The following is a 288,358-nucleotide window of genomic DNA, read 5'->3' on the forward strand; positions in this document are numbered from 1 at the left end:
AATGGGAAAACGTTTGAGGGGTGTGAATACTTTGCAAGGCACTGTACTTTTCTGTTTACTAAAGGCATCTTGACTTTTGCATTCCTAATATTGTTGGTGTTTGTACATTTTATTTCATGTTTATATTTAAAACGATTTTCTTCCTGTACTAGTTTCTTTCTCTAGCAGGAACGTTTCTGTTTGTTCATTCCCTTCACACCTGGTCCAGTTACAGTAATTCACTATATTAAACTGTCAGTTTATTTTTCTTTTTGTCAGTTAACTTCAATGTTTTTACACGCAAACCTTTCCAGGTTGCAATTTTAGAGCTGCAACCTGGTTTAATTCATGTTGATTTTCCACATTAAATCTTTGCTAACCTTTGACCTTTTGAATGAGCTCATGAGTCTGCATTTGACTTCAATTCTATTCAATGCAGCATCAATTTAACATCCCTGTCTTAATGTAAAACCGCATAAGGTCTACTCATCTGAAATATACTGATGAAGTCAAAAAGTACTAAAAGGGACATAAGAAGTAGAAATATTTCTTAAAAGGAAATTTGGTGAAGTACTTCAGAAGCAAGTAAATCTCTTTTCCCCATCAGTAGAGTTAATAACACACAAGGAAATCCATTTGGACAGACTCTCATTATCTACTGAGCTCATCACATTTCACACATCTCCGCCTGATGATAGATACCATTATCCTGGTTACAGACTCCATATTATCACCTTTTTTATATAAAATATTGCAATTTCCATCCTGCGGCCAGTCAGCACTTTCCTCTAACTCAGGACACATCTCTGATCACCTTAACTTTTTAACAGAGGATAGAAGAAGCAGAGCAGTGAGGCTTTTTCTGTCAGGTGGAGGCAGAAGAAGAAATATGAGTGTGGATATCCGGTCAGCAAATTGCGGCCATCAGTTCTGCGTATGCTTTCATGAACTTAATCCCCTCTGACACTCACATCAGCATGGTAATATGGAGTCGCTCATGTGCACGAGCACACACATCCATACTGACACAAGAAAAACGTTGCAAATCTGGCATTTGCACAATATTTGCAACCAAACTGGCACATGTCAAAGGGCTTTGATGGTAGGATTTTAGATGGGTGGAAAAAAAAGCCCTAATGCGGATATGTTGTAGTTACTGAATGTTTCTGAGTGCTTTGGGGTCTTGGCTGCCAAAAAATATTGAGGCATGTCTGCATGCGACAAGCATTAGAAGATATGGAGTTTAAATTATTTAAAGTAGAAAACAAATAAAGGGGACAAAGACATTTTAAATATTTTTTTGGAGTGTGTGTGCAAACACTCCAGTTTGCTTCCTTTGGCCAACATAAATATGCTCCAAAATTTCATGTCCTTCAAAGATGTTAATATTAAAATGCTGCAATTTATGTAAGAGTCAAGCCACACTTTATTTTGGTCTATTCCAGCATAAATGTCAAGTTGAAAGGAGTTATCTGAATAAAAGAAAATAAAAAAAATTAAAAAAAGAGAGACACAGACATATGCAGGGCTTTAACCCTGACGCCTGTAGGGTAATGGTTGGATTAATTACTGCTGAGTGTGACCCAAGAAGAAGTAGAACAGATTATCCCAGATGCTGCAGAAAGGGCTTTAGAGCCTGTCCCTCCATGGCTGCCACCTCAGCTGCTGGGATGTCACCCTGATCTCACTGATGTAGGTTGTGATGCAAAAACTGCAAAAAAAAAAAAAAAAAGTTAATGTGGCAAATGTCTCTGTGTGTGTTTTTGTTAGTGTCAGATGACAAGCAGCCGGCTTAAAGCCAACTCTTCTCTCAGCAGGCAGGCATCAGAGCAGGAGAATAATGTGTAATTACAATAGACAATCTAAAACAAAGCCCTTCACTTACAATGAGTTCCTCTTGGAGAAGGAAGGTTACCTCAAGGGGGAATTCTAATGAAGCAGATGGCTGAGTGCTCACAAGGGCAGACACTGACTGTCCTCCTTTTTTACAGTCTGCCAACATTTCCAGCATTCTGAGGAGCTTCACCTGTCTCTCGACTGCTCTTTGTGTGCATCTGAGGGGATGTGTGTGCAAATTGTTTTTTTTGTTTTTTTTTTTGCTTACACACACACACACAAAAAAAGAAAATACAAGCTGTGTGAGAGAGAAAAAAGCAAATGTAACCTGTCGAATTTGCCAAATTGTTAGCAACACGGAGACAAAAGAGGCATCACATTGCTCCTATGAGGTGTTCTTTTAGCGTAGAGTGTTACTTGTGTTTTACTGTGACACACAGCATGACTTGCAAAAGGGAATGTGTCGCATTTGTGAAAGAAACACAAACTATCCCAGGCAGGTGTTCTTTATATTTTATTCTATACCATTTTATTTCATCCAATATGTGTGCTTATGGACAGTTCATCCCATTTCCCCTCCACACACACGACTAACCACTGATGCCGAGCATCCGTGGACGCTGCGTGGGTCGGTGCAAAGTCCCGTCATGTCACACTGTATTCGCACAATCCCCTTATTGCTTTTTCCCCGTAGTTTCCATGGTAAAAATAGATATCCATTGATCAATAGCAAAGTGATCAAAATGCTATCCTCCTCAAAAGGGTGCGAGTCCTCATTAGAAGTGTTGAGCCAGTCACTGCTTTCGAGAAAAAAACAACAAAAGAAACCCTGACTGTCTGGGGAGAAAGTTGTTTTCCTTCTGGCTCCTGTAATGTCACAAAATAAAGAGATCCAACAATGAAATGTCTAAAAATGATGAACTCTGTACATACATACAGTTTGGTGTTCATTGCTTATCATTACGGGGTGTGGTGCAGATATCTGTCATCAGGACAGCCTAACATAAACACAGAAACATAAATAGGTCCTTTGCAAATATACTAATCGGTATATGTGAGTACCTTTTTGCCATTATGCTCTCAACATCAGATTAAGTGGAATTATAGTATGTACTTCAGTGAATGAAAGACAGCTCACAGAGGCAGGGCTTTTATTTTTTTATGTAAACCCTCATCCCTTCAAATAGAGTAGAAATATGCCCTTTTCTGTTTCCCTCCACTCTAATCTAGTAAGGGCCGGCCCCAACCTTTGGCTTCAACACAGAGTTGTCTCATCAGCTGCAACCAAAACGGGAATGTACATGTGTTTGTCAAATTTGTGTACCTATTTTGTGGTTTTTCGTCTGATTAACAAAGTTGAGAAGTTCCAAAGCAGCCAGCATAAACACAGTCATATTTGGGTTACAGAACGGTGCCCAACAGCCCACATTGTACTCAAACTTATATTACTGAGTGAACAGCTATGATACAAAATTAGTAGTTTTGCCCACAACAACTGGGATTTCTCAGATTGAGCTCGATTTCTCAGGATGAATTTCATCTGGGCCAATCAGAGAACAGAAAGAGGAGTTGTGAGTGGTTACATACATTTTCTGCGCTCTCTTAGAACTGTGGTCTGCCTACAGTTGTAGCTTGGCAATGGCAGCGGAGGAAGTGAACAAAGCCATTCAGTCCACACATTGCCACAATTACAGAAATTGAGCAATTCAAGTTTGAGCAAGAGATTTAATAGCAAGAGGAGCAAGGAGTTTAATAAATGTTATTGCTGGCAAAGATGTCATTCGGTTGTGCACTTCTCTCTTTGCTGTGGGGGATGTTTGCTTACAGTGCACACAATTTCTGGTAAGCTTCAGCTTTCTTCACAGTGGAGCTGGTGCGTCACAGCCAAACATTAGTGATTGGGTAAAATCAGATCCAATCATTTAAAACTTCAATAGAGCCCATCCCTCCAGCAAGCAGTTGTTTCTTAATAGCCCAGCATCCAGACTGAAGCAAAGTGTAGAACAAGGTGCTTGTTTTTGCCAGGCTAATTGAGAACCAGTGACACATTTGATTGTTGCAGAGGGATACTTTCACCACAATCTGCAATCAATACCAATAGATTTTATTGGGCCTAACAATTAAGCAATAAAAATAAAGCCCTCCATGTGTAATTTGGAGACCTAGAGAGACCTAGAAATGCTATAGGGTCATGACCTTAAACTTGCTAAAAACAATTACCTCTATCTTAGGCCAAACCCTGTCCCTAGAGAATGGGTATTCCTGACCTAAATATGATGTTCTTTAAAAGACATAACCTATGTTTACTAATGCATGGCATTAAAATATAAAAGGCTCATCAGGCACTTCTTCCTCTGTCTTTTTATAGTCTAAAAACCTGAGTTTGAAGCATTTGGGCACAATGCCAGTAGTCATAATCTTTCAGCTACCCTTCTCTGCCGTCTCCTCTCCTGATCTCAAACAGTAGTCTTCCTTCCATGTTCTTATGGGTGTCACAGGCAGACGTAATGAAAATAGTTCTCCGCATGAGAAAGTGAGTCATCGTTGTTTTTCTTTATTCGCCGCTCTCAAAAGACACAAAGTTTCAAAGCTTATCTAATTCCCAACTGATTCCCCCGGAAAAGCGCAGTCTCCATGCTACATTATGCTACAGATGTGACTGTGGCAAATAGTGTGAGAGGATGGAAATAGAAAAATCTGCTTGAAGAGTAAACATTGCTGTCAGGTGAAAATCTTGTTACTCCAATTTCTGCTATTTTCACGTCTTTACTCGGAGAGAAGGATTACATGGTCTACTGTGAGTTGAAAGCATTTTATGACCCTGAGGATTATAAACTTCCTTTTCATTTCCAGTAAAGAAATTTGAGGCTTCATGGTCATCAATCAAATATTATTTTTCCAATTTCTCCAAAATGCTAAGACAGGCACATTTGCAAAGAAGCCGGTCCAGATGAACTCCAGAGGACATCATGCGGCTTCTATCAGCTCTGTGACAGTGACAGATTCAAGTGATACCCTGCTCATCCACCCTTTAACTAAACCGCTTACAGCACCTTTCAAAAGTATTCATACTGTTTTAAATTCTTTACATATTGTCTTGTTACAACCACAAACATATTCTACTGGGATTTTGTTATACAGAAACACAAAGCAGCTCATAAACGTAATATGGATGGTAAAAAATGAATTATTTTCAAAACATTTTTCCCAAACAAAAATGCGTCAAGTGTGATGTGTGTGTATATATTCAGGCCCCTTGAGTCGCAACAAGACTGGGGGTATTTCTGTCAAATTTACACATCCAGAAACTTAAACTACTACTATTTGACTTTGGGAAATAGCTCAAGCTCAGTGAGATTAGTTGGAGAATATAAAATATACAATAATAAACACTTTTTTTTTGTTTATTTTAATGAGGCCCTTCATTATATACTACATTATGTGGCTGACTTTTTTTTAAATGTTATTTCTTTACAGAGGTACCTGACTTTTTCATCGTGTCATCACATTAGTTAGTTGATGGTTTGCATTACACCCACTGCTGTTTTGGTTATGATGATTGAAACTTTAATACATTAATGATGATGTATAGTGATCATTATGTCTCATCCCAGCCTATACTTTTAATTCAATAACTGGAACGTGAGTTTGCAAACATGTTTGTTTGACTGAGACTGAGGTTGGGTCAGTTCCTCTTACACACTTGCATCCTGCGGTCTTCATTGTCTCTCTCATTAACATATTTTTGTGTCAACTCAACCTTCCTACTGACTGCAACTTATCCATACAGATACAGGAAGGAATCTATTTACAAATAAGGTGACTTCAGAAGATGACTGGTTGCACTTGATTCCATCTAGTGGTAAGAGGGGGAAGTGAATACAAATGTACACCACACTAGTCAGATTTTGATTTGAAAATAATTTAGAAAAAGTTTCATTTCACCTTATAATTATGTGGGACTCTGTGTTTGTAAAATCTAAATAAAACTCAATGACGTTCTGGCTAATTAGTCAGTCCCTGTTCGATAAACATTTTAGCTGTGACTTCTATCCACCTTTTAAAGAATCCAGCTTCAACACAGGAGCGAGGCAGGTAGGGGGGAAATAATAGTCACAGACAAACATCCCAAACACTGACTGATTGCTACGTGATGATGAACAAAGCCCAACCTCATATCCTTCCAATCAGCAGCAAACTGAACCCACCCCCTCAGATGCACTCAGGGACAATCACAAGGAAAAAGGCAACATTCCAAAAGAAGCCCATCAGCACAAGCACCCCATGGAGTACCTGGCTGTTGCCTGTTCCTCCTGTAGCTGAACGTCCAACTACATCATTTCTTGAACATGTCAGAGTGAAGACATTCTTTCAAGCTCCTTGCAATATGTTAGTAAGGTCATAGTTGGTGGATGGATAAAGGAAGTGTATGTGAATGGAGGCTTTGAAAGTTGTCATATGATCTGTGATTTTCAGATCACTTAATTTCCAATTGCAGAGCTCAATGCATCTCGTAATTCTCACCAAATTTGCCTTGAATTTCTTATTACATATACAAGATGTTACATCCACGAGAGGTAAGTGAAACAGTTTTCAGGGGTTCTATCTTTGGGAATACAATCATGTAAAATTGTTAAAGGGTGAAATGTTGCATGTTAGATTTTGTGTAGAATGTCAGCTGCTGATAGTCTACACTTCACTTTTTGACTTATTTAAAAGGTCAAGACACAGCGACTCATCTTATTGCACATGTGATATGAGATGTTACTCGGTTGTGTTTCATAGCATTATTGAGGAAATGTTAAAATGACAGTGTAGAATGTGGTTACTAATGACAGCTTTATTTAAATGTGTCTTTTTACTGATCCTACCCTCACCTAACAACATTAAAAACAGTTGTAGTGCCTGTGAAAAAAAAAAAAAAATTCTGATTTGGATTACCGAGTTTACAACACCCAATGATGTACTTATATATGCACTCAAAACTGATTGCAACTAGACAGTGGAGAATCAGTTGGCCATAGATGTGCTAATTACAGATATAATTAGGCATATTTCAAGAACATTAAAAGTTCAGTGTTTTGTCTTTCAATATTATTTTCTCATTTGGGGTATAATAGGGAGCAGTGAGTGTGAGATCTGCTGCTCATGTGCATATTTGCAAACAAACGTCATTTCAAGCACTGGTGCACCTTGTTAAAGGGACTTCACACAGTTGTAATGAGGGACCAGCATCACCACCTCTATGTGGAAGTCTCTGATAGCTTGTGGGGGGTCAAGGGATTACAAATATGTCTTGTTAAATTAGGCTCCTGCGGCTGAGTGCTGTGACTGAGTCTGGGACTCAGCTGTCTGAGTGGAACCTGGGTCTGTCTTGGTGATGAGCTACAGACGAACATGAAGATCATAACTCTGCTCCGCTCCTTTGGGAGATTAGTGATGCCTAGAGATGTACGCACTTTCCTGACCATGTGGAAAGTGCGTACATCTCTAGGCATGTACGCACTTGAAAGAATGTGTGTCGGTGTCTAAACAACCAAGGATTTTATGGAAAACATATACCAAATATGTCTGAATGTCATTAATAATGCATAATGGAAATATTTGTTATATTGTGAAAAGACCATAACTGACATATATGCTAACCACCAATTATTTAATCAGTTTTGCGTGGCTGTAGATGTAGCTGATATCAAGAAGTCTGAGGAAAAAAGGAACAAAATTCATCAATGTTCATGAAGCAATTAACGGTACAGAGATACAAATGAGTTAACTTAAATCAGAAAATATCCAATTTAAATACATCTTTTACAGTCTTAACCCGTAAAAATTGGTAAATGGAAAGATATAATCCTAGCTTAAACAGATCAGATTGCTCAAGAGAGAGAAATCCAATATTCAGAATTTAGATTTTATTTTGCAACTTGAGTTTCCGGTACGTTTACTTTGCCTTACAAAAATTATTATGGCTTTTTGACAGATTTATGAAATCATCAAGTGTCCAGGTTGGAATGTTATTCAGAAGTGATTCAAATCTTACATAGCTATCCCATTTATCCAGGGCTTCATTTCAACATCTATATATATATTTATGTGTAAAGTTTTTAATTTTTAAAGTGGCACAAATGTACAGTGTCACTTAAAGGACTACAGGAGTAACAAGTGGGCTGTTGCAGGCAGCTTTCAAAGTAACATGTCCAGATTATCTCATGAACTACTCAACTAGCACTTATGTCTTTAAAGGACGTTATGGATACAGAAATGGCTGCTGACGATATTGTCTGTTAAAAATATAGAATCAATAATTTTAACAGTTACAGAGCAGTTTCTTAACCCTCTTAGGGACAATTTGACTTCAGTGCACCAACCATGCCTACAGTACTCATTGGAAGCATCATGCATACATTCAGCATCTCAAACTCATAATTAGTCTTTACTAAGGAGAAAAACTCATTCTGACCATTAAGCAGCTACACCAGAGGAAGTGGTGCAAAGACAAATGAATATTTTTGGTCCAGCATTTCTATATTTCTGATTTAACAAACTGCATTGGTTAATGAAGATGTTGTTTTCAAACTCGGTGCGGTTCCATATAGTGAGAGAAAAAAAATCAAGTTTCATTGTAATCTTTATCACTTTCCCCGATGGGCTTTATTACTATCAAATGTAAAAGTATTTCTTTACGGTCCAACTGCTACGCAATGCATCACACAAACTGGTTATTGGAAGTCCTAAGTTTTGTTTAAAAAAGGCAAACTTACTTTTGATCAGTCTGGAAAAACTCTTCCCTTGCATTCAACTTAATCACACTTGTTGCTGCACTCACACATTATAACAGCTGAGCATGGCTTGGAAGAGAAACAATACAAACTTAATACACTTAAGTGTCACAAGCTTGGAAGACAAGGTGAGCTTGTTAGAATATGGTTGAGGAGGACTCTGCAGAAAGGTCGTCCATCGCATACTCTTATGTTGAAACGCTGAGAGAGGGTAGCTCAGCAAACCCCTCTTCCTCTGTTTCAAATACCAGCGTGAATACAACAAAGTGGTATAAAAGAGGGATCGTGGGCCCTGGAGAGGTGAATAGTTATTCCACAGAAAAAGTCTTTTTGGTATCCTAAAATGTCGTCTCCATCGTTCAAGGTTTTGAAAAGTTTATACAGAGGATAAATAAGAACAATCTAATAAATACATTTAAGGATCAGCAATATGTGATCCTAAACAGAAAGGTACAAGAGTTGATGAGTCTCAAATCATATCTTTTGAGCTAAAAATTTTCATAGTAATCTTAAAACACACAAAAGCTTTTATACATGCAGGTTTTAGTGCATAGGTTCCTGCAATAAAAAAAACAATTTTATGTATTCTATTGATTCACTTTCCAAATAGTATGAATGGTGATGAATTTGGCATAGTCTTATAAATAAAGAAAATGACTGTCCTTGAGATCACTTTCACACCCTCCCCGTCCCTTAATTAGCCTATGAGTTTAATATATTTCTGCCTATATACAGCATATATGAACAACAAGAACAATGAATTAAACAAAAGAGGAGTACCCTACACCTCTGAGTTTCCTGGTAAAATATCTTGAATTCACAGTAGATGTAAAAATCCTGGTAAAATGAGAGATGGAACACAATGAAGTCTGACAACATAAAATAATCTCATGAGTACAGATAGTTGTGTTTCATTTCAGGGGAGCACAGGAGGGTGTGATCGATCCTCACAAATTGGAAGGAAGTTTAGAACGAGCAGTTTGAATTTCTAGATCTGACAGGTAGGCACCAGAGCCCCTCTGTGGAGGAGGTACCGGAGATGATCTAGGGGACTGAGTCAGGTGAGGGTTCCCCGGCGACTCCTGCTTTGGAGGAGTCATGTGCCCCGATATTGAGCTACAGGGTTTGGGCACAAGAGTCGGTGAGGAAAATGGTGAGGGATAATATTCCACAGAGGAGCAAGTAGTTTGGTGGCTCAGGGCCTGGGCCACCTCCTGGGGTAAAGATGGGTGTGAGCTGGATAAACTTTTTAGGTCCTCAGAAAATAGAGCTAAAGGAGAATCTCTCCCTGATGCTTGTGGCAGGCTGGGAAGCTGTGAAAGGAGAGGAGACTGGGGCATGAGCAAAGAACTGTGGGATCCTGCAATACTTGAAGGTTCGCTGTATTGAAAAGTCCTGCCTGCCACTGGACTTTGTACTGTAGGACTCCGTGCTACTGGGGTAAGGCAAGGAGAGGCGTTTGCTGAGCCATACTGAGCCAACGAAGCCAATGCAGACTTCTCCATTGACATCTGGTGAGGCAAGCTGCCAGACTGAAGGCCTGCCAAGCTAAAGTGGCTGATGGATGGTGGGGAACCAGTAGCAGGCGACTGAGTTTGTTGCCCCCTAACACAAGATGGTGAGCCTTGTGATGGTGATTGGAAGAGGTTTATGCCACTGGTAGTCCTACCTCCTCCAGCAAACTGCTGAAGTGACTTGGGATGTGGTTGGTTCGGGAGAATCTGACTAGACATTAGGTTGGATGCACTGGTAGATAAAGGACTCTGACAAAAAGAGGACCCAACAAGTCCTGTTGTAATTCCACTTGAAGGTAAACCAGGTAAAGTTGAAGATGATGCCACCTGGGTTCCTACTGCACATCCTGTCATTCTACCAGTATATCCTCCTGTTGCAGTTTCTCCAGGCTCATTTGAGGCTCCTCCTGTATGGCTACTTGCTGATCCAGTGGAAGACTTCCCAAACAATGCTGTTGAGTTCCCCACTGACATTTCAACAGAAACCCCTCCAAATGTTCCCCCACAGGCTCCATCAAAAACAGATGCCAATGAACCGTCGCTGGTCTTCCCAAATGATCCCCCAGGGTTTGTCAGTAGCAGTGATTCTCGTGAAGTCCCACTCATTGATCCCCTGGAGACTCTTTCAATTGACCCTCGAGAAGTTTCTCCAAGTAATCGCTTGGTTTTGTCCTGCATTAGACCACAAGTGACACCCACCCCTGATGCTCCTGATGTTGCACCTATGAACCGACCACAAGCAGCCCCCACTGAGCTTTCTGATCCTGCACCCAGTATTTCCCCCAAATTTCCATGTAATGATCCATCAGTCGCTCCTTTCAAGTCAAAGTGCTCGCTAGAAGTAATGTCTGCTACGCCAGTTGTGAAGTCCTCTCCAGCCCAAGAAGAGTCTCCACCAGAGGCTCCTTCAACAGAACCTCCAGCTGCGCCTCCTGAAGACCAATCTGTAGCACCCCCACATGCTCCAATTGCTCCTCCACTTAGTTCTGATCCTGTGCTTCCACCTACAGGTGCTTGGTGAAAGAGATTCGAAAGGGGTGGGGTGCTGGATCGAAAGGGTTGTTGATACTGTGGTTGTGGGTGAAGTTGTGCCGTACTAGAAGAGGGAGAACCTGAGGATGAGTGTGGACCAAAAGGGAAGACGTTAGTCCCCCCTTCACTGGACACAGACTCAGTCCCATTGTTTCCATGCTGGCCTCCCAAGCCTGATCCTTGTCTTGTTGAGGCAAGTGTCCCAGAACCAGATGTCATGTGGTGAGCACGAAAGGCGGCAAGCAATGGCATGTCCACCCCAGAGCGCAGCTTAGAGGGTGTGCTAGACAGAGAGTCTCCAGAGGAGCCAGGTGCTGTGGATGAAGGAACGAATGGTTGGAACTTTCGGAGTCTGGTAGATGGGTCTTTGAGGGAACTGAGAACAGAGACTGGGGGTCTGAAGAGTGTTGGTGGGAGATGGGGATGATGCGTCAGTGCAATGGCTACTGAGGTGGTGGCAGCAGCAGCCTGGAGGGGTGCCTGGATTAGAGGCGCCCAGATGACAGGGGTTGGTGATGGAGGTGTCTGTGGAGGAGCGTTTTGCATGAGGTGGGCGCAGTGGGCCATGTCCCTGTCGTGTTGCACAATCTGCTGAATAATCTCATTCTCTTGGTAGTTGAGTACCCCAGAGCTGAGATCATGTTGCACCTTGTGTTGAAGAATAGAGTTTTTCTTCCCTTTAAAAGACAAAAACAAACACAGGCGGTTAGACTTGAGAAAAGAAAAAGAAGGGACTGTGAGAAAATGTAAGTAACTGTTTAAAATATGTTGACATTACATCACTTTTTGAAAAACTAGGTTTTTAATTAGTTCTTTTCAAATATATTGTTAGGTATAGGGTTATTTTTACAGGGTAGATTTAAGATCTTGAGCTTTAAAGAGCAAGTGCTTTCAGTGGTAAACTTGGTAACCTGTTATGCATGAAAACATATTGATATTAAAATGTCACACCCCTGTTGCAAAAATGCCCTCAAGCAGTCTGAGCTCATGAATGATCTATTTTAATCTCATTCTTCCTAACTGTGAGCTCCTTTAGTCCCTACAAGGAACAAGTGTGTATCTTTATGACTGGCTAGGTCACCCTTACTCACTGTGAAATGGTGACACAATTACAGAGTTAGCTGTCTTCAGTTAGAATCAACATAAATCATATCAGTTAAAAAAAAAACAAAAAAACAAGGCAAACAGAAAGAAAAAAAGCCTTTATGTCTATATTAGTTTATCTAGTTTCACCTAACTTCTGTTTTTTGCGATGTGACTACACCCACCTTTTGTCTCGCATGCCACAAATCAGATTATGCAGAGACCATACACGAAGACAGGTGATTTTAGACTCCCTGAGTAACTTTATAAATGAGCATCAAAGACAGAAGTAATACAAATACATGCAGGCGACCATTCCATAAACTCTTACTACCAGCTAAGTGAGTCATTTCAAAGCAACCATTTTCTACAAAGTGAACCCCTTAAGCAAATTTCCTATCTCCCATTCAAAACATATGAGAATAAAACAAAGCATGCCGTGATTGGTTGAATGATAATACCAGCATGACTTTTATTGTGGGTTTTTCATATCTGGGACTGAGAATGAGAACAATGATGGACAGACAGAGAATATCAATTGCATGTGTAAGAGAAATCATCCAGAGATGTTAAAACCTCAAAGCTGTGTCTTCATGTTTGCATACCAATGACTTTGAGGTAAGTATCAGTAAGAACATGCTGTTTCTCCTGTTTCTGACTGTAGCGTTCCAGAACATTGAAGGTTACAGCAAATGTCACCGAATATCATTAATTTTTTAAGTTTGCTTTGATCTGCATGCTGTCTTAAGTGATATCGGTGTTGCTATGTTGGATTTCCTCACCAATTCGGTCCAGCCGGTCCAGGGCAACCGTCTCAAAGGCTCTTCTCATCATAGGATACTCTTCAAGAACCTCATTGAAGTTGTCCACAGAGAGAGAATACAAACGACAGTATGTGTCGGCTCGTACACTGGCTGTCCTCCTGCCTCGTGTCAGCAAACAAATCTCTGCAACAAGAAATGGCAGATAAGACACTATTACACCCTAGAGATACTTTTTAAAATGAATTCATATAATGGGTTATGCAGGGTGTACAGCTACAAATTTTAGTATTTGTGGAGGACTATTGAGCCACTCTTTTCTTCACTCACATATCCTAATGTCTCGCAATTTCGGTATTAATTATCTAGCATATGTCAGTAATGCAAACAACATTACTTACTGATCCACCTTTAAAAGAAAATTAAAGGCAACACATTTCTATAGTATATCCTCATATTCTGGTTTGTTTAGCTGATTTAGTGTTATTCCTTGAGTAACAAACTGCTGAGAAACAGAGTATATTTTAGGTTTATTATACAAATACAAGCACAAGTATTCAAAGAAAAATCAAGAAAGGTGATAGAAAAACTATTCATATTCTTGAAACAGCACTGACTTTACTTCATCCTTCATATGGCTTCTACAAGCATTTATATCCCTCTGTTTGTTTCACACGTTTTTGTTATAACAAAGTTTTGGTATTACATCCTCAAGCTTCAATTTATTATGTTTGGATTTTATGAAATGGCATGGTTTCAAGTTTGGCACATCTATCTACTCAGAGTCCTTAACTGTTATATCCCTAAATAGAATCCTGTGTAACAACTTATTTTCACCCAATTATTAAACAGCATCTAAATGCCTAAATATTGATATCAAACATTAGTGAACAAACAGGAGAGAAGAACAAGGAACAAGTTTAAATCAGGGTTAGATTACAAACAATAATCCCAAGATTTTACCATCTGTCAGACCCCTGTTTAATCCATCATCTGAAAATGGAAAAAAAAAAAAAAAACAGGGCACAGCTGCCAGTCTAACACAATATGGTCATTCACTTTTCATATTTTTACTTGTGGTTGATAATCATGTATCAATTTCACTCAACTTTAAAAATATGCACTACTTTCACATACAAGACAGTCACATACAACGCTAATAAAATAGATTAAATATCAAAAATATAACTTAAGAAAATATGAAGAAGTTCAGGGAGTATGAACACTTGTGAACCACATGTATTGCCATTATGATGCCGCTGAAAGAATAATTGTGAAAACAGAAAGCATACACATATTCATTGCACCAGGCAGGCCAGTATATTTCACAAATTATAAGCCTATTTTCATGCTTAAACAGCAAAGGCACTGAGAAATTTGTTTCAGACGTGCTAGTCTGATCCCTCTGCTCTTGTTTGGTGGTCATTCCTGTAAACACTTTAACAAGCTATTAAAAACATTTATTTAATGTTGACCATATTTACTGAATTCTCTCTTGAGAAAAGTAAAGGGCATCAAGTCTTAGGAGAAAAAATATGACAAATGTACTTTATCTTCTAGCATTAACATTTTAACTCTGTAATCCAATCAAGGTAGCACTAAGTGCTATTTTCAAAGCTTTGGATCTGACTTAGGAAAGACAGTGCTCTATTTAAGATGCTACACAGCTGTAGAAATGTAGCACACAGACTGTGTAAGTAGAAGGAAGTGTGTCTGTACTGCATGCAAATGGTGTGTGTGTTTTTCAAGCGGGGTGTCTTTGCATAGGGTATCAACATGCGTGTGTGCAAGGTTGCATACCCAAATATATATGAATGGAGCAAACAGGGAAATGCATAGCAATAATTTATTAGGAATTCACTGCTGCATGCAGTGAGCATTTTGTGGATTTATCGTATCTCTTTGTGTACATCTATTGATTGTTGTAAATAGTTTCAAGATTTTTTCTGTCAGAATTTGTTTGTAAAGCTTTGAGCAACACCTCGTCAGGATAGAACCAGCTGTTATCTGTTAAATAAAATATTAATAAAAAGCAAACCATTTCCCTGAATTCTGACTGCCTCAGGATCTGATGTCTTTATGACTGAATAGATGACAACTGCAACTTGGTGAAAATTGCTCTCGTCTGTTAGACTTAAGGGGCTTGTGTACTCTTGCCAAAATTAAGTGGAATGTAGTTTGTTAATTTCTGTGCAGCAGTAAAACAAACACTGTACAAAAAAGAGCATTTGTACTGCTTTGTGAATTCCCTCCAAGAGCAAAGTGTTTATAACTGTGTTCACTGGTTTCAAAGCTGTAATTGGAACTGATAATAAAAAAATGCATGATTTTGAGTGGCCAGAGAGTGGGCTATGAATGAATCAAAGGAACACTATCTTACGTGAACTCCTGTACTGTGTCTGTGTGTAAGAGAGAACCTGGTGGAATGAACAAATTTCCACCAGTTAACAACACAGAATTGAAAATGTGAAAATTGCGAAACAACCTCAACCCTTTATCTGCCTTTCTGTGTGCTCTGGGAACCTAAGTGTTTCCTGATGTTGCAGCCTTGGCCATAGCTGTGTTGGGGGTCCATTTCCCACCGCACAGCTCCAGTAATCCCCTCTGGAGAGGAGCATCGCAGCTCTGTATTAAATCCTCTTGTCCTGTGGCTTTCTGGATGAAGCCAACACTGCCTGGATGAGGTACTGAGCTGCAGTGAGCCCTCTGGCCTTATCTGAACTCTGTCTTTGCAGAAAGCAACTGAAACATAGTGCTATGAGGTGCCATGTGAACTTCAATTGGAACTAAAATAAAAATATATGGAGCTATTCACTATTTCTGTCTAGTAAACAAAAAAACATAAGTAGGCGTGTTTGAAAGTTATAAAACAAAATGCAGGATTTTAAGCCTTAAACATTACTTACTAAGAAAAGAAAAACAGGAGACCTCAAAGCCTAATTAGATATGCTTTTTCACAACTACATTAATTTGAATGATGTGCTCAGAAACCGAACGTTACATGACTTGCCAGAGAAAGATGACAAAACGACTGATTATTGAAATACTTCCATAAAGTCAGACATGTTAACACCCAGACAATATTGCATTGAATTAAAGTGTAAATATTTTGATGAGTCAATATAAATGTCAATTTGTATCCTATAATTAAATAATAGCTCTAAACTAAAACAAACCAAATACAACCCTTCTGAAGTTTCTCATTTTACAACCACAAAGTTATATGAATTTAATGTGGTTTTGCCTGCAAAATGAGCGGGAATAAATGATACATATATTATAAATAAAGAAAATATGATATGTATAAATTTTCAGTGCTCTTTCACTATGATATCCCTAAATAAGACCCACTGCCTTAGAAGTCCCTAATTAGTTAATTGAGTCCACCTGTGTACTAAAATGTTATATAAATTCAGCTGTCTTCTGAAAGCTTTAAAGGTTTGTTAGAGGACGTTTTTGAACAAACAGCATCACAAAGACAGGTCAAGGATAACAAGCTGAGGTTACAAAATAATATCCAAAACTTTGTTCAATTTATCATCTGAAAACTGAAAAAATATGCCACAACTCCAAACCTACAAATACATATAACCTTCCACCTTAAGTGGGAGGCCTGGCAAGGATAGGGTTAATGACACAAGCAGCCAAGAAATGATAAAGCAACAGAGATCGACAGCTGTGTTGAATTTACAACGCAGTCACAAAATCTGGACATTATGGCAAAAAGGAAGTCATTCTTAAAAATACTTCCATAGGAAGTCCTGTGCAAAATTTGACAGAACCAATGAAGAAGAAGATGCTCTGATAAGAAGAAAAACTTTCTGCTCTACATACAAACTAAAGCAACATTGTGCATCACCTTGAATACACAAAAACATGGTGGTAGGGGATAATGGACAAAAACATGATGGAGGCTGGAAGTGGCATACAAATAAAGCAAAGGTTCACATTTCAGTAAAAAAGAAACAATCACTCCTGCTATACAATTAGAGCTGAAACTTTTATTTATTTATTGTTCTGCTCAAGCTACATTTAAAGTTACGTTTAAAAATATTTACCGACGCTCCACTTCCACTGCTTACTCACATCTCATGTGACTCATGGTAATACTCCCCAAATCACTGCATGAAATTATGGAACAGGCTTAGTTGCTCAGCCTGAGTTCTGCGAGGGGTGCGTGTGTGTGTGTGTGGGGGGGGTGTGTGCGTGTGTGTGGGTGTGTGTGTGTGTGTATGTGTGTGTTCTCCTCAAACTGACAGCTGCTTCAACACTCACCCATTTTTCCATGGTCTTGACGAGCTGCTTAATAATCAGCCCTAAATTGTAGGTTTTGCTAGTTAGCTGTGGTATCATGGCTGTAAATATAATGGGCATATAATTGGACATGTGATCTTTTCACCGACTAAAAGCGACATTTTGACTCTAAGCAGTTATATTTGTTCCTGAAGCTAAATTTAAACAGGGCAATCTTGTAGACAAAATGTTTTTACCCTGGATCATAATGTGTTTCCCTTTCACACACTTCCCTTTCACAAATTTAATCCATTCATTAAATTTGAATGACACCAATTAAAATGAGATGTTACTCTGGAAAAGGAGGGCTGAGACATCAGGCACCGTGACCTTGGTGAGAACACACATGACTGGTTCGCTGCATGATGGTGCATCCCACGTGTCCTGAGCTCTTACTGGAAAGATGCTTCCCTTGAGTCGCTGCACCAGCTCTTAAAAAGGAGAATGGATTGCACGTCTTTGTGTGTGTATATGTGTGTGTGTCAGAAAGAGAGGGGGGTAGAAAGAGGTGAAAGAAAATAGAACATTTTCAGTTGAAGCTATACCTTTGCATTTCAAATCAGTGCTGAGAACACACTTTTGTATTTTATGTAAATTTCATTTGCAGGTTTTTGAAATAAATGGCGATATCAGCTGAAGAATTCATCCAAATGTAGAGCTCCTCAAAAATACACATGATATAAAGTGTAGTGCTCAATGTGAGGTTCCTTTCACTGTTTTGTAGGAGCACTTGAACGCCTTGAGCTCCACAGGTTACACCTGTTATCCCAGCAGTTTGATTTTGTTTTGAAGACCTTCGTATGATATAAAGAGTATTTGGCTTTTCCACACTATAAGTGCTCCTTTAATGTGCACTGTGATTGAGGTCAGTGATTCTGAAGTACAGTTTGTTATAGACAACACCATCACCTTCCATGCTTCTTAAGTTCAGAACTACGTTTGTTTTTTTATATTGTACAGCGACACTGTAAGTATTTGTGAACAAAGATAAACCCCGGGGAGTGTTGCGAGCCTCAGAGGAATAAAAAGAGGCTTTCCTTTAGAGACAGAGGAGCTGAAAATGACATTTTGTTTGATTTCCTCAAATTCAACTGAGTCAAACCATATTGATATTCAAACTAAAACCTAGCTTGGAGCAGTATGCAAGTTTAGTGAGTATAATGTTACAATTTGTTAGACATTGTTTAGCTCAGGAAGCCCATGGATTGCATTAAATCTTCACTACAGTTTTGTGTAATCTCACAGGGCCACAGGTGCCAGTAGAGAGGAGAAATTTACTTTAACATAAAGAGCCCTCTGGGAGAAGCACATTCAAGAAGGCTGGCAATTTAACAAGTAGAACAAATTAAAAGGAAAATCATGGAGCTTTTGTCACAGCTTTCTTGGGCTGTTTTAAATTTTAAATACTAAGAAAAGGGGCTATCCAGTAAAGTGTCCCGTAATTATCTTTTTCTGTTAAAAAGTCTAATATAAAAAAGATATAAATGTCTTGAAACTATAAGTAGTCAGCCAGTTCTTTCCTTTTCAAAGGTAATACATGAAATTATAGTAGAAACTCTTACTGAGCTAAAGGAAACCCTTTTGCCACAAAATTATAAAACTACAGTTTAAACCACAGTTACTGGCTCCACCAGTGAATCGGCAGCGAAACCATTAATGCTACCATGGGTGTTGTTTGTGAGCATAAAGTTTAATTGTTGAAGGAAAAACAGGTTAGTTTACTGTAGTTTTGATTTTTTTTTATACATAAAACATCTGCTGATGTTTGTAGATCATAACAAATTTAGAATCCTCTTTTCTTAAACTGTGTTAAACCTCATCTGACATCTTATTGTATAGTAATTTGTTTCCCTTTAAGCCACCGCATGAGCATCATGAGGTTGAAGTGATTTTATAGGATCTAACAGCGCTCTTGGAATAATGTTTTGTCAGCTATTGCTGTGGTGCACTTCAGACTTTTAGGTTTTTCCATTCACTGCTATGTTTTATGCAATCACTTCAAGGCTCACTGACATAATATTCTGGTGACATAGCTGTTGGAAGAAACATGCTGAGCAGAGTTACAATGGCCGGCAGAACCAAGCAGGAATTGAAAAGTCTACCTGAATGCTGCCAGAATTTTAATATTTTGAGTTTTAATTTTAGTAGGCAGCAGTGAATCAGTAGGGTGATGAATTCCAGGCTGCCTGGGCTTGTATGGTGCTTTTAATCCCTGGGTGGTGGGTGTTTTGTTAGGTCCAAAACCTGCTCTTTTTTTACTGACGTTTTCCTGCTCACTGGACTAATCATTACATAAGTCCCCTCCTTTTGAACATAAGTTTGTGCTCAGTAATGATTCCTAACTTTGATGTTCTGCATATGAATTCATATTTCTTTAACAACTTTTATATGTTTTCTCACCTGGCTTGTGCTTGTTTTTTTATGTCTTTCATTAATTTTTTCATTAAGCATATTTCTTTTCAGCCTAAAGTCCAAGCACAATTAAAAATATTAATATATTATATGAAGAATTTATGTCTTTTATTGTTCCAAACAGTTATACAGACAGGAGAGCGCAGCTCTATACTATCCTGTTGTACTGACTCTGCTTTAGGAATTTTACATGATGGGATAAAGCTGAGAAAAGCATAATATATACAAACCTACCAGACAAAACCAATGCAAGGAAGAGGGATGATGACATTAATAAAACTTTGCACTTCCTAATTATTCATACCAGCTGAGGAGTTGACTAATCTCAATGAGAGGAGAAAGATAGGTGGCTATATTCAGTAAGAATGGGGCAAAAAAAACAATTATAAGTTAACAATTGCTTGTGTATCAGGGGTTTATGCTCTGAAAAGTAAATTTTACAACACTTCACAAAAAGTTTAGATCTCGCCTTACTATATGTTATGTATCAGAAAATGATAGACCTTCATAACTGTTTTCAGAAAAAAACAGAACATGCCTGTCGTGATCATGTGGCAACCGGAAACAGCTGTGTGCGAGTCTGACAGGATGCAAATGCCAAAATTTGAATTTGCTCTCTAGCTGGATGTGGTTTTATGCGAGGAATGTTATACATGTCTTCTTCCATGCTCGAAAGTGTGCGTGAAGGTGAATTAATGAATATGTGCAGAGCTACTTTGACTGTGATGAAGCGTTTGTGTCCTGCAGCCTGCTTTGGCTAAGCTCACCTGGACTCTGAGTCCTGCTGTCAGCTCCCATCTCCCTCCCTGTCGGTGCCCCCAGCCCCACAGCGCGGACACTCTCTAACCTTTGAAACATCCGCAGCGGGCTGCCTGATTCCCTATGACATGTCATGTTCGCTCCCTCGCAGCATTAGCATAGCTGCACAAACACCTTCCATTTGGCTGGCATGCGCAGACAGAGGGGAGGTTTTCTGAAGCACTTTGAGATCATGGCTGATGCTAATCTTTTTTTTTTCACACTACAATACCAGACAGCGAAAGAGGTTCTTATGTTTTTTCTATACAATTACATTCTGAAGAGTTTAAATTGTGTCTCAGAAGAACTCTAACTGTGTCTGTTTAATGAAGGCCAAGTAAAAGAAAAGGCGAATTGGAGGTAAAATTGGCTAATATAAAGGTTTGATAGAGGACATTCTAAATCAGCTGATTGGATGGGAGTACAGGACTGTCCCACAGCACTCTGTCTTGTTTATATACATTATTTTATCAAAACACAGGATTTGGGGCAGAGAGTGGCTTTGCAGTAGAGCGGGCGCTCCACATATCGAGGCTATAGTCTGTGTCACAGTCATCCAGGCTTTGATTCCTGACCTCATGACCCTGACTGCCTGTCTTGTCCCTCCCTGCTCATTAAAATCAATAAAAGCCAATAGCCAATTGCCCTCTGGAGTCATTCATTGTGCTAAGAACTTGAGAGGTAACTGGGTTTCCAGAAGAATAGTTTCTGAAAAGCAACATCAGATGTCCTGTAGCCTCTCTTAGCACAAGGAAGGTCAGAAATGAAGGGAATATATAAAAGAATATGGGAATAAATATATTATATTAGTCTCACGATCAACAACCTTTGGAGACTTTTTAGTTTAAATACACTGACATATTGCATGCACTCCCTTGGAATTAAAATAAGACATCATAGAGGTTTAAATAACATTGGACAAATATCTCTCACTGGCATGCAGGACAGTTCAGTGTTACTTCAACCAAGAGAGAGTAAAAGTGCGTACCGGCTGGACATCAATTACTGCATGCAACAAAGGATGAACTTTGACAATAAAATCCTCCATCTTGGCACAGAGAGAGTTGAAGAGATGCTGCTCTGATAAGTGTTTCAATACTGAACCATGAGGAGATAAAGAGGCAAGTGGAGAGAGCGGGGGTGGAGGGCGCATGTTTTCTTTCACAGCCCAGAGCAGCATCCAGAGAGCAGCCTTGGCAGCAATCCATGTGTCCCTTGGCGTGAGCACTGCAGTCACATTACATTTCCCCCTCTCCACTGGATCGCCGTGTGCCCAGCCGACGCTCCCATCCAGGACATGTCGAGTTCACTTTAGACATTAGGCTCGCTGGCTCAAGCTAATCCAACAGCTAACAAAGTGTAACAGACTGAGGAGTCCATAATTGTGTAAATAATTCAGGTCATCTTTGAATGAATGAACTGAATGGCGTGTGAGCATGTCAAGATGCTGATGAGAAGATGTACATGCATATTTGGTGTACTGTAAACTAGGGTCGACAAAAGACAAAAGAAAAACCTCTGAGAAGACTGGAGGGCTTTCTGTTTCACATCCAAATGCTCACACAATTACAAAGCGGTGCAATCAATGCAAAGCAGAGCCTCATATCTGTGTCAAGAAAATATGTTGAAATAAAAAAAAATTAAGAAATGTTTTTACTTCCTGCTTGCTAACACTGGCAGTCAGAGTGAGAGCAACATGAGCCACACACACTGTGTTGATCCTGCACCAATTAATTTCATGAATGACTAACTTGTGTTTGGTAACACACTCCCAGTGGCGCCAGGCTTCCCTCACTACCCCCCCACCGTTACACCCCCAGAGAAATGGCACTGCAAGGGAAGAAAAGCACAGGATCACAATTCAAAGTGTTGTGTTTGCATTGCAAAACTGTGTAATGATTGAAGTGAGTGAGAGCATTTTTCCCTGTGGTGGGTAGCAAACACTCATTTTTACGTGAAAACAAAAATTGCAGATGCAGATGCGTTTGATGTTAGAATGCATTGTGCTGTGTATACTGTACTTTGGCATATTACTCATATCCCTTGAACCTTTTCATATTTCCTCATATCAGGTATTCTGGCCAGAGATGATGGGGGAATGGATCGAGCATATTTTAGGACAATCCATTGAGAAAAACTGTAAGAATCCGCAAATACTTCAGACTCAACCTTAGGTTCATCTCAGGCAGGATGATAGTCAGGGGAGCTGCAGTGGCGTAGTCAAAGTTCAGACCTAAATTTAATTCTAAATTTGTATAAAGACTTGAAAATCCAATCAAATCTAACTGAAATCGAGCTATTCAGTAAGGAAGAAAGGTGGAAATTTTCCATATACAAGGTTGTGACATATACATGCAAATATGCATATATATTTATTTGTGAAGATAAATAAATGAACGCCATGTATTACTCTCCTTCCAATTCATATATATGTGCCAAAAACATATAAGGCCAAAGATTGTGTTGGCCTTATATGTTTGTGCTTGTCAAGTGACAGAATGTGCAAAGGCTTTATGGGTATGAATACTTTTGCATCATATTAATGGTGTCACACACATTGTACAAAGAGACAAGCCTGTAAAATGGATTATATTTTCTCTCAATGCAGAGATTTTGTCTCTCACGAGGGTTTTAATTTTTTTTCAAAAGACAGTTTTGGGCATCAGATAAAATGTCCCTTCAGAAAGAGAGAGCTGTGACCATGTTGTCTTAAGCATTGATTGGTTTTGGCATATGCAGAGAAAGATTGCCTGCCATCTTTTCATTATTTCTGTGGAACCCCTGCGGAGAGAGGGCATGGAGATGGACTCAAGCACGCAGAGCATAATTAAACTTCCACTGCCGGGTCATGTGCTGTTAAATGCTTTTGCCACAACTTCTAATTACTTAACAGGGTGGTCTAAATGATGTGCTGTCACTGGGCAAATTAATTGGTATTTGGTAAGGGCAGTATGGCCGCATTGTCTCCTACATGTGTCACCATCTCAATGGGACTATGAGAGGGCTTTGCATTATTTGACCCTGATTAAGAACATGGTGCAAGTTAAGTGCATAACAACTTTGGGTTATTTCACTCGCATTGAGTATTTATAAGTATGTATTTTCACAGCTTCCTGAGCTTTTTGACATTTGGATGCATATGTCAGGCTGCAGTACAGCTGGAGCAGTTTTGGGTAATTTAAATGTGTCCAACATTTATGAGATAAGTATTAAGGGAAGACTCCTACATAAACCATGAAGCTGAACTTTTAGTGAGGTGCCCAGCAGCACACAACACCATTCCAAGCTAAGATAGACCTTTTTACCAAAGCACCTGCTTCATAAATTTCAATTCAAATGCAGGGCAACTACTTATTGTGTCACAGGACAGTTCTAAATAATAAAATTTTACATATTTAAAAAAGAACTAAGAAAAATATATTTTTTTAAGCAAATGTAAGCAAATGTAATCTATGGCAATCATTTATTCTGTCTGATTAAAATGGTGTAGAGATGCATTTCTTTTCAGCATGCACGTCTCAGAAAAAATGAAGCCAGCATCCACACGTATGTGGATGTAGGAGTAATGCTCTTCTCTGGTGTACAACTGAAAATAAACCTCTATTTCCTGTCTTCTTTCAGACTAGCTGAGACTTGTTGGAGAGAGTCAAGTGTGAATGCTGGTTGTGTAATATACGTATATATATATATAAATATATAAAAAGCTCCTCAGGATGCCCTAAAGCTTCAAACAAAGAAAGAACATGGCTGGAAGTGACCTTTGTGTTTGGGTGCAGGGAGGGAGAACCTCAGCTTACCCCCGAAGTAGGAGCCGTCTGAAAGCTTGGTCTCTTTGTTGCCTTTGGTGAGGACGCTCACCACCCCGTGTTGAATGAAGTACATTTTTTTCCCAATAGTTCCCTCTCTGATGATGTAATCGCCAGGCTGGAAAACCTCAAACCTCAACTTGGTGAGCATGGACGTGACAAAGTTGGGGTCGGCGTTAGCAAACAGAGGCATCGAAGCTACCAGCTTTCGACAGTTGAAGTTGATGATTTCCTGTTGGGAGGGATAGAGGTAAATTGAAAGCAAATGCAAAAACAGCAGAACAGTGAAGATGTTTAAAAATTGCTTTGTCACATGGAAAACTTCTGGGAGGATGAACATTCGAGCACAATAAATGACAGCTGTGTGTATGCTGTACCTTTTATGCTCCTTTTACATTTTCCCCATTGTCTCATGTAACAAGCTCAGTCTTCAGTGTATGGGGATTTCACAAGGCAGACTAACACAATGTAATTATGAAGTGGAAGAAAAAGGATACCTGTTTCCAAACTGGAGATGGAAATAAAAAATGTCTGTGAACAATGTTCAATCATTGCCGAAGATCCTCAGTTGGGTTTATTTTTGTGCTTTGACCTTGTTATTCTCTTTGCTATGCTTTCATCTGTTTATGATTTGTGTGGTATTGTTTGGGATAGAGTTAAGTCTTAAATCTTGCAGCCTCAAACATTTGTCCTAGGCCTGTCCATTCCTCTCTCCATACTATACCGTCTTGAAAAAAGCTTCTTCATTTATAATTTCTCATTCTTTTTCATATGAGAAATTAAATGGTGCTTCTTGAAATATTTTGCAAACTACCCTGCTTTAAAGTTATCCACAACTTTATGCCTGGGGTCTCTGGTGATCTGATTGTTCTCCCTAAAGCTGTTTGATTAGTGATGTTCTCTGAATAACATCACTAATTGTGGAATATGTCTAGTAATCTTTGAAGGTGTCAGAGTAAAGGAAACTGAACATAAATGCATGCCACACTTCTCAGATTTTCAGTTGTACAAAAAATTTCTTCTATATTTTTCTTCCACTTCATGTATCGTTTGGTCCTGGCTCTGTCACATTCAGAATAAAAATATTAGTGGCTTAATGTAGCAAAATGTGAAAAGGTACGGAAGGCATGAAGACTTTTGCCAGGCACTTTAACTGAATTATTGTGTATCTGCTTATGGGAGAAGCAAATGCTAAAACATCTGAGTTTAGTCAAACTTGAGACGACTTTTTGACTGTGTCAAAGTTTCACAGGCAACAAACCAAAACAGAAACATCCGCCTCACCTCTCGGAGCGGCTCGTTGAGCTCCCCCAGGATGCTCTCCTCGTCGAACATCTTGCCCTGGTAGCGGTGCTCATAGTAGTCATGGATTCTCTGCCTCATATCTGCAGGAAGCTTGTGGAAGGACATGTACTGCTCGACCTGTTTGTACTGCAGGGACACAGAGACACATGGCAACAAGATGACCCAAGCAGGCCATCACAAAGTTCATCACAAAGTTTCCCCTGAGGTTAGAAAATACATGAAGAAGAGTACATGAGCACTTTTCTAGAATATGATGAGGTCTCCTGGAGCTTTTCTTTCTTTTTTTTAATTTCTAAACAGGCCAAGTCTGATTCTTAAAAGAAAAAGATCAACTGAGAAGCATGAAAGAGGGTTATAATGTGCAATGACGTCAAAGCTACTTCAAAACACGAACAAGCATCATCTATAAATGTACCCTGATTCTTATCAAGGATTTTTCTCACAGTGAAGTCTATGTTTTCTAGTTCCTGTGTTATAAAATGAAAACAACAAAGTGAAATGTGTCAGAGTTTTTTTCTTTTTATTATTGACTTTTAAGCTGTGATACAGATCAAAGCAAACAGAGCATCTAGGGAATAATAAAAGGTAAAGTTCTTGACCTGCAGAGAAAGAAAACAAGGGTAGAAAAAAAAACATTAACCATTCATGGTGTCATGTTGAAGGTGCTCTTTGATCATTTACAAACCTTAACACTGAATGCTGCATTTGACCTCAGAAGTCTACTTCTGTGTTGTCTGACACTGTTTTCCCAGTCACCACTGATGTTGGAGGAAATCATCAAAAGGACAGGCTTGTGCAGATATAGCACAGTAAAATAGGACAGCTGCCTCATGCAAGTCAGCTTGTTTTTGTGAAAACAGAAATATTTTCTCTCTGGAAACCATTAGAAATACAAGACCGTATCAAGAATATAGGGAGTCAAAGGGCCAACATGGGTAATGTCTTCTACCATCACACTGACCTTCTGACAAGCGGATGGTTTTAGCAGGGATTTCATTTTTTTTTCTACAGGAGCCTTTTTCCCCATTGTGCAACACTTACATTCCCTTTGTTTCCCTCCCTGCCAAATTTAGATGGGATTTAATGAGTCTGTGTTTAACCAGAGCCTTTGAGTCCCTGACAGACAGAGAAAACAATCTGGAGTCACTCTGTGCATACTGATGATGCAGCTCCTTATACTGCCATCACTCAAACTGCTGCAAGCCCCCAAATGTACTGATGAAGCAAGAAATACAGCAGATGAGGCAGAATGATTACAACCTTTATCTAACAATGACAAATATTACAAGTTACATTTCTAAAAGAAGCCAATCGATTATTTTTTATGATGACCTTGGGGGCAAGAAAAAGACAAAGTGTCCCAAGTCTGTCTTTTTAGTACACGTTGATTTAGCTCTGTCATGTGCTGACAGTTCGGGACTTTTCCTTTCTGTCCCTTAAGCGACAACAATTTATCATTTACTCATTGGATGATTAAACGTAGCCCTTCCAAATAAATTATATTTTCCTTTTCTTCTTCCTGACATTACTAACTCTAGATAACAAATACAGACATGACTCAGTGCAGCCCCTCTCTTGCTGATCAGTGTGGAGAACGGAGCCTCTCTGCATGTGATCATAGCAGTCAGATGCACTAAGCTTGTGCACACGTCTTTTCCTCAACATAAACGAGTATTTATGCGGGATGAATGCGCAATGAGAACGTGCGCAGCTCATGCATCCTTAGATGATGGAACAAGTTGAAGGGGAATCGGTACATAAATCTACAAAAACAGAACGCTTGCACACTTAAGTTATTTTAGTCAAGAAACCTACACATATATGCATTTGACTCCAAGGCCATGATAACAGGTGTAATCCACAATTTGTAAGTTATCTAGTCCCAATTTAACTTGCATTCATCATGGCATAATGCTGTGTTTCAACAGTCAGGATTATGTATTCATTCATAGTTTCTTCCTCTCTTTCTCATATTGACAAAACACAAATACATCAGTTTATCCTGAGTTCTGGGGCAAAAATTCTCTTGATTCTCCTAACAAGAAAGGATGATAGTCAAAAAATCCAAATCATTGCCATACTATTGTTATTAATAGTTAATTGTTAATAATTATTAATAGTTATTGTCATTTTGATTGCTGTAGTATATTCGATACAAAGCTAAGTTTCTCCAAATCATTTCAAATATAACGTTTGAGCCACAGAGGAAATCTGACAGTGATTCAAAGAGTCTGACCAGATGGGGGTAGCGCTGTGATGGGCTGATAAGAGCCCCTGTGACAGGAAATTATCTTATTTCTATGAAGTCAGCATCATGCTTCTACCATGAAGATCCCTGCTGAAATATTTCACCCTTTTAAGATCTGTTTATGATAAATGTTTTGTGTGCACTTTAAACGCAGTAATCAGGAGAGCTGCCTTGCAGCAAGAAGATCTCGAGTTCAAATCCCAGCCTAAGATCTTTTGTTCATTCAGTTTTTATGTTCTCAAGATCCATGCATGAGTTCCCTCCAGATAATCTGCTGTTTTTTAACCAGTCTCAATAAATTAGCCATAATTAGGAGTGTGTGCATGTATAGGTGTTTTTTCAGTATGTCTCAGTGTTGCCTTAATGGTGACTAATTTGTTAAATAAAAGTTAAATACAATAATAGAAAATATATCACAATAACTTTCATGTAATGGATGTTTGCGTCTGATCCTGCTCTTTCTTCCCATTTTTCTCCTTCCTCTATAAATGACTGACTATTTAACCTTCCTGCGGTCTTAAGAGATGGGGGTTTTTTAGATCCCATGAGTTTTTTTACTCTGTGTGCATCTAGGCAGCATCGCAGTGACCCTGCTTGCGCTTTTACCCATCGTTTTTCAACTTTCTGACCGTGACATCTGCTGCACACCTCCTGAGTGTTGCAGTAGGACCACGGGAGATTAAACCCGCGTCAGGTCCAGATTATTTATGTTTTTGCATCTGCCTTTTTAACAACCTTTTCCCTTGCACTCTCTGCCATGCTGCTTCCTACTTGCTCTGTTTTGATGCCAGCTGATTACCTCATCAACAAACATTACCATGGCTAGCCGATAGACTACACATCTCTATAGTAGGCAAGTATAGTATATCACACATTCCTGTTTTTTTTAAATTTTGTGTAGAGCTGTGCAAAATAGTTCTTTTTCTCCAGGCACCAATGAGCTGTGTTCAGTGTCACTTAGTAACTTCCTTTAAAAGCATTTCTTTTCTGGGTACAAAGTGAGAAACCAAAAATATATCCAAGGACCTTTAGGCCAAACCAAATGATCTCTGTGCAGAAGTTTGTACTTGGTGAAGGCCGGAGCGCAGGAATCAAGATGTTTTCTGTCTATGACTGAAACAACAATCCAATATCGGATGACAGTAAGGAATTAATTTCTTCCTTAATTGGCCTCTCTTGTGCTAGATGTTGACCAGTCCAGACATATTTACTTTCATCCTTATTTCCCCTTTCTCCTTTCAAAATTAGGAACAGAAAACCTTGTCCTTTACACTCTTGGTAGGTATATATCAAGATTAGAATAAAAACAGTCCTTGGAGGGGCAATAATTATTCCTATTGAATAAACCTGAGACAATGGCACAGTTTCTTGGTATATTGTAAGGTTGATCAGTTGGTTTGTAACCGTAGAATAATTCAACATAGCTTAATTACAATATAGTATGATATGTTTTTTGAATTGCTGATGGCATACTTAATGATTTTATCTGTTTCACTGCAAAAGACTATGATTTGGACATTGAATAGTTTGCATCCACTATTTCAAACGGTTAAGTATTTTATAACACCAAGCATCTCAATATTATTTGCAGTCTATGTAGAAATTGAAACCTTAACCATGCATAATATACTGTGAATAGTGTCTTCAACATTAAGTATGTTAATCTAAGAAAGTTAAACTTATCAGACTATTGACTTTTAGTAATGAACAAATAGTGATGATAGCATCTTTTGCCCGGAGCTCAAGAGAACTACTTCTCCATTTTCAACCATATCATAAAGCCTTTTATTTCCTTTGTATGATGTTTCTCCAAATGGCTGGTCTTATGTCAGTTAGCCATTTATACAGTTCTTCTCTGCACCCCCAGCTCTTTTATTTTCCTTTCCCAATTCGCTTCCCTCTGAAGTAAATTTTCAAGCAGATGCAAATTCTTACCAAGCAAAACATGAATAATTCATTTCCCCAAAGACATGTCAGCCATTTAATTAGACTTTCTAAACATTTATTTTTTTCCTCTGTCTTCTTTTCCATCCACCTAAACTTTGAATCCCTGGACAAAGGATCTAGGTCCAACAAAACCCTCCCTTAAATCTCATCATAATCATCACCAAATCAGATGATGATTATCATAAGACCCAAGATAATTCAGCAGGAGACGACAACAATAAAATGTGTGACTGAGAAGAAAAAGACTGGACTTGGCCTTGTATTTAATGGACTGGTGAGTAATAACTCATAGTTTTGCTTTGCCAGTTTTGCTGTACTTTCAGGAGGCTAAGAATAACAATAAAGTGATTGATTGTTTCAGAAAATCCAATGGAAATAAACAGTCAACCTGTGATGTGCAAGTGTTCATTCGTCACGGTATTATTTCTCAAATGCAGAGCTGCAACATGTTTACGTGCCCCAGATGTCAACTTTAGCACTCTGTGTCTGTCTAGTAAGTTTACAACTTTTCAACAAGTTATTTTATTGCAAATGATAATAAAATGTTGCACCTTTTAAAAGTATACATAATACTTGATCCTCTTTTGTCATTACAACCACAAACCTTGATTGTATTTCATTAAAACTTTTTGTTACACTCAAATACAACAGTGCATAGTTGTGAATTAGAAGAAAATAATACAAATTAAAATTAGTTATACTAATAAAAATCTATAAAAAGCAATGCGCATATAAACTCAGATGTCCTGCTTTCATGTGTTCAGTAAATACAGTCCACCTGTTTGTGATTTAATTTGATTAAGCAAGTCAGAATTTTGATTGGGCCACCATATTTATGCACATTTTAACTTTTATCTGCATAAAATGTAATGCTAATTAGATATAAACATGTCACATTTGTGCATTGAGAGAGAATATGGGCTAAAAAGATCAACATTCGTATGTCAGAGTGTGCATAATTACTAGGTAGCTTCTATCATTCAGGCAAAATTGGGCAAAAACAAAAACTTATCTGACTTTGACAAGTCAAAAATTATATAAAAATAAAAGTATTTTACTGGCAATAGCACTCTAGCAGCCATCTTCCAGAGCTGCAATTGCATGAAGTATCCAGAAGTACAAAGCACACCAGTGCTCACAAGATAAGAAAGGCTGGATCCCTTTCTTACCTTGTGAGAAAAGTAAGAAAGGGTTCTCTCCACTTGTTGAAGAGGAGAGATAAGATCAAATGTCAATACAAGGCCAATAAAAATCTAACGACAGATTATTTGAAAGGTTTTTATAGACTGATTTGTGAAGGACTATATAGATGGGCTTGTGGCAGGATCACTAATGAGTGTAGTAGTGGTCCACTGACTCAGACTCTAGCAGGGAGGACTGGGCTATTAGTATGGGCTAAAGAAAGTATTAATAGTGATTCAGTTGGACTTAATGTCAACTGTCTGTTTTTAGAAAACATTTGCTTTTGTACTATAAGAAAAGGAAATAGTCTTTCATAAAGATTACTTCTTTTTATGCCTTGTAATGTCCGTTTCATGCATCAGAATGCGGCACTGCATGGCTAGCCAGTAAAGGTCTTGCGTACAAACAAATGACATTTCATTCATCATTTTCCTCATTTGACCTAAACCCTATCAAAAAATTGTGGGTACCCGGAGAAAAAAATAAAGAGGAAACTTATATTGAAAGGAAACAATCCATGTCTTTGAGCGGGGTCTAGGAGTCTGCTGTTGTTCCGATGCCAAAAGTTGATCGTTAACAGATCAGGAAACAGACTCCATACATTTAATCATTCAATGCTCTCCATCCAAACATGGAAAAGTTATGCCACAACTGGAAACCTACCAAGACTTGGTCATCCACCTAAGCTGGCAGGCCGGGTAAGAAGAGTATTTTTCAGAGAAGCAGCCAGGAGGCCCCAAAAAGAAATTCTGTAGACACTGGCAACTATCATCAATGAATGCACTGGACCAATCTGAGTTATAAGTAATGTTTACATCTTACCAGAGGCCATGTACATAAAATGGTAATCTAATGGGAGACGGTTTGGTCAGATGAGGCTAAACAAAACATACTAAATTGTGCATCATTCCCATAATTAAACATTAAGGAGCCACCGTCATACAATGACAAAGCTTTTTTTTTTCCAGCAGTGATGGTTAAGATTGTGACCGTCAATAAAAAGATAAAAGCAACAAAAATAGTTTACAAATTACTGACTCAGAAGGTTTGAATACATATTTAAGTCTCTATCAATCAGACCCTAAAATACTAAAAAAGGCACCTACTGTAAAGCTAAACCACAGCTCAGCTAATCAACAATATCCTTGCACTGAGGAATCTTGACTTAACCTCTACTGGGAACAGCCAAATCACTTCTGATCATAAAGCATGTGTTTTTCAGGTCTCAAACTGCCCCAGATCACTTTCTAGCTCTAAAAAGAAATGTTTTATTACTTTTGTAACTGGGTAACATGTCTTTCCTTTAGTACAACCACTGGAAGAAGCACTACCATAAAGTAAGAAAATAGATTCATATTAACAACTGTTTATTGCTTTCTCAGAGAGGCTTTACTGAGGGAATTGAATTAAGGGTATAAAAAATCCCTACGGCCTTTAAACCCCCAAATAATCCGCTTTGGGCTTCTTATTAACTTTCCCCCAAAGATTAATGTTTAATTACAAAGTGTTAATTAGAGATGTAGAGGGTGGGCTTGCAGCATCCCATTGCCACTTACTTTGAAAACCATTTGGGATTGGCTTGCCACAACATGCCATCTCCTGGGCATCCTTGATTTAATCACCAATTGCCAACACCAAATATAACATCATTTACTTATATCCTGATATGGCTTTACTGTACATGGCAACAAGGAACACAAGTCACTTATAACTCATCTCATCTACATCTCTATGTATGATATTCATTACCACAGTGAAGAGCGAGAGAGAAAAATAAGCTATGTAGAGCTAGAGAGCTAGAGAGGCAGGCATACCCTTTGCTGTATATACAGTCACGTGTGCAGTCATCTTGAGCTCGCAATCTGGAGAGATGTAATTTTCTTTGTGTGATAATGGTTCTCAACGAGCCTGAGACAAGAGGGAGGGATTCCTGGGTGAATTTACCAGATGCTTAACCAATTACAACTAAGACTGCTCTTATTGTCTGACGTAATACAATTGTTTAGAGAGTAAAATACTTGTATGAATTCAACAAAGACGCCATAATCTTACTTGTGAGGCATTCCAGCAATTTGAAGCTATTTTTCTTTAATGCGAACCCTTTAAAATTCAGAGCAAAGCAAGAACTATAACTTAGTTAGATACAAAAAAGAACAACACTGAATGGGAATGTTTTAACCATTGCCTGACAAAGAAATCATAAAAAATGCTTTATTCATAATCTGTTGGATGATTTTGACAGAGGGTCTAAACACAGAGATGTAATGTTTCTATCCATCTTCTTTACACCCTTGTCCCTTAGTGGGGTCGGGAGGTGCTGGTGCCCATCTCCAGCTAATGTTCCGGGCAAGAGGCGGGGTTCACCCTGGACAGGTTGCCAGTCTGTCACAGGGCAACACAGAGACACACAGGATGAACAACCAGGCACACACACACACACATACCTAGGGGCAATTTAGACAGACCAATTAACCTAACAGTCATGTTTTTGGACTGTGGAAGGAAACCAGAGTACCCGGAGAAAACCCACGCATGCACAGGGAGAACATCCAAACTCCATGCAGAAAGACCGGGGCCGGGAATCGAACCCAGAACCTTCTTGCTGCTAGGCAACAGCTCTACCAACTGCGCCACTGTGCAGCCCGTGTAATATTTCAGTGATAAAGAATATGTTAGCTACTGACTGTCAGCTCCTGTGTAATTTTGAAAATTTGGTTCTAGTTTCATTTTTATTCTGTGTTCCTTTGTCTCTTTGATTATATCAGCCTTGTTTCTATTTTACCTCAGTTCAATTATTTGTGACTCTAGTTTATTATGTTCATTTCTTTATTGTGTCTAGTTATTTCTTGTTACCCTTAGTGTACTCTCCCTCGCCCCCTGTGCCACGTTTTTTCTCCCTCTCCTCTCACATGCCCCCCATTAGCTAATCAGCCTAGGTCGTTTGTTCCAGTTTACCCTCACAGTATTTAAACCCTTCTCCTAGTCACACTCGTTACTGGTTCCTCCCTTCATTTTCCCCCTGGATTCCTGTTTTTGTTCTGATCTGGCTCCCTATTTTCTTTCTTTTTGAGTTTTTTTCATTAAAACATCCTTTACCACAAGCTGCCTCTGTTTCCCTGTAGGGGAAAATAGTGGCTATTGTTCTTAAGTCACTATATGAGACATTTGACTGTATGCGTGTAGTTATTCTCCACTTTAAAATCCCAGTTGGGCCCAAGCTTTAACTTCCTGGTTGATGTATTGAAATGTTTCTTTGCCATATTAATCCAAGTAAATCTCTTGAGTTCAAAAGAAATATTAAGAAAACCTTCTTATCATTCAGACATTTAGTAAGTAGAATAAAATGTATGTAACTGACATAAAACAGAAAAAGTGTATGAAAATATTTGATATCAACTAGATTTCTTAAAGTAACAAGTATGTTACATTTAAGTTTTTCTTTTGGTATATGATGATTTTGGGGCATATTGTTTTTTCTTGGTCATCACCCGCTCAGTCTATTAGACGTAAACTGACTTTGCAGCAGACAGAGAGAGACTGGCATCCCTACAGATTTCTTTGCTGACATGAGCCTTGATTGCTCCTGGGTTGTTCCTGAATATTTCAACTAGTTTCTTTTTACCTCTGGTGCCAGTTTGAGTAATATATTCAAAATTTATACCCAAATGGGAATTCCAACAGGAAAGTCATCCAAAACACACATCAGAAGTGGTTTGGGGAAAACAAAATGGGAATAAGGCAGGCTTTTTCCAAGCCCTTACTTCGACTAATTTAAACAAATGTCTGTATGCCGAACCCTTTGTTTAAGATATATAAATATGGAAAAGATTTGATAAAAATAAAGTCGACTACAGTGATTACTGAGACAAGACAAAATATCTCTGTCACTGAAACAATTTGAAGCTTAAACCAGTTGCAGCTCAATTTTTGTATCCTTTTTATTCAGATACATTTCAGCACTAACTTAAATTGAGTTGAGATACACGTGTAAGAAACTAAGTTTCAAACACAAAGTAGATGCTTTATTACTCCTCTGCTGGAATAGTGACAGTATTATTTGTTTAGCTGTTTGAAAATCAATTTATTAAAGAGATTTTTCATCTCGGTGTCGCCAATACCTCATTTTCTTCCAGATATTCGAGTGTTGGCTTTCTGCTTTGTTTAATAGATAACGTGTTGCCTCATCCAGAATAGTTCATTTGACTCTACTTGCCTGATGCTGAAAGCCTGAGACACTTATCACTCTGCGCTATATTTTAATAGAATTCTATTCACTTCGGCTCTGTAATGATAAGTTTCCCTATCTTTGAGAGAGAGAAATTTTCCCCCATCCTTTTCTTTCCACCATCTGTGCACTTGTGAGAATCCTTTACGGGGCTGATTTTCTTTGTAATCGTCCCTCACAGGGGTTTCATTGAAACCTTTCCCATCTAACTATAAAAGTAACCTGGATATCACCTCTGCATGCCAGCAGGACAGATGGTCTCTCATCTTGGCCGTATAGCCGTGAGAGCATTGTGTGCTATTTTTTTTTACGCCTCATTTACAGCGGATGAATACACAACCCCTGTCACATCAAAGCCAGCAGGAAGCATTAAAATTGGCAATGGTTTGCTTGGCTCATTAGTGATCCACTTTGACACGTCCTCGACTGGTTAAATTTTGATCATTTTTACCTAACATACCGCTGATACAGTAGTGCAAGTTTGTGTTATCCCCTGCTGGGTTTTTTATGGTGGGTTATGCTTCACTTTGCTTTACATATTAAGGTTCTGCACCATACATACACTTTGATATTGCAATCTACTTTAAATGGGGAAGATGGAGAAGCAACAAGAAGAGGGCTCTGCTGTCACACACAGCTGAAAGAAGGGCCACCAGCAAAGTATAAAAAAAAGGTGAGCATGGACAGTAAAATGCAGGAGATGGCAGTGTGGAGCTGAGGGTTTTAACATTGAGACTTGCAAAATTCATTCTGCAGAAATGATCTTTTTGCAGACATACACTGTGAAGAAGCATTGATGAGTTTTTTTCAGCATGGGGCTTATCCTGGGAACGAAAACCACATTAGTTCAGCAGCATATACAGATTGGTGCTGAGACAGGCAGCTGTTCAGTTAACATGGCAGCAGGGTAACTCTAAAGAGAGAAGCCGGCATGCGTACTAGATTGGATTGAGACGATTCCTGATTTTGAACATCAAGGTTATTTGATTTCCTATAAGGAGTTTTCAGTTTTGTAGGTGTTGAGACAAGAAAAAATCCATATCCTCATACTGTGATGAGTGCATTTGTCTGGTGTACATTGTCTTTTTTTGAAGTTCCACCACCACACACTTGTTACATCATCTGTTGTGATCCCCGGCCTGCCTCTTTTTCCAGCCCTCTTTCACTCCCACTCTCCCTCTTTCATTTAGGTGAGATTTCTTGAGCCTCTGCCTCCATTCTCTAGAGGTCACTCTCTTGTCTGCGCCTCACCACAGACACTGGGCATTGAGGTAGTGTATAGCTCAGCTCATTATCACCCATGCTGGGCCTACAGAGGGCATGTCACCATGGAACATGTTTGGGTCTTCACAGCCAGCCATCAGGACTTTCTTTTGTCTAGAAACACTGGGTGCCTTTAAATCTCAACTTAAAACCCACCTGTTTAGAGTTGCTTATGGCTAAATTAGGGTTAGAGTGCGGGTTTTGATGTCTTCCATGTTTTTATGTCTTTAATGTTTTTAATTTTTTCTTCTTTCTTTTCGACGTTTTAATGATGTAATGTTTTTTGGGTTTTTTTGTTTTTATTTTTATTTTGTTTTTTTTTATTTTTTTTAAATCTCTCTCTTTCTCACTGATTATTTCTGTTTTTATTTTAATTATGTAAAGCACTTTGAAATGCCTTGCTGCTGAAATGTGCTATACAAATAAAATTTGATTGATTGATTGATAGACAAAAACAGCCTCACACCAACGAAATGTTGGCCCTGGCTTTTAGCCTCAGTTCTTCTTGTGTTTGGTGGGCTGAGTTCAGTGAAAATGATTTTTTTTTTAGTTCGGTTAAAACAAAGCTACAACACAGGTGAAAATATAACTTACAATTTTATGGAAATCATGTTAGACTCCTTTGCACAAGTCATATAATGCTTTGCAAATGAATACATATTGCTCTCTCACATTTAAACCCCCCCCCCCCAAAAAAAAACCAACCCAAAGAAGCTCATAATTATGATTTGTAACATTTTTTTCTGCATAAAAAAACAATGGTGCGTACTTGTATTATATCCATCTTAATTTTCTCTGACATCCAGTTCAACTGGTTGCGTTGAACCCAAAGTTATCTAATTAGTAAAAAACTGGTCACATCTGTGTTTCAGTATAAATACAGCTGTTCCTCGAACTCCTCAGATGACTTAGTAAGACAGTTCAAAAATAGATTTGTGGATTAGTTTAAAATTAAGCAAAATTAATTTTAAACTAAATTAAGTTATGGAACAATAAGTCAAGCTTTAAAAATTTTGTGGGGCACTGTTCTATCCATCATCAGAAAATATAAGGAGTACAACACAATTGTAAGTCAAGACAAGTTGGGTAACAAGAATATTTGGAGCATTAGAAACTACAGAGATTCGCAGTCAGGAGGGAGAATCTGTCAATGAGGCAGTTATTAACTGTGCGCAAATGCAGAAAAATCAAAAACCTTTTTTGCCTCTCCTTAATTTCAAAATTATGCTCCGCTTTGTGTTTATCTTTGGCTTAAATTCTTAATAAAAATCAAGAAGTTTTAAGGAGGCAACATCACAAAATGAAAACATTTGAAGGCTTTGACTGTTTTGCAATTTACTGTAAATCAGTATTGTGTTGCAGTGAAAGACTTTAAAAAGCAGAAAATACACAAAATGCACCATTCTGGCGTTGATACGGAGTACTGAAGTAGACACCTGGAATACCAAATATGTAATAAGAATGCAAAATGATGAGATAAACCTATGATTACTAAAGTAAAAAAAGCAAAATTAGTGATTCTGACTGACCTTCTCCTGGTACTGGCGCCGAGATGAGTCCAGCGATTGGATGAGTGCAGTAGCGTGCCCCACAAACATGGCGTAACAAGTAGCGCCCACAATCATGCTAAGGATGGTCAGCCAGACGTCTGTCATGCCCACTGGGGGGTACATGCCATACCCAATGCATAACATGTGGCTCATAGCTTTGAAGAGTGCATAGGAATACTGCTGTCCCCATGTGTCATTCTAGATGGAGCAGAACAGGACAGGTGAGTTAGGCTGAATACATTACAACACGTCCTAGCTTAGCCCGTCTCAAATGATGCCATTGATTGCACATGAAAGGTCAGTTTTTATCGTTACAGCTATTTGCCCACTTGGGGCAGAGACACTAGGGGCTGCAACTTTCAAACATCTTAGTTCAGTGGGAGCAGCTGGCAGGGTAATACAGACTTAACAATATACAAACATTTGGAGCCAGCAGACGTTTGGGCAGAAGCCTAAAACAGAGCCCTGAGAATGGGCACAAAGAGCGAGAGACATCGCAGGCTTGCATGAGAGAAAGTAGGTCAGCTATTTAGAAAAATGTGATTTCTCTGTGAGTTTTCTCATTTGTAGATAAATTGCCCCTTTTCCCTTAGAATCCCAATGGTGGTTCATGGCAAATCAATATCAACTCTCTCCTGGGGGTGACATGTCCAAATTGCTTTCAAACTCATTTCCACTGAAGAAAAGCTGAGACAGAGAGCAATTTTATTATTGCCTAGCTAAAATACATAAGGGGCAGTGTCCCTGCAATACAGCATCACAATTACCTTTAATTCACCAAAACTGTGAATTAAAATTAAAAGAACTGAGTCTGAATCAGCATTCCAGAAGTTTAGGGAAACTTTTAGGGGAGTAAATTGTGATTGTATCTCAAAATCATGTTATTATTGGTCTCTAATAGTCTAATAGACACAAAATCATTCTATGTGTTTAAAGCTACAAAAACATGTACAGTATGATGAACCCGGTAAAAGCCACTGGCCAAAATTTGTTGGTCTGCGAATTTTTTAGCACTTCAAGTGTAACTGAAGTGTTCACCTCACTAGATCCTTGACACACTCCAAGTACTTTTATTCTCAAATTTTCAAATTTTATACATTTCCACACTTTTCTTTTCACATTTCTTTGTAGATTTATTTTACATCAGTCTGTCCAAATCTGCACTGTAGATATACAGTTTAAATACTCCTATGATACCTTATTTTACATTTTTCAGTACTTTTTTTGAACAGTTAGAAATCCTCTTAATGATAGACTACTTGCATTTACATAACATAAAATGTTTATATAATGTCAAACTAAAGTCATGAAATCCACCACAAAGGATGAATCATCTTCAACAGGCTCTCTTTGTTTTTATTGCCATTTCATTTGTTTTATTTTAGGCATTCAGATGATGGGTCAAGTGAGGGATCAGTGTTTATGTATTTTGTTCCAAATTTTGCATTGGGGTATCAAAATATGACATTTCACAAAATACAATTTTAAAATCAGAGAGTGAAACTTGAAAAACCTTCTATGAGTACCATAAGTCATAAAAAATAAAGGCAGTAAGAAAATGTCATCTCATCAAAATGTAAAAAAATGTTTTAGATATATCTTATTTTTAAAAAAAAGTTGTGTAAGTTTTTTCAACAATATTTATTAGAATAAAATTATCACATATTTTGGTTTCTCAGTGTAAACATGCAGGCTGCTCAATAGCAAATGAAAAGGAGCATTGAACCAAATCAACATAACATTTTCAATTTAGTTGTATGTTATTCCAATGAAATGTAATCAAAAAGATACAAAGTAGTTTCTGGTCTGATGTAAAGTAATGACACAGTGCCTGAACAGCAACTCTCACCTGAGTGCGCATCTCTGCGCAAATGAATGGAAATATGGCTAAAATTAGATCAAATCTGAAACATCTCGGGGGAAGAAGTTTACAACTTGCGCCTATTGTGCTGTTTGAACATGAGCGAAGCAGACTCAGTGAAACAAGTGAGCCTGTCATGAAAGCAGTGAGGCATGGTGAATCAAGAATATCACAGCTTGAGAGACGTAACTATTCATGTCACATCCGTTCTGGTACAGAGAGTTTAACTACAGCAGCTTAAGAGGCGTTGCTTTACCAAAATACTGTATCACTCTGCATGTAATGAATCTATCTAATCTAAATAGTATCAATGAAAAAAATACACTTCTAATTTGGTGATATGAACCTGAATTAAACTGGGATTCTTAGTTGTTTTGAAGTTGTCTTTCCCTGTTCCCTGGTGAAATGTCACCAGGGAACATATTCACTGATTCAGTCTTTGATTACCTTACAAAGTCCTGATAGCTCTTATATTGACATGCGTATTGATAAGCTATCAGTCAGGGATTCATTTGCCCTGCTGTCTGACAAGATATATGTTGATTTACAGTGAGGCCTCGTCATCTTTAACTCAAGAACCAGACAAATATTCAGAGTAACACTCATTGCTTATGAGGCTGTCAGGCGAAAAAGGAAAAAAAGTAGGTGAAAACCGCTGAAAAAGAGCTCTGTGGCAAGGAAAGTTTTTGCAATAATCAATTTCAAGGGCATTTTATAAAAAAATAATAAAGTGTAGGCACAAGCACAGCTCACTGCTAACTTATATTAACAAAAGCTGTCAATTTTCATGAATATATATTCTAGAAACACAATTTTTTTCAGCAAAGTGGCCCCGAGCCCCTGAAAATTTAGTCATCAGCAAATTCAATAAATGTCTACCAATGTAGCAGATAAACCTATTTAATTTAGGTTTAACATGACAGATATGCATTGCGGTCTTTCCCAGGAAGCTAAAGGGGTTTTAGTACAGTAATTACTGGAGGTGATGAATAAGATAAGACAGAAGTGTAATCTGATTTGAACAGGCCATACAAGTCTGTGCAGGAAGAGCACTTACCACCATCTTATTTTTGGAAACCCAGCAGTCAGCTGGGAAGTCCTGCAGCATGGGCACCAGGAACTGCAGGCAGCCATCCCAGTGGCACAGCAACAGCATCATACCGATGAGGTTGACTATCCGCACCATGGCGCTGGCCAGGTCATAAGTCATGTGGAAGATCTAAAAGAGAATAGAAAAGCAGGGGATGAAGAGACCATCATTTCTTTTTCCCACAGCATAAATAAAATTTCTCACACAAGTATTCGTACACCTTGAACCTTTCAACATTTTGTCATATTACAACCACAAACTTCAATGTATTTCACTGGGATTTTGAGAGAGTGCATATTTGTGAAACTAAGTGAAGGTGATTTTTCGCAAAGAAAGATTTAAAAAATATTGTATGCATTGTTTTTCTGCTCCCCAGGGCCAATACTTTGTAAATGCAGTTACAGCTTTCTGGGGTATGTCACCAACACCTTTGCACATCTTGAGATGAAAATGGAGAGAATGTATAATTTTCAAATGGATTTGGGTCTAGAGTTTGACATGGCTTGGGACAAACTGCAAACAAGATGCATGACTTTCTTTCAAATTTCTTTTGTTACTATTCTTTCATTCAGGCCAGGTTTGTGGAACCTATCACTACAATATCCCTAAAATGTCCTGTCACTAATTTCTCCCACCAGAGCTCTTCTTTTCTCCAGATTCCTCTTGAGTTAAATGTCAAAACTTACTCACCCAAGGGTTTTAATATCTTTGTTTTCATCTAATCTGTGAAATGCTTCATGCCAATGTACCTCTCAAATCCTCCAGAGTTAACATGTTCAGTTGCAATTGTGTCTTACTGTTTCCTGTTTCTGAAGAACGAGCGAGGCAGCAGAAGTGGCTGCCCATCACTGCTGACCCACCAACAGGAGAGTGCTGTGGGTTAAGGTCGAAACACTGATCTGATAACACAACCTTCTGACTAAAGGCTGCAGCCACTGTTAGGCAATGATGCAAGGGGAAGAATCCCAGAATGTATCCAATCACTATTGTCTTTTAATATAATAAGTATACTCTACTTTGTGTTGGTCTATTAAATAAAATCCAAATAAAATTATGTTTGTGGCTGAAACACATCAAAATGGGGGGAAAAAACAAGGTATGAATACTTTTGAAAAGCATCACCCATCATTAAGCAAGACTTTCTTTTTGTTTCCATCTCAACACGCAACATAAAATCCCATAGGTCTGTTTTTGCAGATGGATGCTGATGCTTGAATTAACCAGCGGGAAAGTAAACCTGCAGAAAAAAATGCTGTTTAACAAGAAACGAGCTAGTGAAAGCAGATGTTGCAGGTGTGGAGAGTACAGTTGGGACCAGAGCTTTACCTTCAGGGCTGCTGAATCACTCTTATCATCAGCTGCTCAGCAAAGCCAGATAATAGTACAAGTAGAGGTGCCTGTGCTCCTTGGGTGATTGCTTTTGCTGGGTTTGTTAATCCTTCTGATAAACATGCTCATAACGCGCTGCAGGACCTCTAGACTTTAATGGCCTAGACCATTCAAAGGCTTTTAATCCCATTGAAGACCATGGTGTGCACCGCTAACCACTCTGCTTCTTATTAAAATCCACTCACTGCCTTTAAAGGGCTTGTGAGTGAGAGGGGATATTCCACCTTCACTTTGTTGCTCAGCGGTAGGTGATAATCATGAAGGAAGGAGAAAATGTCCTCAGAACAGTCGTTTAATCTCAGTGCCCGTGCCTTAATGACTTGGTTATTTTTTATTTCCAGCTTAATAAAAAGCTGTTTTTAAACAATTAAATAACTTCCTAGCAATAACAAACTGCTTTGACTCCTTCCAGTCTGGTTTTCATGCTCACCACAGCACAGAGACGGCCCTTGTAAAAGTGTTCAATGACATCCATATAAATACAGACTGTGGGAGAACCACAGTGCTGGTTCTGTTGGACCTCAGTGCAGCTTTCGACACTGTTGACCATGACATTCTACTGAATCGACTGGAGAGTTGGGTCGGACTCTCCGGTCCAGTGCTCAACTGGTTTGAATCTTACATAAAGAACAGGGATTTTTTTGTTTCAATCGGAAACTTCTCATCAGAGAGGTCAAAGGTCACATGTGGGGTACCCCAAGGTTCAATCCTAGGACCCCTTCTTTTCAATATTTATATGCTCCCACTGGCTAAGGTTATAATAGGACATAGGATGAGCTACCACAATTATGCGGATGATACACAGCTCTACATCACGATGTCACCAGGTGACTCTGAACCCATCCAATCACTGAATAGATGCTTAGAACAGATCAATGTGTGGATGTGCCAAAACTTTCTCCAGCTGAACAGAAGCAAAACTGAAGTTATTATCTTTGGACCTAAAGAGGAGTGAACCCGAATAAACGCACAACTTCAGTTATTACAACTAAAAACCAGCGATCAGGCCCGAAACCTGGGAGTACTGATGGACTCTGACCTGAACCTTCAGAGCCACATCAAGGCAGTCACAAAGTCGGCCTTCTATCACCTGAAGAACATCTCTAGGATTAGAGGACTTATGTCTCAGTGCGATCTAGAGAAACTCATCCATGCGTTCATCTTTCGCCGCATTGATTACTGCAACAGCGTCTTCACAGGTCTGACTAACAAATCAATCAAACAGCTGCAGCTGATCCAGAACGCTGCTGCTCGCGTTCTGACTAAAATCAGGAAGATAGAGCACATAACACCAGTTTTAAAGTCCCTACATTGGCTCCCTGTAGCTCAGAGAATAGACTTTAAAATATTGATGTTAGTTTATAAATCACTGAACGGTTTGGCACCACAATAGCTTAAAGATCTGTTATTGTTGTACCAACCGTCTAGACCCCTCAGATCTTCTGGTTCTGGTCTGCTCTGCATCCCCAGAACCAGAACCAAATGAGGAGAAGCAGCATTCAGCTTCTATGCACCACAGATTTGGAACAAACTTCCAGAAAACTGTAAAACAGCTGAAACACTGGGTGCCTTTAAATCTCAACTTAAAACCCACCTGTTTAGAGTTGCTTATGGCTAGATTAGGGTTAGAGTGCTGGTTTTGATGTCTTCCATGTTTTTATGTCTTTAATGTTTTTAATTTCTTTTTATTTCTTTTCTACGTTTTAATGATGTAAAGCCCCCCGAAAAACGTCCTAGTTAAACGGCGTTTAACTAAAGTTCTATGGGGTTTAGAGTCCCAGTTGACGGAGTTTCAACTAAAAACCTTGAGGTTGGAGTCTTTGTCAAACGGTGTTTTTGACTAAAGTCCCTGAGGGTTAGAATCCCAGTTAAACGGCGTTTAACTGAAGTCCTAAACGGGTGCGGGTTTTAATGTTTTTATTTTTTTATTATTATTATTTTTTATTTTTTTAATCTCTCTCTCTTTCTCACTGTTTATTTAATGTCACATGCTGTTTTTATTTTAATTATGTAAAGCACTTTGAAATGCCTTGCTACTGAAATGTGCTATACAAATAAAATTTGATTGATTGATTGATTAATCCCCGCAGATGTGAACGAGCATCTGTGGTTGTGTAAAGCATTTCTAAGTGAGGGTTCTGCTGCAACATTGAATCACATTAATTTATTTCTGGCTATCACCTGAGAAGTGCTTTCAGAAACCTGAACACTTGAAATAGAGCCCTCATTTTCCACATTTTTTGTTCAAAGGTACATGCAAAAAGTACTCTTTTTCTCAGGTAGCCGGCCTCTTCTGTAACTTTGATAAATAAGTCAATGCATCTAATATGCTGTGTTGTGTGATGTCTAAATTCCTCAAGGTGTTGTAATGGAATTCCATAACATTAAAGTGTTAAACTCCCTCAGTGGTAAATGAATAAAATATGAAGTGCCCCTCTCCTGAGTCGGATATATTTTTCATTTGTGAAGTCATAAAAAACACACACTGTTTTTAAATCTACGACAAAAATGTTACATAAACTTTTACTCCTAGATAAAACACCTTTTTTTTTAAGTCAAAAAAAGTATTGATTTTTGTTCCTGGACTTGAAATATTTACGTTAGTTAAAATAGGCAACATTATTTGGTTAATGTGGCCATTTTTTATTTGATTAATCAGCTTTTAAATGTAACCACTTAAACGTATTAGAAATACATTTTAAAATGTGAATGAACACATTATTTAATTCCCTTTTTAAATAAGAAGTTCAATATCTTGCCTAAAATGAAATAACATAGATTTCCTTTAGTGCACGCTTGTAGGAAAGGATGCATGTGTAGCTAAAAATACTCTTAATATCAACATGTGAAAGGCTCAACCTTTTGTTGTTTTAGCATCAATATAGTTAAGGGCTAATCTGTTGACAACTTATTGGATTAACTGATTAATAATTGGATAGCAAAATGTTCTTAATATGATATGTTTAACCGAATTTGAACTAGGTAAAGCTAAACATATAGGATTATAAAGGAGTGCTGAGTAGAACATATTAACAAAAAGAACGTTTTTCCTCTTAGAAGCAAAACGTGTATATTTTTTGAACAGTTTTAGCTTAATTATTGCTCTGGGTGTGTTATTATTTCAGAAAATAGCCATTTCCTCAGTCTGTATGCGCTAGTTAATGACTGATTGATAGTTAAATTAGTTGAGGATTATTTTAATAATTGGTTCGTCACAATTAAAGCGATTAGTTGTTTCAGCCCTACATTGTTTTCATATATCTTTCAAGAATAAACTAATACTTGAGCTAAGAGCTGTTTCAAAGAGATGTTTCAAATGGATGGATTCTGTTGTTACTGAATTAATTCTGGCTCCCTTTCCATATCTTGCTGTTATACCTTCTTAGAAAATGCTTCAAGCTATGACCAAGATACTTTCCGGCCGTGTCTGTTTAACTTCTGCAGGGACCACACCAGGGAATAAAGGGGTGGGAATAAAGTCAAACTATGCTTCTGAGTCACCAAGTGAGGTAGTAACACTGCCAATTTGTTTGACTTATTAAAGGGTAAGCCGGTTTCACAGCTTCATAATATAACTTAGAGAGGACAGATGGTCTGTGCGACTAACTGGCTGTGGGACTGAATCAAAGCACACAGGACTGTCACAATTTAGGGAGACATTTGGCACACATCAGTTCTCACCATTAACAGACACACACTGTCTGTTGGATAGAGCTGAGGTGTGTGACAACATAACAGATCACTGGATTTCAGCCATGTGTCGTTTCTTTAGGGGTGGTGATGCTTGAAAATAGAAAAAAAAAAAAGGAAAGCAAAGGTCTGTTGTAAGCTGGAGCGTCTGTCGATGACTAGGCATCATATTTTTCAAATTATGTTCCAATTTTATGTATGGCTGTCTATATAAGTTCCACTACATACCATTTAGTAGTTCACTTAAACAGCTCATGTGGGATGGCTCAGGAGAAGAGCGGTTGTCTTAAGAAGACTGTTAGTCTGATGCCCACTTCCTGTGTATCCGCCTATACATATCCCCACAGATGTGTGTTTGTGTTTTTGGGAGTGTGGATGAGAGTCTGACTTGTAGTATAAAAAGCACTTTAGAGGGTCAGTAAGAAAAAGTGATAAAAGTTCTGTCCATTAAACCAGCATGGATCTCCATTGCGGCCAGCTCCACCGATGAGGAATGAATGACCAGCAGAAGCTTAAAGGAGCTCAGTCGGTTGTGACAGAAACTTTACAAATCTACCCATTACCAAGCTGTTAAAATATTAATAAATATATGTCTGCATTCGATCAGAATTTTTTTAAATTAAATAACTTTGAACATCTTTACAAATTTATGTAATTTAGCAGAATACAGTTAAAAATGACTGAATTGTTCGATAAAATATTATTTAAGCACACAGCTGTTACCTCAAAGGTTGTATTTCTTGAGTCTAGAGGGCCACATGAAAACTTCTGGTGAGATGGATTTGGGCTAAAGTTGGACATGTGTTTTAAACTAGTCTGTTACTTCTTAATACCTTTTACACCTCTTCAAAGGTGTTTTTTTTTCTTTTGTTACACTTTATGATCCTCAAACCAATTTTTATTATAGTTTGTGAGCATAAACTATAAATTAATTGAAATACTACGTTTTCTTGTATTAGCCAAACACAGGCATAATTGTTGTCAGATCTGGAGAATCAAGAAATCTCTTTCATCGAGACTCTCTGACAACATAAAGTTTACTCCAGTGAGAACCATTATTCATAAATGGAACAAAATGAAACAACATTGAACCTTCAGACCAATGAGTCTCTAGTCCAAAACTGCAAAGGTCAGTGTTCTTGATTCAACAGTAACAAAAAGGGCAAAAATTAGGGTTGCAACATATATTGGCACTAACATCAGTATTGGCTGATATTAGTTATTTTTTATCATATTGGATTTGATCTGATAAATAACAGTAGGCTGACAATAATAACCAATATTTATTTCCATCTTTGTTGCCATTTGTTTCTGAAGAGGGAATAGAGGTTGGTCATGTTGTGTTTGCTTGGTCATGTGACAGTGAAAATGATGTAGGACAGGATTGTGGAGTGCTTAACTGAAGCAAAGAAGCAGTGGTGAAATCAGCTGTGTGGTCTATCTTTCAAAGCGTTGAAAGGTAATAAAACATGTATAGATATATAACATGTTGGTGAATATAGGTTAATATTGCATATTAAAATTGGCTCAAATTTTCAAAACTGCATCCCTTGTAAAAACGGCCTCCATGGATCAGTTCAAAGGACAAAACCATTATTATAACCTAAAAGGAGCTTCTTACAGCGATTGCCTCTTTGTGGTGTGCAGTTTTCCCTCAAACTTGTCAAGATACTGGCAATAATTACCAATAAGGAGTCAGAGCCTTTCTAAAATATATTATATTTCTACATGTCTGGAGGCAGAGGTGAAATAACTCACTGCTGTTCAACATTAACTCTTTCTACCTTCCTATTTTAGCTGTACCCTCAAAAGATCTCTACCATTTTGCCATTGTGTGAAGAATAAAGCCTATGGAAACGGAGACTGTTAATGCTATGCAAATCTCTGCTGTGTAACCCAGACTATGTCTCGGTGTAGGAAGGTGAAAGCTCTGTTTCTATTCACAGCTGTAATCAGTTCTAATACTGCCCTATCCAGCAGGCACACTCTCTTTGTTTTGTAAAATAAAAATAATTTAAAAAAAAGTTTGACTTTTTGAAGCTCAAGAATGAGAGACCTGCAAATGGAAAAGCTAAGCAAAACCTATGTGTGAACACAACTGCAACAACACCTATCTGTATTCAGTTTGTGTATTCATGAGAATGCAATAAAGAACATGGCGGCACATAGATGATGATGGATTGCTGACTACTTTCTTTTAATTGATAAGAACACAGGGCGAGCATGGCAACATTAGCACCAGCATAAACAGGCAAGCTTTGATTGATGAGGCCACTGACACAACACAGCAGTTTGTGAAAGGAAATGCTTAGGCATCGTCACAGGCTCTGCTGCTGTTTGATTGGCTCATTCTGTTTTTTTGTGGTTGTGGTGTGTGGATGCGTGGGGGGTTTTGTCAAATTTTAATGAAACACCTGGGATTATGTAACTTGCTGTCTATGTAATTTTGTGTAAGGATACGACAAATAAAACAGCTATTGTGTTCTTGAGTCAATCGAGATTGGCAAAATAATTTGCTTATTAAAAAAATACCAATCCAATTTATACACCTAGCTGCTACATCTCTACTGTTGCGATATGTTTGTACAAGCCTTCAATTTAAATAACTTGCTGAAGAAATGTTCACAAGACAAAAAAAAGATGATTTAATACTGAGGAAGAGAAACTAATCTCTGACTTAACGAAGCAGCACTGAGGCTCAGGCAGGCATTCAGTGGATGAAGGCGGCTGCTGAGTCATCGCAAACAGATGGACTGAGAAGATTGTGGTCCAGGTGAGAGAATAGCTGCATATGCCACGTGTGGTGCTGATGGTGGCTGACCAGACACACTTAATATAATGGGATGCTACGGCATCTGGTGTCGGCTGCTCTGCTAATGATGATAAATGATTATCAGGATGGTGTTTTAAGACAGAACAGAGAAAATTCTTTACTTTTTTCTGAAACCACAAAATTTTAAAACGTCTTATGTCTGACTGTATTTTGCATAGCTATTTTTTGTTATGACTTTAATTTAGCTACATTTTTGTGTATTTAAATGTTGTTTCTTTGTACCTGAGTTATCAGAAGTGTAGAGCCTGGTACACATATTTGTATTTTTCTTACAAGCCAGCAATGCTTTTTATTAAATCCAAAACGGCAACAACACATTGTACTCCTGACTATGTTTTCTTCTTTTCAGCTTCTTCTTTTCATCTCAGTTAATTCTGCATGCAGAATGTATTGAGCTCTGGTATTAGAGCTCATAATAGTTACAAATATTGAGTAAATTAAGCAAGTTTTTAGTATTTAAAAAAAAGAAAAAAAAGATGTTTGGAATAATCTAATTATAACAAGATAAAAAACACTTTCTTATGAAAATGAGACATTTATTTAAACAAAAATAATTTATTGTTAAAAAGAATCTTTGTTAATGGCTTCCATAATAGTTCACTCTTGCCATATCCAACCTTGAAATGACAGATGTGTTCATAAGGATGGATATTTCCATCTGTTTCTGTGTTTCTGGTTGATCATTTACATATAAAGAAAAATAACTGCACAACAACAGCTAACTATCACAGTCTTTATATCATTGTCCTATCAATATGTGTTGTCTTGATAATATTAGTCTAAAGGAAACACAAGTGTGCCTCATCATAGTATAGTAATTCATTTTTATAAACCCTTAAATTAAATCGCCTCTTGCCACCTTGGCACCATCCGCTGGCCAAATGAGAAAAAAAATATATGAAGAACTGCAGTTTCATGATCTTCTTTTGGCAAGACACAATATATAATGCCTAATTGTGAAGTGGAAACAGTATGATTTTGTGTAACTGAAAAGTGTGGAGTGCATTTGTATTCAGTCCACAAAATGCAGAGCAACCACCTGCAGCCATACCAGAATCCATCTGTGTGTAATTTAATTGAAGTATAAATCATCTGTTCTCCGTCCTCTGTGTTTGATGTAGAGAATTAGTGAACAAACAGCATCATACAGATCAAGAAACACAATACGTAGTTCAAATATAAAGTTGTGAAGAAACTTAGAAGTAGTTAAATTGCAAATAGTGTCAATCCAGAAAGCATCGTTTAGTCCAACGTCTAAAGAGTGTGCTACGACTCAAAACTAAACACAACAAGACAGCCAGCCTAAACTGAAGCAAAGAGGTTTATGGCAATGGAGGAGCTGGAAGGATTCACAGCTCAGGTAGGTTGAACAGAATAACAACAAATATACAGTCAGAGCATCAACGGAATGGTTTAGGTCAAACTGTATGACTCAGTAAAAAACTCAGACCTAAACCCAATTTAGTTTTGTGGTGATAAGTTTATTTTTCACAGATGCCTTCCATGGATGGGCAAGTACAATCGCTCCCTGAAAGCACTACACTGGTGGTCATATACTAAAAGACCTGCAAAGAAAGTATTGGCTCAGTGAGGATATACTAATGCATAGCACAGTTTTCCTATTTCTGATTGTAAAAACCTTAATAAAACCATGAATTCGATTTCTTCCACTTCTTTGTATCGATTTATTACACAAAATTCCAAGAATTGACAAAATCCTTGAGGCAACGGTAAACTCAACAAAAGGTTAGACCTTTCACAAATAGACTACAATCTGTTATTTTGACATTTCAACATTCTAAAGCAATATTCTACCTTTCTGAATTAGAACTTCTCCATGTGTAATGTCTGCGAAAGGAATAATCACAGAAATTAAAATATGTTATATTTAGCTGCATTTCCTATACTTTTGTCAGGCAATGCTCACATGGTTAGTTAGGAAAGTCCTCATCATTTCTTTGAAAAATTTCCATAGCATTCAGAGTGAAGAAGACAAAAAACAGCATAAACTCATGTATACCTTAGTTTTAATTTCAAACATCCAGTGTAATGGTGGATCCATGGAGCAGACTTTAGTCAGGGGTTAGATTTCCAACTGTAAATACCTCTTTGTAAATGCCACGCTCATGCATTCTGTCACTGTGAACCAGACACATGTGGAGAATGAGAAGCAGGCCTGGGAATGGACCACAGGGAACACCCTTCCATCATCTGTCTAAACAGGCCTGGAGGGCTCAAATCACAAAACCCACTGACTCCACTCCAAACAGGGATGCAGCAATGGGTTTGCGCTGGATTACATATCGGGATGTAATAGTTTTTTTTAAGCAAGTCCATTGTGGGTATTCACACAAAGCTCATTCAGAGTGTTGAGGAGCTGTCACTGTAGCTGGAAAGCCTCATTGTCAACTCAATAATAGCCCATTAGGTCTATTATTGCTGTTTTGCTTATCTGTGAAAGACCAGTCCTTGGCTAAGGTAACGGGTCACTGAGTGGGGAGCTGATTAGCTGATTTTTCTTATTTAAATATTTTTGTATGGATTTACTGGGTGGAAACGAAAGGCTCTTCAATTTCTCTCTGTGGACACAGTGGACTTTTAGAGCAGCATTTCAATGTGTTGTTTGGTTCTTCATAGCTGAAGCACAAAGACACCTGGGTGAGCAGCACCACACATCTCAACTAACAATAATGACTATGCTGATGAAGACAAATGGGATGTGCTGCACAAGCTATCCTTTAAACACATGAAGACATTTTACTGAACATTGTATCGTCAACTAAAGAGCTTGTGGAAAGTTTTGATAGCTTTACTTTTTCACATTGTGTCATGTTGAACTCTCAACACACAATGTATTGTATTTTATTGAGATTTTACGTAGTAGCATGGATCAAAGTAGCTTGGCACGTGGATACATGTATTCAACTCCCCTAAATCTATACTTTAAAGAACCTTTAGAACCATTTAAAGTTGCCAATCTTCTCTCTACTACCTTTGCTCATCTAGAGACAAGAGACAATTTTGATCATTCTTATTTTAAAATGCGTAAATCTCAAGAAGATTGGGTCTGTAGTGAGCAACTGTTGTCAGGTTGTTCACTAACCTGAAAACTTCAATTGGTTTAGTCTCAGTTAAAAACAATGACCCCTTTATTGGTGTCTGACAAAATGTAGTAAAAATGTCAAAGGACGTGTTCAGTGGTTTTCAGTAAAGGGTCGTCTTCTGATAATTTTTTTGTTTGTGATATTTATCACAACAATTCAGTCCAATTTTGGATTGGAGGAAGTGTACATTTGATCTCAAAGTTCTGTAATGAGACAGGCTGTCATGCGGTGCTTTTCTCTTTTAGAATCTGACTGTTCTCATATCCATCGGCATTTCTTCCCTCCATCTTTTGTCTTGTCACGCAAACTTTTCTAAAAGCTTGCTTAAGGCAGCATTTACTGAGTTGGCCAGTCGAAACGTTTGTGCTGTGGGCTTCGGGCAAGGAAACCCCTCTGAGCTTAGTCATTAGTGGACTGCCTTAAATCTGATTTAACGAGATGACTAATCTCACCCAAGTCAGCAACACCAATGAGGAGAATATCCGGTCACAGTCTTGTTTTTATCCCGATGAAGAGTGACAAGACGAAGCTGACAAGAGAGAGACGGAGGAGAGGCGTAATGGCAGTCTGTTTAGTGTGTGTGTGCGTGCGTGCGTGCGTGCGTGCATGCGTGCGTGCGTGTGTGAGTGTGTGTGTTTGTGTGCTCGAGCTTGATAATATCTGCACACCATGCTGAACGCCATTATGCATGACAGTGTTATCACTGGCATGAAGCCACAACCACTAAAACCTCCCTGTTTGTAAACAACGTTCTATCAGTTCGCAGGGTGTAAAAAACCCTCACATCTTGAGAGTTTGGAAGGGAACAGCAGCCATCATTGCTAATTTATGGAGGCCGTGATAGAAAAGGACGTGTAAGAAGATTTCACGAGCTGGCGGGGGATCAGGGTGTTACTTTACTTACGCAAAAAAAAAAAAAAAAATTACTGATTGTGTCAGTGGTGATCAGATTAAAAAAGGTAAAGATGATGATTGATTTGTAAGGACTGCAGCTTTAAAAATTATTTTAATTGATCAAAAATCCTGAAGAATACTAAGGTTCAGATCCTTCAGAGAGTCTAAGATCCTGTTGAATATCTTAGACTTGTCTTGATTTCTAACTGCCCTCTGTTAAATGTAGAATCCTGATCGTCACCAGCTTCATTTGAGCTGCAGCGTCAGTGCTGATGATTCATATGAAGATATAACTCTGCAGTCCCCACTGCTCTTTTCTGAGAAGACTCAAGGGAGCAGTTTAGGGATCAACATTCAGGTCGAAGGACACTTCATCAGCTGGTGGTTGTGTGCCAACATGTCTGAGCCTCTTGGCTACAGTGCAGCATATTCAGAGGACGTGCAATTACAGCGCCAGTGTCAACACAGCCAACTAAAACCTGCAAAGAAACACAACGCATCATGTATGCATACGTATGTGAAGAGTCAATGTATTGAAAGTCAACTTTGCAGAAGATCACAAATTATTAGTCTGTACTGGAAATTAAATTTTTTATTTTTTTTTTTAATTTTTATGGAGACGTCACAGGGAATCAACACCCTTTTATCTCCTGGAAATGTTATTTTGCTTGTACTGGGTCTGTGACCGAGTGCTACGTGTGTGAGTTAGCTAACTGTCCCCAAGGGATTATGGAGCAGATTTATGACGCGTCAGAGCAGCACGCTGCAGGTCCTACTGGCACAATTTGTCTCTGAGTGAGGATGTGAAGCCAAAAATGATTGGCCTAAACAGGACTGGAACACTTTTTTACCAAAATATGTCAGAAACTAATGCATTGATTACAGGTACATTTCATAAATTAGAATATCAATTTTGCTTAAATAAGTTAGTTTGAAGAGCAAATAAAATATAGGTCCTTTACACACACACACATACCCCGCAATTATGCAGGACTATTAGTATCTATCACATATATCTTAAAAAGGCAGAAGGGCTTCTGGTTGCCATATGACAAATTGTTATATTTTAAGGGGTTTTAAAAAGCATGGTTTTTACTTTTTCATTTTGTTTCAAATTTGTCACTTTTTCACATAATGTGAAAAGGTTATGTTAAGGGTATGAATACTCTTGAATGGTACTGCACACAATCTTTGCTGTAAATGAAATCGGACCATCTTATCTGGATCCCGGATGAGTGTATGTCTGCAGCATTAACAGGAAAAGTAAAAAAGTCAGGCAGGTTGTGTGATGTTGGCGATAATCTATTCAGCAGTGACAGATGACATTTCGGTAAGGTTGCATGTGGAGTGTTATGGTGCTGAGACAAGGACAACCTTTCACTATGACTGCCTAACCAGCATTCATCAGAATCCTTATACACACAACACACATGGAGCACGCTCCCCTCCCCCCCACACACACATACATGCCCCTTCACCTTATTGTGTGACTGCAGGTGAACATGGCAGCACAGTCAATGTCCTATAATGTCCTTGTATTTTTATGGTGTGAACATGAATTATTCACCTTTGTCTTCTCGCGTCCTTTTAGCCTTGTTTCTAAAACAAAACATTTCTCCTGAGAGGTAATGAATTACCTTCAAACAAAAGCACAGGCTATAGGCTTTGGAAGCTTTTCTTGGTCTTTATGTATTCTTTCCCTTTGCCCTCCTTTTACTAATTCCCTCTGTTCCTTTCACTGCTTTGGTACCTTGATGGCTAATTTTGCTAAGATAAAAGTTTATTATGATCGACGGCACTTGATTTATTCTCACAATTTCTGTCCTCATTGATAGCATCTCACACCGTAAGAGTACGAGTTCAATGTTTTTGAGTAAACACACAACAATAATAATATTAATAATAATAATAATAATAATAATAATAATAATAATAATAATAATAATAATAATAATAATAAACAGTTGTCACCAATAACAAAATATTTTATCAATATTAATACAAACAAAATAGATTCAACTGCCATAAAAAGATGCAAGTTAAAATTTTTGTTTGGGAAAAATAAAGTGGTTGCTGTGAGGAAACATGAGCTTTTCTAAAGTGGTACAAAAAAATCCCCGTCAAAACAATTTGCTGAAACCCCATAACCCTCAACCCCGGAAAATACAATGGAAAAACGGCAAGCAGGCATACCGTTGCAGGCTAAGGGGTTTTAAAAAGCATGGTTTTTACTTTTTTGTTTTGTTTTAAATTTGTCAATTTCTTTACATAGAAATTGTAGGTTTTCAAATAAAATGCTATTTCACATTACTTCATCTTTTTTCTCTTTTTTCAATGAAAAAAATAAAGTCATTTCACTAATCTAATTGAAGATTTGTTCTAAACCGTTATTGGAAATAATTTCAAGCACAAAAATCAATATAAATAGAGACAGGTGGTAATTTCATTAATTTCTCTGCTGAAATAGATCGAAGAAATCATGTGATAAATTTATTCTTTGCTTGAAGATACACAATGTAATTTGTTACTAAAAATAGTGCTTTGTGCAGGATAAATAATGCAGGGCCAGTTGCAGAGCTGCTAAAATACCTTCTGTATTAGGCTTTTGCACTGCGATTATCCAGAACTAATCCTTAGACACTAAACCTAAAGTCTTAACTTACCACTTTGATTTTGAAATTACAAAAAAAGCAAGACAAATTATCACATTTCCCACGGCGCATGGTTTCACAACATATGCAAGATGCCACCCGACTTTACTGAGTTCTCCACCTTAAAATGGTTTAATTCCAATAACACCTAACATTACTTTGTACTGTTTCAAAAGTTCCTTTAATGTCAAATAAAATCATGTAATTCAGTGAATTGTTGTTGACTTCAAGCTGGGATTCTGACACATTGCTTTGCACCCTTTACCCAGGAGATTAAACAACAATCCATCCAAAGAGAGCAATGGGAACTTTTCTAATTATTTCTGCAATTATAATCATGCTTGTACTGCAGCACTGCCTCTCTGGGGTCTGTGGTCCCACTGCTCTCTGGATGGCCACATGGAGGTAAAATGCTAATCAACATCCCAGCTTCATCAACTTATTGGTAACTCACTTATAGCAAAAGAGTCTCTTCACCCCTTTCAAGGGGGCATGCAATCAGAAACAGCTTCTATCCATATTTCCCTCCTGGGGGGAAGATGGAGAAGGTACACAGCAGAAGTGCCTGCAGTAGCACCCCAAGATATGAATACTATGTAGATTGTAATTAAATTTAGGAAGTAAAACATAATCTTGACTGCCTTTGTCAAATCGTAGTTGTAGTAATGTTTCTCACTGTAATTAGCCTAAGCTTTTACAGTCCGAGAAACCCAAAGAAAGCAGGGCAATAATTAATTAATCAAAAAGCGTATAGCTGCAGTTTATAAAAAGATACTTTTTACACATTTGTTAAAACTGTCATTATTCCCTGACAGTATGCTATGAGACACATAATCTGTGAAAAATCAAGCATCTTTGCCTTCCTACCGCCATCTGCAGAAATATATTGCTCGGTCAGAAACAACCAATCAGAGTCAGCACTCTGATTGGTTATATGTGCTGCTCACACCCTCACCCTCCTTCTCTGCTGCGCAACAGCTAGTTCCCCACAACGGAACAAGCGTGAATGCTCAGGCTAGTTAGCATGCCCATCAATGACGATGAATAAACATGTCGTAAGGTAAGTTGTTTCTCCGCTATTAGTACAGCTGCAGCACGTACACGAGCATGACTGTCAGTGCTAAGACCTTTCTCCTGGCTCTGATTGGTTGTTTCTGACCAGGAGCAGTGTGTTTCTGCAGATGGTCTTAGGACCACAGGGAGGAGGTAGAGGAGCTCAATATTTTTACAAATTATATGTCTCATAACACACTATCATCTCATAGTAACAGCTTTAACAAATATACAAAAAACATATTTTATAAAAATGTCCTACTGCAGTTTTAACATCTAGAGGTGAACTTTCTTACCTCTTCCCACTGGTGGATGTAACGAATGAGTCGAGACAGTCGCAGGAGTCGTAGCAAGCTGAGGATCTTTGTAAAGCGTACAATCCGCAAAGCACGCGCTGTCTTGTAGAAATCCGAGTCAATGCGGGTCTCCACTATTAGAAAAATGTAGTCCACGGGGATGGAGGATATGAAATCTACCACAAACCAGCTCCGTAAGTACTTGATTTTGATCTGCTGGGGATCCAGGATGATCTCTGTGTTGTCTTCTTTGACTATGCCTGTCCTGAAATTGAGGACCAGGTCCATGAGGAAGAATGTATCTGAGACCACGTTGAAAACGATCCAGGGTGGGGTGTGCTCGTCTTTGAAGAAGGTGATGCCCACGGGGATGATGATGAGGTTGCCAACCATTAGCAGCAGCATGGTCAAGTCCCAGTAAAACCTTGATTTAGAAAGACAAAAAGGAACACATGAAGATTACTAAAATCATGTGTCCACTTACAGAACCTAATGCATGTAGAACAATCTCTAATGCACACACTGAAGGGTAGATTATATGTTTTCTTTTTTGTTCATTGCTTGCCTGGGTTTACAACCAACGATTGTATAGATACAGCTGTTTTGTGAATGGATCAGATGTGTGACTTGCTAGAGGTGTAAGTCACACATCTGCACCTCAAGCTTTTTATTTGTAAAGATATTGGAAAGTTCTGTTGTGCAAGTTGAACCAGAATGTCCTGCATTGAGTACTTCTGACATTCATATTGTAAGTTCTTGTTGCAGATATTGTTTAAATGTCACATTGTCTTTACAAAGAGTAAACATTTAATATATGAAAATACAGTCATGCACACACAAACTCTTTTACTGGCAAACACTGATTAACATTCGGTGGATAAACTGTTGACAGCTGCTTAATTGTTTTCCCCTTATTTATTTTCCTGATGCTCACTGGTCTAGTGAAAGCAAACACTGTATGTATGTACACAGTCTAAATGTGGAAAAACAATCCATAGGCTTACTTGGTTTGTCTTCTAAATCCCTATTTGCATCCTATAATTCAATGTTGGTGGACAAGGAATCTATTTGGGTTTGGACCATAAAATAAAACTCAGGGTTAACTGTTAATTACAATACGAAAATGCTATTGTCTGAGCATCAGAAAATAAATTTCCTTCTCTGCTGGCTTGTTAATTGAATCAAGATTTATAAATTATGTGTACCAAACAGACTGTACAGTTCTGGCTCACAGGCTCAACTAGACCATAAACAGTATTGTTGAAAATTAATATTAGGAGCAACCATAATTTAAAATAAAAACTGAGGAGCCAGGCCACATAAATAAGTATAAATAATAATTAAGTAATAAATATATCTCTACTAAATCCTTGCAATCTTCAGAGCAAGGATGAAGATTGCAATTGCATTTTTTTTTCCACCTCCTTGTTGTGCAGCTGATGTGTATTGATTTTTTTAGTTCATTCATGGTGTGCTGAAGTAAATAACTCAGGGGTTTCCATTGAATTGCTGCTGTACAGAATCACACTGTCACTGAGCAGTGTGGCTGAGGGATGAGGACCCAATTCAAGCTCAGAGGTTGGGAGATAGAAGAGCTTTTATTCTCGTCTTGTAAACAGAGCAGAAAATGCTTGTTGTGGCATGTTATCCATCGAAGAACATAAACATGAGAAAAGATGGACCAGGACAGGAAGGACATACAACAAAAATAAATCTTAATAAAAAAATTAGGTCAGAACTGAAAAGGCCAAAACTGATGATAAATCATGATTAATGTAAGCCAAAATATTGGAAATTAAAACTGAAACTATGTGAAACTAGATGAAAGAAATAGCACAACTTAACATGTACAAAGTTGTTCAGAATTTTCAGGCAGAGTAAAAGAAATGACAAAAAATATCCAAAGTTTGAACATCCATTCACAGAGCATTTTTCAATAATTCACTAAATATTAGAAAGAGTATGAAAAAACTACAAGCCACCAAGACATAGCAATCCACCAAACGTGACAGGCTGGGCAAGGACAGAATTAATCAGAACCATTCAGAGCACACACAAAACACACTATCCCCACAATCTAATACGACGGTGGCTGCATCATGCTGTGGGGAGGATTTTCTTCAGCACTCTAGCAATACCTAATTAGGGAAGCTAACTAGACTTGATGGGAAGATGAATTAAACTAAACCCTTGATATTGGGGTGGAGGTTCAAATTCCAACAGGACGATGACTCTGAACTTACAGGAATCATTTGGACCAAAACATATTCAGGTCCTAAAAAGGCTCGGTCAAGCTCCAGAGAGCAACTGAGAATCTCTAATGAATGAATATCTGACCATACTGTACTAGATGTTTTCCGGAGCAGAACGGGGAAAGATTTCACTCCCTAAATGTGAAAATCCCAATAAAATACACTGAGGTTTGTTGTCACAGCACAATAAAATGTGAAAAAATTGCTCCTTCTCCTGCATTTCTTTATGGACAAAATCTATCCCACCTTGAGTCAAAGTATTGAAACTTTTCTGTCCACATTACATAGCCACTTATCGAGAGAAGACAGGAGTTTTTAAGTGTTTAGATGACAGTTTACAGGAAAACCCCAGACAAAGACAGTGCATATAAACATACATTAACAACTGAAAGTCATGTCAGTATTATTTTTATATCACACACACACACACATGCATGTACGGAGGACGCTGACAGTAATTGAAATTCTTCAAAGTAAAAGGGTATCTACTGTTCCAACGTGTTGTCATGTGCAGTTATATTTAGACAGACCTTGGCACCACTGTGCTTGCTCACATTAAGTCTGAAAACCCAAGAGGACAAGTAAAATTTCAAAGGATGAAATGCTAACACGTGTCAAGACATTTTATGCATATTGTTGTGCTTCCTGCTTCTGAATAAATTACAGTTCTCCATAGCATGTTGACAGAGTCCAGTTCTGCACCTTATCTGTACTTCGTGCCAGAATCTAACCTTCCTATATTGCCTACATTGGAATATCATTAAAAAAGTAGTCATCTAGCAATACATAAAACTCATGAGTTGAAATGAGACATGATTTTGAGCTGCGATCAATAATCACTTTAAAGAAATAAGTATTAAGGCCTTTAATCTACAATTGTATTGATTTTGCCACAAACTCAACCAACTGATGTCAATATTTTTCCCATTTCTTTTCATTTCTTTAGACACTTGGACATGGAACCAAGACTGTTTTTTGTGTCCTGTCTGTTACTCTGTCGTCATTTATTATTCCAACTGGAAACCTGAAAGATTTAAGAGTAGCTCTAAGAAATATTTTTTTTTATAATATTCTTATTTACTGAGATGCACCTGTATGTTGTCATCCACTGACATTTTACATTGGAACTGCTAAAGGATTACACTAATGCATTTTAAAACTGTAATACAGTAAATTACACTGCAATTCGTCAGTCAATGCTTTTTGTCAAAAGTGAATTATAACATAGAAATTAAGCAGTGAATGAGTGTAATGGGGACAATAAAAGTGAGTGCTGTATGAAAAACAGAGGGAATCAGCATGTCATCCAAGAACACTTCAAGATGTTGCAGTTATCCAAACCCGCAATCATCCAGCTGGAAAACAGTATGTGGCCTAACATTTATGCATTTGAGTTAGTCAAAAAATAGTCAAATATTTCTGCATATGAAAAAGAGTATATTACATAACACTAAATTATATAACGAAGCACAGAAAAAGTGAGTAAACCCAAAAACTATATTCCATAGTCATATGAATTGAAAATTAGCGTTTAGATTTATTTAATCTCCATCACCCTATGAATACTAAATGTGTTTGTTAACTCTTACATTAGATTCAGATGGGAAGGCATTCAGAGTTAGCTTCTCTCCTTTTGGTCAACATTGATTAACTTTACAGGTTTGTGGTTACAGAAGATAGGAAGCCTGGCTCCCAAAATTTGCAATCCAAGCATCATCACAGCGGTGTATATTGGAGCTGGTGAGAGAGGCCACTGACAGACTAGATGAGGAAGAGAGAGAAATACGTTTTGTGGACACATGGGACAACGATATGTCTTCCAATATAGAAATTTCTCCTGTATCAGTCTGTTTGTGCTGTCTGTTGCTTCCTCTTTCTTCCAGTGAGGTTCTACTCTAGATTTCCCATGTTAAAAGAGACTTCCTACAGACATCACATGTTTGTTCAGGAGGAGGAATTGATGCAAAATCAATAACTCAGTGCAATCAAATGGGCTTTCTTAGATAGTTAACCTTTTACCATCTCCTTTTATAAACTGAATTTGACTGCTGCACTCAATTACAACTATGGTCATATTAAAATTTACGCAGTTGAATTTGAATCTTTCTATATCATTTGATTATTTGAATTGTTTTCACATTTTTGCTTTGAATTAGATCTATTAATCTTGTAACCCAAATTGTGTGGCATTTGTTCTGAATTGGACTATGAATTTAACTGAATTGAACTAAATTCAATTAAATAAAAACTAGGTTGTTAGTACAATACCTCAAACCAAAAAACGATATATATTGGGCTCTTTTGGTCTAAAATACCCAGTTCCTGATTATGCATTGAGTTTAAATGGAATACAAAACAGTTTGAGTTTTTTTCTTTCATAGACCAAAAATGTCTAATGTTTGTTATATTCTAACAATCAAAGCTGCACAGGAGTTGTTGTGAAGTACTATGGACCAAATAAACTCTTTCATGCTGCCTATATTGCCAGGTGAAGAGAAGAACATGTCTTTGGATTGCACATGGAGGAGCTTTGAAAACAGTGACGACCGCTGGGATGCAATCCGCCTTCAAATGCAGCCCTCTGTGGATGCGGCCCCTGAACTGGGACACAGCTTACGTGTGTTCATAGTGTGCCTGCTGACTCACATGCACATGTTTGTCTGCATATAAGAGTGACTACATGTTTGTGCAGAGGAATCTCCCGATTTCTCCTTTTCACTCTGGTGGTTACCTTTTAATGCAGGTCAGTACAGCCAAACATAGCCAGGATCCATTTACTGTGTTTTATTATGCAGTGGAACCCTGATACTGAGGAGTGTTCTTCTATAAATACAGTTGGACAAGAAAGGAAAGTTGGCAAAAAAAAAACAACAACAAAAAAAAACAACATATTTTTGAGCTCACCTCAGATCCCAGTGAAGGAGAGTGACTGGATATGACTTGTCATAAAATCCAACTAAACTCTCACACAGAGTATACAAGTATTAAGCAAAATTAAATCTAACTTGTTAAGTACCAATGTAATGACTTAAACAAAGAGGCTACTCATTCCATATGTGCTCAACATAAAGTTAGACCATTTGAAAATTCAAATATCATGCAAAAGACTATATCATATGACCATAGAAGAAACTTTTATAAAATAAAGCCCCCCCAAAAATGCTGAGCATGCACAGTTGCAAAACACAGGCTCCTACAAATCGTGCCATGATGCTGAGAGTCTAGTAGAGGTGACATTTCACCGTCTGAAGAGATGGAGCCACAGCCCACTCTACTCTCTAGTGGAGTGACCAGGGACAGGAGGAACATGTTGACACTCTTAGAGTGCCTCTTAGTACACGATAAGCCTCTCTCCTTCTCCTCACCCGGCTGGTATTCTACCTACAAGGAACTGTAAGAGTTCCCTCAAACAACCCGACCAAGACGCAAGCTTATTTCTTAGAGTAGCCTAAATTTAAACTGAGAAGTTTCTGAGAAATTGAATAAATATGTGTTAAATATACTGGGAATATTACATCAGTACTTAGCTCAAGAACAGATGGGCATGTATGTGTAAAAGAAGATATTTTAAAATTCTGCTATTGGTCTATCAATTTCATGTTTGACCCCACTTAGCCTTGCAATGTCATAAGGGGGCTGTTGGTTATCTCCAGAAATCATTGGACAAGAAGGTGGGTACACCCTGGACAGGTTCCTACTCCATCGCAGAGCAACACAGAATAAACAATCGCGCACACACACGTACACACACGCACCCAAGAACAACTTTTGATTGCTGCGTGTATGCGAAATAAATAGCCTACACCCACTTTTCCTTACACGGGGGTGCATAGGCATGGGTGACAGGCAGGGTACACCCTGAAAAGGTTGGTTAGAATCGTTGAACCTGCATATTATATAATCTTTCCACACTGGAAGAGTGAGTCAAGCCCAATCTTAGCAATAACATTCTGGATGTAAATTTTAAAAGAAAACAGCTAAAAATTGTAAACTTGAATAATAGCGGACAAAGCCACATTAAGTCCATTGCCAAGCAACAATGAATTAATAAAGATGAATAAATAAAAAATAAGCACAAAAGGTTATTGCGCAATAGGAATAACTTAATTTTACATAAGATATACTTAGTCACAGAGAGAGGTACGCTTTGTCACACTTAACCTGAAAACAACTTTATAAAAAATATCTTTGTTTATGCTGTCATGAAAGTGCAACATATTAGATTTAAATGAGTGAGTTGGAAAACTCACACAGCAAGACTTGAGAGTCTGGATAAAAAATAAAAAATCAGGTTAAAAGGGTTAATCCTATTTCTGTTTGTCACCAGTTCCAATAAACTGTCATAACAGCTCTGCCCTTGCCCTACACCGCCATCAGGCACAGTGCATGCACATCAGTGACACTGGGGCAATGCAGTCATAGGTAGCTATATATAGGAGACGCACAGTGTTTTATCAAACCTATGCTAAGAAGATTTCATCAGAGGTCGAGGAAAATCTCCCCAACCTTAGCCTAAGAGAAAACAGGGGGATTTACTAACTGCTCACAGATGGGAGAGGAGAAATAAAATCTGCTGAAGGGAGCCAAACCCACCAAACACCGCTTAAAGAGATCCATTTACAAGATTATAAGTAGACTGCTGGGGGGACATTAAAGTAAAAGACTTGTTGTTTGTGTAATATGTAAATTAAATGTAACCTGCAATATGGTTAAAGTGCAACATGTGCTTTATGGTGTTATGATTCAACACAACTTGATCCTTCTTGTTAATATATTTTTAAATCTGCGAGACGGCAAGAACTTTCTTAGAATCAAAGCTGAGACATAAACATATTTGCCATAATTAATTAAATACTCTCTAAAAATACACAGGACCACTTCAATAAACTGTTGTGTTCTTGCCAAGTTAGTTTACTCAAGTAATTCAAGTCAAGAAGAATCTAATTTATTATATAGCTTACAGACATGGTGATATGCTTCAGGCATTTATTACCACTATTTTTGATGATTACAGCTTACAGCTATGGTTAGTTCAAAATTCAGCAAATGTGAAAATTTGAATATTACAAAAGACCAATAAAAAAGATTTTGCATAACTGTCCTCCAATACAGTCATGGTGATGACTGCAGACTTAACAGAAGAGTCACAAACACCATGCGTGGCTTACCCGACACACTGTTAAAGAAGCTGTCTGTGTTTGAGCCCATTTGTTGAAAGTTGAGTGGAAGGAAAAAAGACACACAAGAAGGGACAACCAAAGCCTTTGGGGGATTGTGAAGCAAAACTCATTTAAGAGTTTGTTACAGATTCAAAAGCTTTGGATTGCATTTGCAGTCTGTGGTTCAAGTGCCACCATACGTGATGGTTCCAGGATACGGCTAAATGCTCTTTTCAGATAACAGTAAATTAACCACCTGAATATTCAAATTAAAATTTCAAGCATAAACTAATTTACTTATGAGTTTGAAAATTAATCAACAACCAGGTGTGCACGATAGAAACCTAAAAAGTTATGTTTAGTTCATTGTGATAATGATAACATTCACAAAAAATATATAAAAATGAATCAGTCTTTTTACAAAACTTTTCAGTGCATGCAATCAGACCCCACAAACACACATGGGCTAAAAATAATAAATGACCCATTATCATACAGGCTAGTTTAATACACCAATTCTAGCAAGTTATGCAACCGTAAGGCCAAACAGCACACATTAATTTAATTTAAACAAACATACTAATACACTGCTATTTGTTAGTGCTGCTTTGGAATCAATGACAGGATAGAAAAATGTACAATCTCTAAACCATTCTTTCACTTTTTCAATTTGAAAATGTCATCCGTTAGAGTTTTGCATTACTATATTAGAACACAATTTTATCAGATTTTTACATTATTCTCCTCGTACAATTAACATAGAAAGCAAAATTTACACTTTTCCACATTTGATTTTATTCCACTGAGGGTCCTGGCTGGTCTGGAACCAATTCCAGTGGTCATGGCCATGCTTATGCAGGGATTCTGGCCAGTCCGTTAGAGACAAACAATGCTGCCAGAACAAACAACTCCGAGTGTCAGTTCAGAATCCCCTTCTCACCTAACTCTGTGGGAAGAATCAGGATAATCTGCAGGAATTCAAAGCAACCACAGGGAGCCATTCAAACTCTGCCCAAAGCATGGCTGGGAATTGTTTAGCTTCAGGGGACAGCACTAACAAGCACCCCACTCTACTGTCTAATTTCAAATCAGCAGAACTATAATTAAAAATTAAGCAATATAACAAACTCCATTCATATTCGGAAATAAAACAGGCAGAAAATTACAAGTTTCCAACGTGGATATCCACTTCAAAGATGCACTCAAATGGTGCAAATTTCCACCTGTGCAGAAATGTGTCACAGGACGATGTTGGACAGCTCAGAAGCAAACTTTTTAAAGCTTCAGATAAACTGCTATAGCTCTACATTTATAAGTCACCAGTCATTTTGCAAGGTGAACAAATGCAGTCAGGGCACCCAATAAGAACAATGTCTCTGAAGTAGCTAAGTCCTTTTATGTGTCTGTGCAGAGGGAAACTAGACTGCAAAGCAGACTATAGTCAGCAAATAAAATATTAAATAAAATAATTTCGCTTAGCAGCAGTTAACCACCTCCTACCCCTGCAGCCCGACACTCATCATCATGCAATTTGTTCTGTGCCTCTCTGGCTGTGTTTATGTCTTCTCAGACAAGTGATGAAAGTACTTTAAACAAAAGCTTTGTTTAAAGTACTTTTGTAGTAGACCTTCAAACCTGCAGTTAGTGGCAATTGTCTTGCCACTAACTGCATTTGTGTCTTATTAGTATGTTATCTCCCTCAGGGGCTTTATTTTCGTTTAAGGGTCAAATGGCAGCAACCCTCTTGCCAAGAAAGCACCAGCCAATAATATTTCCCTCAACCAGCTGTTGCTCAGGAATTACTGGTAAACCAAACAATGAGAAATGGATTTGTGGACCTTCTTATTACAAATTAAATGCTAAAATAATGCACAAAACCTGGATCTGGTCACTGTGTACATAATCACCACATGGCCTTGTTGCCAGCTGCACCAGTGCCACTTTCACTGCTGATGCTGGAAATTTTCAATGACACAGCAAAGACTGAGATGCAGCGGAAGGGATGTGACATAAAATGTTTTAAATAAATAAAGTTTAGATAAATAAGAATGCCTATGACTTTATTACCAACATGCAAGGGCTACCAAGATTTAGGGAAGGTATGTAAAGAAGACCTTCAAACCTGCAAAGAGTAGTAGTCATTAGATTTCCTGACAAATTGGAGGAACAATGTTTTGTTAAATCCACCTGTGCATTTTGTTTATTACATCAACTTAGTAAAAGTTCACATGCGGACGAATTTTAAACTATTCTGACCATAATTCAGCAAACATCCCTAAATCATGATTTTTCCAATACCCTTACATGAGATAAGGTTCTCACAGTAATAAAACAAGAAAGAAATAAAGGTTTTAGTGAGGTTTTGGTCACTATAGTTGGACTAAGAAAAAATGAAAGCACAGAACATTCCCTGGTGTGTTCATTTATCTGGAGTAGTGAGCACTGACCTTAGGCCTGTAAGCTTACTTTTTGATCCACCAGACCTCTAGCATCCTGGTTCGGAGGGTTAGCTTTGATGTTCAATCACTTGTGTAAAAGATGTCAGTGGTCCTACATTTTCCAAGTTTATACAAGAACTATCTTAAGATAAATTATTTTCTAAGCTTTTGCAGTGTAATAAGGGTCATCAAACAAAATGTTGAACTTATTTCCTGATACCTTTCCACAAATGTGTTGTGAGGGACAGAATTTCATAAATTTCCCTGTACTGTAGCAGGATACATTCACTAATGCTTTCACTGAAGACATTTGACTTGTATGATCTATATATCTAGGATTGTTGTCCTGGGCCAAATCATGCTCTCCATGCCCATGAATACATTGATATTTGTGGTTGCAGTGTGAGAAAATGTTTGATATTTTTACAGGTATGAATACTTTTTGTAAGGCACTGTACATGTTGTGAGAATTAGGACTTTTAAAAAAATCATAGATTTAAAGGTAAAGGAAAATTAGGCTGTGTTTCATTTTACCTTTAACAAAGGGTTTTTTGTGTTACTTATGTAAAGTAAAAAACTTAGATGACCTTTTAAAAGCAAATTTATTTTAATGCATTAGCTCCGTAATTTCTACATTATTTTGACTGAACACCGCCAAGATTTTAATTACTACACATCAGCTTCATGGCAGCCGCCCATTTTGATTTGAAACCTGCATGGAGAAAAAGAGGACATGATATTGACTATGAAGATAGAGCTGATAAATCAGGAGTGCCACCTCGCCGCAGAGGAGACAGAACGATCTGTCTCTCACCACTGCTTGTCTCATAATGCAGATATTTGTCTGTCTACTAGACACCCAGCATGTGGCACGACCAGGCCAAACACATTGATCTAAGTAAGCTTTTCCTGTGAATTGCAACAGCTACCCACACACACGCTCACACAAACACACATTTTTCTGCACCGTGGTCTTCGGTCTTTTTACAGTGGCGACCCCACAGTTCTACAACACTTCACCCTCACTGCATGCTAGTAAAGTGCAAAATGTGAAGAGGTCCCCTGCTGTAAATGTCTAATTGTAAACTTGTGTACTTTGAAAATAATACTCGTTAAAAAAAATTGGACTAGGAAATTTTTAAGTGCTGGATTTAAATTTGTCACTAATATTTTTTGCAGTGCTTTTGTGTTCATGGCATATCAAGTGTTTCTTCTTTGTGTATGACCGACATTAGAGAAATAAACTTGTATTTTTCTTCCCTAAAAAATTACAAAAAACACCAAATTTAACCTTTCACCTATTTTACCTGTTTTTCTAAATGTCCTTGCTGCACTTTTACACTTGGTGACAATAGCATCTTAGTGCACACAAATCATGTCCTTAACTGTCCAAAATATTAATGTTTATACTAAGCACAATAAATATGGTTGCGTTAAATTTATTTTTGATTGCACTGTGTGCAGTGCTGCTGATTTTTGTGATTTGAATTTCTGAATCAATTCAAATGAAAAAAAAGATATAATCAACCTTTCGTTTTTAGATCTCAACAGGTAAAAACTTGTTTCCAGCAAACTGGTTTTCAGCAAGCAACAACAAAACTGTAAAACCAAGAGAACATAGATTATTTCCAAAATGTTGCTAACCAGCTGTACTTATATCATGTCCACAAAGCTTGAAACTTGTATAAAAACAAACTAGATTAAGACTTAACTACACTGTTTTGTGTTGCTGCTCAATAAATAAATTAGCAAAAAATGAGAGAATGTGTTGTACTTTGAAAGCTCTCCAAATATCAGGTTGACATTCCTGGTATTTCATAGTTCCATCAACAAAACAGAGATGATTCTTAGGCTTAGCTGAAATCCTTCTTGTAGCAAAGATGCACTGCAAGAGAAGCCAGAATGTTTCAAAAGAGCATCAATCAACTCAAAAACTCCAATATCTGTAAGAGTGGTTTACTTTCTCATTCAGGGACAAAAGTGTCTGCAGATCAAGAGCATTATTATATTTCAACTAAAAATAAAAAAAACTGTTCTGCATTTAACCCATAAATATATTTCAAGACCAATGTAACTACTACTCTTACACAAAGACACCAGAATTACTAACCCACACTAGTACTTCTGACAAACTAATTGCCTCCGACTTTAACCACATAATCTGCTAGTGGTGTTGACTTTGTAACATGGAGTGGGTTAGATTAAATTTAAGAGCTTCTTATTATTACCACTCTCTTGTTGTGTCTGAACCCTGGAGCAGCAAATTGGTGCCAGATTCACATCTCGGCAGACAGGAAAAAGAACAATCCAATTTCAGAAGGACAGAGAGTGTGAGAATCCACCTGAGACACGGGCAGGTCTGCGAAAGGTCAGCTCGTATGTACTGGATACAGCAAAATGTCTGGCCGCAAGAATAACTAGTGGAAGACTTTAGAATATATGCAGAGGTTGATTGTAGGTTGCAATATGTTCAAGCACAAAATATGTGTTTTATTAAGAAAAGTTTAAAAAGTTGAATCTCTGTTTATACTTTTTTTTATCCAACTAAAGTACAAATTATAGTTGAAGATAAATAATTGCTTAAACTTGCACGCATTTGATTTGACTATAAAACTTTTTTTTAATTAATCCAGGGAAATTTTATTGAGACAAATTTTAAAACAGACTATATGTACAATTCATATAACCAATTAACTGAAAAATGCAATTTTAACAGTAAAACACAATTTAACAGCTAAACTTGTCTAAATAGACCATCATACACCGCCTTCAAGATGCTATTGCAATTTGATCCAAATTCTACTGAAAATATAATGCCTTTTGGTGTAAAGTTATCTGTCTAAGGAAGTCCAGTCAATTACATCAATCAAGTCGATTTCTCCAAGTCAATTCCTGCAATTCCTTTTTCCAATAAACCAGATTTCTGCAGCTCCACAATTCTCTTCATGATATCTTGGTTGATCTTTTGACTTTCCCATCGTGCCAACAAGGAAGCAGTGCGTTGAATGTGTGGCCTCAAAATACATCCACAGGTATGGATCCAATCACGTAATCAGAAGTTTCCAAAGTCATGACATCATCATCTGGGCTTTCCTTAGGTAGTAGCAGTTATCATTCCGTATGTAAACTTCTGAATTTAAAGACATGACCTAAAACAAGAGAAGTTTGCTCAGATAGGGAGGGAAAAAAAATTATGTCTGTTAATTCAGACATACATCTGAATAAACAGATGTATGTTTATACATACATTGCTTAGTTCACCCTCAATCAACAGAGCATGTTGCAGACTTCTTGTTTCAACCCTTTTTTTTCTCTAAAAATCTTCTGATTTAACAACACAGTCAAGGCAAGAATATCCTCATGGTTGTCACTGATTAATGTCCCAGGTTATTGAATGGTTGCCTTGATAAACAGTAATTCTTGTGCAATATTAGACTTAAATGAAAACAGAATTTGTCAAATTAAGTCTACAATTATCCACATTTTATAGATTGAAAAATATTGTTACCTTCAATTCTCTGCTCTCCGCTTGTCTGATTTGTGATACAACTGACTGTTTACCCCTGGTCAGTGGGACAATAGCAGATTATGAAAGGGATAAACAATTAATAATGATACAAAATGATATTCAAAAAGCAAAGATTTGGTTTTGGCAGATTAGTGTGGCATGTCTACCTAGACAGATTATAAATCGATGTTTTAAGGCGAAGCATTGTGAGGAAGGAAAGACACGCAACATTACATTTGTCAGGTGACCAGAATCAATCAATCAAATGTGAAATGGGTGGCGTGTTGCACTTAACAGAAAATGTTTTAGGAAGGACTTTCTACTTTCAAATCCATATCAGGTCTAATCAATCAAATTATTCACACCTTCAGATTCCCATCAATTTGTCAAGGTTAAAAGTAGTTTCTGCTCAATATAAGGAACACTAGGAAATGACACACTGCCTGGGGCAAGTAAAGCACCTGAAATGAAAAAAGAAAAGGGATCCTAATCTTATGTGCTAATGTTACTCTGTCACGTAAGTGTGCCTGGTAGCGTTCATCCTTCCATCCTTTAACAGGCAACCTTCCACCCTTTGGCCATGTACATCCTCCCTGGGCTCCCTCCATTAAATAAATTGTGCTGTAATAATCTCTTGGCTCCTAATATCGGTAGATGAGCACAGCAGCCTATTTTGATTACCCCACTTTCAGGCCTAGCCAGAACCATCTGTAATCCCCATGTTTTGCCCTCGCTACATTAAAGAAGGAATTATTTTATGGAGACGGAAAAGGAAAGGGTGCTATTCATCCTACGCAGATCCAAACTGCCTTTTTTTTCCTTCCCATGAAGATTAACATTGCATGGCAAGAACATATGGTTCATGTTCTCACTTTGCTCTCTAAACTTTTAAAGGACCTCATGCTGACCTTTGCTTACTTCACCCTCAATCCTGCCACTACCAGAACAAGGATATGGGATCATTATTGTTGCAACAGAGCATGTTGCTCCATCAATGAAAAGCTTTTTCCTCCTGTGAACCAAACAAATCAATACCAAGATACACTCTCAAATCAACTGTAATCAACCTGGCTGAACAAGAGGATGCTGATCCCATTTGTTCATAAGAATAGTACACACACACACACACACGCACACACACACACACACACACACGCACACACGCGCACACGCACACACACACACACACACACACACACACACCCCCACACACACACACACACAATGGATATTCTAGTACAGTAAGTAACCATCACTGTCTTGCGTGAATGAACATATAGGGGTGCAAAAAGATATTCTTAAAGGAGATAGTAGCAATTCCCCCAATGTCTCAGAGAACACAAAGACTGACTTGAAAATGATATAACTCTATGAGAATATAATATGGGAATGAATACAAACAATCCTCCAGAGGTAAATTATTCTTTTTTGTTTAATCTTTAGTGCCCTAAAAGTAAAGATGAGAAACTGGTTCATATAACCACATGATTTTAATCAATTATAAGTAACCAGACAGTCAGAAACTAAAAGTCTTTCTTCAGCTAAACCAACAAATCATACAAAAGTGCTACCATGTTGCACAGACAGAACAGAGTAGAAGTTGTGACTGAACTTCCAGTCACAACTGAGAGGCATTGTCTTTGCAATACCAAAGACAAATCTTCTCTCCCAGGTCTGCAATGATGCAACAATTACATCATTCTGTTTTGCAGACTTGATTTGGGAGTTTTTGCGGCTTGTTCTCGTCACATCCTCAGAGTAGAATTTTCTTGTTGTGTCATGTCCAACAGATATTTTGTGATTGATAAGAAATTTGAGGTGCGCATGGTTACCACACTGACAAATGCTGCACTGCTAGGTACATATGTGGACTTCCCAGGAGATACAAAATGCCCTGGCCAGAAGGAACACTATCATTTTTTGCCACCTCAAGTAAAAGAATACACTTCTCTTTTCTAGTGGAGTATGTGCAGCCCTTTAGAGTTAAGCCCAAAGATATTTTGAGTATCCGTGAGATGTTTAAAAATGAAGACAGACAATGCACAAAAGCTGTAAAAAGCTTTCCCTTTTTCCTTTTCTAGAAAGGAAAAGGTATTTTCTAAAGAGACATGGCAGCTGTTCCTTTGGGCTGCTACTTTTAAGTAGTCTGTGAGACTTTAGCAGCTAACAGGAAGCTAAGCGTATTACAGTAAAGTTGCTTTGTTCCATCCGTTTGAAGAGTCCAAACCTGTCGTTGAACATGCAAGATTAGGTCTTTTTGAAAATCGTACACTTAAGGTACGGGGTACTCAACAGAAAACATGTCTTTAAATATGTAAAATGTGTAATATAAGATGCTCAAGACAGTTTAAAATGTCAAGTCTGCTATAATGTCTTTGTTTAAAAACAATAATGAAACTCAGCGTAATTGCAAATTTGTGTAACAAATGAAAAGCTGAGTCAAAGGAAGGTTCTAAAAAATCTCCTTGTCATTACAATAAATGAATGAATGACTAAAGGATCTAACACACTGCTTTTTTTCTCAAATAGAGTTTTAGGCTGTCATTTATACTCAAATGATGTTGAAGAAAAAAAAAATCTAAAATATGATACTGAGAAAAAATGTACATCTGGTGATACAGAAGGATTACATTTTAAGGTTTACAAAAAGAAAAGTTGGTGTTTTCTGTGATGCAGAGAAAAGATTCTCCACTTTGGGATGATTTTGAAAAATATTTTAGTTTACAATAAATAATTTTGCTTTTAAAGCAGTTTTCTTTTTTCATTCATATAACAGGAAAAAGTATTTGGTTGTTATTTATGACAACCAAGGACAAATCATATCCCAGCTATAATTTAAATAGGAATGATGAGGTTAACTTTTCAAACTGGCAATCTGTCTCAATTAAATATTTCTGTTTTAGCTTAATATATTCTTAAAACCTAAATTAAAACTATATTTCTTGGAGAAATAGTAAGTGGATGGAAGGATTGCTTTGACTGCTATGATAAGATTGAACTGACTGACAGACAGTTGAGCCCCACATCCAATTCTGTGAGGAGCAGCGTTAAGTTTGATCAAGCCTTTACTGTGGGGGGGAAAAAAGTTCTAATGTGCAAAATCTTCGCTTCAATCTCTCTGGGGAAATTCAGAGGAGTTTCTAACAGATGTGTCCTCTGGGCTATGTATCACAAGATAATTAAAAGGCTCTTCACGATTAGACGGCTGCATCCTAATATCAGGCCTCAGCGTTTGTCTAGAAACTCTACACAAAGCGGCTGCTATGTCATATTCCTATTAAAAGACTGTGCAAACAGGTAGGAAAATAACAATCACCTCCTTTTTATCGTGAAGATGAGGAGCCGGTAATGGGTGGAAGAATCAAACACTAAAATGATGACAGTAGCTGTGATAGTATTAGTTTTTCCTCACACTTTTAATGTACTTTTTCATGATAATGCAGATTATTACGATTATAATTGCTATTATTGTTTATCGGAAGTGGTAGCCACAATACACCTGTCTTCTTGTCTATATTGAGTCCCTCCATTTCTACTGCTTATTGTGGATGCGCACATTCAAAAACCACTGAAACAGTAGACTGCATAAGTCTAGAACCTGAATTATGCCTGCATTTGAGAGAAAAGTTAAATGTGAAGGTACCAAATGCACTCGACTGAAGTATTTGTATTACTAGTATTTGTCATTCAGCCAGTGTTTTTGTTCCTGTTTTAATTTTGCTGGTTGTTGTAAAAGCAATTCTCCACTTAACTGACCACATCTGCGCACAATAAGAAGTTTGTTAGTATCCTGAAGCAGGCGGTTCTGCTCTGAAACTGGAATTGAGGCTGTAGATTGGATTATGATGCCATTTTTAATCTGCTTTTTTTCCCCCTTGGAAGATTTGATGCCCCTCCCCTGCTTCTTAGTGTTACACAAAACTTGACAAGAGGAGATTTCGCTTAACTCCACCGCACTGATGACTCTGTGATTCTTTCTGACACTCTAATTTGAGCTTATGGAGCCCAAACTTTACTTTAAGTAAAACTTTCTCGTCTGATTTGCTTTTAGGAACTGTAATTGCAGTTATTCTTTGGCTCTTTTTCTGATAAAGTGGGATGAATGTGTCCAAGGAATGGTTATTTTTAAAGTATGAAATATGGCATTAAACAAGATAGTCTAAAATATGCCATGTTCTTTAATTTATTTAAATAATGAGCAAAAGAGTACTTTTTGTCATTTTTAAAATTCACTAAGCCAGTTCCTACTATATATACTGACCAACACATCTTTAATTGTACAACAGTATCCACTCCAAATACAGAGAAGAGAAACTTTGTTTTCTTTTTTTGAAAAAGTTTTTTCTCTGCAGAGCATATTCAAAGAAATCTACACTCTCATCTGTTTTTCGAAATGTGGCGATAAGCAGGGTCTTCTTTTAGACGTGTTGCTCAAGGACACTTCAAATCCAAAAGTCTGCGCCAAATTTCTGACCTTTCAGTATCAGGACAGTCTCCCCGAGCCCCAAATCACCCTTCCTCATGACATTTAGCACAGTGAGAAAAGGAGCAGATGGGGACAGAGGAGACATAACCAGATGGGGGAAGAACAGGGAAATGGGCTTTGTTGCAGTACTATGCATAAACATTGTTATGAATTTTTTCCAAATTAATGTTGATCTCAAATCTTGATCTTAGAAGCTATAGCTTGGTTATCAGAGACAAACTGAAAAGGCACAATATGGTCAGATAATTGATGTGAAACTGAACTGGAATCATTCAAGAACATCCATCCATTCATCTTCTTTACACCCTTGTCCCTTGGTGGGGTCGGGAGGGTTGCTGGTGCCCATCTCCAGCTAACGTTCCGGGTGAGGGGTGCGGTCACCCTGGACAGGTCGCCAGTCTGTCACAGGGCAACACAGAGACAGACAGGACACACACATTCACACCTGGGGACAATTTGGAGAGGCCAATTCACCTGACAGTCATGTTTTTGGACTGTGGGAGGAAACCGGAGTACCCGGAGAAAACCCACGCATGCACAGGGAGAACATGCAAACTCCTTGCAGAAAGACCGGGGCTGGGAATCGAACCCAGAACCTTCTTGCTGCAAGGCAACAGCTCTACCAACTGCGCCACGGTGCAGCCCATTCAAGAACATCAAATTCATAACTCAGGTTAGTATACACTGAAATGTGGACAATCTGGACAATGCCTCTCTATTATCACCACAGTTCCTGCAAATGTATCCATGTAACTTAAACCTTTCTAGATTATGTCATGTATCAACTACAAAATTTTTTGTGTTTTCCCTTGATTTTGTGAAACAGACCAGAATCAATTAAAAGTGAATAGCATATGGATTTCAATTAAAAATGAAACCTAAAAAAATCTGAAAACAATGGTTTGCATTTAGATTCAGCTTCCCTAAGTCAATTCTTTGCAGAACTTTGGCAGCAACGAATTTTTAGGGGTGTGAAATTTTTCCCAATTCTTATTTTTAAAGCAGCTCAAGCTCTTCCTGACTCTTCCTGACTTGCCAAGGAGTCTCAACTGGGTTTATGTTGACATATTAAATTAATCTCATTTCGACATGGTTCTACTTTGATGGTCACTGGCCTGCTAAATCCTGAATCTCTATTTTCCCAGTCTCAACCTCCAACAAGTTTTCTTCCTGGATTGTTTTGTATTTAGCACCTGCTGAAGAAATGCATCCATCCACCATGTTGGTAGATTTAGGACTACGTAGGTAGTGTTTACCTATAGACCAAATGGTAGAATTTTGGTTTAGTCTTGACTGAACACCCCCTCTCAGCAATGGCTTTTTTCTTGCGACTCTTGTACACTGAAAAAAGTTTTCCTTGAACCAATTAAAAAAAAAAGATCTAATTTTCTAATTTGATCTTCAATCAAGTCAAAATTACAGCTTGAGCAAAACTAAGCAAATCTGCTGTAACAAATTAGAGTAATTTTTTTAAGTTGGCTCAAAGAAATATTTTTTTCAGTGTATGGTGGACAAATATGTGGTTTGCACATCTACAAGTCGTTCTACGAATCTCCAATGCAAAACCTGGATCTCTGCTGCTCCTCCAGAGTAACCATAGGTGTTGTGGCTGCATTTCTGATCATTGCCCCTCTTATTGAGACTGTCCATTAAAGTCCATGTCTTGGTAGGCTTGTAGTTGTGCCCCATTATTTCCATTTTTGGAGAAGACAGTGAACTCCAGGAACCCATGCATTGTCTAAATGAGCTTGTTCATGGAGAGTTGTGAGGAAGGGCGGTGGGACTTTGTTGATGCAAGGCAGCAGAGTAAATTGACAGTGAACTCTTTTTTTACTAATTAAAAAAAGAAGGGAAGTAGCAGAGTAAAAGAGAGCTAAAATTACAAGCCACACTTTTCAGTTATTTGAAAAAAGTCTGAAAGCAATCTTGTCTTTTCGCATTCTTCTCTTCCTCTTTATCAATTGTAATGATTTATGCTTTTCTCCATGAAATGACTAACAGTTTTGTACCATAAGTTAAAAAAAAGTGCAGAGGGTGTGAATACTTTTTTAAGGCACTTGTACAGACTGACCACATGCTGTTCAAATAAGAGGAAAATCCCCACCTCAACTTTTCAGCCTCAGGTCACTATGCAGTGACTAACATGTTTAAGAAGAAAACACCTAAAGAGGTCAGATAAATGTAACTACTTTCTGCTCACAGAACAAGGCTATCTTTCTTACTGACAAACTCTCCAGGCCTATTATCAGCTCACCTTCATTTTAGTGAGATCAGTTTTTTAATAAGGTAGGAAACATACATTTGATATGCATTACAGCTCATTACACCATCATTGCTAATTAATCAGATGATCCTGTCAAATTAGACATCAGTGTCATGAAAAGGGAGAATATAGAATGACATGCAGTGCAATCACAATTTAGATTTAGATCCTGTAACAGCATCTCTATAATATGCTTCATTTAAATACATTAAACACCGAGGGTGACACAGTCTGTAAGGCAGTACAGCTATAGTTATCTGTCTGTTTTTAATCAAATAAATAACTGCAAGATTCAATCCATAACAGAGGTCATTGTTTACATTACTAGCTTTTACATACACTATGTCTTTGTTTAACTCAAAATCTGCTTAATTCTAAGAAAAAAACATTTCTCTCTGAAGCAGACCAATTGGAACATTTTTGTATATGCATCTATCTGTATGTTGTAAGTTCAAAGTAAAATCCACAAACCAAGAATTTGTAGCAAGTCCTATAATCATCTTACAGGAAAGAACAACAAAGATAAGGCCAATAACAAACCCAAGGACACTAAACAGAAGAACACAAAACCTGCAGAGCTTTTCCCTGACCTCCTCTGTTCAGGTTTGCTGCACAATTTGTTACTGCTGAGGAAATTGCTGTTTAATGCTGATAAATAAATTCAAATGAAATGTAGAAACATAATGAAAAATAGTGAGAAAACACAATGTTGAGACTTAAATGGAGTAAAGGCCTAAAATGTTGACTGTCATTTTGGGTAAATGATTTAAATGATCTACATATATTTACCACATTAGAAGAAGTGCACATGTCAAATAGATGCAAATAGATGGACTTGTTTTTTCTTATTATTAGTGCATACACCAACTACAATAAAGATGATCTAATTCGTTAAAATTTTTGATAAAGTCAGCTTACTAATTATGAGATGGGTTATTTGTAATTATCTATGAGACAACTTTGAACATGTTTGTTTTTCAGAATGAACATACAGTGCCACCCAGAATTTAAGAATGAACCGCGCTCCACCTAGACTAATGAATCCCACAGTATCCTGAAGAAGAAAAAAGAAAAAAAAAGAAACATCTGGGCCTGCGCAAGGCAACGACGTTACACCGTGGAGCCTCATTTCTAACCTTAGAAGACCAAAAGAGGTGTCTGAAATTTACCTGAAGTCGCTGTATGGGTGAATTATCCAAAATCCGGCCGATTTGACTCGCTCTTGTTCTCGTTCGACCGCTTTCTCACTTCCAAACATCCTCAGGGAGAACTTGTTGACCCCCGGTTGAAGCATCGCTCCCAGCTGCCTGTGTATGAACCCGGCTTGATATAATCCAGCGTCGTCCGGTAGAATTTGATCAATGCCATCGAACTTTATAAAACCCGCCTGCTGGTCTGGAGGGTCGGTTTGGGCGCCACCGCTGGCACCCTGCGCTCCTTCATCCGGCTGCTCGTCGCCGATCGCCCCAGGGGGGCTCTCCTCGCTCGGGGTGACATCCCCCTCGGTGATGAGGCGTCTCGCCTCGGCCGAGTCTGAGTCGTATATATGCCGACTGGTGATGGACGAGAGGCTGCCTCGAAATCTCCGGCAGTCCCCATTTGAGCTAGTCTTCAGTGGTCTCCCCATGTCCGTCTCCATGATCACAGACTCCCCACTTTTGGTCTCACCGATGCCTTTGCAGCTTACCCCAGAGGTCGGCGACGGCAGAGGCTTCATCCTTATACTCTTCCTCCGGGTGTCCTTGTCTGCGTCTTCCCCTTCGCCCATTATGGATGCTTTCTGTCCAATGTGCTGTGGCAAACTGTAGAGCCTTTTACGCATGGATGAGTGCAACCTGTCCATTATGACATTGAGACACAGGGGAGAAAATTAAATAAATCCAGGGTGTGTTGTAACGAACACATCCAGCATCCCCGCGCCCCGCATCTGTTTGTGAGAGCGATTAGACTGGAGCTAATCTGAGTCCCTGAAATCCCGCTACACATGACAAGAAACGCCGTGACTCCACTGAAACAGACGAGAGACACTCATTCTGATAATTAGACTACCTGACTGCTCGCATATGTCCTCACGCACAGCCTCGGCGGTCCGCTTGGCCACTGCGTCCACTGTGTGCATCTTTGTGGCGCTCCGACATTGTGCGCAAAAGTGGAAAAAACTGCCTGAAAGTCACCTTAGCGTGACATGTGAACGATGTGCGGGCGGACGTTGGGATGGAGACCTGGGAAAGGTCATGCACGTCGAAGGATGCTCTCCTAACCAGAATCCCCCCGCCAAGCTACCGCTAAAACAGCGCAACAAAATCACGCAAAAATACAGTAGAGCGCTCCAAGGAGCGCTGACATCACTGATCCATAGTCAGGTTGCGTTTTGGTGAATTGTGAATATTCATGCTGCTGATCTATTGGGTTGCCATAGGAGCGAGAACTGCAAATAAGCTCAACCCACCTTGTTTAAAGGGGAAACGCTCTCCCCATTCTTAAAACGCAACCCTGTTAAGTTGAGCCTACAGGTAGCCAGGCGAGCCCTTTGTTACAGCCTTCCCTGGGCTTCACCATGAGAGCCAAACCGTTGGCTTTTAATCTTTTTTTTTTTCTCTCTAATCTGCTGCGTGAAATTTCTTTTGAAGTTAAAATGATCTGCGATGATTTGGTTGCAGGCTCTCTACAAATCCATACACTCTAAAAAAGGTTCAGAGGGGTTACTGGGTGAAGCTTAAAATAACAACATGAAAATGAAAATGTGTTACATGGAAACAAGTCAAGCATTTTATGAAATAAGTATGATAATTAACAGCACTAAAGCCTGTCAATATGTAGCACATAAAGAAATCTTTCATTGGTTTTCGGAGAAGAAAATCTATTTAAAAGTTTGCTGAGGCAAATCTAATAAAACAGTGGCATCATAATGCATTCACAGCCTGCTTTTTCCACATTACCTTACCCTACATTTTTGTATTCAAAAACTGATTAGATTGTTTTAAAGCCACTCAAAATACAGTCATATTACATAAATTACAATATGTCTTTTTTTGAAAAGTATCTTTTGAAAATCACTCCTAGCAAGGTGTTAAATATATTTTTCATTGAGCCTACGGTTGTGTTTTTAATGGTCTCATATATTCAAATTTTATGTGTCATGTTTTCAATAACTGTAAGTAGAAATTCATCATAATTAACAGAAATAAAGGCTTTGAAACATCCATCTGTGCGCAATCAATCTGTTTCACTTACTGAAAAAGCTTCTGAAACAAAAAGGATTTTTCAGTAATATTCAGATTTATTTAATGAGTCTGTAGTTCATTGTCACAAAGTAAGATCATGTTTTCAGTAACTTTTGTCCATGTGTAAAAAATTTAAACATTTCAAAAGTATGGAAGCATCCACACTCGCTAACTCTGGCCACTGATCATCCTTGAGATGTTGTGACCACCTCAAATCTAAAAATACTCAGCAGTGAATATGTATCTCATTGCTATTTCATTTCAGTCTAAACTCATATAGAGATTTTATAGTAAAATAAACATTTACACGGCAGCACTAAACAAACAAACTCAATAGAAGCCTAATACTAATTAAGAGAGTTATGTCCACCACTGAACACCATCTGAGACTATCCTTGAACAGCAGTGTGTTTTCAAAGTTTTTTTTATGAATGAAACACTGAGAAGTGTACTATGCAAATGCATACTGTCCCCTGAGTTAGTTGTTTATATAATATTTTTTTACTATAATTACAGCTGGAAATCTTTTGGGGTTTGGCTTTACCAGCTGTATGTACACTCTGATATTCTTGCCTTAATTTTTCTTTGCAAATAATTAAAACTTATTCACCTTAGATAAGAATATAGTGTTGTCTAACCTATTCTAAAAATAAATATGCTTTGAACTAAGCCATTCTATTTTAGCTGTGGTTGCATGTTTAGTCATTTTCTGAAGGTGAACCTCTTGATGCTGCTCCAGTATCAGGCTGTTTCTAGTCTCAAACACATTTTCTGTCAGGTTCGCCTTGTATGCAGCTGTGTCTTTCCATTGGTTCTGACAAAGTTTCTTCTCCCCATTGAAAAAAGCTACCCTGCAGCATGATGCCGACACCACTGTGCTTCATAGCGGAGAACGTATGTGGGCCACCATGAATATTTAGTCAATTCAGTTGAAAAGTGCTTGCTTTCTCTTGTCTTTAAAATCCAAATAAAATGCATTGTAGTTTTGATGCAACACAATGAAACAAAAAGTTCAAAGGGTATGCAACAATAATTTTTGCAAGCCACTATTTATGGCTACTTGATGAATCACAGGTGTGAGGAAATCCCATCTAATTATTGAGAGAGACAATAAACAGGGAAATTTCTTAGGGGTCAGGGGTCGTCAAAGTTGCAGTGAAATGTAACATAAAATGAGGTTTGAAAAGTTTTTATTGTGTTAAAGCTGCAGGACCAAAAATGACTAGTAAATGGCAATGCAAATCAAACGTGTGTTTTTCTCAAGAAACAAACCTTTAGAAAAACTTAAGGCTTTAAATAAAAAGTTTGAATGAGTGACTCCATTTAATAAAATTACTCATCTATTGTATTGGTTCTTAAGACAAGCTATGTGTTATTTAAATTAGAACTTATGTTGCTTTATTTTAAAACATTTTTTTAGTTTTGCCTTGTCCTGCCTGATGAAGGTAAATTAATATCTTGGAAATATCATAACTTAAACTTAACGTTCAAAGCACCAGGGTTCTTATAGAAAAATATTCAGATTTTATTTTGTAATTTTTAAAGGCTTTGTGTTGTAATGTTGAAGATGGTAAGAAATATATGCATACTTTCATTTTTTATATATCTGCTCTGCTCTAACTCTGCTTTTGGCTCCACACTCGCAATGCTCAGCTCCCCCCTCCCGTTTCAAACTCATCTTAACGAAACAGTTTGAGAACTAAATATGATTTAAATATGTGCTACCTTCAAGAAAGAAAGAGATGCTTAAGACTATCAAAGCATTCTGAGTTGGGATCCTCTTCAAAGGTCATATATCTCTAAAGTTTACAATGAAATTCTGTCTTATGATTCTTCACCCATTACCAAGGTTAAGGCGGCTTGGGAGCTCGAACTGGATCTAAATTTGGGAGAGGACTGGTGGAATAATGCTCTTAAGAAAATTCATTCAAGTTCAATCTGTGCTCCACTTTCTCTTATACAGTTTAAAGTTCTCTTCGGTGTTCATCTCTCTAAAAATTGATTGTCGCAATTCTTCTTCTCCGTTTCTGACAATTGTGAGAAATTTCGTGCACCTTCCTGTAATTTAACTCACATGTTTTATTCCTGTTCATCACTCCATAGTTTTTGGCAGATCTACTTTGATACAATGTCAAAGATACTTTCAGTGGTCATTAACCCTCTCCCCATGTTGCCATATTTGGGCTTCCAGGTAACTACTAACAGTTCACTTCTAATCAATTGGATATTTTAGGATTTACTTCCTTATTGGCAAGACGCAGTCTTCTTTTTCATTGGAAACTAACTAAACCACCCTCTAGCAGTCAGTGGCTTAAAGACACCATGTCTTTTCTAAAATTGGAGAGAATTGGATATTCAGTGAAATGCAACTCAGGTAAATTTTATAACTTTTATAACCCTTTCATAACATTCTTTCACTCTCTTCAGTCTCTTTTCCCGGATTGAGTGATACACTCCACCCCACACCTTTCCTTATTTTTATTTAATTTATTTATTAATTAATTAATTTATTTTTACCTTCTTTCCCTCTGTTTTCATTAATTAATTTCTTTTTTCTTCAGTAGGTTTGTACATGTTGTGTCTTGTTCACTTATGTAAGAAAAAGAAAATACTCATAGGAGGTAAATTGTATGCCTTTTTTCATCTATATACTTTTTACCTCTTCTGTTTTGTTCTTTGCTATCGATGCCACAAAGAAGTTGTTTACTATATGGCATACTGTCGTTAATAGTTAAAATGTTGCTTGCAATGTCTCCTTCCCTCCTAATAAATATATATATATATATAATTTAAAAAAAGACAATCAAAGCAATATAGCCAGTTTTGCTAGTTTTGATTTCCAGGCAAAGTAACGAAGGGGACGAAGTAAGGGCTGATTTTTATTGTTAATGTGTTTCTTCCTATTTAGCTGTGAAAAAAAAAACTGTGTTACATGTCTTTTGCTTTAAGTTTTTACTTACTGGGGGGATTTTGTTTGTGCTGCAGAGCCACACCCAGCTACTTACTTCAAACGGATCTGACGGAGCCTGTGTTGTTCCGCAGGGCTGTTGCTCGGTCCTACACATTGGGCTAAACCATTGTTCTAACAATGGCGGGGGGGACAAAAAATTCAACGTTATGTTTTTCTTAGATGAATGGCGGGTTTATTTCGTTCTTTCTTTCTTTTTACCTCATCATAATATTGTTTAAATACAAATTTTCCTTTCATGACTTACAAAAAAGGAACATTATAAAATCTATACTTTTCCAAGATTTGGGGAATCCGCACCCCAGCCCTCAATCAATTTCCGGCACCCTGCCCCCCACAGCGATTTTTTGTTTTCTTGAAATACATTAAGATAAGCGCAAAGATTGAAATGTATATGAGGTTTCTAATAAAGCGCCATATAGACATTTATTTATTTATTTATTTATTTATTTATTTATTTATTTATTTATTAAAAAGAAATACAAGGTACATTACCAAAATGATACATTTATAAACCAGTTTCTCATTTTAGTACAGGACAAACATGAAATTTCAAGAAACAGCTCCATAAGTATTTAAACTAAAATTAATTACACTAGAGATGGCCTGTATAAAAGATCCTTCGCAGAAGAGTGACGTGAGATGAGAGATGCAATCATAATTAAACAGTCGTAGTTTGATTTTAAGGGAGAAAAAAACGATATAAGCTTTTTATTTTCAACTGAAAATAAGATTTTAAAATTATTTACATTAGTATGTGTTATTTCTCTGCGATTTAACTGCAAAAGGATGTTATAAAATTTGTTTTATTACTGCTTCTCCTCCCACGCGCATGCTCAGTCAAGGTCATGTGAGACGACAAGAGGAGACAACTTTCTTGCTCGCGACAACAAACGTTACTCTGAAGAAGTCTTTTGAAATGGCAGCCAGTCACATATGGACATTGAGACGCTTTGGGCAGTTTGTGCCACAAACTGGACGAAAGCCTTGGAAGGTAACCGAATTTTTTTTTTTATTTAAACACGATAGCTTTATGCTAGCTACCGGGTGCTAGAACGGGACAAGCTTTGTTTTTAAGAGGACTTAACGTTATTATGCTAACAGCTACAAACATTTGCAAGCATTAGGTGTCATGCCTGAATTGTGTTATTATTTTATAATAATATATAAATGTATGAAACGTTGCCTACAAATTGCTTGTCAAACTGTAGAATAACATGTACTTTTCTTATTGTTTTTGTTAATTATGTAAAATAAGTTTGGACATATCACCAATATTCTGATGTAATATTTCTAAAGGTACAATTTTCACCTGGTGTTGACATCAACCCATCCAGTCCATAAATACAAAGAAGACATATTTTACACAGGACTAAATACTGAACTCATTATGAAAGGGAGGTGTAAAAAGGCTCGGAAAGTCGTCATCAGCTGAAGTCCATCAGTAATTACAAAGTAATATTGCAAACTAGTACACAATAATATCATCCCAAATTATGGCTTATTAAAAATTGTCTCATTATCAAGATGTTACACAAGGAAAGTTGCATGATGGGCAAAACTAACAAGCTTTTCTCAAGACCTCAGCAACTATTTTTGCAAAACTTACTGATTGTTGTTGATGCTATGATAAAGAAGTGGAAAGAACATCATTATACTACAAATCAGACACAACTAGTTGAGCAAGATTTCAGACAGAGGATGGAAAATAATTATATGAAGAGCTGGTCAACGGCTACTTGTAGAAAGCTTTAGAAAGATTAGGAATTAGCAGGTTACTTATTTTTTCAAAGAAAACAAATAGTTATTTAATCAACCTTCACAGGCTGTATGACCACTCACCATACAAGACTGCTGTAGAAAAGGCATGTTGAATAAAATAATAAATAAAAATATTCTACATGGGCTGCGATTCCCGGCCCCGGTCTTTCTGCATGGAGTTTGCATGTTCTCCCTGTGCATGCATGGGTTTTCTCCGGGTACTCTGGCTTCCTCCCACAGTCCAAAAACATGATTGTCAGGTTAATTGGCCTCTCCAAATTGCCCCTAGGTGTGAGTGTGTGTGTGCATGGTTGTGTGTCTCTTTGTTGCCCTGCGACAGACTGGTGACCTGTCCAGGGTGTACCTGCCTCTCGCCCAGTACGCTAGCTGGAGATGGGCATCAGCAACCCTCCTGACCCCACTGAGGGACAAGGGTGTAAGAAAATGGATGGATGGATGAATATTCTACATAAAATAAGTGGCTGCGTCATTCATTCATTCCCTTTAAAGTGACTGACCTATTAAACAGAAGTCCATCCAACTGGTGTTTGTAGTCTCACATTGAATGGAATGGAAATGACCTGAGTTCAGTGAGTGCGTCTCAAGGGATTGTAGTATAAAGACAACTGTGTCTGGAAAGTCCAGACGTGGGAGACTCCATGGTCAAGTGGACGAAAGCCCTTTGGAAAATGAAACATTGAGCAGCTGCAGAGTGAAAGTAAATGCAGACACTCAATTTATTTTCGTGTTTTTAATTTGCAGGTTTTAGAGGCAAAGGCCAATGAACCTAAAATTGTCATGACATTGTTGGAATCTGGATATTTGCTGGTGCTGCAAGGGCAAGAAAACTTGGTAAGATGCTATTGCATTATGGTTGAATATTGCAATGATGATTACAATTGCAATTACGGTGCATTATGAGTACTCTTGTCTTTTCCTATCATCAGAGTGTCCCTAAATCAATCTCCTTAAGTTTTACCATCTTGATTACCAAAGCTTACTAAATTTATTTTGGTCTACATTTAAAAGTATTTTTGTAATAATTAACAATATTTCAGTAAGGAAAACAATTAAATTACTATCAAAGCATTTCTGAGTCTGGATAAAATACTTCGCAAGAAGCTGGAAAGTTTAACACAGTCTATGTAGTAGAACAAATTGTACTGATTTTAAAGCAGTTTAATGGGCTAAGCAAGTGCTGTATTATGTTGTTTGTTATGTGATAACTGATTGGAAGAGCTCATACACTTGGTTGCACCTTGTGCTGCTTGAAGGAAATATTGCTTCAATATTTTTTTTCATATTTTAAATGTTTTGGCATGGCTAGAACCCTTAGCAAGTAAAATGTTTCACTTTGACCATCAGTGTCACTGTTAATGCCTGAATGTTAACTGCTTTGAAAATGTAGAGCTTGAGTTGACAACTGCATGACAGCAATAAAGAAAAACTGCAACAGTTTAAATTCTGAGTTGGTTATTGATATTAAGATATACATTTTGAAACATGCATTTAAACTGAAAATGTCTCTTTTCAGAGAAATCCCATGCCCTTAGCATTTTAGTTTAACATTATAGCTGTGATTCAAGCTTGAAACAGTTGAAACTCCAGACATTGCATTGCACATTTGCATCACACTAGCCCAAAGCTGTAGGGAATTAAGGCTGCAGCTTGTGAATGACAAAGTCTGACTTCATCTTTTTAAATAAAGCCTGGAAACAAAGTGCAAAATTTTGCTCCTCCCGTTCCATGGCACTGGACATAAATATTAATCTGTTTTCAGATCGGAGGGTCTGATGAAGGCCAAATAAAATATTCTGCTGAAGAGTCTGACATTTCTGTTCAAATCTGATGGGATTTGACTGCATTGTTTCGGAAGAGCCAAGCCAAATATTCTTGGGTTCAAGAATGTTACAGAAAAAAAAATTATAGTTTTTGTCACAAATACACATAAGTTATAAACCTTAATAATGTATTGCGATTTCACACTTATTGTCTTTGCAGCTTTAGAAGTCCATGCGTCAGTAAAACTGAATAAAAACTGATAAGAAGCAAAAAAAAAGAAAAATAATTCTATGATAACCATGTAATTTTCTATACACACATCTTTCCATTGTTTTTGTAAAAGTGGAAAGATGTGTGATTTGTCCTGGGCGACAAACCATTTTTGTCACCCAGGACAAAAAAAAAGGTTTCCTCTGACCTACAGACTGCAGTTTCAGGTAGCTCTCTGTCTCTGATTAATAATGTTCTGTGAGGAGCCACGGCTATCTTGCTGTGCTAGGTTGACAAGTCAGACATTTATTCAGGTCAGACAGTAGAGAACATTCACTAAGGAGCATTCTCTGACTGCTCTATTACAGACTCCTGCAGTTTGTGAGGGAAGTTTTCATTTAGAAAAGTTGAGCCTTAGAAATCCCAAAGAAGATCTCAAAGGATACACATCATATTGGCTTTTGAAATGACAGTCATAAGAGATTTGAATATTCAGTTTTAAACGTGAATATTGCGTAGTGATCAAATGTAATCGAAGTCTGAAAATGTAATCGAAGTCTGATTGACTAGTTGTGTAGAATTGTGGTTACTAGAGTAAATGCGAAGGAACCATTCAGGCAAAAGGTTCCCAAAATGTTGAACATTATGTTCCCTTTGCCAGTTTTTTAAATGTGTTTTCTGTTAAATCATTAGTGAAGTGCAACTCCAGTGCAGTGCAGTTGTTTAGGAAAAAAATTAACTAACTGCTTCTACTTTAAAACTAACCACAGCAAAACACATTTAGCAGACAGACTGTAACGCTATTGTTTTTCTCACTGAACTGGAGACAAATGACTAGATCAAAATATGAAGCTTTGAAGTTACTGAGTAAACAGAGACCCCTGCAGACAGTTTTGGGAAACATTTAATTTTAGCCATTGTCTCTTTTGCTCTTGGGGTCTTATAAAAAAAAACAACAAATTAATTTAATAGTACAAATCAACTTTTTTTCCAGGTTAGTAAAGATGTTTCTTTTCTTTTCATTTTTCAGGCCACAATCCCTTTGCATGACGGCTCCAACTCTCTTAAAGTGCAGCACAAATCTGATAACCTGATGATCCGATTTACTGTGAAGGCAAGCAGCAGACTATTAATATTTTAATTTAGTGCGATCCATTCCAAACCTTAACAATGCATTGACTAATTATTACACAATCAAAAAGATATTATTGATATTACTATTTGTAGCATTTTTCACTTGTCTCTTTGTAGACACAAGCTTTGAATTGTTATTTATGAATTCATTTTACTCATTAGTGAAACAAAACATACAAACCTCAGATGTTTTCATTGGCATGACTGGCTGACAGAGACAGACGGTGTGCACATTTTTTGGACGTGTGCAGGGGGAGAGCCGCATGATAAGGATGCAGTTTGATGGCAGCAGCACAGCAGAGGCCGTAAATCAGTGTTCAAGGGCTGTGGAAAAGTTGTCGGCGTATGTTCCCGTCACCTCTCTGGAAGTTGCTGCGACACATCCAAATCAGCCCCCCACTGTGGTCCCACCTGCTGCACAGGTTGCTAAGATGTCCTCTCAGCAAACACAATGTATTTTTTTCAACGCTAACCTGACTGTTTTTCAAACTGTTAAGTTTGTTAAGCCATACACGTCCCAAAACTAAGCGAAATACACTTGTGGTAACTTTTTAGTTAGCATTTAGAACATGGATAAAATATTCACACTACTTAGATTATAATAATAGATTAATCCGATTTGTTTTGGTTGTGAAATAGGTTTTTTGTAAACCATAATTGAAGAGGCTCACCACAGTGTTTGAAAGGATTTTGACATCAACAGTACAGTAGCAGTAAGTCCTCGCTAGGTGGTGCTATTTACTATATTGTCTTTTTTGTGGGACCGATAGGCCATTTAAATCTACAAGAATCATTAAGTAATTCCAGATTTTGTGTGGGATTAAGTAAAGACCTACCATAAAAACACAAATTTAGATAGGAAAATTTAATAATAATAGGATTAGACTGACTAAAAATTACTCAAAAATTAGTATGTCAGTTTAATATTAGATTATAAAATATAAATCCCCCTTATTAAAAATTCTGAGATAACTGTAAGAATGAAATAATTATGTTCCTGAATACATTTTTGAGTAGCATTAAAAATTTGCTAACTACAATTTGACTTCAAAGTAAAACACACAACACTTCTGTGCTTTAAGTCATTAAACATGAAGGATTAGGAAAGAAATGGAGTCCGCCATGGTGCTCAAGTTGACCTTTAGGAGACGTATGCAATGCAGAAGTTCGCAGAGAAGATGAAAGGACTTTGAGAGGTGGAAAATTTTCAATTAGTAATGAGGTCATTGATTGGTCTCCCTACTCTGTGGTGTTACGCCGCGTCTGTCAAATCTTTTTTTTTCCTTCCTCACTTTCTCTGTCATCTTCTGGCAGCAGGCATGTCAGAGAAAGACTGGGCAGTCTGAGCCTGAAGCTGTCCACGGCTCTGTGTCCATCAAGCGTCTTACCGAGGTATTAAATGTTGAAACTTTGACACATTAATCTGCAAATCATCTAAAATTAACTGGTGCTACATTTGCTATAAATAGCTTTTTAAATCTGTAGTCTCGTAATCATATCCTTCCTATAAGGCACTCAGCTCTCATAAACACTTCCAGAAATACAAGCATGGATCAATAAATTAGATTGAGACATTAATTATGTTTCAGTAATTAAACTAAAAGAGTGAAACTCATGAATAGAGTCATTATACACAGAAATATATTATTCAGGTTTTTGTTTCTGTTATTTTTGATGATTATGGCTTACAACAAATTAATTATGGTGGAGTGAGGTGTTGGGTCGTCTGAGATTCAATTCCCGACCGTGGAATCCTTCTCTCTTTCTTGTCTGAATACTGTGAATGAAGGCAAAACATCTCTCCATTAATTTTCTTAGATACAGCACTCTATGAACAACCTATGTCTCTAGCACCAGGGGTGAAAGTAAGGGGGTACGGCAGGGTACTACCCCTAAAAGATTTAGCGGGGGTACACAGTACCTGCAAGAGAGGGGAGCGGCAGTTTGCTGTAAAAAATCAACGGGTTCACTGTGCAGCCATGAGAGCACCCACTAATCAGCCGTGACTGATTAGTTTTTCAAGAACAATCTAAAACACGACTTAATCAGTTAATGAATACCTATTTTCTCATTTCATATTGTTTCTGAACTGTTTGTGCTTTGCTAGAGCAGCGGTGCAACACGACAATTGCGGAAGGTTGAGTCGATCTCTGCATTAGGTGACATACTGAACGTCGCCAGGACGCTGAGACCAGCACGTCCTCCTTTGGCTCGCTTAAAACGTTCGTAACTTTATGAAAGAACAACAAACAAAAAAATGTTCAAATTAATGACCCAATGAACAATCTCAGTAATTATTATTTCAACAAGGTGTTGCGCAATTCTGTGCGTTTCGGTTCCATTACTAGCAGAGCAGGAATTTAAAATTAACTAATCAGCCACCGCTGTGTTCAGGGAGGCTTATTAATGACAGCAAAATAAATATCAAGCCTGCAAACCTGATATCGTAACGGACTGAAAATTATGTTTTTAACGTAATCTCAGGTCGGTGGTGATTCCTCTGGATCCTGTTGGAGGAAACATATCCCAACTTCAGAAGATGTGATTTTAACTTAACAGAGCTCTGTGGTTCCTCCTATCAGTATGAGAGTCAGGGTGAGGAGGCGCCATATTAGGAAGAGAAGTGGAAGCTGCAGGATCTTCAGAACAAACAGGTCATGATGCTGGGATACTGATTATCCCTCAGTCTGGACACAGGATCAATAGAACCAGTTTAAAAACTAAAATGAATGGTTATATGCCAGACATGGAAAACTGGGATACACTCCATGCCATGATGTTCAGGATTTAGGTCTAGATTGGCATCTCAAGGTGTCAACATTGCAGCCAGAGGGTTAAGGGAAATACAGCTCCATTCTGTAACAATGTATGAGCTACCAGCTTTTATCGCTTTGCAAAAATTTAATCAGCACAGAAACTCTAAAGCAATATATACTGCTCAAAAAATTAAAAGGGAACACTTAAACAACACAATATAACTCCAAGTAAATCAAACTTCTGTGAAATCAAACTGTCCACTTAGGGAGCAACACTGATTGACCCGACGAGGGTCCCCGTTGTCAATCAGTGTTGCTTCCTAAGTGGACAGTTTGATTTCACAGAAGTTTGACTTACTTGGAGTTATATTGTGTTGTTTAAGTGTTCCCTTTATTTTTTTGAGCAGTGTATATATATATATATATATATATATATATATATATATATATATATATATATATATATAAATTTTTTTTTTTTTTGGTCATATTTGTTTTTTGTCATAGTACCCCCAAGAATTTAAAACTACTTTCACCACTGTCTAGCACTGACTTTTTGTGGCTTACCTTCATTGTGAAATGTGTCAGCAACTGTGTGCTGCTGGGCAGCTGTCAAGTCAGAAGTCTTTCCTTTGCTCTGTAGGGCATAACAACTATTGTTATTGCCTTCAATAATCACCTGTATAATGAATCTATATATGAGTTTTCACTGAAATAAATTAACTTTGTGGAAATATTCAAAAGTCTTTTACATATAGCTGCATGTCTATCAGTGACATTCTAACCATTAGATTGACTGCAGTTTTTCTCTTTGCATCCCACAGCACTTCCTGGGAGAGACTGCTCTGGCTCTCCCTAACCTATACAGTCCCTGTTCTTTGGCATCAGGTGACTTGGAACCCATCCTACGGATCTGCCTCCTGGATCCCAGCTTCCCTGCGTTTGTAGAGAAGGTACAGGAAGAGCTGGAGAAACTGCAAGAAGAGTGAAGAAAAATCTCACCACCAGCTGAAGGCAGAAAGTTCAAGTCAGTGCCATTATGTTATGTTGTAAACTTTGTGTAGGCAGTGTTCAGCTTACTTGGCCGATGGGGAATCTAAAATCTTATCTCACAGTAATTGTTATATAACATAGATGATGCTTTCAATTTACTTAAATATTTGAGATCTAAAAGAAAAAGAAAGAAACATGGCATGGTTTTTGACATTGTTTTTATTCAGAAAAAAAATGTTGGTCTCACTCATATGTTTGATCGTGGCTATATGCTCTGGTCCCTCAGTTCACATCCCAAATCCAGGTCCTTTCCCACCGCAACACACATGGATACATTGTATTGAAAGAGGAGTCATGCAGCTACAGCAGTGAATCTATGCCAGCTTTCAAGTGATCCCACAAGATTAAAGCTTCACTGAGTAAAACAAACTGCCCTCCATATACCTATTTAAGAATACATATTGCATAGGATTATAGCCATGCTATACAGTTAAAGAGAGAAAAATAGAAAGTAAAAATCAATGAATTGAAATTGAGAATTATAAAAAAAATATTTTTTTTTTTACATATTTCCTATCATTTGAACACTCATACTTCAACATATACAAGACACCTAAGTTACTCTGGAAAGAAAATAGAAATAATACAGCTATCCTTTTCGTTAAGATAGTTAAACACACAGTAGTCATTTTCTGTAAGCACTCTCAATTAAATTTAAATACTGCTTGTCATTGAAGCCCTTGCTTCACAATAAAAGTTCTGTTAAAAGTAGATATTCTTCTTCTCACAAATTAAATATTTTAATGACAATGATATGCTGTACAAATTGTTGATAAAAAGTATATATATATATATATATATATATATATATATATATATATATATATATATATATATATATATATATATATATATATGATGACTCCATAAAAAACAGGTAGATTGGATGCAGAAAAGCCACACGAGGGATAACAACAGAAAATGTCTATTCTGAGTATCCTATTGCGTTATTATCTTGCATGCATTGTACATGATATGTAATACAAAAGGGATCACCTCAGTTGAGGATATGTTAAAATTAATAAAGGAGACATCAACAACACATTGGAAATGTGTACACCTTTGTGGCGTGTTAGTCATTATTCATCATCCTGAAATTGCCATCTAAGACTGGATAAGGCATGCTTAAGACAGCCATTACAGTAAGTTCTTATTGTTGCCAGTGTTGTGCTGATATTGTTTCTCATAGAATGAGACAGGATATGGGTTATTCCACACTGCCTGGAGTTTTGTCAACCTTTGATACTTTCATGTAGTCAAAAAATGCAGTTTATCCATCTCATCTGTGGAGAGAAAGTAGAGAGAAGACTTGAATATGGGTTATCCTCTCAGTAAGTTCTGCATTTATTCCCCCTCCCCACCATCCCTTACAACACAGTCTTACTTGAGTAAATTGCTTATTTTGTATTCCTCTGGCGTATGTTTTTGTCCTTGTGGTTGTTTGTTGAGTTTGTTTTCCTAGGATAAAAGCAGTTAGATTACAGTGACGTAGCAGTAATAAATCACAGATCATACATTGCGCACTCTTTTTAAACGATGTTTAATGCACAGTATTACATGTATTTATTTACTTACGCTGGTCCGACTGGTTCATCGTCTTTGACATGGGAAAAAAACAAGACAAAAACAAAAAATAGGGGTCAAATGATAGAAAGGCATACAACAGGAGCAGAATACACTTTTACTGCTGATTTTGATCCGTTTTTGTTTTGTTTCATTTGGGTTTTTTAGATGGGGTGTATTGAGGTTTGTCCATTTTCAGAAGTTTGGTAAATCAAGAGCAGTGATATTTGTGGTTTTGTGCATTACATTCTTACAAAGGTGAATTTATAGTATTTGCTACTGAAGCAGGACTACAAATCAACAAATGTCAATAAAATCAGTTTTTAAGCCAAACATTATAAACTTAACCTTACATAACTCTCATGGGTTTCTTGTTTATTACAAATAAAGGCTGTGTAGGAGTGCTGCAGATGGCTCATTTAAAGCCATCTTTTAATTACAGTTAACAGTTTTAAATAGACTTGGATGAGGCATGATAGATGTTGCTAGTTTGCAATTACTTTCCATAGCATAAAGCAATAATGTAATGTAACAGACATTAAATATTATTGTGGTAATAGGGAAGTAGGATAGGTGCCATTGTTACAGTGTTGCAGAAAAACAAACAAAGCTGGTGCTAAAAGTTGCTGGTGGTAGAAAAAGAATGGTTTCACACCCCTCAGCCTTGGGGTATGTAGGGTTGTTGGTGTTTTGCAAACAAATGAAATGTGTCAGCAGGTACAGGAAGTAACCAGTCACAGTAAGATATTTTCCATGCAGTTATTAGTCAGGGATAAGCAGCATTAGCAGCATTCCATGGCATTAAAATGGAGCAGATTATGGCAGTTATAATGTTGGACCCAAAAAAGAAAAAAAAATAGTTCTGTCAAGAGGAGGAAAATCTGTCGGCTTATGCAGTTTTATCACACTTCATATGTATACAACACAAATTTACTGTTATGCCTTTGCAAGCACACTAACAGCTTTTTGCTGTGTGATTTTAGTGGTTTAACAAAAGATCTGTGAAGCATCAATTGTGATTTCACTTTTACAAATAAAACATTTTGGTGTCCCACTTTATATAATGTTTGCTGTTTAATAAGTTCATCACACAGCAAAAATAGTCATTTTAGCAGCAGGTACAGATATGTCAGCCTTTGCATCAAAGCCTTTGGCTCTGGAGTTAAAAAGTGTTCCAATGCAGCTAAGCCATCAAGAGACTCGAAATTATAACGCACGCAGACAGGGGCCAAAACCTCTGGGAACAGTGGATGCTAAAAGGAGATTTGAGAAAGGCTGTGAGCTGGGATTCATCCTGATTTGAATGACATAAACATGGCAAATATAATCTACCTTAATCACTTTAATTTTTTGGTTGACCAAAAACTGTGCACAGAGCTTATGCAGGATAACCCCTTGCTTATACATATATGTATATATATTTTCCTCTTGCAGACGTTTTGCTCTTTCTCACCCGTGAATGTTTTATATCTTCAAATAAATTTTAATAAAAGACAAAAATAAACACAAGACTGGTTTTACATAAGAAAAAAATCTATCCGCCAATTAAGACCTGTACAATCTAAAAGTGGCCTAAACTATAATTTGAATGATTATTACGATCCACAAAATACATAATACATGTAAAAATGCAAGAAAACGCAAAGACAGTTTCATTTTATGTTGTAAAACCAATTTCATAATTTTTTTTTATTTTTTATTTTGCAGTAGTAACATGAATGCTTGGGGGCGGGGAAAACATTTTTAAGTTATAGGCCAAAACAACTGTATAATGGTAAATGAGAGGGGATATATATTTGACAGACAGACACAAGCATTTTTGAAATATCTTCTACCAATATTTAGATATCAATGCATTGTTCTGTCTTGTTTTCACCATCCTGTGTGTGTTTGGCTGAGTGGGCCCCTGCCACTGGTTGAGCAGGGACCACGCAGAGAGAAGTGGTGCAGGAGAGGAAGTCATGCTGATAAAGCTGTTTTAGGGACTCTCCACAATGGGCTGCAGCTACAGTTTGTTTAAAAAATGGATTTTTGTGGCTTTCTGCATCTTCTTAAAAAAGTTTTAGTGCTGAGTCAGCAAGACGAAGTGAGTTTGCTGCAGATCGGGTTGGCTTGCAGCTTCAGTAAGAAAAACAGAGACCAGGTATCTGATTACGGATAGAGGGAACACAGCCAAGAAAAAACCCAGCAGTCCCCAAAATATAGTTCATTAATATTATTATCTCCTAAACATATGTATTTGCTGTAAAACTAGGGAATGAATATCTTTTTCATTGTAGCACTTGCTTAAAGCTGATCTAAATCCAAACTATACAGAGTGCATTAGAAATATTTCAGAAATGAAAGTGTACTTAATCTTACTTACTTCACAGTGATAAATCCTTTAAAAACATATTCTGTATTTCCATTTTACTGTTTTCTTGTTCATTTTCTTGTAGCCTCTGATAGGAATGCATATCAGTCCTGTATACTTGTCTGATAGGTTCTGTTCTATTATTTTTTATTTTGGTTTACACATTCCACTTAGAACCGTTTTCACATTTAAAATCTAGGAAATGCCTTGTTTTTTATATGTTTTTTTTTATTCATCTAAAATTTTGATTGCATATTGCATAATAAAAAATACATGGCTGCTATATGAATAAAATATGGATTATCAAAATATTTATATCTTATATTACATCTACATTAAGGAAATGGATCAGAATATCATCGGTTCAGTTTCATGGAAATAAAAATGTTTCAAATCAAAGCAATATATCATCCAAGATAAAAAGGATTGTAAATGGGCTGTAGGCTGGTTTAAAAACATACAAACTGACAACAGATCTTCATAGCCATGCAGGATCTCTCACTTACCACCCATTTAGAATATGGTTCCATATGGAAGGAAGGGGAAAGGGGAAAAGAATAGTAACCAATTAAGTTAAAAAATGTATATTCTGGCAATGTTCTGTATGTCTCGTAACTGCTGCTAGCTTGTATGACTAGCCAACTCTTTCCAGACCGAGCTTTGCCTAATTTCCAAGTGTGAATATATAAAGGTCACATTTGTATGCATCTAAACACGTGACCCAAAACAAAAAGGAGAATTAACTACTGAGAGCAAAAAGGAGAGTTATTAAAAGCCTGTTGGTCTCTCCAGGTCTCCTCAAACAACAGAACCAACCTTAGGGTTCAAAGTTTGCTGCATAAAGCATGATGGTTTCTACACCATCATGCTATGTGTGTCTGCACATATTAAAGTAAAAAAAATAAAAAATTATATATATATATATATATATATATATATATATATATATATATATATATATATATATATATATATATATATATATATATATATATATATAATTATTTTTTTACTACATATATATATATGTTTGAATTTCCTAATCTGCTCAGAAAACATCTACAGATTTGCTGACAAAAAGAAAACATTTTCTCATAGTTTGTTTTCACATGTCATAGTTTAATCCCCCTTTCTTACCATCAATAATGTCATCTGGCCTCTTGCGTTTCTCATACACAACGATGATGACGACGAGGATGATAATTTCTGCGAGCACTCCCAGAAAAGGCCAAAGCGGCGCAAGATGGCTGCGCACTCGTAGTATCGTGGTCTCCGCAGTGTTTCCAATGACATTGGTTGCGTTGCATTCATATATTCCAGGATCCGTGGTTATATCTAGGTTCAGTATGTTGATCTCTGTGTAGTTGTCTCTGTTTGTGATGAAGAAGCGTCCTGTAGAGTTGTCAATATCCTGAAAAACAGTGACCATTTCTCAAAGTAAATAATAGTAAACAATGTTAAATTCTTTGAGCTACAGCATCAGCACATATTTTTAGCTTTTTATAATTTGATATAAACCTTGTAAGATGTTCCGTCCACTTTTCGCCACGTCCAAGTTGGGTGCGGGTAGCCGACAGACTTGCAGTACATCATGGCATTTTCCCCCTCGTTTTTATTTTCACTTCGCTTGTGCCCCGTGATGTAGGGTTTTGCTAGGGTTGCAAAACAGATCATAAACAACTCATCTAGAGGAATAAAAACCATTCATAGAAAGATTTACATTCCTACCAAAGGACATAAATATGGAGAGAATGATTATCTGTTTAGTTTTAAGGGAGTTATTTGTGTCTGTATGATTCAAAAGGGCTTCTAACCCAGACTGTTTTTCTGTATCTACTGAGTTTTTTTCTCTATAGATGTTTCCATTAACCATAATGTGGATGTAGCACAGGCTAAGCGGCGTTTGCAGGTGTAGCTATTAATTTTTCACATCTGTTATAATGAGTCACCAGCAGAAAGCTAGTGACTTGTTTACAGGAAGGCACACTAATTAAGCTTTCAAAATCTCAACAAAAGACGACAGGTCACAGGCCAAAACCAAGAGTGGAAGAGGAAGTTTACAGCACATCCTTTCTTCCTGGGGAATGTGTGGGTCTCGAGGATGTGGAGAAAAGGGGCTCCAACAAAAGAGCCATCATGAATGGGAATGTGGTATCATGTGTTTCAACACAACATGGCCGCCTCTGTACTCGGCTTTCAGACTGCAGAGGCAGACGGAGCAGCAGATGAATTCAGTTCTTTTCAGGTTCTGTATCTCCTTCGACTGCTGCTGCAGCAGCTTTGCAAAGTGACTCTGTGTTGACTTTTTCATGAATTTCTTTTCTAAATATGTATAACACTTGCAAAAGTATTTGCAGCCCAGAACATTTTCACATATTGTTGTGTCACAACCGCAAGGAGAGTATTAAACCAGAGAAGAACAGAGATGCACACCTCAGGAGAGAAATGTTATAAAAAAAATCTCTAACACATACGTGTTCCACATTTTTTTTTTTTTTGTAGATTTGTTTGAAAAAATGCAACAACTGTGTGATTTCAATTCTAACCTACACAGCATGTTGTGTATTGGTCTTCCAAAATCCCGATAAGCTACACTCAAGACTGTAGGTGTATTTAGGGGTATGAATACATTTGGTAAGCACTGAATTTTATTATTTTGTAATATTTTGTGGGTCCAAGTGACATAAGCTGGTAAGTTACATGCAAAGATATTTACTTTCCCTATAAACTAAATTATTTTATGAACTGTACTATACATCCTCCAGCTAAATGCAGGGTCTGTTGCTACATGGGACAAAAGCATGTCAATGCCATTCGTATCGAGGTCAGGGATGGGGGCAGGGTTGCATCAGTATAATATGAAAGCCTCCAGATGTTCTCATTCAAAGTAATTTGACAGTAAAGTCCTTAAAATTAGAATTTTAACATCAAAATAATGATCAAAGCTAGCTCTCTGTAATGAATGCTGATTATGAAAATATATCAGAAGGCAAAGAAAAGCAATGATAATCGATTAGTAAAACACTCTGTCCCCAAGGTGAGACACCTTTTAGCACCAAGTTAGCCGTTTTTCTCTAATCTTTGACATCACAGCAACTGAGTGTGAGAAATTTTCAGCAGTGTGTAGAGGGCAGGAGGGCTCTGTGCTCTTTAGTGACATCAGTTCACTCTAATTATGGTGCACACGTGCTCCCAGAGCAGGGGAGTGGCCAAGCTTACTTATGCGTTATCCTTACTGTGACATCTCTGTGACTGACAGAGCACAGACAGCCCTTTGAGTGGTGCTGAAACAGGCAGAAACCTCCATTTCACACTCCTGATTCTTGATTAGTAATTTCCGTGAGCCACACTGTGGTAAAGTGGGATGAATGTGAGAGGAATGAGTGAAAGGGAACCAGGTCAAACCTGTCAGAAAAAATCTTTTCCTGAAAAGATGAAAGAACAGACATGATATATTTTTTTAAAGTGCTAAATCATATTACATTTGGTATTTTGATTCATGAAAATATTTGTTGTGACGCTTTATTATTTTCTTCAAAACTGACTGAGAAAGGTGCTTTGCCTTACATAAAACTTGATATGCATAATAGGACCAAATATGTATGAATAGTAAGCTTCATATCACAGACAATAAAGTCCACTCGTGCCACAGAGATGGCTGGGCCTGTATTCTGAGCCTTAATCCTACAACATCACAGAACCCTCCATCTGTTGCCTCTGAGCTGAGTCCTGCAAGGATGAGTGTGCCAAGGACACTGTAGGCGAGGGATCTCAGTGAACTGCTGCCAGGAGCGCTGTGGAAAGCTGGCTTGCTTAACAGTGGGCTTGCTTACCTGGGTCACAGTGGATCTCAACCACCTCTAGAAAATTACAAGAGTTTGCGGACAGAAAAAAATGTCTTTTTTTTTTTTAGATCCAGCGCTTGTACCGCTTATGACATCAAAAGGCTGTTATTATAGTCTCTCTTATCTTTTTTTCCATCAATGTCAGCAGAAAGTCCTTCATTGACAGTTTCAGATACTAAATCTTCCCACTGGGGGCAGATAGTGAGCCTCAGCGGCCAAACCACTGCAGAAATAACAGTTTGAATGGTGACTAGTGCTGTCATCTGACAATCCAGTGAAAGCAACACGCACAGCCGTCATCTGTGTTACGCAATCAGGCATCGCTACAAAGAGGCGGGCCTGGCTCAGTATGCACTACAGCCATGCTGCTGCAAATTGGCTTATGCACTACACAGGCAATCTTCTCTTGAAGAGTGTTTGACCTGCCCTTCCTCACAGAGGACTCCTTATTCAGGTTGATGGCTTCAGTGCTACCTTGAATGAAAACATTACTTTAAAGAACTTGTAATACTCCTTGTTCACTTGAGTGAACAGGTTAAGTTCTTTGGTTCAAGTTCTAGATATTTGAAGTTGACATTTAACATTTTAAAGAAGGCCTAAGGGAATTTTTAAAAATTGTTCACACCCCTTGAATTTTTCACATTTTGTCCCGTTTCGACCCCAAACGTCTATTTTATTTGGATTTTATGTGCTGAAGCAACACAAAATTGTGCATAAGTGGTAATTGGAAGGATAATCATACTGTAAATGATTTTCAGTGTTTTGTATTTGCTCTAAGTCCCCTGTATCTTGACACATCTAAATAAAATTTCTAAATAATATTTTTTACTCCATGGTTACCAATGAAGAATGGATAAATGTTAAGGGCTTAGATGATTTAAGTAACATAACGCAAAAGACTAAATGCTGTAAATGAAATAAAGTTTGATTCTGCAACACTGGATACAAATATTTTCATTTTAAAAAAGAAAAGTAAAAAACATTTTTCTTTTTTTTTCCACTTCAAGGTTATGCACTGCTATGTGTTGGCAAAATGTTTGTTCATTATCATCATTTCATGCTATTTACTAGGAATCAATTGCACTTATTGATTACATTGGTTTGATTAATCTTTTACTCATTGTTGACATTTGACCTTATATTTAACAGACAGTCTGGTTTGAGAATAACATGACATACTGACGGTTGTAGACAGTTGAAACTCCTGTTTATCTGTTTTGAGACAAAGTCTGTGAAATGAAGAAGTGGTGTTTCCAGGTGCTTTTTGCAGGGCTGCAAAAAATACCCACCTTACATCTAGCAGTGGGCATCACAAGTGTATTTAAGCACTTTGTAGGTCAGAAGAGACTCTGACCTACAAACTGTGTAAATCCCCGCATTTATTTTCTTGCTGGTATGCAAGAAAATCTCTAAAAGAGGCTAACTCTTGTGGTTTGTCTTGGTTGTTCAAATAGTGGTGTTGGTTTCTCACATAAAACCCCAATAAAACTACATCAACATTTGTGTTTGCTTTTTGAGAAAAAAAATATGACTAAGTTTAAGAGCTTTGAGTATTTTGCAAGGCACTGTTCTGGACTTTTTTTTTTTTTACAAGCCTTAACAGTATTTATGGCAAGGTATAACTAAATGTAACAGGATTCTTTCAGTCATATCTTGTGAATTGTCTGCTGCAGATTTTATAGGTGGAGATGATTTGCTTCACTCCACTCCCATTTTCTCAAGGGAACTCATCTTTTAGAATCTTACACACAAAGAACACCCAATAACCTATGAATGATGTTATTTCTGCGTAAGAGAATCTATGACACTGCATTCACAGTTCACAGTCGTCCTGCGATAATTGAGAGAACTGATAAAACCCTACTTGACTTTTCTTTTCCTAAGAAACTAATGTAATATCCCTTCATCTTCAGCTTGGCTTCGAAGACTTAATGATCCTTCTTTTATGCACCGCCTTATTGCAAGTTATGTGTTGAACTAGCGCAGGTCATTAAAATACAGAATGCAGAAGTATCCAAATGGCCAGATGGGGCAAGTTATTGTATAAGGCAACAACAATTTGTATTTCCTGTCCTCTTTAACCATAGCACTTCATTTTTATAGGTCACAGTTTTTATGAAAGTCTCCTTGTAAGCCTTGTTCTTTGCATATTTTGGAGAGTGTGTGCACTCCCTGTCCATTTCGCTAGATTGTAGACTCAGTAAAGCCAAGAGTGACAACAGCCTCCGGTATTCTCCCTGTCGTCACCACTGCACTGCCCGGATTCAAGCATTTTTGACAACAGTGACTCTCTTGACACAGGTTTTGGTGAACAGTTTTCCTTCAACATCCTTAATTTCTCTACAAGCTGCATATTATGCATATGTTTCAGTAATTACTGGACGTTTGTTTGAACCATAAAATGTTTACTTTGGCTATCTTGTTCCAGAGAAAACTTACCTTTCACTTCAATTGTTGCGTTTGCATTTGGTGCTTTATCAAATGTGTAAACGCACATGTATTCCCCCGAATCGTCTGCTCGAGGTTTAGAGATTCTGCCAGAAATAAAACAAAAAACACCAACAAATAATTTTTTTCCACCAAATAAAAATACTGTTTTTTTATTTACTGTTTTTACAGTTGTTGTTTTTTTTTAAATTAAGGCATCTAGCTTTGAATTTGCAAAGCATAATGAGCTTTGACTAAATCAGTGAAAGCCTAAGGAACTCACAAGGCCGTGAAAAAAAAATCATGGCCTTTTATTCAGATATTACAAAACTGCAGCCCTGTATTCTGCAGGAAAGTGTGCTACAGGCATTTTAGCTGTAATGTTCAGAGTTTCACTGATGTAGTGTGACAAGGAAGTGACCAATTGGTCTTATCTTGTGGCTAGACAGAGTATGTGGTATCTCTATGGGGGCTGACAGTGGCTCTCTGCTAAAATGATTATACTGTGTGACAGCAGGAACTATTTATTCAGGCAAATGACAGAGTGGAGGCTCAGTTTTATTGGATGGATGGATGGATGGATGGATGGATGGATGGATGGATGGATGGATGGATGGATGGATGGATGGATGGATGGATGGATGGATGGATGGATGGATGGATGGATGGATGGATGGATGGATGGATGGATGGATGGATGGATGGAGATATGGGTATCAAATACAATATGTCATTTGCAAACTCTTAATAATTAGTATTGTGATAGTTTAAAATTAAATGAAAACTACTTCTGTTTTTGAATTTTTATTTACTGATTTTAACAAGACTGAATGACTAAATCTGTATTTTGTGTTACACTTGTGCATATAAATAACACAATTTTGTGTTGCCACAAAACAAACTATAAGATTAGTTTGCACAAAGAAAAAAGATATGTAGCTATCACTGGAATTAAATTAAAATGTCTTGTAAAAGAGATTTTTAATCTCAATGAGATAGTTTAATAAAAGTAACATACATAAATTAAAAAATAAATATACTGATTCTTTGCTTTTAGAGTGATATACGGTATTTTAAGTGTTTGTTTCAGTTATTTTTGATTATGTCTTGCAGCTAATAAACCCCAAATTTAACTTCTCAGGAAATCAGGGTATTACACAAGTACAGATTATAATTTTTCTTTCAATTAAGTTTTACTACAGCCTTGGGGAAAACTACTGACTTTACACTTGCCCAGCAGACAATGACAGAATAAATACTTGTTTTTTTTTAAAAACTGCTTCTGTTATACGAGGTAACTTGAACTGAGTTACTAAGCTAGGTAAGAGAAACCTGTACATTTAGAAAGTTATGATCTGTAGCTTCCTGAACATAAGTGATCGCACAGACGAGCTTATGGTGAGTTTTATTGTCATAGCCTTTAGTGCACTGTCTGCTTATTTTTAGAGCAGGGAAAGTCTGCTGCTCTGTGGTCTGTGTTCCACTTTTTAAAAATCCCTCACCATCAGTCAACCAAGCAGAAAAACAAACCTGAGTTAGCATGCATGTAGCTGTGTGCACCTCAGTCACCTCCAGCTGAGAACTAATCAGTATACTGTAATGCCTCAGTCTATGCAAGGTCTTGATCTCCAAGAATGTCTTCACACCCCGCTGAGACAGAGATTACTTCAGCTCCTTTATTGCTCGCACAATGGCTTTATTTTATCTGAAAGTGCTGCATTAAATGGGTGATTTAGGATGAGCAGTGGAATGTGTATTCAAAGGATTTTGTCACCTGAACGATCTGGTTCTCTCTTCTCCCCGTGTGTTTGGAATCTCGCGTCCATTCTTCATCCAGAAGCTGTCCTTGTGGGGCGTATGGGCAGCAGTCAGGTTGCAATGTAGGGTAACCGATTTGACAGGTCCGTCCAGGGGCAGGATGATCTGATCAGAGGCATTGATCTTTGGTTCTGGAAGACAGACACAGTCAAATCTTATCCCAGAACTAGGGCTCGGAGATATTTAATGCTTTCTCACATGCTGTGGTGTGGTAGCTGTAGGCTGTGTGCTGTTTTTAAATGATCTGTGTAGGAGGGAGACTATGAAGTGAAGTCCACACAGCAAATAAACAAAAGGCATAGTTAAGTGCATGACTTCTTTAGATTCACATTTACTTTTAAAAACCTAAAGTGGTATTTGACAGATTAAAAGGGATGTTTGCTCTTATAGAAAAATTAATGGATGGGTTGTTTAAGACATTCTTTAATAAATTCGATTTTAAAATCGTCAGAGTACGCATAAGAAGCATAATTTGTGATTACTGTAGAGGCAGAGGATGAAATAAAAAGAAAAGTGTACCTTGTTCTTATAAGAAAGATACATTTGGATACTTGGAAACATTTTAGTTTGTAAAAAATACCAACAGTCTGTGTGAAAACTAAAAAAATTGCAAATAACTTTTAAATTTAGTTCTTTTAAAAGTACAACTGGCAAGCTAAAAAGAAGTATCTGACTATCTCTGTATGTTAAAGTAGTAGTAATTATTGATTTTCTGTTTTAAATCAAAGCAGTTAGATCAAATACTTCTTTTTGTGTGTGTAAAGATCACACTATCAAGGCAATCATGTCATATAATTTTATTATCAGGCTCATGCCTACATTCATGATAAAAATCAATTGCAACTCTGTAATAAGATACTTGTTTACTCATTTAGTTTCATTTGTAACCGCTATATTAAATGCTTGTCTTTCCTGATACCAACCCAACCACTTGCTTTTTAGCAAACTCAGCCACAGACCTGAAGATGTTGTCTGATGATTAAGCTGCATTTCTAAAAATATGTTAGAAAAGATAATCAGGGTAATCTGAGCAACATTCTTTCATAGAGTACATTTTTTATGTGGCTCCATGGTTATTGATTCATTTTATTTGGGATCCACATTAACAAGCATAGTGACATCTACACTGCTTTCCAGGCTGGTTATGAAACAATACCAGGGTTTATCACAGTAAAGGGTGTCATCTGCGAGCAAGGTGCCCTTTGCTCTGCCTTGAGTTGTGAGCAGGAGGCCTCCTCCGCACTGCCCCTCCCCCTTCTTCAGGGCGGGCCAACCATAGCAACAACGGAGCTCCCGAGGGGAGGAGCAGAGAGGAGAAGCATCATAATCCCACTACTGGCTGCTGCTGCAGAGCCACGAGCAAAGCAAAAGAGAACAAATGGGAAGCTACAGGAGGAACTAGCAAGACTGACAAATGACTTCTTTTAGCATTCGCTTCACCCTCTTCCTGTACATTCGGATACTAAATAGCTGAGGGGATGCGTCTCCCCTCCCCCTTCACTCTCTCTTACAAAGGAGAGCCACATGTGCTATTAATAGTATCTTTGAGACATGCGTACACACACAACGTGAGGTACATAAATTAACATTTAGCAACGTGGCAGAGCGGTCCACTGGCAATTTTAATGGAAGGTTGTTTGTAGGACACGCAGTTGCTGCTATAAGTGGGGTAAAGTTCTCATATGTGACCGTATCTGGATGTTGTTAAAGCATGTGGCTCGGCAAAAGTAGAGATCAGGATGATTTTCTCTTGCGTTTGTGGTGAATTCCTGCACTCAAAAAGATGTTTCCAGTGATTGCCAAATATACTCAGCAGCCACTTTATTGGATACCCCTCTTCACTTGCTTGTTAACACAAACTGCAGAACTGCCAATCACATGGCAGCAGCTCACTGCATTTAGAGGTGGGGAAGATTGCTGCAGGTCAAGTTTTGGTGAACAATTTGAAAATATCTGAAGTGGCAGTTGTGTAGATGAAATGCCTTGTTGGTGCAAAGGGATGAACTGTTTCCAAATGATAGAAAGACCTCAATAGCTCCAAGAGCCACTCGTTACAACCAGCTCTTCGATTGTGACTTTTAAATGTCAAGGTCAGATTAGTTTTGGTTTCATGATCCATCCTGTTTTGTATCAACAGTTCAGTTTGGTGGTTGTGTTGGAGATATTTTCTTGGCACTTTAAGCCAGTTAGTTCCAGTTGTGAGTTGTTTAAAAATCACAACCAATCTGCATGTTATTGCTGACTTTGCCCATCCCTTTATCATCAGAGCATACCCGACTTCTAACAGCTACTTCCAGCAGGATTGTGCACCATGTCACAAATGGCCTCCAGATTCAGCAGATCTAACACCAGCTAAGCTCAATTGGAATTTTATGGAACAGGAAATTCATAAGATGATTGATTCTGTGTGTTACTATAATGTCAATATAAACCAAAATCTCTGAAGAATGTTTCTATCACTTAGATGAATTTATGCTAAAAAGAATCAAGGCATTTCGGAAGGCAAATAGCGATCCAGCCCAGATTTATTAAGGTGAAGGTGTACCTTAAGTGGATATCTAATGTAAATATTAAGTCATTTGCGATTAGAGTGAAAATTATGCATAAATTGCAGTTATCTTGTCTTGAAAGTAATTAGGAAATATTTTAAGACAAACTTTTATCAGCGTTTTTGTTGAGAACCAAATGAGGACCAAAGAATCCCTTTTAATTTGTGTTCAATATATCAAATTCCAGCCAGCAACCAACCGGTTATAACAGAAGTACATTTAGTTATTATTATTACTAGTTGTTATTATTTACATTTCAGTTTGTGAATACATGCAGAAATCTACATTAGTCTGGTAGATTCAGCTCTAATAAAACTATTATTTTCGATTATTTTGTGGAATTAATACTCATGTTACAATGACAATTAGCTGTAATACATAGTTGCTGTAGTTTCATAAAGTGTTTTTTTTTTTGTCATATTACATTTCATGCCATATTCTTTGACTATAAAAACTTTGGGTACCAAAACTCATAGATCAAACAAAAACATATTTATGCAGGTTTATTTCATAAAAATTATTATTATTTCATGAAAATGCAAAGTTTCACATTTCTATTTCAAACCTTTGTAGGGTTTATCTATCGATATGATGATTTCTGGTATAGAGTGGTTCACATTCAAAATCTTATGTGACAAAAATACAGATGCAAAAAGAGACAAACTGACTTCAAGTCTTCCGAACTGCAAACTATACATCCAAATAACTATTATGTATAGCTTGTAATATACATGGAATAATTTGCCTATCACGTGTATATTCAAACATTTGTTTCTCAGTAATGACAAATTGTGTTGTGTGAGGGAGTAAATTCAGAATAGAGATGAATTATGTAATATGTAAATGAGACAAATGCAGTTGCATTAGCCAAACATTAAATAACACAGAACTCACAGAAAATAAGAAATTTTAGCCAAAAGTAAGCACAGACCAGACTCCTCTAAACTTCTCAAAGCTTCACTATGACTAACAACATTCCACATTTCCCTGTGCTCCAGTGGGCAGAGCATTGAAGCACGCACAGATTAGAAGGGTCCAGCTGAATACATGTGTGTGTAGAGCTGGAGGTTAGGGGATATAATGTCATTACTGATTCACAGTCACACACTTAATGGGTGAGAAGGCACAAGGTAACAAACTGCACCGACAGATCCAAAGAGACTTGTGTTGAAGCAAAAATTTCATCTTCAACAAGAAATGAGACACTCCAGGGGCCCATGTGGTTGTACCCTTATTGGATTACCACACATAAATTTGAAAGCAGTAAATGTTTCCTTTTATCAGGAAGAAGTTGACAGCGGGAATCACACCCGAATGGATCCCCTCCTTGTGTCTTCTTATAGTCCCATTTACACCATGCCCGGAGTGACAAAGCTAAATCAAAAGGACTATTACTTCAAAGCACCACTAGGTTTCCACTGCATTTAGCTGGCAGGCAATGCTTTGAAGTAAATAAAACAATCAACCCAACAAAAGAGGCACGACATGATGGGAAAGCAAGATCACAAATGAATCTAGGAATAGAAAACAGGATGAAATTGGAATACAGAAAAAAACAATATAAGAGGAATGTTGGAAAAGGACACATGGCAAAAGAGAAACAAAGATATCTGGTGGAAAAGAAGACAGAACAAGGCTAGATAAAGACTAGTTGTAGCTCTTGGGTTTGTGGTCATCTAAATTCTCGGGGGATTTTGGGAACTCACTAAGAAAACATTAAGGTATAACCAAACTGTATCCAGAAACCAAGATATAAAATGCAACCACTGGCATGAAGGATTTAGAAAATTACTGAAGAATAGTAATTTCTTCAGTACTGTGGCTGGGCTCCTTTGAGATTGGAAAGGTTTTGACAGGGTTTGTTCATCATCTAGGTACTACAGCACATAGATCACTCACTCTGTAGCACTGATATGGTGGCCTGGGCGCGGATCCAGGTGATAGCCGGGTTTTGTCGGAGATCATTGCGCCTGGGGTCGTTGCTTGCCCTGCACTCATAGGTCCCCGAGTCCTCCAGTGTGAGGCGCGTGATGCCGAGCACACTGACCCCATTGGTGCCGTAGGCCGTGTTGATGGACACTCGGCGCTTCCGGGCTCCGTCCCAAAGCTGCTTGAAGGAGTCGGCCCGGTTGACTTCGGCGTACCACCACTGGATCTCTGGAGTGGGGTTACCGACCACCTCGCAGTACAGCTCAAAGGTATCCCCGGTAAGCTTAGTCTCAGACAGTGGCGACTTCACAAACCCAGCTGGAGAGGAGGGGTGTTTCGAGATGGTAGGAAAAGAAAGGGGTGAAGAGGGTTAGTCCAGTCAAGTCAAGTCAAGATTATTAGTATAGCACATTTCAGCAACAAGGCAGTTCTAAGTGCTTTACATGATAAAAACATAATACAGTAACCAGTTGCTGGTTCTGACTCTGGGAATGCAGAGCAAATTTGAACCAGAAGAGGTGAGTGGTCTGGAAGGCTGATAAAACAACGGGTCTTTAATGTATTTTAGTGCTAAGCCATTCAGTGATTTATAAACAAAAGTATTTTATCTATTCTCTGAGCTACAGGTAGCCTGTGTAAGAACTTTAGGACTGGGGTGATGTGCTCTAGTTTCCTAGTTTTAGTGAGAACGCGAGCAGCAGAGTTCTGGATCAGATGCAACTGCCTGATTGACTTTTTAGACAGATCTTTGAAGACATTGTTGCAGTAATCAATGCGACTAAAGATAAATGCATGGATGAGTTTCTCGAGATCTTGCTGGACGAGTAAAAATGCTTGGGAAGGTCAAGGGATAGAGAAGGACATAAAGCAGAGTTAAAGGACATGTAAAGAAGAGAAGATTATTAAAGGCAAATCATAAAGAAGCATGCCTCAAAATCATTGATAGGAAGAAAAAGAGAAGGTTAGTCATTGTTCAAGTTCAAGTCAAACACATTTTATCAACAAACTCAGCAGTGTTGGTGTTTTGTGCATTCCCATGTACAAGTAAACAATGATCCAAAAAGACAGAGCAGTACAAATAAATGAATCACATGGAGAGAAATCATTAAACCATTAAGTCTGTGGCAACACTCGAACATATTTGCTCAAACTGAGTGAACATATTTTCTTTCTTACTTATATGATTAGCAGTTAAGGTAAATGTGCAAGGAACGACTGTGACTGAATATATGCAAACACTATGGAATATTACATCTCAGGTTACCTGGATGAAGGCATGCATAGATTTTAGAGGGTTTTCTTAAACCACTAAACTCTTTCATCATTCTTACAGGTTAAGGTTCTGTTTATTGAGACATTTGGGAAGATGCATCGCTGGAATGGGTTTCTTCAACCTTTTTGAAGAATAGCACTGCACTCCCCCATTGCTACACATTGCTCTACACTGCTGGTCAGTTGGATGAGAGATGAGTACCACAGTTTTCCTTTCCTTACAAAGACAAGCCATTTTCCAGCAAAAAGCTCAGACTTTCATCATGTGAAGCCAATGAAAAAATGTATGCCTTTCATTTTTGGTCTCGTAAACAGGACCTGCCAGTAAAAATGATGAGGCAGACCCTGTCAGTATGGTCTGCATGTGGTACAAGGGGCGCTCCAGAAAACAGAAGAGCAGAAGAGCAACTAATCTGCTGTGTTTCTCTGCCATAACTATCCAGTTAATTAATCAGCTGTCAGAGATACACAGGACAAACAACACACTCAGACCGGAGGTCAATTTAAATCGACCAGTTAATTTAACAACTGGACTACCCAGAGAGAAGCCACACAGAAACAAGGAGAACATGTAAACAAAAACTCTAGGCTGGGATTCGAATGCTATTGTGTCACCAAGCAGCCCTATGTATAGCTTACTTTGTTCATTATTAAAAATTAAAATTTTTGTTTTAATGTAAAACAACCAGGTTTTATACATTTTGTTTCAAACGTTTTGAGTAAATACCATAAACTACCGTATATGTACTCAATGTTTTCATCTCAAATCCCACAAAAAATAGGTGTAATAGTAATTCCTTCAAACCTAAATGTAATCATTTTTTTTGTAATTTTGTGCACATATTTCATATTCTTTTATAAATTAAAATGGCATGTTTCCTTAACTGTGCTGTTAAAGATCATGTGTGCCTGGAATATATCCCAGAACACACCAGGTGAGAGGTGAGCTGCAGTGTGGACATGTTGCCAGTCTGTCACAGAGCTGATACGTACAGACGGACAAACACATTCACACCTACTTTCACACTTTTAGGCAATTTGGAGTCACCGACTCACAGAACACACATGTCAATGGGCTATGGAAGGAAACTTGACGCTCTGAAACGACCTGCCTGCAAACATTAATTCATGGCCCTGGCCTTATTTACCTTGCTGCCTCCCCCAATATCTGCATCATATTACATTATAGCTCTTTGAAGTATATCTGATCATTGAACACAGTTTTTGTTATAAAAATTCTGAATATTTTTAAGATTTAAGCTACATATTAAACACTGTTTCCAGATATTGACAGATATAAATGTAATTGAATGAGTTCAGTCTAATCTCATTTTGTCCATATCAGAGTATGACGGCAATGGCAGAAATTAGGTCAACCAGCTTACATTTTGGATAAGCTGGACTTTAAGGAGTGGGCTTTCATAACTCATCCGAGCAAAATCAAGTATGTTATCTTCAGTTATGAAAATTCTGTATCAAACATAACTTAAAAGAAATTTGACTTTGCAATTTCACGCCTCAAAATTGGGCCTGTCTCTTTAAGAAGCTCCTGCTCTTTTCGACACTCTGCCTCAGTGCGACATTATAGTAACATTGCTCCATTGTGGAATTTACAACCAGGCCTAAAAATGCTGGAGAAGTAGTTTGTATGATAAGCCCAGCAGGTGTTTGCTAATTGCTGCTGCTGCTAGTCTGGTGGAGCTTTGCAGAAGAGCAAGGGGAGAGGGTGCTCTGTGGGGCAGGAGCTCGGCTGAAGACTGCAGCTCCAAGGAGGAGCTTTGAGTAAAGAGGCAACGCTTTGTATGAGCAATCAACGCTATTTAGGCAACCTGTAGTGCTTCTGCGAGAGATTAAAGGATTCCTCAAACATGCATGAAAGAATCAAAGAAATACTCTATGTATATTTTTGATGAGGGAATAATATCATAACATGACGTAAAGCTCAAAAAGGTCGATTTTTCATAACTTACCCCCTTTAAGATTATTTTCATAATTTTAATTTTAAACTAGAAAGTGGACCCATTAAGTGCATCAAATCTCGTTTTTCAACTTTCACTCGCTAATTGAAAGAGAAATCAGTATTTATTTAGAACTGCTGTGAATTTAATAATAACATCCATAACCCTTCTATGGGATCAATAAGCAATATCACCAATATTACCAAAATCATCCTTGGACTGTGGCTGATTCATGACCTTTTTCCACATCAGTGGTTGGCCCAACAACACACTGCCAGCCTTAATGAACCTCATCTGATGACAAATCACCTGCACCGCAGACGGTCTCCTCCACCCGCTCTGCAGCCTCTCAGCTGTGACCGCATGTGCTTAGGAAAATCAGAAAAGTACAGCACCTTAACTCTGCCCTGGATTGCTGTAGAGGAAATTGGAACAAAGAGCATGGAGTCCCAAGAGGACTGGACTCTGCATCGTGTCTCAATACAACAGCTCTTATATCTGTTAGGAATGTGCGCTGTAATGCATCATGAACACAGAAACAGATCAGATTATTCACTCAAAACCTGGAAGGGCAGCTACGGTTTTTCATGTATGGCCATAAGGAGTAGGGCTGCTGCGATTGATCCTCATAACTGATTATACTGTGTACAATAATCCATCAATATCAATACTTTTATTGACTTGTAAGTTTTTAGAAGTTTTTGAGTTTGAAAACTGTACAGCATCAATTGTTTTAAGGAAAACACTTTAGTGTCTAAAGTTTGGGAATAATTTAAGTCTGATGAAGACACGCAGAGGGTTTCAAGGATCTGCATGGATGCATGAGTGATAGCTGCAACTAATGAGCTCACAAAATACAAGTCAACGTCACCATAGGTTTATCAAGCTGGCCACCCACTCTACAGAGCTGTCTAACATTATTTTCTGACTAAATTGGGCAAATGTTTTGACAGGAATCTGGACCTGTACATGACTGATTCAGACTGTACCTGTGTGTTAATGGGCAGACTTCATGTTGGTGAAATGTATTCTATCACATAGAAATGTTACAGTCTTCATGACCATATTTTACATAAATAGCACAATAGATTTTTTTATTTCCCTGTGCAGTTTTTTTTGTGACTTAAATAAGGCATTTTTCATCACTTCCTGTTCAATCTCATGATACATGACACACAACATGCTGAATATTCTGGCTTTTTTATTTTTAAAGACATGACTAATTAGCTTCATTTTATTTATTATACATGTGTCTCAAACTTTTTTGGAGTTATTTTGTTGTTTGTGATAAAAATTGTAAGATTATATTTGTTTTTGACTTTTTTTTTATTAACAAATATCCCTCTAGGTTAATCAATCGCAAAAACGATATCAATAGAGAAATGTATAAGTCCACTATAAGTGCCAATTTAGCACTGAACTGTCATTATTTACAAAATAATGCAAAGTTGACACTTTTAATGGACTTTCAATGCAACTTTTAAAGCAACTTTGCATTAAAAGTGTTATTACTTACCAAATGACACTTCATGACAACAGTCATAAACATTCATAAAGACTCCATCATGTTCATGACAGGTGTTATGTTATGTTTATGACAGTGTCTTGTCAGTCTTATGCACACCCTATCAACTAAAGAATTACCAAAAACACTAATTCCATGAAACAATAAATTAGAGAGTTTAGAAATTTTCTGAACTACGCATTTAATAAGATTAATTAATTCAATGGTAAAACAGTAACAATACCTCTGTTGCCATGCACTAGACATGAAAAGCTAAATCAGAAGATAGGAAAGAAAAACTGATGAAGACAGATTAGAAAAGATAAGCAGTCTTCAAGCGGGTAGATGAATCTAGGAGAAGGATTGTGGGTTTCTACGTGCAATGCCTGAAGATATGAGTAGTAATTAGCATTTCTTTCTTTTCTCTGCTAACATCTGGGCATATCAAACCCACCACACAGCACCGGAGGGCAAATACAAGCCTACCCACCTACACCGTTAAATCATTATTTCAGTTCCACTAAGAATTTACAATAGTACTATTTGCCATGATTACAGCAAAAAAGGAAAAACACAGTGTGACACTGAGCACATTAACGTGTCATTGATGCCTAAGAGCTAATGATTACAATATTACAGCTACTCAAAAGAGGTCAGGAACGTCCTCCAAGATGATGGCAAATTAGACCAGGAAAAAAGTGAACAGATGACTTAATTCGAATTCAAGCTCAGAGAGACTCTGGAGAAATAGGCACTGAGCAAACGGCAGACAGCACCAGGCTGGTGAGCACACCAATTTCTGTATTGTTTAAACGGGGAGCTTGCACAGACAGTGAAAACAAAACACAAAGCAGCCAGCCGGTGCTCATTCGTTTCAAAGTCGTTATGGGAGAAGCAAAGTGACAGGATGCTGCGGCAGACCATTTGGATGGATCTCAGTAACTTAGTGACAGAAGAGAAGTTAGCCCAGCCTGTCTTAGCCGGAGACGCTGTCAGCTGACAAACAAATGAGATGATCTCAGTTTTGTTTGTTCTAAACAAAGTTTAATGAAATTATTTTTGGGTGGAGTTGAGGAGGATCTACCTAAGTATTTTGAAAGGGAACATGTAAGGTGACTTATTAAAAATGTGTTTCTTCTTGAATTAAGCACAAGTGCTGAGAAAAGGAGAATCTAAAACATACACAGTAAAACACAGGAACTGCTAGCTTTTTATATCGATAAATTACGCTGTGCATTGTAAGGTAATAGAGTAGTTTGAAGCTACATTTCAAAGCTTATGTTCAAAAGTAAGATACATTTTTTTCTTTTTATTTCACTACTAGGACACCAGAATGTGCTGCATTACTTTAAAACTCTGGCAGTTCAATGAAAGAACTTAAACTGTGGTAATGGCATGACTCAAACTGTTAGCCATTTGGAAGCTAACCGCCTAAAACCTTGGTCCACCTTGATACCTGTAAATGGCCGATGCATGTATTCATCACACCATACCTGCCCTAACACATTCACTCTACTCCCATTTAACTTGTGCACAGTGGCATTACAAACTAGAACTGCTGCTGTCTGAAGGCGTATGAAAGTCACAGTCAGTCCAGACTAGACACCCCTCCACCCCCCTCGCGTAAGTAGAGTAGAGAGCTCCCCTGAGGACAGACAACAAGCCACACACCATCACCAAACAGCCTCTGGGTGAGTCAGCTGCCTACTTACAACCTGGATCTCTGTCCACAGACCTACAACACACACACACACACACACACACACACACACACACACACACACACACACACACACACACACACACACACACACACATAGAAAGCAGAGGGCAGGAAACCCCCTAGGGCCGATGAACTGAAATACGTTCAGTTGTGAATGTGATTTTGTTTTTTTCACTCTAGCATACTGCTGACACTTATTGACATATTGGTTTATTTTCAGTAAAGTTTACTTGTAGATTTCAGATAAATGTAACTCAATTTAATTTCATTATTGTGCCTTTTATTCCCTCAAAATCTATCATTCTTATTTTTTTCTCAATATCCAAAAAGAAACCTTTTAACTGGACTACACTTTTGACAATTTTGATGTGATTACAGATTGCTCGTTTCTTCCAAATGGTCATTAGATTGGTTGTGACACGGTAATTCTGTATGGTCAAATCCACTCAGGAGAAGGCTTAGTCCACGTTAACAAGATTAGATGGCCGACTTAAAAAGGGGTCCTTCAAGAAATGGTTCAGTGGTGGCTGAAACCCAGTGCAGTGTCGGACAGAAGAGACTCCTCTTCAGAAAACTCTGACCCACACAATTCATAAGATGGACGAATGAAATCAATTCAAAACGTGGGACAGAATGGGTCTTTTGCTGTTATTTATAATTTTGATCACCAAATATGCTCGCTTTTAAAAAAACAGACAACATTAAAGGTGACATCTTAAGGTAATCAAATAGTAGGAAAGTCATTTAGCAAGTCACAAAATATACATAAAAATAAATAAGACTTAAATGGCATATTGTATTCTACTTCCTATCTATTATTAAATGTGTTGTGGAAATTCACAGCAGATTTTATTATTTTAAAAACTTAATAAGTTTACCACAAGCACTGTAATAAAGGGCCCACTGATACTTTACACCCAAAGTGGATTAGAGTGGATTACTACGCCTGAAGGACAGGCTTTTGGTTTTTTTTACAACCGTCGTATAAAATTACGCAAGTTTTTTTGACTCATTGTCTGACATTAAATCAGATTAAATGTTTTATTTTTCATGATGCTAGAAATTATAGTTAGAATTATCAAAATTATACCTACTTGCTAAATGCTCAAAAGATGAGAGAGAGATTGTGATACTTCTAAACAAAATGGTCAGCTGAAAAAACATGACTTTTTAAGATTAAAAAGTGCAAACCTATGGATGTATATATGGCAACGACTCTGTGACTCTTTGTGTGACATTTTGCTAAAAATCTCAAGATATCAGCCAAGATCTCAGAAGCAGAATCGTGTGCCTCCGCTGGTCTGGTTCATTCTTTGGTAAACCTTTCTCTGGAACAGGAAGACCATGTTTTTGTGCAAAATTTGGAAATCATCTTGTGAAGATGCTATCTGAAACAGGTACAAGCATAATCCACACTTTGAGGGAGTTTAGAGGCAGACTAGTGCACTTCAACTAATAGCATCAGGAGGAGAAATACTGAAGCAACACCTCCAAACATCAGTCAGGATGTTAAAGCTGGGGCACATTTCGGTCTTCCAAATGGGCAATGACTCAAAGCATACCACCAAATTAGTTACAAATTGGCTTAAGGACATTAGAGCCATCACTCAACCCTGATCTCATTCCCATAGAAGATTGTGTTGGCAGATGTGCACAGGTGTATCGAAGCAAGATACCCTGCAAACATGACTCGGTTACACGCGTTCTGTCAGGAAGTGCCAACACTAATTTATGTTCTTTTAAAAGGAATTACAACGAAATATATTGTCAAATAGTAAGGAAATGCATTTTAAACAGAACAAAGTAAAAAAGATAAATAAAATTTGATATTTGGCAAATAGCAGTAATTTTGGTTGTAATTGACACAAAACAGCAATGGTTTAGTCTAACTTAATTTCAGGTAATGATTTTTACATATATATATATATATATTTATATGTATATCCATGTTTTCAATGGTAATGGCGAACCAAGCGGACATTGTGGTGGTGGATAAACAACAGAGAACAGCGGCTGTGGTGGATGTAGCAGTACCAAGTGATTACAACATCAGGAAAAAGGAGCACGAGAAACTGGAGAAATACCAGGGCCTCAGAGAGGAACTGGAAAAGGCCTGGAAGGTGAAGACCACAGTGGTGCCTGTGGTCATCGGGGCCCTCGGGGCAGTCACCCCCAAACTGGAGCAATGGCTAAAACAGATCCCAGGAACAACATCAGACATCTCAGTCCAGAAATGTGCAGTAGGGAGCCAAGATACTGGAGGAACCCTCAAGCTCCCAGGCCTCTGGTAGAGGACCCGAGCTCAGAGAAATGAAAGATGAAAGAGACCACCCGCAGAGGGTGAGAAGGGAATTTATATATATATATATATATATATATATATATATATATATATATATATATATATATATATTTTTTTTTTTTTTTTTTTTTTTTTTTTTATGCATCCATCTTCTTATATTTTGATGATCCGTCTCTTGTGACATGTTCCATGGATTTTGTGAACTCTGGCCGATCCATTATAGAATTCCTCCAGTCAGCAAAGGCATGTAGGTAAATTTAAAAGATTACTTTAAATCTAAATCTGCAGGTTATAAATAGTTTTGGGCTTAACTGGATCTATTTTTAAAAAACTGAGATGTTAAGTCAGAAGAAACTCAAGGATGTAGTAGGTATTTAAAAAGAAACTACTTGCTGCAACATTTCGAGCCATGTCCGCAGTTCATTCAGGCTGTCAGAGAGCAAGCGAGAGCAATACTTTGAGTAAGTACATAAAATGCTGACTGACTTGAAATGTTTTTATCTTTTTGAGCTTTCAACATCTGCCATGGAACATGCTGAATTTAGAAATTATGGCATGCTTCTCACAACGCTGTTGCTGGATTTGTTGCTGAAAGCATTTTAAATGAGAACTGATTAATCATTTTGCTTTGAGTTTAAAATATTTTTAAAACCCAGTCACACAAGTGGAAGTAGGAATGAATGGCGAAATATTTTCAATGATCTTTCATAGTTAGCCATTCTCCATTCAGTAAAAAATGGCCACAAAAATCTGATCAGTGCTAATCAAATCCTCTAAAAAATATAGTTGCAGTTCAATAATTTAGAGAAAATTATTTGACTACATAACAACAATTTGGAATCATTTAATAATTTCCTCATTCTACACAAAAAATTATTTGTAGTATGGAAAACCTTCAGTGAAGTTACACATTTTTCTTTTAATACACATTCTACCACGCGCACGTTTAAGTCCAACATTAAAGGAACTGCATAAGGTTTTGAGCTAAAGCTGAAACCAGGCATTAGCTAGTTCAAAATTGATTGCTAAAACTTTATGTTAGAGAATGAAAAATAATCTTTACAATGAAGGCTTATTTGTAAGGAGCACCGCGGTCATCTATTTTTTTATATTGTAGGTTAGATTAAACTGTGGGGCCATCTGCCTTACAGCCGAGGTTTGCTGGAAATCCGGTCACAAAATGAGACAATAATCCCAAACACCAAAGCAAATGCAAAGAATCGCAGTAGTACAAAGGACCAGTGAAGATAAACGGGCTTAAGGATGATTAAAATCTAGTAAATTTAAATCAGCTGAAGCAATTCTGTAAAGTAGAGCGTCCTAGAATCACCACGGTGTCAGAGGGTAAAAACATTGATGACAAAGACGATTACTTAAGTTAATAATGACTTATGAGATCACAAAATTCACTTACATTTTCATACACAAATAATATTTGATTTTTTTCCCCTTATCTTTTGTAAATAATGACAATATACTATGTGTGACAGCTTCAGACACTGGTCACTTTGACCCCTCTTCATATATTTTGCAGTTTTTTCATTTTGTATCTGACTTTTCAGTTGAGAATTATCGCCTAATAATTGAAAGTAATTTTCCATGTTCTGTCCAATTATTAAGAAAGTTTAATTTTGTGTCATAACCTAACATCATTTATGAGTCAACTGGCCTGAATAGGGATCAGAGGAAAAATAATCAAATTAGGGTGCAGCACAAAATGTTCTGATAATAATATAAAGTTAAATTAAATTACAACGAAATTTAAGTATTTCGTGAAAGAGCCTGTGAGAGCCTGTATCACTGTTCATAGCTTGATTTACTAAAAAGCTAAATATTCATTTGGAGTTCTTTGTGTATATTAAATTAGTTTTTAATGTATACAAGTAGATTTTGAAAGACTTGAATATCATATATATATATATATATATATATATATATATATATATATATATATATATATATATATATATATATATATATATATATATATATATATATATATATATATTTCACAAGACTTAACACTACCCAACACCACACATGCATTAATTTATGCAAATGGAAGCCCAACAAAGTATTGAGTACATTGAAATTAACATTATTTTCAGAAACCTGGCATTTCAGTTTAAAGTATCCTTTCCATATTTACCTTATGTTATATTCAAATTTTGTTGAGACACAGAATTTTTGTTTTTATTATCTGTAAGCCATAATCATCAAAATTATAAGAACTCCAGGCTTAAACTGTTTCACACAAAATGTAACAAATCTATGTGATTCCACTTTCTGAAATGATTGACAAAATATATTGAACATATTGCTTCCATTCTTAATTTTCAATTAGAATGTTTTCAAGATTAGAAGATTTAAAAGTGTTTACAGCAGCACAACTTTGGGGCCCAAGATGAATCCATGCCTTAAAAGAGCAGGGCTCGTTTGGCAGTGCTATTAGGCATGCGGTCATAATGTTATGCCTGACTGGTCTAGACAAGCCAGCTAGTATTTTACATACTGAAAAATGAGGATCAAAATTATAGCAGTGCACATAAAAGACAATGTAGTAGTTTGTAAACAAAAGGCAGCATGGTGAAATTGAATACAGCAGCCAGTGACCAGCATCTTATAAGGAAAGCTGATGTAGTCAAAAGTCTGCAAAGAGTCAATGCAAAAAGATACTCTTACAGTTGCATCAGTTTTTTTTATTTTTCTTCCCAGTCCAATTCTAATATTCAGTTTAATTCCTTTTAATTATTTTCCTGCCTTAATAAAGTCAGATTAGTTTTTTTCCCTCACCTGGTTTAAGCTACATTTCTACTTGATTGTTTTCTGTTTAAAATATTAAAGATTCTGATATCTAATTTATTTTTGATGTATCATGTTGTTTTATGAGAGCTTTGTGGATCTTCGCTGTGCCATATGTCTCAGCCATATGCGTACCTCCCTGGAAATGTAATCACACACTGGAGAGTCAGGCCTCATCTATTGTGTTTAATTGCTTGGTCCCAATAGCTGCTAAGATATGCAATAAACAACAACTATCCTACTTGTGTGGCACTTATGAAAAAAACAACAACAAAAAACTAACTCGCAGTGCAAAAAGGCCAAGAAGTGTCTATCAGAATAAACCAGAATACAGATATTTAGAGAGAATCCTGAGTTGAAAACAGAGGCTCTGCATCCAGCCAGTCATATCCAGAACTAAATACAACTAAATCTGAAAAAAACATGACTGTTCAAACTGTGGATCAGGATTACATCCCCCAAAAAATGCTTTTATGGCCAGATTGCTCTGCAATAAGAGGAACCCACCTCTCAGTACATGCAAAGATAGTAGATAAACATTAATTTAGTCAGATTAGGCTTTTACAACAATTGACCTACTCAAATGCTAATGATGCAAAAAAAGGGGGCATGTGGGAAAAGATTGAAGGATTCTGAAATAAGTTCAAGATCTTTTTTACACTTATTCGACTGTGAAAGTACAAATAACGTTCTCTGACACACAGATACTGTTCCACTGGTGTCATTAACAAAAACGTTTATGCATTTTTTGTTAATGCATAAACCCTAAGTGGATTACAAAGTACAGCAATGAAATAAAGCTTGGTTTCTGCATAGTGTTCTGGTTAATGATGATCAGGTAGAACACCAACTGAAGTGCTACTGCTTTGTTCACCATCTGCTAGAAATACATGTCACATTAAGCAACATGAATAGAAGCTTGTTTTTTTCCATTCACACGTTTTTTATTTTTTATCAACTCCATTATAACACTTTTTTGCCAAGACTTGTATTCACTCCCTGTAATCTTCTCTGCAGTAGCAGTTCTGTCACCTAAGTTTCACATTCTTGCAAGCCCATATTGACATGCCTCAAAAAAGGCTCACTTTGATGGGTTCAGAACTATACAAACTGTGGGATAATATATGCTCTCTTGCTACAAAAAATATAATATCAGTAAGTTTTTATAATATTGTGTGACAGTTGTTACAAGAATTTACATACAGAATGTATACAAAGGTTCTTAAAACAGTTTAGAAATTTTTTTTCTCTTCTCCCTTTTACAATTGCTTTAAATCAGATGTCAGATAAACTGCTGGGATCAGAGTTTTTCCGGCTGTATGAATGAGATAGGGGCATAATTTCCCCTACCCCACCTATTTCTGCTCACTGCTGATCAACTGATAAGAAGAAGGCTACTACACTTTCTATTTTGTCTCATCAAGGATTGCTTTGGCTGTAGAAGTATTTTCAGATGCATAAAACAGTTTAGAAAAATGGTTGGTGTGCGGCCTCTTCATTTTCAGAGTCCAAATGGGCTTTATATTTTTAATGTTATTTAATTAAAAATTTGAATCAAATTGTATTTGAAGAATACAACAAATTCGTTTTTTTATCTTCGTTTTCCCCTGATGTAAGCATTGCATATAGTTTTTCAAAACTATCCTATACAACTTCTTAGCTATTTCAGCTAAGTGTTTTTTATGGTTTATACCTTTAAACCATAGTATAAAATTGGTGAAGTGAGTACATGCAATAATTTTCAGAGGAACAATTATTTATAAAATACAACAGTGTGAGCATTGGTCCCACGATGTAGGTTTTTAAACTGTCAGTTTCTAGTTTCTTTCAGTGGTGTGACAGGAAGCCTTCGGATGTTTATTTGGAAGGGGAAAGGATACTTTCTCTCGAATTGTACTGTTAATATGTCATCATTTGTGTATCAACACAACACAGATGCATCTGGTGTCAAAGCATGTAAAAACAACCACCTGCTTCTGTGTATCATTAGCTAAAATGCCGGGCAGGACAAAAAATGAAAATGAACCTCCGGAGTCCTTGTAGAGGTCATCTCAGTCCCAGCAGAGCAGCCTTAGCTGTAATGCGTTTAATTATCTCAATACAAAGAAGGTCAAAAAAGCACAATAATGCTACCAAATAATCGATCGCTATGTAAAAAAAAAAGAAAAAAAAAAGAGAATTACTTAAATTACTGTTTTTTTCAGTGCGTAATATCTTTGCAGCAATGCTGCTCCTAATCAGTGCAGGCCATATCACATTTCGCAGTGGGCAGCCATGACTCAGTGTAAGAGTTTGGCTCGAGTTCTACGGCTTGTTTTCCAGACTCACAGATGAACCTTTGTGCATGGCCTGCATGAAACATGATAATGGACACTCTGCTGCACTATATAGGTATATTGATTGGATCCTACATGGCTGTAAAATGCTTGTCTTACAGTGCAATGTTGTCCTCTGCAGATGCTGATACATAACTGGTACTACAGTGCATAATGTCTCACTTTTGGGTGGAGCTTTTAATGGTGATTTATGAACACTTTGACTTTCTTATACACTCAGTCTAACATTACATCCTGATGGATTTTAGCATAACCAAATAATAAAAACAGACTTTTCAAAAGGAAGATTAAAGGAAAAAATAGAATTCATGTGTCTTGACCTGTATTTGATTTGACCTATTATTAGGTACAACATACTTTTTGTATTTCATAGCTATTGCCTTCCTACACAATTCCACTCGATTATCATCTCCTTCCGTTGCTCCATCTGGGATTTGTCCCATTGAGTTTGATTTCTCTAATTTAGTATCATCCTGGCCAATCAGCAAACAGAGAAAGTTGTGAATGATTGACATCTGTGCTATTTTAGAATATTAATCTGGCTACAATCAGCTCATGGTTTGGCAATGGTGATGGAGAAACTGTAAGGGTTTCCTACAGATTAAATCAGAAGTTTACATACAGCAACTAAAAATATATATATATTTTTTATCACTGTCTGAAGTTAAATTAGAACAAACTTCTCTTGCTTTAGATCAATTGGAATTTGTTTGCAAAGTGCCAGAAAACAGAACAAGAACATTTTTAAGATATATTTTTTGTAACTTTTAGTTGACATACAGAATTATGTCTCTTTAAACAATGTGGGAAAGCCTGAATGACAAAAATTCTGATAGATTAACCCATACATTTGATTTAATTGAAGGCATGTTGAAGGCATGATTTAATTGAAGCATGTGTTTTAAGGCCACACCTGGAACACGCAGCTTTCTTGCTTAACATGTTTGAACAAAATCAGCCAAGAAATTAGGAATTGTGGAACTGCATATGTCTGACTCATCCTTGGGAACAATCTCCAGATACTTTAAGGTGCCTTCATCTGTTCAAACAATTATGCGCAAGTATATAAATGATGGGATGTTCAAACATCAGACAGCTCAGAAAGGAGACGAGTTCTGCATCACACAGATGAATGGGTTTTAGTACAAAATGTGCAAATGTTGGATATATCTAACATTTCTGATTATTATTAAACTCAGCAAAACATTAAAGTACATGCATTTGCTTAATGGATCTGAAATGGTTGAGGTTCTTAGTTTTGATACATTTAATATTTAATTAAATATTAGTTTTAATATTTGACCTGTCAATCACCCATTAGAGCTAATTTAGGGAAAATTGTTCATTTTTTTGTCTCGTCAATCAAGACTGTTACATTTTAAATGTTTCTATTAGAAACTACATGGTTCATAGAAACTAATCTTCTATTAACATTTTTTTATAATTTTTTTTTCTAAAAACTTATAAGCTTTCCTGATCTTATAATATTACATAAGAGCAGTAAAAAATTACATTGTAAAAGAAATTTTAAAAAGATGGTCTACGTTCTGTCAGACTGCTCCAGGGTAGCTGTGGTAACCATCAGTGTGTGAATGTGTGTGTGAATGGATGAATGACTAAAGGTAGAATGAAACACTTTGATGTCCTTTGGACTCATTAAAGCACTATACAGTTACATATCATTTATCATTCAGATGCATCTGTATAATCAACATTTCAATAAGTTCAAGACTAATTGTTGTGTTTCTATTCTTTAGGTGGCAAATAAATCTATATGGCAGAAACACAGAAATGAGAGAACTCAGAGCTATATTTTGTTATCAGCTATGCACTTTACAAACTGTATCTAGTTGTGCTCTGACTGATGTGCTGGCCAGGCCAATCTGTCACCTTGTCCTATTTCCAGCTTGTCAAATGATATCTGTGAAATTTCCCACTCTATGCACAAAAATGATGCAGCCATGAAACTGCAGAGCCTTTCCACAAATCAAAATGAAACCTCTGTCCATCAACATGTTAATCCTGAATAAGTATGGAAATGTGGCACATGCTAAAATAAATTCCTACAACTGTCATTTAATGTGGCCTACACATTGACTCACATCCAGGGAGAGCAGAAAAGCATGCAGAGTAGGTTGCATCCTTCGTAGGGAGATATTATGTAAGACTCAAAGGTACTACTTTAGGTCAGCACCAGCTGTCTTCTCAACAGTGTTTAGTATATTTTGCATAAGGAACATATAATATTTGATCTTAAATAGTTTACATCCACGCATTGAGTCTTCAGAGCGCCATGCAGCTGTGCACCGGGAGGCCGTCCATTAAAAGTTAATGGATTCACTTTCACAAAAGGACCTTAAAGCCACAGTTCTCAGCGCTCAGTCTCTGTGGTAAAAATAGAAACGCTGCAGAACGGACGGATGCAATTCACAGCCTTCCAAATATCTGTCGCACAACCTGGCTGCCTGTAGTGGGCCTAGTTTTTCCTGAAAATGAGGGAGCAACTGGCACAAATTCCCTCAGCTTTCCCAGACACAGTGATTAAATCTCATGCACTTATAATTATTATTGTCCCCACATCACTGCCTGAATGCTGTCATATCACAGCAAAACCAAGCATTGCGTAAGAGGTGGCACAGTGATTACCCTTAATCTGAACTGGGAGAAAAAAAATGAAATGGTTTGGCATGCAACATGAGCAATTATCTGAGAAATACCTCTGGTTCTGCGCAGTAGCTGCAGTTTATTACAGCCCCAATCAAGACCGACGTTAATGAAGGATCTGTTTACTTGATGAAATCTTCCTCTGTGTAGCAAGAAAACATTAACAGATTTGATGACCGGTTTGCACGAGACTGACTCTCGCTGACCACTTCATGTATTTATGCATGCATGTAATTCTATGGTGCAAACTGGGCCATGGAGACTGGACGCCAGCACAGCACAACGCCTATTTTGTGTTTCATTTTCCAGATAATCAAATAAGACTTCCACACACTTCAGTGAAATTAATAAGGAAGGCGGAAAGAAATTCAAGTGAGAATATTTTTTGTTATATAATGCTGTGTATATTTGGTTTATTTATCTCTCCAAAAGCTGACGACGGAGGTTGCTTTTTCTTTGTTAATGATCCATATTCTGTCTGTGCTGCTTGTTTGTTCTTTTTGTTTGACGAGAATTATTGTATAATCTGCTGCAGTGATTTATTGGTACAAATGAAAGAATATTTGCAAATTTAATCCTCCAACCTTCTCAAACCTGCCATCAAAATCTGTCTCAGGAGGTCTTGCATGAGACAGATTTTTCCCCACGCTGCTAAGCAAAGTGGAGCTTAAGCATTAAAAATTATAATACAGTATTTAGAGTAATTGTCTCCCGTTTCTCTGCCTTATTTTTTCTGTGACAGCTTGTGACACTGTTTTGTCAACATGTGGGAGTAGCAGCTCATTTAGAGACAGATGATTTTTTTTAGAGTGGTATAAAAACCTACAGGAGATAAATTCCAACTGGAGAGTTGCTATTAAAACTTTTCAAAAATTATGAGCAGTCCACTTTGATTTCATGAATGGCTGCTGATTTGTGTGGCCCAGCGGGTGGTGTGATTCAACAGAATTATAAGTAAGGACATGCTGTATCACAGGAGGACAGGCTGGAACACCCAACAGCATGTTGCTGACATTTCCTCATATCAAGTCCTCCATGTTTTCGCCATGATTAATGCACAGTGAACTTTTGGTGTTCATAAAAATCCACTCTTTGCATCGAGGAGTGTCTGTCAGTCAAACATTTTGAGTCCCTATTTTTTGATAAAGAGAAGAATTACTAGATGCTCCAACAAACGGAATGAATTTTTATAATTTTGTTATGCAACGCATTAACAACCTTTCCAACAACAACACACAAGGAAGATTCTCTGGAAAGGAAACAAACGGAACAAAAAACATGTTGGATCTGTCTTTGACCTTTTCTCATTTTTCCAGCTCAACCATATCTAAGCTAGTCTACTCAAGAACTAGCATGTTTTCCCCCATGTAAATAGCACAACCACAGTTCCCAACAAGCATTTTCATACTCTAATAAATGCTTTATACTGCCAGTTAAAAGCATAAACTTTTATGTATTAAAGCAGGACACAGTAGTAGACACAGTTGTGCCTAATTATAATGTGAAAGAAATAGCATGTGTGTTTTTCAATGTTTTTTTTTTCTTTTTACTATCTTAAATCTAAAAAGTGTGGCGTGCATATCTATTCCCTCCCGTCTCACAGGGGTTATGGCAAACTGCAAATGGAAATTTTAACTGGCTTTCATCTTGCAACTTTCACAGAAAGGCCAAGTAGATAAAATGCAACAACTCTTATGGTTATTATAGTTGAGATTTAGTACATTTGTAACTCTACAATATTCTTTCAGTTTTTGGATGATGGTTTGAAACTTGTTCACTGCCATGTTAAACGTCGACCTCAGTTTAAGCTTATTCACAACCATCTGTAACCTGTCTGATTGATCTTCACTGTTTGTTCACTAAAGATCTACAAAACAAACTTCTGAAGCCTTCGTAGAGCAACTGTTTATACTCTAAGTTACATGTCACGCAGATGGACTCTGTTTCTGATGCACTGGATTTCATTTAGGGCCATCTGAGTAAAGGGGGTTGCAGCCCACACTTTTCAGATTTTTATTTGTAAAAAATAAAGAACAAGGTGTACAGTTTTCCCTCTACTTGACAATTATGTGGTAATTTTGTGTTACTCTATGTATTAAAATTTATAGTTAACAATTTTTTGTGAAAAGTTTGAAGGTTAGGCTATAAATAATTCTGCTTGGCATTGGAAATAAATGAAGATTAAAACTCGAAAACGTGTCCCTTCTGTGTATTTCTATTCAACATGTCAACCATGCCCACTCTATCCAAGAAATGACCTGAGGAGGAGAAAAAACTGTCACACCTCGTTCAATTTTTCCTGAACTTTCCGTTGTCAGCGACACAAATCAAACGTAGTAACTCTGGCCTTGTTGTGGAGGAGCGTGGAATGAAAGTAATGGCTTACCGCTGTTGAAATAAAATCCTCTTTAGAAACATTTCACACGGGCGTCCTCAACACAAGACAAATCACTTTCCCTCAGCGCACACTGAACATTTCTGCCACGGTCACATCTGTGTCCTTACCGTTTTGAGCCGAGGCAAAGGGCAGCATCAAGTTGCCCAGAAGTACCACCGCCAGCATCACCGCGTTAGGATGCATCGTTAGGGCTCGATAAGGTCTCTCGGTCGGACGAATGTGGGAGGAGAGACGGTGTAGGATATTGATCACGAGATCTAAAAAGATGGGCCCAGCATAGCACCGGGTTCTTTAAAAGCAGCCAGCCGAGGTGATTTTTTATTTTTATTTTTTTTTTAATCCCGTGGAGATGTCTCCCTGATTCAAACACCTTTTGGAGGGCAGCCGTGGGTGAAAGGTCCGGGACGAGGCCAGCCGAGCTGATCTGCGGCCATAGGCGGCGAAGAAGCCTCGCTGGGATTGCGGGGAAGATGTCTTTGGATGTCAGGGAGATTGTCCACGGCGAGGTTCCAAAGATTCAGAGATGCGCACACCGATGCGCATTTACGCTCCCACCGGTCACGGTTCGGTGATTAAGATGAAAGTAGCGCGCAAGCGATTCCCGACGGCGAGTGATGAAGCCGAAACATAAGTCTGTTATCAGCACCGGTCTATTTTTAATACCAACGGAGGAACAGATGCTGGTAGGGAACCAACGGCAGCGACGGAAAGCCGCGCGTGCCCAGTGCGCTCATGACTGGGGATGAACACACACACACGCAGACACGCACACACACTCATCAGCGGCACGCGCACTGCATCGCGCATGTCACGCAAAGGCAAATTATGTTTGAGAACTCCGACACTTTTATGTTTTATAATTTTTTTCTGTTTTACATTTTATTTTGTTATTAGTTTCAGGTGACGGGACGTCTATCTCACTTTTTAAACTTCTATTTATTTGGACTCTATTTTGTTGCAATTTTCATACACGTTCTGAATAAAAGGCAACATGTGCAGATGTGTAAGATAAAACAACTACAGAGCCTTAAAAACAATATCAAGAAAGCAAATATTGAATCAGTCTGATTCAAACTTTTTCCATCACATTCAGATTTCTTTTTGATGAGGTTGTGAAGATACTCTTCAGCTCCCTGAGTGGATCATTCGTAAATTATTTAATAATTTACCTGGGTCCTCTCAAATTATGCATTCTAAATTCCTCCTCAAAATTAACATGGCTTCCTGTAATCCTCCTCAATCCCTAATCTGTGCTGCTGCACGAGCGACCTCGTGTGGCCAGTTAGGATAAACTCGAAAGTACCAGCAACTGTCCCTTATTGCAGTGTGTGCTCACAGCTGTACTAATCTGTTTCAGTAAATAGACTGGAAGCATTTAAATACATAATCTATTCATAACCCAATAATATTATAACATGGTTCCTGTGTTGTCTGAAAAAAAAAAACATTTTATATGATTATTTTCCGGGCTGCACAGTGGCGCAGTTGGTAGAGCTGTTGCCTTGCAGCAAGAAGGTTCTGGGTTCGATTCCCAGCCTGGGGTCTTTCTGCATGGAGTTTGCATGTTCTCCCTGTGCGTGTGTGGGTTTTCTCCGGGTACTCCGGTTTCCTCCCACAGTCCAAAAACATGACTGTTAGGTTAATTGGCCTCTCCAAATTGCCCCTAGGTATGAGTGTGTGTGTGCATGGTTGTGTGTCCTGTGTGTCTCTGTGTTGCCCTGCGACAGACTGGCGACCTGTCCAGGGTGTACCCCGCCTCTCGCCTGAAACGTTGGCTGGAGATGGGCACCAGCACCCCTCCCGACCCCACTGAGGGAAAAAGGGTGCAAGAAAATGGATGGATGATTATTTTCCAGGTTGAGTAACAAGTATGAAAAATAAATTTCAAAAATATTTAAATATTTAAAAATATTTGAATTTATAGACTTTATTTGTCATCTCATCTGTCCATCTGGAATGTCTTCAATTAATCAATCATAGTCCATTGTTCTTACATTTAAGTGTACTAAAAAAGGACTGAATATTTGACTCTGGAAAAGAATTGACTTGAATAATATGTTGGAGCCCTGTAGTAAACCTTCTAATGTTTTCCCTTTTGGATGAAATAAATTCATTTCTGATGTTCTCTACATTTTGAAGGTAAGGTAAGGTAATTTTATTTATATAGCACATTTTCAGCAACAAGGCAATTCAAAGGGCTTTACATGAATTTAAAGGAAATACAAACACAAGCTCTATTTCAACTTTTTTTTAACTTAAATATTTGCTTCCAAGTAAACAATCACACATTTAGGATGTTTATTTACCAGACTGTTGTAAAGTGCATGTGTGTACTCTACCGCAGAACAAACTTCCCTCCACTTTACAGCCCGCCCTCCCGTACTCTATAGGAGACCACATTTAAAATGAAACCCCACCTGAAATCTCCCAGAGACCAATCCGCTAGAGAAAGGTCAGCGCCGATGGCACACCCTCCGTTGTTCGAAGCCAATCAGAGTGGAAGGGCAGCATTTTGCCTGAGGGTAAAACTTACCCCTGGATGTGTTAATTACGCATCACTAAGCTGTTGCCAATGTGTTCACAACCGTGGACTGTCTTTTGGGCTTTTTGCAGCGGTTGTCTTCATTCTTTAGTCAGTTTAGTATGGAAAGTAGACAACAATGGCTTACCAGGCTGAAAAATGAACTTAGCAACAGTCCGCTGGTATCAAATGTGGCTTTCGGGTTCATCCTCATGGGACTAGAGAAGCTCGTGGAGCTGGAGTTTGAGTGTCCTTGCAACCCTACTTGGAATGGAGCGTTTTCATCAGCATTCTTCATCATTCCTGCTGTCATGGCCTTCACCTTGATGCAGATCATCCAGGGATGCAGGTGCAACGTGTGGTGCAGGAAAATGGTTTCCCTCTCTAGTTTCGTTCCTGCTGTCGTTTGGCTGATCTTGTTGTTCCTGGACGGCCAGTACTTTGCCTGTGCTATGACAGACTGGGATGGAAGATTTGTCCTTGTTGACAAGGCAGCTCCGCAGAAGTGGTGTGAGCCAGTTACAGAGGGAGACGTCACCCCACAAGAATTAATGCTCCGCTCACAGCGGTTGTTTGTGTTTTCTCAGGTGAGTGGGATATGACCAGTTGGCAGAGTATTCCCTATGTCAGATATACTTGTTATCAAACGATGGAAGCTCTTCCATGTATGCGTTGGCTAACCTTACTCTCCTGTGTCCAGGTAATAGGAATAATCCTCCTCATTTTCATCTGTGCGGGTCTGGTAGTGTATGTAATCAGAGAAAGCTGCCAACAGGAGGTGGAGATGCAAGATGCAGATGTGGCTGAGCTCACTGTGCTCAGGATGAGCTCTCTACGGACCAGAACATCATGAGTGGACCTACCCTGCCCTACACAGACACTTTGTAAATACCACAAAAAGACTTGACGGGAGTTTTTTTTAATCGCCCCCCTCAGGATATTTTGGGGGCATTTAAAAGATATTTGAAAATCTGTCTGAAAATTCTCCATCAGGTCATAGTAATGTAAGTGTTTCAACATTTGACAACTGGACTTCTTCTCTTTGTTTTTTTTTCCTTGAAAAATTCCTCAAAAGTAAATGTGTGTCGAATGATCCCAGGTGTCAGTGTTCAAAGGAAAATTGTGTGTTTTTTGTATAAGTATTGAGGAATGAGTATATATAACTGTCCTCTCTTGGTGCTTCCTCACCTGGGACACCAGTGCAGCAATTTCATTCCTAATCAAGGTGTGGGTTAATGTTTTTAAAATATCTGGTATTTTCGTTTTTCTTTGTTTTATTGCTATAGTTGAGATGAGACAAAATATGTTTGATCAGGTAAAAATAAATAAAAATAACAAATGGATCTAATTTCAGCGCCTTGCAAAAGTACTCGCACCCAGTAAACATTTTCACATTTTGTCACAATTATTGTGGTAATTGGTCTTTCTGATTATTATTCTCTGAACAACCTCTGAGGTCTTTACAGAATTTACGTTGAAATTAAGTTTCTCAAAGTTAGAGTCTAATAAAAGTCCCATATCAGGTGACTTGGATACCAGATGGGGTGGATTTCTTTCAGGCAACATAGTATTTGAGGTTTAATACAAATTCATACCACACTTCAAATAGATTTTTATTTATTTATTGTTTATTTTATTTACTCATAAATCTGGTAATCCGTGTTGACAGAAAAATAAAATTCAATACAATAATTGAAGTTTATAGTTGTGAATTATGAAGCACAACTACAAGTACCTTTACAAAACACTGTAATTATAAATCACAGAAAATGTTGGAAATAGTTAGATTTGTTAAAAACAGTAACTTAAACTTAAACTTTCTTAAACTGCTTCCTGGTTATAAACATGAATAAAGTGAGAACGAATATCACGCTTTTCTAAAAACAATATATATATATATATATATATTGTTTTGAAAAATATCAGTTGTCAACACAGATTGCTCTGTAAGATTTTGTAAACTTTTCACCCATTTCTTTTATGTTTTTTAATCTGTATATTTTTAATACACTGTTTTTTTAATCTAATTTGTTAACTATATTGCCTCATAAGGTGTGTCTACCAGGCAGCTAATATTGCTTTGTCTTTTATTATTCTTTTATGATAAAAAATAATAAAAATGTTCCTCTAAACTGAAATTCCTGTTCTACATATAACCTTTTGAGACCGAGTATCTCCAGAAAACAGTTTTAATCTATATAACTAAAATCCATCCATCAATCCATTATCTATAACCGCCTGTCCTTGAAAGGCAATTTGTATCATGACAAACAGGCATAATAACTCATTTTTAAAGCGATGGTTGCATTTTCTCTTTATTTTTAGTATTAGAAGGATTTTCATAATGAGGTAAAGTCCTCAAATGTTTCGGACAGTCATAGTTTGAATATAATTTACATTTTTCCTTCTAGAAAAAAATGAAGTATGTCTAAAGGTTTCAGCTTTTGTGTAGCAATAGTGCAATAGTTTTCCTCATATTTACAGGCTGCTTGAACAAATTGAAATAAGTGTTGTATCAATAGTGAAATTAACAATACTGCTGTTTGGAAGTTCACTTGTGCCTTCATTGAGCTGAAATTATGTTATAATTATTTAGATTCATCAGATGCAACAAAGCAAAGCACAATAATAAGTGTAGTCACAAGTTCCCTGAAATACACAGCAAACAGTCAAACCAGTTTTAAATGGGCAACTCATAGATTGTGCTTCATTTGCTTTACTGGTTGACGTTTGCAGATTAGAGGTCATCTGTGGCCTTGCAGAAGTTGTTTTTAGACATTCTGTTGCCTTCACCTTTTGACACAGAGGGGGATTTTAGTTTTTGGCAAATAAGCGTAAAGCCACAACAGCGAACACACGGTTTCAATGAGAGAATGTGTTCACTCTTGTTTTGTTGGACTAGTCTACAGAAAATGTATTACCATTAGACTCACGTTTATGGATTTAAATGCTAAATTCTGCTTCACTGAGTTACAGCCTTCCGAAAAATGGAAAAATAAAAACATTTTGTAAGTTTGTTTTTACATGCTAGATTATTTTCTTTTAATTTTAAGATCTGTCATGAGCTAGAATTTCCAACACTTTTTATTTCACTTATGCTGGTGTTTTTATTGGCAGTGTTGTCTGCATCGTCCCTAAACACAGTTATTTTCCTCTAAGATGAAATACATTTTGTAGCAATGCCAAAAAGTGAGTAAAATTCTATAAACAGTGTTGCACTGCAAAGCAGCGTAGTTGAACATGCTGTGATGAAGAATAATAACCAATATCTTTAAAATTAACCCATCAGGATACAAAAATAAATTAGACAACTAAGAAAAACCAAAGATTTAAGTGTTGAGGTTTGAAAAAAAAGAAACAGTTAAAATATTCACTCAAGATTCTTTATTCAAAAGATAGTTCAGAAAGAGAGGCTAATATTACTAACACCAGACCAGGTGTTTCCCCAACTCATTTAAATAATCTCACTTTCACAAAAAACACAAATAATCTAGCCTAGGGGTTTACAATTTGCAAATCTAAACTCAAAATAAATCTGTCTGGTTCCCATTTGACCACATTTCTTGTCTTTTCAATCTCGTTTCTTCTTGTTTTTCAGACACAAACGCCACAAGCATTTTAGGAGGACAGCAAACACACCAAAAATAACCAGCACAGCTCCCCCTAAAAACAGCATCACATCTACACAGTGGTAGGAATACCAGGGCAGCCTGTAGGACTCGGTTCTCAGGTGAGCAGCTCCTCTGTTCCTCATGACAAACTCTATCCACCAGATGGCTTGGTCCAGGGGCTTCATTGGCTGATCTCTGTGCAGCCTGGAGAGTCTCTGCATATTCATCCTATAAGAGGGTTCAGTTAGGACTTCCTGTATCCCCTGCAAGAACGTGTCTTCAGTCATAGTAGAAATCTGAATATTCTTCCCAGCTCCTCTTATTTCCATTCTAAGCAGATTATCAGGCTGGTCGAAAATCAAAGGAAGACCCAGAATAGGAACTCCATGATAAATCGCCTCCTGAACACCATTTGTTCCCCCGTGAGCCACAAACAACTTAATCTTAGGATGTCCTAGAAGGTCGTTCTGAGGCATCCAGTCTACCACTAAAGTGTTATTTCCCAGATTGGCTGGCCTCACGCCTTTATACTTCCAAATGACTTTTTGAGGTAATTTAGCAAAAGCTCCAGCTATCACTTCAGCTAAATCATGGGGTAAATCTCCAATTAAAGTCCCCAGAGACATTATGATAACTCCGTGCTCTCCAGAGCTCTGCATATACTCCTCCAAGTCCTGAGGCAGACTTTTCGCAGGTTTGCACTGGAACCCTCCCATATAGATAGCATTTGGCATAGTGGGACGGGGAAACTCAAACACAAAGTCCACTCTCATGAGCCACAGATCTGCAGTTTGAAACATGGATAAATAGTCTACATCTGATCCAAAGTACTTTGTAACTAAGCCTTCATAATATGGTAAAATATGCCACATAATGTTGTATTCATTCAAAGCAAATATCATTACATTTAGGACTCTCTGAATAAAAGACATTTTATCAGACATCTCTGTTCCAGTCATTGGAATATACGAGAGAGGAGAAGGTGCGATTGCAAAGTGGCCTTCGCCGTGACTGGTCCATCTCGCATTAAAAACTAGAGGTAGTTTGAGGTAATGTGCAAGTATGACACCCATTGGTAAAGCAGGATCTGTGAGGACAAGGTCATAGTTGGCGTCTTGCATGGACTTTATCAGCTCTTTGGATTCAAAAGTCTTTTCAAGATTTTTGGCCGATTTTATGTGGAACTCTGAGATCTTCTGTGCTTGTTCCATTTCCAGTTTGATACGAGTCCAAATAGACTTCCCCTCCCTTTGGATTTTCAACAGTTCAGTCACAAATGATTTTATGAAGTCTTCGTCAAATCCAGACTCTGTGTCTGTATTAATTGAAGTATAGAACGGGGAGGATTCCTTGATATACCAGCTGTCTGTCTGTCGCACAACAAAAACCTGATGACCCCTTGAATGTAGTTCTTCGATGATGATTTTCATGTTCACCCAGTGGCTCCCGTCAACTGGGAGGACAAGTACTTTCCCACTATGTACCACCACTGGACAGAGCCAGATCAGACTGATCCAGATCCAATGCATTTTGTGTTCTAAAGCTGCAAAATAAACATTAAATAAATTAGCACATTTGTACCCTATATGTATTTTTCAAATAAAACAATATATTGCATAAAAACCAGTATGGGATTCAAAAAAGATGTTTAATAATTGTGATTGTAGCAATGTTTTTTTTTTCTGCTGATGTACGATCCCAAATACAAAAGATTAACTCGTGTTGCTCAAAGGTCTCGATTATGCAAATTGTTGCCTGTAACTGACCCTCTACAGATCCACTAGAACAAATCAGCTAATATTGACACAAGAACACATGCAAAGACTAAAATAAAAGTTACCTGTTTGGCTGCCGGTGTAAATTTGTCTTTCAGGGATTATTCCTTTTTCAAAGTGTTGCCCGTATCAGGTTCAAACTGGAAAAGGACTTTGCAGCTGTATTTATGGGTTCTTATATGTGTTATTGATAAGAGGGTACAAAGTTGACAGAGAGCAGTACATTGTGCCCATATAAGTCATACATCACAGGAAAGCTTGGTGTTGATAACTTCAAAGTTGCTCTTTGACATTTTTATAGTAAATCAACAAAGTATTTGTAGGATGTTTTACAATTTTTGATTTGTTTTCAGACTTAATGGATATCTTTTTCCATTAACACATTAAATCAAAATTTGAAGCGAAACATAGTTTTTGTATTGTAGAGATCTTCACTACTCAGAGTGATGCAACGGAGGAAACTACATTTTCATCCGGAGTTGGGTTTTTTGAGACTTTATCAGGCTTACAGGAAATTACTGTTGATCTAGTGGTTAGAGGGACGTTGGAGAGCAAATTGCTTGGGAGCCTTTTTCTGTAGACTTTGGATGTTTCCCCTCATGCATGAGTGCACTTTTCCCAGATTCCAGCTCTACAGTCAAAAGAACTGCACGTTACATTATCTGGCCACTAAGCTGTCCTTTGGTTTAAGTACAACCATAAGCAGAAGGTTTAGAAAACAGATGGGCTGATGAATAGCACCACCTACTGGATATTGAAGACATCAGCAACTTCTTTGAACCAGAGTATTTCAGCAGTAAATTTAATGTCACAGTTTATTGAAAAAAAAAGCCTCCAGTCATTTTGAAATACAAACTTTGTGCAACGTATTGAGTCAGAGAACCAAGCTAGAAAACAGAACTGCACATTATTCAATGCAAACAGTAAAACAGGATGTAAGAGACTAAAAGTGAGTGAAAGCGTGCATATACTAATCAGGCATAATATTATGACCAAATGCCTAATACTTTAAACACCTAAAGGTGTTTTGTGATGTCTAGCATTAAGAAGTTACCAGCAGTAAGGTGCATGGTGACTCAGCGTTTTAGATTTGTCCCAGTTCAATCATGCACTTTTAGCTTGGATCTTGTGAATTTGAAGACCAAGTCAAAATCACAAACTCATTCTGTTGCTCCTTTGACCCTTCCTGAATCACATGATCTGTTGCAGGACACATTATTCTGCTGAAAGAGACCACAGCCATCAGAAAATACCATGTTCACATTAAGGTTCATGGATTTAATAGTATCTAATAAACTGTTGCATTCTACAAATTTTCAGTTTGTTTTTTTATTGCTAAAATAAACTAAAACAAAGCATTAGCATACCGGCACCCTGAAGATTTATTTATTTTCTGCAAACTTACAGTGATGTAACAGGAACTTATTCATAATACATTTACAGGTATTATACAAAAGATTAACTTGTGTTGCTCAGGTTTAGTGGTGAGACTTATCTTAAAACCTCACTTGCTCTGTTTCATATGGCAGCTGAAAGGGACCCATTTAGAACCAACAGTGAGTTGACATAATGTTATATCTGATCGGTGCCCCAGTCAGTCAGGCTTCACTTTTCTTTTACAACATAATTTGAAGCAGCGCCGCAATAACCAAGAGAAAACCAAAAACATTAGTGCAAAAATTGCTATCAAAAATAAAATGACATCTACAGAGTAATAGGCATACCAGGGCAGTCTGTAAGACTCTGTTCTGAGGTGAGCAGCACCTTTGTGCCTCATGACAAACTCAATCCAGAAGATGGCTCGATCCAGTGGCCTTATCTGTTGATCTCTGTGTAGTCGGGAGAGTCTCTGCATGTTCATCCTGTAAGACGGCTCATCCAAGACTTCCTGAATAGTTTTCTGAAATGTTTTCTCATTTATATCAGACACATCCAAAATCTTTGCAACTCCTTTAGCTCTGAGTCTGGAGAGATTGTCGGCTTGATCGAACACAAAGGGAATGCCCACCATTGGAACCCCGTGATAGATAGCCTCATAAATTCCATTAGTTCCTCCATGACTTACAAAAAGTTTGATTTTCGGATGGCCTAGGAGATCGTTCTGAGGCATCCAGTCTATGATTAAAGTATTGTTTCCTAAAGAGGGAGGTTTGGCTCCCTTATACCTCCAGATAACTTTCTGGGGTAAGATAGCAAAACCAGCAGCAATTTCATCTGCCAGGTCATTTGGAAGCTCTCCAATTAAAGTCCCCAGAGACATGATGATAACTCCATGCTCTCCAGAACTTTGCACAAACTTCTCCAGGAGTTCAGGAAGTGGTCTTGCAGGTTTGCACTGGAACCCTCCCATATAAACAACATTTGGCATGGTGGGACGAGGGAACTCAAACACAAAGTCCACTCTCATGAGCCACAGATCTGCAGCTTGGAACAGAGAAAAGTAGTCCACATCTGGGCCAAAGTAGCGCTTAGCTAAAGGAGAGTAATGTGGTGCGACCACCTGCTTGTACAGATTCATCCTCATGTGGTAGAAAATCATGTTTTTCACCCTTTCAAAGAAGGTCATTTGATCCGTAAGTTCTGATGGGGGAAGTGGGACGTAGGAAAGAGGAGAAGGTGCAATAGCAAAATGTGCTTCACCGTGAACAGTCCAGCGAGCGTTGAACACTATCGGCAGCCCAAGGTAGTGAGCCAAAATCACACCTCCTCCATTTGCAGGGTCAGTCAAAACTGCATCATACTTGGCCTCCTGGAGAATCTTCATTAACTCTTTACTTTCAAATATGTGCACAATCATCTCGCAGATCTTTCTGTGTAATTCAAAGAACTTGTCTTTCAACTCCATGTCTAAAGCGAAACGGGTCCATGCGGACCCATTGCTTCTTTTAATTCTAATGACCTCGGAGACAAAGACACGGTAGAAATCCTCATCGCCACCAGAGTTGACATCCACTGTGATGGTTTCATATTGTGAAGCCGTCTCACTGATGTACCAGCTGTCTGCAGCCCGAATGACAGTCACAGAATGCCCCCGTGAATGCAGTTCCTCCACCAGCACCTTCATGTTCACCCAGTGGCTGCCATCATGTGGGAAAACCAGAACCTTTCCAGCAGATGCAAGTGAAGTGATGGCATAGAAAAAGAAGAAGACGACAGCCAGTGGCCAAAACATCCTCAAATCTTCCAAAATCGGCACAATCTGAAAGGAAAGTGAAAAAGAAAAGAAAAATCACATTAGTGTTGGTATTCCAGGATATTTGAGCTCAATCACCCTGCAGTTAAGTTTCACTGACTGAATAGTCTCTTTATTTGTAGAAGGAAGTTCCCGCTGGCAGCACTCACGCATACATAGCACATGAAGCCTCTCTGGGGAAAACTAGTTTTGTTTAGTGCCAAGAGCCCTGCAAGAGCTTGGCATACGTGGTGGGAGATGGCTGTGTTTTGCTGCCCTGTTTGTCACCCTGTACCTCTTTGCTCCTTTGCTTCACTGATGACCTTCATATGTTTGGAGCGTATGGCTGCTCTGGGGTGATGCCTTGTTTGTGTCTGCCTGGGGCTGTTGTGACCTTGAGGAGTCGAGTCCACCTGTCCTTTGCTGCTCTTGGGTGCTGAGTGTTGCAGGTTTTCTATCTTTCTCACCACTCTAACAGCTGGACACCTCCAGGTGACAAACTCACTGACATACACCTGCTTTACACAAATGCACTTACATCGACATGTATACTCACCTGCCACCACAAACAGGTTACTATTAGAGCAATGTGACCTGTCTATATTGATGCTAAATGCAATCTTAATCTAATAAAGTCAATCATGCAATTAGGATTATATCTTTAGACATCCTTTTTGTAAAACTAGCTGCAGGCTAACAGTTTCTTTAAAAGCTATGCTTGAAATACCAAGACAGAACAAAGGAGAAATAAAATAATTCTGCAAGATATGTGAGCCAAGAAAAACAACAGTCGCTGTAAATATACTTGTCTTACCTATTAAAAACAGGTTAGCCATGGACTGGATATGGAATAACATCTGTCTTTCCGTTAGTGACATCATGTGCAAGGTACTAGACTCACTTCCTTGTATTGCTGTTCTAAGAAACCTCTGCATGAAAACTAAAACTCTTAAATTCAAGCTTCAAGGACGTACATCATAAATTTACACAACTCAACTGTGCTTAACCGTTTATCTCACAATAGTTGTATTCGTTTCCATGTCAAAACAGAATAAATATTTTAAAATGTTTAAATAAAAAAAGTGAACCCAAGGTGGCTGAGAATGGAGCCAAAAGCTGCAAAAGAGTGATAACGTTTCATCTGGATTGCTGGACTAAGGCATCAGTGCTTAACACGATGGCCATGCAAGACAAAAGTAGTGACAGCAAAGTCTCCAGAGCCCAAATTCGTAAAGGGGATATTTATACGTTGATTTATGCAGTGAGATGATGGTAGTTGAAAACTTATTAAACTGTCACCCTATCAAGGGATTTAAAAGTGCTCCATCACAAGCATGGAGCCTGCAATTGACCAGAGTGGCCAAGGACCCATGTGATGAAAATAAACTGAACATTCAAAGCACTAATATTCTGACCTTATACAGGTTCAGACCAGAATTGTAACTTTGATGACATTAGGTCTGAAAAACGTTTGTGAGCAGAATAATTTGTATTGGGAGAATCATGCAGGTCTTGCTTTTTTCCACAAAATAAATCCATGAGGGTTGAACTTGTCGAACAAACATGGACAAATGTTCCAAAATGTTAGTCCAAAGACACCATAACAAGTTTAATTCTGTCAATAGTTTGGTCGTAAGAAAGTTAGTTTTAGGAAGATATAAATGTGAAGCTGGACAGGGAAGTTAAAATACAGACACCATCCTTCCAAATGGCTTGACCACAGAGGAAAGGAAAAGTCTGCAGAGTTATTGGTTACAGAAAACATCTTTTTAATTTGCTAAACTTTGTGTTTTCAGTTATTCAACTGCACATTCACAATGTACATTTGTAAATGTTGTTGCAAAGCTCTAAATTAAAACATAAAAATAAGTAGGAAGGAAGAAAACATAAATATGTACAATAAAAAATATGAGTGGGAGTTGAGCAGTTTTATGTTGTGAGGTGTGCAGCTGTTATGGAATCTGGTTGTTTTGCATGTGAAGCTGCTGTACGTTTTGCCAGAAGGCAAGGTTGAAAGGAAGTGAAGTTCCCATGATTCTCTCTGCTGTCCTCACCACTCTCTCGACACATTTCAAGTCAGAGGTGTTACACAATCCAAAACAGAGAGAGACGCTTTTGACTGTTCACTCTGCTGGTAAACTCAACCCCTTAACTGTTTATTTTGTGTAATCCAAGATTCCTGATGTTTCATAAGCAGAAGGTAAAAAGCGACTGCTATGAACGTTTTCCATGAGCTTTATGGATGTGACTCAGAGAGCTCGTTTTGTTATAGAATTTTAAAGTTAATTACCCACCTAAAATAACCAATATATAAGCTGGCTATGATTTGTGTAAAAAAACGTATTTTCGACATCAGCCAAAAGAGCTTGCTGCGGATGTAAGAACTGAACAAGTTCATACAAGCTGTGAAGAGCTGAAGCCAAAGAAACATTAACATTCTTCCCTGCCACTGTGACCCCATACTCATTAACTGTATGTTAAGAGAATCCTGTTTTTCCTGAGGACATTAGTCACTGCAGAGCCCTGGGACTGTGCTTTTCCATCCTGTTTTTACCCTACACTCAGTACTGAGTATTCGTGCAGCGTGATAGGAATGTTCTTCCACTAACACTACACAGCATGTCGCATGAAAGACACCCCTGAGTGAAAGAACCAAGAAAGAACAGCTGCCGATGTTTAGTAGTCAGAAAAGAATTGTTTTGTATAGAAACAGTCAAAACACTCACCATAAATGTTCTGCAAAATGCAGAGCAGAAAAACACACCGAGGTGCCTATTCTTTCATACTACAGATATGTAATTCAAGAAAAGATACAAACTTACTGTTGAATCTCTTGCAATGCTGCTTCAGGTTTGACATGAGTCAGTGGTGTGAAGGACAACATTCAGGTCTGAAAAAAAAAAAAAACTGCTTCCTGTGTCTGATCTCAGCATAAAGTTCCTGCCTTTTAAAGGGAAGCTCATTCAAACAGGAAAACCACAAGGCAGTAGGTAAACCTACAATGATCATTTTGGTAGCATTTAATAAAACAGACATTGCCAATAGACAAGCAAAATATCTGAAAAATGAACAGAACTCACTGAGTATCTCTTAGAATGACAGACAGGAAAACAATGCAAAAATGCCAGGCTGTCCCCCTGAATTCAAAAATGACCTGTTTAGACTCAGACTCATTTGTAAGAGACAGTCGTTATTCAAGCCCACTATAAAATATGACACCCACACAGGCCTAGACACACCCTAAATAATGAAACTCCACCTTGTATGTTTATTGTACCAAAGTGAGTCATACTAAACCAAACCTCACTAAGTGACTTAACTGAACTATATGTGGTCAGCTACACTAAGAGCCCTGCCGAATGAAATGTAAAAAGAATGTGCATAAAGTGGGTCAAGTTGTTGTTGAAAATCTTTGTTTCACCGAATAAATGATGGAGTTTTCTTTTCCTGTCAAAAGCTTCCTGATTTTAACACTACTCACAATAACGATAATCTGAAGAAAAACATGTTCAGACACACGCAGAATAGAGAAAGCACATTATGTTACATTCACCAGGCTCCTTTAGCACATCTAAAAAGTTGCCTGTAGTTTTTTCTTTTATTTAATTTAAGCTGAAAATGCATTCAAGACCTTGTCGGTGTATCTCAGATACATTACACAGCAAGAAATACTTCAGGTGTCGATTTCTGTTTTACTGATCTTGACTTACACTTCATGAAAATACCATGTTAAGTTTCTTAGAGTATTTGAACATAAGAACTATTGAAACTGGATTTTTTTTTTTTACATAAATTTTATGATATTGGCTACACAGTCATGAGGAAGACTGCTGGCAACAAGGTTATAGCAGACTGTTACTTACACCTGCAAAGGTAGGGTAGGCAACATAGGCTATTGCTAAAGAAGCCAGCTGTTCTCAAACTGCTGTATCCAAGTATGATAGAAGGTTGGAGACGATAATTTCCTTTTTCAGCTGGATTTGGCATCTGCTCAAAATGAGGCACCCTGATGAATTTAGCAAATAGACAGGATTTAATGTAATGTAAACAAACCATATGTGGGGCATGGACAGTAAGAGTTTCCATACACCATCAGTTTTAAATCACGTATTCATTTTTTTAAGTGGTTGTATATAATACCACCATTTTCTGACACACACTTTTGGGGATTCTTTAAATCCTGGTAGTCAAAAGTAACAGAGGTCATGCTTGAAATATTACCAGGTGTGCAATGAATCTGTACATTGTATATAAGTTTTACTTTTAAACTGTCATTTTTTTTTCATTTATGCATTGCATTGAGGCACATACATAATGAGTTTTGTAATATTGGTTGTTCATAAGATCTTAGGTTCTGTCCTGATTCTTGTTCCAATTTTTGTAAACCATGTTCCAAAATGTGGTAGCTTAAAACTGCTAAATTATTCATTTACTTAAAATCTATCAAATTTAACATATTCTATCCTCCACCCACTGTCACTATTATTAATGTATGTGCAGCCGACCCACTAATTAACAGACCAGACGTATTTTGTCTATACAGAGAGAAAAATACCAAAAATGTTCTCAAGATAAGATTAGATCTTGCAAGATAGTGTTTTGCACTTTGTGGTTATTCGGTTTTTTTAAACAGTGCAGTCCACCACTTATAGACTTCTTAACAGCTTGAGTAAAAGCAGCTGTGTAAGACAAGGTTTTGCAAAACAAACAGGAAATGTAATTGCAACGCAGAGGAAGCTTACTGAAAGTAACCATGAAAAAAATTAAAGAAGAAAAGGTAGTGTGCAAACACTGAGGCATTCTAACATTATCAATTTGTGGCCAAAAATATCACCCCCAAATATTATACTCTCAGCTCCCTCAGTCTTTGGTGTAAACCAAGAAGAATCTATAATTTTACATTGACCAAATATAATAACAGCTGACCATCTGCAGCTCAAAGACGAAGCGTTTGACACCTTCATCCTTTGACTACATACCTTTATTACCTGACAACTCATTTTTTGCTGTATTTTTTTTTATTCCAGTCAAGAGATGATTAGAATTAGGGAAGGCTGACCTGTTGTGTTAATTTCTGCTTATATTGAATGACTTTTTTTTATTTCAGATGAAGGCAGTCTGTTGCTCATTTACCACTTGTTTCACTGGTTATGTGGTTATTGTTTCACTGGTTATGTGGTTTAGTAATCTTCACAAATAAAAACAAGATATATTCAAAACATGACCAATCGTCAGAATAGTCTGGTGTCAAACGTCTCTGTAGCTGCTGATACCCTTTGTATGAAGCAATCTCACCACAGCAGATGGAGTGAGACACAACTTTTCATATCTTCACAAAAACAGTCTTAAACATGCACATGAACTTTGTCAACTGACTCTGGTAAAAACAAAAAACAAAAAAAAAAAAACAAGGAAATGGTGGGTGTGTCATGATGCAGTACATCAGAAATCTGACACCTTATTTTTGTTCACACAATATCAGTTACCTTCCTGTTTTCAGTCATAAATATCTCTTGTGGATTTCCTATGTATCAGAATTACTGCCAAAATAATTCATAGCTTTTCTAAATACAAATGTAGTCAGTTTCATGAAGAAACAATCTCAAGCGTCTCCATGCGCGAAATTTCCGAACGTGAACAATAACATGTTATTGTTTACGAACCTCACCGCACGTCACTGGGCTGCACATAGATTTCCATAAATACCTGATAAACATGACTGTAGCTAGAAGCAAGAGCAGCAATGTTCCTGTCTGGACGAGGATTCAGGATTCAGACGAGGATAGACAGTAGACAGAGCGGTAGATGAACCAGGGCACCGTGTGGGACTGAGCTCTGAGGTGAGCAGTACATTTGTGCTTTGTACCAAACTTTGCCCAGCAGATGGCAGTATTTACTGGCTTCATTGTCTAATCTCTGTGCAGTGTGGAGAATCTGCATGTTCACCTGGTAGGACTGTTTGTCGAAGATTTGTACAGATTTTTGGACGTTGTCATCATTGTACAGCATGTTCGGTGTAAGATGTTTAGGTCCTCCTCTGGCTTGTCACCAGAGCCGATTGCCAAATTAATTGAAGAACAAGGGTAAAGTCACAAGTCGGACTTCATGCCGCAAGACCTCTTATACTCCCAGTTTTTCCTCCATGATCCACAGATAGTTTTATCTTTGTGCATCCTAAAAGGTTTTTTTGTGAAATCCAGTTAGCTAGTAAAAAGTTGTTACTCAGAGTGAACAATTTGGTGTATCTGTAGCTCCAAATGACTTTCTGTGGCAATACTTCAACGAATCTTGTCATTTTCCTTACTGCTATTAACTTAGTGTGCACTGCATATTACTTGTCCAAACCACAAATATTAAATTCATCCTGGATTTCAGTCTACAGTGACATGCACAAAGAGTCTATCTTCATAAAATGCAGAGGTGAAGAGCTCATGCTCTTTACCCCAGTGAATGCTGCTAAATGTTGATAATGTGTGCAAGGAACAAAGATAATAAGATTACTCATTGACAGGACAAATGTAGGTGAAGTTTATTCAATGCGTCTATTTTCACCATTTCAAAACAACACATTTAACAGACTGTCCAGTGACTTGGTATTTATATACAGAATTGACATGGTTTTGGCACTTGCCACTACAGTGTTATAAAATAAGTGCAACATTATCAGTAACACTAAAGGCCCTCAGACATTTTTCCGCCATGGTGTTCTGTTTTGATATTTATTTCAAAAAATGAATGCAAAATAAGAACACAACCTCATTGTAGTCATTTATTTCTGCAACTCTATTTACTAAGTGAAACAACTTAGAAAAAAAAATACACAGACTGAAGTTGCAATGACTTTAATTTTTGTTCATTGTGATTATTTTCAATGACAGCTAATGCAAACACTTACAGTAGAAAGTACAGCTACAACCTGCCTAACAATTATTATTCTAACTGGTTCTTTACATCTGACAAAAGTGCCTTATCAGAACATCCTAAAAACTGAGTTAGCAAAGTTACTGATTTAAATTATTTAATCAGACAGTTTGGAAATGGAACATTGTGAAGTTTGGTATGTCATTCCCAGGTACATCTTCTGATTTCTAAGAATTTCATCTTTTAATTCTGCCCTGCTGCAATATATAATATTCTTCTGTCAAACACAAGAGTGGGACATATTAAATATGTTTTAAATGATTTATTAATTTACAATCTCAATTAAAAGGCAAACATCTATTTATTTGTTTAAAATCTTATGAAACAGTACTCTACTTCCAATAACAAAGTTCACAATATACCTTTAAATTAAGAAAACAATTGCTTTGGTACCATGAACATGCTTTTACTTACAGGCAATATCTTTACACATAAAGGATATAAATATTACTCACGTTTTACTTTACGTCTACACACAGATTTCCATAAACACCTGATAAACACGAATGTAGCTAAAAGCGTGAGCATCACTGCTCCAGTCAGGAACAGGAATACATCTACAGAGTGGTAAACGTACCAAGGCATTCGGTAGGACTGAGCTTTCAGGTGACCAGCACCTTTGTGCCTAATGACGTATTCTATCCAGAAGACGGCCGTATCAATTGGCTTCATTGGCTTATCTCTGTGCAGCCTGGAGAGTCTCTGCATGTTCTGCCTGTAGGACGGTTCGTTCAGAACTTCTTGCATAGTTTTCAGGAAGTTGTCGTCTTTGTCCACTGCGCTGAATGTAAGAATTTTAGCTCCTCCTTTCTCTTGCAAGCGCAACAGATTGTCATATTGGTCAAAAACCAGAGGAAAACCCACTACTGGGACTCCATGACACAAGGCCTCCTGGACTCCATTTGTTCCTCCATGAGCCACAAATAGTTTTACCTTAGGATGTCCTAGAAGGTCTTTTTGTGGCATCCAGTCAGTCAGTAAAGTGTTGTTACCCAGAGTAGACGGTTTGGGTCCTCTAAAGCTCCAGATGACTTTTTGTGGCAACTTCGCAAAAGCTGCTGCAATGCTATCTGCAAGGTCCTCTGGAAGTTCATCAACAAATGTTGAGAGGGACATGATAATGACTCCATGCTCTCCAGAACTCTGCACAAACTCCTCCATGTGATCAGGAAGTGGTTCTGGAGGTTTACAATTAAACCCTCCCATGTACACGACATTAGGCATTGTGGGACGTGGGTAATCAAAGACAAAATCGGTTCTCATGAGCCAAATGTCTGCATCATTCTGTATCTGCTCAAAGTCACAATCAGGTCCAAGGTACTTTTCACAAAGTGGCTGGTATACAAACTTAGACGCAAACTTGCTTTGAATGGAAGTCAAAAGATACAAAATTATGTTTTTAACTCTCTGAAAAAAAGTCATTTTATCAGTGAGGCCAGATCCTGTCATGGGGATGTAAGATAATGGTGAGGGAGCGATGGCAAAATGAGCTTCTTCAGGCTTTAACCAGCGAACATTGTAAACTAAAGGAAGATTCATGTATTTGGCCAAAATTGCCCCATTACCCCAGCATGGATCAGTAAGAACCAGATCAAACTTGGTCTCATTTAATTTCCTCATCAACTCCACATTATCCAGCAGAGCTGGGACAAATGAGCTCACTGAATTGTGAGCATCAACAATTTTGTCAAACAGGCCTAGCGTCATTCGAAAAAAACTGGTGAGAGGTAAAGCCCCCCGTTCAAGTTTAAGAAATTCAGAAAACATTTTTTTCATTAAATCTGCATCTAAAAAGCTGTTTTCTACTGGAACTATGAAAGTCTTGTAATATAAGGGATTATCCTTGATGTACCAGGTTTTGCTAGCTCGTGCAATAGTAACATTGTGTCCCTTGGAGTGTAGAGCTTTAAGAAGAATTTCCATGTTTATCCAGTGGCTTCCTTCAATAGGAAATACCAAGATGTTGCCACCATGACAGCAGGTGGGAATGAGAACGAGCAGGAGCAACACACTGCAGCAACAGACTGCCTTCATCTGAAATAAAAAAAAGTCATTCAATATATTATTTATTAATATAAAGCAGAAATTAACACAACAGGTCAGCCTTCCCCAATTCTAATCATCTCTTGACTGGAATTAAAAAAAATACAGCAAAAGGTAGGCATTAATATGTATAAACTGTAAAATTCTAATTTAGAGGATCAGAGCTGGAGCTGCTGTTCTTCAGTCTGTTTCACAGCTCAGCTTCACCTTGTCGGTATTTAGCTATAAAGATGCTACGAGTCAGAGCCCAACATGACGAAAATGTATTTTTATGAATATGAAGGAAACATATACGAAACATATATCGTCTGTATTTTCTACTAACATTTGGATAATTTCTCTTTTATTCTTGGCTTTAGCCTGTGAACCAGGACGTCTCAGAAGTCATTGGAGTTAACTTAAAATACTTTGTAGAACGGCACTTTATAACGTTCGGTCCATTCACTTGTATTAGCTTAATGGCACATATTCCACATTCAATATGGCGGACGCTGTTACGTATCGCAGCAACGGGCCGACCCGCTCCACGAGGCGTCTATGTATTAATGTCTATGATTTTAATAGCTAGCTAGATATCAAGATAGCTACTTACCGTTAGTCTTCTTAGTCCAGACCTACTTGAACGCTGTTTCAGAGTGCTACAGGACAATCCCCATACGGAACACACCTTTAGTCCAGTCACGCCTATCAAATGGTTCTATAAAGCAATAACCTGTGTGTGAGAACAATAAAAACAGACTCGGTAACAAAAATTATGCGGTGATTTTCAGGAATGTGAAAGTGACGAAACGTTGAGCTTTGGGGAGAAATCATGTTTGAAACCGTTGTTCAATCCAAGAATGATTACATGAAATATAGCGACACCTAGTGTCTGAGAAAAGGAATGCAGCAATTAGAGACCGTGTTTGGCATAGTTAGTGACTAAACAACACACTTTGATTCAGCCAAACTGTGCAAATGTAAATAAATGTAGATATCAAGAAATATTTCAGCATTAAAAAAGTCACTATTTCAAAATGGCATTATTATCTGCTTTTCCATTTTCCATTTGCTTGGTCAACGTGGGTTGAATCCAGTGCAGACTGAAAGTGACTGACAAGTGTACATTTATGTGCACCAATTAGATTTGCCAGAACACTTTGATATTTCTGGATTTCTATAGCAACAGTCTGAACCAAATTCAGTGCAAATTAACCCAATTGGTAGCAATACAATACACTGACAATCAATATTTAGACTCAATTGGACACAATGCAATTCCATCCTAACTGGGAGAGAGTCAACTAAGGGAACCCATTGGAGTTTAATCTTGGAGCAATGCCTCCACCAGAGCAAAGGTGTGGCAACTTTGGTTGGATAATAATATCTGCTGTGACTGTTTCATTAACCGTGTACAAGCTTAATTTTAGGGCAGTCCACTTTATGAGACTGAGAGTGCTAGAGAAACTTGTCCTTATCTTAAATTATTCCAATTCAGTCACATAGCCCCATAAATTTTTTGTTGTATACTAAACTGTAATGCATTAAATCATTGGCTGGTGTGGTAAATCTGTTTCCCATGCTCCTGCACATAGTAAGAAGAAAGTACACCCTGTGTCTGTCTTTTAGCAGGTTCTAAAATGTATAAATTAGAAATTTCATTGAATACGATCTCTGTGCACTCTGGATAATCTGCATGTTCACCTGGCAGGAGTGCTTGTTCAAGACTTGTATAGCCTTTTGGACGTTGTCATCATTGTCCGAAAAGTGTGAGACTTTTAGGTCCTTCTCTGCCGATTGCCAAACTGATTTAAAAACCAGGGTAAGTTCACTATTCAGACTTCATGCCACAGGACCTTGTATATTCCCAGTTTTCCTCCTTGATCCACAAACAGCTTACAGTTACAAGCACGAAGAGTCTATCTTCATAAAAGGCAGAGATTAAGAGCTCATGCTCTTTATCGCAGTGAATGCTGCTAAATTATGATAACGTGTGCAAGGAACAAACATAAGCTTACTCATTGACTGGACAAATGCAGGTACAGTTTAAACAATGTCTCTCTTATCACCATTTCAAAATGGCATCATTACCTGCTTTTCCAGTTGCTTGGTATTTATATACAAAACAATACAACCCAAACACAAAGGAGTAAAAGTGAGGGCACCAAATGTGTGCAACATTATCATTAACAGTAAAGGCTCTCAGACATTGTTCCATTTATATCAATGACATGGTGTTCTTTATTTCAAAAATTTAATGTTAAATAAAAACACAACTGCATTAAAACCTAATTTATTTTAGTAACTCAATTTAAAAGTGAAACACATTAGAAAAATTACATAGATGTTGTAATGCCTTCATTTTTGTTCATTGTGATTATTTTCAATGACAAGGACAAGATAACACTTAAAATAGAAAGTGTGACTACTAGCTGTTTAACAATTATCATTCAAAGACAATAGAGCCTTATTACAATATTCTAATTAATGAAATAGCTGAGTTAGCAAACTTACTGAATGAAATAATTTAATCAGACAATTTGTAAATGAAACATTGTCAAGTTTGGTATGTCATTCCCACCTGCAACTTGATATCCAAGGATAACGTGATTAAATCATGTTCTGCTGCAATATTCAATATTCTGCTATCAAACACAAGCGTGGGACATATTAAAAATATTTCAAATAATTCATTAATTTACTATGTCAATTAAAAGAAAAACATCTATTTATTTATTTAAAATCTTCTAAAACAGTACCCTACTTTGAATAAAAAAGTTCAAAATATTCCTCTAAAATAAGACAATTGCTTTGATCAATAAACATCAATAAACATTATTCACAGGAAATATCTTTACACATAAAGGATAGAAATATTACTCACGTTTTACTTTACGTCTACACACAGATTTCCATAAACACCTGATAAACACGACTGTAGCTAAAAGCGTGAGCATCACTGTTCCAGTCAGGAACAGGAATACATCTACAGAGTGGTAAACGTACCAAGGCATTCGGTAGGACTGAGCTTTCAGGTGACCAGCACCTTTGTGCCTAATGACGTATTCTATCCAGAAGACGGCCGTATCAATTGGCTTCATTGGCTGATCTCTGTGCAGCCTGGAGAGTCTCTGCATGTTCTGCCTGTAGGACGGTTTGTTAAGGACTTCTTCGATAGCTTTCGGGAAGTTGTCATCTTTGTCCACTGTACTCAATGTAAGAATTTTAGCTCCTCCTTTCTCTTGCAAGCGCAACAGATTGTCATACTGGTCAAAAACCAGAGGAAAACCCACTACTGGGACTCCATGACACAAGGCCTCCTGGACTCCATTTGTTCCTCCATGAGCCACAAATAGTTTTACCTTAGGATGTCCTAGAAGGTCTTTTTGTGGCATCCAGTCAACTTGCAAAGTGTTGTTACCCAATGTAGATGGTTTCTGGCCTCTATAGCTCCAGATGACTTTTTGTGGCAATTTTGCGAAAGCTGCTGCAATGCTATCTGCAAGGTCCTCTGGAAGTTCATTAACAAAAGCTGAGAGGGACATGATAATGACTCCATGCTCTCCAGAACTCTGCACAAACTCCTCCATGTGATCTGGAAGTGCTTCTGGTAGTTTACAATTAAACCCTCCCATGTACACGACATTAGGCATTGTGGGACGTGGGTAATCAAAGACAAAATCGGTTCTCATGAGCCAAATGTCTGCATCATTCTGTATCTGCTCAAAGTCACAATCAGGTCCAAGGTACTTTTCACAAAGTGGCTGGTATACAAACTTAGACACAAGCTTGCTTTGAAGGGCAGTCATTAGATAGAAAATGATGTTTTTAACTCTCTGAAAAAAAGTCATTTTATCAGTGAGGCCAGATCCTGTCATAGGGATGTAAGATAATGGTGAGGGAGCGATGGCAAAATGAGCTTCTTGAGGCATTAACCAGCGAACATTGTAAACTAAAGGGAGATTCATGTATTTGGCCAAAATTGCCCCATTACCCCAGCATGGATCAGTAAGAACCAGATCAAACTTGGTCTCATTTAATTTCCTCATCAACTCCACATTATCCAGCAGAGCTGGGACAAATGAGCTCACTGAATTGTGAACATCAACAATTTTGTCGAGCATGCCTAGCGCCATTCGGAAAAAACTAGTGAGAGGTAAAGCCCCCCGTTCAAGTTTTAGAAATTCAGAAAACATTTTTTTCAAAAAGTCTCCATCTACCAAGCTCTTTTCCACTGGAACTATGAAAGTCTTGTAATATGAGGGATTATCCTTGATGTACCAGGTTTTGCTAGCTCGTGCAATAGTAACATTGTGTCCCTTGGAGTGTAGAGCTTTAAGAAGAATTTCCATGTTTATCCAGTGGCTTCCTTCAGTAGGAAAGACCAAGATGTTGCCACCATGACAGCAGGTGGGAATGAGAACGAGCAGGAGCAACACACTGCAGCAGCAGACTGCCTTCATCTGAAATGGAGAAAAATATCATTCAATATATAATTTTAGTAGTATAAAACAGAAACACAACAGGTCAGCCTTCCCTAATTCTAATCATCTCTTGACTGGAATAAAAAAAAATTACAGCAAAAGGTAGGCATTAATATGTATAAACTGTAAAATTCTAATTTATTTTTTGTGTCAACATTAAACATGCTAACTATTTGCTGACTGAAAGATGTTAGAGGAAATGTGAGTCTTCTCTCCTGCACTAGCATGAATATGTATTTGCCTCCTTGAATTTTTACGCTGCTTTGGAACCATGTTGTGCTACTTTGCTAACTTGTTTTAATTTTGCTACATTACTGTGGTGGCCTGTTTGCAACAAAGTATTGCAAGTGAATACAAGTCTGAACTTCAAATAGGCCACACCAAAACCTTCCTCTTTTTGAGTCAGTCCAGGGTGAATTTACTGGTGTGATTCATGTCCTGCTGGATGAGTGTACCTGAAGCTTAAGGATCTTCTGTTAGAGAGCAGAAGTCATGATATGATTTTCAATAATTGCAGCAAGCTGTTCAGAGTCTAAATTAAAAAAAAAAAAAAAAAACAGCACCAGACCATCAAACTATTGTTACCATGTTTGACACTTTGTGTGATTTTGTTTTCTGAATTGTTATGTTAGCTCTACACCAGATGATCAACTTTCAAAAAGTTCAATTTTCATCACTTTAACATTATGAGCCATTTACTCTTCAACATTCAGTTGGAAAAACAATCTGAACAAGAGGTAAAGGAGAAGAAAATCGCAAGACCAAATGGCAAAAAAAAAAAGAAAGTTTTTTGTTTTTTTTCCTTTTTGCATGTCATCCATTTTTCATGAAACCCATTGGATACAACCTCCATTAGTTAAAAATCTGGTACATTGCTTGTATTACTAGTAATGATTCTGGTCTCTAAGCATATTATCGAGCAACTCTCACTGGTACATGAACTTGAACACAGTTACACTGAGTTTGATTCCACTCCCAGATTTAATTTTGAAAGACTACTTGAGTTGATAGTTTGTTTTTGATACCCTTAAGCATGCCACTATAGATACTTTTACCAGAGTTAGACAAACATGGCTCTACTAAACTAAATTATCCAAAGTTCGTTTTCTATATAACCTACAACTGAATGTGGCTTTGGATAACTTCCCCATCAGATATTATGGGATTTGAGGGCTGCACCTAATCTGAAGTATAGTGGAACAGATTATTTAGGATATCTACAGCAAGCTACCAAATGTGAAAACACGTCTTGACAGAACTGTATTTAACACTGCAGGGATAAACTGTAACATGCTTAGCTCCCTGATGTACAAGTGTAAACTTTACATGTGCAAAAATGTTCAGTAACATTTGAATGAGGAGATGCTAGCTAGATATCAAGATAGCTACTTACCGTTAGTCTTCTTAGTCCAGACCTACTTGAACGCTGTTTCAGAGTGCTACAGGACAATCCCCACACCGAACACACCTTTAGTCCAGTCACGCCTATCAAATGGTTCTATAAAGCAATAACCTGTGTGTGAGAACAATAAAAACAGACTCGCTAACAAAAATTATGCGGTGATTTTCAGGAATGTCAAACTGACGCCAAACGTTGAGTTTTGGGGAGAAATCTTGTTTAAAATCGTTGTTCAATCCAAGAATGATGACACGAAGCGAGCAAAAGCAATGAAAAGAAAGCAGGGAAGTGGAAACTTTAGAGGAAGCCACGGAAGTGTACAGAGCCTCCTGTTGAGAGAAAATATTTTCTCCATAGCGACACCTGGTGTCTGAGAAAAGGAATGCTTAGTCACTTGTTTAGTCACTTAGTTAGTGACTAAACAACACGACACGCTTTGATTCAACGAAACTGCAAATTAAAAAAAAAATGTACCAAGAAATAATTAAGCATTAAAAAAGTCACTCTAAATAGGTCAATGTGGGTTACATCCAGTGCAGAATAAACGTGACTGACAAATGTGCATTTATGTGCACCAATAAGATTTGCCAGAATACTTTGATATTTCAGGATTTCTATAGCAACAGCCTGAACCAAATTCAGTGCAAATTAACCCAATTGGTAGCAATACAATACACTGACATAATCAATATTTAGACTCAATTGGACACAATGCAATTCCACCTAACTGGGAGAGAGTCAACTAAGGGAACCCAGTAGAGTTTGATCTTGGAGCAATGCCTCCAGCATAGCAAAGGTGTGGCAACTTTGGTTGGCAAATAATAGCTGCTGTGACAGTTTCGTTAACCTTGTAAAAACTTCATTTTAGGGCACTGAATTATGAGCCTGGGTGTGCTAGAGAAACTTGTCCTCATCCTAAATTACTACAATTCAGTCACATAGCCCCATTCCTTTTTTGTTATTAAACTGGAATGCATTAAATCATCAGAGCACACTTTGGTTGATGTGACAAATCGGTTTCCCATGCTCCTGCACATAGTAAAAAGAAAGTACACACTGCATCTGTCCTTTACCAGTTCTAAAATGTGTAAATTAGAAAATTCAATGTGTATGATCTCTGTGCACTCTGGAGACCTTTTATACTCCCAGTTTTCATACTCCTCACCCAGAGTAAAAGTGAGGGCACTAAATGTGTGCAACATTATCATTAACAGTAAAGGCTCTCAGACATTGTTCCATTTATACCAACGACATGGTGTTCAGTTTCTATCTTTATTTCAAAAATTTAATATTAAATAAAAACACAACTGCATTAAAAAGTAATTTATTTTAGTAACTCAATTTAAAAGTGAAACACATTAGAAAAATTACATAGATGTTGTAATGCCTTCATTTTTGTTCATTGTGATTATTTTCAATGACAAGGACAAGATAACACTTAAAATAGAAAGTGTGACTACTAGCTGTTTAACAATTATCAATCAAAGACAATATAGCCTTATTAGAATATTCTAATCAATGAAATAGCTGAGTTAGCAAACTTACTGAATGAAATAATTTAATCAGACAATTTGTAAATGAAACATTGTCAAGTTTGGTATGTCATTCCCATCTGCAACTTGATATCCAAGGATAATGTGATTAAATCATGTTCTGCTGCAATATGCAATATTCTGCTATCAAACACAAGAGTGGGACATATTAAAAATATTTCAAATAATTAATTAATTTACTATATCAATTAAAAGAAAAACATTTATTTATTTAAAATCTTCTAAAACAGTACCCTACTTTGAATAAAAAAGTTCAAAATATTCCTCTAAAATAAGACAATTGCTTTCATCAATAAACATCAATAAACATTATTCACAGGAAATATCTTTACACATAAAGGATATAAATATTACTCACGTTTTACTTTACGTCTACACACAGATTTCCATAAACACCTGATAAACACGACTGTAGCTAAAAGCGTGAGCATCACTGCTGCAGTCAGAAACAGGAATACATCTACAGAGTGGTAAACGTACCAAGGCATTCGGTTAGATTGAGCTTTCAGGTGACCAGCACCTTTGTGCCTAATGACGTATTCTATCCAGAAGACGGCCGTATCAATTGGCCTCATTGGTTGATCTCTGTGCAGCCTGGAGAGTCTCTGCATGTTCTGCCTGTAGGACGGTTCGTTCAGAACTTCTTGCATAGCTTTCAGAAAGCCATCATCTTTGTCCACTGCCCTGAATGTAAGAATTTTAGCTGCACCTTTCTCTTGCAAGCGCAACAGATTGTCATATTGGTCATAAACTAGAGGAAAACCCACTACTGGGACTCCATGACACAAGGCCTCCTGGACTCCATTTGTTCCTCCTTGAGACACAAATAGCTTTATTTTAGGATGTCCTAGAAGGTCCTTTTGTGGCATCCAGTCAGTCAGTAAGGTGTTGTTACCCAGAGTAGACGGTTTGGGTCCTCTAAAGCTCCAGATGACTTTTTGTGGCAACTTCGCAAAAGCTGCTGCAATGCTATCTGCAAGGTCCTCTGGAAGTTCATCAACAAATGTTGAGATGGACATGATAATGACTCCATGCTCTCCAGAACTCTGCACAAACTCCTCCATGTGATCAGGAAGTGGTTCTGGAGGTTTACAATTAAACCCTCCCATGTACACGACATTAGGCATTGTGGGACGTGGGTAATCAAAGACAAAATCGGTTCTCATGAGCCAAATGTCTGCATCATTCTGTATCTGCTCAAAGTCACAATCAGGTCCAAGGTACTTTTCACAAAGTGGCTGGTATACTAACTTAGACGCAAGCTTGCTTTGAAGGGCAGTCATTAGATAGAAAATGATGTTTTTAACTCTCCGAAAAAAAGTCATTTTATCAGTGTAGCCAGATCCTGTCATAGGGATGTAAGATAATGGTGAGGGAGCGATGGCAAAATGAGCTTCTTGAGGCATTAACCAGCGAACATTGTAAACTAAAGGGAGATTCATGTATTTGGCCAAAATTGCCCCATTACCCCAGCATGGATCAGTAAGAACCAGATCAAACTTGGTCTCATTTAATTTCCTCATCAACTCCACATTATCCAGCAGAGCTGGGACAAATGAGCTCACTAAACTGTAAATATTAAGATTTTTGTCAAGCATTTCTGTTGTTATTTGGAAAAAACGCGTGAGAGTTAAAGTCCCCTGTTCAAATTTTATGAACATAGAAAACATTTTTTTCAAAAAATCTGCATTTACCAAGCTCTTTTCTACTGGAACTATGAAACTCTTGTAATATAAGGGATTATCCTTGATGTACCAGGTTTTGCTAGCTCGTGCAACAGTTACATTGTGTCCCCTGGAGTGTAGAGCTTTAAGAAGAATTTCCATGTTTATCCAGTGGCTTCCTTCAGTGGGAAAGACCAAGATGTTGCCACCATGACAGCAGGTGGGAATGAGAACGAGCAGGAGCGACACACTGCAGCAGCAGACTGCCTTCATCTGAAATGGAGAAAAAAAAAAAGTTTTTTCATTGATTAGTTTCAATAATATAAAACAAAAAATTATATAATTTGTTAATTCTAATCATCTTTTGACTGGAATAAAACTAATGCAAAATGTATTAGTTCAAATGTCAAATACTACTAGACTATTTTTCACTGTCATATGTTCTTTTACCTAATAGTGATGGTTTCCATGCAATCAGTGATACAGAACTCTTGAGTTTTAAATATGAGGGAATTTAGAGCTCATCACTAAACATCACTAAACTTTTCCAGTTTCACCATTCAAGTGTATTTTCTCAGCAAATGCGCTTTTACATATTGTATTTTATTGTATTTTGGTTGCATTTTAATGTCTTCATAAATATGGAGGACCAACATTTTAATAATTAAAATTAAAATCAGAAATCAATATTTTTTGTTTTTCCTCAAGTTAAACAATTATCTACATAATTCAAAAAAGGGTGACAAAATAGTTTTAGATTTAGAATGTTAGCATCCATAAACTTATAATTCTCACTGGGAAGAGATTTCTTAAGTTTTACGATGTCTATTTAAAAAGTAATCCAACTGTTTTTCAAAGATTGCTGGAAATAATGGTATGTCGGATAAATCTGTTTTCTTTTCATAAATGTTCGTTTGATTAAGCAAATAAACAAGTAAGCATAATTATCTAAAAAAGCAAAACCACCATTACCACCCTCAAAGATGAAACATACACACCATTTGCTGGCTAGTCAAAGATAGTCAGAGGAAGTTTAAACCTTTTCTTACATTATGGGATTTGAGAGCTGCTCCTAATCTGAAGTAGTGGGACAGACTACATGTGGAAACACGTCTTGACACGACTGGATTTACCACTTCCGGGATCAGTATAGCATGCATTTCTCCCTATAAAGCTTACATGTGCAAAAAATGTTCAGAAACATTTTTCCAGGGTACCTGTCAAGTTCCCCGTTTTAGCCGAGAAACTTATGTATTTTACCCCTCTGTCTTCCTCTTCCTGCCGTTTCATGTTACAGTAGTTTTCTTCACACCCACCCCACCCCCGCTCCGACGGCAACAGCGGTGGGATAAACATTTCATGGATTCTCAAATCCAAAACTTGACAGGTATGACAACCAGACAGGAGATTAAATAGATGTTCAGACGGATATAGCTACTTACAGTTTGTCTTCTCAGTCCAGACAGTGGAAGCTGTTTCAGTGTGCCACAGGACAATCTTCATAAATGACAGACATAAGGTACACACAACCTTTAGTCCAGTCACGCCTGCCAACGGTTCTACAGAGTAATACACTGTGATGACAGTCGTAGCAGATTGACTAACTCAAATGAGGCGATGTGAAAATGAACTGACTCGTATCGTCGAGTTTAGGAATGAAATCCGGTTTTAAAACGCTGCTCCATACAACAACAATGACATGAAAACCGTGCAAAAGCAATGAAAGGAAAGCAAGTTAAGTGGAAACATTACAGGAAGTCACCGAACTGCGATTTTCTCTGGCTGAGAGAAAATATTGTCTCAATGGCGACACCTAGTGCCTGAGTAAAGAAATGTAGAAATTAGAAACTGATCCATCTTTGCAGCACGACACGCCTTGATTCAGGTAGATTCTGTAAATATCAAAAACATATTAAAAAAATTTCAGCATAAAAATACGTCAATATTGGTTGCATCCAGTGCAGAATGTTTATATATACTTATAACACAATATTTTATTCTGTGCTAAACAGCTACTGTACTAAACAATAGTTTGTAACTAAAATCCAATTTATTTCAGTACAAATTGGAAAAGAAAATTGTTATAAAAAGAAAACAACATGTATTCATATATATTTTTAATATCATAAAATAAACAAATATGTGGAATAAACATTGCAGGATATTATGGACTACAATAAAAAGTAAAAATTACACCCCCTTAGCCACCAATATAATATTGAACAAAACCCATTTGTAGTATTGTTAGAGTCCAAATATATTTCAATACAAGCATTCAAAGAGTCCATCAAGTTCATATTACTGCTTTCAATCTTGTCTCCAGCTTGTGAAAATGTTTAGATGGTGCTGACTTGATGAATCTGTCTAATCATTACTCAAGTTTTACTTTACATCCACACACAGATTTCCATAAACACCTGATAAACATGGCTGTTGCTAAAAGCATGAGCATCACTGCTCCTGTCAGGAACAGGACTACAACTACAGAGTGGTAAACATACCAGGGCATTCGGTAGCACTGAGCTTTCAGGAGACCAGCACCTTTATGCCTCATGACATATTCTATCCAGAAGACGGCCGTATCAATTAGCTTCATTGGCTGATCTCTGTGCAGCCTGGAGAGTCTCTGAATGTTCTGCCTGTAGGACGGTTTGTTAAGAACTTCTTGTATGGCTTTCAAGAAGTTGTCGTCTTTGTCCACTGTACTCAATGTAAGAATTTTAGCACCACCTTTCACTTGCAAGTGCAGCAGATTGTCATACTGATCAAAAAACAAGGGTAAACCCACTACTGGAGCTCCATAATAAATGGCTTCTTGGATTCCATTTGTTCCCCCATGAGTCACAAATAGCTTTGTCTTAGGATCTCCTAGAAGGTCTTTTTGTGGCCTCCAGTCAACCAGTAAAGTGTTGTTACCCAAAGTGGACGGTTTGGGTCCTCTATAGCTCCAGATGACGTTTTGTGGCAATTTCGCAAAAGCTGCTGCAATCTCATTTGCTAAATTATCTGGAAGTTCAGGCACAAATGTTCCTAAAGACATGATAATAACTCTGTGTTCGGCAGAACTCTGCACAAACTCCTCCATATAGTCAGAAAGTGGTTCTGCAGGTTTACAATGGAACCCTCCCATGTACATGGCATTAGGCACTGTGGGACGTGGGTAATCAAAGACAAAGTCAGTTCTCATAAGCCAGATGCCAGCATCTATCTTTAAATGGTCAAAGTCACAATCAGATCCAAGATATTGCTCACACAGTGGCTGGTAAACTTGCTTAGTGACCAACATATCATTCATTCGGATGATATAGTATAAAATGTTGTTTTTAACCCTTTGAAAAAAGGTCATTTTATCAGTGTAACCAGATCCTGTGATAGGAATATATGATAATGGCGAAGGAGTGATGCCAAATTGACCTTCTTCAGATATTATCCAGCGGACATTAAAAACTAGAGGAATGCTTAAATGTTTGGCTAAAAGTGCTCCACTGCCCCAGCAGGGGTCAGTGAGAACCAGATCAAACTTGGTGTTGTTCAGGGCTCTAATTTACTCTGCAACATGGCTGAGACATATTCACTCACAGCCCTATGAATCTCCAGGGTAGTGCTGAACATCCCAAGCGAAGCATAAAGGAAGCTGGTCAAAGGTAAAGCCCCACGCTCAAACTGTATGATGTCACATATGATTTTGGTGATGAACTTCTGAGAGAAGCTCCTCTTCACTGGAACTGTGAATGTGCTGTAATTGGAAGTTATCTTTAATGTACCAGCTGTTGCTGGGCCGCATAACAGTCAGGCTGTGTCCTCTGGAGTGCAGAGCTTGTATTAAAATATCCATGTTTATCCAGTGGCTGCCCTCGATAGGAAGAACCAATATGTGTCCTCCTTTGCAGCAGCTGGGGACGAGGATGAGCAGGACCAAAGCCCCGCAGCAGTAGATCAGCTTCATCTGAAATACAAGCAGTTCATCTCAGTTTACAGAGAAAACAAAGATATGATACAAATTATTGAACATGTGAGCAAAGTATACTTCCAACACATTATCTGTACATTTCACGTCCTGGTAGTTATTGATCATAATTCAATAAGTCCAGCTAAATGTTAATAAACGATATATGGATGTGATTTGAAGTCTTGAGAGCAGAAAATCTTTCTCTAAATTTAGGAACGCAATTAATTACTTTTCGGTTTTCAGCGCTAGGATGTAAATAATTTGCATTGTTATCGTGATAAGTCATACTTCAACTGACAAAAAACTGAGTTTGAGTTAAGCTACAACATACGAACATCAAATCATCAGGTGTATCGAGTCCAGTCTAATAGCAGCTTCGTCAGGTTCTTCCCTGTTGATACGCCATTCCGCGCACAAACGAGGTTTTATGGCCACGGAAACAACCTCATGGTGCATTCAAGTATGCCTTGTACACTAGGAAATTAAGTTGAAGGACAATTCCGTGGAATGGTTTCATCACCTATTTTAATATCGCATTTTACCACAGTCCTATTCAGTAGCCTATTTCATAAATAACATCCTTTAATATCCATAAGCAATAATATGCTTTCTTAGACAGTGTCCAAGAAAGCGTTACTGATAATTTAAAATATGAAAATATGTAATTACTGGAAAGTAAAACTGACAGTTTTAATGCACAAAATCACACTCAATGGTCAGAATCAATTAGAAGAAATTCTTTATGACTTTATAATATAATGCTTAATAAAATTACCATTGTGAATTATGGTCATGTTTTTGATTAAGTAAAACCAGAAGAATACTGTAAAACTGCCAGCAAATAGTCGATTAGGTTATTTCCGAAGTGTTACTTGAAGCACGTAATGATGGAAAAATGTATCTCTACATGGAACCACTTTCTTGTGTACTTGAATGCATCACGTTGGTAAAACGCTACCGTAACACTGAGGGTAGACGTGCATCAGTGAATCTGTATGGACAACAAACAATGGTCGATCCCCCTCCAGAACTATCTGGAACTTACTGCACAATAAAATAAAATGAAATAAAATAAAATAAAGTAAAAATTCAATTTTAATAACACAGTTTCCATCATAACAAAACATGTACAGTTTATTCAGCAAACCTATGGTTATTTCAGTAGTCACCTTTAGCTCATCTGCAGTGAATTGTGAGACTGAGTCTGCTGGAGAAACTTGTCCTTCTCCTGTTATTAAAAAAATTACTTTCATTCAGTGGCAGAGGCCCTTACCTTTTATATTGTTGTAAACTAAACTAGAATGAACTAAATCGTCAGAACACACATTGGTTGGTGTGTCAAAACTGTTTCTTTCTCATGCTCCTGCACATGAATAGTAAAAAGAAAGTACACCCTGTTTCTGTCCTTTACCAGGTTGTAAAATTTTGTAAATCAGTCAAGACATTCTATTACTTTGTGTTAATGGATGAATATGTATATATATATACATATTCATATATATATATATATATATATATATATATATATATATATATATATATATATATATATATATATATATATATATATATATATATATATATATATATATGTGTGTGTGTGTGTGTGTGTGTGTGTGTGTGTGTACAGTGATGTGTAGTGATCACACATCACTGTGTCTAATTTTCTTGAACATTAAATTTTTTTGTTTTTCTTTATCATCCAAATTGATAAAAGTAACTGCAGAACTCTGTACAAACCATAACCATATTACATACGGATTTATTACATCTGTATGTAATAAATCTGTATACAACACAGACTTCACAGCATAAGTTTGAATTGAATTCTGAAGTTTCACACATTGTTGAAAGGTTAGTGAACACACAAATAGGCTCAAAATTAGAAATAGTAGATACAAGTCAGTTCAGGTATGTTCCCTTCTCTTGCTTGGTAGTTGCATGATAATGATGCCTCTCTTCACATTTACTCCACAACAGAATGGGTTATTACAGATATCTGTAATAAGATTCCCTGAAAAATGGTACTTACACCTCCATTGTTTTTTTTTTTTCTTACACCTCCGTTGTTTTTCTTTTTCTAATTTCCACAAAACATAAGAAAACGTCAATTTTCTCCCATTTGCTATGTCTTACCATGTCCCCACCTGTGCAGACGTGGATCACAGGAAACATTGTAATGGTGATGGGAATCAAAGCTCGCCATTTAGTGCTTTGGTCTGGGCAGCAGATTGACTGAATTCAGAGGATGGCTATTACTGCATGTGATGAGTGGCTGGATTTCTCAGAGCACAGAAGGAGAGATGCCGGTTGTGGTGGAGGGGCTGAGGAGGACTGTGAGGAGGGAGAAGGAGGAAAAGGAGGGGTGAGAGGAGAACAGAATACGTTGCCTGTGCACAACTGGATGCAGCCGGGAGTGCAGCAGCGCCTGTGGGAGGCAAGAAAAAGAACCTGCCTGGAATGGAGGAGAGCGATGCAGCACAGTTGCTGTTGTCAGGACTCCCTCCACCTTTCATCTGCCGCCACGCTGGATTCTGTGTTAATGAGAAAGAGTCGGAGCAGGTACGCATCCAGCCTGTGCATGCTGCAATGTGGACTGCATTTATTTCTTATAAGAGGTTCATGTTTGCAAGGTGAAGGTGGAGGGCATTCTCGATTTGTGCAGGGTGCTATTCCTGTATTAAAAGTGTTATCGGTCCAGTGGTCAGTAGAAGATGCATGTAGGCAAGATAAATGAAGGTTATTGCCAATAAATACAGGTGATTTCTTAGTAGACTCAATTTATTGAGTGTTTTTTGAATTTATGTTACTATTGACAGCTTTGGGATGCCTAATAGACCAGCTGCTTGTGTTCAACTTTGACATGATGCTTAGAGCAGGAGAGGCGACCACTTTCCATGTACTGCTGCTGATGCTGCTTCCATCTCTGTGCTGGTACCACCTGTGTCACTCTTTTCGTAAGTATTGTACTGTATGCATGAAAAAACTCTTATTTAAATTATTCAAGTAGAAAAAAGGGATACATATTGCTTTCTGTCAGTACAAAATATAATGCATCAGGTACTATACCTAATCATGAAGTCCAGATGATTTTTTTATTTTTATTTTATTTTTTTAAATCTAAAAGAATACATGATTAAAATTAGGTAAATATAAAGCATTCTTTGTTCAAGCAACAAGGCATCTAAGAGCTTTTCTAAGCAGAGATGTAAACAACTGACAACATGAGTGGATCAAGCTGAAGTAAACACAAATAAAAACTGCCAGGGACATTCTGTTTTTATGGATTATTGTATTTAGACTGCCTTAACAAAGATTTACTATCACTGAAGAGCTTCATATCGGGAATGAGCCACCCATCAAATTATGTAATTTATGTTCATTTGAAAACAGTGTTTTTGTTTCATAATGCTTCACTCCTGAGCAGCAACATTATTCATCAAAATGCAATGGGTAACATTAAATATTAATTTTACTCTGCAGCAGATTAGTTTAGTTTTGATGGATTAAACTGCACAGATATTATTCATTGTTTTTTTCTTTCCCCAACAGTACCTCAGGCCACAAACAACATTTCCAAAAAGAGGAAACAGCCTATCTCATGGGATAGCATGTTGTAAAGAAGGCAGGGTGATCCTGAATTTATTTATCGCACAGTGAGTGGCTGGGCATGTATCTATATTAGTGATACACACCTGTGTGGCCATCATTGTGGTGAATTTTCAGCTGCAGTACTTTGCAATATTGACACCCTCATCAGCTTTTTCGTTATTTGTCTCCCCACAACCAGAAGATGCAGTGGATCTTATCTGGATTTTAACTGATAGAACAACTCACCAGTGTGTGTAATTCAGAGGTGAAAGAAAAAGGATACTGAATTCAGAAAAATGCGATATTCAGCTTCCTTGACTCAGCATTTTGAAGAACCACCTTTTGCTGCAATTACAGCTGTTGTGTCTATACAAGCTTGACACTCATATAGACAGGAATATTTACCCATTCTATTTTTAATTGGGTAAATCAAAAATAAGTTTACTGGATGGAGAACAACTCCGAACACCAGTTTTTAAGTCCCCACATAGATTCTTGATAAGATTTGGTCTATCATGTCATATAATATATTATATAGTCATGTATCATGAAAATATAAACTTGTTTGTATTACATTACATTACATTACATAGTAGCATTACAGAATTTTCTATGTAGGGTAAATAACTCAATTTTGGCCACATCTTTCTAAAGCAACTCCTAATACGAAGTTGCTTTGTCCTCTACATGCTTTGTGGTGAACTGCAAATGACATTCTTCTTACCATGCTCGTATAAATCCCAGATTTGGGGAGTGCAGGACTATTCTCTTGACAGATTATCTCACATGAGCTCTGGATCTCTGCAACTCCTTAGAGTTAGCATGGTTCTGTAAGCTGCTTCTCTTCTCACCAGCCTGTTAAGACTGCCCTGTTTTGATTAGTTTTGCACTTGTCCGATATTATTTAAGATTTTCAGATGATGCTGTTTACTAATGTGCTTAGGCAAAGTGCAGAGGCCTCTAAATTATTTCTAATGAGACAATTGACTGGACTGGATTTTGTTTTTGTACTGCTAGTTTTAAAGGAGGCTAAATTACTACACAAAATCCAAAGGAGGAAATGAAGCCGAAACAAATCCAAAAGCAGAGCAGAAACTAGGAGTTACATAATAAACCAAGAGTAACTGAAGGAACCAAGGGAGAATATAATGCAAGTATAGACAATGCAAGTGAGGCGACTGTGGCTGTGTGGGTAGAATAGTTGTCTTGTGATCAGAAGGTTGTAGGTTCAATTCCAGCTTCCTTCTGCTACATGTCAATGTGGCCCTTGGGCAAGGCACTTAGCCTCAAATTGCCTACTAATCAGTGTGCGAATGGGTGAATGTGACTCTAGAGTATAAAGTGCTTTGAGTGGTCAAAATGACTGGAAAAGCACTACATAGAGGAGACAGGTGGACCTTTCCACAATTCCTGGGAAATATTTTAATTCTACTATCCATCAATGCCAGTCCAAATAAGATTAAACATGAACTAGCACTCCTAAAGCTTGATGGAGAAAAATATGCAAACATGGATCTTCTTCCTTCTGATTGCAAGAACAGAGTCAGAGCTTAGTGGACGGTTCCTGTGAGGCTTTGCTTCTCAAATTAGACGGGCAATCATCGTGCCAATTTTTTATAATTTTGAAACACAAATACTCTTAATTGTTTTCATTTAAAATTTTAAATCAATGAGGAATCAAACTGTCAGGCATAATGCTGACATAATTTTTCTATGAAAAATACAACATTATGTATTTTCCTACATAATGCTGTAGAAAAATCCAGGATAGTGTTCTACTTCATACTCAACCCGTAAAACCTGTATTTTTCTGTCTTTTCTCACATGTCAGAGGTTCCAAATCTCTCTTCCTATGCAAAAGCAGAGGACAAACTGTTCAAATACCTCTTTCAAAACTACCAGAAATGGGTTCGTCCAGTGGAGTACCTAAACCAGACTATCAGTGTGAAGTTTGGGTTGGCCATCTCCCAGCTGGTTGATGTGGTGAGCTTAAAGGTTTTCTAATCCTTTGCAATGGCTCTGAAGGTTTGTGTTATAGTCATTAACTTTTTTATTTTCCCTTTCAGGATGAGAAAAACCAGTTAATGACAACTAATGTTTGGATAAAACAGGCAAGTAAAGTAATACATACATAACTGAATTTAGATTTCATTTCTTCATACTGCAGGTTAATGTCCTGGTAAACCTATTTGGTGTCCATAGCCATTTTGTGTGTGAAAGTGCTTTCAGTCCTAGCAGGTAAGCAGAAGCAGTCTGTCCCTCTGTGGGGATTTTTTAATCAGGTCTGGTGGCATTTCACTGACAGTTCTCATCTATTTGAGCCAATTCGACCCTGTGCCTACACACCTGCTTCCCCATGCCCGCTCCATCCCCTCTCCTGCTCCTGTCAGCTGTATATATGGACCCTGTGGCGGGTCTTATAAATTATTAAACCCAGCTCTTTGTTTCAGTTCGGATACATTCTGCCACAGTGATAAGTTACATCATGCCACATTGGGAAACTGAAGGGCAGGGGCAGGTGAGATGATCTATCATTCCCAAAGTGGCTATATGTTCAATTTAAAGCTGTTTTTAGCCCGTTTACTTTAACTGTATGTGTCAGGTCAATGCCATGGGATACTAAAACCAAAGCAAACAGTGTTGCCTTCCATTGTCAGTTGTTGCAAAGGAAATTGAACTTATATTTTTTCCTGAAATTATTTATTCTCTCTTGTATAGGAATGGGTTGATATGAAATTGAGATGGAGCCCTGAAGACTTTCTGGGCATCACAGCCATTCGTGTTCCCTCAGACAGGATCTGGCTTCCTGATGTTGTACTTTATGACAAGTATGTGACACAATGGGGCGGGCTGCTATATGATAATATTAGATTAGAGGTAATAATTTAAGGGTTTTAGAAAACTGTAATCACACCACACAGAGCCACACAGGTTGTTTTGTCTCTACAGTTCAGATGGACGATTTGAGGGAACTATCACTAAGGCTGTCGTAAAGTATGACGGAACCATTTCATGGAATCCACCAGCCAACTACAAGTCCGCCTGCACCATTGATGTCACCTTCTTCCCATTTGACCTCCAGAACTGTTCAATGAAGTTTGGATCCTGGACCTATGACGGCTCACAAGTGAGTCTAAATTTCATTGAAAGTGCACAGTGCATTAGCAGTGGTAACCTGTTACTAATTTTATGATGTATTCTCATAGGTGGACGTCCTTCTGGAAGATTTCCATGTGGACAAGCAGGATTATTTTGACAATGGGGAATGGGAGATAGTGAAAGCAACAGGCAGCCGTGGTCTCAGAACTGATGGCAGCAGATCCTATCCCACCATCACCTATTTCTTCATTATCCGCAGACTGCCTCTTTTCTACACTCTCTTCCTCATCATCCCTTGCATTGGCCTGTCCTTTCTCACCATCCTTGTCTTCTATCTGCCCTCAAACGGAGGTGAAAAGATCTCTCTCTGCACCTCGGTGCTGGTGTCGCTCACAGTCTTCCTCTTGGTCATTGAAGAGATCATCCCTTCCTCTTCCAAGGCAATCCCTCTTATTGGGGAATACCTGGTCTTTACCATGATCTTTGTCACACTCTCAATAGTCATCACCGTCTTTGCCATCAACATCCACCATCGCTCCTCATCGACACATAATTGCATGGCACCGTGGGTGAGAAGGATTTTCCTACATCGGCTACCTAAGCTGCTATGCATGCGCAGCCATGTGGATCGCTACGCTGCAGCCAGAGTGCCTGAATCAGAAGGAAATGTTGGATTAGGGAAGATGACAAACCCAACCCCTGAGCTCACGCCACTTCTCTACACCCAGCACAACCTCCAAGCAGCTTTGGAATCTATTCGCTACATCACCATGCATGTAGTTAAAGAAAACCAGGTTAGAGAGGTGAGTTTGACCTTTTTAAAGCATTTTTCACAAAATGCTGAAAAAGAATACCAATCATTAATCAGTTCCAAATTTCCTTATCACAAAGCTATTGGTAATATTCTTAGTGGTTGATTTGTGCTTCTTTTTTCCTACAGGTGGTGCGAGACTGGAAGTTTGCCGCTCAGGTCCTGGATCGAATGTTTCTGTGGGCCTTCCTTCTGGTGGCAGTTCTTGGATCTGCTCTCCTCTTCATCCCAGTCATTCACAAATGGGCCAGCATCATCGTCCCTACTCATCCCGGCAGTACTCTCTAGAAACGTCTTTAATCACAACGGGAGATGAAAGAAAAGCACATTAACTGCTCTTCAGACCATCTGAGACATTTGAATGACAGTGCAGACTATTCACGACATTCCTTTGCATTCGATTTCTGATATTCTATTGTGCCAGAAATAATGCTGCAACTCTGAACACAGTTATTGCTGACATGTATACATGTGCATTTTATAGTATTATTCTAAGCTTGTTTCTAAAGAGCAGCTGGACAGGAAAAGCAACACAAGAAAAAGTAGATACATATTTATGTAGTTTAAATCATGACAACTGCCGTAGCAATGGACAGAACGACATAATCCAGGAAGAACATATCCTTTGAGTAAAAGCATGTCATTAATATGACATTCTTTTTGTTTCATTTTGTTCTATTTTGCACTTTTCTTAATGCGTAGATCTACAGAATATTTTGCATCAGTACACTTGCAATTCTGGTGCATAATTTCAGCAGTAAAACTCTCCTTTTCTTTTTATCATAAGCTTTCTAATGAGAGGCATTCTGGAAAACATTTTCTGAGCTAAACATAAGAGCTTGTTTGCTGACTCCTTGCAGATTTTCTTGTCAGGACTTGAAGTTAGCCTGCAATCTGCTTCCTTTCAGAGCAAACATCTTGAATTCCTTCTAAAGGTGGGTCACATTTTTCAGTAACAACAAAGTTCAGGCATGGTTTTGGACTCTGGGGTGCCCAACCTCAGTCCTGGAGAGCTACTATCCTGTAACTCGTTTGTTACAGCAACATGCCTGGGTGACTTGAATGTTTTGCTAAAGGCCTCTGCAGAGCTGAAGGACTTATGAGGGAATTCAGTCATTTGAGTTTTAGCTTAGCATATAGAACAAATGTTCTGTTAACTGGAATCTACTTACAGACTAACAGTCTTTCTTGTCAGTATTTAAAATTCCCAGCTCTCCTTTCAACCAGAGGACAAACTCTGCATTCTTTGAACAAGCTGTAAAAGAGCGATATTAACAGCATACCAATTGTATGTCAAGAAATTAGGTGAAAAGACAACTAATTTATCACACCAAACTGTGTCACAACAGCTTTATTACAGGCGCATAGGCAAGATCAAATTCTGCAGCACAAATATTTGGTCACAATGCCAAGAAGACCCATAGGCTTTTTACTGGAGCATTCATTGCCTCCAAGTGACCACACACCTATAAAATATAATGTTCTCTTGTATAAGGTCACAAGAGAACAAAATGCCTTACACAGCATTTTCCTCAGAAAAATGAGACAATTTTCCAAAACAGAAAATGTTGATAAATTAAAACTACAAAATCAGAAGGTCATCAAGACAGAAGGGGTGAAGACAAGAGTTGTTCAGCTACTCTGTAGAGGAAGCTCATTAAGCTGCTTACATCCAGAATCCTGTTCTTCTGCTTATGATTTACTGTATATCTAATGATTGTAGATGAAGGTCAGAACACATGAGACTATGGCGTCGGGATCACTGGAGCTGACTCTTAGTCTGGCCAGTTCCTACTCAACTGTGTACTGCATACTGAAAATAATTTGCTATATTAAATAAATAAATATATATACAAATGTATTTATGCTATGTACTTGTCAGTAGTTTACATAAGGCAACATCAGTGTCTGTGTGTCACTACAGACATTTGGGAGTTTTATTACTGCATTTGAACTGTTCTTTTTTCATGATAGGATGAATTTTCAAAAAAGTCAAAATTAAAGACAGATAGACTCAAATATACACAAACCTAGCCTTTTATTTTAACAAATACCCTTTAGTCTTTGATCAGGATCATACAATGCCACTTAGGAGTCGTGACATATGATTGATCATTCAAAAAAATAATTAAGAAAGTTTATATATATATATTTATAAAAAAAACATGCATATGAGCTATATTTTATTGTTTTTCCAGCTGTTGTCACTTTGCAAACCATGCCAACATGAGTTTGCTAATTAATATATGCTAAAGATGACAATAATTGTAGGTTGGTAAATAAAAGTTCAATCTAAAAAGGATCTCAGATTGTAAGAACAACCTTGAATTCAAAGCAGGCTTGTTGCAGAATGCAGAACAAAGAGACCACTTCTTTTTGCTGAACAGCCTCCCCCACCAAGGTAAGCTAATCCATAATCGCTTTATACACGTTTTTTCTGGAATTTTCAATTGCCTTTCTTGTGCAGAACAGAAGATGTTTCATACAGAAAACTAAGAATCTCACTAGACCCCCTTCATTCAAAGCAGGTAGGTAATGGATTTTCTTTTCCATTTTCTATGTAAAACAACATGTTTTACATAGAAATAGTTTGTGAAATGATATATATTTTTTCTTTTAGGCTAAAGATGGAATCCAGGGGGAAAGCCACAGCATATGTTTTCATAGTATTTGCAGTATTCCTTTCCTGGAGAGTTGGTCACGGTGGCAGGATTTTGATCATTCCTTTGGAAGGCAGCCACTGGGTGAATATGGACATTATGATTCAAGCTCTCCACTCTCGTGGGCACTCCATTGATGTAATAAGGACCAATAAAAGCTGGTACATCAAGAATGACTCTCCATACTACAAAACCATCACGGTTCCTGTTGCCAGAGCTTTCAATCATGATTTCATCAACCCAATCCTTAGAAAGATTTTTGCATTAGAGAGAGGAGAGAGCTCTGTTATGAGCTTCCTGAGTTTGCAGGTTGAAATGTTTAAAGCTATGTTCGACATGCACGGCATGATGTGCAAGATGGCCAGCACAATGTTGGAGGATAAAAGGTTTATGAATGGTTTAAAGGCAAAAAAGTATGACCTGGTAATGACTGATCCTGCGTGGGGAGCTGGGATAATGTTAGCCCACGCTCTTAAACTACCGCTAGTCTATAATGTGAGATGGGTTACCAGTGGGGAGGGCCACTTAGCCCTTGCACCGTCTCCTTTATCTTACATCCCAATGACAGGCTCAGGACTGACAGACAAAATGACCTTCATACAGAGAGTCAAAAATCTCCTTTTCTACACCATCTGGGAAGTTCAGGACACCTTTCTGATCAGTCCCCAGTATCAAGCCATCTGTAATAAATTCTTTGGCCCAGATGTTAGATACAGTGACTTGTTGCGGGGAGCAGACCTGTGGCTCATGAGAGTGGATTTTGTTTTTGAGTTCCCCCGTCCTACCATGCCAAATGCCATCTACATTGGGGGCTTTCAGTGTGAACCAGCTAAACCTCTTCCTAAGAACCTGGAGGAGTTTGTTCAGAGCTCAGGACAGCATGGCGTCATCATCATGTCTCTTGGGACTTTTGTGAGTGAACTCCCTTCAGATGTGACAAACAAAATTACTGAAGCCTTTGGTCAGTTACCTCAGAAAGTAATCTGGAGCTATAAAGGTAGCAAACCAGCCAATGTGGGAAAAAACACTTTACTGGTTGACTGGATGCCACAAAAAGACCTTTTAGGACATCCAAAGGTGAAACTATTTGTGGCTCACGGAGGAACAAATGGAGTCCAGGAGGCCATTTACCATGGAGTACCAGTAGTGGGTTTACCTGTGTTTTATGACCAGTATGACAATCTTCTCCGACTGCAAGACAGAGGAGCAGCTAAGATCCTTACCTTAGCTACTGTGGACAAAGAGGACACATTTCTGAAAACTGTCAAAGAAGTACTGTCTGAACCATCCTACAGGATTAACATGCAAAGACTCTCCAGATTGCACAGGGATCAGCCAATGAAGCCGATCGATACCGCCCTCTTCTGGATAGAATTTGTAATAAGACACCAAGGTGCAGCTCATCTGAGAACCGAGTCCCACAGACTGCCTTGGTATTCCTACTACTCTGTAGATGTTTTCCTGTTCTTCCTGTTTGTTGTTGCAGTGATTACATTTTCAGTTGTTATGACTTTCAGATTGCTTTGTCTTGCAAAATGCTTGAAAGGAAAAACTAATCAAACGAAGAAAAAATGACAAGGTTCTGTGTTGATTATTCATTTAAACTGACCACATGTTGACTGAATATTTTGTATGATATAAATATCTCGTTTCACTTAAGTCTTAAAGAGAAGTAAGCACTTCCTGTAAGTTATTCTGCACTGTTACACATTAGGTGCAAGATTACTCATCTGTGGCTGCGATAAAAACAAAGTGCAACAACCAGCAATAAATGCCATTTGTCTCAAGAGGGAATTACATAAATCATAATTATTAAAGCATTTCAGAGTAAGTCATTTAAAAGTTCAAGTTAGTCTTGAAAAATGCAATTCCCTGGTTTTCTTTTTTAAACTTTTCACAGCACTAATGGTTGTAAATTTATTTATTTTCACTGTTGGCTCCAAAATGTACTTTTTCAAAGAACTGAATAGACATTTTCTTATTCACTTTACAGAAATCAAGTGGACATAGTGAACATTGCAGCTATAGGTGTACTAACCAAAACAGTATTGCCATCAGCATTCAGTATATACAGAGCAAAAAGTGAAACACATTGGCAAAATTAAATTAATTAAGCACGCAACTAGTTGAACCCATAATGCTTCATAAAGTACACATAAGTACTCTCCAATAGACAAAACAAAAACAACAAAAAAAGAACCCAAAATAGTAGAATTTTCAACATAATTCAAAAGTTTTCATACGACTTGGAATTTTCACATTTTGTTATTATAAAACAAATTTCTTTGTGTTTCACTGGGATTTTACGCAGTAGAACATGCAGTGCATATTGATGAACAAGAAGATAAAGACAGATTTATTTTTACAAATAGAAATCGTATAAATATGGTGTATGTCTTTGTGTACAGTCTCCATTACTCTGTTACAGCTAAATAAAAACCAGTGCAACCAACTTGATCCCGATGTTATGTAATGAGTAAGCACAGTCCACATGTGTATATATAACAATATCCTAACTGCTTGGTTAAGTTTTGCAGCCTCCAATGGATAATAGACCCAGTCAAAATGGAGACCTAAGTCTAATTTTGAATCTATGGTACCACTAGAAAATTCATTTTCACAGTCCCAAGCTTGATGTAGTTAAAGTTGTTTTACAAGGAACTGGCATAAAGTTAAGACTGTTAAAGACACATGCACTGTCCTTGTGGCTAAATCTATCAGGTCAACACTGTTGCATTGTCCTGGAGTAGCATAAAAGTGAAATGAACAAAATACATTCATGTAATGGATTTATGCATCACATTCAGGTGAAGTCTTGTTCTGGTGACTTTCATGATGACTTTTGTTGCTTTTTGAAAGAAGTGGCGTACAGCACACGTAACATACTTGGTCCTGCAGATGAATCATCTGTGGTGAAAAAACAGGAAGCTGTCAAGATGTATCTGTGCTTCTTTGTTTAGCACTTCTGTATTCACAGTTACTTTCTAAAATATGATTGAAAGGCATTTTATGCATGTCTTTGAATTGTTTTACATTGCACATATTGAACACAAGGACCGTACAAGTGATGCTAAAGCCATTATAATGTACATGGAGTTTAATATTTTTTGTAATAATACAAGTAATAATAACTTATTTGATCTGTAATTAATATTTTTGAAGAAGAAAGTGATTAAAATCAGGTGCTGATGTTTAACATATCTAACTCATGATAATATCTTTACAGACTGAAAGTAAATGATGACCTCCTACCTGGAATAACGCTGTAAATTTCCTCACATGAGTCATAGGTCACATCCCTTGTTGTCTCAAAATGCTGTTGATTTCTGATGAAAAAATTTTATCAGGTTAAATGCTAGACACAACTATTACTCCAGCAAAATAAATAAAAATAGCTAAATACAGTCCTTTAACATTTCACATTTCTGTCACGTCACAAACCTTACTGAGGTTGTCATTGGCTCAGATTCGACAGCAAGTGGCCCTGCAAGTTGGTCCTCGTTTGAAACCCACTCCTTGTTGCTGACAACAGGAAGGTTTGCATGAGGAAGGGCATTCGGTATAAAACTTGTGCTAAGTCCATCTGTATGCAGCTGTGGATTGGGGGAGGCTGCTGTGCTGTGGCAACTGCTTGGAAGGAGAAGCGGAAAGAACAGCAACAAACACAAACCAGACAATAACTGTGAAGTGGAAGAAAAATTATGCATGATTTTTAGTTTTTGATACAAGAAAACATCAGAAAATTACTGAATTTACTGTTTTATGTTTCAGCTTTAAAAAATAAATAAATGAATAAATACAATACAAGTTTGAACCCAACAACAATAAAATTATTTAAGTGCCACATATTCAAGATGAAGACATCTTCAAAGTGCTTCATACAAGCACACGCCACTGCTGTGACTTCAGTAAAATCACTGAAGTCACAGCAAGTTTTGGGGATATGAATCAGTCAACTTTACATTGATAGAAAGTCACATTCTTGCAGGTTCTTCTTTACAAAGTAACTCAGTATCAGTCAGATTGGAGGGAGAAAATATTTGAACATTAATTTTTAAGCCACAAATTAACAATTGAATTTGGCCTGGACTTTGACTCGGTCATTCTAACACATGAATATTTATAAAAGCTGATGGTTTGAGAAGGCTGCATGCACCTGCATGTTACACATATTGGATTTTTATTAATAAAAAATATAGATATAAACAAACAAATTGATTACAGATCTTATAAAGACTGATTTGTAAACTTACTCTTCTTCGCTCTTCATGCTGAAAGAATTCTCTTCTTCTGATCCTTCAAAGAGGAAGATTGAATTAGTAAAAAAAACCTACAAAAAGGCAACTATTAGTCATTTTGATAGGATTTTGTACTAATAAAAAAATATTGGAGAACTTTAAAGCAGGAGAAAATTAAAGTTTAGAAACATTTACAATTAAAGAGGCATTACCTTCAGTATTATAAACTTTGAAAGAGAAAAATATATTTCCTTTGTTTATTAATAAAAAGTATTTAAATTGAAGCGGCTGATTGAGAATAATTTCCCTGTCAAATCATTATAGACCTCTTAAAGAATAGATTTTCTAAATAATATCTTTTTGTTGATTCTAACCTACATACCCTCTTGAGGTTCCACATCTGTCGGTGCCAACACATCTGTATTCTGCTGCTCACTATCAAAATGAGAAAACACATAATTCAAACATAAAGCAAATTCTTCTTCATGTATTACCTTTACATTATATTACATCACTGTCAGTTAATTTCTCCCATCTGCCAACCGGAAGTGCAGCTAAACGAAAACTCACCAGGGCTTGTACAAAACTTTGAAGCAACTTTTGTAAACGAACCATCCCAGACACAGACTGAAAAGCAACATAAGGAATGTAATTCCACAAGACAAAGCCGCCCATGGGATCAAATCCTCTGAAATATAAATTAAATTTAATGACATCAATTTTCAGAGATGTTTTAAGAGGAAAAATCTGGAAGGTAAAATACATTTTAGTTTATACATTTGGAAAAATTCCCACCTTTGATCTCCAGAATCACAGTATTTATTCCCTGAAGCTCATTCCAGTGTTTCTGGAAGCATTTTGACGGCAGCAAAAGGCAACTATATGGACCCGAATCCCTTGAAACGGCACCTTCAATGGTGAAAGAGGCTTCCATCCGAGCAAGATCAAATACTTGTACTTGAAGGATGGTCTCATTCTTCTTCAGGTAACAGTAGATGAGTTGACAGTTATTGAGAGTGTGCAGGATTTGTGAAAAGGTGCATTTGAACTCAACGCTGCTTCCCTCATGAACTGTGAAGGGTCCAGCTATGGAGAGCTCTGCTGGGATGAAATTGGCTGCATAGCAGTTGGAGAAAATAAGAAATAAAAGCAGCTGCATGCTGAATTAAAAAGAATAAAATAAATACTCACGTATAATCAGAATCTCAGCAATGTCCTGTCCCTTCCTTTCTACATCAGAAAGGTTGTAATTTGTAGTGGAGTACAAGCAGCTGTAATTTCCACTGAGATTAAGATGAACATTAGACATTGTCAAAAGAACATCATCCACATTTTGCTTTGGTTTCAATTTCTGAAATACGTGTCCATCTTTCAGTAAAAAAACATAAAAAGAGGGGTATTTCTTTTGCCCGAATATGCTGCAGATTACATAAAGGTCACTGCCTTCGCTTATAGTTCTCTGCCGGACCAGAATCTTTACAGGATACATGTCTACAGAAAAAGACACACAGACAAATGTAGCAACATAACGTCTTAAAATACATCTTGTTCTGTTAAGTATTGTTTTAAATTGTGCTCACCTTTTGTCTGGCCAATGACCTGGTTTAGCAAAATGTCTTAAAGACAAAAAGTGTAGAGTCACATCAATGTTCATTGTGCAAAAATAATTAAAATGTAGATTTTGATTCTATCTGCTGTCAGTTTACTTACAGAAAACAACAAGTATTGTCTTCATCTTCAGCAGGACTCTGACTCGCTCACATAAACCTTCTAATCAGACCTGATGACTTGTTCCTGCACCTACAGACAAAGCAAGCAGGAACTATAACACATCACTTCCTTATTCTTCTTTGCTGGCCTACTGCATTTCTGCCCATTCTTCTTGCTAAATTTCTCACACTCAGATTGGATTGAGAGTCTCTGGAAGTAAAATTTCAAGTCTAGCAATGATTTTCTATTGGATTTAGTTCTGCATCTTCTTATACCAGTGACAAGGAAGAAGGCAGGTAGAGAGGATCGGGAGACATTTTGAGTTTCTTCTTGGTGGATTTTGTACAATGACAGGTTCATTTCTGCCATCTTTGATAAACCACAAAAAATGCATACTTATTACAATTCTCCTTAAGCTCCTCTCAGCTCCCCAGATCCACTCATTTCACATAGACCTGAAACACACCTGTACCTTTTTAGTCTGCATCATTAGAAGATTGAACTAAACAATACAGTCTAGACAAAGAAAGAGGAATGAGATTTATCTAATTAACAAATTCATCTTCACAGGTAAATGACTGGCAAAATATAACACTCGGTACCATAAACCAAGGACTATATGTGAAGTAAGGTTACAACAGCAATGTTAAACCTAAAGCATTTTAAATAACTGTAAAATAAAATGAAATAATTTATGAATGTTTAAGAAACAAGTGGAGAATAAATAACAGTTCAACCACTAGACCACAGCCCCAGCTGTGTTCTTCTCTTCATGGTTGTTGTGGATGTGGTTTGTTGTACAGTGTTAACTTTCTGCCAGAATAGCTTTTTGCATGTAGGTCAAAGTCTTTGCTCACCCTATGAGCAGAAAATCTCATGAGAATTACATCGAGGAGTTTGTGGTTGCAATTTGACATGATGGGTAAAGATGCTAGGGCTATGAATGCTGTTCAAAGCTTTGTGTATTCTGAACATTTCTTGAAGCAGCCATTTAGACTGTTATACATCAACATCTTTGAGCTTTAAAAGTAATTTTGTTCAGAAGGCAGAAGCCAGACAACGATCATGACACCTTCTGAATCCCATCACATATCTGTGGAAGATCTCATACAGAGCAGCCAAATGAGCACTGAGGAGACTTTATCTGAACTGACTGAGTCAGATTGCTATGGACTATTTGAGTAGGCTATTTAAAGTTATTATCATAGAAGTCTTTATCGCAGAGACAAACATAAGAATCATAAACCACATATATTTCTTTCTGTCTTTGCATTCCTTTTATGTTTAATAGAAGCTCACAATAGGATACAAAGTTTGTCATAATAAAAAAAAAAACCCTCTCTGACCTTCAGAGTCAATTTTTTGTAAGGGATGCGATTTGAGAGGCCTAAACATATTTACAAATGCAAACCACAATCAAAAGTGCTTCTGGTTGACTTTTTTTTCTTTCCTCTGAGGTCAAATACTACAAATATCATAACGTCATTTATAAAGAGGAAATAAAAGGTTCTCTATTTATGCGCCAAGCTTTATCAACATAACATTTTGAGTTTATAGTAATTAGTTGTCAATAATCAGCATTTCCCGTGTGTGTTTACATGTGAGAAGATGATACAGCAAAATGTTGCTGTACAAGGAGCAACCAATGGGCTCTTTGCACGTCAGCTTCCGCGTTCGGGGAAAAGCGGCTCGGTTGTTTCCGATCTATTGAAAATGGCATTTTACACTAGGTGTTTGCAGGGCTTGGTCGAGGTAAGTACATGACCCGAAGCCCCAACAAGGAAGCTGGAGAAAGGTTTTAAGATGTACGCCTCGTTATACATTCACTGACACAAAGATGAGTTTTATTTTCTTAAACTTTGTGGCTAACATTAGCTTCTGCTAGTAGGCAATCAAAGTTGCTGAACATTGTTCTTGTAAAAATGTGCTATTTAAGTATCTAAACATTCTAACCGATAACGTTTTTACGTTATTTTCAAGTATATTGTGTGTGTTTATTGTCGTTAGTGTCAGAGACTAATTGGGAGGTTACGGTTCGGGCTTTTAGCTTCCGAAGCCTGACGGAGCACAACAAGCCTCATAGCTTAACAGTAGCGCAGCTCTGGTGTCAGAGATCTGGTTCACCTGACTGTTCAGGTTCAAAGTTGCTGCTTTTAGAAAAATATGACCGTGTTGCTTAAGGTCTCCATGTTATTTCGTTTTATTACCTTTGCATGTTTCTTGCGAAGAGCTCAGATAGGACGGTGTTTACAGCAGTGTGTACAGGCGGATCAGTTGCTCGGCTGTCTGGCTGGTCTGCTCACTGGTTCCCATAAACTCGCTCTTTCAGGCTGAATACAGAAGTGATTCCATGGAAATAACTCAGGGAGGCTTCTTTATTTACCATCCGTCTCCCCCGGTAGTTTTAGGCTGAAGAAGCTTATCCGGAGTGATGTGAAGGCTGCAAACTTTGCTGTGCGGCGTTAGCTTTAACTGGTAGCGACGAATATTTACAAGCCACCTTCTTAATTCAGGGTTGCTTGGAAATGAATGGAAACTTAAAAGTTTCCATTCATTACATCTGTCTTAGGAAGACACCAATGTTCATAGTATTGCTTTTTTTGCGTATGAAATACGACTTTGTCTTTTTTAGCTGTCATGGTAACTCAAAGCGGAAACAAGTGAGCGGCATTGGTTCATGCAGATGTGACGTCAACGCCGTACGCGCAAAGAGCCCATAGCATGGCAGTCAGGTGAACTGTAGTAACAACCCATGACCAATCAATATCATCATTAATCATGATCATTTTGAGTTTACAGGATTTAGTTGTCAATCATCAGCATTTCCCGTGTGTGTTTACATGTGAGAAGATGGTACAGCAAAATGCTGTACAAGGAGCAACCAGGTGAACTGTAATAACAACCCATGACCACATGACGTCACCCTTTTGGAGCAGTCCGCATCATTGCTTGGGTTTTCATGAACACCTTGTCATTGTTAGGATTTTAATCCTTTATAAATTAAACTAAGGGCGTCTTTCACAGTATTATTTTAATAGCTGTAAAAAACAAACAAGCTTATTATAAAGCCTGAAATCTTCCAAAATGAAACTTTTATGTCTTTTTATACATAAGTAAACTTAAGTAATAAATTAAACAATGTAATCATATATTTTTTTTAAATGTTTACTTGTGATTGATTGCTACAAATTGTTTTCTTTGGTTTTAATGTTTTTCTATATGACATATCCAAACCAGAGCTTACACCCTTTGACAAAAATATTACTGTATTGCATCTCTAACACGAATGTGACTCTTAACGTCATACAGTCAAGAAAACACAGAAGAATTTAATTATTTTTCAATAATTCATTCAAAGAACTGTCTGTACTTTTTTTTCTAATAATCATGTGTTTTTTTACAAATGCAGTTGTGAACCATTTTGGTTTTTAATAAAAAATTGTATAACTTTTTGTCAAGAACATCATTACATCTGAGAGCAGCATCAGATGTGAAGAACAAAATTACTGAAGCTTTTGGTCAGTTACCTCAGAAAGTAATCTGGAGCTATAAAGGTAGCAAACCAGCCAATTTGGAAAAAACACTTTACTGGTTGACTGGATGCCACAAAAAGACCTTTTAGGACATCTAAAGGTGTAACTATTTGTGGCTCACGGAGGAACAATTGGAGTCCAGGAGGCCATTTACCATGGAGTACCAGTAGTGGGTTTACCTGTGTTTTATGACCAGTATGACAATCTTCTCCGACTGCAAGACAGAGGAGCAGCTAAGATCCTTACCTTAGCTACTGTGGACAAAGAGGACACATTTCTGAAAACTGTCAAAGAAGTACTGTCTGAACCATCCTACAGGATTAACATGCAGACTCTCCAGATTGCACAGGGATCAGCCAATGAAGCCGATCGATACCGCCCTCTTCTGGATAGAATTTGTAATAAGACACCAAGGTGCAGCTCATCTGAGAACCGAGTCCCACAGACTGCCTTGGTATTCCTACTACTCTGTAGATGTTTTCCTGTTCTTCCTGTTTGTTGTTGCAGTGATTACATTTTTAGTTGTTATGACTTTCAGATTGCTTTGTCTTGCAAAATGCTTGAAAGAAAAAACTAATCAAACGAAGAAAAAGTGACAAGGTTCTGTGTTGGTTATCATGATTTATTTTATTTCACACTGGATCTAGGTTTCTGTATTTCCTTCATTTAAACTGACCACATGTTGACTGAATATTTTATATGATATAAATATCTCGTTTCACTTAAGTGTTTAAGGGAAATAAGCACTTCCTTTAAGTCATTCTGCACTGTTACACATTAGGTGCAAGATTACTCATCTGTGGCTGCGATAAAAGTATGCAACAGCCAGCAATAAATGCCATTTGTCTCAAGAGGGAATTACATAAATCATAATTATTAAAAGCATTTCATAGCAAGTCATTTAAGAGGTCAGGTCAATAGCGACATCTACTGGTTATTCTTGAAAAATGCAATTCCCTGGTTTTCTTTTTTAAACTTTTCACAGCACTAATGATTGTAAATTTATTTGTTTTCACACTATTGGCTCCAAAATGTACTTTTTCAAAGAACTGAATAGACATTTTCTTATTCACTTTACAGAAATCAAGTGGACATAGTGAACATTGCAGCTATAGGTGTACTAACCAAAACAGTATTGCCATCAGCATTCAGTATTTACAGAGCAGAAAGTGAAACACATTGGTAAAATTAAATTAATTAAGCACACAACTAGTTGAACCCATAATGCTTCATAAAGTACACATAAGTACTCTCCAATAGACAAAACAAAAAAATAACCCAAAATAGTAGAATTTTCAACTAATACAAGTTTTCACGCAACTTGGAATTTTCACATTTTGTTATTATAAAACAAATTTCTTTGTGTTTCACTGGGATTTTACGCAGTAGAACATGCAGTGTATATTGATGAACAGTTTCCTTTACTTTGTTACAGCTAAATAAAAACCAACTTGATCCTGATGTTATGTAATGAATAAGCACAGTCTTGTGCATAGTTTCATTTCAGTGTAAGCAGAAGAAGTTCACAGTGGATTTGACTTCTATAACAATCTAACTTCTTGGCTAGTTTTACAGCCTCAAATAGATATTAGACTGAGTTTCACCATCCGTCGGGATGACAGTAAACACATTTTAAAATGACCCAGTCAAAATGGAGACCTAAGTCTTATTTTGAATCTATGTCACAGCTAGAAAACTGATTTTCACAGTCACTACCAAGCTGGATAGCATTCAAGTTGTTTTACAAGGAAGTGGCACAAAATTAAAACTGATAGAAACAAACTAATACAAATCCATGTATTCACACAAAACAAATATCATTTTAATTTTACTTTTCATTTTCAAAGTCATTTGAAATTATGTGACAAAATGTGAAAATTTCAAGTTGTATGAACAATGCACTGTCCTTGTGGCTAAATCTATCAGGTCAACACTGTTGCATTGTCCTGGAGTAGCACAAAAGCGAAATGAACAAAATAAATTCATGTAATGGATTTATGCATCACATTCAGGTGAAGTCTTGTTCTGGTGACTTTCATGATGACTTTTGTTGCTTTTTGAAAGAAGTGGCGTACAGCACACGTAACATACTTGGTCCTGCAGATGAATCATCTGTGGTGAAAAAACAGGAAGCTGTTAAGATGCATCTGTGCTTCTTTGTTTAGCACTTCTGTATTCACAGTTACATTCTAAAATATGATCGAAAGGTGTAGGAGCCATTTATTCTTTCTTGGGTTTATCGCCACCAGGGGGGGTATTTATTTTGAGTTCTGAGTGTCTGATGGGGGGATGGGTTATTTAAGGTCAACCATGATTCTGCTCAGGTGTGGTTAATAGGTAGAGGCAAACAGTTTTCTACTGTGCTTTGTTTGAATAGATGTCGAATTTATGTGGATCTTAAGGGAAACAGTAAGACAATGGACATTGCACTGAAAATAAATGACTTTATTTTAAGTCAAACGGAAGATCGGCATCCTGAATCTTAATTGATCGCACGTAAAACCAACGCCTTTCAACAACAACGACCAGTAGCCTAAAATATAGGATCTTAGCCGCTACAAAAGGCATTTCATGCATGTCTTTGAATTGTTTTACATTGCACACATTGAACACAAGGACTGTACAAGTGATGTCAAAGCCATTATAATGTACATGGAGTTTAATATTTTTTGTAATAATACAAGTAATAATAACTTATTCGATCTGTAATTAATATTTTTGAAGAAGAAAGTGATTAAAATCAGGTGCTGATGTTTAACATATCTAACTCATGATAATATATTTACAGACTGAAAGTAAATGATGACCTCCTACCTGGAATAACGCTGTAAATTCCCTCACATGAGTCATCGGTCACATCCTTTGTTGTCTCAAAATGCTGTTGATTTCTGATGAAAAAATGTCGTCAGGTTAAATGCTAGACACAACTTTTACTCCAGCAAAATAAATAAAAATAGCTAAATACAGTGTGTTGCTAACATTAATTGTCCTTTAACATTTCACATTTCTGTCACGTCACAAACCTTACTGAGGTTGTTATTGGCTCAGATTCGACAGCAAGTGGCCCTGCAAGTTGGTCCTCGTTTGAAACCCACTCCTTGTTGCTGACAACAGGAAGGTTTGCATAAGGAAGGGCATTCAGTATAAAACTTGTGCTAAGTCCATCTGTCTGTGGATTGGGGGAGACTGCTGCGCTGTGGCAACTGCTTGGAAGGAGAAGCGGAAAGGAGAACATCAACAAACACAAACCAGACAATAACTGTGAAGTGGAAGAAAAATTATGCATGATTTTTAGTTTTTGATACAAATAAACATCTGAATATTACTGAATCGGTGCTTTTCAGAACCACTTTCCTCTGAAGTCACAGCAAGTTTTGGGGGTTTGCATCAGTCAACTTTACAATGATAGAAAATCACATTCTTGCAGGTTCTTCTTTACAAAGTAACTCAGTATCAGTCAAATTAGAGGGAGAATATATTTCAACATAAATTTTTAACCCACAAATTAGCAATTGGATTTTGCCTGGACTTACACTGGGTCATTCTAACACATGAATATTTATATAAGCTGGTGGTTTGAGAAGGCTGCATGCAACTGCATGTTACACATATTGGATTTTTATTAATAAAAAATATAGATATAAACAAACAAATTGATTACAGATCATATAAAGACTGATTTGCAAACTTACTCTTCTTCGCCCTCTGTGCTGAAAGAATTCTCTTCTTCTGACCCTTGAAAGAGGAAGATTAAATCATTTCAGTGAGATTTTGTACTCATGTTTTTATCATAAAAAATCTTGAACTTTAAAGCAGGAGAAAATTATGAAAGTTCAGAAACATTTACAATTCAACAGGCTTTGCCTTAAGCATTATAAACTTTGAAAGAGAAAAAAAATATTTCCTTTGTTTATTAATAAAAAAAGTATTTAAATTGAAGCAGATGAGTGAGAATAATTTCCCTGTCAAATCATTAAAGATCTCTTAAAGAATAGATTTTCTAAAGAGTCTCTTTTTGTTGATTCTAACCTACATACCCTCTTGAGGTTCCACATCTGTCGGTGCCAACACATCTGTATTCTGCTGCTCACTATCAAAATGAGAAAACACACAATTCAAACAGAAAGCAAATTCTTCCTCATGTATTACATTTACATTAAATTACATCATTTTCTGTTAATTTATCCCGTCTGCCAACAGGAAGTGCAGCTAAACAAAGACTCACCATGGCTTGTACAAAACTTTGAAGCACCTTTTATAAACGAACCATCCCAGACACAGACTGAAAAGCAACATAAGGAATGTAATTCCACAAGACAAAGCCGCCCATGGGATCAAATCCTCTGAAATACAAATTAAATTTAATGACATAAATTTTCAGAGATGTTTTAAGAGGAAAATGTGGAACGTAAAATACATTGTGGAAAAATTCCCACCTTTGACCTCCAGAATCACCGTATTTATTCCCTGAAGCTCATTCCATTGTTTCTGGAAGCATTTTGATGGCAGCAAAAGGCAACTATATGGACCCGAATCCCTTGAAACGGCACCTTCAATGGTGAAAGAGGCTTCCATCCGAGCAAGATCAAATACTTGTACTTGAAGGATGGTCTCATTCTTCTTCAGGTAACAGTAGATGAGTTGACAGTTATTGAGAGTGTGCAGGATTTGTGAAAAGGTGCATTTGAACTCAACGCTGCTTCCCTCATGAACTGTGAAGGGTCCAGCTATGGAGAGCTCTGCTGGGATGAAATTGGCTGCATAGCAGTTGGAGAAAATAAGAAATAAAAGCAGCTGCATGTGGAATTAAAAAGAATAAAATAAATACTCACGTATAACCAGAATCTCAGCAACGTTCTGTCCTTTCCTTTCTACATCAGAAAGGTTGTAATTTGTAGTGGAGTACAAGCAGCTGTAATTTCCACTGAGATTAAGATGAACTTTAGATATTGTGAAAAGAACATCCTCTAAATTTTGCTTTGGTTTCAATTTCTGAAATCCTTGTCCATCTTTCAGTAAATAAACATAAAAAGAGGGGTATTTCTTTTGCCCGAACAGGCTGCAGGTTAAGTAAAGGTCACTGCCTTCGCTTATAGTTCTCTGCCGGACCAGAATCTTTACAGGATACATGTCTACAGAAAAAGACACACAGACAAATGTAGCAACATAACGTCTTAAAATACATCTTGTTCTGTTAAGTTTTGTCATAGATTTTGCTCACCTTCTGTCTGGCCAATGACCTGGTTTAGCAAAATGTCTTGAAGACAAAAAGTGTAGAGTCACATCGATGTTCATTGTGCAAAAATAATTAAAATGTAGATTTTGATTCTATCTGCTGTCAGTTTACTTACAGAAAACAACAAGTATTGTCTTCATCTTCAGCAGGACTCTGACTCGCTCACATAAACCTTCTAATCAGACCTGATGACTTGTTCCTGCACCTACAGACAAAGCAAGCAGGAACTATAACACATCACTTCCTTATTCTTCTTTGCTGGCCTACTGCATTTCTGCCCATTCTTCTTTCTAAATTTCTCAGTCAGATTGGATTGAGAGCATCTCTGGAAATAAAATTTCAAGTCTAGCAATAGTTTTTCTATTGGATTTAGTTCTGCATCTTCTTATACCAGTGACAAGGAAGAAGGCAGGTAGAGAGGATCGGGAGACATTTTGAGTTTCTTCTTGGTGGATTTTGTATGATGACGGCTTCATTTCTGCCATCTTTGATAAACCACAAAAAATGCATACTTTAATTCTTACAATTCTCCTTAAGCTCACATAAGCTTAAGGAGAATTGAGCTTGAGAATTTAGAACTGAAAGATGGACATGTATTTCAGCTCCCCAGATCCACTCGTTTCACATAGACCTGAAACACACCAGTAACTTTTTAGTCTGCATTATTAGATTAAACTAAACAATACAGTCTAGACAAAAAAAAGAGGAATAAGATTAATAAACTCATCTTCACAAGTAACTGACTGGCAAAATATAACACTCTATACAACAAACCAAGGATTATATGTGAAGAAAGTTTACAACAGCAATGTTAAACCTGGAGCATTTTAAATAACTGTAAAAAAAATGAAATAACTTCATGAATGTTTAAATCTCATGAGAATTACATTGAGGAGTTTGTGGTTGTAATTTGACAGAATGGGTAAAGATGCTAGGGCTATGAATGCTATTCAAAGCTCTGTACATCCTGAACATTTCTTGAAGCAGCCATTTAGACTGTTATACATCTGTTATACTGTTTAAAAGTAATTTTGTTCAGAAGGCAGAAGCCAGACAACGATCATGATACCCTCTGAACAGGGGAGCCGTACAGGGGGGAAAAGTTAGGACAATTCTAAGGGCCCCTGACCGACAAGTTACTATGCTGCTAAGAAAAATAATAAAGTCAGGTTTTAAAAAAAGATAGAAAAATAGAGAGAGGGAGAGAGAAGAGTGTCAATATTTAGCCCAGTTTTTCTCCAAGAGAGGTGGGTAGACTGTGTGAGATTATCAACCATTCAGCATAGTTAGTTTAGCTACAGACTACTGTTTGCCTCCTTTTCGTTAGCATTTAATGATTTAAGGAAAAAAATTACCAAGATATTCATATATTTAACTTGTCCCTGTACCTTTTACCACACTTAGCAACAGATGAGTCGGTTAGCAGCAGCTCTAACCCACATCCCTCCTGATCAGTCCTCTCTTAAGTGAAATTAAAGCTACAGTATGCAACTATTTAATTTATTTTTTATTTTTTCACATATTTGTTGAAACTGCTATTATATCGTGACAGTACGGTATAAGAGATAATCTGTGAAAAATCTGTTTCCTCTGCCTTCTAACAGTACTATCTAGAAACAACCAATCAGTGGGAGGAGAGTTTTAGTGTTGTCAATCACAATCTCATGTGGCTCATCCTCCTTTCCCTTGCTCTGTGCTATGCTGTAGCTAGTGCAGCCTGTTGTGAATGCTCAGTTTGGTTAGCATAGTTACCAATGATGGCAGATAAACATTTGTCCTGTAATAATAAGTTGTTTTTCCACCATTAGCACATTTAGCAGTGAGTGAATGAGGTTGATTGACAGCACTAAGACCGTCCTGCTGGTTCTGATTGGTTGCTTTTGGTCAGAACAGCGCATTACTTTAGCAACAGTAATTCAGGAAGGAAATGGAGGAGACTGATTGTTTTCACAGATTATATGTCTCATTTACAAATGTGGAGAAAACATATTTTTTAGTAAAGTTATGTACTGTAGATTGAATAAAATGGAACTACACAGTATTTTTTGAGAAGTCTGGATTGCTTTATGTATATTTTGCATGTTGCTTTTGACTGTTGCTCATGGGGAGAGATATTTCAGTAATCTAAAACTAATAGAAAAAATGTAAGCAACCTACTTGCATACTGAATGTGGACTGTTGGATGTACAATTTATGAGCAGTAAATATTGTGCTAATTATCAGTATTGAACCAAAGAAAGCAAGGCAGATGCAAGTCTTTAAAATTGTGACGCTTTTTATGGGTCAAATAGACTCAAAAAATTATACCAGCATCTACGTGGGTTAAGGGGGTGGGGGGCAATTTAATTTTTGTCAGGGGGCCCACGATTCCTGGCGGCGCCCCTGCCTCTTAAACCCTTTCACACAGTATCTATGGAGAGCAGCCAAATGAGCACTGAGACTTTATCTGAACTGACTTTGAGTCAAATTGCTATGGGTTATTTTAGTGGGCTATTTAAAGTTGTTATCATAGACGTCTTGATCGCAGAGACAAACATAGGAATCATAAACCACATATATTACTTTCTGTCTTTGCATGCCTTTTATATTTAGTAGAAGCTCAAAATAAGATACAAAGTTTGTCATAATAAGAAAACCCTCTCTGACCTTTAGAGTCCATTTTCTGTCAGGCATGCAATTTGAGAGGACTAAACATGCAAACCACAATCAAAAGTGCTTCTGGTTGACTTTTATTTCTTTCATTTGACATCAAATACTATTAATATAATAAAGTCATTCATATAGAAAAAAAAGGTTCTCTCTTTTTGCACCAACTTTATCAACATAACATTTTGAGTTTACAGTATTTAGTTGTTAAACATCAACATTTCCGGTGTGTTTTTACACGTGAGAAGATGGTACAGCAAAATGTTGCTGTACAAGGAGCAACCAATAAGATGACAAGTCGGGTCAGGGGCGCAACTACATATTTGTGAGGTGGATGCGAAAACATCATCGGCGCCCCCCCCTCCCAGTTTCTCAGGTTTCCTCCCTTAGTCACGCACTTGGAACATACATTGTCACATATTATATCAGGTGAAATTTTCAATCATAAGCAAATAAGAAGTTTATTAGAGTACAAATATTTAACGCAATTTAACAGCAAGGGCACTCAGTGCTCAACATTTCGTGTTTTGGAAATATGAAATCTTAACAGCTTGCACTCCTTGTCAGAGTTTTAACATTTATGGAATTTAAATTGTTACATTCCGTGACATAAATCTTGTGTTAAATAGGCTTAAACCACAATATAAAGTCAAACCACAATATAAATGAAACTTTAATTTAAATCATCTCCTTGTTGGATAACAGTTACTGATTGGACATTGCATCTAATCTGACTTATCAGATACATCACATCACCACTGTAGTAGTATTGAATAAGACATTTAAACTTAAGTGTCCCCCTGCCAAAAAGGTTGGTAAAATAGGTAACCAACCTTTTTGAGTCTAAGGGCTAAAGTGACTCTAAGGAATTTGTCTGATACACACATGAACTTGAACAACTCATCTTTAATTAAAGAATCCATAATGCATATGAGTGAAAAAATTACGCCCTGGAGAGCTAAGTGTTGGACCATAGCTGGGCACTGCCACAACAGCTTTAGCTTTCCGTGTTAATATTTCCTGAGTTTTATTTAGGTCATTCTTACACTAGTGTGCGGTTATGTGTCTGTGACAGGTTTATGTATCAGATATTCATAGAAATACGAAACAAATCGCGTCCCTTAATGGTTTAATAGGGGAGGCAACTTTTAACAGCCAAATATGGGACGATTCCGTATTAGGCTAGCTTTAGCTAACCTGATTATTTACCACCCTCCTGTCCTGCTAATACACTGACGGTACTTACCTACTATCTTTCAACCACATTGAAAGGCTTTTTTTCATCCCGCCAACATCTTTATCCTTCTCACTTTTCCGTTTTCTGTTTTGCGCCCCGGACAGCTTTTTTTTCTGCCGCTCCATTTTGTCAAGTGCACTACGAGTGGAAATCTAAAATAAAAAAATTCAAAAGGCGCGCCTGCGTTCTCTTAGGGGCAAGTGCACAGCCACCTGTATGGGAAGGGAGAGCGACGTGAAGGAGCTGAGGGGCGCCTAATCAGTGCGGTTTCCCTGTTAATGATCATTTCATTCTGTTAAATATAGAAAATGCCAACAAGAAAAAAACTTTTTTCGAGACGGGGTTTTGGCGCCCCCTCTAGTGCTGCGCCCCTATGCGTTGCATACCCTGCATACCCACTTTTTGCGCCACTGAGTCGGGTGAACTGTAATAGCAACCCATGACCACATGATGTCACCCTTTTGGAGAAGTCCGCATCATTGCTTGGGTTTTCATGAACACATTGTTAGTGTTAGGATTTTAATCCTTAATAAATTAAACTAAATGTGTCTCTCACAGTGTTGTTTTAATAGCTGTAAAAAAAATCAAGCTTATCATAAAGCCTGAAATCTTATAAAATGACACTTTTATGTCTTTTTATAGATAAGGACTCTAAATGAAACAATGTATCGTTTTTATTTTTATTTTTTGGCTGAAATGTTTACTTGTGATTGACTGCTACAAATTGTTTTCTTTGGTTTTAATGTTTCTCTATATGACATATCCAAACCAAAGCTTAGAACTTACTATGTCACAATTTTGACAAAAACATTACTTCTTGCATCTCTAACAAATCTAACGTCATAGAGTCATAAAAACACAGAATAAATTAATTCAATAATGTATTCAAAGAACTGTCTGTACTTGGTTATCATGATTTACTTTATTTCACTCTGGATCTAGGTTTCTGTATTTCCTTCATTTAAACTGACCACATGTTGACTGAATATTTTGTATGATATAAATATCTTGTTTCACTTAAGTCTTTAAGGGAAGTAATGTACTTCCCGTAAGTCATTCTGCACTGTTACACATTAGGTGCAAGATTACTCATCTGTGGCTGCGATAAAAACAAAGTGCAACAACCAGAAATAAATGCCATTTGTCTCAAGAGGGAATTGCATAAATCATATTTATTATAGCATTTCATAGTAAGTCATTTAAGAGTTCAAGTTAGTCTTGGAAAATCCAATTCCCTGGTTTTCTTTTTCCTACTTTCAAACTTTTCACAGCACTAATGATTGCAAATAAAAAAAATTATTTACATTGTTGGCTCCAAAATGTACTTTTTCAAGAACTGAATAGACATTTACTTATTGACTTATTTGCTTTACAGAACTCAAGTGGACATTGTGAACATTGCAGCTATAGGTGTACTTACCAAAACAGTATTGCCATCAGCATTCAGTATTTACAGAGCAAAACGTGAAGCACATTGGTAAAATTAAATGAATTAAGCACACAACTAGTTGAGCCCCACAATGCTTCAGAAAGTACACATGAGTACTCTCCAATAGACAAAAAACCCCAATCCAAAATAGTAGAATTTTCAACTTAATTCAAAGGTTTTCATACAACTTGGAATTTTCACATTTTGTCATTATAAAACAACAAATTTCTATGTGTTTCACTGGAATTTTATGCAGTAGAACATGCAGTGTAAATAGATGAACAAGATAAATGACAGATTTTTTTTTTACAAATTGAAATCGTATAAATATGGTGTGTGTTTTTGTGAACAGTCTCCTTTACTTTGTTACAGCTAAATAAAAACCAGTGCAACCTACTTGATCCTGATGTTATGTAATGAACATCACTTGTGTGTTCATTACATACAAATGATGAACACTTGTATGTATAGTTGTGTGTAGTTTCACTTCAGTGTAAGTAGAAGAAGTTCACAGTCACTTCTATAACAATATCCTCACTTATTAGTTTTGCAGCCTCCAATAGACATGAGAGAGTTTTACCTTCCATCAGGATGACAGTAAACATATTTTAAAATGACCCAGTCGAAAATGGAGTCCCAAGTCTAATTTTGAATGTATGGCACAACTGGAAATGTGATTTTTACAGTCCCAAGCTTGATGGAGTTCAAGTTGTTTTACACGGAACTGATCCTTGTAAAACACAAACCAGAGAATAACTGTTAGGTGGAAGAAAAATTATGCATGATTTTTAGTTTTTGTTACAAATAAACATCTGAAAATTACTGAATCGGTCATTTTCAGAACCACTTTCCTCTCAAGTCACAGCAAGTTTTGGGGGTATGCATCAATAAACTTTACAATGATAGAAAATCACATTCTTGCAGGTTCTTCTCTACAAAATAACTCAGTATCAGTCAGATTAGAGGAAGAATGGATTTGAACATTAATTTTTAACCCACAAATTAACAATTGGATCTGGTCTGGACTTTGACTGGGTCATTCTAACATATGGATATTTATATAAACTGATGGTTTGGACACAATTTTACGATGATCGGAGTGAAGAGGGCTACATATATCTGCATGTTACACATATTGGATTGTTATTAATAAAACATATTGTTGGATTAATTCCTCCCTTCCACTAGAGAGCTCTATAATTGCTTTGTATTGGTACGTGAATTAACGTGTAGAGTAGCGGTTCTCAACGTGGGCGGTACCGCCCCCCAGGGGGCGTTCAGAGGACGGCAGGGGGCGCTGGCGGACATTTTTACAAAAGGGGGTCGCTGGGATGCCTTTGGGGGGCGTTTAGTCGAAGGTAAACTTTACACCTTAAATGCTCAACAATACCAGTTTAGACTTTGAGCAACTTGGTGAAACTGTATTGTGTAACATTAAACCATGCTTGGCTGCAACTGTATCGATGGCAGCTCTTCTTCTACTCAGTGTTTGTTAGCTTCTGTTAGCTTCTTGGCGCAGCTCCGTTCTCCTGCTACTGGAGCTAGAATCACGATACCCTCACTGTATATCCCACTGAAAAATGAACCCATTAAAATAAAGAAATCCCTCCATGGGTGATACCTCGATAGAGAGCGTTCATTTTATAGCGTTAACACGGTGCTGTAAGTGGTCCGGTATGAAACGGGGGTGATAGAACAACACAGCACTTTTAAATTCAAAATCAGAATGCAGAAATTGTTTCCGTTGTTTTAAAAGGTTTATGTCAGTCTGCCTTTTCCCCATCGATACTCTTCCCGACCGCTATGCACCTTAGGGGCTTAAAAAAAGACAGCACATCGCGCAAAACTCTGAAACAGGAGAAGCGGGACATAAAACGGAGCGACGAACTAGATGTGAATTATGGCATAAAAACAGAGAATCCGACGCTGAACAGTGAAAAATCAACACATGATGTGAAACACATCATGTGTTGATTAGGCGACGCAGCAGGTGATGAAGATTACTGGTGGTGAGCGTCAATAAACGATAAAATAAATGTAGCAACAGGAAAGAAACTAAAGTGGACATAGCAATAAACCAAGAGAGGATAATACTAATCAAATGAAACTAAATGAAAATGAATGAAGAACAAAATGCAAGAATAAATTAAGAAACTAAAGTAAATACAGAGGAATAAACTGGTATGGCAAGACCTTTCGAGCAATAATTAATACAGAGGACTGTATGGCAAGAATAAACAGACACTATTTCCAGACAAAAGGTAAAATAATATTGTTCAAATGTGATGGGTTTGTTGAGGCCACATCTAGTACTGAGAATAAATATATCTTAAAGACCATAACAGTAAAGAACTGATAACTTATTTATGTTTTTAATTAGATTTGATATATTTATTTCTTCAATATTATTTTTCATGTCAGTGTTAATGTCATGAGGCTGATGACTCCATGACACTTTCAATTTGACTTATTAGGATTTGATTAAGAACCAGATTTGTTCTTTGTAATTTCTGTCCAGTAAAACTATTAATCTATAAATCAATAGACAGGTCTATATAAAGATATAATCCATGTTTCTGTGTCATATTTGTATGGCATTAAAAGGATCTGGAACTTTTGTTTTTCCACTGAAAGCTCTGGTTTACACAATAAATGCCATGTGGGTGAAGTTTTATGGATGATACTCTGATGTCCTATTCTCCTGAAGGCAGCACAGAGCTGCACCACCAGAAACGGACAAACACTGAAAAGAAGAAGAGCTATGATTAATGTAGTTACAGTTCTACCCATGTTTTAATGTTGCAGAGCTCAGTCATTTTGCAAATAGTTCAAAGTTTAAACTGGCATGTTGTACATCTTTTATCTGGTCATTTTGTGCAAGATTTAACAACTAGAAAATGGCACAAAATAAGAATTTTTTTCCACTTTGATTGGCTGCTGCAAGGCCTAACGATTTTTACTTGTATGTTCTTTGCATTTTTTGTAGACACCTGTGAAAATAATTTCTATTCCCATGACTTTTTTGTTCTCTGGGAAATTATTTATGATGATAAATACAGAAAAAAGCATAAAAATCAAAACATCTACAATAGTGATAGTAATATTAATGATAAAATAATGGTCAGTGCAAAGTAACCTACAAATTTTTGGTGGGGGGCGGTGAGGGACATGGATAAAGGCTAGTTTTTTGAGCGCTGGCCCAAAAAACGTTGAGAAACACTGGTGTAGAGGAAGAAAAACTGACAGCAGACCAGTAGTGTGCTTAGGCTGCCGTTAGCTGAAACTAACAAGCTGAATCTCCCATAAAATCATATCATGAGTGTTGGCCAACGTGGTGAGTTATATTAATGCTGTAAGCTGTGAGGAGAAAAGTTTTTGCTATCTGTTCTAAGCATCCGCTTGGTGAATTTGCTAGAGCTAATTAGCCAAATGCTAGCTGTTGTTTGCTGCACTGTGATATTTGAATGCAGACACTTATTATATTACGAAGCGTTCTAAGAGTAAACCTTGGTTTATAACCGACTAGTCAAGCCAAGCTCTTACATCTATGTTTAAGTTTGTGTTTATTGAATATTGCAATACTAAGTATTGACGTTTTGTTTGTCTTTTTTTCATTTTATTTACAGTTTAACCGGCATGTCCGTTGTTGAGGAAAAATGACTATTTTTAGTGTTTAACACAGTTTAAACCTTTTAGAACAAATTTCTTAATTTTGAACAGGTTTCTGTTAGTGATTTGAAACATACTATTGCTGCGTAAGTATTGAATAGAGATCTGCAGGAGAGCTTCGGCTCAGACCCCTGGGGTCTTATCATTAAAGACAGAAGGTCATAAATTAACATATGCAGGAAGGTGGACAGTATCACTTGAATTACTCTGAGAAAGGGAACTTTGGTCGGTTCACATAACCAGGATGAGAAGTCTTCCAAAACTAACATCTGATATGGTGCAAAAAACTGAATATAACATAAAATGTTTTAAATCACTAACATTTAATTTGTAAGACATTTTTCTTAGTTATTAATAGTATGCTCTGACTGAAAATTGTATTATTTTGTTTAGAATTAATTTAGTCAATGATGAATGTATTTGAAATTGTATTATTTCTGACTATATTAGAATCAAATGGAAATTTTTTGTTTAGTATTAGAACATATTTAGGTTTATGGTGAATGAATGTCTTAATTCTTATTTGTTTCTAATTCCTAATTAGAAACAGGAATTGTACTTCATTATTTTCTGTTTAGTATCTATTGCTTTAGGTTTGATATCAGGACTAAACTTTGGAGATGCTGAGTGCAGAAGAACAAACTGGGTTCCTGGAAGATAAACTTTTTCTTGAATTAAAATACAGAATTAAAGGTTTGTTCCTGGCAGAGCGGGAGAGAAACCAGAATTTCACAGCTACCTGTGAGGTTCCTTCATCTGTTTCTCTTTGCCCAGATGGCTGTAGAGCCGCAGGAGGCCGGATAGTGTTAAGAAAATAAATTTAAAATAAGTTAGTTTTAGAATTTATCATGAATTGATTGAAATACCATAATTATAGTTTTAAAATTTATAACATATTCTGACCTATTGATCTGTATTTTACTGTAGTTAAAGCAGATGGTTTGCCAAGATCTCTGATCTGCTCTTTGTCTGTCTGGGAAACAATCAGTAGGAAGTTCTAGCTTTTCACACTGATCTGTGAAAGCCATAAACCACCATGAATTCGGAGAGTCTGCTTCTACCTTATTTAACAAAAGATGTTTGATCTTGTGAACAAATTGCAGGGACTTTTCTAAATTTAAAAGGGCCAGAGATGCCTTCCAGTTGATCAACTAGAGATACGCCTTATTTGAATACATTAAGAGGAAAACACACCTAGAAGTATAAAAGTTTGTGCACAAGGGAAACAATTCAGAAAAAGCTGATTTATTTTACTTCTGCACCAGCTCTTTCTCTAAGGACGTCCTTGATATTTCTTTGTCTTCTTGTCTCAGGTAACAATGTTTGTATCTGTGTTTCTTCAGTTTCCTGTACTATCTTATACGTTCTTCTGATTGGATTAAAATTCTGTAATTCGGTGACGTCAACACGCATTGTTGTGTTTCTGTCCCCACACGTGGCCATGCGAGAGAACCCGGGATCAACAGGAAGAATCAGAGCCAGATTTTTTGCTAAATTTAATTGTATAAAAATTTTTCCTTAACACCGTGTAAAAGCACTCCGCAATAAAATTAACAACTACAACAAAGGCTATCTTATGTTCTTTGTAACACGCACATACAAACAGACAAATTGATTGCAGATCTTATAAAGACTAATTTGCAAACTTACTCTTCCTCTTCATGCTGAAAGAATTCTCTTCTTCTGATTCTTGAAAGAGGATGATTAAATTATTAAAAACTACAAAGAACCAACTATTAGTCATTCCAATAGGATTTTATACTTATGTTCTTTATGATAAAAAAATCTTTAAGAACTTTAAAGCATGCGATTATGAAAGTTTAGAAACATTTACAATTCAACAGGCTTTGCATTCAGCATTAGGTAAGGTAACTTTATGTATATAGCACATTTTCAGCAACAAGGCAATTGAAAGTACTTTACATGAATTAAAAGGAAATACAAAAAATAACTAATCAAAGGAAAGGAAGAACAATAACAAAAAAAGAGGAAAGGATGGCAACATTCAGACAAAACAAAGGGTAAAACAAAGACATAAGTGAAGGTGGTGACGCCAAAGGGCCATTAAAACACGTTGCTCAGCCTCCCGGCAAAGTCCATTAAAGGTGTTATCGAGGAACGATGTCCTTGGGAGCACTCAGCTCCACAGCTCCATAGATACAGGAGGGGGTGAGGTGGGAAAGATTGTTAGGTTTACGTATCTTCAAGGAGATTAGAAATATGCAGCCCTTCCAAGGCCACACGGGGAAAGCCAATTCAGAAACAGAATGTCTTAAGTTGATTATAAATTTCAATCTTCCCTAAAGTCTCTCCAGTACACCTCAGTTCCCAATTATCCAAATTAGTTTGGTCGTTCCACTGAGCCGAAACTAGCAACTTCTCTAAGATCGATTCCATCCTGTTAGTGAGTTTCAGAGTCCTCGTTTCTGTCCACACCAACAGTCTGAGTGTTTGCTAGTTTGGCCAATTCCGTCACAAATTTGTGATCCACAAGTTCCAAACAGCAGAAATCCTGTTATTATGAATAAATCCAGGGTGAATCCCGCTGGGTGTGTCCCTGCAGGACAAGGAGGCTCTCCTGTGCCCAGACTTCTCGCCGAAAATTTTATCAATTGCATTGAGAGATCAGTTGACCAGATCCATAATTTGTAGATTTGGATGATGTGCAAAGAAAGGCTCCAAAAATATAGAAAAAGACCAAAAACAAAGCAAGAAGGGCAGAGAGGGAGCAGAGAAAAGAAGCGTCCACCATCATCGAGAGCAAGATTATAAACTTTGAAAGATAAAAAATCTATTTCCTCTCTTTATTAAATAAAAAGCTTTTAAATTGAAGCAGATGAGTGAGAATGTTTTTCTTGTCAAATCATTATAGAACTCTTAAAGAATTTTCTAAATAATCTTTTTGTTGATTCTAACCTACATACCCTCTTGAGGTTCCACATCTGTCGGTGCCAACACGTCTGTATTCTGCTGCTCACTATCAAAATGAGAAAACACATAATTCAAACATAAAGCAAATTCTTCCTCATGTATTACATTTACATTATATTACATTATTGTCTGTTAATTTATCCCATCTGCCAACAGGAAGTGCAACTAAACAAAGACTCACCATGGCTTGTACAAAACTTTGAAGCGATTTTTGTAAACGAACCATCCCAGAGACAGACTGAAAAGCAACATAAGGAATGTAATTCCACGAGACAAAGCCGCCCATGGGATCAAATCCTCTGAAATATAAATTAAATTTAATGACATAAATTTTCAGAGATGTTTTAAGAGGAAAAATCTGGAAAATAAAATACATTGTGGAAAAATTCCCACCTTTGACCTCCAGATTCACAGTATTTATTCCCTGCAGCTCATTCCATTGTTTCTGGAAGCATTTTGATGGCAGCAAAAGGCAACTATATGGACCCGAATCCCTTGAAACGGCACCTTCAATGGTGAAAGAGGCTTCCATCCGAGCAAGATCAAATACTTGTACTTGAAGGATGGTCTTATTCTTCTTCAGGTAACAGTAGATGAGTTGACAGTTATTGAGAGTGTGCAGGATTTGTGAAAAGGTGCATTTGAACTCAACGCTGCTTCCCTCATGAACTGTGAAGGGTCCAGCTATGGAGAGCTCTGCTGGGATGAAATTGGCTGCATAGCAGTTGGAGAAAATAAGAAATAAAAGCAGCTGCAGGTGGGATTAAAATGAATAAAATAAATACTCACGTATAACCAGAATCTCAGCAACATTCTGTCCTTTCCTTTCTACATCAGAAAGGTTGTAATTTGTAGTGGAGTACAAGCAGCTGTAATTTCCACTGAGATTAAGACGAACATTAGACATTGTGAAAAGAACATCATCCACATTTTGCTTCGGTTTCAACTTCTGAAATCCTTGTCCATCTTTCAGTATATAAACATAAAAAGAGGGGTATTTCTTTTGCCCGAACAGGCGGCAGATTACATAAAGGTCACTGCCCTCGCTTATAGTTCTCTGCCGGACCAGAATCTTTGCAGGATACATGTCTACAGAAAAAGACACAGACAAATGTAGCAACATAACATCTTAAAATACATCTTGTTCTGTTAAGTATTGTCATAGATTTTGCTCACCTTCTGTCTGGCCAATGACCTGGTTTAGCAAAATGTCTTGAAGACAAAAAGTGTAGAGTCACATCAATGTTCATTGTGTAAAAATAATTAAAATGTAGATTTTGATTCTATCTGCTGTCAGTTTACTTACAGAAAACAACAAGTATTGTCTTCATCTTCAGCAGGACTCTGACTCGCTCACATAAACCTTCTAATCAGACCTGATGACTTGTTCCTGCACCTATAGACAAAGCAAGCAGGAACTATAACACATCACTTCCTTATTCTTCTTTGCTGGTCTACTGCATTTCTGCCCATTCTTCTTGCTAAATTTCTCAGTCAGATTGGATTGAAAGCATCTCTGGAAATAAAATTTCAAGTCTAGCAATAGATTTTCTATTGGATTTAGTTCTGCATCTTCTTATACCAGTGAAAAGGAAGAAGGTAGGTAGAGAGGATCGGGAGACATTTTGAGTTTCTTCTTGGTGGATTTTGTACAATGACAGGTTCATTTCTGCCATCTTTGATAAACCACAAAAAATGCATACTTATTACAATTCTCCTTAAGCTCCTCTCAGCTCCCCAGATCCACTCATTTCACATAGACCTGAAACACACCTGTACCTTTTTAGTCTGCATCATTAGAAGATTGAACTAAACAATACAGTCTAGACAAAGAAAGAGGAGTAAGATTTATCTAATTAACAAATTAATCTTCACAAGTAGATGACTGGCAAAATATAACACTCTGTACAACAAACCAAGGATTATATGTTACAACAGCAATGTTAAACCTAAAGCATTTTAAATAACTGTATAATAAAATGAAATAACTTCATGAATGTTTATGGAACAAGTGGAGAATAAATAAAGTTCAACCACTATACCACAGCCCCAGCTGTGTCCGTCATGGTTGTTGTGGGTGTGGTTTGTTGTACAGTGTTAACTTTCTGTCAGAATAGCTTTTTGCATGTAGGTCAAAGTCTTTGCTCACCCTATGAGCAGAAAATCTCATGAGAATTACATTGAGGAGTTTGTGGTTGTAATTTGACAGAATGGGTAAAGATGCTATGAATGCTGTTCAAAGCTCTGTACATCCTGAACACTTTTTGCAACAGCCATTTAGACTGTTATACATCAACATCTTTGAGCTTTAAAAGTATTTTTGTTTAGAAGGCAGAAGCCAGACGATCATGACACCCTCTGAAACTCATTCACACAGTATCTGTGGAAGATCTCATACAGAGCAGCCAAATGAGCACTAAGGAGACTTTATCTGAACTGACTTTGAGTCAAACTGCTATGGACTATTTGAGTAGGCTATTTAAAGTTATCATAGACGTCCTTATCGCAGAGACAAACATAAGAACATACCTTTTATATTTAGTAGAAGCTCAAAATAAGATACAAAATTTGTCATAATAATAAAAATCCCTCTCTGACCTTAAGAGTCAATTTTTTGTCAGACATGCAATTTGAGAGGACTAAACATATTTACAAATGCAAAAAACAATCAAAAGTGCTTCTGGTTGACTTGTTTTTCTTTCATTTGAGGTCAAATACCATAAATACCATGAAGTCATTCATGAAGAATAAAAGGTTCTTTCTTTATGCACCAGTCTTTATCAATATAACATTCTGAGTTTACAGTATTTAGTTGTTAATCATCAGCATTTCCCGTGTGTGTTTACATGTGAGGAGACGGTACCGCAAAATGTTGCTGTTCAAGGAGCAACCAATAAGAGGACAAGTCAGGTGAACTGTAATAACAACCGATGACCACATGATGTCAGCTTTTTGGAGCAGTCTGCATCCTTGGGTTTTCATAAACACCTTGTTATTGTTAGGATTTTAGTCCTTTACAAATTAAACTAAGTGTGTCTCTCACAGTGTTGTTTTAATAGCTGTAAAAAAAGTCAAGCTTATTGTGAAGCCTGAAATCTTCCCAAATTAAACTTTTATGTCTTTTTATACATAAGGATACTTAAGTAATAAATGAAATGATATATATATATATATATATATATATATATTTTTTTTTTTTTTTTTTTTTTTTTTTTGCTGAAATGTTTACTTGTGATTGAAATTGCTACAAATTGTTTTCTTTGGTTTTATTTTTTTCTATAAGATATTCAAACCACAGCTTAGAGAAAATTACTCTGTTACACCCTTTTGACAAAAGTATTACTTTTTGCATCTCTAACATGATTCTAACTCTAATGTCATGGGGTCAGTGCAACTTTTCAAGAAAACACAGAAGAATTGATTTATTTATTTGTCTTTCAATAATTCATTCAAAGAACTGTCTGCAATTTTTTCTAATAATCATATTTTTATAAATGCAGTTGTGAACCATTTTGGCTTTCAATATAAATATTATAACTCTTTGTCATCAGCACTCTGAAAAAAATGCTATATTTATTGGACCCCTACCACATTTTCCTTGCTTATTATCTTGTGCATCCATTTAGGAGTGGTTGTTCCCTTTTGCTGTGCAGAACATAAGCGATGAAAGAAAGCATGGCCAAAAACCCATGGTGGCTAATTAGTTTCAAGATGGTGTATGAATTAAGGTTTGACTAGAGATCTGTTTATCATTCATTTTTGAGTATTCTCAACTGAGTTTTTGTAGCTTTTTTTCCTATTCCAACATGACAAAACTATTAAGATTTCTTCACTCTGAGGGGGAGACATTTTTGCAAAAACTGACACATTTTGCTAATATTTAAATAAAATTAAACAATCAGAGTTAAGTGGTATTAGGAAGTAAACAGATTAATAAATAATGATAGCTATAAAGACCATCCAAATAAATTCATTTTAATATGAAAGGTTACAGAATTCCAGAATCTGATTAATCTCACAACAACGCAAACAAGCAAAGAATAATTTACTTCTAAGTAAAATAAAAACATATTTTGAGCAGGAGATGGATTGTTTTAACTATATTTTCATCTGATCTTTTCTTCCCATTAGCTAAAAATCTCAGTGCTGGTGCAGAAACATGTAAATAACTAAAAACTTTCTTTATAATGTCTGGTAGAGTGCAAATATTTTCAATATCAGCCCAACTTACCTGGACACAGAATTCTTCACCTAATGGAGCAGCACAGATCAGCTGAACAGCCATCTCAAGTTTTACATTCACTATTCAGTGATATTTACTTATATTAAATATTACTGATTTTTAATAATTTTAAGTACATATGTGAGGTTGGACTTTCAGTTCAAGAACTCCAAACTCATGCTTTGTGCCACTGGTTTATTTGCCATATATCCATGGTAAAGTTATCAAACAAATAGCAAAACAGGAAAACATTGAATCCTGGCTTTTTTCTGCTTGACTGTGTGTCCTATATTTTTCCACTACTCATACAGAGCCACATCCTGTATATGAGAGCAGTGTGGAGTAATAGTTTTCTTAAATTCAATCAAATATCCTCCCCGAGTAATAAAGGCTGGAGGAAGAGACCAGCTGTCCCCAGGATGCAGACAAGCACGAAAACCCAAAGGAAGATCCTGTCAATAACCATGGCAACATACTTCCAGTCATCCTGAACCTGTGGGAGCATCACAATGAAAACATGGTTACTGTTTCAATTTGGAAAAAGACCTCCAGTAAATGCTTCTAAATAATTTGAACAACTTTTTACCTCTTTAGCTTCGTTCTGAAGTCTCATGTTTTCTGCTATGTATTTAACACTTTCAATTGCCTCCCTGACCTCTGGAGATAGAGGCAAAAGGGACATAACTCCCCCATCTAGAGACTCAGAACTGGAGCAATGACTGTCCTGTCTGACCCCAACACCAGTGCCACCAGTCAGGGCCCCCAGGCTGCCCAGTCCACCACTTCCACCACCAGAGTCTGAAGGCAGTTTGCCCGATCTCTTCTGCCAGCAGCAGTTACATCGGCCCTCACAGCACAGGACGCCAGAGGCGACACATTTACCAGAGTCTTCGCTCAGGTTATTCAGGTTGGAGAGCTCTGTGTTGTTGAAAAGCCTCTGGCGGTTAGTCAGACTCGACACAACGCTGGATGCCAAAGCTTGGGGCTTGTGCTGCTTTTGCAGAGTACCTGAAGAGTGGACAGCGCAGGTTCTCGGATGCATTGTCTCAACACTTCCAGCCACCGTCACCTTCTCCGGGTCCCTCTCCGGCCTGGTCATGAACATCACTCTGGGCAGCAGTCCTAGAAACACATGCCGCACCCAGCAGGGCATGGTGTGTGTCTTCGGTGTGCGGTAGTGGACATTCAAGACAAAAACGGTAATGACAATGGAGAGGGTGACGAAAATCATGGTGAACAGGAGGTACTCGCCGATCAAAGGGATGACTAGGGAGGTAGAGGGAATTGTCTCTGTTATGACGAGAAGAAAGACGGTCAAAGACAGCAAGACGGAGATGCACAGCGTGACTTTCTCACCACAGTCAGAGGGCAGATAGAAGACGAGCACTGTCAGGAAGGAGATTAAGAGGCAGGGGATGATCATGTTGATTGTGTAGAAAAGAGGCAAGCGGCGGATGTACAAGGAGTAAGTGATATCAGTGTAGATCTCCTCGCAGCAGTTGTACTTGATATCATGCTTGTAGCCAGGGGCGTCAATGATTATCCACTCGCCAGTCTCCCAGAAGTCCTTGAGGTTGATAGTTGAACCAATCAGCACAAGGTCAATCTTGGCCTTGTCATAAGTCCAGGAACCAAACTTCATGGTGCAGTTTTGGTAATCGAAGGGGAAGTATGTGACATCGATCTTGCAGGAGCTTTTAAATATAGCCGGTGGGATCCAAGTGACGTCACCGTTGTAGCGAAGGAGAGCCTTCGTTTTGTCGTCAACCTGAAAATCTCCAACTGCACTGTTAACAACACAAGAATAAAGCTAATGAGAGTGGACAGTTAATAAAGATCTAAAGTACTGACATTGTAATATAGACATATGAATATAAATAGAATGGAATGCAAGTCTCATTAAAAACTTTCATTCAAAAAGCCCAAGTGTTGAACTTGTAAAATAATTGACTTTACACCAGATGTCTGCAACAACACAAGTAATGCACACATGCAAAAAATATCAAAATCAGTTTCTGCAATAAATGGATTGACATAAGGAATGAACACATAGCATCACATAGCATTTATTTGTATTTATTTGTATGCGTGGATTAGTTGGGTGTTTTCTAACATCTGGTGTAAACTTTATTCCAGTGAACTCTCAGGAAAGATAACTCCTGAGATAATGTTGACATGTCTGATGCTCATTTTCCTCACTCTAGTTTTCCAATGAGCATCAAGATACACCCAAATGAATATCCATCATCATAACCCCCTCCTCAGATTTCCACTTACTTATTATAAAGAACAATGTCAGGCTTCCAAATTCTGTTCGATGGTACTCGGATGAACTCCACGCCGCCAAAATCTTTAGGATCCCATTTGAGTTTATAGTCATTCCAAATCTGGCAAAGGACACAATTTTTCAATTACGTAAAAAAAAAAAATCAACATCAAAGCTAATTTAAACGAGCACTATTCACTTGAGCAGCGAAAAAGAAATATATGAGGCCATCGCCTTTGTTTATGACTAATATTTTTGTTTACATCTGGTAACTTGACTTGCTAATCCAATTAAACTCAATACAATATCTAACCAGCTCAAGATTGATGGCTTTGTGCAAAAACCCTTCATCTTCCTGCAGATGGTCCTTCACAGAAATTGGCAGCCGGGGAAATCAGAGTCAGACTTCGCTTTATTGGACAAGTAGGTTAACACACGGTAATACAAACTGTCTGAATACAACAGGGAATCACTCGGATACATCCTGTGGGAGACCATGTGCAGCCTGTTCTGCTGCACAATGCCAGGCTTCAGACAGTTTTAAACACCTGTCTCTCACGAATGCAGGCAAATACATCAAGCTTGTTCATTTGGGAAAATATAATTTTTTTTTAAATGCAAGTAAAACTAATTTGGTTTAGAAGGCAGAACATCTATATATGAATTTAGCAGTTGTTTTCTCCTGGTGATTATCATTTGAAATTGATTTCAAAAGCATTCTCTTCAGCTAAAACCCATCATCTTCTGTTGTAATGTATTAACAGAGCAAAGGTGTATTTATTGTGTTTAACAGACTTTTTTTGCTACAGTGTCTCTGACCCTCCCCCCTGTTGCTCAATTAATCCATTGAAACTCATAAAGCCACAACCTCAAAAATTTTGTTGTAATTCGTTCAATTACAACAGTGCCTTGTCAAAATGGGATGGGCAACAGGGGAAATTTGTCTCATTGATGAAATTTGTGTTTTCCTTGTAGTCACTGTGAAATATGTAGTTTATATTGAGGAAAGTGAATGGAATAGCAGAACCTTATTTGTGGAGTGTTTCAAAATGTGACTTAGAGACCTGCATTAGTTCACTGCAGTGTGCATCATGACAGCAGAAGTATAATCTGGAGGGACAGGTGGCTGTGCAACCGGCCTTTAAACAAGATTTAATTTTGTTACAGTCTTGCGTTATGTAATTTTGTAATATATTTTGTTAAGGTTTTAATCTTTATGTTTAATGTGATGCAGTAGCTTCAAGTTTGTGGTCACAAAACTAGATTTAAAACCATCACTGCCTGGAATTACAAGCTGTGGTCAAATTATTTTGATAACATTATAAAGTTAGGCAGATCTAAGTTGATATGATTTGTTTTTTCTGTTTAAATCAAGATCAAATTGATCAATGTGTTTTAAAAGCTTCCTCCTATAAATAATTCATTGTTTCAATCTGGGTAACACATGGCAAGGCAAGTTCTGTAAAGCGTCATTCACACATGGAGCATTTTAGAGTAATTTGAAGGAAAACTAAGAAACAAGGATACAGAAAATTACAATAAAACAAAACATGTAAACAAAACATGTATTAAAAATACAGAAACATGGGAGCATCAGCATAATTAAATTCAAATTGAATTCACATTCAATAATTTTTTATTAATCCATCACAGGAAATGAATGAAGAAAAAACTGATTTGACGAAACATAAAAAATTAAACAAATAAATACTTAAAATAAACTTGATAAGAATTCAGTTTATATTGTCATCTGTGGGCTTTCATTTTCAATTTTGGTTTAAAAGAGACTTTTAATTTTAGGTGCCAAAAAAATGGACTAATGTCTTTTCTACATTAAATTGGAGGAGAATTTGACCCCATTGGACCCACATCATAGCGCAAGACAATACCACACCTTTTCAAGTCTATCAATAATTCCCAAAGACTTATGTAAGACAACATATTGGACCCAGATTTGATGTCTTTACTTAGGGTTTACTTTCACATGCAGTATAAACTTACATGTCTCAGCCACAGATTGGTTTCCATGATCTGATTGACTTCATCCTGAGAATAAGACAAGATGAATTATAAAGACATCAATGCAATAAAACAAAAAAAAAATAAACAAAAGCAACACAATATTTTGTGACAATATTGTCACATGGGATCATGAAGCTCATCCGTGAGGATTGGTTTGTGTGCTTTCTGCAATGTCAGGCTTTTGTAAATCCCCAAAAATGACGGTTTAGAGAGATGCACCTGAGTCCAATGAGCCTGGTGCATAACTTACACGACAGCTGGGATTGCGAAGCCAGAACACAGATTTAACTTTTACTCTAAGCTGCAGCAGGGTGACCAAAGAGGGGGGAGAGAAAAGTTGCATGAGACGGATTTATATGTGACTTAGACCGTGAATGAACCAATTTCTTGAGCCAGTGAATAACATTAACCATTTATGTGACCATGTAGTATCCAGAAGAGTCCGAAGTTGAGTGGTGAACACAAGCGTCTGTGATCATGCCTCCATCGTCAGTGCTTTTAACTAATTATTACATAATTAGGACAATAAACTGTTTTCTCTCCCGCAGAAGCATTTGCTAAGAAGGCAAGCTCAGTCCCACGGGTGAGCCTGCTCCCTAATGGTAGCATGATGACTCAAGCAGCCCTGGTGATGAGCTATTGATGGCCTGAATGAACTCATACAGGCGTGTGGTAAATGGTGTGGGCAAACCAATACCAATTGTGGCTGGCTTAGGAGCAGCAGGTGTTGCTGAGTGAAAACAGTCATCCATCAGCAGCTGGATCTCAGCGGCTTTCTCCACTAAATGTGTTTTTTTAACATCCTCACGCACCTGGACACATCATCAGGGATGTGGCCAGAATAAGGATGAATGTCTTTAACCTGAAAGGTTCTTCATACGTATTTAGCAAAAGGATTTTGGGAAAGGAAAACAGATTGAGATTAATTGCATTATATCATATTCTACATCTCCCATGGATAGTTTGCCAAGCAAAAAAAAAAAAAAAAAATCCTCTCTCTTGTTACATTGCAATGAGAAGTGAATGTACTTTATCAGAATTTTATTTGATAGACCAACACAAAATAGTGTGCTATTTAGATATCTTTATACTAATAACCTTAAAAATAATTTGCACATATAGTTAACCAGTTTATTTTAATATAATTAAAAATACAGCTGCGCTGTGAAAACAAGGATAGAAGTGCAGACAACAAAACAATTTGTAAAACTTTCCACATCTTGTTTATCATCTGAAAATGGGCAGAGCATTGAACAACCACACATATCCATTAACTGACTATGAGTCAGTTAATGGATACGCCATGATTACTCTAGAGGAGCTGCAGAGACGCTCATCACTGCTGTGATAATCTGTTGACAAGACAACTCTCAGTCCTACACTCCACAAACATGGTGTGAATAGAAGTGTGGCAGGGAAAAAAATCTGTTGTTGAAAGAAATCCAAGACAAGTTTTGTTTTCAATTTTCCACAAGTCATTCAGGGGACAGAGCAAACATGCAGCAGAAAAGTCTCTGGTAGGATGAAACAAAAAAATGTACCTTTAGGCCAAAATGGCAAAGGTTTATATGTGAAAGAAAACTAACAAAGCTTCACTCTTAACACACGATTCCCACAGTGAAACATGGTGATGGCAGCATCATGCTGTGGGAACGTTCTTAACTGTAAACGTTCAGTCAGAGCTACAACTAAATGATTTCAATAACTGTTTTCTCATTTCCAAGAATGCCCCAATCAAAGTCGAATCCATATAAAGGATCCGTGGGAATATAAACAAACCAACTGCTGATGGACTGAGCTTAAGCTACTTTGCAATTCTTTTTCCATTTCATATTTATGCATTACTTGATGTTGGCGTATCAAATGAAATATAAAAATGGTTAAAGAAATATGACATTTATAATAAGAAACTGGAAAAAAATGGACATGCAATTTTAATTTTACAGCATGCAAAAACCAATGTTGTCAGGTTTTTTCTAACCTGACAAAAAGTGGAATAAGACGCCAGAAGCATTGCAATTTGAATAAATCCTCATCCACTTTATCCTCCTTAACTTGCTTTATTTCGGATGTTTTATTAATATAGAAACAGATTAACTGTAAAAGATAATTTGCTGCTTCACTTTTGGCTATTAGGAAAATAAGACGCATGTGAAAGTGAACAACAGATTAAAGAAATAAACTGTCCTTTGATTTTCTTATCAAAAGACTTGCAGCAGCATTAGTGGCCTTAGTATCCCCGTCCTACCTGGACAAGCGTCTGAATTCAACAAACTGGAGGAAAATCCCAACATTAAAACAAGAAATGCTCATCAGACATGGCAGTGACAGAGTGAAGGACTGAGAGCTACTTAGACACCTGACATTCCCCATCTTGTCTCAGCCAGACAGCCAGCCAGCCTGACCCTGTCTTTGCATGTCTCTTTCCTCAGGTGGATAAGCTGAGGGCTGCTGTGATTTGGCAGGGAGCGTTGCAGGTGTCTCAGGCTGCTTCCCAGCTGTGTCTGATTGACAAAAGCTCACTAACTGACACATGGCGACTTTGATCAGACAAAATAATCCTTAGATAACTTTTCCTTTTTTGTTCATCTGGTCGTGTCTATTGACCCTAGTGATTTACATCTATAACAAGGGGTATAGTCAGTGCAGGAAAAAGAAGAGGAAAAACCTTTTCGGCTACTTACCACTTTGACCAGCTGTGACATGGACACCTCAAACTGCACAATGACCGGATCAGACACATTTTCCACAGGTCTTATGTACTGATTGTAGTTGGAGAATATCACTGAGAAGAGCCTGTGCTCCGCTTCTGAACATGAACCTCCTGCACCGGAGCAAATTGTTAGACATGGATCAGCGACTGCAGGATTTTTCACAATGCAGAAATCCATGTCATACATTTTCAAGATAATTTTGCTATTTTACCTGCATGCAGTTTGGTCTTGGTGCACGGAATACAAATTTAACACTGTTACAAGTCACTCAATGAATAGCAACTACATTAAATAATTTATACGATTAAAAAAGAAAGTTCTCAAATTTGAGCATGTTCAGCTGATACGAGACATTAAAATTTGTTTTTTTTTATAAAGAAATGCTAAAGAAACATTAAAGCAACATGTAGAACTACGAACAGAAATCAAGAAAATGCAACAAGTAAGCAAGATATTATAAATAAAAGAAAACTTACCTGACAACACATACATAAAGAACAAACAACTAGGAAATATGAAGTCAAATCTGTTATCCATCCTGTGGTAACCAATAAAGGGCAAATCAAACTGGGGTCAACGGCAGCAGAGCTCCGCGATGCACACGGAGGGAGAACGAGTGAAAGCGAGTGTGCAGCTGCAGACACAACCGGAGAACAGGGGGAGGGAGGCAGTGGCACAGTAAAACACACAGCCAGTCACCGAAAGGAACCACGCAGCACACAGATGTGCAAGCTATGGTCACCGAATCAAATCAGACAACAGGAGGTGTGAAATTTAAGAAGGACTTTTGTTTTGTGAAAAACAAGTAAATAAAAAAAAGATCATTCCTTTAAGTTAATATGCTAATTGGCATATTGACCCAGCCACTGGGTTCAGCAAATCAAATGCTTTATGCTGTCAGCAGACCAGGTGGTATTCACTTGGGTTTTCCTCTCACAAGCTTTCATCATAAATTAAATATTAAATCACAGGCCTCCGAGCCGCTGTGCTGTGGGCAGCCTTCAGCGTAAAATATTCATCAGTAATTTATTCATTTATTTTTTGAAAAACATATTTTAATTAAAACTGTCATGCTGCATTTAATGCAGAACTAAAGTCGACTTTTTTAATTTTTGAATAAATTAGTTGACTTTTTTTCAAACAGCTTTGTGGGCGTCCTCCATTAGGGGGAAGAAAGGGAAGGTCCAAGTTTGCTTCAGCTGACATCAAACACACTCTAAGGTCCTTAGAAAATAAATTCAAAATTTCCAGGGCATAGAAAAAATAATGACTTCAAGATGTGGAATAATAACGTCCTGCACAGTGAAAATAAGAAAAAGAAACAACAGAAACAGAAAAATAATAATTACTGCCTCGACTAGCAAAACAAAACAAAACAACACAATAAGGTGTCAACATCTTCAAATATTATACAGTTAAAGTTAAAGAGACTAAAAATCTCACAGCATTAGATTCTGTTTGAACTCTAGTCATTTTTTAGATTTAAACACTCTAGATTACAAAATTGGAATCCATTAAAAAACTTTAAAGATGTGATATGACTAAATATGACTAAATACTGTAACTGACTTAGTTTTGTCAATGACTTAAGTATTTCAGCTCTGGTGGAGTTTGTAATGTGAAACCTCACTATAATTTAGATTCTAAAGGACAACACCCTGAACCGAACATCAGCACTAAACATGGAGGTGGCAGCATAATGCTGCGGAGTTGCTTTTCTTCAGCAGGGACTGTAGAACCAATCAGAGTTGAAGTGAAGGTAAATGGTGAATGTGAAGAAAAATGAGCAGATACTTTATGTTTGAAATGTGCAAAACTGGTAGAGAAATTCCAAACAGCCCAAGCCTGTGATTTCAGGAAAAAGTGTGTTTTTTTTTGTAATACTTGGAGAACACTGGATACATGCAGTTAAGCCCAAAATAATACATACCACTGGCAGATTTCAAATTTAAATTACTTCCATTTAACCAAGAAATTGGTTTCTGACAGGTAATGAGACAGTCATCTCTCAAAAAATAATACAATAATGTAAAAGGTATCAATTAAGAAAAAGTACATATTTCTGATAAAAACAATTTAATTCACAAAACGACATTTACATTAATTTTTTTGCCCTATTAATAATTATTAGAACAATCTTCATTGTCATTTCAGCAAACTGATGCTTGTTATAATTCCTAAGCAACCTCTGGGACATTTTCACTGATATTTTAATGATATATCTTGATGGTCGGAAGCCCTCCTGTCCATCAAACTAAACTTTAGCTGTCTCAATAGATATTTTAGATTCAAGCCAGGACTGACAATATTTGGCTGAAGTTCAAGGCAGCTTTCCAAGAAAGTGAGACAAGGTTGAATCCCCCTCAGCGGTGTTAAAAACATGGATAATAGAAAGTAAAGTGAGAAAATGAGGAAATAAGTTTTCCATGTGTAGGTGATTTAGCATGAGAAGCTGTTACATGAAGTTGTGGTCTTTTTCCACATAATGCTATTATTTCACAATTTCAACTAAATCCTATCTGCCAGGAGTATGAACACACTTGGACTCAACCGTATGCATGCCATACTTTTCATGTTGTTTTGTAAAATAATTCCAACCTACTTCACAACTACTAATTAAATACTATATGTAGAAGATCAAAGTGGTGAAAATATTCAAAAGACACCTCACAAGAAAATGTAAAACTGTAATTTCAAAGCAAAAACAGTTCTCTGCTACTTTTGTACAATCTGTACAGATCGACCAAACATTTGAAGTGAAGCATGAAATAAGAAATTAGTTCACTGATGTGGATAAAATGTTTGTCCAGTTCTGAATGAGAGACTTTATTGTTGATTTTTAAGGGTACTTTGCTAATAACTGTAAACTAAAAGAATAATATATACAAACGAATGACTTTGAAACCTGTAAACCTGAAGGCCAGTACAGCAGTTCTGTCCATTAACATGAGCTCTGATTGATTAAAAGGAGGATCTCCTTAAGAGTCTGCAGAATCTCTAACGAGCCCACTCAGCACTGTTTATCCAGCAGTAAACCTGGAGTCTGCCGGTGCATGTGTTTCTGTGCTTTGGCTCCGTTTGTGTGTGTGCCTGCACTTTCTAATCTGCAAATAGGACAATTATCAAAGATCAGCTCAAGTGTAAAGACACAAATGAGAAACCACAGCTGTTCTCCTTCTTTATAGATTAAAACATGTTTATTTACACAACCCCACTGTATTTAAAGAACTTAGAGCTAAGGCCTTATGGCATAACAATCAGGTCTAGCTTTCTCTCCTGTAGCTCTGTTGTGACATTGTGTACATGTTAAATATGTTTTTACACCTTCTCATATTTAAAACATCTGATAAACTGTCCAGACCTGGAACGTCTTCTTTACTCGCTTGGCTCAGAGAATGAATACCATCTCCTAAAGAACAGACAAAGCACTTTGGCAAGACCTGGACAATCTGAAGACTTTTGTGGACATTTTTGGACATTTAATCAGACTAAAAGGGGAAAGAGATTTGTCTTTATTATTTTTTGATGACACAGTAATACAAATTAGGAATTAGGCAACATCTAACAAATTAGATATCTGTGTAATTTTAAGATTTGTTTCATCAACCATTCAGTGTAATTTAGTGCAGAAAAAGGACACTTAGTCATCCCTTTGCTCTTTATAGATATCAATACCAGATAAATACGACTTGTGCACTGCACTGATTCTTCATTCTTATTTGCTGTTCTTTAACACATTTTTTTTTAAATTAGTTCTCATTGTTTCATTTTAAACAGAAAGATCCAGCATCCTATCTGAGTACTGCATTATTTGTTACAGATCAGAACTGATCCACCTTCACATGTGATGTTGGCAAGATTCAAATGAGAGGTCAAGAGGTCAGTACTTTCTGGTCTCTCTGTCATTGGACATTTTACATTACTGCTTCCTGTCACGACTACTGTGACAAAGAGCTTTAAAAAAGGTCCAGGTGTCGCACCTCGGCCGTCGAAGTTCATCGTATTCGAGGTGTTTCTGAAATTGGCTGCTGATCAGCCACAATCTGACTCTGAAAAAGAGGCTGGAGAAACAAGCCCAGGGTGCCCACCACACACACTATGACAAAGATCCACAGGAACATACGATCCACCACCATGGCCACATACTTCCAGTCTTCTATTACCTGCAAAAAGAAAGAACTTTTGTCGATTAGTCTGTTTACAATGTGCCGCTCATAAAAAAGTAATGATCAAATAGAAAAAAACACTATAATACAGATTGTAATGTGATTATATTAAAGTAGTTTTAGGTCACAGCAAGAGAAAGTAGTCAAACATATAAAGCATCACAAAAGATTATTGAGTATCCAGCCATGAGCCATCAGAGGCTGAGGTGTTGTATTTTGACCTTAAATGAACTTGTCTTGTTTTAAAATCCCTTCAGTCTGAATGAATTGAAACAAATCTACAAAGAACCTACCAATACTACAATATGTATTTCGATTTCTAAACAGAGACATTGAAAAGCCATTAATTATTGTGTTTATTGAAATCCACCATAGAAATTTCCTGGAGGTTCCATGATGTACCATGCCACTCATGGCCACTGCCTTGTTATATCTTTTGAAAGAGATAAAGAGCAACTGTCAGCAATGGTTTTCCATACATTGCCCACTCTCTTGTTTTGAGATTACTAGTTTTCAACAACAAATCCCAATCAGAACAAATTCAAAACAGACTGAACAGTACAAACCTGTTGTTTATTTTATTAAATTATAATGTGAAACTATTTATTAACCCATTTTACACAGGACTAAATGATGTTTAGTATTAGTCTGTATACGTACACTTTGATCATCATCGTCACTCATCATGTGCTCAGCCACAAAGCGCACCCCGTTCATTGCCTCCTGTACGTCAGTAGCCCACTCGGGATTGCTTCTTTGCTGGAGATCCTGGGTGGAATTGAAGCCACTGATAAGGTAATCACCAGACCGTATGGGCTCCATCCTGCTGGTGTAGCTGTGTCCCATCGGAGAAGCAACATTTTTGTGTCCTGGGGTAGAGAAGGCAGAGTCAGAGGACAGCAAGGCAGATGTAGACAAGGTGAAACCTGTATTGGGGGCAACTGGGTAACCCAGACCCATAATAGCTCTCCTGGCCCTTAGGCAGCGCTGCTGACGCAGTCTCTGACGGGCTGAGTAGTTCTGAGGTCGTTTCATGAAGAGTAAAGCAGGTAGTTTCACGAGGAATATCAGCTTGACCCAGGCAGGCATTGTATGGGTGCTTGGAGAGCGATGGTGCACATTGAGCACACAGACACTGGTTATAATGGAGAAAGTCACGAGCACCATGGTGAACATCAGGTACTTGCCAATTAATGGTACATCCAGTGACGTTGGAGGAACAATCTTTGAGATTAAAAGAAGGAACACAGTGAGAGCCAAGAGGACAGAAATACAAAGTGTCATCTTCTCTCCACAGTCAGAAGGCAAGTAGAAGACCAGAATGGCCAATGAAGTGATCAGAACGCATGGGATGATGAGGTTTATGGTGTAGAACAGAGGCTTCCTCTTGATGATAAAGTCATACGTGAGATCCACATAAGTAGGATCCAGAGGGTTGACAGTCCGTCTGCCTGGTAATGCCAAGATGTCCCATTCTCCACTGGGTGTAAAGTCGTCCATACTGGCAACCTCAGACTTCAAGATCAGGTCAATTTCTGTGTGGTCATAGGTCCAGGAGCGAAACTTGAGGGTACAGTTCTGCTGGTCAAAGGGGAAATGCTTGACTTCAATTTTACAGGCGCTTTTATAGATGGCTGGAGGAAGCCAGTTGATGCTGCCGTTGAAAAGAACAATGGCGTTGGTGAAGACGGTCACCTCGTAGGTTCCATCAGCGCTGTGGTGTTGAAAAACAGAGAGGACAAAAACAATTAACACATCTTGGAAATTGGCAGTCGACGCACTGTAATCAGTGTAAGTACAAAGTGAAAGCCACCCAAACTGCAGCGTTCAGATAATTATTTCAACAATATTCCGAGAAATGGAAATGTTGCTCTTTCTTTAGCTACAGAGGTTTTAATTAGGCAGCCAAAAGACTTCAGAATGAGGATGAAAAAATGTCTTTATGTAGGACTTTTTAAATATTCTAGATTAGCCTGGATGTTTTACAGTGATCCAGTCCAGAAATCAAGACATTAGATTACACACATTTTGACCTTGTTTTTAACCAAAAATGGTAACACAAGCAATTTCTTGGAAACAATAACACAACAAAGCTTACTTGTTGTACAGGACGATATCAGGGAGCCAGATGTGTCTGGAGGGAATACGAAGCTTGTCAATACCTTCGTACTTTGAAGGGTCCCATGACAACCTGTAATCAACCCAGTGCTGGAGAGACAGACGGATCTGGTCGGCTCACAATGCACCTCCATAATATCAAAATCATTTGTAATTACATGCCTCATTATTACTGATATATTGTTTGAAGCTATTTTACAGAAGCAATTTGTTCCACGTTGAGGGAGAAATAATGGCCATGGTTCAAGTTTAAAGGGAAGGGCATTTGCTAAGATAGAAGGTTACATATAAACAACATGATGCAGAGCTCCATAAACGTACCTGAGTGAGCCAAACATTTGTGGTCATGATCTGTTCTCTTTCATTCTGGAAAGGTAAAATAAGGCAGCAATTGTATTTCTTGCAGGTTTAAGGGAGAAGCACAATAACTGATCTAAGAAGAAAATCAAATATCTCCTCCGACCTATAGTGTGAACCCGAGGATTATCCTGATTAGCTTCACATTTTTGCAAAATTTTCATGATGTTTAAATGATGCAATGATTAGTAGTGTCTTTTAAATGGGTCTTCCTTTAAGTAGAACGTATTGTAAATTCTCTAATCTATTCATAAAGTGTCTGAGAATGGGGCCAAGAAATAAAATGAAAAATTGAAACATATAGATAATTTCCCTGCCCATCAAGCCACTAAAACATGCACTATGAATAAAGGGGTTCCACATAGCAATTATCCAAAGGAGTGAAATGGAAGCTCATAAAGTGAGGCTGTGAATGAGCTTCCTCTCCTGATCTGCAGCTGAGAGCATTCTCTATTGTAAATCAGAAAGGAGCCTTGGCTAAACAAGTTTATTGTCCCCTTTAATCCAGTGTGCTGAAGTTTCAATCTAGACATGACACGGGCAGAGATTACAGCTTACTAGATCTATTTTCTACTTCCTCCATTTGTTTAAAGCTGTATCCTTGAGGCTGCCATGTAATTAATTACTATTGAAAAGCTTTGCAGTTCCTCAGTAATCTAGATCACCTCTTTCTTCCATCCTCAGGTTTTGTCATATTTACCTATTTGTACCTGCAGCACAGTAGCTTTTCTACATGCATATACGTAAGAAAAGCACACAAATAAACAGATGCATATCTGTATTGTTTATGTGTTTGCTGCCTTACCACGCTGATAAGCTGTGCAAGGGACACTTGCAGCTTTACTGTGACTCTCTCTGTCCTGTTGATGGCTGGTCGAATGAGCGGATTGTAGCGATCCTTTCCTAGCAGCCAGTTCATCAAACGTTCCTCTGAGTCAGCACTTCTGCTACCTGGTAACACAACGGTGTTTGTCAAAAATCTTTATGGGGCAGTTGGGGTTGCACATGCAAAAATTCAGCTTCAGTAAAAAATGTTACTGTTAATATTCTTATCAACTCTAATCTGGTCGTCAGTAAATTAAAACATTATTTAAAAAGTAAAACTCATATGTTAATTTTTTTCAACATATTTATTTCTGTTCATTTATCACTAATATATTTGTCTAATTTCAACATACAGATATGTTATGTTTGGTATCCTCCTATTACAGCAAGAGTTATTATCAAGAATTTATAATTTCAAGCTTTGATAGTGTGACAAGTCCTTTTTGATTTTTGAAATCTCACAGTCTGCTGGGTTTCATTGCCTTCAAAACCAAGGATGAAACTGCTGACTTGATGGCTTACCACCAGACTTTCATTGACAACTTCCTCAAGGTGAATCAGGAGCTAAAAGACATCGCTGCAGTAGCTGGTAGTTAACAAAGAGCTATTTACCTGCATACTAATAGAAAGATTAGTAGGGAATAAATGTCATTGTAAGAGATGCCCTGCCACCATAAGAGGATGGTGTAGTAAAACACATAAAGAGTGTGGGGGAGACTCACAAGCCTTGGACTGCAGCTGTAGTGAGAGTTTTATAAGCCACCACCACAGGTGCATCCAGGACAAGATCTATAAATGTAGCATTTTTTTTTTTTGTTGCCAGTTTTGAATCAGAGACACCAGAACTTACCGGGGCCTAGGAGAAGAGGAGCTGAACTTTTGGAAGTTATTTGAGATGTTGTGTTATGTTTCATCTACAACTTGTTTGCAGTCATTGCTAGTTTCTTCAGTCAGGTGTGATGTTAGTAAAAGTGTTCATACACCTTGAAATTCTAATCTTTTGTCTCATGAAATCCGCAAACGTCACAATTGTTCCATCGTTAAATGCAATTGTTTTGTAAAAGCCTCAGAGGTTTGTTGGAGAAAATTATTGAAAGAGCAACATAGTGAAGACCAAAAAGCACAGGAACTCAGGATAAAGTTATGCAAAAGTTGAAAGCGTGGTTGATTATAACACTGTCATTTCACACATTTCACACAGCACTGGTTCATCCATCAAATCTGTCAAACTACAAATATATCAAGACTTGGTCATTCACCTACGCACACACACCAAGACAAGGAGAGCATTGATCAGAGAAGCAGTCAAGGTGCCTGTGGTAATTCTGGAGGAGCTGTAGAGATCCACAACTCAGGTAGGAGAATCTGTTGGCAAGTCTGGTTCTCCACATATCTGACCTTTATGGAAAAGTGTTTTTTGTCTCATTGTTGTGAGAAGGAGGTGAAAAGTCCGATAAGAAGTCAAAGTCCTGACCCCATTTAATTTTCCAGCAGAAGGAAAATTAAAAGATATTCTATTATATAAAGTTAAATGCTTATAACAAACATGTGGTGCTCAATAAAGGAGACACATGCAAAGTTATGTTTAGGAATCTTCATCTCACACTGTAAAACTGTGGGGGGTTCTTTTTGGAACCTGCTCATGGTAAGACTCAAACTGTGTGTCATTATCACCCCTTGGACTCCTGTTGTTTCATAGGGTGTGGTGCAGCGACGCTCAGCTGTCCCACAGGTCCGTGGATGCTGACAGGATTGTGCTATTGTCAGTCACTTGACATGGAGGTTCCACCCAACGGGCCTTGCAAGGCAATAGTCAACAGATGGTGTGTTGTCAAAGCTCCTGGAAAACTGAGTCAAACAATCTGTTCCTTCCCCAGAGGTGAAAGCCGTTTGCCAAACAACCAGGCCGCCGCTGATCGGCTGCTGCAAACAGATCCAGAGACGTGCCTATGTGTGGAAAAGCTGAACATGGGAACTCGAACAAGCCACTCATGACTACTGCATTGACATTACACTGATTGAGAGGGAGGTCAGGCGTGTTAATACAATGCCAGGGTAAGCTATTTTGGAACTGAGAAGGTCATTCTAAACAAATTTCTGAAAACCCATCATTCCCTGAAATGTTACACACTTAAAGAAGTGAGGTAAAAAACGATATGTGAAAATGATGCAAAAAAAATTAATACATTTTTGTTTAATCCTTATTCGGCTCTCCTATAGTCTAGTTATATTAGTTCAAATGATTAGTTAATTTATCTTTCCCACCATATTTTTTCTCCCTTAACTCTATTCCTTAGGAGAGTATATATTTATTTCCATGACACATTTTTGTGCTGTAGGACTCCTGCACAAAAATTGTTTCACAGTCTTTAAATATAGGACACTCCTACTACCTTGTTTTATTCTAAGCATTAAAACTGCTTTGTTTAAATATGTCAAATTCTAAAGAATAGAAAAACAAGCATCTAGTGCAGAATATTTTGACAAGTGTCAGATTGCGTTTGAACCATTTGCTTTGTTCACCCCAATGTTTGCATTTGAAGTGGAATCATAAGTTTTGTTACATATGTCCCATTTACTGTATGTTGTTTTCGCTCCTTTTTCGTAATCAAAGTATAAATCAAATATTTAATCATTTTTAACTATCACCAATATTTATGATCTTCCTTATAAACTCAGCCATCCAGTCGTTGCACAGGCAAGTTTTGATGTTATCTTGCAGGAAAACTCCTATTATAAAACAAAGCTTAGGAACATCATTTCCACATGTTTAGACAAAATGAAAGACATGCTTACAGTGAATCAAAGTCAAAACGAAGTAAGCGAGGATGAAGAGCGTCCGAGCCATGTTGACGGCACCATCTGGTCCCAGGGAGGTTGTCGGTGATGAAGCCCAACAGCTGCTCTTCTTAGCGCTTCTGTCCCCGGACATACCGGACTGTGCGCGCTTTACGGGTCGGTAACTTCACTAGTTCGGCGCCGATACTTATCTGTCCCCCCATGGCCTTGTGCTTACACAGCCTCCCACTGTGTGGAATTCACCGAGCCTCCGCTAACCTGTCGGGACTCTTCAGCTCCGCTCCCGTGCAGCAGCACCGTGTCCCGGCGTTCTGCTGACTCTGTTCCCTGCAGGTCCTGTGCAGGTTCACACCAGCGCAGCAGCTATGGTGAATGGCCAGTATTGGCTATGTACAGTTAAAGCATCTGTTTACCTCATTTATTAAAAAGGCATGAATTATGTTTAAAGTCTATTTTATGAATCATTACATAAATATATTTGTTTGACTTGGCGGTGCATCTAAAATTAGAATATCATCAAAAAAATTTATATTTCAGCACTTTAATTCGACTGAAAAAGTCGAACTAAAGTGCTGACTGTGAACAGACTGTGAATTTGTCATCATAGAAATATAATGAATAGTGATATTTCAAGAGTTTCTTTTATTATTTTTTTTTATTTGATGATTATCACTTACCGCTATAATTTAAAGTAAAAATGAAGATCCACAGAAGTTAGAACATTAGACCAATTTAAAAATATACTATATATGCTTTGTATAAATGTTGTGCTATGGCCAACATAGTGATTGTGAAGATAGCAGAAAGTGATTGACACCTTCCACAAAGAGGGTAAGCCACAAAAAGTCATCACTGACATGAGCTGGATATTTACACCTCCTAAAATATAAATGAAACGTTAAGTGGAAGGAAACAGGGACAACCACAGCTCTGAGAGGTTTGTGAAGCACAGGCTGTTGAAAATTTGTGGGGGAAGGGGAAGTCTCATAAAGTATGGACAGCAGTCAGATCTGGTGCTTAAAGAATTTCCAGCCCTGAGCATGGGCTAAAACTACTGGATTCTTTGTGTGGAGCTACTACCAATCTTCCTAGAACTAAGAAGAGACAAATTACTGGACTATTGATAGTGAGTCCAAGTTTCCTTTTTTACTTTTAATTTGGAAATCTTGGTCTAAAGGAAAGGAAAGTCCAAAAGCAAAGTTCATTAAGAAAAACTTGAAATGTATTAACTTGTGCAGGAAGATGCATGAGTTTCACTTTTTCAGATTACTTAAATAAATGTGCTTATATGCACTGACCACGCAACCTGAATGCATAGAAGGGAAACTCAAAGCAAACTCTTCGATTTAACCAACAGAGTAACAGCAACAGTTTGCTTACATTTGTCATGATCCACAAATAAAAATCAAAAGCAAGCACAAAACCTGACATGGAGACAATGATAAATATTAATTCCATATGTATATGTGCTTTCACAAACTTTTTAAAGATAAAAATCTAAGAAGTGTCGTGTGCCTTCACACATTTCTTCCATATGTTTTTGGAGTATGGAACAGGTTTTCTTCCTAGATTGCCATTTCCATGTGGATCTCTGTGAAGATTGTGTATTCAGGATGGAGTGATGAGTTAAGATTTGAGAAATGATGGATTCAAGTGTTGTAAATACTTTTGGAAACCACCCTAGATTCATGATTCTGTTTATAATCAGCCACCATGATCAGCATGTTCCTTTCCAGCCATCATTTACCCACCAGGATTATTCAACTCATTGTCAGTCTGTCATGTCTTTTGTAATATAAGGATCTAAATGCATAAGGGAGGAAGAATAATGTGCAGAAGTGCCATGTAATGAAATAAAAGACAGTAAGGTAACCATATCCAACATACAGTTGGTTATGTAGGAATCCTAACAGGGGAGAGAGCAGCATGTTAACAGGAATACCACAGAGGACTCAACAACAAATCTCTTTACAGATTTATTAGGATTGCCTGGATGTATAGATGTCACAATTGGACTCAGTTTTTCTCCAACTAGTCAGCACAAGTTGACAGTTTTGGTGACTTCAGATCATGTGCGGATCTCAGGCTGCATCGAGGAGCACGATAAATATTTCTCTGCTCCTGCAACGTGAGATTTAGTGAAGTGAGGTCTAGTTGGAGCGGCAGCAGTGCAATCTTAGCATAGCAGATTTACAGTCACCAACTTGCTCAAAACGTCATTATACAGACCAGTAAAGGACTTGTGTCAGGCATGAAGAGTAGGCACAGTGAGTCTCCTTTGGTTATAAATTTGAACACCAGTGACCTCTGCTCTGGATCGTTGCAAGCAGATCAATAGAGGCTGATTTTGTATGGACTCTGTTATTCTCATCAGGCAGAAGTAAACAAAGCCCAAGAATACGCTGCTTTATTCATTACATTGAATGTGCAGAAAATTGCAACGATAACAAGACTCCTCAATGAGCCAAACGACTATTCATTTCGCAAATGGCTGCCTTCTTCATTAGATCAGTGGTGACAATTTACAGAGACACATAATCACAGACTGTGAACTTGTCATCATATTCAACAGAGTAAGTGACTGGGTTACATCTGCACACTTACAAAAGCCAAAAATGAGGACAAAGCCACTGAGAGTAAAACGTTGAATTCAAGGATTGAAGTAAGCATATCTGGGTAAACAGAAAACTAAAGAAAGGATTTGCATAAATCTGTAAAATAATATTTCAGCTCACAAGTCAGATATTAGTGATTAATGTCAGCAAATCAGAAGTGCATCATTGTCAATAAAAATAATCACTGAAGCACAATGTTGTGACCCTTGTCAAATTAAAAATCAAATTTTATTTGTATAGCACATTTCAGCAGCAAGGCATTTGTCCTGATAATAATGATGTCATCCCTTCCTCCAGTCACAAACAGTTATGAATACTGTGAGCATCTGCAGGAGCCAAAGAATGGAAAACAGGGCGGACATGGTGGCATGTCGACAGATGGCTACAGTGTCTGTGTGTGCAACAATTTGCTGTACGCCTGGAAAGCGTGAAGGAAGAGACACGGCTAATCAAAGAAGTGCTGCTGTTGCAGTACCATGTTGCACCACTGCAATACCGCCCTAAAAGGGATATATATCAAGCAGGCAGTTCATTACCTGAAGTGCTTGGCTCCTGCCCCACAGTCTCAGGCTCATGTGAAGATATTGATCTCTTACCATCCCATCACCTGCATGAAGATCAGCTCATCTCTGTGGTTCATGGAGAATATTGGAAAGAAGTTTTTAACTTTTAACTTTTTGTTTGTTTTCTGTTTGTGAGTTCATTTGGAAAGACTAAGAAGAAGTGGAACATTTTACAATCTTTTTAATTAAAACCGAACCTAAAAGAGCACAGAAATGTGCTGTGTTGGGATTCTTTGACCTTTTTAGATTTACATACAAGTTATACAACCACAACATTCAATACATTTTATTTAGATTTAATTCCTTTTCCTAGGATTGCTTCATTCCAGTGGATAACAGAAAGCTTCTAGGCCTATTGAGGCCAGGGTCAAATGTCAGGAGGTCATTCGACCTGGCCTCCTGACATGTCGCCATAAGTCACAAGTAACATGCACAATTCATTGATCTATCAATGACTGAAATCTACGTTGGTTTTGACACAGCAAACTATAGGTCCAAAGAATCTCACTACCACAACGTGTGACAGATGAGAGATGGCGGGTTTTCTATTTTTTAAGCAAGAGGCGTCTAATTGAGCCATAAAGTTCTATTTTACTCTAATATCTTTTGACAGACAATCCAGCAGACGCCAGAAAAAATGTCAATTTCTCTTAGAAAGCAGTGCCTTTCCTGCAAGACCAGAAAATATGTTAAAAATAACATATGTGAAAAGTTAGGGTAACACTTTATTTGAAGGGGGGTGAATAAAACTGTCACGACACTTTCATAAACACGACATAACACCTGTCATGAACATGAATAAGCCTTCATGAATATTTATGACTCTTGTCATAAACCGTCATTTGGTGAATTATGACACTTTTAATACAAAGTTGACATTATTCTAAATGTCTTTGTTATGACAACTTGACATTAACCAAGAAATATTACTGTTTAAACTTTACCTTTAATAACATAAAGTTACCTAATTTTTAAAGTGCATTCAGTAATACTTTTATAACAAATTTATATCAGTAATGAAATCTTGAAAATTGCAACAAAAATTGCAACAATAACAAGACTCCTAGATAACAAGACATGGAGTTTATAACATGTCATAAACTCCATGTTTATGATATGTCATGTTTATGACATGCTTATGACATGTTATGTTTATGTCATAAACATGTTATGTCATGTTTATGACATGATATAACACCATGTTATGTCAGTTTTATTCACCCCCCTTCAAATAAAGTGTTACCGTTATATGACGGAAACTAAAGGATCTTAAAAGTTAATCACTCCGAAATCAAAATAAATGTAAAAACAGATGATAAGCAAAGTCCTTGACATCTATCAGCCTAATGCTCTGGGAGTCAAACGCCCCACAGAGAGTGATAATCCACAAAATATTGGACAGTTGTGAAACTTACCAGGAGTGTCTGGCCTACCAAAACTTCTCCAAGAGTGTATGAACAATTCATCCAAAGGAGTGGAATAATCATCATGCAACATGAATAATCTTGTCCAGGTTCAAAGTGTCAAAGTATGTTGGAATTTGAAAGTGGAAAACATTAAAGATTCTTAAGGCAGAATCACCCTTTAGTCATTTCCCAAATCAGAAGCTTCAACCGAAAGCCAACTTCAGACGGTGAGTTATGAACGCCGCCACATCCAGAGGATCGAACTGAAGTTTCCTTCTGTGGGTCCCATTCCGTTTAGGATGCTGCTCAGAGAGCGTATACTGCCAATGATTTCAATCACAATGCAAAGCAGCATCAGTTTCTCCCCATATTTTAGACCAAACATGAAGGAAAACTTGACCAACTCCTGTTAGCCACTGTGCTATCTACTACTGGTGCATTTCATTTCACAGCAACGCTGACATCTGGAATTTATTGCAAAGGCAAGTTTGTCTGAAACAAATTACATTTGCTTTTGAAATCATTTCCAACAAATAATCATGAAAAGGAAAACAAATGACTTATACAAATACTTAACTTCAATTGCAAGAAGTCCTGAAAGGGGTTTTAATGTTTTTATCTTTTTTAATGTTTTTACCTTTTTTAATGTTTTTATCTTTTTTAATCTTTTTTTTCAAAATCTCTTTCTCTTTCTCACTGTTTATTCAATGTCACATGCTGTTTTCTTTATTATGTAAAGCACTTTGAAATGCCTTGCTGCTGAAATGTGCTAAACAAATAAAATTTGATTGATTGATTGATTGATTGATTGATTGATTGATTGATTGATTGATTGATTGATTGATTGATTGATTGATTGATTGATTGATTGATTGATTGATTGATTGATTGATTGATTGATTGATTGATTGATTGAAGTGGAACACGTTTTGTTTTAACAATCAAATTACCTACTAAGAGTTATACTTTTGTAGTTTTTTGATTATGCACATCATCACTCATAAACACACTACACTTAACTGTGATGGACCCATCCAAGTTTTTAGAAAGTTCACACTATTTGGGGTAACATTTATGCTCAAAATTAAACCACAAACTTGAATGCCACTGGATATTTTTACTCTGAAGTATTGCCCCTCAGTAAGTCATAAATAAAAGGCAATTCCACCAAGAGCTAAGTCACAATTTGGACTGAGGCCTCATGCTGCTGCTGCATAACTTGACTTTAAAGTTTACTAATATTTCTGCAGTGGAAGCTCTTTGACGGTTCTGGGTGTGCCAGTCACTGCACTTGCTGACTTGCTGGATTTCCCTGTTCTGCATTTCTACTCTGCATCAACCTCTTCCTCACAAAGCCTATATGGCAGCTGAAACACATTATCATTCTGTGCTGTATAATGTTGTGCACCTGGAGATGGAATTTAGTGCACAATGCATCCATTTACTAATTTGACATTAATCAAGGGAAGTTAACTTATGACTTTGTTGATAAAAGCTTCTTGTAAAACTGTGTCTTTATGACACAGCTGTTGTAAAAGACTGCTGTGTCTTGCCAGGTGTTTATACCGTTTAAATTGGTTCAGATTAAATTTTGCAATTTTAGTATTTGGATTTTATGAGGGGCTGCACAGTTGGTAGAGCTGTTGCCTTGCAGCCAGAAGGTTCTGGGTTCGATTCCCAGCCCGGTCTTTCTGCATGGAGTTTGCATGTTCTCCCTGTGCATGCGTGGGTTTTCTCCGGGTACTCCGGTTTCCTCTCACAGTCCAAAAACATGACTGTTAGGTCATGTTTTTGGTGTGTGCATGTTTGTGTGCACACACACAAACATGCACACACGTTCCGGGCGAGGGTGAACCTCGCCCGGAAAGTTAGCTGGAGATAGGCACCAGCAACCCTCCCGACCCCACTAAGGGACAAGGGTGTAAAGAAAATGGATGGATGGATGGATTTTATGAGATGGACCACCATAATGTGGATCATAAAGTTGAAGTGAAAAATAAATAATAGTTTTTTATATATATGTATATATATTTTCTTCCAAATAAAAGTCTCGAAGCATAATCTGAATATTCAATGTGAATACATTTTTCATCCCACTATGAATCTAGCTGTTCTGTGAAGGAATCATAGGTTTGTTGGAGAACATTAGTGCACACACAGCATCATCCAACAACGAACAAGTTATAGGAACTGACAGAGTGGGCAGAAAGAATCAATAAACAGAAAAGCAGCCAAGAGGTGCTCATTGACTATGGAGGAGATGCAGAAGCACAGGTGGAAGTAACTGTTGACAGAACAAGTACTATTCATGCACTTCACAATATGGCAAGAGTGGCAAAAAAAAGACGTTTCCTTTGATGTCCTAACCTGATAGAGACACATCCTAACAGACTACATTGCAATTACAGTGATATATTTTTTTCTACAAAGTACTGACTGCACACCACACTTTTCAGATATTTGTTTGTAAAAACATTTGAAAACATCGTAAAATCGCTTGCACTTGTATAGCACTTTATGAAGTCTAGAGGACCCCAAAGTGCTTCACACTACAGTCAGTCATTCACCCATTCACACATTATGGTGGTAAGCTACTGGATAGTAGCCATAGCTGCCCTGGGGCAGCCTGACACAAGCAAGGCTGCTATGCACCTTTGCCACCAGGCCATCTGACCACCAACAGTAAGTATCTTCCCTAAAGACACCACAACAGAAAGTGGAGAGGGGATTGAACCAGCAACCCAACAATAGATGGGCGAACTCCTACCACCATCATCACCATATTATTCAAAAACAAAATAGAAGCTCATGCAGTATATTTGCTGCTTAATGAGGGAAGTGATTACATTTAACAGATTCTTGTGGTGGCTACATTTTGTTTCCCTAATTAAACAAGCTGAAGATAATGAAGATTAAAGAGTAAAGCAATGCATTAGAAGGCCAGAGAAAAAGCTTATCTCAGCAGCCAATGTCTGTTCCGTTGGACTGAGCAGTCGGTAATGAATAGTCTCCTGAGAGGACAGATTAGCCATTCATTAATATGTTCTGCTCTGTGGTGGCAGACAGGAAGGTGAGACCACTACTGACTTCCGAGTCCCCCCAGTGTCATACAGCAAGACCGAAGAAGATAGATGTTTTTTATGTGACACTTGCAGATGGAACAAGACTTAATGTGGCCCTACTGAATGTACTCTGTGGTGTCATTTGTTACTGCACATGCTGAGGTTTTAAACCACACCTGTCTCATGGTGCACACCCTCGATGCCAGAATGAATTGATTGGTCTGGGCCATCTCCCCAGAGGTTTGATTTAGAGGTGGCCTCCTCCTGATGTCCACTTTTCAAGGATGTTCTCAACTTTTTTTTTCCTTCTTCTTTGCTATCAAAGGACTGAAAGTTAAAAGCCCTGCATACCAAATTGCATGTCAAGGATTATTAACTGAGAGGCTGACAGACGGGGAACTGTAATAAAGATCTATCATACTTTGCTGGTTGTTGAAATGAAATAAATTACATCCTTTAAAATGCTGTACCTGAGCCAGTGACATAAAAATGGGGACAGAGGAATTTAAATATGATTGAACACTGTGTAATCTCTACATACAGGATACATGAAAAAACTCTGCATATATATATATATATATATATATATATATATATATATATATATATATATATATATATATATATATATATATATATATATATATATATATATATATATATAAAATGCAATAACCGCATGTCTGTCTGAGTAAATTTCAGACAAAACAGTCCTACTCTGGAAAGAAAACTACAAAATTGATCTCATTTGTTGCTGGGAGGTCATTTTAATGGGCATGCCTGCATGTCTCCCAAGATTTGCAGCTGCCTGGAATCAATTCTTTCTGCTCTAGATTAGATCCTAACATGGTCAGAAAGGGGCATCTAAGAGCTAAAGGAGTCCAGTCAAGGCAACACCCTGCAAATCATTTCAATCTAGAGGTCTTTTCCTTCTGCTGCAGTGGTCACACTGACTGACAATTACAGCAAAATGAAGTGAAAGATGGTTTTAGAATTGAACTCAAAATTCTTGAAACTTTAAAAAGGAAAATAAAAAAATGAAGAAGGAAGCAAATCTACGTTCAAATAATGCAATACACAGAAAACACATAGCAATAAGATATTACTATCATCGGTAAGATTTCTCACCAAAACAACAAGTCATGCAAGGTTCCTCTTTTTGCAGTTCACTATTACACTGCTCACAACTGGGACTTGACCCACTCACTCATTGTGGTAATAACATTTCCTGCCTGCTGCTCATATTACAGCATGAAAAATGCTAATGAAAAATTAAATCCCGTGAACTAATTTGTGTTAAACAGGAAGAACTGGAGACATTGGTCCTGGCTGGAGATAATTATGACAGAGTAGGACTGACAGTGCAGTTCTGATGTCTGATGGACATTGGAAACTGAAGCCCCCTCCTGAGACTCCTGGTAAAGTCAAAAAGGTGGAGATTCAGCCAATGCCAAATTGTGCAGCTCAGAAAAATGGCACACCTGGGCCTGACTAGCACCATGAAGGGGTTAGAGACCCCCCATAGGAAAAAAACTGCTGTAGGATGAAACTGATACAGCGATCTACAAATGTATTAATAGCCCGTGAACTTTTTCACTTTTTGTAACCAAACAACTTCAAACTTAAACACCATTATTTGGATTTTATGTGAAAGACGTACATGGTGTGGTGGGAGAAAAATGCATTGTGTTCTATAATCGGAATGCAAAGTATTATTTAGAGTGTCTTTTAGGTTCTTTTAATCAAACATTTTCAAAAAGTTGTAGAACCCATTCATACATTGAGAAGTTCTGCTAAACAGAATAGGCAATAAATGTTAACGCAGAACATGCTTGTTCTACAAATTCAGGGGATTGAACATTTACAATGTAAGTATTAAGAATAATTACCATGTTTTTATTTGTAAAAATAGTTTTAAAAACATTTTATTTAACTTCACAGTTATAAAATACTCAAAAAGTGGTCTTTCACATGAAATCTTTGTGATAAAAATAAAGTTTTTGATCATAGCATGAAAAACTAGAACAAAGTTCAAACTTATGATGGGTATGATTACTTTTAAAGTCCTGTTATCTTTGGGGTTTTTTTAACATATGAACAGGCATATGAATTGTTTTAAATAATAATAGTAAGAATGTGGAGCTGCACAGTGGCACAGTTGGTAGAGCTGTTGCCTTGCAGCAAGAAGGTTCTGGGTTCAATTCCCGGTCTTTGCATGCTCTCCCCGTGCATGCGTGGGTTTTCTCCGGGTACTCCGGTTTCCTCCCACAGTCCAAAAACATGATTGTCAGGTTAATTGGCCTCTCCAAATTGCCCATAGGTGTGAATGTGTGTGTGCGTGGTTGTTTGTCCTGTGTGTCTCTGTGTTGCCTTGCAACCTGTCCAGGGTGACCTTGCCTCTTACCCGGAACGTTAGCTGGAGATAGGCACCAGCAACCCTCCCGACCCCACCAAAGGACAAGGGTGGAAGAAAATGGATGGATAGTAAGAATGTGAAGTTTTAAATAAGTCCAGGTTCCAGAAAAAACAAACAAAACAAAACAAAAAAAAAACATTGTTTAACTTTAACTGATCACACTGTCAGATTTTTAGCATTGTGAGCAAAATAGGACAATAATAATAATACAAATAACATCCCACTCAGTAATGGAAAATTTCCTGGAAATGTGATTATACAACAGCTATAGGAAAGATGTTATCGACCTGCATGTGAATAGAGTTATCATGGTCTTACTGTATCTTTTTAGCAGTTACTCTGTAGCAATATTGGGCCAATGACGTCAGTATATTTGACAGAAATTATCTCTCTGTGATTCAATTGTCTGTCTGTTACCATCAAACCAACTCTCCAGGGACATACAATGGGAGTATCATGTCTCTCTGTTATCTGTGGGGCCTTGGGGAGGATAAAACCTCGTCCTAGATCCCTGATACCCCATTGTGGAGAGATTTGGGCTAAGATGGTGAAGTGACTGATTGCAGAGGATCCGTGTGGACATGTTACTAATGATGCAAGGCAAAGATAATCAACTAACGCCTGCTTGCATGGCCAGAACTTACTTCAAAATAAGTGAAATAGATTGGATGTAGAAGTACATTTTCCAGATGGAAATTCAACCATCCATCATTCAGTTGAAAGCAAATACTTACAGGTGGAAATAGATACTGTGTAGTTTGAAATTGATGGAGCAGCTCTCATATGCACCAACACATGGGCATTCTACCTTTTTCCTGTCTTATATCTGGTACTGTAAATTGGAATAATATCATTTTTCTCAGAAATGAGGAGGTTTACAGACTTATTACATCATCAGTGATGTACGGCCATGAATATGAACACTGAGTCACAAGAAAACAATGAAATAGCCTATCGAAAAGTTTTCATCCAGGCAGTCAGATAAACAATAGATTGCACAGTGTTACACAACTTTCCTTAATTTCATTGCCCACATATTTTTGATGCAAAAACCTCCTTTTGGTGCATTTATGTTTTCATTTGAATATGAGTGTTTTTGGAAAATAGTTGGATTCATTACCAACAGTCGTCATTTTTTTTTGTCTTTTACAAGAAGTTATTGGGTTTTTTTTCAAGTATTTAATTGTAATATTTGGATGTCTGAAATCCCAACTAGAGGTGCTACAACATCGCCCATATAAAGTAATACCTTCCTTTGCTTGTACCTGTGACTCAAAAACTCTGCTTTACAAGTATTTTGCACAGGGCAAATTTTGATTCATTGATGTTTCATATTTTCAAGATTCTTTTGACTGTCTTTTCTGTAATATCTGGGCTTTGCCAATCTTTATAATTAAATCGTTTGCTGATGTTGACTTGTTTTTTGGTTGCTTATGCGATTTCATAAAGGGCTTTATGAATAAGACATATTGTTAGAATCTAATTAGGGGCATTACCATAGTAGCTTGGACAACAATCACAAGGTAACAAAAATAGAGAAGACTTCCTTCTCTAAACCTGGTTCTGAAATAGATGTTCTATGGCCAAGAACACCTAAATATCAGTCCTTAGTCACAGGAACCTAAAGTCACAGGCATCTGGACAAAATGATAACAACTTGTGTCATGGCTACACTGTACACAAATACATACTGACAGATATGGGCCTCATCATTAATCATGCACCAGAAAATACGGACAAATACATTAACATCACAGTGATCAGTTACATGGAAAATTAGGTTTTAATATATCCTGGTATGGCTGCAAGAAAACACAGACACACACAAGAGAAATGAAGAACACCGCTATATCAATGTAGCCAAGTTAAGATGGAATTATGCTGTTCATAGGTATATCAGTCACATAGCTCCTCAGAATCAAATTCTTCCTACCCAAGGAGACTTTACAATGATGTGTAAGTTTTTGGATTCTACAAAACTGAGAGGAAATTATTTTCTAATTCCAAAAGCATAACTTTAATCTAAAAGGAAGGAGTGAACAAAAAGAAGTGGCCCAGTCCTCAGGACCTGCTTTAGGATCAGGGAACTTGACCAGCACCATAGTTAAGTGACTGTACAGGTCACATAACCTAACAGAGTGATTCTTTAAATGTGCCTTTAAGCTACATTTTGCATTTTAAATTTTTTGACAAGGAAAGTAGAACTGACCAGCACTACAAGAAAGCACAGAAAAGATGTTATAAAGCAACTTCAACATATCCAATTAGCTCTCTATCATGCTGGGTCAAAAGTAAAAAAAAATAAAAAATAGTTTAGTTTTCAGAGCAAATTCAAATATGCTTTCAGGAAAGTCATATTTAATATCTACTGGCTGTAAATTCCAGAGGTTTTAAGCTGCCACTGAAAAAGTTCCGTCTCTTTCTGAAGTGTCTTTGGCACATTCAGGAGAAAGTGATCTGCTGACCTGAGGAGCGATGTTAACTGCAAAAGCTCAGAAAGGTAGAACGGGGCAAGATCATTTGAAAATTACAAACATAAACATATTTAACACCGATACATAGACCGTGGGTAATTTAGTTGAGTGTCTTGACTAGTGGCACATCAACATGTGGGTGAGTTAAATGTACAACCTTCCAGTTGCAAGAAGACTACTAAGACAAATATAAACTCACTGGCAAACTGAACAGACAAACAGTGTAGTGAGGCTAAAACAGGAATTATGGGCTCTTTCCATGTATTCATTTATTATTCTGTACAATGATTCCACCAATTATGGTACATGACCTTTGAAGTCCATTTTACAAACAAAGAATTATGCTCAAAACTTGTTTTAAAAATAAATTAATGTCCAAGTAGAAGGTAGAAAAAATAAAGTAGTAAGAAGTGCAGCTTAACATTTCAAATTACACCAAAATGTTTTTGCTGGAGCGGTGCTTTGCAGAAAGCTGGATGTTTGTAGACAGTTTTGACCTTTATTTCCAACTTGGCTTGTATGCCAAATCATTGGTGCAGGAAGCATAAATGTCACATTTTTTAGGGTCATTCACATAGAAATCATTCTGTAGTCTTTTAAAGGTAAGAATGTTTTACAGGCAGCAAGGAAATGTATTTCTGTTGATTCATCTCACAGCTTATTCCCACCATACCTACACGTAAATAAATAAATTAGCTCTGATTCTTGCTAACATTACATATTAAGTTATTTGTTGTCAGATTTTAAAGGTTCTTGAAGCTATTGTCTAGCAAAAATATTCAGAAGTTTTTTTGTTAGATACATAAATATATTTATATTATTATGTTACATTTATATATTTGTGCCATTTTGATTGTCCAAAATGTAGCATTTATTTGATATTTGACAGGAGAAAGAAATGACAGAAGAATCTCTCTGCTATAAAATGTGACTTATGACTTTTTCATTCCCAGCTGAATGATCAGGTTATGTCCAAGTGCCCCTCCTTGCCATCGGACTGCAGATGAAGATGAGAGCATTGTCCGTGGCTTGATTAGATGAATGCTCTAATCAGAATATTAAAATGAATCATGTCACTGTCCATTTCCAAATGCTGTCTATTTCCAAAACAGAAAAGAGGCAGCAACATGAAGATGGACATGCAAATAAAAGGTTTGTCATTTGAAAGGGCCAAACTTGGAAATATATTTCATCAGGAGTTATTTGGTAATTTGTCACAAAAAATGCTGTTTATCCTAATAGTCCAGATTGATCTACTTAGAAATATATTTAGACAAATGTGAGAAGCCATGTGCTGACCACATCTAAACTCTGACTGGTGTCTTTGTCCTGCAGAGAACTACATATAGAGGTTACTGCCTGGTCCACAGGTAGAGGAAAATTGGATGTGTCACAGCCTGCAGGGTTCCAGATGGTGGGCTTCTCCCCTTGAGATCCTCTCCTTCATGAAGTTTCCACTGTGATGAGAATCTGTGTGGAAACAGTTATCTGCCACACACAGCTTCTCAGCAGAGTCACCATATGTCTTTACCTTTTCTCATTTTACAACATCCCTTCTCATTCCCCAGTCCACCATATTCCCAGGACAAGAAAGAAGCACAGCGAGACAAGTTGTCTCTTCAAGTTACGTCAAAGCATTTTGACACAGTCACAGTAATGGACCTGTAAGTCACAGGCGTTAAAAAATTTAAAGGTGGCTTCGAGTTTTAGGGTGGCTCCTCTCTCTGTGTGAATGCTGAGGTAGGTTAGGAAGCTTAAGTCCAGAAATATTAAGGTAAATGTTTATAAACTCTAATTAGTAGGGTTGGGACTTGAACACATTAATTAAATTAATTATATAGATTTTAAGGTTTTCTCTTGGCTCACTGGGTTTTAACATTTACTACAAAAACTGTTCTGATGTAAGAGCTGGAATAGACTACTGGTGGGAGTAGACTATTGTTGTGTGCTGAATAACCCAATTAACAGATTAAAGACAACACATATCTTTGTTGTTGAGCTAAATGTCCATGTATTCCAAAATTTAACAGCAAAAACAAGTTGCTTATTTTGTCAATATGTAATATCCAATTAGGATGCAATTCATTAATTATAAATCTTGCAATTAATGCAATTTAAAATTTTAATCGTGTTCCTCTGCTACCAATTAGCCATCAAAAATCTGTAGATTTCTGTCTATTTGTTAAGATTGCAGCATTTCAAAAAAAGACAATAGAAGCATTAATCATGTGTTTTATCTACTCATTAAATTTTGTTAGATTAAAGAAACAAACAAACATACAGATTAACAAAGAAAAACAATCATTTTTTTCTCTACAAACTAATTATTAGCTGGAAAATAGTCTGATTAGGAAATACATATTCAATATATTATTTAACTTAACTGGAGGCTTAAATTTAGGAAAAGTTTCTCGGTTTCTCATCAACCTACAGAAAGAGATTTTATGCCCTAATATGCAAAGAGCTAGCATATAACTTTAACTCAAGGGAAACATAACAGAGAGATGAAACAAAGATCTGTCCGTTTTCAGCACCATTGGCTGTTAAAATTTTAGAGCTCCAACAAGGATTTGAGCTCATGCAGTCCCCCATCTCCCATTTCTTGGCTCATATAGGTCAGAGTGGGTCACTGGACAAACAGCTGGCTTACTTGGCTCAGAGGTCACTCTGGGGCAGACAGTGTCAGTTCTAACAGTGTATTAAATGGTTGAGTGGTTTCAATTTTGAAACACACAGGGACTGAATTATTAAAACGACAAAGGGAAAACTCGCTACCCTTAAACTGAAGAGTGTGGAGAGAAAAAACAACTCAGAACCTCACAGGAATTATATAGAAAAAAGACATTAATATAACATGGAGGGGAGTGACTCATTGAGGCAATTATTTTTGATGAATTGACAGCTTTCATATAATCTGGCAGGACAGTAACAATGGAGGAGATCATGAAAACACTTGTTTCTCACTGACTAAGTTTAATTTTTACTAAAATCTAGAAAATACCATTCAAGCTGTCCTGTTAAAAGAGATTTCTTGTAAGTTAGCGGTCAAATTCAGGGTGCTTAGATACTATATTTGGCTTCATTCAAATGAAACAATCTTTTGATGATAGAACTTGTTTCAGTGGTGCTTATTTGAACTCTGTTACACATAACAGTAAGAAAGATAAGTGGTTGGACAGTTAAGAAGCGATACAGTCAAGATTAAATAAAGTGATGGCAATAATGCAATTAAACCTGTCATTTAAGTTTGCTTTTGGATTGTGTTTTTCAGGAGGCAACCTCTCAGATGTTATGTGAAGCAGGAATATTTCAACCACAGAAGAGAATCAAGTCATAAACATTCCTACAAATGGGAGCTTACACCCAATGAAGGTTGTTTTTTTTGCTTACGGTACAGGTAATACTGATATTGCCACATACATTTAACAGCCGATTTCATATTTACTGAATTATATCACATATTTCAGCAAAAATGCTAAACAATCTAAAAAAAAAGATCAAGCTTTTCTTTTAGTCTTTCTCAGTCTTGCATGAGTAACATGGACATTAATATTGAATTGTCTGACATTTCTAATTTAAGTTTGATCTGAAATCAGTGTATTTGAAATAATCCAAATGAAACCCTTATTTTTATTTCAAAAATACAGAAGAATAAAGTGTGTTTTTACAGATCAGTCTGTGATTTTTCTTCAATTTTTTATGTAAAAACTAGTAAAAGCATGATATGCATCACTAATTTTGACAAATCAATTTTTACTCCTGCTTGAACCAGGTAAGCATAAATAACTGCCAGCATGCGCGTCCCCTTTCAGATTTCTTTGACTAATGCCCAAGGCTAGGCACTGGTATGATTTAGATATTTGTCCCCTTAGTTAATTGTTTTAAGTTTGGTCTCATTCTCCCTCATGTCAGTCTGTCATGGTGCCTTGCTGGACCCATGTCAGTATTTGCATTAGGATGGATAGATTGGCGGTGGTGAATGCATTTACGAGACCTCCTCCATCTACCCACTTCTCATATTGCCAGAACAGCAGTGCCACAGAAAGTAAATAGATTTTGGGTTGAATATAATTAGGCAGCAGTTTACTTGGTTAGTGCAAGAGAGGAACAACAGATCCCACAGAGCAGAGATGCTCCACAGATAACCCTTATCCACTTAGGCTCTGCCACACTCTGCACAAATCCATTATATTTTAAACTTGTAAAAATCTGTATGACTTTAAAGATGAAAAAAGAAAATAGAAAATAAAAATTTCTTTCAGTAAAATATTTAGAGTTATGCACAAATAGATCAACAAAGATGGAACCCATGTGATCCAAACAGATCTCTTGGTCCGCAAACTCATGCATTTACTTTGTTTATGTTTTGTCATTGTAATGACACTATTATTAAAAAAAATATTAATAATTAAAAAAATAATAATTTTCCAAAATTTTCTAATATACCATCTCTAATAATTTCTCTATCTCACACTGTTGCATACATAATGTGAGTTCCACCCTTGCCGGGTACGATATATTTTTGAGACTCTAAATTTTTGTGATATTAGCCCCTCACAACTTAGAAATACTATACCTGTAGTAAATAAGTGCCAGGAAATTAATAAAAGAACTTCCAAATGTTATATTAACTACCCACTTCAACTCATGCTATACTATGTAGATGCTCTGTCTGCTCTGATGAAGATTCACAGCTTTCTAAATGCCTAAAGTGGCTAATATGACAAGAGGATTTGAATTTTCTTCATTTAGTGACTTTAGGGCTACTTCTTGTTGCTGTGGAGCATAAAAATCACATCTCAATTTTTTGTCACTCCTGCTTTATTGTGAAAGTTATCTCTAGTGATCGGGACTTTGTTCAAACATTTCGAGTGAAAAGTATGAAAAAGAACATGTAATTTTTATGGAACTGTGAATCTTAATTTAACAGCTGGATATTTTCACTCCTAATTCTCCACAAGCACCATGTATTCCCCTATTAAGGTTACAAAGATATCCTGAAATCTATTCACCTGATAGTTTTTGCATGGATTCGTGCATGTGTACCAGTTTTACACCTGCATAGATTCAGCATGAGGAGTTTCTGGTGCAGCAGGAGTCTCTGCAGTTCAGCCAGCAACAAGTAGCAGAGGTTCAGTTAAATGCCTCACAGATGATATGAGTAAGCTTTAAGAAGAAAATGAAAAAATAAAGGAAACCTGAGTGCACTATTATAGATGTTACAAAACCTTTCTCAACATAATAAAGTTAAGAAATTCTTTCCATTCTTGTTCAATTCTTATTGGGAATAACTATGCTAAAACAAGTATGACCTGTCATGTTAGCTAAAAATAACATAGGTGCATCATGAAAATGAAATATCTTCTAGGCTGGGCTTATCTGATTATAATTTAGGATTCTGACAAAGCCCAGCTTTAGATTCAATGGATCTGACAGAACAACATCCTCTGTAAGTGAAATTCATTTTTCTCAGCTGTGCTGTCCATACGAGACATATTGTCTTCCACAGCTACCATAAAGCCTCTGTCCTGAATATGAACATTTGTCTCTGCCTCTGTTCCCATGCTTGCTGTCTCCCAGAGGAATAAACTGTACATATTGCTCCTCCATGGGGATGGCACTGCCTTGTCTGACAAACAGCCTTGCTGTATTTGGTGACTCAGCAGTAAAAGTAGTTGAGAAATGGTCTGGGATCCAGGGTTGAACACAGCCTGAACACTGAGAACAAATGGGTTTGACATTGAGGTGTGTTGTTGGTTTACAGGGATGATCAAATTTAGAAATTCAGTCATGCTATAAATACAGACAAAGATTGCTAATAAGGATTTAGAATGTTAAACAACCTGTCGCAATAATATATAAAGCGGGTAAGCATTGCTTTTTTTTTGTCTAATATGCAAGCCAATTAGTTTGATTAGGGAATTGCTGCCTCTAAGTGACACATTACAATTTGCTGAGACATGTTTTCTGAGACGCCCTAAAATTATGCATTAGATCATCCTGAGAAATTAGAAAATTGGAGCCGTCATGGTGCCCTTTCTTAATGCCAGCTCTGCGGTTGTCATGCAGAAATAATAAAAGCTGAAAATCGACAGAGATGATTTGTCTTTGCTATCTGGGATGAGATGAGGAGACAATGCAGTTTTAATTAACTTTTCATCTTGGGCAGATGGAAGAGAGAAGCGAGGGATAAATCATGGAGGACACCAGCTATTTGGCTTTTTGTCACCACAGACATAAGCCATGCTTTTATAAACTACCGATCGATCATAAAACTGGGCCAACGGACCATTAGAATTAAACTACAGGAGTTTGTTTTAACTCTCATTTTTAATAAAATCTCAGTTTGCTTCCATAAGAAGCTGAAAAATCTACCCTGGCAAAGTGATTCATAAAGTCAGTTAATTTAATAAGACGGAAAAACTAAAATATATTTTCAGATTTTTACCTCTGTGTCTCCAGATCATTTGTAAGTCTCAAGATAAGTTAAATGAACTGTAAGAGCAACCTATAAATAACTTTTACATGATAATTCCCAACACCATTGAACACAATTTTACTATTTCATTACTTTAATATTTCAATGCATCATTGTAATGTAATCAAGTCTTGTATTTATGCAACAAAACAGCCAAGTGTCCGTGTCAGCGCATAGGAATAACCTCTCAGTGCCTGACGTAACAAGTAGCAGAATAAGTTAATAGAATTAGGAAGGATGTTATACCACTGCTAACTTTGGTAACATGACGTCCTAACAGTAGAAGACTCATTGACTCGTCAATATGTAATCAATACAGGATCACTGGTCTCTCTTCAGATTGGATATTATTGATTGAGTCAGCAACTGAGAAGCTAAATTTACTTCAATAATCATATTTTAGATCAGCACGTAAAAAAACTAATCTTCTTGTTATGTTTATGAAACAATATTGTCTTGTATAAATAATCCTCCTCCTTGAGCTTTTGTAACATTTTGTCAAATTACAGCAACAAATGTAATTGTATTTTGGAGGTTTTACAAGGTGGACTAAAATAAGGTGGGGCATAGTTATAATGTTAAGATATAATTAATAATACAATATAATAATAATAACCCAATATACTGATTTATTATTGTTACAGTTTAAAGATTTGATAGATTTCAATAAGAAAGCAATATTTTTGACTTTGTTCCTATTCTACATTTTCAGTTTCCTAAGCTACGTTTTGATCCTTCAGCACCAGCTTCATTTTTGCTGACCACAGACCTCTGAAATGAATGATTATGTTTGCCAGACTGGAACCTTGACCTTTCCAAAGGAGCCATTACATTAACAAATCACTTGACAGCATTCAACTCTGCAAAACATTAAAGTAGGTTGTGAGAGTTTATCGCATCCAGATGAAATTTTCTACACTGTGACTTTATCGGTCAGCATCAGCGGTAATAAATGCTGAAATTTACAAGCATCAGCTGGCTTTTCAGAGAAAAAAAGACTTTAGGTCAAAGAAGAAAGAATCCTGTTCTTAGTTTATTGCTGGTCAGCCCTGCTTACGTCACGTCTTGTTCTGTAGCTCTAGGACCACACACTTTATTGACTTTGGAAAAGTGGGTCAAGCACTTTCAATTATTTTCAATTTAACCCTCTAAAACCTCCTAATAGGTGGTTCCTGATCTCGAGTGAGAGTGCATACCCTTTGAGGTACCTAAATGCGGGCAGGGAACCAATCATGGTGGGCCCGCAGCCTCAAAGAGTGAACCCACAAAACCTAATAAATGTGTTAGTTTTGAAGGGGTATGTTTTTTTTTTTTGTCAAAGAAAGAAAAACGCCTGCCTCAGTATAGATTATCTAGACACAGTTATCTAACCTGCTTAACCATAAGATGTTTACCAGTAATTGGATACATGCACACATTTAACCTGAGTGTTAAATAGACACCTAGAATAACAACTGAAGAAATTTTATTTCTTTTGGCAACCATTTTTCCAGACATTGAGCCAACACTGCACCCTACTGGGCATCAAGTAGTACTGCCAAAATATTACGTTTTTTCTCAGTAATAGGCTGAAGTAAACATTTTAAAAGGTATCATGCCTCTTTGTAAAGTAATCCCTCTGAGCTATCCACAATGTTGTATCAGCACAGTGCCGTATCATTGTTCCATAAATCCTCCAAAATATCTAACTGAAGGAAAAGGACCATTCTGTTAAGTTTGTTAAATCAGTTGTCTTGTCTGAAGTCAGTTTGTGGAGATAACATATACAAGCAGAAACCACAGATATTCTTGCTCCCAGTGTATTCAACAGGCCTTTCTTGGGGATAATGAAGCATCCCCAGGTCAGAAGGGATATCATGCCCCTCTGCATAGTTTCTGACTCATCCTGTTAGGTGTCCCTGAAATCAGACTCTGATACAGCCTAAATATTTAAACTACCTAAACTAACACTCTGCAGGTAAATCCTGCAGAGTGTATGAGTCATTGCTCATACAGAAGGAAGATTTCAGTGCACTGGTCAGATATATTTGCACATTGGGTGAGAGGTGGGATACACCCTGAGCAGAAGTTTGGAGTGTCCAATTAATATAATATTGTACTGCAGGAAAAAAAAGGGAATACCCAGGGAGAATCCACGTGGACACAGGAGAATATGCAAATTCCATGTTGCAAGGCCTTGACTGAGAATGTGCCCAGAGCATATTCATGTAAAGTTGAGTGGGAGGAAAAAATGTGACAGAAATAGGTACAAAGCAGCAGGGACAACATTAGACTCAGGAAAAATATGAACCAAAGCTGATTCAAAAGTTCTAAAAACTTTTTTTTTCAGATAAAAGTAAATGATAGATGTTGTTTAGGAATCTGGGTCCCAAAGTCAGGAGGACAAGCAGAAATGCACAGAATGCAAGGTGCTTGATGTTCAGTATGAAGTTTGCACAGTTAGTGATGATTTGGGGAGCTATGGCAGCTTCTAGTGTTTTTTGTGATTGTATTAGATATAGTATTTCCAGCAGGCCTTAGCACTTGCCCACCAAAGAATCTGAATAATTCTAATTCACAATATTTCAGCATGATGGCCTCTTTGACTTCCTTTTGACCTCTTTCTTTTCCATCTCCACCCTCCATTCTTTTCCATCTCCATCTCCAACAAAGAAATGTTGTTCTTATCATTACTATTTGCCCTTTGTTCTTGAGTGAGTCAAGGGTAACTGTTGGCAAAACTTGTCCTAGACACCCTCACTTGATGCAACTTTTTGGTTGCTGAGATACTAAAGCTTACAGAAAATAGTGGAGACATTGTGAAAAACTATTAAAGTCAATTAAATTAAAGTCATACTATGCAATTTCTATGTTAAATATTGGTCTTAATTTCTGCTAAACTGAATCAACAGCTAGAAGCCATTATCACCAACATTAAATACTTGAAATTCACAATTTATTCAGTAAATTAGAATATGCATTCCAATAAGCTTGTTTGTTAGATTAAAAGCACCTTTTGAAAATAAGTTTAAAGCAGGTAGGCTGTTAAACTTATTTTTCCCACATTTCTGTATTAAAAATATGTCTTTATATATCTGGTCTAGTGTGATATTCTAATCTTAAATGTTGCGTTTTTATAAGCTGTACAACTAATCCATGTGATTCACTTAAGGAACTGGGTAACTGAAATAATGTAATCTTATTTACTGGATGGCTGTGTAAATCACTTTTGTGTATGATTTTATATATAAATAAGACTTTAACTTTTTAAAAATAAAAGTTAAAAAATAAACGTTTGAATATATGCTAGGTTTCTGAGATGGATCCTGGCATTTACTGTAAATGTGATATTTAGAAATAAATATTTTTTTAAAAAACATAAGGTGGAACAAAATAACGAGCAATAAAAAAATTATCTCCGTAGAAGGTAGATCCACATCACTTTACATTTTTAAAAATGTTCAGCCACATGATACTCTGCCTTGAACTTTGATTTTTTTTTTTAACACTTTAATAATTGTGAACGTGTAGAATTGTGGGATTCTGCAGGAACGGGGAGATTGCCAAACGCCATCTTTAAACCCCACTAGAGGCCAGCTACAGTTGCACGGGGATAAAAAACACTGTTCTTATAGCAGGATATTGACTCAGATTGTGGAGATAGTCTCGTTATTTCCTGGTCCAGTGAACTTTAAAGAGCTGCCCCACAGGATTGTAAGAAGACGGTCACGGGACAGCGCAGGAGCCTTAAAATGTTGTTAACGTAGCCAGAGAACAACAATAGACGGAAAGACAACAACAACGCTAGCAGTTTGCTAAGCACTGAGCTGTTTTCAAACGCTAACTAGGGGCTAGCTAGTGTTAGCTAATTCATTAGAAAATTTGTTCGACTACGCTATAATTTATTCGGACGGAGGCTGTAGCTGATTGTGGATATCCTGATACACCTACCGGTTGAGTCAGCTGTTATCTGGCTCATTTACGACCTCTTTCTGCCTAAGTTTCTATTGTAGCGCCAGCTAGCTAAAAGCTAAGTCCTGACTTCTCGCCCTCCCCAGCGGCCCAGCCGGAGATGTGTGGAAGATGTCGGTGTCGGGGCTGAAGGCCGAGCTGAAGTTTTTGGAGTCCATTTTTGATCCAAACCACGAACGGTTCAGGATAATTGATTGGAAGCCCGACGAACTGAGCTGCCAGTTTAATGTGACTGGAGAAAAGTTGCTAATTATCCACTGTAACATTACGGTAAGTAGTCAAGAACTTGTGTGTTGGAGTTTAGCTTGAATTGCACTTCCCTTGTTGATAGTTAGCGACCAAACGTCATGTTGTTAACCTCCTAAACCAAGTAGACAACTGCATTTAGAATCATAAAATCTGAATGTATATGGGACCGGTGTTTTTCGTTATACACCTGCGTGGACGTGAGCTAAAGGGTCTGTTTAAATTATTAAATTAGCCGTTCAGCGTTTTGGAAGCAATCCTAGCATCCGGCTAACGATGCAACATTCGAGTGTCGTCTCTGATAAACATTAATATTGTTCTTTATATTTTATTTGTATGTCATGTACTGTTAAAAATATATGATTATAAATTTTATCTATGTGGGTGTCTTAAATATGTCGTGTCGCTCATTTTTTTCAGGAATCATATCCATCTACGCCACCAATATGGTTTGTGGACTCTGACGACCCGAGCTTGGCACAAGTTTTAGAGAGGCTGGAAGATGTGAGAAAAGGGAGCACCCTGGTAGGTTAAATTCACTTGCCTATTTCAACATGTTTTTTTTCCGTAACGCTTAAGAGAAGTCATGATGCGACTGCTGCTCGTCACGAAGAGGGGTGTCCAAAGAGCTGCCATCCCAAATATTGACAACGTAGCGTTATCAAGCAGAATGTTGATGAATCTCGCTGAGTACATCGTAATGGTTGTCCTTTAAATCATTGTGACTTAAGTAAATAGGTTGAGTTACAAATGATCCGTCTTTTCAATGTTTTCCTGGTATTCCTGAAGAATATGGCATAATGTTACTACACTTTGCACTTTGATTTATCTGAACTGCTGCACTGAGCAAGTGTTGTCAATACTGCTTTTCAGTAGAAGAAATACCAGACCAACTGTCTTTTGGGCGTCATTAACGCATAAAACGGCAATGTTGTGACAAAATGTTGATACAGATGCTGATATCTTTTATTCACCACTTTGAATATTTGAAACTTTGGTGACTGTGCCGCAGACATTGGTGGGTGAAATTGAGCAGTCTACCACATGTGCCTTCATGCTATTGGATGTCTACACATACATGTTGGTAGATAATAATTTAAAGTTATATTCTGCTCATAACCATAAAGTAAGGAAATGTTATGCAACTCTATTAAAGCAATATCCAGCATCTCATAGGTGTACTGTTTGGACCGTAATGCATCATATGTCATAAGACATTAGGGGTCAGTTAGAAATTAGACCAACAATGTAAATGGGGTGTAACATAATTGTCAAATTTGACATTTTTGAAATATATCACCATTATTTATCAAAATACTGAACAAAAACAAAAATGAAGTGATTTACAATGTTAATTGCATTAGTTTTGTAGGAGAGTGAAATAACCAGGAGCCATAATACACATGTCATTCTCCTTTACAAATCTCAGTCACTGTGATATTGTGCTGAAATGCACAAGCTTATATTTTTAACACTGAACCGGTGGAGACACTTCCCCATTTAATCTTTACATACAATGTGCATACTTCAACTAAATAGATGTGACTGTGTAAGCAAAAACAACAAACTGCAACTTCACCCACTGTGACTCACACATCCACCTTTCAATAAGAGAAAATAATCTGTTATTTAAAGGTCTCAGTTTTGCAGTGGCAAACAAAACAAAAGCATTAAGATTGAAGGAAAAAAATGACAAACGCAATCACCTCCGTAAGTTCAAAGCAAAATATTGCTGCGGAGGAAAAGTAAAAATAGTTGGATTACAAACGGGAGGTATAAAAATACATCCGTTGCAGTAAACGCTACTTGGAACATGATTCTCCTCACTTTCAGGAGAGCAGTCCAATAAAAGCTGACTCTGAAAAACGTTTTGTTTTTGATCGGGTTACAATAGGTAGGCCTTCCCACAGCACACCACCAGTCGGTCTAATGCATCTACTTTAGGCATCGGTGAATTTATTAAGACTACAAAAAGAGAGAGAAATCTGTCATTTCTTCCTCTGTCTAATTTCTGTGTAGGGCTATGTGATTTGTTATCATTTACCTAAATGTTGTGTAAATGTGTTTTTCTATTGTTGCCAGTTTTGAGCTACTGTAGATGTATGTCAGATAAAGAGGAAGTCTGTTTTTTGAGAGTTGATAAGATCTGCTTTTTTCTGTGTACACAGATGTCTTGGTGGTGCTATTTTTTGAGTGCACCAATTTGCAAAGACATGGTAGCTGGCTAACCATTAAGAGTTAAGACTTAGCATGCTGTCTAACTACACAGTTTCAGTGTCACTTTACTGGCCGTGGTAAATGGGAGATTTTCTGAACAACTTAATGGAATTGTGATTTTTAATTTAAACATTTTAATTTGATTTGATTTAATTTGATCTTTTTGTACACTCCTTACATTTACTTTCTTGTGTTGTCCTAAAATGACATGTGCATAAGGTTTAAATAAAATGGTATGCATCTGTAGTGTGATCCTCGGACTCCATTGATGCTTTTAAAAAGCAACTTAAGAAATAATTTTTTTTATGAAATAATTTTCCACTAGTCCCATGGTTGCTGTGACAGATTATAATGTATTTATGTTTATGTAATGTATAACTGTATTTTTCACTGTGAAGCACTTTGTGACTGCTGTCTGAGAAAGGTGCTGTATAAATAAAAGTTACTTACTTATATTCATGAGAGCGCATGCAAGGACACGGCAACCTCTCAAGAGATTGGTAAAAGCAGTTATGAGTTTTTAGGTCATTCCGGAAGTCATTTTTGCATAATCTACAGCACCGAGTTATTTCTTAACTTCAGTGTGATGCAGGAACAAAATGCTGAGGTCCTGTGTGGCTGTTCTGTTTGCTCCTTTGCAGATTTGATCATTTCTGACTTTTTTTGGTTGGTACATACGTCCCAACTATACATCAGTTTATGCCAGTCGGCAGGATGTTTTTCATCCACTTGGACAGCAGAAAGTTTAAAGTGATGTTCAATATTCTGTACATTATTGACAGTCAGTTTGGATAGCATTAACTTTGTTTGAGTATAGATTTCTGATGACATCACCTGGATGAGGGAAAGCATCAGGATTGTGCCCTTTCCAAATAAACTGAATCGAACAGCAAAACGCTCATCACATGCTGCATCTCATTGTGCTACTCCAGCTGCTACTTGGCAGATGAGAGGGCCTGGAAGAGGATACTGAGGGAAACTAAAAGGTTATTGGAGTGTTCCTGCACCCTGTTCAGGATGTTTCAGTGCCATTGCAGGAACAGCGAACACTGTCCAAAACTCTCCACACCCTCTCAATAAACTTTTTCAGTTGCTGATAACAGGGAAAAGGTACTGCAGCATCAACAGTTGAAGCACCAGACAGCAGGACAAGCTGTGAACATGCTGTTAGGATGTGTATGTTCCATCATAAATGAACTAAACCAATGTCTCGTCATTGTGGTTTTCCTCTCTAGCTTTTGCAGCAGTTAAAAAAGCTGATTTGTGACCTTTGTCGGTTGTACAACCTTCCTCAACATCCTGATGTGGAGATGCTAGACCAGCCTCTGCCTGCAGGACCTGTGGGACAACAAGACCGAAAGGTAAAGAGGACCAGTTCATGCTGGAACAAAATGGTGGTTATAGATGGTAAATCTTTCTTGCTAAGCATCCCAAGTTCCTGTTTCAGAGTAGAGTTTAGATTTTTATAAACTAATGAAATTAAATTACAGTTTAAACTGCATTGGTTCAAGCAATATTTATAAACTGTCTTTTTGTTGTCTATTAACCACTGTGTCTCAGACTAACCACTTTAGACACCATCAGTCATTGAAAGTAAAGTATAAGTATTTCAGCCACACAAAAAAACAACAAAAAAAACAGATGTTAAACGTAGCTGTACTTTGCACTCATAATTGCACAGGAGTGTCCTTTTAAGATGTTTCAGGTAATGCTAAGTAAGTAAATTTTTAGCCTTGGTTTCAGAATGGGCTGATTTGTCTAAGTTGCTAACCTCTTATCAGATTTATCAACATTGTGGTTCTGGACAGAAATATCAAAGTATTGTAAGACTTTGAAGTTGAAGCAGTTTGACCTGGTTTATATAGCATCAATGCAACATTCGAACCAAGACCCAACCAACCCAATCCAGAACAGTTTACTGCCAGATCTGTATGGTCAACAAATCACCTAAACACATTTAATAAAATGTCTTCTCAAAAAGCAGATCCCAACAACAGAAAAGACAAATTCACTGAGATTTTTCAATTTGGCAAGTGTTAAAAAGTCGGTCTCCAGTAAACCACAGTGAGAGACTTTATCCACAAATTAAGAAAACATGAAATAGTGGTGAATATTACCAGGAGTGTCTAGCCTTCCAAATCTTCTCAGAGAGGATTGATGACTCATCCAGGAGGTCATAAAACAGCCCAAAACTGCATTTAAAGCATAGCAGATCTCTGTCAAAATCACCGTGTCAGTGGAATTAATGTGTTTTACATCTGCCTTAGAGGAGTTCAGAAAAATAATGTCATTTTGGAAGTTAAACATGGTGAGAATTTCAAGACTTAAGCTCAAATACACCTGGATTATGTAACGGGATAATATTCTAAAACACATCAGCAAGCTCACTTTTGAGTGGCTAAAAATAAATGAATAAATGAAGGCCTTATAATGGCCTATTCAAAGTCTGGACTTGATCTATATGTTTTGACCTTAAATGGGCCGTTTAAGTTAAAATGGGACTGAATTGGTACAGCTATGTAAAAAGTAGTGAGCCAAAATGACTTCACAGTAAAGATTCCCATTGGGCCAGGATTTTTTATTTTACTTATTAAATGAAATGGAAAAAAAAAAACATCCTGAGTCAAACATTGAAGCATTGACAAAAATAAAAAAAACACATCTATAAAAGTGTAAATACCCAGACCCAGTCTTGTACTTCGAGTCTTAAATATGTCAACACCTTTTAAAACTCACTTGAGCTTGAAACGAGATGGCAAAATCACTTGAGAAAAGATATTTGGCCTAAATGTTCCCTTATGTTTTCTTTAAAAGAGGTGTGTTTATGCAGGGAAGAGGTAATAAAATTATGTAAAGTTTTATTGGGGGGGGGGAATAAGATACTGTTGCCTTTTTGCTCTTGTCAATGCTGCTCTATGTTTGTGTTCCCGAGGGGCTTCTCTGTAAAATACATTAGATGGACTCGTCCGTTGTCTCACAGACTAATACGGTTTCAGTGAAACAAACTCTTGTTTGTGTGTGTGTAGCATGGGACAGAGGAGGTCACATCTGAAGAGGAAGAGGAGGAAGAGATGGGGGAAGTAAGTTATTAACTTTGGCCTAAACATGGTGCCTGGTCTCTTTGCTGAGTTCATTGCTGAAAATGATTTATTTTGACCTATTAGAAGTTGTACTAATGCTGTTTGTTTTCCCTGTTCTTCCTACACACACACACAACTGTAATGATCTGTAATAAAATGTCTTAATTTGTTTATACTCAAACATTGTTGTAAACAACAAAGTTTTATTTCATAAGGAGGAATTCCTTCTGCCTTGATCATAAATCTTTGTTTTATATGTGTATGTTTTAAAATGCCTAAAATATTACAAATAATTTATCAGGACATTGAGGACCTGGATCACTATGAAATGAAAGAGGAGGAGCCTGTTGATGGGAAGAAATCCGAGGACGATGGCATTGAGAAAGAAAATCTGGCAATCCTTGAGAAGATCCGAAAGAACCAGAGACAAGACCACCTAAACGTCAGTTTTTAAAAAAAATTGACTGTCGTTTGTAACATTTCAGATCAATTTCACAGAACATTTAAAAGTGGGTTGACATGAGTAGTTTTATATTATATTTTATTATATTTTTGTTTTTCCTTTATCCCTGCTTCTTAAGGTAGCAGAAAACTTATAAAAGGTGTTGTATTTACTTTAGAATGGGGTCAGTTTTTGAATAAGCCCTTTAAACCATTAAAGTATGTCAAAATAAAACACAACCTCATAGCCATAAAATCAAAATTATCTTGTTATGCTTATTTGGCTTCAATGAATGAATGTTTTGTAATTTTCTGAAACATTCTCTTAGCTTACTGCTGTCGAAAACACGCAGACTATCACACAAGTGCAGCTTATGTCAGCTGATGTTGGGACACAAATTCCAGAAGTAAATTACAGTTTGTCTTCAATTTTGCAGGGAGCTGTATCTGGTTCAGTGCAAGCCTCTGACCGCCTGATGAAGGAACTTCGAGAAATTTATCGGTCTCAGAGTTATAAGACTGGTATGTACATAAAACCAAGCTTTTGTTTTGTTGAAAGGAAATGCTACAAATACACAGAAATCCCACAGACGATGGTGTCTTCTCTTTTTGACAATTAAGCTGCTTTACCTCAAGTATTTTGCTGAGAGGATTGTAATGATTTCATGGTCAAATGAAGAATGTTGCAATAATTTTCTTTTTTTTCTTTCATAACTCTGTCGACGCCATCTGAGCTTCCTTAATTGGTAGAAAAGTGTTAGCTTTGAAAAGTGAATTTTGAGATTATTTTTAATGTTACTATAAACACAATCTTAGGCTTTGCCTTTGTTTTCTATTAATAGCCATGCATTGTCATTTCCCCTTTTCCTTTTTAACTCTGTTCAGGTTTGTTTCCATCATAATAAGAATGATTTAGACCAAAGAAAGTGATCTCAAGGCAACCAAAAGTTCCCAAAGATAGATGGGAGTAATCAGATAGACATAATATCTGTTCCTGTTCAGACCAGCATTGCTGTTCTGTGTCAGTGTGTTCCTTCGACCACTCATCAAAATAGCCTACTTTATAGTGGAGAGCCATAAAGTTATTGTGCACGTGTGACTTTCCTCCAATTACTCATTTTACCCAAGAGGATGATGCAGCAGTGTATAGCTGAAATTATTTCAAGTACACAATCTGTCATATCCCTAAGTCCATTTTGTTCAGGTAGTTGCTGTACAAACACATTTTATTTGGCCCTAAAAATTCACCTAATGCGATGCTCCTGTTGGATGAAAGGGGAATTAACATACTGTAACACTTGAACACACTCCTTCACTTGGCTTGGACATGTAGGAAAGAAAAGTTGAGGTTGCTGACCGAAGTGGTTTAACAAAGTGAGAGTGGTTGTTGACATGACTCCATCTGTGGCGATCAGCACATAACTACCACATGAACAGACACAGGGCAGACAAAATGTGCAAACCACAGTAAAAATATGTTTTTAACTGATAAAATTTGTGCTCACAAACAAACAGCTGTGCTGCATCTGTGATCTGGCTGCTGACTCCCTGGCCAAGACGTCCGACACATTCTCCACCTGGATCATATTTGTAGCAAAATTGCTCACGCCATCTCTTTTTTTTTTTTTTTTCTTTTCTTTGTTGCTAATACACGGTCACATCCATTTGACATCTTGCATTAAAAAGGTATTTCTATACATAAAATGGCTTGTGTCCTTTGTACAACAATAGGCATCGGACACTGCAGACCCAGGTGACATTTCTTATAGCATTTCACTTTGACATGCTTTTCTATTGTCAAAATAAAATTGCTTTTTGAAAAGATCTTTTTGTCATTTTAGTGGGAAAGTGGAGATTAAAAAATTTTAAATATTTTGCAATGGGGCATGATTAAGGACTTCATTCTAATTTTGGATTGACTGCTTATTAATTATGTTTTCCATTTGCAGGGATTTATTCAGTTGAGCTTGTCAATGACAGCCTGTACGAGTGGCACGTTAAACTGAGAACGTAAGTAGCTAGTGGTATTTTGTCTTTTTGTTTTGCCTGATTCAACATTAGCATTGTCTAATTGTTGTATTTAATGTCTAATAGGGTGGATCCAGATAGCCCTTTACACAGTGATTTACAAGTCTTAAAGGAGAAGGAAGGAATGGACTACATTTTATTAAACTTCTCATATAAAGTGAGTCAGACGTATTTTAAGTAAAGGGCAATATTTAAAATGTTAGAGTCTTGGCAGTCTGTTGATGCAATCATTTGTCCTGGTCTCCTTTACAGGATAATTTCCCCTTTGATCCACCTTTTGTCCGAGTAGTTTCCCCTGTGCTTTCCGGAGGGTAAGTACTGTACTGCTGTTTGTTGAACTCTTTCTAATTTCATCCACTGCTATTTTATAGCATCAGTCTTTGGCCCTTCATTAGTTCACTACGTAGTTCATTAGTTTATAAGTAATAAATCTGCTTCCCTCAGTTACGTTCTTGGAGGAGGCGCTCTTTGCATGGAACTTCTCACCAAGCAGGTATGCTTAAAAATATATTAACTATATTTTATTTAAGCCATGGAATATGTGATGTGACCTGTTATTGTCTTGGATTGTTTTTCCTGCATAATGTTCAATGTACATCTGTTCACTTTTCTAAATGGATCCAATTGTCCTTGTCTCCTTATTGCAGGGTTGGAGCAGTGCCTATTCCATTGAGTCTGTCATCATGCAGATCAATGCCACTTTAGTCAAAGGAAAAGCCAGAGTGCAGTTTGGAGCCAACAAAGTGAGTCATGATGGTTTAATGTCAAAGTTAGGTTTCTATTGGCCTTACAGACAACACTTCTCTTTTCATTTTGATCATTAAACTTTTTTTTGTCATATTTTATTAAGCACAGTTCAAAACATCAGTTCAGCAAGTATGAAGAGGAAGTGAAGAACAATTATATAACCTAAATTACTTTGACAGTCATATCTATAAAATTGGAGTCAGTGAAATGTCTTGTCTGTTTATTTAAGATCAAAGTGAAAACACAATTCAACACATCGTCAGCTGTGAGGAGAAAACAACAGATTTGTATCACATCTAGGGTGCAAATAATTTTTAACCAGATAAAAAGAAATTTCAGTAAGCTTTTTTTCAAAGTTTGTCAACATTTCATTTAATAATCTGAACTAAAGCCTTAAATACAAGAGTCTCTCTACTATGTCACAAATTACATTTACTGTATTTTCCGCACTATAAGGCGCACCTTTAATGAATGGTCTATTTTAAAACTTATTTTGTATATAAGGCATTATAAGGCACATAGAATAGACGCTACAGTTAGGGTTGCCACCCACACAGGACGTGATTTGTTCCGTACTATTCAAATGTGGATGTGTAATAATAAAGAAGTGGTCCCAGAATACTTTATATAGTAGGCTGCCCCAGTCATTGTTTCACTCACGGTGTTGGTGTTGCGATATTGTGCCCAACTGCTTTCTGGGTAACACAGACCAACCGACACGCTGCCGCCGCAGACTGTCTCTCTAGGTTGGCGAGGAGAGCCTTCCGCGACTGGGCCGGGGCGTGGCCGGATGATGGTCACCCTTCTCCATTCGCGCACAGCATGTTTGTGGAGAACGTGGTGCTAAATGACCTGCAGACGACCTGATTATTAGGTCTGTAAGTAGATAGGTCAGTCGAACTTTATTAACAAACCAGCGTTCTGACAACTATCCCAGCATGCACTGCGCGCTTCTTCTACGGGCGAAAATGAAGTCGGCGGCAGCTTACCGTAGTTGCTAGACCTGTTGTGGCTCAATATTGGTCCATATATAAGGCGCACCGGATTATAAGGTGCACTGTCAGCTTTTGAGGAAATTGAAGGTTTTTACGTGCGCCTTATAGTGCGGAAAATACGGTAGTTAAATTTGTGTTTGCCTATTTGTTTCACATTTGGCACTAAACCTTGCCTGTAAATGTGCAAAAAAATTCCTTTTAAACCTGCTTATTCGAGATCTCTCCGTCATTCTGCTCTTTATATGGTAACACTGGGAGTGACGTTAGTTGATATTAGCTGGTTATCTGTTCAACAAGCCAGTCGAGTAAGATAAAAGTATGTTATTGGAGGGAGTAATAAATTTTTTTTTTATTCATTTAGATCTCAAATTTAATTTATGATGGTCTTAAAAAGTTATATAACCTGACAAAAACACTCAAGTCGTTATTTTTAGGAACTTATTTCCTCCAAATACAAATATTGGTCCAAAAATGTTCAATTTTCAGATCTTTGAAGTTTTTTTGTTGTTTTTTTTTGAGAACTCATAAGACTAATCTTTTGTTTTGCCCTGTCATTATGACACAGTCTTGCTGTTTACGTCTAACTTCATCTTTATTTTCATCTCTTCCTACAGAACCAGTACAATCTTGCCAGAGCACAACAGTCCTACAAATCCCTGGTTCAGATTCATGAAAAGAATGGTGAGTTTGTCAGTTCCCAGTTTTTTTGTTTTAAAAAAACTGTGTGCTAAAATCAAATTTTAGATATTACTTACTTTCATATAGACATTAATAGGTTAGTAATATAGCTCTTTGTATATGTTTTAAAACAACAGTTTAAACTGTAAATATGTGCATGTGAATGATGCAGAATTTTAAAGGCAGATATGAATGACATGTTATGTTTAGGTGTTAAATTTCTGGATGCATTCATACAAACTACCTGGACTATTTGAGTGCTGTAAAGTGTTTGAACTGGGAACATATTGTGCAGTGTAGATCAGTGGTAACTTGATAGAAATGCTGCATCAGGCATTTTTTATTTCATTGTGGTGTTTTCTGGAGCCCCAAACAACAAACAGCTGTTATAGCAGCTGCTCTAATAGTTAAAGGAATTTATTGCATAGTTCATAAATTACTTTGTTACAAAGTCTAAACATCCAATTAGGCAAGGATGTGGCAAGGAATTAGTTATTTTTCTGTTTGTTTGATTTTTGTTGGACTGCTGGTTGACAGTTTAAAATTACCGGCTTCACCTTTCTTAGCTTTAAAACAATGTTCATATATGTCTGATTTTTCATTGTAGTTCAAAATCACACTCTTGAATATCACATAAAATCCCCAAAAAAGCATTGAATTATTTTTGTTTAAAAAAATGTGGAAATGTTTCAAAGTGTACAGACCACTGTCTCCTTCTGTCTTTTACTAAACATTTTGATCTTACCCAGATGTTTTTCATTTTTGTTTAAATTTAGCATTTTTTTGTTTTGATTGAGAAAGGTGAGAATTAATTAAATATTAAATCCAGGAGCACCAGGATAAAAACAAAATGCAGATGACTATGTTTGTTACATCCAACCCTGTAGAGACCATGTTCTTTTCTTACTGGTAAAAAAAAAGTGGGTCAGCACACTTCCTGGGCTGTTTGAATTCTGTCTTTAATCATTTCACTTTTTTAAACTTGTTTTATCAAAAGGCCAAAAACAATGCACTTGCACAACATAGTTTTTATTTAGCTTTTTCGTCTCTGTTCATTTTGTATTGAATTTTTTTTTTTCTTTTACTCGTAGGCTGGTACACACCCCCGAAAGAGGATGGCTAATAGAGACCATTGCCTTTCCTGCACCGGGACCACATGTCTTAGATTATTTTATTTTCTTTGCGACCAATATTGGTTTTACCCTTCAAGTAATGATGTTCTCTCTCAATGACAGTTTAAAATCCAAACCAAATTTCTCATTTATTTTCTAGCCCAAAACAGGCACATAGATACAGGTCTGTTCACCTCCACCCACAGCCGGACGCCAGCTGCTACTGGCATTGACGTTCTCTCCTCAGACGCTCATCTCTAACTGTTTGTCTACTGTTTAATTTTTTTTATTTCATTGCCCACGATTCGGTGGACTAAATATCATGTGAACTTTCCCTCGGTTTTGGCATAGAGCACGTCGAGGTTTGTCTCTGGCTTTTGAGCTCAAAAGGTGTGGCATGGCTTTATCCTCCACTAGTGGCAGTCTGACGCTCCACTTGCCATTCTCTATCTCTCTGGCCTTAAACTGGATGTTAGACTGGCATGCGCCGTTTCCTAATATGATGCAGTGATGGCTGAGAAGGACATCAAGAATGCTGGTGATGGGAAACTCCCCTTGCCTTTGACTTCCAAGGATGACCTCCCTATTATTGTGTTGTTCTTTTTAATCCCAAGAACCCTCTTCCCCTTTTCGGAGGAAAAAAAAAAACGAAGCTTCTCCCAAGTCTAGTTTGCATTCTAAAGCTTAAAGCCCCAAGCAAAGGCAGGACAATACATGGACTTGCGCAGGTTTTGTTGGAGAAACCATTTATGAGGATCAGCATGCTGCTGTCTTTCAAATGTGGAGAAAACCACCAACATTATCACAACCAGCAGCTGGACAACATTGGCGTGCAACTAGACGTGATTATGAGGCAAAGCAGGAGCTCGTTTGGATCAAATCACACTGTAATGTAATTGATTTTAACTCCACTGTAAACATGTAAATTTGTATTTCTGCTAAAGGATTTAATTGTTTATATTGTAATCTTGTGTAGGTCTTTGCTTGAGCAGAGACTGTATTACTGAATACTCTTGACTATAACTTGCAGGGCCATTGCAACCTCTTAAGACCAATTTAAAATAAAGTAACATTATAGATACTTCTGAAGTATCTGAAGGAAGCGAAAGTGCACCAGGTCCTTATACAAGCATAATGACTACTGCAATCCAGATCTTATTTTTGGTAACCCTACCTTTCAGTGGAGCTCTAAATACTACAATGGCTGTTACAATATTGTTGGACAGCTGTCGGTAGCATACCAGAGGTTTAGCCATTCATATCACTCCAACAGGTTGAACCTTTCTACGGCTATGCAGCGGGGACACATTCTGGAGTTTTAACCGAAGCCAATTCTTAAAGCTGGTTCATTTCCTAACTACTTCACCTATTTAACGTCTGAGGTAAAAAGTGACCTTTGCCCTCTGACTTCTCTCTGACCTCAGTGCTGTTTTAAAACGCAGCCGGAGTTCCAGATTCACAGCAATACTCTTCTCCATTATAACATTTTTGCTTCACGCCCGGAAAGATCACCCTGGGGTCTGTTCTGTTTCCAGAATATCTGTTCAGACTTTAATAAATATTTGTTGAGCTTTGCCACAGGAAAAACTTGAGCTCGTCCCATTACCAATTCCCTGGTTTACTATTCATGACCACTCTCGGCGCGGCTGCACACCCTCAGCGTGTTGAGGCTTTGATGTAATATTAACTGGAGCGTTCCAGTTAATGCAGTGACATGTTTTTGTTTGTTTTTTTTTTGTAGGTGTTCTGTTGTGTTGTTACTTGCATTTTTTTTTTAAGTATATCATCCTGATAACCAGCGTAGAAGGCTTAGTTTTGCCATTTCTCGGAGTGAACTCTCATTTATGAATGGGTTTTTGGCTTTCCAGAGTGATGACTAACTCCAGATTGGTTTAAAGTTTAAAGTTTGTTCATGTCCAACTCATCTTAAATTAGTTTTCCTGCAAGATACCTTTTTATATGAAACAAACTACCAGATCATAGGCATGATTGTTAGCTGTTGTAATGTGTTTGTATTGTATTATTCATCCCATTCTGCTTACATTGTTTAGCCCTCCCTTGCATTTTCTGGACAAGCAAACTCAGGAATACATACTGCACACTCAACTTTGCAAACGATTGGTTCAGGCCATCATGGATGGCAAGATTGAATGTCTCGGCCCGTTTTTGTCCCCCCCTGTTATTAAAACCACACCCGTGTTGACATCGTGGTGTGTTTTGCCGATGCATTCCACGCATTGTGATTGAGGCTAGCGATTTCTGATGACGTGATCAGATGTGTGAGGCAGAGATTGCTCCAACCCTGGGCTTGTTGAAGGGTTCAGAGCACATGTACCCTTTCTCTTTGATATTGCTGTTTTTTGCATGTCAGTATAGTAGTGGGTATAATTTCTTCCCCTGCCTCCCCTCGTCTTGGGAAACAGAGTGATTGCTTGGGGTGGTTAATAAGAGACTGGGAATCTAATTTGCTGTGGTTTCCCCCACTGCATCGGTGCACAGGCCCGATGCCGAGACACCTTGGGCTGGTCCGCTCATCCTTCTGGTCTACCTTTAAAGATGCCAGGTTGATTCCCATAAATAACAGCAGCTAAGATTCATGTGCCAGACATCATACATGAAGCTGATTTCTTTTGGAACATTGATGTACTCGAGTGCGGTGCCCTGAACAACAGCTTCTCTCACACCAACCCTTTTCTGACTAATAAGGACTTCTCAGATTAGACGAGTTGCGCGTTGGTCTGAGACCTGAACAAGCCTGATATTGGGCTCTTTACCTTGCATCATTAACTGCGGTGGCCGGGTTATAAAGTTATGCACTGTAAGCATGCTTTGGTTTGTTTTTTTTTGTTAGTTTTTTTTTTGTTTTGTTTTTTTTTTCTGTTGCAAGGGTGATTTTGACAATGTAAAATAATTTGTAAACTTGCATCAAGTTTATGAATAAAGACTTTTATGAAATATACTTGTTTTCACTTTTTTGGGGGGAAATTTTCATTGAACAAAAACAAAAAACAGATTTTAAAAGACATGGAAATGCAGTGGAAATGTAAATGGTTTGATTTATGTTGAATGTGAAAACAAAAGCATTGACTTGCATTTACGTCATGAGCCAGAAAATGTATCCAACAACCAACAGCGTACTGCATTGCTCTAACTTTCGTTTTGCATCTTTGACTGTGTAGCTGAATATTTATCATTAAAAATTAAACATCTGTACTGAGTATAAAATGTAAATATGCTGTTACGCGTCATAAAGACAGCTAATTTTTATCCACTGTCACGTACACAATTGCATCTTTTTGTATTTGTCCAGCTATCCCAGCCAATGAAAACCTAAACTTGTATGTGTCTTCTTTCATAATGTAGAGACTCTTTTCCAAATGAAATGCAGAGTTTACTTTCATCAGAGTTTTGGCCCAGTGAGAGAGTCTGATTTATTTCTTTTTTCTTCAAGCCCTCTTTGACATCTGTTGATCAGGAGGGACATAAAACAAGGAATGTGGTTATCCTGCTGCATGTGTGTCGTTTTCTACCACGTGTTTTCTTTCCACTTAGTTTTCCATTAACAGCTTTGATACAACTCGCTGAAAGTCATCTCAGCAGTCATGATTATTTTTGACCTCGACAGTTCTCCATCAAAGATGATATTTTTCTGGTTTTTTAACAATCTGAACTTGGTTTCAAGATATAATCCAAATGAACAAAATAGAAGCATGACATTTTTATCACTGTATTTTTGACAAAACTTTTCACTTAAAAAAAAAACAAAAAACTTTTTTTCTTTTTTTTTTTATTAGATGCACCAGTAGATGTTGGGAAGTGTTTGCTACATTTCCCAGCATAGAGCTCTGTTTTCCAAATGATTCAGGTATCCAGTCATGCCCAGAGCAGACCACCACAGCTCCTGTGGTGTAGTGTGACCACCACAGCTCCTGTGGTGGTCACACTACTACATTAGTCATGTGGTATGTTTCCTTCTCCTGTGTCACTTTTTGTTAAAGGGTCTATTTTTCATCTTGAGAGAATCTGTGAGTAAAAAAAATTATGATCCATACATATTTTAGTTAATCGAAATTAGTGTATCGTTCAACTTATTGCATTTCCTTACCAAAAACATCTCATTTAAGGATCATTTTATATGTGCTCAGAAATTGTACATGAAGTAAGTTTTTAATTATAATTCCAATAAGAAAACGGTAATTCTGCATGTTTTAATTCTGTATTTTAATAGAATACAACAATTGTTTAATTTCTTTAGCTTTCAAAATATCTATCTAGTTTTGCAGCTTCAGACATGTTACTTTGTTGCAGGAGGGGCAACTAAGTGTCTCTAGGAGTCAAAAATGTTGCTGACACTTTGTGTAGATCAGTGCTTCTCAATTCCAGTCCTCAGGGACCACTGAGGACCACTGAACATGTTTCAGGTGTTTACCTTCTGCCACACATCTGATTTGAATAAGTCAGGCTTCTGCAGCACTTTATTGCATGCAGTCACTTGAATCAGGTGCTCTGGACCCGGGATGCATCTAAAATACGCAGGGCAGTGGTCCCTGAAGACTGCAATTGAAAAACACTGGTCTAGATGATGAACATGTTTGTTTTTAATGTTTTACTGCTTGTGTATGCCATTTGGAGCCACTAGGTGGCGATGGTGCACTCCTGTAACTTCAGGGTATTGTGCTTTTTTTTTTGTTTTTTGTTTTTTCTAAGTTACTCAACATTTAAAAAGTCCAGCAAGTTTGAATCATCTGTCAGCTGCCGTTGATGCTTGATTACAAGAAGGACTGCTGTTCTCGCCCCCTCTAACTCATTTCCCTCAAGATTGAAAGAATGACTAATGAGGTCGAGTCTTTAAATAAGACGCGAAGTAGGACTGTTATTGATGGGATACAGTCTGATACGGACCTGAGTAACTCATACTCATCATTTCAGATGCCATTGGTTGTCAGACGTTCATGGATGTCAAACTTTGTGAATCAATTTAATGAGCAACAATAGAGTGAGTGCGTGTTCAGTCGTGTTGCTGGAACTTGCAAGGCTTTTTGAGATTCAGAAAAACTTAAATGCAAATCATGCTAAAGAAGAAGACTTCAAACTGCCTGACTCACTGATGAAAACCTAAATTTGTCTTTCTTCTGCCAGAGGCAGGTGCCCTGCAGAAGGTGAGATGCGTTCAGAATACATCTCACCATCAGACTGTCACTCTTCTGCTTTCTGATAGTTACGCCATCATATTCAGACACAGACTGCCTGTTTTAGAAGAGCTGCAATTATTTCAGACTTTTTGCTTCACTGATGACCTTGTTGCCAACCTTTCCAATGACCCTAAAGAATGTGTAAAATTGGTCAATATTCTGTGCTGCACACTGTATAGATTTATTTATCTTGATTTTAGCGCTCTGATATTTCTAGATATGTTGCAAATTACTTTTATTCCTCAAAGAAAGAAGGCGTATACTAAAGGAAGAAGCTTTCCTACTAAAGTTCTGTACTAAAGATCTTTTTGCAATTTTTCCAATGTGACGTCACACAGACATAATATGTATCGATTATAAATGGGATGTTGAATTTCCAAAGCACAAACATGTCCTTGTAATGCTTTTGATGTCTTATAGCAGCATCAGGGTTTCTAGCCGTTTATAGCTTTTGAGTGCAGCTGCTACAGTAGTAAGATGGAGCACAGTAATAAAAAACACATTAAAGATGCCTGATGAGGCCTACCCATGATCACGAATTTGTTGTCATGGTAAAGAAGCGAGCAAAGGCACCAACAGGGGAGCAGAAATATCAGGTGAAAAAGGTAGGATGTTGTCGCATTTTATTAGAGATGATGGCTGTGGTGAACGAAGGCTCCATAAAATGAACAAAAAAGTGTTGGTCTTAATTTAAATCTATAGCATTTGAATGGTTCTCTTTATGTGAGGTCTGTAAATGGCAACACCATGATGTTTCAGGTGCATTTCAATATATTACAATTTCATCAACGAAATATTATTTCAGTAATTGAATCGAAGGGTTATGATATGATGGACAGAATCATGTGTAGGACATGTTGGTTATCCAGCAGGCAGTCAATGATAAAGGTGCTGACTTTTCACATAGTCCTGTATCCAATCACATTGATGGAAAGCTGATGGGAAGGAAACAGTGAGGTAGAAATGTAAAAGTGTATAAAAAAAAAAACACTGATTACACTAACTGTCCAAGAGGCACCTGGATAAGAACTAAGTTTAAAAATGTAAATAATATCATTATATAAATGTTCTACTGCTTCAACCATTAGGTTACAATTTGCTACTTGATAAAAGTTTATCAACATAAGAACAATACTTTAAAAAGGAGTAGAAGCTGAACCCGTCAGAGATCAGAATCTTTTCATGATTCTGATCCCACACACTGACAGAACAAACTACAACATTTCTTTTCCTCCAAACCTTCAAAAGACTTTTCTTGTTGAAAGTTTATTAAAAATGTTCCTCCAGATGTTTTATGTTATGACACCACATCTAACTGGCTATAAATCACAATATTCCATCCAGACAAGCATTTAGGATTCACACGGTGCTTAAAGCAGCATGCAACATTACCATTATCATGGAGGTTAGATTTTTATTTTGCTGATAAATATTTCTAGATAATTAGATAATTCTTGCTGTTGATACACAAGCAGCACTTTTTAGTGCTCTGTGTGAGCCTCGTTAAAGAAAACAGACCACAGGCACCGAACTGCTGTAATGATCCCTGATTGTGAAAGAGGAAACATCCCCACTGTGACAAAGAACACATATAACTTAGTGATGCTTTGGGTCATGGAAACGTTGAAACATTTCAGATTGCTGCTGTAAGCTTCACAGGGTATCCCACTGAGGAAGGAGCCTTCAGATAGATGGTAAATGATTCAATAAGGCATTTTCACTGTATTTGTTTAGGGAATTGTCCAACCTTCAGAGGAAACCAGTTTCAAAAAATGTAACGTCTGTACAGATTGGCTTTTTGCTCACAGGCACCTGGAGACTTTAATAATGCAGTCCTTGGTATGAGTTGGTGGTTTGGGGACAGAGACAATATTTTGAATTGGTGGATTTTGCTTGATCAGGCTAATTCACCAAAGTAAATGTAGCTACGTTGTATATTCAGTGACCAGTGAATATGAATTGTCTTGCCAAAGAGATAACTGGTCCCATGCTATGGATCAATGCTTGGAAAAAAGGTATTTTTCTGTGATCAAATAATTTTATTCCCTAAACCAATAGCACGTTACTTATTTTTTACATTTTTTTTACATTTACATTTTTTTTACCATTTTACCTTAACTTTGATACCCATAATTGCAACTAATTGGCTTTAGAAGTCACCTAACTAGTAAATAGCTCTATCTCAGATCATCCTTTGTTTAGTAATCTGCACATGTTTTGTACTGTTATGATCAACTGTAAGGTCTCGACATGAAGAGGGGAAGGAGAAATGAAACCATTCCACCGATATGACGTCCATTATCAGCTTTAGAAGTTCATCACAAACCTACAGCCACTTTAAACTGTAAAGGTTAATACTGGGTTGTGGAACAAGTGCGACGTAGTGATGTGATTCCAAGAGAAGACAGGCAATGCACTAAATGCATTTAGACAGCTGACATGAGGATTGCCCAGCCCTTCTGCATTGATCAGGTGAAGGCTGAGTCATAAACCAGATCTGTGGAGGTCTGCAGTCTCACAGTGTGCTATGTAAGCACAAACCACTCATGATGTGAAAGTACAAAGTGATCTCTTATGTGTGAGTTGTGGAAGAATAGTTCTTGAGTTTCTATGAGCAGGGCGTCAAACTCATTTTCATTTCGGGCCAAATCAAAAATCGGAATGTTCTTAAAGTGCCCAGTTGGGCCAGAATATATTTATAAAACAAATTAAACTCTGAAAATATCAATAAATAGCTGTTCCTCTGGGATTTTGTGATCATTTTAGCTTTTTATTTGCAATCAAAATGACAGATTTTGTGGTGAACATTTAGAAATGATGGTAAGGCATTTTTACAATATTTGTGGTAATGTATGACGTTACATGTTACTCTTTATCTCTCACCGTATTAATTACGAATTTAATGTTTTTGACCAATTTTGAGAACATTTACAGTAAAATCAGAAAAAAAAGTTGGAAATTTGTTGATTTTGTGTGTGAATTTTACAGATTTGTGAAAAACTGGAAGGACTTATTGATGTAATTTGGAGTCTAGAGGGCCACATAAAAATCTACGGCGGGCCATATTTGGCCCCCGGGCCTTGAGTTTGACACCTGTGATCAAGAATTTACTTGTGTGTAACATAGTGTCAGTATGACCCCAGCTGTTCTGTTAAGGCCTCAGAGGTTTATTAGTGAAGATTAGGGGAAAAGCAGCTTTATACAAATTAAGGAATATACCAGGAAGATGCCCAATATTATCTAATTTCTGGAAGTACTCATCAAATGCAGGGAGAGCTATTCATTAATATTTTAACAGTTTGTTAATGGGTGGTTTTATCAAAACATTCTGCCACAATCGACCATTTGACGACATTTGTGAGCTTGATATGACCCAAAACGACGATGAGTTTGACACCCACAGCTTAGATAACAGCTTATCTATATGTTAGGATGGTCTAGTCAAAATCTGGAACAAAAATCCCACTGAGATTCTTGGGCAAGATTTGACAGTTGATGTTTGCATACACTCCATCGTTACTCTGGTTTAGTTTGAGCTGTTTTAGAAAAAATTAATGAGACAAATTTCAGTATAGACATGTTAAAAACCGTACAGACCCAACAGCTTGGAGCTGTAACTGCAGCTGCAAGCTAATGCTTGTTGCTGTATCTTGGGAAAATGGGAAAGGTGCAAGTGGTTTTAATACTTTTGCAATATACTGTGTTTGGCTGTGGTGAATACTAATGGGAACAGCACTAATTTAGTGAAGCAAGGAGAAGCGAGAGGCTTTCAGCAACAGAGACAGAAGATTAATGCTGAAGTAACTCAAACCTCTGAAACTCAGAGCAGCTGAAGCCAAAAACTTCATTATGGATTTTTACCTTGTTCCATAATTGCTAAGGCGTCAGAGAACAAGTGATGTGAAATAAACACCCAGACCCACATGATTTACTGTCGCAGCCGTTTTCAAGTCTTAAGCATTTGTGCTACGTTTTCTTCTCTGTTTTGTTTATTCCTGATGATTCAATTAAAATGTGTAAAATGTGTGGACACTGCCTGCTTCTCTTTTTTTCTTTTAACGTGGCCAAAAATTGTATTTGTGTTGAGTTATTATCCTTGGTGGAGTCACGAAATCACCAACCTGTTTGGCTGTTTTATTACTAATATAATTCAACAAGGTGAAAGCTTTGAGATTTCCACCAGAGTCCAACAGGAAAAGACTGACTCATTCATTTTAAAGTGCATTTAGAGATGCAGCGCTCTTAGCACAATGCCAATGTTTTGCTCAATTATCACCCACTCTGGAGGAAGCTTTATCTTTGGCATTTTGGGGAAAGAAGAGAAAACCATGCAATTTCATCAATATTTTACTTTGCTAAAAAAGCAAGTAAACCTCCTTTAATTTTGGTAACTCAGCCACTAAATCAGACCATTTCTCATAGAACTGCTGAGATGCTGACCTTCACAGGCTTCCTTTCATGCATCCATTTAGATATTCACTTCAAATTTATTCACAGTTTGCCTCTCAGGCTGCCGCAACATCACAATCAAGCCGGGGAATGCATAAAAGGACCCGCTCCAAAATCCAATTCTCTATCCTCTTGATGTATATGTAAATATTAATGATCCATGGATCTAAATTTTGGCCCACATTCTGCTGCAGAGGCTCTTTTCATCCAAATCAGATAACTCTTTTTTTTTTTTTTTTTTTGTAAAGACACTCAGCTCTCAGTCTCTCATCATCAACACTCACAGGTGACTTTGTAGAAAAATGGGACCTGGGTTTTTTTTTTTCCTGGAGGGACGTGATGTATATGCCGAAGGTAAAAATAAAGAGCAACATGAAAACGATGTGGGTACTTGTGAAAGCCTTTACGGTCTTGCAATAGCAGAGTAATACCTTTCCTGTTGATTGTTTGGGGAGGTCTTTTCACCTTGAGTACAGCCTGCTTGTCCTCCCTGTGGTGAAAGATAACCATGTGACGCTATGCTCCCCTGCGCAGCCTTATACTTCAGACCAGGCTAAATGGATTTCCATTAGAGGGGCTATGACTCATTCCAGATGCTTACTCAATACCGTGTGGGCACTGTAGCAGAAAGTTTCCTCCGGACAGAGCAAATGAACAACAAAGCCAAACAAGCATATATGAAATGGAGACCACAAAGGTCCGGGCTTTGTACTTTGAGCTTCTATTAACACGGAGAAAACGTTGTCACTGTGATGCTAGGAAAATAATCATACACACGACAAATGCATAAGCACAACTGTGAAGTTGGATCTTACAGCCTGAGTGTGCATTTGAGAATGAAATGTATCTCCAACGCATTGACGTGATTACATGGAACCAAGATTCAACTCCCATTCATGTGCAGCCGAGGGTTCAAGTCTCCTGTGCAGCACACTGAGCGCATTCATTGTGCGCTATATCTGGGCTTAGGTTGGACCTGCAAGGAGCAATCAATAGGAAAAGTAATATTCCTGCTGAAATGGACCATCTACCTTACAGTGATTCTCTCAGCCAGTCCACTGACTGCAAAGAAAGACAGAACTGAATTATTGGCTCAGCCTGGATTCAAATCTGGTGGCAGTCTTCAGAGAAAAGTTTAAAATATATATATTTTTCTTTCATATTACAATCACAGACTTTTTTTTTCTATTTTACTAGAATTTTATGTGATAGAACAGCACAAGTAATAACTGTGGAGTCAGTGCAAGAAAACCCTGCTAAGGGACAAAAATATAGCACTAATTCTAAATTTAAGTCAGACTAATTCAAATCCTTTAGTTTTTTCCAAATAAATAATTCATATTATTTTGACTCAATTTCATGGAAAGTCAGCTCAAAGTTTTAACAAACTCCATGCAGAAAAACCTCAAGCTAGTATTTGATCCTTCTTTTGCAACCAACTGCACCACTTAGATTTTATTGTGAATACATTGAATTCAGAAACAGCTTTGCTCATATGACTATGATTTAAACATACTCATCATTTCTTCGACAACCTGCATGATGGTAGAATCAGGAAGTAGTCTTAATTAAAAATAGCCATAAGCATGAGTCATGGCTATTTTAGATCTGAGTAGATCAGAAATGTAAATGTCCGTTTGAGGGTGATGTATTGAATCCTCCTAAAGGTATTTAACACAACTTCTCTTAAAAATAGAAAATTCATCTTCCTACTTGTCTATGCTGTCAACAGTCGATGCTCAGGAGATATTGCAGGTGGTGCTGCTCTGTTCTGTGAATAACAGGCAAAGTTTACATCAAGACATCAGACATATTACACGAAAGTCGCAATTTGTTTTACTTAATTTCAGATGAAAAGTTGATTTCTATGTTACATTTAACCCACAAAAGTAAGTTGTCATCAACAAACCAAATTAATTAAGTGAGAAGAATGTAAATAAGTCTCCAATATGCTCTTTTTTAGAGTATACCTTTGACTAATAGAGCCCTGTTAAAGCACAGGACATCTTCTGGACAGTGATTTCCCTAGATGGCTCCATTAGGTGAAGAAGCTGGAGGAGAGGGGGAGGAGGATGGGACGTCTTAAAGAGGAGTGGAAAACTGGGAGTTTTAAAGGACGGATGAAGGGAATAATTGACCTCCTGAGAATGCAATAAAGTTCTCCGGATTTTTCCCCTAATCTTCAGCTTTATTTTAAGAAGCAGCAGGAGGGACGCTGAGACGTAAAGGCTCTGCTGACAGATGATCAGACATGAGGGCACTCACAGGCCTGATGAATGGGGTCTCTGCAGCGGTTAAATGGCTGCACCACCGCGGTTGAGAGACAGGGCCGAATGGACAAGACAAAGGACTTTCCATTACTGGGGGACAATTGAATTAGGAGAATGGATGTGAAGTTATATTTGGCTTCTGTTGGGCAATGCACATGTGATGAACACGAGCACAAAACCATCCCTTTCTCTTGCAAGTATAAAATTTTACCTCACAAACTCTTATTACACCGTTGAGGGTAAAATGTACATATTATACACCGACGCTTCAGGCAGCAGATAAAAAAAACAAAAAAAAACAGGACAACTACTGGCTTCTAAGGCAAAGTACAAGGGTTTCTGTTGAGAATGAATCATTTTGTGTCTGTGCGGAAGCCAAAAAGTTAAGAGCCTCTGTAAGTGGGACAGGACTATAGAGGTGATAAGTATCTTATCGGCTTTTCGTCTGTCTCTTGAGCTCTTAGAGGATATCTGCTATATTACGGTGTGTTGGACGGCTAGCTGCAGGTAAAGGATGTCCTGTTGTTGTGCCTTTGCACAGCAAGCATTTAAGACAAAACATCCCTTTGACAGTGTATCAATTACCCTGTGAGTCATTTCTCTTAGGCAGAAAGTGGGTCACGCTAGAAGTTTGTGCAGTTCCTTCTGCTGTTGCCCACACATCTAACCGTCTTTAATCTCCTATTTTTTTTCTGATCCCGCTAATGCACAGGCAAGACAGCCACATCCATTATGTTGTGTTTTCTGTCGCCAATTACATGGAGCGTCCTTAGGCTGTTTGGCTTGAGTGTGACATATGTTGTCACTGCATTGGTTTTCCGAGCACGCAGTGGAGGCATTTCATTTTGTCATCCATTTATACATTATTCCTCTATTAACAGACCTTTGCAGCCTTCAGGCTTGATAGCGGGCTAGGGTGGGACAGTTTCACAATGGCGAGTCTCATCAATCTACCAGTTGTGTCACATCACTAACGGGGTCTTCTGTCACTGGCGTGGGCAGTCGATGGGCTGCTGCTACCCAGATGAGAGCAATTCCATTAAAAAGACCCTCCACCTTGGGCTGCAAAAAGAGGCCTTATCAGAGACCAGCAGGGAGGGAGAGATATGGTCAGCTGCGGAGCTGAGTGAATCTCAGTGTATGTCTTTGCAGATTCCCTCGTATTTCTCTTCATGTCCAGAAATGTCACCTTCTTCCAAAAACTCATCAGGCTGAAGCAGCAAAGCTTTTAACCTTTAAAATAATCACTAAGCTGCCTATAACATTCTATAATCATGCAGAAAAATAAAGTCATTTTTTGTTTTACACAAAATAAGTAAAATGCTTCCTTTGAAACATGCATGCTACACTTAGAATAGAGACGATGCAAAGTACAAACTAAGCATAAAAAAGAAGAGAGTGAGGAAGTAGTCTAAACATCAGTGAGAAACTACAAGAACAAGGTCATGTTTAGGAGTCATGGATGCTTGTTATTCCTAGGTGGTTGTGCAGGTGGTGATCTCAGCCCCATGCTAAAAGACACAAGTATTAAAACATCGGCCCTTAAATCTCCAACACTTTAACAAACTTGCTGCATTATAAATGTAGAATGTAAAGCCACTCTTAACTAGAAAAGCAGCTTGAATATATTATTAGGAAAATAGCCAGATTAATATTTAAATCATCAGCAGTTGATTCTGGCATCCCAGAATCATCTCCTTATGTTCTTCTCCAGCTTTCACTGAGTTCTGCACCTGATTCTTAAACTTACTTTTTAATTTCTCTTCTTCCATCATGATTTCAAAGCTCCTATTTCAAGCCAATATTGTATAATGTAGTCAGTGAAGCATGGCATTGTTCATTACTACGGTCATACTTTTTAATTCAATTTATCAAGCAGCACAATGAGTCAGTCCTCTTTAATGCTGCACTGTTCCAGGTGCATTGAAAGGTTTCCACAGGGCATATCCTTTTGAAACTTTGCTCATAGCTTCTCTCCTTACTGCTTCAAATTGTGTATAGTAATAGAGAAACAAATTACTTTTACAGAAAAACAGTTTACACGCCATCATCAGTGGCCAGGCTGCGCAATTATACAACCGTATATCTTTGAAAAGCAGAAGTAGAACCTCCTGCACAACTAACAAGAATGCAGCAAATGGTTTCTGAGTGGTAAGTTAACAACAAACCACTCGTCTTTTCCAGCTGACCAAAGGTGCTGGAGCTCAGCTTGGGTTGCTAGGTGATGGACTGGACTCGGCTGGGGTTGCTAAGTAGTGGTGCATTAGCCATCAATTGTGACTCAAAATTCTGATGGTTTTTGAGACGGTTCATTTTACAGACACCAAAACATATGAATTTATTGCCAAAAAACACCAGGGTGGTTTGTTAAATGTTTGGACTGATTTTAAAAGCGTTTGAGACCCAAATGGAAGTATAAAAACGTGCAAAAAGTGAATTTTGCATAATTGGTCCCCTTTAAAGTGCATTTATCTAAATTAGAAGCAAAGAGGAACTAAATGGTAATGAAGTGGTACGAACTAGCAAAGGGGAATCATTATAAAAGATTGAAGAAAAGACTTTCACTCTTCAAGCATAGTTTCCATTATGACATAACAACCTTTTAAAGACAAAGCCTATTACAGCCAAAAACTAGCTTCCATTTTCTGCAACATGACTGCATCGTACTATGACTTGGCAAAATGTTAACCAATCAACAGTTAAATTGGTTTTATTATGGCGTGCAATTTCATTACCATGAAATGACTTGAAGAAAAAAACAGAACCCAAGGTGTTAACGGGCAGAATATTCTGCTGATCTACTTTTAACCAATAAAGCATGTCTGGAAGGAGTTAGAAATAGTAGCTTTTTTAAATGCCAACCCCTTACTCCAGCCTGTGTGCGGGTCTGAGGTCTTGCTGTGAGACACCAGAGAGTTTGGTGACTGTTCGATGAACCACAGTCCTCTGAGAGCTGCACCCTCTTTCTGTCACTATCACCTCTCTATTAGTCACAGAAAGGAAAGAAATGAAGGAGAGCCACTCTAATTATCCTCCAGCTCCGGCAAGTTATGTTAATAGTCGCTTCCGGCTTAAGTAGGCTATCTATATGCAAAGTCTCTTCTGATGAATTTCTTCATTATTTATTGTTAATGTATCACTGTATCGCCCTGATGAGGAGAGATGGTTGTTGGTTCTACTCTAACTTTCGCCATTAGAAGCACAGAGAAAAGGCTCAACTGTACAAAAACAGGAACAGTTTACAGCAGACACTGCATTCCGTTTCACTTTTCATTGTTTTGTTTACTTTTTGTCCTTCAACTTGCTACTGAACATCATCATATGTTTTATTTCAAATTAGATTCTTATTGCAGCTTTTCATAGGCTTGCTTTCTTCACCTACAGTCTCTAATTCACCAGCTCTCAGATGGAGACGACGAGCCTCCGTAATAAATGTACTGTTTCACTTTCAAACTGGTGCATAAAATTACCATTCTAAATGAAAGTTTTAGCTGGTTTTCTTGACTGAAGAAATATAGACGAAGTGGAAGAAATGAACACGTTTTACACATAAAATATTTAAAAAACGTGACATGCATTTGTATTTATTGAATTAATTCACTGTAGAAAACCAGGTACAACTTTAAGTTTTGAAGTAAGTTTCAACCAGCTTCTGGGACTTTCTTTCAATTAGTTTTTAATGTTTCTACTTAATGTTTTGTGGAAAACATTATTAATAGATTAACAGTTTTACTATCTGAAGATTCTTAGACCTGAGCTGCAGATTACTGCAGCTCCTCCAGGCTGCTTCTCTGATTAATTTCTTCCTTGCACAGTTGTTAGTTTACAATAAAATACACAGACCTGTTTCACTCGATCATGCAAAAGTACAAGAAAATTAAAGAGGTATCAATACTTTTTCAAGACACTGCATTTGGCCTTTATAGAAAATCTAAATGATTTGTAATTTGAATGTAATGAAGATTTTCTATGCAAAGCTAAAGTGTTATCATAAATTAGCACCGTTCCGAAGGTCACATTCATAGGTAATCTTAGACTTTTACACCCTTTCCTTTATTTTCATGATGAATGAGCAACAATTTAATTATCTTTTCACCTTCTTATGAACACTGCGGCTGTTGCAGCTCAGTGTCAGATTTTCTTAGGTACCTAATTCGTCTGACTCAGGGAAAAAAAAAATCCACATTTTTACAGCATCAGTGTCTAGATACAACCTAACACTTATCAAGTCTTTCACCTTGAGGTTGCCCTTTCAGGGTGAACCATTTCCCCTGAAACAGGAACTAAGTTGCGGTGAGCAGAGCTCCACCAAGCCTGAGCTCTCAGAAACATTGACCTCAATCAAAGCCAGAACTTGATCCACTGGCCAAGCACTCTGCAACCCTCCAGAAGCAGTTTAAATCATTAGTGGGGGGGATTTGTGGCATGTATGGATATCTGAGTGACCACGGATGTTTACTCTACATTTTCATTTCTCCTCCAGTGGTTTTCAGATTGCTACTTTTTACTTTCAGATGCACCAAGGTTATTTATTTTACTCCTTCCCTGAAACACCGTGTCATCCTTCAAGAGAATGACAAAGACTGCTGACGCTGGAGTTATTCTCAAATGTTTTCCACCAAAGCGATGATATACAGGAAGGTGATCATCAGTGACACGCTTATCTCCTTCCAGGTTCGATTACACTCGTAATGTTTCCTATCTCCATTAAGTGCATTTGATTCCCCGCTGAAGGCGAGTTAGCTGGCAGGACGGAGATGCGACAGCCGCACCAGGGCCAAGAGGGCAGCTTGCGCAAGCATCACTCCGGCTGATGTGCCTGGAAACGGATGAAAAGTGGCAACGCTTATACAATTAGAGAGAAGACTTAGTCAGACCTCATTTCTGGAAGAGGTTTGAGCCGCAGCCCTCAGAGAATATTATTAATTCACTACCCTTGCTCGCTCTGCTGAGATATTGGGGTTATATGGCAGTAGATGACAAAATGACATCCTAAGAGGAGGTTGGAAGCACTTGATTAAAAGAATGAAATTTCCCATCGGTCAAAAGGGAATTATCTGTCAAGTTTAGGTTAATGTTAATTTTTACGCTAAAGCCTTTACCCCATTTTCTCAGAAGATTCACAGCCAGGTGATGGGATGGAATGACAGAGCCAGCAACCTCAGGTAGCAACTTATCAACAAACTTAGAAATGGTTTCTTGTTAGAGTGTTGATGTTTAACACATCTTAATTAATATTGCATTGAATCCCATTTTCAGTTTGTGTTTTTTGCTCAAATCAGCTAAAATTGACTAATTAGCTGTTAGCATTGCACTGCTCTCAGGAGTTCCTCGTTTTCTGCAAACTCACTCCAGTACGACATCCTCCTGTGGAAAATCTAGTTCAACACGCATAGAAAATCTATTAGCCTCTATCTAATTACCTGAAAATGTGGTTGAAAGGTGAAAAGGCGTCCACTTAAAGACATTTTCTGATTACTATGAAAGGTGGTTGAGGTTGGTCAGGTTGACTTTCAATGTCTTTTCTTTGGCCTGGACATTTTGCTTTTTCTGGCCATAAAACGATGAATATCCAGAGAGATCTGTACAGCAGGTAAGGTAATTATTACTGATAACGCCTTCACAAAAAACACTTCAAAGACTCCAAATCATCCCTTAACGTCTGTAGAGCTTTTCCAACCTAGACTGATCAATTCACACTTTAGTAATCACCCATGGCTTCATACTTGAACGTGTTGTTTTTCATTCCATCTTCTACTCCCTTTTAAAGGTCACATCTTGATGAAGCTGTCAGCAGCATATCATCTTCAAAATTGAAGAAATAAAAACTGATTTCAGAAAAAAAAAGAAAGTGATCTTTAGGGGCTAAAGGCCAGCTTCCACAGATGTTTACGGATTTCTTCATTTCACGCTGCAGACAACTCAAAGTTATCTCTGCCTCTGCCTTGATGGAATAACAGCAAATATTACTGGCTGCAGTATCAACGCCATCTGGAAGGCTGAGCTGAATATCTGACTTGTTTGTGCCATATTTTTCTTCAACTCGGGTAAAAAGCTAATCATATTATTTGAAAGACATTTATTTAAATTAAGTTGAGATATGGCTTAGAAGAGGAAAAAATATTCCCTTAATATGATTAGATTGTGCTGCAATAAGATTTACAGTCATTTTATTCAATGCATGTTCTTTTATTTTGGAAATTAACAGGAAAGCATAATTAGAGAGCAGATCGTTACTTTAGATTTGCATAATATATCCGGTTTTCAGCACAGCTAAATGACAGGCAGTCAATAGTTCCTGGTATAACGGATTCAGTTTAGCTATATATACAAGTCATCTTCAGTAAACATCCATCATAGATGTCAGGATCAATGTGACCTGAGTCCCAAAAATGTAGGAAGTTTTCTGTTATCTGTCTTGTGAAATATGATCCTTCTGACTTGTTTAGAATCGATTCTTATACACCTCAAGCAACAAGTTTGTTGCTAGTCTCAGTTGATGAATGAGGTGAAAAAGTAGAGAGAAGAAATAGATTTTTTGTCAGATTGAATTAAGCAGTACCAGAACCTGCAATTAAACATTTTTCACATGTCAATTTACATCACAAAGGCTGTGGTGTTTTGGGACGGCGCCTTCAGAAGAAAAACAAGACCGAGAGGGAGAAAAAGAGGAGAAAGAAGACAGGGGTTAAAAAGGAGGATAGGGGAGATGAGTTTGACCTGAAAGAGACATTGGATAAATGTCAGGAAGGAAATGGCATGAAGACAGATACCAACATAAAAAGGGAATTGGGAGGAAAGAGAAGGTCATGGGTGAAATAGATAGGAAAAAGCACAAATGACAAAATGATTGATTCTGGTATTTCTTGTGTTGAAGTTTTTCACAAACAACTTTGGATTCTTCAGCAACTTTCAGTTTGATATGTTGGAAATCAACGGTAACATGGCAAAACTTGTGTAACTCTTTAGTAAGTCTGAGGGCTCCAAACCACTTTAGTCTACATTCAGTCATTCACCCAATCACACACACATTCATGCACTGAAGCTACATGGTAGCCACAGCTACCCCCAGACTGACAGAAGTGAGGCAGCGTTTCAACAGGCTCCACCAGGCTACCAGACCATCACCATAAGGCAGGGTGGGTAAGGGCCTGGGGGCCTGGGGGCCCGGGACCCTTATTCTTTACTCTTCATCAATCAACCCTGCATCCCTCATCCTTCCTACCTCGTCCCTATGTTCCTCATTGATTGTGTTTTGATATCAGCAAGCAACCTTTAGAACGTGGATTGAGAGGGGGAGAGGTGCAACTTTTGCTTGGTGCAAATGGAGTTAAAAGGGAGATATTGTGAATATTGTATGTTGCTGTTGGCTAATAAACTTCCTCTCTTTTGAATTTCAATATTTTGTCAAATACTTTAAATGCAATAATTTATCAACTATTCTGCATTCAGTCAGTCTTTCAGAGTATTTGGTCCAAAAATGGTGTTTTAAAGGAATGAATCAGAAGGCTGTAATACTGTATCCTAGCATTAGATATAGTTGAAGAGGCTCTGTGTTTAAAAGTAAAGTTTTCTATATAAGGACAATACATTTTGTGTTTATGTGACTGATTTGAACGGGATTAATTTTGGCCAGTTTTAACCAAATTTAACAATCATTAAAACAAAGTTTTCATTGAAGATGATTTCCGCAGAATGCTTTGCAGAATTATTCTTGTGCTTCAATTGTTTTAACATTTTGTGACATCGCATCCATAAAGATGAGTAGTTTTTGACGAGATTTCATGTATAATATTATACCTTTGTTTTTTTTTTTTTACTCTAATCTAAAAGTATGACAGACTTTTTGTCAGCTCCCTACATTCATATACCCCCAAATTAAAATCAGTTGGAAAGCATGTTGCAAATCTTGAGACAGGATGGTCAACCGTAACTGACAGAAATGTCAAGACGTCAGCCAGTAGTGTGAACTCCATAAATCTGACCTTCTAGGTAACACTGACAAAAAAAAGCTATTGTTGAAAAATTTTACCATGTATCCATTTTTGGTTTCATTTTAAAATGTTTCACTTTTCCTTAGTTTATCACATAATATTGCAGTTAAAAAGTTAAAGTTTGGTTCTAACGTGAAGAAATAACTACAGGTTGAAATGACCGCGTAAATAAATACAATTCTGTGAAGCAACCCCTGTAATCTGTGAGCTTTCAGAGGAAAGGGAAAAAAAAGGTAGGAGTTCAGCATGGACTTCAGCAGTGGGACACGTAGGATTAAGTGTAGCCCACTCAGAGGAAATATGGGGAAAGTGTCGCTCTCTCCCTGAACTCAAGCTCAGCTCATATCTTTCACAGCAGCCAGCTCTCCCGCGGTCAGTCTGGTGAAATTGATTGCCCTGCTTGCACTATATGAGCAACAGTCACTTTGGGATTTACTTTGCTGTAAGGAACATCAACCCACTCCACCCTCGATTCCAAATTGATTATAAACCTGCTTTCTGCTGACACTGACACATCTGTGGCTTGGAGCACACATGTATGTGAGAGTGAGTGTGTGTTATCTTTAGAGAGGGTGCAACGCAGATTAGAAAGGACTGCGCGATGATGGCACACTTGAAATTGCAGTTAACATTAACTTTACATGCTAATAAGTTGTAACGGCATTGAGTTGGGAAAATCTATGAAATAATTATGTTTAGTCTTTGTGGTCACAATTTCTTCACTACTGAATGATTTCCGCACTCAGAGATTGTCTCTTAGCAACGGTAAATTCACAACTTACTTTGCTACTGCTGAAAAAACTGGTCTGCACAGATGGATTGAAGGTGCAATAACTTTGGCATTATATAAAAGAAGATAAGTTTGCTTGGCAAATTATTTAAAAATTTTGCAACCTCTGATTTGCCTTGCAACAACCAACACGGTGCATTTTGCTTCAACTGCAACAGAGATATAGGTAGGCAGCACATTGATAAAATATGGCTGCTTACAATTATTATGTATTGCTCTATATGATTTTATAGACTGTCACTTAATGTTACATCTGCTATGATATAATTATAAATCCTATAAAAAAATAATTAGATCAGAAAATTGAAAGAATGACTCTTTGAAAATATGATAACATTTTGGCCAGTATTATATATTTAATTCAGGTATTGAAAATAGAGCTCAAACATAAATTCAGTTGTAATTAAGTTGTGCTTTTTGATTCTTGATTAAAGGGCAATTCAACATGACAAAAATATCATTTGGAAATTATTAAAATGATAATTATAATCTGCTTTGTATTAATCAGATCAATGTTCAAGTTCATTTTACCAGGAAGTTTTTGAGTAACATTAAAATATTTCTGTAAAGGCACAGCAGAAAACCTAAATGTCTACATCTTTTATAATAGTCTAGACAAAAAGCACCACGAGGAACTTTTTGGATGAAAGCGCTTTATTATAAATTCAACATGTTTTGTTTCCTGCTCCTAATTATCAGATCCATGGAAATGCTGACACAGCATGATGGCCAGACACTAAAATATTAAATTCATCAGACTACAAGAGATGCCGCCCAAAAATGATGGTCTTTCTCCCTGTGTGAATTTACAAGCTACAATATGGCTTGTTCTGCTTATTTTTATAGTAAGGACCTGATCCTCACTCAGGATTCATTCAGTTCAAGTTAATACTTTCACTGGACATTTCAATGGTTCTTGCAGATGTACTTGTATGAACAAATGAATGTGATACTTTCAGGCATCTGGAAATCATATTAAACTCGTGGAGGTCTGTAAACTTACTAATTGAAAACTTCTACCTCTCAGTTTTTTGGCCTTTGGCAAATAGAATGTTTGTAATCCTGTCTCATCAAAAACATTATGAATACTAAATATTTGTAATGTATAATGTATTCATAATTTAGTCAAATTTAATGTCAGACAGGAAAAACAATGTAAGGTGGCTTTTACCCAACATTTCTAAAACTTTGGTTAAATGTGATTGTGTAATTTAAATTATCTCTACGCTGAAGGAGAATGCATCATCTATCGGATTCTGAGGAGTTTACAAGATCAAGCACATACAGCAGCAAAGTGCTCTGGTTATGTATCCGAGTATTATTTGAATAATTTGAGAAACCTCAGCAGCTCTTCACCTCCAGCACATTCCAGACGGAACAATTCTCCTTCTTGTTTTCCCAGCTCTTCCTTTGCCGTCTTGCCTCCGGCTCTATCACCTTTCCCAAGGATTCTGGTTCACAATCCTCCTGACAATGATGCCTTTTGACTTCCATCTGGCTTGCCTCCATAATACAATTTTCAAATATTTTCAAATAAGATTTTAAGAATCATATTAGTGAAGAAACAGCATGATGAAAGAAAATGCTATTTGCAATTTTCTGTAGCCAAATGTTTGTTTTCTTTCCTGTAAAAACACATTTCCCCTTACATGAGATTTGTGTTGTGCTGTGTTTGCTTCTGTTCATGTTCATGCTCTCTCCACTTACTTTGCCCCAAGAATCTAGTAGGCTTAAAAACATTCCATGCAGAATAAAAACTATCCAAGGGCACAGGTGGGAAAACGTTTCATTTAATGGCAGCTGAAGAATCCAGACGGAGAGAGGAGGAGACAGGAGGGCTGTCTGTGGAGAAGGTCACACTATAAAAAGATGTCTCCTTGCATTTAGACCCTGTTCTGCCCAGAATATTACAGGCTCAACAATTCAAGTAATTCACAGGGAGCCCTTTCTTCACACAGCCTTAGGTGAGCAGCACAAAGGAAGAAAGAGCTGAGCTGCATCTCTGTATTGATGGCTCAACTTAGTCGGTCTAAACCCAATTCAGACACAAAGACACATTTTCTGAATGTTTTTTCAGGTTAAAAAAAAGTAGTCTGTTGTTATTGGCTGTTATTTCTTTATTACTATACATTTTGAAGCATACAGAATTAAAATGGAAGCTTTTTTACTTAAGCCATAATTAAAACTGATATTGAAAGCAGTGGAGGTATAATGGTGGGAAGCAAATTTGAAGGTCCCTAGGAAAAGTGTGACTCTTCTTATATGTAGATGAACCAGAGTTGCACATCGAACTATTTCATCTCTGCCACGATTAAAATTGCAGGTGCTCCTTTCTGCTTGTTTATTTATTTAGGCTTCTGAGGCCGGATGGACAAAGCCTACTCACTCCAACTGTATGCACAAAGACAGAAATCTGCATATTGTTTGCTTTCACCAGATTTATAAGCAGTGCACGTATGATTCCGCTTTAAGACTTAAACATAGTGTGCATTCACCTGCTTGAGCTTGTCTTCCACTCCCTTGTTAAGGCATGGATTGATGCAGACACTCCCTCTGAGGTATTTGTACCATTAAACCCCCACTCCTCTCTCTCCACCTCAACCTAAAAGTTCAGATAAATAAAATAAACACGCAGTGAGAAAATAAACTGAAATTGCCCTTGAAGAATTTCTGAAGGTTTCTAGTTTCTCCAGAGCAGCAGCTGTTATGCAGTGGTAACCAAAGTCGGTCCTGGAGGGCCGGCATCCTGCACGTTTTAGTTCTCTCCCTGGTGGTAGCTGAAACAACCTTTTCAGCATGTCAATGTTCTTCTTAGACCTTCTAATGAGCCATCATTTGGTCCAGGTGCGTTAAACTGACTTTGGGCTGTGTTGTAGTCTGTCGTCACACAGGCTTTAGTTAAGTGTACCTAAAGCAGTCGTCTTGCAGTCGTCTTGCAATCTAAAGGTTGTGGGTTTGATTCCAGCATCGTCCTGTCATGTGTTGATGTGGAACGGAGCAAGACACTTAACCCAAAATTGTCTAACAACTGGTGCATAAATGTGTGTGTGAGAGTGTACAGGTGGAAGTGGCTCTAATGTAAAGTGCTTTGACTGGTCAGAATTACCAGAAAAGTGCCATAAAAACTCAATTTACTATTATTCACAGAACCAACAATTAAAGATGATGGTTTTATAAAAGATTCATATTCTCTTGCAGCTGCTGTGAAATTGTCACTGCTTCATTTTATGATAACAAACATGCAATCCCTTTTCCCCATTAAAAGTGACTATAGTAGGCTAATAGGACACCTGGATGTTTATATGTGTAGTATAAAAAAATTAATGAACGGAACGCAATCTGACTCATTGTTGTTATTTGAGCTCAGAAAAAAAAAATGTTTGCACAGTGTTTTGTTTCTGATCCCGATAAACTATACAGACTATAAAGGTATTCAAATTCTATGTTTTTATGTTACAATCACAAATAACCAGCTGAGAGAAAATATGTTGCATGTTCTTTCTTCAACAGGACAATCATATCAAATATACAGCTAGAGTTACAATAAGAAGGGTAAAATTAAAAGACTGACTCATTTAACGTTCAGACTTAAATGTGTGGCAAGACTTGAAAACCTCTGTTTCACATAAGCTCCTCATCCAATCTTTCCTATGTTGAGATATATTTTAAAGAATGGGGAAAAAACAGTCCTCTAGATATCTATAGCTGGAAGAAACCCCAAGAGATATGCAGCTCAAATTGCAGCATATTTTTCAAAGGCTGACAAAAGTGAATTTTAATTTTTTATAAGGGCACAATAAAATAAAGAATAAGTTTTGGACTGTAAGCTAAGGAATGAATACTAATGCAAGGTCCTCCAAGTGGTTTTGTGATGGCAGATAAGAAATCTGCCGTCAGCTTCAGGAAAAACACAGGATGCAAGAGATTTCTGCCCAGGAAACCCAAACTTTCCTCAAGTTCCTGGGATCTAAAGTAAATGGATATTTAGCTCCAACCACCCATATGTTTTTTTTTAGAGTTGTTTGACAAGAGGTCACTGTTCTTATGATACATCATGCTGAGCCAAGGTCAGCCTTTTCACACCGAGTAACATTTTGTCTTTAAATGCAGGGATGATGAAATGTTAATTCAAACGAGTTGATGGCAGTCTTCCATCTGGCTCAATCTTTAGGAGGCGCTTCTTGCTTTTACCTTCAATCAGTATCCAAAGCATACTAGAACAGCTGTACACTATGTAGCTCCTGAGATGAGCATCCTGAAGAAGATTTTTTTATTTGCAGGCAGTCGGGCCAAGTCAGTCAGGACAACTCCTGAATGAGGACCAACGCAAGCAGTCAGGAGTTGGCAGGTAAAGAATCGTCAGAGGAGATATCTTCCACTGGCTGTAGCAGAGCAGATGGTCTAACAACTCAAAATCCTATAGCACTTAATAACAAAGAAAAAGTTGGGAACAGATGACACACAAAACGGAAATATTTTTTGAAAGCATTCCTATTCAGAAATGCTGCCAGTACAGAAAAACTAAAACTAAAAATATCTAATTCTCACTCCATGAAGGATTTTTCTTACATATTCGTAAAGACATTTTTCAATCTATACAAGATGTAGTCATCATCGATGCACTAAAGAGATCCTATACTGTATCTGATGTTAAGATATCAGTAGTGAAAAAGGACTATCGAAGTCTTTCACTTACCACATCTTTCATTTTTAATTCAGGATTATGACCTTTTTCATCTTTTCTGTCTAGACGTTTTGCAAATGCCAGCAAGTACTCTTTCTCTTATTGGCTATACTGCAGACTTTATAGCTGTAAATCTCATTTTGCTGGTCCTATACAGAAAGAAGGGAACATCTGAGAAAATGGGGCTCACGGGGGATCTGTCGAGACCACTTAACTCTCATTCTGTGCCTTGGTAATTACACCTGAAATTGGGGGAGCCAAGAACACCCGCAGCCCCGCAGTATCCAATTTCTCTGCAGGTCCTTCATGTGCACACACACACACACACACACACACACACAGGCACACGCACGCGTGCGCACGCACACACACAGTACACAGTAACTGAACAGATTAAATGAATTGACTATTACACACAAACACACATAAAATCCAGTAGACCTATTTTTTCGCTACATCTCGTCTCCTTTCCCGTTCGCCGTCCCTTCCACCGCCAGCTCTTGTTTCCTATTTCTTCTGGCCAGCTTTGTATCTATTAGGTGTGACATTTCATTCGACTTTTTAATCACCTTTCTCTTCTCTGTCCTTGTGGAGCCAAATAACTTCACAGATCACGGTCATAAACACATACATTCCATGTCAAGATCTCCAGATGGAGCCTAAATACAGTTTGATGATGTCCCAGCTCATACGGTGGAGGAAAAAGTACTTATTACATTAATTTTTTTTCTCAGTAAGTTTATTTTTAATGAGCCTATTGACATAAAGTTCTGCCAATAATTCTACACATACAACAGAGCAAAATAAATCTTCATAAATTAAGTTTTGTGGAATAAAATGGTTTGATAAACATGAGAAATATTGAATATATTAAAAAAGATGCAGCAAGACAAAGACCCCAAAAATGGATGGAATCTGTCAATATTTAGAAATGAATCTTGTTCCCTATGAGTGGAAATGAATATATGTGGGTTGACTCTGACATGGTGCCCTGAAAAAAGTTCCTCATTATCATTATATGAAATGAGAAGCAAAGAGTTCTCTCTAAAGATCTTCATAACCTTGTTATTACAATTCATCCTGGTGGTAGTGGAGATATTTATGAACTTTAAATGGTCCAGAGAGACCTTTGAGGTCAACTTGAAGAAAATCATAATTTTACCATAAACCTGCCATGACTAGGTGTTTCCTGACAATCTACCTTACACAGATATTTTTATTGGAGGTTATTAAAAGTCAAAGACCAGCTAGAGAACCTCAGATAGATCTGGAATTAAGAGATACAATTTTTCTTTCAAGAAAAATAAACAATAACAGTCAAACGCCATGAACTCAACCATACTCACTATACCAGAATGGCCCAGTCATTCAACTCAACTCCAACTAAAAATGACAGAATAAAGTTACTTCAATATTTGGAAGCAGATTGTCTATGAGAAAAGGTCAAACTTACATGTGTAAAGTAAGTCTTGAAATTATCATCTACAAATCAAATCATTTTAAATGTGTTTTAGTAAATGTGTTCAATATTTTTCCTTTGTGTCATCGTTTGTAACTTTATTACGTGTAACGTAATCTATGGACTTCTTTATTTTGAGTCTGTGAATGTGCGGATTATTTTGGTTGTCATCGACATCTGGCATGAATTTAATAGCCAACAGCAACAAAAACTATGGGTTATGCATTTTTCTACAACCAGTTGAGAATAAGTTGGTCTTTCATTCGCTGAGCCGTCGCCTCGTAACCTGGGTCACAAATATCTGTATCATGACAGGCTATTCATCCCTCCAAATGCTGTGTTCTTGGAATTTAGCTGCCATGATGGAGAAAAACAAACATGGATGTATTTTTTCTTTTTTTTTTTTAGGGAAACACTGCTGCTGATGTGACAGCAAGTCAAATATATGCATTCAAAGTCTCAATCTTACTGTGGCCCCAATCGGGGACACCCACAGGCGCTCATGCGAGCAACTGCCATGTTGTATCGGCTGAAATCACTCTTATCTCACTCTGGAGAATGTCTTTGGCTGTCCTTGGAGAGGAGCAGTCAGGGATGAAGGGAGGCGGTCCGCGAACGGCGGCGAGCGGAGAGAGGAGTTGGAGAGGTTGGACTCCAGGCATTTGTATTCCTCACTGTTAGTCTGTGATGATCCTGGAAAAGTGAGAAAGGCAAGAAGAGCAAAACACGAGCACAGCGGGGGATGTTGGCAACGCCATGGCAAGTTGAATGCTTGGATGACTTCACTGAGATGTATTTCTGATTTAAACTTGTGTAAAGTAAATATTTTTAGGCTGGAGTTCATACGAATGATTGCGTGAGATTATATTTATGTATTAACTCATTAGTAAAACATAATCATAATAAAACTTAAGTGATCAACTCCAGATACAAATACAAACTCAAGAAAGAACCAAAACACAACCATATTGATCACAAAATCAATATGTCCCATAAAGTTTTTCAGTAAGTAAAGCATGAAGTATTTTAAAATGTTCTGAATTCAGAACACAGTGGTCTAACACCAGCAGAGGACATGGCTCCTAAAAAATATGACTAACTGTGAAAACTTCACACTGAACTTAAAGCAGCATAGATTCTCTGTGTCTCTCCTTTCTTCCTCCAGATTTTGGGATCTTGATGTCCACATCTCCGCGTAATCTTTTTGACATTATTGATTTCCATGGTGCTCACCTTTTTACCACACTTTTCCTTTCACTAAACTTTTCATGTATTTGGATACAGCACTCTGAACAGCCAGCTTTTTTCAAAATTCATTTCTGGGATTTACTCTCCTGGATGGTGAAGGCTATAGTATAACATTTCTGTAATAAAAATGCTTACAATGAAATCATATCTCGCAGAAATAAATCTCTGAAATACATCTTTTTGTGTAATTGTACGCTATAAAAACACTTTGAATTGAATTCTCACGTATTGGAGTGCTTTCATTTAAGAAAAGGTGAACTGAAGTGAAACGGAAATCCTTTTGACATTCAGATGATTAGTTTTGTCTTTTGTGCCAATCGCACACAGTTCAGGATGTTTATAAAGTGAATTTGAGCAGTGTGAATAAAATGGTGACTGCAAACAGACATCACTGGATCTCTTCTCTGGTCAATAAACTCCTCGCAAAATTCAAGCCAGCGTTCGATTTATGTGTCATCGCACTTAGCTGATGATCTCAACCGGAATGACTCAAAAATCTATATGTCAGTAGGCAAAAGCTGTACTTGATTAGGTTCATCAAAATGGTGGCTTGACCCTAAGCAAGTTGTGTTTTTTAGTGACTTGAAACATAAGCAGGTGCTTGTCAGTAAGTGATGGACAAGATGCGACTCTAAAAAGGAGCCACAGACGGTGTAAACGATCTCAGGGAAACGTTATTGATCCGGCTGCTAAGTGGCTCAAAAAGCATCTCTAATGTCGTTTTGTCATTAGAATGCATAATGGCTTTTTCTGAGCTCGCGCTTTTTAACCATACAAGTGTGCTTAGTTGGACGCAGACACACTGCGGAGACGCACCGGTTGCTTAAATTATTAACTGGGAGTAATGGGAACTTAACTCTCAACTGGGATCAAGTGTGGAACTGTCACTGTGAGTGATAGAAGGTATTGATTGGGAAATTAGCTATTTCACCATCTGAAATCTAATATTAATCATTTCTATGACTGTTTAAATATTCTTGTAAAATTTTGCTTAAATGTGTTTTTTTTTGTCTTTTGTCTACTTTGATCTTGCAATTTTGATAGATTAACATAACCCACCATTTTTTTGTTGTAATTTTAACTAGCAGTTGTCTCATTTTTACTTTGTGTACTTGCAGTAACTTAGAGGTTCTGATTGGATTTTAATTTTATTAATTGTTCTATTCATGTCTGGATCGAGGGATTTGTAGGAATCCAGCCTCACTACTCCTTAGGAATTTATTTAGTCATGCATTGTGTTTTCCTCATTGAATAACTTGTTGCCAAATTGTTTTGCACAGCCTTCCTGTGGGAGAGGAGCTGGAACACAAAACGTTACACTCACTGGTTCTGTTTTGTCTTTTGCTGTGATCTGGAAAAAACAAAAGGCGGCACAGAGGTTATGGCACTGCAGCATCTGTTTACTTAGGCATTTTAGTTGATTGGCTAATATTTTTGCCAAATTTTTCGCAATGTGCATAATATGCATTCCTGCTTTGTAAAATCTCTCAGTCGCAAGAGCTGAAAGGTGATCAGATTCAGTTTGGAGTTCAGCTCAGTTCCTGGAAGTAGCTTTACTACACCATACTTTTTATTTTTGCTTTAATGTTATTATTATGAAGGACTGCCACTCTTACTTAAGTAAAATTTCTGGATTCTCTAGCCACTGAGAGTATGAAAAACATATGTCCATATTTATCTTACTTGAATACAATTTTTGGGTACTTTACCCACCTCTTCATATTTGTGAAGTTCATCAAAAGGTCACCCAGAAAAGCCATACAAATGTGAGATTCACAACATCCAAGTGGGGTAAATGCAATGCAAGAAAAATATATAGAGATAGTATTTAGTAAACCTTCAATCATCTGTGCTGTGAAGGCATTAAAATACACAAATTACATATTTATTCTTTTTTTTAGTACTTTTATGTTCAAAATCATAATTTGTTGCAGTTGAACCACTTTTTTACGTAAATCCATATAAATATACGCACTTTGTGTTCTGCACCTCTGTGTGCTTCACTGTAGTGTCTTCCAAAAGCTCACCATTAAGTTGAGACATAACTAAGAAAAACACTTGAAACATGTGTTATCTTGCTAATTTAATAATGCTGTTGTTTCCTTTGCTGTGTCTCCTGACAGCACACCTAACTACCTGGAAATAGAGCACCATCTGCGCTGGGTATCTTCACCTGCAGGAAAACCACATTAGCATTAAGTGGATGTAAATTTGATACATCTGCAAAAACCGTATCCATTTGCTTCTTGAACGAGGGTCTGTAGTTGTCAGTCAGCTATACTGTCTCCCACCGGGTGCCAGTGGAAATTGCCCTTCTGAATTTGCATACGCCGGTTTGCATGTGTGCATGTCGATGAAGTCGGCGGATCAGAAGCCCAGCGGCCTGTCTTGCAGATGCCCTGACCTCTGTGATGCTTTGTCAGAGGTCTGATCAGACCAGGGCAGAAAGGTGAGCTCAGACGTCAAAAGTGGGGAATTAGCATGGAAAGATGCTCTCGCACATGCAGATATTTTCACATATAAAATATTACACATTATCAGAGAGAGCAGAGAGGTTGAGCGTTTTCCAAGTCCCTGCCTCCTGGAACCATTTTATTTAATGAGTCCTCCACAGAAAATGACTCAGCCTGTAAAATAGTTTATGGTTGAGGCCCCTCAGTATAAGTCACAATTTATCCTTTGAAATCATTTACTTTAATTAAATATATTGTTACTAGACAGCTCCCTGGAGGTAATATTTTATCCCCTGGTATTAATCATGTTCACTCAGACGGGACATGACTTGTATCTTTATGAAGGAATGATAAATTTAGTCTCTTCAGAGAGGGGGAATAATCTTTTGATTGCTTTCATGTTGCATGTTTTCTGCTGATTTGCTTAGAAAAACTTAAATAGCCTTTTTTGAAGGTGAGGTACCTATAAAAACGACAAACCCTCTAGAACACAATAAAATTGTCAGAACTTTCCTGCGGCAGATTGCTGTGAACACAAGGATATTTTTAGTAGATGAAGTTGAGTTTCTTTCAGTCTGCCTGGTAACCCGTTACATTGGTGTATGGGGATACTGGCTGTTCTCTCAGGGGAGGAACTGTCACAGTGGGCTTTCTGTCCTGAAGACAAGATAAAATATGAGCCAGACTTCACATAGACCTCAACTTCTGTATGGGCAAAATGACTATTTTTGCTCACGATACATCTGGACAGAATTGAATATCAGTTCATTATAAAACCTTCTATGCTGAGATAAATAGTCTGTCACATATGACTGCATGTACATCACTCCACTGTGTTGGAAGAACATTTAGTTCCACCCCAAAGCCATTTTCTTTGAATTTGGAAGAAAAGGGGGCCGATAACTATTCCTTTCAAACAAGTTAGGATAAGTCTATGGGCTATGTAAAACATTCATTACATTTTTTGCACAATCATTCTCAGATGAGATTTAACTTGCTTTCTTCTGCGTATTTTGAGCTTGTTTCAGAATGATCTGTTTTAGGGCTCTGTTACTTTTATACAAATTAGCTGTTGCTGATCGAACCAGAATCACATTTTATACATATGAAAATAGCTGGAAACTAATGCAAAATTCCACAGCCACACATCTTTGACCCAGAAGCAGAAAATGAGGGGGGAGCTCTGCTTGCATTGTCTGGTAAGGGGCACTGCACGCAGATTGTCATGTCATAATTGGGAGCTTTTTTGAAACGGCTCCTTCATTCCCTGAAATAGTTCAATGGGATTCGTCCCATTGAAATGTTTTATTCCAGTTGAATTTTAACCAGGCCAATCAGCAAAGAAGGAGGAGGAGGAGTCGTGAGTGATGATGTTTATTTAATACAGTGTTTTAAAATTGTAGTCTGCTTGTTGTTTGGTTCTGACTCAAAGAATGATTTGAAACTTTGAGATTTGTTCTGAGCACAATCTGACGTAAGTGCCTTTGGATATTGCAGAATAAAATTAATCCTAGATTTATATATATATAATTTTTTTTTAATAGTACCATGATTCAGAATGAAAATGTATGGTTTAAAATGAGCTTATACGAGGAAAAATGTTATAAACGAACCTCATGCAGATGGCTGCTTCCATATCCGTGCAACTAGATGCATTTTAACAGTTTGTCTCATGATTCTATTCCACCATTTAAATATATAATTTACAGTTGCATTGATTTAAATTCACAGGGACAATAGCTGAGATCTAGCTGAGCCATTCCCAGCACCGAATCAAAATTATGTGAGAAATTTCTGAATTTAAGAACTTGAAAATAGATTTCCACACAAGTACTTCATAGCTTTGATGTCAGCTCTAAGACGCAAAAACAGTCTTTGAACTGGTTTAATTATGTGAAGTGATATAATTGTGTTTTGAACCTGCATTGCTCAGCACTGTGCGCAAAGTGTCATGATTTCGACCTAACAGACTGAGAATTACAGCTACTCTTGGACAAAAGTGAGCAAGAGAATAGCAAGGATATAAGACAACCGCCTGCAGCTCTTCAGCTTTCACAGCACATAAAGATACACCCAATAAACTCCTGCTACTTATTACCAGGTGGCTGTTTCCCAGAGAAAACAAGCTGTGGTTTCTCTGTGGAAAATGTGTCTTCTATGCAATTCATCGTCAGGTTAACAAACACATGGACTTACTCAGCTGAGAGTTGTGTAAGTAAACTGCTTGTACAAAGTGAATATTTTAATGGATATCTTAGGATCAAGCCCCCCAAGACAGAAATAAACTTAAATCTTTGCAAGCTTTTCTCCAGTTTAACTCACAAACAGTGAAAAGAGATGTTTGAGTTTACTGCATAGTCTCACATTACTGCCTCCTAAAAGCTGCAGGTGTGTGCTCCAAATGCAAAGTGAACTTTTTTTTAGATTTTTTATTATTACTACAACTACAAAATTAAATTGTAGCACATAATTGTGAAGTTTGACAGGCATTGTCAGTTTTCTGATGCACTTTGAAAATGGTCTAATCTGAGAAGAGCACATTTCTGCTATTCTGTTTAACTATGTGACTTCTGAACCAGATGGCTGCACTGGATTTATTTACAGATAACATAGTAAAGGGAATACCTACAAATGCACAACACATTTTTCATATTTTCCTTTAATTTACTTATTGCATCCTTCCAGTTCCACTTCATAATCATATGCTACTTCATTTTGGTGAAGTCTCTGTAGCATTTTCTTTTTTTTGCTCTAGCACACCTTCTGTATTTTTTTCTGGTATTCTTTAGTTTTATTGATTCACAAACCTACTCTTTTAGATGGTTTCAAACAAACACTGAATTTTCTAACAAGGACTTTTAGATAATAAAACAACTTCCTGAAAACACTTCAAGTATTATACTTCTCCAATGACAAATATTTTTTTCTTTCTCTTTCTTGTGTAATTCAGGGTGTTTTACCTCCAGCTCATCTTATTGTCCACGTGAACACCAAAGTTTCTGTAGCCAATTCTTAGAAAAACACCTGCAATTCTGTTTAATTTGAATCCTCATTGTGTCCTTGTTACTGCTTTAGACTGGTGCATCTTCTGTTTATCACGACAACCAATATGCATGCATCGGCAGTGCCACCTCTACAAAAAGAATCAAATAATCTTTGAAGAACTGTTGTTTTATCGTTAAAAAAATCTTTAGAAGAAAAATATGAGAAAGTTTTATAGAAATCTGTTTTTTGTTTGTGTATTCTCCTCATGTGTCTCCCTTCTTTCCTGTGTTGCTGATCTCCTCCAAGCACAGTACTGCCTGTGCTGTTGACTTACTAGGATAAGAATGTGTTTCCAATGTGTGAGTGGAGAAAAATCTTACTGCGTTTTCACACAATCTTTACACAAAATAACATACAAAGAAGACAAAGTTGAGTTGTGTAATCATATACACTCCGCCAGACTGGATAGACAAGCTGATTGGACTGTGATGTCTCTTCAGTTCACTTCTACCAGCTCCACTGAAGACTTCACTCCCACTGAGAACAATTAAATCGAAGTTAACAGACCAATCACATACAGGATTGGGGTAAATATGTGACCTGACTCACATAGCTTACATTTTACCTCAGCAATGAGGTCAGCTGACATTGTTTCCAAATTCATTCATGAATATATCAGAGTATTTGCACTTAAAATCTGATATAATTATCCATCAATATTTAAATTAGAATAAAATATGTAATATATCAAATTGCGATACAAGGATGTGACATATTGCAATCACAAAAGACTGGAAACATTATTTGAGAAGACGTTATTTCACACTGCATACAAACAATATATTCTGAATATATTGATATGTAGCTGCCGTAAGAGCACTGTTTTAGGCTTAAGTACTCTCGTTTTTAGCAGTTGCGAGGCCTGTGGTAAATCTATAAGAACAGATCTGTGAATAAATGCCATTACAAAAAATTCCAACATCTTTTATGCCATCTTAAAATGCACAACCACATGCAACACCTAACAGATGAATTATTAACACATAGGAAACGTGAACATATTTTTCTTGTCAGTTGTGTCAAGCGTACTCAAGCAAAAAGATGTGTTCCAGGCATAATCACATGGGCGTTACCTTTGCATATCTGTGAGCTGGCAAAACTAAGTGTCATATTTTCTCACAAAGCAGGTAAACAAATTGTCAATTTAAACTGGGATGGAAAAGAGGAAAGGAGCAAATGATCTAATTTTAGACTTTATTCTGCTTTTGTTCTTGATGCAGAAAAAAGGCGGAATGTTTTTTTTTTCTTCCTTTTTTCCAGCAGCAACATGTTAAACAGTTGGAGGTTTTTTGTTGACAGTCTCAACGCTCAAACTGTCATCTTTATCCACTCACTGAACTGAAGCATCATAGGAAATCTGCTATGTTTTGTTCGGGTCAACGACTTGACACAGGTCAGTGCAGCTGGATAGCAGGGTTGGATGTCACCTCCTCCCGTCCAAAAATAATATGCTAATAAGATATTTGTAAGCTGATGCCAAGGATGAGCAGGAGAGAATTTTCTCAGAAGATTCTATTTTTTTTTTACAAGTGCTGCATATCATTTTGACAGTTCCTAGAAAGATGTTGAACTTCTCTTATTTTTACTTGCACTCCTCAATAAAA

The 288,358-nt window shown here is 37.5% G+C and overlaps 10 protein-coding genes, 2 long non-coding RNA genes and 6 pseudogenes across 33 annotated transcripts; 5 read left to right on the forward strand and 13 right to left on the reverse strand.

The window, feature by feature from the left end:
* Nucleotides 1-4,923: 4,923 nt before the first annotated feature.
* Nucleotides 4,924-79,478, reverse strand: hcn4 (hyperpolarization activated cyclic nucleotide-gated potassium channel 4). Its single transcript, XM_008405614.3, has 9 exons — nucleotides 79,030-79,478; nucleotides 78,150-78,815; nucleotides 56,875-57,298; nucleotides 40,932-41,093; nucleotides 37,993-38,211; nucleotides 25,578-25,724; nucleotides 24,285-24,525; nucleotides 13,006-13,170; nucleotides 4,924-11,817 (listed from the first exon to the last, which is right to left on the reverse strand). Exons 1-9 carry the CDS (start codon nucleotides 79,041-79,043, stop codon nucleotides 9,542-9,544), a joined length of 4,314 nt encoding a protein of 1,437 aa, XP_008403836.2. The 5' UTR covers nucleotides 79,044-79,478; the 3' UTR covers nucleotides 4,924-9,541.
* Nucleotides 79,479-84,004: 4,526 nt separating this feature from the next.
* Nucleotides 84,005-92,303, forward strand: rec114 (REC114 meiotic recombination protein). Of its 3 annotated transcripts, XM_081605425.1 has the most exons (7): nucleotides 84,010-84,166; nucleotides 85,696-85,785; nucleotides 87,956-88,039; nucleotides 88,311-88,481; nucleotides 89,374-89,451; nucleotides 91,640-91,768; nucleotides 92,095-92,303. In XM_081605425.1, exons 1-7 carry the CDS (start codon nucleotides 84,092-84,094, stop codon nucleotides 92,200-92,202), a joined length of 735 nt encoding a protein of 244 aa, XP_081461551.1. In that variant the 5' UTR covers nucleotides 84,010-84,091; the 3' UTR covers nucleotides 92,203-92,303. The 3 variants fall into 3 exon arrangements, with proteins under 3 accessions (XP_008403839.2, XP_008403838.1, XP_081461551.1); XM_008405616.2 differs by having other exon boundaries at nucleotides 84,006-84,166; nucleotides 89,377-89,451; nucleotides 91,640-92,303; XM_008405617.2 differs by lacking the exon at nucleotides 89,374-89,451 and having other exon boundaries at nucleotides 84,005-84,166; nucleotides 91,640-92,303.
* Nucleotides 92,010-128,100, reverse strand: LOC103462684 (neuroplastin-like). 4 transcript variants are annotated; one of them, XM_008405619.3, is made up of 9 exons: nucleotides 127,419-128,097; nucleotides 108,323-108,670; nucleotides 103,831-104,005; nucleotides 102,069-102,163; nucleotides 97,303-97,436; nucleotides 96,922-97,195; nucleotides 93,444-93,453; nucleotides 93,253-93,326; nucleotides 92,010-93,151 (listed from the first exon to the last, which is right to left on the reverse strand). In XM_008405619.3, the coding sequence occupies exons 1-8, from the start codon at nucleotides 127,492-127,494 to the stop codon at nucleotides 93,266-93,268; spliced, it is 1,173 nt and encodes a 390-aa protein (XP_008403841.1). In that variant the 5' UTR covers nucleotides 127,495-128,097; the 3' UTR covers nucleotides 92,010-93,151; nucleotides 93,253-93,265. The 4 variants fall into 4 exon arrangements, with proteins under 4 accessions (XP_008403841.1, XP_008403840.1, XP_008403842.1 ...); XM_008405618.3 differs by having other exon boundaries at nucleotides 93,444-93,465; nucleotides 127,419-128,092; XM_008405620.3 differs by lacking the exons at nucleotides 92,010-93,151; nucleotides 93,253-93,326 and adding an exon at nucleotides 96,246-96,285 and having other exon boundaries at nucleotides 93,447-93,465; nucleotides 127,419-128,100.
* A 666-nt stretch (nucleotides 128,101-128,766) lies between these two features.
* On the forward strand, nucleotides 128,767-131,370 carry LOC103462686 (calcium homeostasis modulator protein 5). The gene is made up of 2 exons (XM_008405621.3): nucleotides 128,767-130,419; nucleotides 130,533-131,370. The coding sequence occupies exons 1-2, from the start codon at nucleotides 129,955-129,957 to the stop codon at nucleotides 130,683-130,685; spliced, it is 618 nt and encodes a 205-aa protein (XP_008403843.1). The 5' UTR covers nucleotides 128,767-129,954; the 3' UTR covers nucleotides 130,686-131,370.
* Nucleotides 131,371-133,201: 1,831 nt separating this feature from the next.
* LOC108166185 (UDP-glucuronosyltransferase 2A1 pseudogene) lies at nucleotides 133,202-135,882 on the reverse strand (annotated as a pseudogene). The gene is made up of 2 exons (XR_014086995.1): nucleotides 135,284-135,882; nucleotides 133,202-134,986 (listed from the first exon to the last, which is right to left on the reverse strand). The product of XR_014086995.1 is annotated as a UDP-glucuronosyltransferase 2A1 pseudogene (transcript).
* Nucleotides 135,883-136,004: 122 nt separating this feature from the next.
* On the reverse strand, nucleotides 136,005-144,250 carry LOC103462746 (UDP-glucuronosyltransferase 2B31 pseudogene; annotated as a pseudogene). 5 transcript variants are annotated; one of them, XR_014086991.1, is made up of 3 exons: nucleotides 144,097-144,244; nucleotides 141,213-141,280; nucleotides 136,005-138,417 (listed from the first exon to the last, which is right to left on the reverse strand). The product of XR_014086991.1 is annotated as a UDP-glucuronosyltransferase 2B31 pseudogene, transcript variant X2 (transcript). The 5 variants fall into 5 exon arrangements; XR_014086990.1 differs by lacking the exon at nucleotides 144,097-144,244 and adding an exon at nucleotides 141,471-142,156; XR_014086992.1 differs by lacking the exon at nucleotides 141,213-141,280 and having other exon boundaries at nucleotides 144,097-144,250.
* Nucleotides 144,251-145,216: 966 nt separating this feature from the next.
* Nucleotides 145,217-148,184, reverse strand: LOC103462690 (UDP-glucuronosyltransferase 2C1 pseudogene; annotated as a pseudogene). Its single transcript, XR_014087000.1, has 2 exons — nucleotides 147,947-148,184; nucleotides 145,217-147,345 (listed from the first exon to the last, which is right to left on the reverse strand). The product of XR_014087000.1 is annotated as a UDP-glucuronosyltransferase 2C1 pseudogene (transcript).
* Nucleotides 148,185-149,610: 1,426 nt separating this feature from the next.
* On the reverse strand, nucleotides 149,611-157,996 carry LOC145547544 (UDP-glucuronosyltransferase 2C1 pseudogene; annotated as a pseudogene). Of its 3 annotated transcripts, none has more exons than XR_014086998.1 (3): nucleotides 153,211-153,597; nucleotides 152,240-152,290; nucleotides 149,611-151,796 (listed from the first exon to the last, which is right to left on the reverse strand). The product of XR_014086998.1 is annotated as a UDP-glucuronosyltransferase 2C1 pseudogene, transcript variant X2 (transcript). The 3 variants fall into 3 exon arrangements; XR_014086997.1 differs by lacking the exon at nucleotides 152,240-152,290 and having other exon boundaries at nucleotides 153,211-153,315; nucleotides 153,404-153,596; XR_014086999.1 differs by lacking the exons at nucleotides 152,240-152,290; nucleotides 153,211-153,597 and adding an exon at nucleotides 157,876-157,996.
* LOC103462689 (UDP-glucuronosyltransferase 2A2-like) lies at nucleotides 154,525-158,011 on the reverse strand. Of its 2 annotated transcripts, none has more exons than XM_008405626.3 (2): nucleotides 157,876-158,011; nucleotides 154,525-156,706 (listed from the first exon to the last, which is right to left on the reverse strand). In XM_008405626.3, the coding sequence occupies exon 2, from the start codon at nucleotides 156,704-156,706 to the stop codon at nucleotides 155,120-155,122; it is 1,587 nt and encodes a 528-aa protein (XP_008403848.1). In that variant the 5' UTR covers nucleotides 157,876-158,011; the 3' UTR covers nucleotides 154,525-155,119. The 2 variants fall into 2 exon arrangements, with proteins under 2 accessions (XP_008403848.1, XP_081461552.1); XM_081605426.1 differs by lacking the exon at nucleotides 157,876-158,011 and adding an exon at nucleotides 157,483-157,844.
* A 522-nt stretch (nucleotides 158,012-158,533) lies between these two features.
* Nucleotides 158,534-160,810, reverse strand: LOC103462688 (UDP-glucuronosyltransferase 2A2 pseudogene; annotated as a pseudogene). Its single transcript, XR_014087001.1, has 2 exons — nucleotides 160,718-160,810; nucleotides 158,534-160,379 (listed from the first exon to the last, which is right to left on the reverse strand). The product of XR_014087001.1 is annotated as a UDP-glucuronosyltransferase 2A2 pseudogene (transcript).
* Nucleotides 160,811-162,531: 1,721 nt separating this feature from the next.
* chrna5 (cholinergic receptor, nicotinic, alpha 5) lies at nucleotides 162,532-169,744 on the forward strand. 2 transcript variants are annotated; one of them, XM_017303945.2, is made up of 8 exons: nucleotides 162,532-162,944; nucleotides 163,202-163,339; nucleotides 165,805-165,956; nucleotides 166,040-166,084; nucleotides 166,692-166,801; nucleotides 166,923-167,100; nucleotides 167,180-167,875; nucleotides 168,013-169,744. In XM_017303945.2, the coding sequence occupies exons 2-8, from the start codon at nucleotides 163,246-163,248 to the stop codon at nucleotides 168,169-168,171; spliced, it is 1,434 nt and encodes a 477-aa protein (XP_017159434.1). In that variant the 5' UTR covers nucleotides 162,532-162,944; nucleotides 163,202-163,245; the 3' UTR covers nucleotides 168,172-169,744. The 2 variants fall into 2 exon arrangements, with proteins under 2 accessions (XP_017159434.1, XP_081461553.1); XM_081605427.1 differs by lacking the exons at nucleotides 162,532-162,944; nucleotides 163,202-163,339 and adding an exon at nucleotides 166,424-166,491 and having other exon boundaries at nucleotides 165,910-165,956.
* Nucleotides 169,745-169,848: 104 nt separating this feature from the next.
* Nucleotides 169,849-172,126, forward strand: LOC103462691 (UDP-glucuronosyltransferase 2C1 pseudogene; annotated as a pseudogene). The gene is made up of 2 exons (XR_014086996.1): nucleotides 169,849-170,411; nucleotides 170,504-172,126. The product of XR_014086996.1 is annotated as a UDP-glucuronosyltransferase 2C1 pseudogene (transcript).
* Nucleotides 172,127-172,214: 88 nt separating this feature from the next.
* LOC145551162 (uncharacterized) lies at nucleotides 172,215-174,188 on the reverse strand. Its single transcript, XR_014087002.1, has 3 exons — nucleotides 173,985-174,188; nucleotides 173,796-173,869; nucleotides 172,215-173,450 (listed from the first exon to the last, which is right to left on the reverse strand). It is a non-coding gene; the product is annotated as an uncharacterized LOC145551162 (long non-coding RNA).
* A 6,444-nt stretch (nucleotides 174,189-180,632) lies between these two features.
* On the reverse strand, nucleotides 180,633-183,396 carry LOC145551001 (uncharacterized). Its single transcript, XR_014086762.1, has 3 exons — nucleotides 183,048-183,396; nucleotides 182,839-182,912; nucleotides 180,633-182,136 (listed from the first exon to the last, which is right to left on the reverse strand). It is a non-coding gene; the product is annotated as an uncharacterized LOC145551001 (long non-coding RNA).
* Nucleotides 183,397-183,712: 316 nt separating this feature from the next.
* LOC145551015 (uncharacterized) lies at nucleotides 183,713-185,430 on the reverse strand. The gene is made up of 5 exons (XM_081604875.1): nucleotides 184,857-185,430; nucleotides 184,461-184,781; nucleotides 184,250-184,367; nucleotides 184,062-184,114; nucleotides 183,713-183,759 (listed from the first exon to the last, which is right to left on the reverse strand). The coding sequence occupies exons 1-5, from the start codon at nucleotides 185,230-185,232 to the stop codon at nucleotides 183,713-183,715; spliced, it is 915 nt and encodes a 304-aa protein (XP_081461001.1). The 5' UTR covers nucleotides 185,233-185,430.
* A 16,142-nt stretch (nucleotides 185,431-201,572) lies between these two features.
* chrna3 (cholinergic receptor, nicotinic, alpha 3) lies at nucleotides 201,573-209,642 on the reverse strand. Of its 2 annotated transcripts, XM_008405629.3 has the most exons (6): nucleotides 208,873-209,642; nucleotides 208,367-208,506; nucleotides 205,662-205,706; nucleotides 203,672-203,781; nucleotides 201,981-203,181; nucleotides 201,573-201,887 (listed from the first exon to the last, which is right to left on the reverse strand). In XM_008405629.3, exons 1-6 carry the CDS (start codon nucleotides 208,931-208,933, stop codon nucleotides 201,759-201,761), a joined length of 1,686 nt encoding a protein of 561 aa, XP_008403851.1. In that variant the 5' UTR covers nucleotides 208,934-209,642; the 3' UTR covers nucleotides 201,573-201,758. The 2 variants fall into 2 exon arrangements, with proteins under 2 accessions (XP_008403851.1, XP_008403850.2); XM_008405628.3 differs by lacking the exon at nucleotides 208,873-209,642 and having other exon boundaries at nucleotides 208,367-208,845.
* Nucleotides 209,643-211,070: 1,428 nt separating this feature from the next.
* On the reverse strand, nucleotides 211,071-219,013 carry chrnb4 (cholinergic receptor, nicotinic, beta 4 (neuronal)). 2 transcript variants are annotated; one of them, XM_008405632.3, is made up of 7 exons: nucleotides 218,659-219,013; nucleotides 215,843-215,988; nucleotides 215,002-215,046; nucleotides 214,661-214,770; nucleotides 213,519-214,276; nucleotides 213,223-213,431; nucleotides 211,071-212,559 (listed from the first exon to the last, which is right to left on the reverse strand). In XM_008405632.3, the coding sequence occupies exons 1-7, from the start codon at nucleotides 218,792-218,794 to the stop codon at nucleotides 212,392-212,394; spliced, it is 1,572 nt and encodes a 523-aa protein (XP_008403854.2). In that variant the 5' UTR covers nucleotides 218,795-219,013; the 3' UTR covers nucleotides 211,071-212,391. The 2 variants fall into 2 exon arrangements, with proteins under 2 accessions (XP_008403854.2, XP_008403852.2); XM_008405630.3 differs by having other exon boundaries at nucleotides 213,223-214,276.
* Nucleotides 219,014-241,206: 22,193 nt separating this feature from the next.
* On the forward strand, nucleotides 241,207-256,129 carry LOC103462696 (ubiquitin-conjugating enzyme E2 Q2-like). The gene is made up of 13 exons (XM_008405633.3): nucleotides 241,207-241,896; nucleotides 242,293-242,397; nucleotides 245,325-245,450; nucleotides 247,116-247,169; nucleotides 247,471-247,611; nucleotides 248,048-248,132; nucleotides 249,560-249,620; nucleotides 249,705-249,795; nucleotides 249,891-249,949; nucleotides 250,083-250,131; nucleotides 250,286-250,381; nucleotides 251,995-252,061; nucleotides 253,150-256,129. Exons 1-13 carry the CDS (start codon nucleotides 241,738-241,740, stop codon nucleotides 253,179-253,181), a joined length of 1,125 nt encoding a protein of 374 aa, XP_008403855.1. The 5' UTR covers nucleotides 241,207-241,737; the 3' UTR covers nucleotides 253,182-256,129.
* The last annotated feature ends 32,229 nt before the right edge of the window (nucleotides 256,130-288,358 follow it).

Source organism: Poecilia reticulata, chromosome 3 (genome assembly GCF_904066995.2).
Source record: "Poecilia reticulata chromosome 3, P_reticulata-male-v2, whole genome shotgun sequence".
Taxonomy (NCBI): Eukaryota; Metazoa; Chordata; class Actinopteri; order Cyprinodontiformes; family Poeciliidae; genus Poecilia; species Poecilia reticulata.

Bases quoted from the DNA above. Each gene is read 5' to 3' on its own strand.
- hcn4 (XM_008405614.3), bottom strand. The intron at 25,725-37,992 runs GTCAGTCAGAAT...GTGTCCCTGCAG, and splicing joins GGCGCCAGTACCAGGAGAAG to TACAAACAGGTCGAGCAGTA. The intron at 11,818-13,005 runs GTGAGGAAATCC...TGTCTTTTAAAG, and splicing joins GGACCGGCTGGACCGAATTG to GGAAGAAAAACTCTATTCTT.
- rec114 (XM_081605425.1), top strand. From the start codon at position 84,092: ATGGCAGCCAGTCACATATGGACATTGAGACGCTTTGGGCAGTTTGTG. The intron at 85,786-87,955 runs GTAAGATGCTAT...TTCATTTTTCAG, and splicing joins TGCAAGGGCAAGAAAACTTG to GCCACAATCCCTTTGCATGA. The intron at 91,769-92,094 runs GTACAGGAAGAG...CTGGTCCCTCAG, and splicing joins TCCCTGCGTTTGTAGAGAAG to TTCACATCCCAAATCCAGGT.
- LOC103462684 (XM_008405618.3), bottom strand. From the start codon at position 127,494: ATGCATCCTAACGCGGTGATGCTGGCGGTGGTACTTCTGGGCAACTTG. The intron at 108,671-127,418 runs GTAAGGACACAG...CCTCCTCTCCAG, and splicing joins CTTTGCCTCGGCTCAAAACG to CTGGGTTTGTGAAGTCGCCA. The intron at 93,466-96,921 runs GTAAGAAAGGGG...CCCATGTCAAAG, and splicing joins GCCAGATGACATTATTGATG to ACGATGAACCAGTCGGACCA.
- LOC103462686 (XM_008405621.3), top strand. From the start codon at position 129,955: ATGGAAAGTAGACAACAATGGCTTACCAGGCTGAAAAATGAACTTAGC. The intron at 130,420-130,532 runs GTGAGTGGGATA...TCCTGTGTCCAG, and splicing joins GGTTGTTTGTGTTTTCTCAG to GTAATAGGAATAATCCTCCT.
- LOC103462689 (XM_081605426.1), bottom strand. From the start codon at position 157,593: ATGCATGCTATACTGATCCCGGAAGTGGTAAATCCAGTCGTGTCAAGA. The intron at 156,707-157,482 runs GTAAGAAAAGGT...TCTCCATTTCAG, and splicing joins CAGCTCTCAAATCCCATAAT to ATGAAGGCAGTCTGCTGCTG.
- chrna5 (XM_017303945.2), top strand. From the start codon at position 163,246: ATGATGCTTAGAGCAGGAGAGGCGACCACTTTCCATGTACTGCTGCTG. The intron at 165,957-166,039 runs GTGAGCTTAAAG...TTTCCCTTTCAG, and splicing joins TCTCCCAGCTGGTTGATGTG to GATGAGAAAAACCAGTTAAT. The intron at 166,802-166,922 runs GTATGTGACACA...TTGTCTCTACAG, and splicing joins GATGTTGTACTTTATGACAA to TTCAGATGGACGATTTGAGG.
- LOC145551015 (XM_081604875.1), bottom strand. From the start codon at position 185,232: ATGACAAAACTTAACAGAACAAGATGTATTTTAAGACGTTATGTTGCT. The intron at 184,782-184,856 runs GTGAGTATTTAT...ACTGCTATGCAG, and splicing joins TGCTGAGATTCTGGTTATAC to CCAATTTCATCCCAGCAGAG. The intron at 184,368-184,460 runs GTGGGAATTTTT...TTTGTATTTCAG, and splicing joins GGTGATTCTGGAGGTCAAAG to AGGATTTGATCCCATGGGCG.
- chrna3 (XM_008405628.3), bottom strand. From the start codon at position 208,582: ATGTATGACATGGATTTCTGCATTGTGAAAAATCCTGCAGTCGCTGAT. The intron at 203,782-205,661 runs GTAAGTTTATAC...GTCCTTTGCCAG, and splicing joins CCAATCTGTGGCTGAGACAT to ATTTGGAATGACTATAAACT. The intron at 201,888-201,980 runs GTAAAAAGTTGT...ATGCTCCCACAG, and splicing joins TTCAGAACGAAGCTAAAGAG to GTTCAGGATGACTGGAAGTA.
- chrnb4 (XM_008405630.3), bottom strand. From the start codon at position 218,794: ATGTCCGGGGACAGAAGCGCTAAGAAGAGCAGCTGTTGGGCTTCATCA. The intron at 215,047-215,842 runs GTAAGGCAGCAA...TTACCTTTCCAG, and splicing joins TTGCACAGCTTATCAGCGTG to AATGAAAGAGAACAGATCAT. The intron at 212,560-213,222 runs GTACGTATACAG...TTCTTTTTGCAG, and splicing joins GTGACGATGATGATCAAAGT to GTAATAGAAGACTGGAAGTA.
- LOC103462696 (XM_008405633.3), top strand. From the start codon at position 241,738: ATGTCGGTGTCGGGGCTGAAGGCCGAGCTGAAGTTTTTGGAGTCCATT. The intron at 241,897-242,292 runs GTAAGTAGTCAA...CATTTTTTTCAG, and splicing joins TTATCCACTGTAACATTACG to GAATCATATCCATCTACGCC. The intron at 247,612-248,047 runs GTCAGTTTTTAA...TCAATTTTGCAG, and splicing joins AGAGACAAGACCACCTAAAC to GGAGCTGTATCTGGTTCAGT.